General features: G+C 51.4%; 8 protein-coding genes, 5 long non-coding RNA genes and 5 pseudogenes across 28 annotated transcripts, besides 25 other annotated features; 6 read left to right on the forward strand and 12 right to left on the reverse strand.

The window, feature by feature from the left end:
- Positions 2,203-2,497: an enhancer, noted in NCBI's record as "tiled region #3292; HepG2 Activating DNase matched - State 9:DNaseU, and K562 Activating DNase unmatched - State 8:EnhW". NCBI's record gives its function as "activates a minimal TATA promoter and a strong SV40 promoter by Sharpr-MPRA in HepG2 cells, with weaker activity in K562 cells {active_cell/tissue: HepG2 | K562}" and the evidence as "EXISTENCE:reporter gene assay evidence [ECO:0000049][PMID:27701403]".
- Positions 4,557-5,371: an enhancer, noted in NCBI's record as "H3K4me1 hESC enhancer chr12:52543503-52544317 (GRCh37/hg19 assembly coordinates)". NCBI's record gives its function as "activates a minimal SCP1, AML or CMV promoter by ChIP-STARR-seq in primed H9 embryonic stem cells {active_cell/tissue: H9 hESC(primed)}" and the evidence as "EXISTENCE:reporter gene assay evidence [ECO:0000049][PMID:30033119]".
- Positions 7,053-7,172: a silencer, noted in NCBI's record as "silent region_4483". NCBI's record gives its function as "represses an Ori minimal core promoter by ATAC-STARR-seq in GM12878 lymphoblastoid cells {active_cell/tissue: GM12878}" and the evidence as "EXISTENCE:reporter gene assay evidence [ECO:0000049][PMID:35858748]".
- Positions 19,013-19,182: an enhancer, noted in NCBI's record as "experimental_28931 CRE fragment used in MPRA reporter constructs". NCBI's record gives its function as "activates a minimal promoter by MPRAs in K562 erythroleukemia cells, with activity observed for the introgressed 12:52558044 variant allele {active_cell/tissue: K562}" and the evidence as "EXISTENCE:reporter gene assay evidence [ECO:0000049][PMID:34662402]".
- On the reverse strand, positions 23,834-46,852 carry KRT80 (keratin 80). 3 transcript variants are annotated; one of them, NM_182507.3, is made up of 9 exons: positions 46,441-46,852; positions 40,217-40,425; positions 35,741-35,801; positions 35,351-35,446; positions 28,438-28,602; positions 27,876-28,001; positions 27,036-27,256; positions 26,496-26,551; positions 23,834-26,360 (listed from the first exon to the last, which is right to left on the reverse strand). In NM_182507.3, the coding sequence occupies exons 1-9, from the start codon at positions 46,738-46,740 to the stop codon at positions 26,236-26,238; spliced, it is 1,359 nt and encodes a 452-aa protein (NP_872313.2). In that variant the 5' UTR covers positions 46,741-46,852; the 3' UTR covers positions 23,834-26,235. The 3 variants fall into 3 exon arrangements, with proteins under 3 accessions (NP_872313.2, NP_001074961.1, XP_005268733.1); NM_001081492.2 differs by having other exon boundaries at positions 23,834-26,395; XM_005268676.4 differs by lacking the exon at positions 46,441-46,852 and having other exon boundaries at positions 35,351-35,801; positions 40,217-40,587.
- Positions 38,406-39,231: an enhancer, noted in NCBI's record as "H3K27ac-H3K4me1 hESC enhancer chr12:52577352-52578177 (GRCh37/hg19 assembly coordinates)". NCBI's record gives its function as "activates a minimal SCP1, AML or CMV promoter by ChIP-STARR-seq in naive H9 embryonic stem cells {active_cell/tissue: H9 hESC(naive)}" and the evidence as "EXISTENCE:reporter gene assay evidence [ECO:0000049][PMID:30033119]".
- Positions 53,042-53,542: an enhancer, noted in NCBI's record as "H3K4me1 hESC enhancer chr12:52591988-52592488 (GRCh37/hg19 assembly coordinates)". NCBI's record gives its function as "activates a minimal SCP1, AML or CMV promoter by ChIP-STARR-seq in primed H9 embryonic stem cells {active_cell/tissue: H9 hESC(primed)}" and the evidence as "EXISTENCE:reporter gene assay evidence [ECO:0000049][PMID:30033119]".
- On the reverse strand, positions 59,661-68,421 carry LINC02874 (long intergenic non-protein coding RNA 2874). Of its 7 annotated transcripts, NR_164130.1 has the most exons (5): positions 68,354-68,421; positions 67,627-67,723; positions 67,380-67,440; positions 61,352-61,481; positions 59,661-61,017 (listed from the first exon to the last, which is right to left on the reverse strand). It is a non-coding gene; the product is annotated as a long intergenic non-protein coding RNA 2874 (long non-coding RNA). The 7 variants fall into 7 exon arrangements; NR_164131.1 differs by lacking the exon at positions 67,627-67,723; NR_164127.1 differs by lacking the exons at positions 67,380-67,440; positions 67,627-67,723; positions 68,354-68,421 and adding exons at positions 62,943-63,226; positions 65,415-65,668.
- On the forward strand, positions 65,768-78,718 carry LINC00592 (long intergenic non-protein coding RNA 592). The gene is made up of 5 exons (NR_027358.2): positions 65,768-65,858; positions 66,882-66,994; positions 67,437-67,865; positions 76,815-76,866; positions 78,284-78,718. It is a non-coding gene; the product is annotated as a long intergenic non-protein coding RNA 592 (long non-coding RNA).
- Positions 68,285-68,846: an enhancer, noted in NCBI's record as "H3K4me1 hESC enhancer chr12:52607231-52607792 (GRCh37/hg19 assembly coordinates)". NCBI's record gives its function as "activates a minimal SCP1, AML or CMV promoter by ChIP-STARR-seq in naive H9 embryonic stem cells {active_cell/tissue: H9 hESC(naive)}" and the evidence as "EXISTENCE:reporter gene assay evidence [ECO:0000049][PMID:30033119]".
- Positions 76,789-76,868: an enhancer, noted in NCBI's record as "active region_6396". NCBI's record gives its function as "activates an Ori minimal core promoter by ATAC-STARR-seq in GM12878 lymphoblastoid cells {active_cell/tissue: GM12878}" and the evidence as "EXISTENCE:reporter gene assay evidence [ECO:0000049][PMID:35858748]".
- Positions 83,545-88,119, reverse strand: TMT1AP1 (thiol methyltransferase 1A pseudogene 1; annotated as a pseudogene).
- On the forward strand, positions 88,081-110,691 carry KRT7 (keratin 7). 4 transcript variants are annotated; one of them, NM_005556.4, is made up of 9 exons: positions 88,081-88,458; positions 89,993-90,204; positions 92,347-92,407; positions 93,518-93,613; positions 96,310-96,474; positions 97,850-97,975; positions 100,250-100,470; positions 103,015-103,049; positions 103,429-103,759. In NM_005556.4, exons 1-9 carry the CDS (start codon positions 88,135-88,137, stop codon positions 103,596-103,598), a joined length of 1,410 nt encoding a protein of 469 aa, NP_005547.3. In that variant the 5' UTR covers positions 88,081-88,134; the 3' UTR covers positions 103,599-103,759. The 4 variants fall into 4 exon arrangements, with proteins under 4 accessions (NP_005547.3, XP_011536627.1, XP_047284783.1 ...); XM_011538325.3 differs by lacking the exons at positions 103,015-103,049; positions 103,429-103,759 and adding an exon at positions 106,615-110,691; XM_047428827.1 differs by lacking the exons at positions 100,250-100,470; positions 103,015-103,049; positions 103,429-103,759 and adding an exon at positions 99,210-99,411.
- Positions 88,667-89,642: an enhancer, noted in NCBI's record as "H3K27ac-H3K4me1 hESC enhancer chr12:52627613-52628588 (GRCh37/hg19 assembly coordinates)". NCBI's record gives its function as "activates a minimal SCP1, AML or CMV promoter by ChIP-STARR-seq in naive H9 embryonic stem cells {active_cell/tissue: H9 hESC(naive)}" and the evidence as "EXISTENCE:reporter gene assay evidence [ECO:0000049][PMID:30033119]".
- Positions 97,679-98,654: an enhancer, noted in NCBI's record as "H3K4me1 hESC enhancer chr12:52636625-52637600 (GRCh37/hg19 assembly coordinates)". NCBI's record gives its function as "activates a minimal SCP1, AML or CMV promoter by ChIP-STARR-seq in primed H9 embryonic stem cells {active_cell/tissue: H9 hESC(primed)}" and the evidence as "EXISTENCE:reporter gene assay evidence [ECO:0000049][PMID:30033119]".
- Positions 99,048-99,477: an enhancer, noted in NCBI's record as "active region_6397". NCBI's record gives its function as "activates an Ori minimal core promoter by ATAC-STARR-seq in GM12878 lymphoblastoid cells {active_cell/tissue: GM12878}" and the evidence as "EXISTENCE:reporter gene assay evidence [ECO:0000049][PMID:35858748]".
- Positions 99,528-99,677: an enhancer, noted in NCBI's record as "active region_6398". NCBI's record gives its function as "activates an Ori minimal core promoter by ATAC-STARR-seq in GM12878 lymphoblastoid cells {active_cell/tissue: GM12878}" and the evidence as "EXISTENCE:reporter gene assay evidence [ECO:0000049][PMID:35858748]".
- KRT7-AS (KRT7 antisense RNA 1) lies at positions 99,881-102,286 on the reverse strand. The gene is made up of 2 exons (NR_146274.1): positions 102,015-102,286; positions 99,881-101,306 (listed from the first exon to the last, which is right to left on the reverse strand). It is a non-coding gene; the product is annotated as a KRT7 antisense RNA 1 (long non-coding RNA).
- Positions 104,638-105,244: an enhancer, noted in NCBI's record as "H3K27ac-H3K4me1 hESC enhancer chr12:52643584-52644190 (GRCh37/hg19 assembly coordinates)". NCBI's record gives its function as "activates a minimal SCP1, AML or CMV promoter by ChIP-STARR-seq in naive H9 embryonic stem cells {active_cell/tissue: H9 hESC(naive)}" and the evidence as "EXISTENCE:reporter gene assay evidence [ECO:0000049][PMID:30033119]".
- On the reverse strand, positions 105,382-113,346 carry KRT87P (keratin 87, pseudogene; annotated as a pseudogene). Its single transcript, NR_146088.1, has 9 exons — positions 113,008-113,346; positions 110,877-111,080; positions 110,188-110,248; positions 109,107-109,202; positions 108,439-108,603; positions 108,051-108,176; positions 107,100-107,319; positions 106,865-106,896; positions 105,382-105,479 (listed from the first exon to the last, which is right to left on the reverse strand). The product of NR_146088.1 is annotated as a keratin 87, pseudogene (transcript).
- Positions 106,774-107,274: an enhancer, noted in NCBI's record as "H3K4me1 hESC enhancer chr12:52645720-52646220 (GRCh37/hg19 assembly coordinates)". NCBI's record gives its function as "activates a minimal SCP1, AML or CMV promoter by ChIP-STARR-seq in primed H9 embryonic stem cells {active_cell/tissue: H9 hESC(primed)}" and the evidence as "EXISTENCE:reporter gene assay evidence [ECO:0000049][PMID:30033119]".
- Positions 107,275-107,775: an enhancer, noted in NCBI's record as "H3K4me1 hESC enhancer chr12:52646221-52646721 (GRCh37/hg19 assembly coordinates)". NCBI's record gives its function as "activates a minimal SCP1, AML or CMV promoter by ChIP-STARR-seq in primed H9 embryonic stem cells {active_cell/tissue: H9 hESC(primed)}" and the evidence as "EXISTENCE:reporter gene assay evidence [ECO:0000049][PMID:30033119]".
- KRT88P (keratin 88, pseudogene) lies at positions 118,619-123,335 on the forward strand (annotated as a pseudogene).
- On the reverse strand, positions 127,575-133,994 carry KRT86-AS2 (KRT86 antisense RNA 2). Its single transcript, NR_199073.1, has 2 exons — positions 133,779-133,994; positions 127,575-129,915 (listed from the first exon to the last, which is right to left on the reverse strand). It is a non-coding gene; the product is annotated as a KRT86 antisense RNA 2 (long non-coding RNA).
- Positions 129,483-164,001, forward strand: KRT86 (keratin 86). Of its 2 annotated transcripts, none has more exons than XM_005268866.5 (11): positions 129,483-129,560; positions 130,659-130,784; positions 156,653-157,123; positions 157,938-158,146; positions 158,949-159,009; positions 159,770-159,865; positions 160,078-160,242; positions 160,501-160,626; positions 160,898-161,118; positions 163,071-163,102; positions 163,242-164,001. In XM_005268866.5, exons 1-11 carry the CDS (start codon positions 129,558-129,560, stop codon positions 163,421-163,423), a joined length of 1,692 nt encoding a protein of 563 aa, XP_005268923.1. In that variant the 5' UTR covers positions 129,483-129,557; the 3' UTR covers positions 163,424-164,001. The 2 variants fall into 2 exon arrangements, with proteins under 2 accessions (XP_005268923.1, NP_001307127.1); NM_001320198.2 differs by having other exon boundaries at positions 156,751-157,123.
- Positions 134,915-136,114: an enhancer, noted in NCBI's record as "MED14-independent group 3 enhancer chr12:52673861-52675060 (GRCh37/hg19 assembly coordinates)". NCBI's record gives its function as "activates an origin of replication core promoter dependent on BRD2, BRD4, P300/CBP and CDK7 cofactors, and independent of MED14, by STARR-seq in HCT116 cells {active_cell/tissue: HCT116}" and the evidence as "EXISTENCE:reporter gene assay evidence [ECO:0000049][PMID:35650434]".
- Positions 140,751-146,372, reverse strand: KRT81 (keratin 81). Its single transcript, NM_002281.4, has 9 exons — positions 145,935-146,372; positions 144,916-145,124; positions 144,053-144,113; positions 143,199-143,294; positions 142,822-142,986; positions 142,434-142,559; positions 141,940-142,160; positions 141,629-141,660; positions 140,751-141,331 (listed from the first exon to the last, which is right to left on the reverse strand). The coding sequence occupies exons 1-9, from the start codon at positions 146,301-146,303 to the stop codon at positions 141,093-141,095; spliced, it is 1,518 nt and encodes a 505-aa protein (NP_002272.2). The 5' UTR covers positions 146,304-146,372; the 3' UTR covers positions 140,751-141,092.
- Positions 159,470-159,970: an enhancer, noted in NCBI's record as "H3K4me1 hESC enhancer chr12:52698416-52698916 (GRCh37/hg19 assembly coordinates)". NCBI's record gives its function as "activates a minimal SCP1, AML or CMV promoter by ChIP-STARR-seq in primed H9 embryonic stem cells {active_cell/tissue: H9 hESC(primed)}" and the evidence as "EXISTENCE:reporter gene assay evidence [ECO:0000049][PMID:30033119]".
- Positions 165,948-166,817, forward strand: LOC124902935 (uncharacterized). The gene is made up of 2 exons (XR_007063313.1): positions 165,948-166,470; positions 166,733-166,817. It is a non-coding gene; the product is annotated as an uncharacterized LOC124902935 (long non-coding RNA).
- KRT83 (keratin 83) lies at positions 169,139-176,236 on the reverse strand. The gene is made up of 9 exons (NM_002282.3): positions 175,790-176,236; positions 173,994-174,202; positions 172,748-172,808; positions 172,519-172,614; positions 171,697-171,861; positions 171,306-171,431; positions 170,731-170,951; positions 170,150-170,181; positions 169,139-169,656 (listed from the first exon to the last, which is right to left on the reverse strand). The coding sequence occupies exons 1-9, from the start codon at positions 176,171-176,173 to the stop codon at positions 169,469-169,471; spliced, it is 1,482 nt and encodes a 493-aa protein (NP_002273.3). The 5' UTR covers positions 176,174-176,236; the 3' UTR covers positions 169,139-169,468.
- On the forward strand, positions 199,057-207,992 carry KRT89P (keratin 89, pseudogene; annotated as a pseudogene).
- Positions 201,995-202,494: an enhancer, noted in NCBI's record as "H3K4me1 hESC enhancer chr12:52740941-52741440 (GRCh37/hg19 assembly coordinates)". NCBI's record gives its function as "activates a minimal SCP1, AML or CMV promoter by ChIP-STARR-seq in primed H9 embryonic stem cells {active_cell/tissue: H9 hESC(primed)}" and the evidence as "EXISTENCE:reporter gene assay evidence [ECO:0000049][PMID:30033119]".
- On the reverse strand, positions 214,844-222,319 carry KRT85 (keratin 85). Of its 2 annotated transcripts, NM_002283.4 has the most exons (9): positions 221,824-222,319; positions 219,800-220,008; positions 219,144-219,204; positions 218,906-219,001; positions 218,084-218,248; positions 217,692-217,817; positions 217,089-217,309; positions 216,305-216,336; positions 214,844-215,884 (listed from the first exon to the last, which is right to left on the reverse strand). In NM_002283.4, the coding sequence occupies exons 1-9, from the start codon at positions 222,241-222,243 to the stop codon at positions 215,691-215,693; spliced, it is 1,524 nt and encodes a 507-aa protein (NP_002274.1). In that variant the 5' UTR covers positions 222,244-222,319; the 3' UTR covers positions 214,844-215,690. The 2 variants fall into 2 exon arrangements, with proteins under 2 accessions (NP_002274.1, NP_001287739.1); NM_001300810.1 differs by lacking the exons at positions 219,144-219,204; positions 219,800-220,008; positions 221,824-222,319 and adding an exon at positions 219,205-219,460.
- Positions 224,871-225,370: an enhancer, noted in NCBI's record as "H3K4me1 hESC enhancer chr12:52763817-52764316 (GRCh37/hg19 assembly coordinates)". NCBI's record gives its function as "activates a minimal SCP1, AML or CMV promoter by ChIP-STARR-seq in naive H9 embryonic stem cells {active_cell/tissue: H9 hESC(naive)}" and the evidence as "EXISTENCE:reporter gene assay evidence [ECO:0000049][PMID:30033119]".
- Positions 227,532-227,701: an enhancer, noted in NCBI's record as "experimental_28991 CRE fragment used in MPRA reporter constructs". NCBI's record gives its function as "activates a minimal promoter by MPRAs in K562 erythroleukemia cells, with activity observed for both the introgressed and non-introgressed 12:52766563 or rs10876281 variant alleles {active_cell/tissue: K562}" and the evidence as "EXISTENCE:reporter gene assay evidence [ECO:0000049][PMID:34662402]".
- Position 227,617: a transcriptional cis regulatory region, noted in NCBI's record as "Neanderthal adaptively introgressed variant 12:52766563 (GRCh37/hg19 assembly coordinates) or rs10876281 in the experimental_28991 CRE". NCBI's record gives its function as "modulates activity of the experimental_28991 enhancer by MPRAs in K562 erythroleukemia cells {active_cell/tissue: K562}" and the evidence as "EXISTENCE:reporter gene assay evidence [ECO:0000049][PMID:34662402]".
- Positions 229,209-229,378: an enhancer, noted in NCBI's record as "experimental_28997 CRE fragment used in MPRA reporter constructs". NCBI's record gives its function as "activates a minimal promoter by MPRAs in K562 erythroleukemia cells, with activity observed for the introgressed 12:52768240 variant allele {active_cell/tissue: K562}" and the evidence as "EXISTENCE:reporter gene assay evidence [ECO:0000049][PMID:34662402]".
- KRT84 (keratin 84) lies at positions 232,650-241,815 on the reverse strand. 2 transcript variants are annotated; one of them, XM_011538335.3, is made up of 10 exons: positions 241,662-241,815; positions 239,878-240,432; positions 238,428-238,636; positions 237,843-237,903; positions 237,275-237,370; positions 236,199-236,363; positions 235,918-236,043; positions 235,201-235,421; positions 234,714-234,745; positions 232,650-233,218 (listed from the first exon to the last, which is right to left on the reverse strand). In XM_011538335.3, exons 2-10 carry the CDS (start codon positions 240,421-240,423, stop codon positions 232,872-232,874), a joined length of 1,803 nt encoding a protein of 600 aa, XP_011536637.1. In that variant the 5' UTR covers positions 240,424-240,432; positions 241,662-241,815; the 3' UTR covers positions 232,650-232,871. The 2 variants fall into 2 exon arrangements, with proteins under 2 accessions (XP_011536637.1, NP_149034.2); NM_033045.4 differs by lacking the exon at positions 241,662-241,815 and having other exon boundaries at positions 239,878-240,490.
- Positions 236,400-236,569: an enhancer, noted in NCBI's record as "experimental_28998 CRE fragment used in MPRA reporter constructs". NCBI's record gives its function as "activates a minimal promoter by MPRAs in K562 erythroleukemia cells, with activity observed for both the introgressed and non-introgressed 12:52775431 variant alleles {active_cell/tissue: K562}" and the evidence as "EXISTENCE:reporter gene assay evidence [ECO:0000049][PMID:34662402]".
- KRT82 (keratin 82) lies at positions 248,769-261,173 on the reverse strand. The gene is made up of 9 exons (NM_033033.4): positions 260,705-261,173; positions 258,539-258,747; positions 256,127-256,187; positions 255,365-255,460; positions 254,823-254,987; positions 251,721-251,846; positions 250,850-251,070; positions 250,597-250,628; positions 248,769-250,033 (listed from the first exon to the last, which is right to left on the reverse strand). The coding sequence occupies exons 1-9, from the start codon at positions 261,113-261,115 to the stop codon at positions 249,813-249,815; spliced, it is 1,542 nt and encodes a 513-aa protein (NP_149022.3). The 5' UTR covers positions 261,116-261,173; the 3' UTR covers positions 248,769-249,812.
- Positions 250,539-251,040: an enhancer, noted in NCBI's record as "H3K4me1 hESC enhancer chr12:52789485-52789986 (GRCh37/hg19 assembly coordinates)". NCBI's record gives its function as "activates a minimal SCP1, AML or CMV promoter by ChIP-STARR-seq in naive H9 embryonic stem cells {active_cell/tissue: H9 hESC(naive)}" and the evidence as "EXISTENCE:reporter gene assay evidence [ECO:0000049][PMID:30033119]".
- Positions 251,163-251,332: an enhancer, noted in NCBI's record as "experimental_29013 CRE fragment used in MPRA reporter constructs". NCBI's record gives its function as "activates a minimal promoter by MPRAs in K562 erythroleukemia cells, with activity observed for the non-introgressed 12:52790194 variant allele {active_cell/tissue: K562}" and the evidence as "EXISTENCE:reporter gene assay evidence [ECO:0000049][PMID:34662402]".
- The window catches only part of KRT90P (keratin 90, pseudogene), a 5,380-nt pseudogene continuing 702 nt past the window's right edge, over positions 268,699-273,376 (reverse strand).

A 273,376-nucleotide genomic window follows, 5' to 3' on the forward strand; every position in this document is an offset into this window, starting at 1 on the left:
AGCCCACCTTGGCTTGAAGGCTGAGGGGGTGAGAGAGGGCTGGGCGGGCCTGGTGAGTCTGGGGCACCTGGGCCTGCCTGCGAGGGTCCCTGAAGCATTGTGACAGTGACTGCAGCAGGAGGACTTCAGGCTGAGGCTGAGGGAAGAGTCCCAGCAGCTTCCTGGGAAGCAGAGGAGGGTGCTGAGCTCAGCTTGTGTGTCCCTGAGTGGCAGGCCTGGGCTTTCTGGGAATGCAGCCTGGGCCTGAGGGCAGGCGAGGGAGGCCAGCCAGGGGTCCTGCACCACCGCCCCCACCCACTGCCGGCCCCAGTCTGGCTAGGAGAGTGGGGGGTCTCCATTTCAGCCTGCTGGGCCTTTAGAGTAGGGCAGGGACTGGGGTGCTCTGGGGGCGGGGCAGGATCGAGGGGTGTGGGGTGAGGGGGAAGATGAGTCCCCTGGGCGTATTGGAACCCATGCCAGGGGCCTGGGTTTGACTCCCTCCCCTAAGGTGCGCATTCCCAGGGCCTGGGGGAGAGGAGTGGGCTTGGGGCTGTGTGCAGTGGGGCCCTGAGCTGGGAAGGCACGGAAGTGCCTGCTCTGACCCATCCCCCACCTCCGCAGGGCAGGCAGGCTGAGGCCTGAGTCTGAATGACCCCCTACAAGTCTTGCCATAAAGCCACTGGTGCTGGGAGGGCGTCTGCTGTTCTTAGTGGGGAACACGTCATGTCCCCAGCCCCTGTCCCTCTGTGTCAGCTCCCAGCCTGGGCGTGCACAGTCGGGTGCAGCAGAGGCTCCTGATGGCTGGACAGGGGGCCAGTGTGGGCGCAGTGTGGGCAGTCTGAGCACAAGTGGGGTTTGTGGGCAGTGTGGATGCTGGGGGGCTTAGCGGAGGGTTACTGGAGACGATAGAGGTGTGCGGTGCTCCTGGGCTATAGAATAGGGAGGAGGATTAGAAAGGGCCTGGGAAGGCAAGGCTTGGAGGGCTGGTTAGGTTTTGGAGCAGTGGTTGGGCTGACAATGGAATTTTGGGCACACAGATGATCTGAGAGGGGTGAGGGTCAGAGCTGGGGTTTAGGATGGGATTGGTTTAGGGCTGGGTTGTGAGGATGGAGTAGGGCTTGAGCACAGAGAAGCAAGTAGAGTTTGGGGCACAGTTCAAATTTGGGGTTAGGGTTGGGATTAGTACCATGTCAGATGAAGGGATGGATTCAGGGCTGAGGGTGAGGGCCATTTGCAGTTAGCACCGGGCACAGCTCGGGGTTGGGTGAGGCTGGGTCAGGGCGAGGGCTTCTGGGGTAGGATCAGGTGCGTGGGGCCTGCTGAGAGTGTCCGAGGATCTGCTCGTTCTGCCCTGTGGTGTCCCTGATGGGCTTTTTCTCCCTTTTTGCAGGGTTGCTCTCAGCTATGGCCTTGGTTGGAGACCCAGCTGGTGGCCAGACCCCACCACCCTTTGGGTTTGGACCAGGGCTCCAGGAGGTGGCATCCTGCAGTGGAGCCCCAGACTCTCCAGGGATGGAGTATCAGCTGAAGCAGGGGCCCCCATTTCACACTGGAAAGGGCCTGGGGTTTGGGGTTCCCCCCTGCCGGGGAATCCAGGGTCCCCACCCCTGCCTGCTGCCTGCCCTCCTGCCTCGGCCTCACTCTGGGTCCTTGTCTGGGAACCTTAGCACCTTCTTTGAGCCGCTGGTGGTGTTGGCGCACTTAGCAGAGCAAGCCCTGGCCCCTTTCCTCACAAACCTCACTCCCAGGTCTAGGCGGGGAGGCTGGGCTGCTCCTCATTGTCTTAAGCAGAGCGGTCACCTGAAGGCCTGGCCGTCTCACCTTGTCATGATTCCTCCACATTTGAGAGTGACGGAGGGGCAGGGAGTCAGGGCTGTGTCCACAGTGTGTCCTCAACCCAGACTGAGCCAGGCCCATGGCTCTCACTGAGGTCCTCTCCTTCTGCCTTGGTTTCCCTCTGAGTCCAGCCCCATGGGGAAGCTGGGCTCCTGGGCCTCAGGCCTGATGCTCCCTGTGCCAGGGCCTGTCCCCTGCTACTGCACTGAGCTGGAGTCGGGGGCCTGGTTGTGGGCTTCTGCTCCTGGTCTCAGCGAGACCTCCAGGCTTCCTTGGGCCCAGCTCCTCATCTCAGCCGGTCGCACCTGGGCAAGTCCAGTCAGTGTGAGGGGCTACTTCGGTTTCCTCACTGTGGCAGGGATTGGGGGAGCTCCTGAGCCCTGGGCTGGGGTGGGTCCGGAGGGGTGGGGGCTCCTGGCTGGGCTGGGTGTGCCTGTATGTGACTCAGGCTGGATGCCCAGGCCCTGAGCTGGCGGCTTTGTTCTCCCACTGGCCGGGTAGGGTGCGTGCTGCAGCCCTGAGTCACCCGGGTGTGGCCGAGCTGCTGGCGGGACACCAGAGCCATACACCGCCACACTCACAGAGATCCACACACTGGAGCTCAGGACACGGCGCCCTGAGAGCGGAGGGCCCCCCTGGTGTGGGTGCCGTCACTGGTGCCTTTCCCTCGGTGGTGCTGTGAGACATTCCCAAGAAGCTCCTTGGTGACTAAGGGCCCTGTGCTCCTGGAGCAAACTCAGCTGTTTGCTGAGAAGGCCTTCCTTCTCTTCGTGGTTACTCCCTGGTTAGGGCCTGGAGGGGGACCTGCAGGCACAGCTGGAGACCCTGAGGGGCACACAGAGCCTTCCCCCGCTGCCTGATAAAGGGCATATGCAGGTGACCATGTGCCATCTGTCCAAACTGTGCACCCACTGGATCCTTGAAACAGTTCTGAGAGGAAGGTGCATTGTTCCCACTTTACAGATGCGGACACCGGGGTTGCTAATAGTTGTCCAGAGTCACCCGACTAGCATGTGTCCCACTGGGACGCTCCTCCTCAGGTGCTCTGTGTGGCCTGGTCCCGGCCCTTCCTCCACTTCAGTCCAGCTCACCACTAGGACCCCCTCGACACCACCCCTCGCTCAGTCAGGCAGGGGCCCACAGGGCCTGGGGCCAGATCTTCCCATGGGGAGTTGTGTCACTGTCCCTCCCAGGCATGGGGCCTGGCGCCCAGGCCCCTCCACTGCCTCTGAGGATGAAGACACAGGGCTCTGCTGGACTCCCTGGAGCGGCCCTGACCTGCTTTCTCTGGGCTAACAGTGGGAGGTCCTGGGGGACCTCCCTACTTGGGGGATCCAGGCCTCACTGCCCCCAGGGACAGCGCAGGAAGTGTGTGCATATCTGTGTGTGTGGGATGGGGCAGGAGAGGCAGCTTGGCTTATACCGGGTGTTGGGGGAAAGCAGTGCAGGTTCGGGGAACCTGGGCCCTGAACTGCATGTGGACAGCCCCCTCCCACAAGGGTGAGGATGGGCACACAGGGGCCCTGCATCCTAGGCCAGGCTTGGGTTCTCGGAGGCCAGCTGGAGCTCGCCTGCTTTTCTCAGGTAGACCAGGGTCTGCTACAGACCCTGCTGCCCCCAGAAAGGCCTAGCCTGGTGCAGTGGGGTGAGCGGGCGGGGTGTGGCCCCAGGAGCTGGCCCCACCCCCTGCACCACCCTGCTTTGTCAGAAGCTGTTTGAGGCAGAGAATAAAGCACCTTATTAGGTAAGAAATGCCTTCTGCCAGGTGGGGAGAGGCCAGGCCCGCCTCTGCCCCCAGGCCTGCCTGCCCCGCCCTGGCAGAACACCAGCTTCTGTGGCATCTCAGTCCTGGCCCGAGCCCAGCAACCCCACACCCCCTCACCCCATGGAGCTCCGGCCGTCCTGCCCCAGACTTGGGTGGGGGCACCTGGCATGGGGAAGCCTGGCCCTCCCACCTGGGAGGCAGAAGAGGCAGCCTCACGAGTGTCAGCTTGGGGGCTGTGTGACCTTGGCCAGGTGACCCCTCCTTCCTAAGCCTGAACTTTCTCTTCTATACAATCAGCGGGTGTGCAAGGGGCCTTGAATTCTCCTGAGGCTTCTTAACCCCATTGGGTGTCCCTCCACTTACAAACACGGGCCCAGGGTGCACCCGTCTCCAAGGGCGTAGTCTCAGCCCCCTTGCTCCAAACCCAGAGCTTGCCTATGGGGCTCCCCATCTCTGTTCCAGGGAAGCAGGGGTCCAGGGCAGGTCAGTCAGTTTTCCAGGCAGGGCAGCCTGCTTGGCTTGGCTAGTTACAGCAATGGGGCCTTGTAGAGACAGGACCTGAGGAAGCTGGCGCTGCCTCCTTAGACCTGTTTCTCTGCCAGAAATGCCTCCATTTCCAGCTGTCAACTAGAAGCCGACCGTCCCCAAAGCCCCCAGGCCAGGCCTTAGGTACAATGTGTTTTGCATCTTCTGTTGCCCGTTGGAACTTGGCTTTGGAGATAAAAGTCCTGACTCCACATTTCCAAAGTGTCTTTTAAGCATTATCCGGTTTGACTCTTATCTACAGGACACTTTGGCAAATGAGGCTTCACAGCATGGCTGGTGCTCTCTGCCCTGGAAAGGACAGTAAAGGAAGGGAGCCTGTCTTGTCTCTGTCGGTCCTGGAAAGATTGGAGCTGGGGGCGTCCTTGGATAATGTCTAGACCAGCCTCCCACTGTGGAGTCCAGATTGGCCTAGAGCCCAGGATCCTGCCCCCTCCTCCTGCCCCCTGTCCTGGCCAGAGGCTGCCTGCTCTCCCTATTCCATGTCTTTCTGGCCCAGCCAGGGGACACAGGGTTGGGGCAGGTTCCAAGCCTCCACCTCATGGAGGATCCCTGCTGTGGGCCTTCCTTCCCTCTGCCTCTGTCCCGTGGAGCCTTCTGGCTTTCCCATTCCTAGCATAGCAATTGCACAGAGGTTTTGCAGGAGGACTGACAAGGCAACTTCTGCTGTGCGAAGAAAACAAGGCAAGACACTTGACCATGGCCGCCATGCACAGCTGCCCTCTCCCGTTCCCAGCCTCCCCTGCATGGAGTGGCCCTCAGAGGCTTTTTGCGCTCCCCTGGCCAAGTGCACAAAGGGCCCTTCAATTCCAAGTTCCTGTGGCTGCACCCCCTCCTGAAAGCCCTGGGGCTCAGGGAATCCCCCAGTATCATGCCAGTTTGGAATCCAGGAAGTCCTAGCAGGAAGTTCTCCCTGTTGCCTGGCTCCAGTCTCTCCTGCTGTGTTTCAAGCCCCTTCTCTTCTTGCCCTGTCCTCTGGAGGGAGCAGACTGCCCAGTGCTCAGGCCACAGTAAGTTGGAGGTCAGAGCCACAGGGGCCCTAGTTCTCTCCTGTTTGTCCCTATCTGTGGGTTTTGGGCAAAGTGAGGCTCCTTGCTGAGCCCCCACTGGGGATGCCCTCTGTTCTCCTTCCACTGGCTTGTCCTGGCTTTCCACACCTCACGCACGCTCTCCTCTCCAGGAAGCACTGCCTGCTGCTCCCCCCCGTCTAGCCTTGATTCTGCATCTTAGTCGGTCCCCGCATCCTCTCTGTGTCCCCTGCCAGCCTGTGTCCCCAGTGCCTTCGACAGTGCCTGACACTAGTTGGTGCTCAATAAGTATTTAAGAGCTTGAACAGTTTCCACAATGGGGAACTCACTACCTCATTATGGCACCAAACATTGTGGGAAGCTCTAATTCTTTGAAAGGTCTTTCTGGCACGGAACTGACACCTACCTCCCATCAACCTCCATTCTGGGGAAGGACACACAGGGTCTCCACCCTCTTCCCAGGCCAGCAGCCCTTCAAACACATGCTGAGAACCATGGTCAGCTGACTCTTCCTGACTTTCCAAATGGAAATTGCAGAGTAGACCCTGTAGGTCCAACCCGCTAGGGCCTTTGCTTTGGTTCACAATGCTTTACCTGGGGGCATCTGAACACCACATGTAAACTTAGACTATCTTTTTCTCCTGGGCTGTAGGCTGATACTAGGCCCTGGAGGGGGTTAGAGAGAAGAGGGGACTGCAGGGTCTCTTCAGATCACCACCCCCTCTGGGTCACTGATGTGCCTTCTTTGGGCCTGGACCAGGATTCATGAGAAGGTTCTAGAAGCCAGGAGGGCCAGGGCATGGGAGGCAGAGGGTGTGGCTTCTCCCAGGGCCTGGGATCAGAGAAGGCCTGAGAGCAGAGTTACAGTCTGTGAACAACTGTTAGTGAGCACTCACTGGATACAAAGCCCCATGACCCTGAGAGAGGAGAGCACATTTTAAAGTGAGTTAGCCCAGGCCCGCCCTGAACCCCAGATGCGCGGGTCTGATGTTGGCCTTAGAAATGGGCTCTTCCAACTAATTCAGGGACTGAGGGCCCAGAGAGGGACATATGCTGCCTTGGGCCACACAGCAGTATGTGGTGGCTGGGACTCGAGGTGGTGTTCCTTCCCCAGCATCTACTCCCCAAGGAACTGCCTGAGCTCCCTGGCAACTCAGTAGCGGGGAAGGGGAGGCTCTGGCCCAGGGAGCAACAGACCGTGCCCAAGGTTCTGAAGCACAGCTGCCGCTGGCAAGGAGGCCCAGAAAGATCTGCAGAAGCCCATTCCCAGGAACATGGAGTTACCGACAGGCACCAAGGGGTGTGTGTGTGTGTGCGTGTGCATATACGTGTACATGTGTGGGTGGCAGGGGCTGTGCAGGGTATGTTGTGGGCAGGTTGATGAAATGTGATAAAGCAGGAAGAACAGTGTTGCCCATAGTAAGTACTATGCTGTTATTTTGAGGGGTCTTAGCCTAGGTAAGGCAAGGACTGGATGGGTTGCAGGTGGGGGACTCTGGCTGAGTTGTGGGCAGGAGGAGTGGGCGTCAGGGGTAGCAGGACACATGGGCTTGGAGGGGTGCTGGAGATGCTGAGTCAGAAAGAGAAGGAGGCTCCAGCTCTGCCCACCTCCTGGGCAAGGGGAGCCCAGAAACTGGAGGCCGCTTCTCCAGCCTGGCTGCCAGCTGTGCAGAGGGCGTGGCTGGTGTGGTCTGTCGCGTGGGGTGGCTCAGAGCCTTGGCAGGTCAGAGAGGGTGGAGGGCGAGGCCTCTGCAAGGCTCTGGCTGTGTCTAGTTCCAAGACTCCCCGCCGCACCTTGGGCACTGGCAGGAAGTGTTTGATGAGTGACTGATGGGGGTGGCGGGACGTGAGTGGCTCCCTAGGGTTGGCGGCTGGGTGGACGCCGCGCCGCCTTCACCCGTGGCCTGCTCGGGGCCTGCAGCAGCCCGTGGCAGCCGGCAGGGGGCGGTGCCCGACCGGCTTTGGGAGACTCCCCTCCCCTACCCCAGGCGGGGCGTCCCAAAGGCGGCGGGGCTCAGTTGTGGCGGCGCCTCCAGTGTCCTGTCCGGTCCCGTCCCGTTCCGTCCTGTCCCGTCCGGGCGGCCCCGAGCGGCCTTCCTGCCCGGACACGTTGGCCTGCGGGCGGGCGGACACCAGGTGTCGGCGCTGCGGGAACAGAGGCTTCTGAGCCCCGCCCAGGGACCTGGCGCCCCACCCTGCCCACCCCACGCCGGGCGCCTGAGGGTGGGCGCGGCGCGGGCGTGTGGTCCGGGAGGGAACCGCCGCGGGAGACAGGCCCCAAGTGCCTGGGTTTGGGGTTCAGGGACCCTCCGCGGGCAGGAACCCAGGGCAGCGTGAGACACACCTGCCCTGTAGGTGGGTGACTGGGGGGCCAGACCCCTAGTCCCAGCTTCATTGGCGTCCTGCCTGTCCTGGCCTGTGCTGGAGTCCTGGCTGGGCCTCAGTTTCCTCATCTGTTGAGAGAGTGATACCTGCAGTCCCAGTTACTTGGGGGGCTCAGACACGAGGATCCTTTGAGCCCAGGAGTTTCACTCCAGCTTGTGCATACTGAGACCCCGTCTCCGAAAAAACGCAAAATCCCAATAAAACAAAACAAAAAAGAGAGTGATGATCCTACTTCGAAGCACTGTGGTGTTGATCAGTAGGTAAGGCTTATGACGTCAGGCACCTCCCTTATCAGACTGGCAGCCCCCCAGGGCAAGGCTCCTCAGGAACGGGCCTCTTGGGGCCCCAGCTTCATCCCATGGCTGCCCATGGCTCCCAGGCTAGGTGAGTGGGTGGAAGGTGGGAGACTGAGAAGGAAACACAAACTTTGGCCTGTTCTGGTACTGCCTGGCCTGGCCTCCCCTGCCTGGTGTCTCTGAGGGGAAGCCGGGGCCATGGGCAGCCTGGAAGGGGCTGGAGAGTGGCTCACCCCTCAGCCTCTGCTGACCCTGCCCTTGACCCGCAGGGCCAGGACAGAGAGGGGAGTGGGAGGCACATTCCTGGCATTTGGAGGGAGAGACTGAGGCCATGAAGGGCAGGCTCTGGCAGCATAGGAGGGTGGTGGGGGGAGGGGAGTGCAAACTTCATTTCTGTCTGACAGATGGGTAAACTGAGGCTCAAGTTCCTCCAGCAAGTTAGCGGCAGAAGCAGGACGAGAACCAGGGCCCTTGACTCCCAGCATAGTGCTCTCTTCCCCTTTCCCTATCTCCACATTTTTTGGGTTGGTTTGAAACGGCAAAGAGAGGGTGTGTGTCTCAGAATATGTTCAGGGTCCCCTTCCCAAGCCCAGGTCTGGCTGTGGCCATACCAGTGACACTCTCCTGGCCATGGTCTGGGCTTCGAAGTTCCAGAAGAGACCTTGTCTGGGCAATGTAAATCCCACTAACCCTAAGGCTCAGCCCTGGGGGAAGGTCCCCCTCAGCCTGCTCCTTGACAGAGGGCATCAGCTGTTTCCACTGGTATATCCCCTCTTTCCCTTTCTTCTCCACCAGCGGGGCAGTGCTAGGACATAGGGCAACGCTCAGAGTTCGAGGGTCACCTGAGTCCTGACCGTCTCCAAAAACTGTGGGGAGGGGTCAGGAGGTCCAGCTCCTGGTTTAAAGTCCTGCTCTGTTGGTTGACAGGCTGTGCGGCTTAGAGCAAGGCCCTTCCTCTCTCTGGACCTCAGTTTCTCCATCTGTAAAATGAGGGGTAGGTGACATTCATGGTTTTAGTATGTTACCCCCTGGAGGATGCCTGTGCTACCCACTATATCCCCAAACCTGAGGTGTGAGGTGGCCCTGACCTATTTTGGAGGGAAATGGGAGGGGATGGGCCTACCTGGGCTGTACCAGCTACTTTTTGGCTGGTTTAGTTTTCAGAGGACTAAAGGAAGGGGATCATTGTCTGCTAAGTATGGCAGCAATTTCTGCTGTTCCTCCAGGCTCCAACGTGCCCCAACTTCCCCTCAGAGACATCAGGTAGGAGAGGCCAGGCCAGGCAGTACCAGAACAGGCACAAGTTTGTGTTTCTCTTCTGCTTGGGGTAAGGTCAGGTAAGGGGAAGGGACCCATATTAGCCTTTTGAGGCTTGATAGGTCGAGTGTTTGGTGTCTGAAAACTACACCTTCTTTTCTTTTTTGATAGGGTCTCACTCTGTCACCCAGGATGGAGTGCAGTGGCACGATCTCCACTCACTGCAACCTCTGCCTCCCAGGCTCAAGCCATCCTCCTACCTCAGCCTCCTGAGTAGCTGGGACTACAGGCACATGCCACCATGTCCGGCTAATTTTTGTATTTTTTGTATAGATGGCGTTTCACTATGTTGCGCAGGCTGGTCTTGAACTCCTGTGCTCAAAGCCATCCACCTGCCTTGGCCTCCCAAAGTGCTGGGATCACACACAGGCATGAGCTGCTCCCAGCTGAAAGCTACAATTTTTTTTTTTTTTTTATTGGAGATGGAATCTCACTTTGTCACCCAGGCTGGAGTGCAGCGGTGTGATCTTGGCTCACTGCAGCCCCCACTTCCTGGGTTCAAATGATTCTCCTGCTTCAGCCTCCCAAGTAACTGGGATTACAGGTGTGGGCCAACACACCTGGCTAATTTTTTGTATTTTTAGTAGAGATGGAGTTTCACCATGTTGGCCAGGCTGGTCTCGAACTCCTGACCTCAGGTGATCCACCTGCCTCGGCCTCCCAAGGTGCTAGGATTACAGGCATGAGCCACTGCACCCAGCCAGAAAGCTACACTTTCGAGGGTTGACCTTGAAACTACGTGGGGCCATGTGGCTATCCCTGATCCCCTGGAAGGTCTTCAGAGTTAGCTTATCAGCTCAAGTTATTCTCCACTCTGAGTACACGACAGGGAACTCCTCTCCCTCAGTGCTTAGGCACTGGGGTGGCCATGGGGGTTGGGGCAGCAGTGGCCTGTCAGGGCAGGGTTTTGCAAGGGGACTTAGCATCCTCGGGAGAGGAGGACACTGGCCATCTTCCTTTTTCCAGGAGGTCATGGGGAGAGTATGTGGTGGGACACCGTGGGCCTCCCTCCACCAGAAACATGGTCTTAGCAGCCACGGGCTTGTAGGGGGATGGAGCTGAGGAGAGGACTGTCAGGCAGGCTGGAGAGCCTCCAGGGGGACCCTAGTCTCCCCCAATCTCAGGGAGCTCCTTAAAGCAGCCACAATCCACTGCAAAAGGGCAAAGCCTATGGGGGGGCCTGGGGGAAGTAGGACTCCAAGGCCTCCATTTTGTACCCCTAAAGGCTGTAGCCAAGAGGAGGAGGAATGCAGGATTCCCCGCTAGGCCCTGTTCTGACAGGCTGGGGAGGAAGGGTGGGGCTCCCAAGTGAGCCCACATGCTCCTGATCTCAGGTCGTAGCTAGGCAGCTTTGTAAACAGCAGAAACACAGAGCAGCCTCTGTGTGTGTGTGTGTGTGTGTGTGTGTGTGTGCATGTGTATGTGTGTGCCTGTGCTGGGGGACTCACGCCCCAGAGGGGACCCTTCTCATTACTTTATAGTCACAGTTATATACAGGTCTGAGGCTGGGGTTCTGCCAGCTAATGCTTGCTGGCATTAGCTGTGTTGCAGGTCTGTGTTGCAGGTCTGCTCCATGTATTGTCTCCTTTAATCTTCCCAACCCTATAGGCAGGCATCCTTATTACCCAGTTTTACAGGTGGGGAAACTGAGGCTCTGAAAGTTGCAGATGCTCAGGGTCACAGAGCAACTGAGTGATAAAGCCAGGTCAGGGTTCAAATTGAGGTCTGTCTGACTTCAGTCCAGTTATACTCCTGGCACCTGTGGACGTGTGTGCATGTGAGCACTGATCAAGGGCTATGTGTATGCACATGTGCGGATGTGTGCTTTGATGGTGGGCCTCAGTCTGCCTGCGCCTGTTGAGGACACCTGCATGTAGGCGTGGATGTCTCCGCCCAGGGATGGAGGTGTGCACACAGATGTCCATTTGCACTTATGTTTGCACAATGCACGTATGTTGGGTACACATGTATGTGTTGTATGTGTGCACATGTGAACATATGCATAAGAACATATGCTTGTGCACAGTGTGCCTGCATTTGTGAGTAGGTGTGTGCATAGGCTGTGCATATGTGTGTTCATATCTGCAGATAGCCATGTCCCCAGGTATATGTGGTCATCTCCAAAGGCTGACCTCACTCCAGTTCACTCAGCCTGTGTCCCCTTCTCAGGCTCCTGACTCACCACATGTGTGGAATCTATTTGCATGTCAGTCCCACTGAGTCAGTGTCACAGCAGGATGTGTGATGGCCTTGCTGGTGGTACAGGGACTTCGAAGGAGGGGCGCTTGGGGAGAGGTAGGATTGGCAGGGATGAGTGTTGAATAGGAAGGTGGCGGATGGGATGAAAGAGATTAAGGCCAGGTGTGGAGGCGGGCCTAGGTGTTTTTCAGCCCCCAGTCAGGGGTAGAGGCCTCAAGGAGGCTAATCCTGCCCCCTGTACTTACCTCTTTCTTATTTTTTATTTTTATTTTTAGATAGAGATGGGGTCTCACTATATTGCCCAGGCTTGTCTCGAACCCCTGAGCTCAAGCGATCCTCTCACCTCGCCCCAGGAACAGCTCTTTGCACTGTCCCAGACCCCAGGCCATAGGTATCTGGTTCCCCATTGGGCGTGGAGGTGCAGATGAGGCAGTGGTCAGCAGGGGGCGCTCAGAGCCTGCAGATGGTGGGGAGCCATGGAACAAGCAGGTGGGAATGGGAGTGGGGAGGGTAGGGCTGAACCACGGGCACAGACCCACCTGCGGGGAAAGGGTGGAGGAACATGAACTTTGCAACATGAGGGGCAGACTCCCAGAGGGCCAGATATACACATCCTCCCCAGAGGGACAGGCCCTCTCCAACAGACTCACAGACCCTCAGAAGGACAGACACAGGGACAATCCCTCACCCTCTGAGAACATTCCGGGCCCAATGAGCCGGAGGGAGGTGAGAGTGACCACACTGGCCTGCATGTCCCTCTGGAGGCAGGGGGTGTTGGCTCTTGGTGACAGTGAGGAGGGGAAGGAAGGCAAGGGCTCTAGAGTCAGGCACGCTCAAGGTCTGACTTCAGCGTTGCCTCTGGGTGACCTGAGCTCTCCTGAATGGGGCAATGTCTTCCAGGTGTCCAGCTCAGGCCTGGACACGCAACGTCACCCTGGAGGTTATGAGAGGTTGCCAGAGCCTCCGTCATTGGTATGTCTGCACATTTCTCCAAGCATCTACTAAGTGCCAGGTCCACTGCAAGGCGCTGGGGATATGGTAATGATCAAGTCACACTCAGTGGCTCCTGCCACTGCTAGGGAGCTAACATTCTAACGGGGGGAGTATCTTAGGATACTTGGGATACAAAATGATCACTATTCCCCCCATTTGATTATTTGAAGTGGAAATTATGGGACAAAAGGCAGAGACTGGCAGGGAAGGCCCTTTCCTCTTTTATTGCTTATCAAATGCAGGCTGAGAAAAGTCCAGATATTATGGTACTGCTGTGGTCCCCTGCCTCTTACTGCAGAGGTCAGATCCAAACCCTCCATCTCATTCAGTCAAAGCTGAGGTTCAACAGTGGCCCCTGAGGCCTAGTGTAGGCTGAACCCCCCGCCTCTCCCCTCATCCCTCCTCGCAAGTCCTCAAACATGATAGGCAGGTTCTGCCTCCGGGCCTTTGCCCTTGCTGTTCTGCCTCTGGGCCTCTGGCCTTGCTATTCTCTCTTCCTGGAATGGTCTTCCCCAGGCTTCTGCGTGGCTTGTTTCTTCATCTCTTGTTTTTTTTTTTTTTGAGATGGAGTCTCACTCTGTCACCCAGGGTGGAGTGCAGTGGTTCAATCTCAGCTCATTGTAACCTCTATCTCCTGGGTTCAAGTGATTCTCCTGCCTCAGCCTCCCCAGTAGCTGGGACTACAGGCACCTGCCACCACACTCAGCTAATTTTTTTGTACTTTTAGTAGAGACGGGGTTTCACCATGTTGGCCAGGCTGGTCTCGAACTCCTGACCTCAGGTGTTCCACCCGCCTTGGCCGGCCAAAGTGCTGGGATTACAGGCGTGAGACACTGCGCCTGGCCAAAATGTTCCTTTCTTAGTGAGGCTTTTCCTGACCTCCCTATTAATCACCCTACTCTCAACATTCCCTATGCTCTTTCTGCTTTAGTTTTCTCCATAGCACTTTTTATCAACGTCTAGTCAGCTATGTCTTTTACATGAATATATTTCTTCCTTGTTTTTTTCTTCCCATGAGAACATAAACTCCATGTGGGCTGGGATTTGGGCAGATTTGTTCACAGCTGTATCCCCAGGGCCTAGAATGTGCCTGGCACATCGTAAGTATCAATAAATATTTGTCAATGCATGTTTGTCAAGTGAATGTTGAGTGCTGGCCTTGCAGTGGCACACCCCTCTTCCTGACGGGGGCTAATGATGGGTCGGGGGTTGGGGGGGCACGATTTAAAGGCTGCAGTTGAGTTGATGCTGGCATAACCTTTTGGGGGCTAGGGGCCTGGGGATGTTAGTCCCTTTTGTGCTGCTATAACTGAAGACTATAGACTGGGTACTTTATAAACAATAGAAGTTTATTTGGCACATGGTTCTGGAGGCTGGGAAGTCCAAGATCATGGGGCTGCATTTTGTGATGGCCTGATGGCTTCTTGCTGCATCATGACATGGCAGAAGGCATCACATGGGATACAGTGCATGACAGAGAACAAGAGAAGGCCAAACTCATTTTTTTTTTGAGACGGAGTCTCGCTTTGTCGCCCAGGCTGGAGTGCAGTGGTGCAATCTCGGCTCACTGCAAGCTCCACCTCCCAGGTTCACGCCATTCTCCTGCCTCAGCCTCCCAAGTAGCTGGGACTACAGGCGCCCACCACCACGCCCGGCTAATTTTTTTGTATTTTTAGTAGAGATGGGGTTTCACTGTGTTAGCAGGATGGTCTCGATCTCCTGACCTCATGATCCACCCACCTCGGCCTCCAAAAGTGCTGGGATTACAGGTGTGAGCCATCGTGCCCGGCCCAAACTCATTTTTATAACAAACCCATTCCTGCAGTAACATAAATTCATTCATGACAGTAGAGCCCCCATGACCTAATCACCTCTTAAACATCCTGCCTCTCAACATGCTGCATTGGGAATTAAGCTCTAATACATGAATTTGTGGGACACACTCAAACCATAGCATTCTACCCCTGGCCTCTAAAATTCATGTCCTTCTCCTATGCAAAATACGTTCATTCCATCCCAATGGCCCTGAAAGTCTTAACTTGTTTCAGCATCAACTCAAAAGTCCAAAGTCTAGAGTCTAAATCTAAATCATACATAGAGAGACTGAAGTTATCATTCACCCTGGAGCACATTCCCCTCCATCTGTGAGCCTGTGACATAAAAACAAGTGATCTACTTCCAAAATACAATGGTGTGACAGGCATAGGACAGACGTTCACATCCCAAAAGGAGAAATAGGCAAGAAGAAAGGGGTAATAGGCCCCAAGCAATTCCAAAACCCAACATGGCAGACAACATTCATCTTTTTTTTTTTTTGAGACGGAGTCTAGCTCTGTTCCCTAGGCTGAAATGCAGTGGTACAATCTTAGCTCACTGCAACCTCCGCCTTCTGGGTTCAAGCGATTCTCCTAGCTCAGCCTCCCAAATAGCTGGGATTACAGGTGTGCACCACCACGCCCAGCTAATTTTTGTATTTTTAGTAGGGACAGGGTATTGCCATATTGGCCAGGCTGGTCTTGAACTCCTGACCTCAGGTGATCTGCCCACCTTGGCTTCCTAAAGTGCTGGGACTACAGGCATGAGCCACCGTGCCCAGCCAACATTACAACTTAAGACTCCAGGATAATCTTTCACTCCATGTGCTTCCTACACTGAGGGATTTGGGCCCCCAAAGGGTTGGGAAAGCCAGTTCCCACAGCTTTGCTGAACTCAGCCCATGCAGCAGCTCTCCCGGGCTGGAGTGGCACATTGGTAGTCTACAGTTCTGGGGTCTCTGAGGTGGCCTCGCTCCCATGGCTCCACTAGGCATTCCTGGCAGGAACTCTCTCTGGTGGCTCTGCCCCTGTGAAAAGTCTCTGTCTGGGCCCTCAGGCTGTCGATGACATCATTTGAAATCCAGGTGGAGGCTGCCAAGGCCCCACAGTTTTTATATTCTGCCCACCTGCAGAATTAGCATCACAGGGATGCCACCAAGGTTTACAGCTTGTACCTTCTGGAGTGGTGGGTCAAACTGCACCTGGACCTGCTTGAGCCATGGCTGGGACAGCCAAGGGGCACTGCACTGGAAATCGGGGAGCAGAGTCTTGAGGTGGATGGGGCAGTGAATGCTGATTTCCCTTGGGCAGCTCTCTGGAAACCTTGCCCTCAAGCTCCTGGTTTGCCTTGAAGATCTCCTAAATGCCTTCAGGTTCATTCCCCCATTGTCTTGATGAATAGAACCTGGCTTCCTTTTATCCATATTAATCACTTTAGCAAATGGTCACTTGGCTATATGCTTAGTGCTCTCACCCAAACATGCTTTTTTTATTCTTTTTTTTCTTTTGAGACAGAGGCTCACATTGTCGCCCAGGCTGGAGTGCAATGGCGTAATCTCCGCTCACTGCAACCTCCGCCTCCCAGGTTCAAGCGATTCTCCTGCATCAGCCTCTTGAGTAGCTGGGATTACAGGTGTGTGCCACCACGTCCAGCTAATTTTTTGTATTTTTTTTTAGTAGGGATGGGGTTTCATGGTGTTAGCCAGGATGGTCTCGATCTCCTGACCTCGTGATCTGCCTGCCTCAGCCTCCCAAAGTGTTGGGATTACAGGCATAAGCCACCGCGCACGGCTGCTTTTTTATTCTTTAAATGGCCAGGCTGAGAGTTTTCCAAATCTTTCTGTTCTGCTTTCTTTGAAATTATAAATTCCATCTTTGAGTCATTCTCTCTTCTCTCACTTTATTGTAAGTGGACAAAAGAAGCCATGCGGCACCGTCGGCACTCTGCTGCTTTGCTGTTTGTTGCTCCTGCCGGATTTCCTAGGTCATTACTCTAAAGTTCTGCCTTCCATATAGTCCTCGGGCATGGACATAATTTTGCCAGGTTCTTTACAACTGTAGAGCAAGGAAAGCCTTTATTTTCCAATAGGATGGCCTTTACTCTATTTTCCAGTAAGATAATCTGCTTTTCCCCCAAGACCTCATCAGACTGGCCTTTTCTGTCTGGATTTCTACCAACATTTTGATCATGACCACATAAGCAATCCCTAAGAAGATTTAGGTTCCCTCTACAGCTGTTGTCTTCTTCTGAACCCTCACTGAAATTGCCCTTGATGCTCCTTTTATAGCAATCTGGGTTTTTCTTTGCCTGCTCCCCCAAATTCTTCCAGCCTCTATTTGTTACCTGGATCCAAAGCCACTTCCACATTTCCAGGTATTGATTACGGCAAGAGACCCACTTCCTGGTACCAGTTTCCTGTCTTAGTTTGTTTTGTGGTGTTATAACATAATACTACAGACTGGGTAATTTATCAGCAATTAGAAATTTATTTGTCTCACAGTCCTGGAGGCTGGGGAGTCCGAGATCAACGGCCTGTGTCTGGGGAAGGCATCACATGGCGAGAGTGTGTGAGACAGCAAGAGAGGGCCAGAACTGCTTTGCTTTTCTTTGTGTGTGTGTGTGTGTGTGTGTGTGTGAGACAGAGTCTTACTCTGTCACCAGGCTGGAGTGCAGTGGCATAATCTCAGCTCACTGCAACCTCTGCCTCCCGGTTTCAAGTGATTCTCCTGCCTCAGCCCCCTGAGTAGCTGGGACTACAGGTGCACACCACCACGCCCAGTTGATTTTTGTATTTTTAGTAAAGACGGGGTTTTACCTTGTTGGTGAGGATGGTCTCGATTTCTTGACCTCACGATCCACCCACCTCAGCCTCCCAAAGTGCTGGGATTACAGGCGTGAGCCACCGCGCCTGGCCCAGACCTGCTTTTCTAACAAACCCACTCCCACATCACATCAATCCATGCATGAGCGCAGAGCCCTAATGACCGAATCACCTCTTAAAGGTCCCACCTCTCAACACTGTTGCACTGGGGATTGTTGTGGGACACAGTCAAACCACAGCGGGGGTGGGGGGTATTCTGGTTCTTTTTTGCTCTTGTTAGGACAGAAGTTGAGTGTTTGGGGGACATCTACCAAACTTACATACCTGAGTTGAGACATGGAGGGGTAGGTTTCTCCCCTTGAAGAAAATTAAATGCCAGGTGCGGTGGCTCATGCCTGTAATTACAGCACTCTGGGAGGCCGAGGCGGGCGGATCACTTGAGGTCAGGAGTTCGAGATCAGCCTGGCCAACATGGTGAAACCCCATCTGTACTAAAAATACAAAAGTTAGCTAGGCCTGGTGGCATGTGCCTGTAATTCCAGCTACTCAGGAGGCTGATACAGGAGAATCGCCTGAACCCGCGAGGTGGAGGTTGCAGTGAGCCAAGATCGCACAAATGCATTCCAGCCTTGGTGACAGAGCCAGACCCTATCTCCAAAAAAGAAAGAAAATTAAAACTACAAGAAAGCTAGCAAATAACGGAAGGGTGTTTATTGTTTGTGAATAGAGGGGTTCTGGCAGGGGACCTGTGGGTGTTACACATTACCCACCTGGAGCACACATGCAGGCTACCTTCTGAAAGCCCACACTGACTTTGGCCGCCTTGTCAGGACAGTTATCCAGTTCTTTAAGTCCCAGCTGTTCCTAATAGAAGGAAAATGTTGTACTCCCTCCAATCTCTGCCTCTAGGCCCAAGAACCAGCCCCCCTGGGGCCCTCGCCTGTGCTCCTGAGTTTGGGTAAGGCCACTTCTTTTAGCTCTAGGGGAGGTATTGTCTGCCGCTGACTAACTTCCACAACACTGCAGCTTTCCTGCTTTGTCCTTGAAGCTTTCAATAGCCACTCTATCATTTCCTCACATTGAATCCCCTGTGTTTGAAATAGCTAGCTTGGCTTCTCTTTTCCTGACTGGACCCCAGTTGATTCACTAGAGAAGAAAGCATCAACTAAAGAGAAAGCAGATTGTGCTGTGTGAAGAGCACAGCACAATAATAATAAGTAAAAATGAAGAGTAGGCCGGGCGCGGTGGCTTATGCCTGTAATCCCAGCACTTTGGGAGGCCGAGGCGGACGGATCACGAGGTCAGGAGATCGAGACCATCCTGGCTAACATGGTGAAACCCTGTCTCTACTAAAAAATAGAAAAAATTAGCCGGGCATAGTGGCGGGCGCCTGTAGTCCCAGCTACTCAGGAGGCTGAGGCAGGAGAATGGCGTGAACCCGGGGGGCAGAGCTTGCAGTGAGCCGAGATCGTGCCACTGCACTCCAGCCTGGGCAAAAGAGCAAGACTCTGTCTCAAAAAAAAAAAAAAAAAAAAAAAAAAAAAAAAAAAAAAAGAAGAGTATTGTGGAGGAAGGAGGGGGCTATCTGAGATGGGCAACAGGGAAGGTCTCTGTGAGGAGGAGACATTTGAGCTGAGACTTGAAAGATGAGGAAGAGCCAGATCTAGGGGTTGGGGTGAGGATTTCACATGGGATCAAGGTCCCTGAGGCCTGTGGGCTGTGGCAGCCCTCTCTGTGGAAGGCACTGAGCCTGTGCCTGCTGGGGAAGGGAGGCCAGGGCAGGAGAGATGGCTCAGCCCTGGGGGATTCTGAGTTTAAGTCTGAAATTTGAGCCTGAGTGTGTGGGGATCTGAGTTCTGGGTTGAGCTCCTGCCCCAGCTGTCTTCTCTCCTCCCCTCCCTAGGGGAGAGCCAGCAGGGCTTACTCAGGCTCCGAAGAAGCACTGTCTTGTCACGGCCAGCAGAGGGCAGAGGTTGCTGTGGTGCAGGCTGGCAGGGCAGGAGCTGACCTTTCCGGAATGGAATGCTGCCTGAGCAGTCAGCTCCAGAAGGGAAGGGGGCGTTGGGCCACTTCCCTCACCCTCTCCAGTCCTCAGCTCCCCTGAGACAGGTCTCGGAGCCCTGGCCTCTCTTGTGGGGAAGGGGGCAGGTGAGGCTGGCTGACTGTGTGGACACTTGCCTGATCACTTCAAGTCAAGCCACCTGGGCCAGGCTGATTCCAACCTGACTAGGGATAAGGTGAAAAGGGGAACGGCTCTCAAAGTTTAGCGTGCTTACTATTTTGTCATTATTAAGCACTTACCATGTGCCAGGCACTGTGCTAAATTCTTTTTTTTTTTTTTTTTGAGACGGAGTCTCACTCTGTCAACCAGGCTGGGGTGCAATGGTGCAGTCTCGGTTCACTGCAAGCTCCGCCTCCCAGATTCAAGCGAATCTCCCGCCTCAGCCTCCCGAGTAGCTGGGACTACAGGCGCCCGCCACCATGCTTGGCTAATTTTTGTACTTTTAGTAGAGACCGGGGTTTCACCATGTTGGCCAGGTTGGTCTTGAACTCCTGACCTCAAGTAATCTGCCCGCCTCGGCCTCCTAAAGTGCTGGGATTACAGGTGTGAGCCACCGCACAGGCCGCTAAATTCTTTTATCATGTATCATCGCTTTAAAGCTTCACAACAAATCTACGAAGCAGACAGACGCTGTTTACCTCCTGGAGGCTATCCAAGACCACACAGCTGGAACCAGGGTTTGCTCTACAGACCATGGTCTCAGCGACGATCACTGCTGCCTCCTGGGCAGGGACCACCCGAGGAACTGAGGTGGGTAGGCAGGCTAAACAGAATTTCATGGTATTGGCGTAGAAGGGATCTGCGGGGTCACTCAGTCTAACATCTTTATTTACAGATGAAGGAAACTCCAGAGAGGGACGTGACTTGCCCCAGGTCCCACACAGCACAGGGCTGACCAGAACTGGGGGGACTTGGGCACAACAGGGAGCCCCAGGCCAGATCCTGGCTACCCCACATCAGTTCAGAGGCGCTTGAGGGCAAGGACCCCATTTCACCCTTTATTCCCTCCTTCTGCCCCACTGTGCCGACCACAGGGTGGAGCACAGAGTAGGTGCTCAAAATATCTTTGGCGATGGACCCACCTCTCATCCCTCTGCAGCTGCAGCCCCCGGCCACTTAGGCCTCTGTTCATGTAGCCAGCATTTAGTAAGTGCCAACTGCATTCTTGGCGCACTACCGGACACTGGGGGACACAGCTGAGTAAGATGCAGTCCCTGCACCAGTTGGCTTACACCTTGTGGGGGCTTCAGGGGTCACCCCACATTACAACGTGTGCTCCCAAGTTTTCCTCATTCTCAACTCAGGTTTCCCCTGCTCCTGTCTGTTAACTCACAGCCCCAGGCTGAAGGCTGAGCAAATCCCTTCCACTTCCCTCCCTTGGGCCGTTTCCACTCCCTTCCTCTTTGCTAGCCCCGTCACCCCTCCTTCCCAGCAGCCTCCTCCCCTCCTCCAGGAAGCCCTCTTTGACTAACTTCCCCAGCAGTTCTGCAGGCCCCAGTGCTGAGGTCTCGAGCTCTGCCCAGGCGGCTCTGGTTGTGTCTGTCTCTCTGCTTCTGTGTGGGTCTCCCTCATCATCTCTGGAGGACAAGGACAACTTTCCCCGCCCCCAGCTATTTTCCCTCAGGCCGGAACAGATGAGGAGAAGGAGCAGGAGGGGAGTGTGCAGCCAGCCTGCAGCACACAGGGCCTGCCTTGGGTTCTGGTCCTGGGTCTTTCTTGGAGGTTTCTCTAGAGCCACCAGGGCACTGACTTGCCAGTCCTGGCACAAGGCCTCTGAGCTCTCATCTAGGCTGAGCCTGGGGAGTTGGGCTGGGCACCACCTCTTGGGTGCCTGCTTGAACCCACCTACATTTTGTGTTTCAGTCTCTGCCTCACCAACTCTTAGGTTTGATCATTTTTTCTGCCCCTATGGCAGGCAGTCTGCAGGTAAGAAATCGTTCCAGGCAACCACAATGCTTCCTTTCGCCTGCCTGGTGACCAAAGTTACGGTGCTTGGCCACTCTGAGTCTCAGCTGATGACAGGAGAAAGAGCCAAACCTGTACAGGGGCTTATTGTTGTAGCCAGAGGAAGGCTGGCACGGTTGGCCAGGGGTTCGCTGAACAACTCAGGAGGACAGGAGTGGGGAGGAGGAGAGAGGAGGTAGTTCTGTATGAGAAGGGGGATCAGACTCTGCACCTTTCAGAAACGGTTTAGGATTTGCTAGCCTGAAAGGGGCAGGAGCACCTCCTCGTTTGGGTAGGGAAGACCTTGTTTCCTCCCATCTGTTCATTCATCCTGCACACACTCACTCTGTTCCTTCAAAGTCCAGGCATTGCACCAGCACCTGGGACCCAAAGGTCAAGAAGACATGTCCTCACCTTTGTAGGACTTTTAGGCTAGAGATCTTGGCTGGGGAGGGACATTGCTCATTCATCCTTTCATTCATTTTGCATTTATTGAACACCTACTATGTGGCAGGCACTGTGTAAGGCCTTGGGAAGGCAGTAGGACATGATCTCTGCCCTCAAGGAGTTTAGAGTCTTCTGGGGATAAAAGTCACAAAAGCAGGTGACTGAAGCACTGCTTAAGTACAGGAGTGGGGAGTCAAGGATACAGAGAGAAATGTTGGATGGATTTAATGTCCCCCTTAGTATCCAGAGCAGGGCCAGTCACAGGCTAAGTATGTGTTCAATAAGTGTTTGTGAAATGAAGGACCCATGTGTGGGTCATAAGTTTCTAAAAACTTATGAGTCAAAGAATCAAGTCGTTGTAACTATACAATAAAAATTCTACAAATGAAAATGACTGGAAGCAGTCAAATGATACTTAGAGGAAAATTTATGGTCTTCAAAGCATCTTATATTAAAAAAGATGATAGAAAATTCAAGCATTTAACTCAAGAAGCTGAAAAACAATAAAAATAATAAACTCAAAGAAAATAGGAAGGAAATAACAAATACGTCATTTAATTCTTTTATTTTTTCTTTTTTAAAATTTTTTTGAGATGGGGTCTTACTCTGTTGCCCAGGCTGGAGTGCAGTGGGTGTGATCATAGCTCACTGCAGCCTCCAACCCCTGGGCTCAAGCGATCCTTTGCCTCAGCCTCCCAGGTAGCTAGGACTACAGGTGCTTGCCACCATACCTGGCTAATTTTTTTTTTTTTCATAGAGACAGGGTCTTGTTATGTTGACTAGGTGGTCTCGAACTCCTGGGCTTAAGCAATCTTTCTACCTCGGCCTCCCAAAGTGCTGGGATTTCAGGTATAGCCATCACCTGGCCTCATGAAATTCTTGACTATGAAATTCATATTCATATTCAGAAATTCAAACTCTGACTCAGAAATTAATAAAACAGAAAACAGAGATAAAATGAGAGAGCTGGTCTCAGCTCTAGGCCTCTCTTGGACGGGTATGTGGCTTATCAGTCTCTTCAGAGTTTTGAGAGTGGAGCCTGCCCTTCAGGGTCTTCAGGAGAATGGATAAACTCAAGCCTCTGAACTTTAGCCCAGGGGCCTGGCTGTGCTGTGCTCTTAGCCAGCACGAGGTCTATTTGCTTGCATTTGAGTCTCCTGATTAGTTGGTCACCTTTAATCCTTAATGTCTGCTGTAATAATCACACCATCACTAATAATCCTTTACAATTGTTGAGCTATTATAGTTCAGAGTGACAGAAGCAAGAGATGTGGCTTTCCTGAAATGAATAAACATAGCCACCTCATCAAATGCCCAAGCACCCCGTGAGTTAAGTAGGGAAGAGGTGTGCCCCATTTTACAGATGAGGAAAGTGATGCTCTATTTGCCTAAAGTCTCCTTGCTGGTGAGTGGGTGGGCCAGGACACAAATGCTGCCACGTCCCTTCCCGCTATTCCTTTCCTTTGAGACAGACACCTGTTCCTGCTTTGGTCTGTCTCCTAACTGAGATCCTTTGTGTTCACTTAAAGTCCCCCTTCTTCTAAGCAGCCTGTTCTGATTCCCTCCACAAGCCCTTCTCTTCCCTGACCTTTATAGCACCCACTTCTGCACGTGGTGACGAAGTCCAGGGTGGCTACCTTGGGTGGATATCTCATCTCTCAGCCTGACTGTGAACTACTTGCGATTGAGGGGTGGACCCCTGTCTTGGAGGAGTCTTAGCACAAGGCTGGGCTTGGAGAAGGTCCTCAATCCTTATGCATTGACTTGGGATTTGATTTGGCAGGATTGGGCCCGTACGCATCAGAATACATTCTGGGCTGTGTCAATTCCCAGTAGGGCAGAAGTGCTTAAGAAGAAACCCTGCCACCACTGGGGAATCCCCAGCATGTGTGCTGGCTAAAGCAGCCTGTGTGGTGCCTGGATATGTCAGGAGGCGCTGGGAACATAGGTCAACGTTGGTGCAGTCTCAGTGCAGCACAGTGTATTAGTCAGCCCAGGGGCCTGGCTGTGCTTATAGTGTGTTCTTAAACACACTATAAAGAAATCCCCTGGCTGGGCGCTGTGGCTCACACCTGTAATCCCAGTACTTTGGGAGGCCGAGGCGGGCAGATTACTTGAGGTCAGGAGTTTGAGACCAGCCTGACCAACATGGTGAAACCCCATCTCTACTAAAAATACAAAAGATTAGCCGGGGATGGTGGTGGGTGCCTGTAATCCCAGCTACTCGGGAGGCTGAGGCAGGAAAATTGCCTGAACCCGGGAGGCAGAGGTTGCAGTGAGCCGAGATCCAGCCACTGCACTCCAGCCTGGATGACAGAGCAGGATTCTGTCTCACACATACACACACAGACACACACACACAGACACACACATACACAAAAGAAAGAAATCCCTGAGACTTGGTAATTTATAAAGAAAAGACATTTATTTTGGCTCACAATTCTGCAGGCTGTACTGGCATGGCACCAACATTTGCTCAGCTTCTGGTGAGGGCCTCAGGAAGCTTACAGTAAAGGCGGAAGGTGAAGGGGGAGCAGGCATATCACATGGCGAGAAAGAGGGGAGAGGTCTCAGACTCTTTTAAACAACCATATCTATGTGAATTGAGTGAGAACTCACTCATCACCAAGGAGATGGTGCTGAGCCATTCATGAAGGATCCTCTCTCATGATCCAAATACTTCCCACCAGGCTCCACTTCCAACACTGGGAATTACATTTCAACATGAGATTTGGAGGGGACGAGCATCCAAACCATATCAGATGGTGAGACAGGAGAACTTTGTGTGTACCAGCTGCACTGGTCTGAAGATATAACTAAGTCCCTGGACTTTTTCTCCCTTAATTGGAGAATTCCTAATGTTCCATGATCAGCCTGATTGACCAGTGGCTGACTGGTCCTGAGAGGGGAGATAAAAACAGACACACAGCTTTCTCCATAGACAAATCTCAACACTTTATTCATCCTGTGGCAGCAAGAAGGGGACATGGCCCCAAGATAGCCAATCAGGTGAGGTGGCTGGAGTATGTGTTATCTTTCCAGATAGTACATACAGACTGATCATGCAGAAACAGGAAGGGAAGCAATAAGTTAAAAGCCACATAAGTTATGAAAAAATAATATATACTTTATATGTCTTGTATCCCCACTGAGGATTTGCTCCCTTGGAAACCAATGAAGAGCCTGAGGAAAAGCACCAATCAGCACCCTCTTTTGGGACTTTGGGGATGAGAATCTCTGAGTTCCCATGGCCAGAGAGTCAGTAACCCTCCAGTGCTCCCCACAGGCCTGGAGGGCCTTGAGGCCTGGGATGGGCCCAGACCTCTGGCCAACATGTCCTGGCAAATGAGATGAATGAATCTAATGCAGTCTAGAAGAGGAGGTGAGGCAAGGGGCAGGGAGGGGAGAGGAGAGTGAAGGAGGGAAGGAAGCTGTGCAGTGGGAGGCTGGTGCCGCTGGGATGCCTCTGCAAGCCTCAGCATTGAGAGCCAAGAGGAGGAGATAGGAGTATGCCTGCCAACACCCCTGTCTTCTGGTGGGATGTGGAATTTTCCTCTCTGGTAGAACCCTTGTAAGGCTGTCATTTGGGCCCCACAGCTGGACCTCAAGGGCTTGGAAGCTCCCAGACTTGCCTGGACTGTGCCTTCTTCCTGGCCTGCTGGAGGCAGGGGGAGTGGGCATGGAGGGAGGAAGGGGAAGGAGTGAGAAGAAAGGAGGAGCTCTAACCCCATAGGTGTGGGGGGTTCCTGGGCTCCCCCATGAATGCCAAGGAGGGGAGGGCCAGGCTATTTGGCCCAGTGGAGAGGAGAACAGAGGCCCTGAGAAGTGAGATTCTTGGGAAGTGGGCCTGGGGCTTCACGGCAGGGGTGGGACCAGGGGTCTCCAAGGCCTGGTGCACCAAAGCCCGGTGCTCAGGCTGGGAACAACCCGGCTGGGGGCACAGAGCTCAGATCCAGGCTGGGTAGGACCCCAGCATGGCAGGGAGGTGAAAGGAAGATCGAATGCTCCTGCCCAATCTCAAGCTGCCATCTGGCTTCCACTCCCAGGGAGTTGATTATGGCAAGAGCAGCTTCCGGAGAAGCTGCTGGGAGCTGGCTGGGGGCAGCCCATCCAGTTCTGACTACTGCCTACTGGGAGGGACCCATGGGAGGAGGAAGGGATGCGGGTGTTCGGGCTGATCTCTGGGGCCTAGGCTTAGGTCCCAAATAGCCAGGGCCCCTCCTCCCTTCACTCCCTAATACTGTCAGGTCTCTGGGGAGCCCAAAGAGCACGGGAAAGCCAAGAGGGTCTTCAGCAGCCAGCCTTCCCAGGAATTCCAGATACAGGACAGGGCCCACGCCGTCCTCCTCGGCTCCCGCACATAGGTGGATGAGCCAGTCCCAGTCCCAGTTCCGAGGCAGAGACAAGGCAAGGCTTGAGATAGGAGTCAAGGTCAAGGATTGGGCAAGAGTCAGAGGGGCCTTGGCAGAGCCTGATGCTGGAGGAGGAGCCTCAGAGGAGCGAGGAGGTGGAGACAAAACTGACCCCTAATTCCGACTCACCCATCAGGAAAACCTCTGGCCAGAAGGTTGGAAGGATGGGACTGTGAGATACTGATATGGAGCGGAGTGGCTCTGAGGAGCTGGTGATGCTCCTCTCCCACCCTGGCAGCCCACAAAACACAGTCAGTTTTGAACCCCTCTCTCAGTTCAATATCAGGTTTTGCCTCTCTTCTCAACCTAGAGGCTCCAAGCTGCTTTCTTGAGTCTAGCTTAAGTCCCTCCTGCTGCAGTGGAGTGCCCTGGGGTTCCTGGGGTCCAGCCGCCTTACTCTGAGACCTCCGACTCCTGCGAGAAGTACTTCTCTGACATTTCGGTGATTTTGATCACGGGGCCTTTGCTGCCCTTCTTCTTTCGGGAGGGGGCCTTGGAGAGGCCTGATCTGGAGGCAGCTACAGGGAACATAAGGGGTAGGGGAGGGAAGGGGCTGGAGGTTTGGGAGCCACTTAAAATGATGCCTTTAGGATCATGATCCCCTACACCCTCACCCTCACCCCACCATGGGTTCTCGGGGCAAGAGGACTCACCGGTTTTGCACCTGGACTGCACAGCGCTGACCACAGTGGCTGAGGGCGAGTCCATCCTGGGGGTGGGGGACGGGGGGGTGGGAGAGGGATATGATGGGATGCGAAGAGAGCCTGTGGCTTAAACTCCCCTGGGGGCTGGCAAGTGGAGGGTAGTTCTTGGTGGTCACTCCCAGCCCTGGGGTTGCCCTGTTGTGTGGCCCTGGCTAGCCAGCTTGTCCTTCCTGGGCCTCTGTCCCATCTCCATGGCATAAATGGCTAATAGCATTGAGCACTGAGTTTTGACAGGCATTTGCAGGCATAATCACATGAATCATCCCTGCCACAGGTGAACCATGTTTATGATCAGCCCACTTTCCAGATGGGGAAACAGGATGAAATGAACTGGGCCAAGGTCCCAGTTTGTAAGTGACTAAGCCAAGACTTAAACCCAGGCCTGGTAGGCTCACTGTATCATATTGGAAAGGAGAACTGACTTTGTGTAGGCCTGGGCCTCCAGCCCTCCTTCCCCTGCAGCCCTTCCTCACCAGCCCTGGCTCTCACCTGCCCTCCTCGCCCTCCACCAGCTTCCTGTAGGTGGCGATCTCGATGTCCAGGGCCAGCTTGACGTTCATCAGCTCCTGGTACTTGCGCAGCTGCCGCGCCATGTCCTGCTTGGCCTGCTGCAGGGCGGCCTCCAGCTGGGCCAGCTTGGTCTTGGCATCCTGGAAGGCCAGCTCACCCTGCTCCTCAGCTGTCTTGATGTTCTCCTCCAGTTTCAGGCACTGCAGCCAGGAGGACAGAGTGAAAGGGCCTGTGAGCAGGGGAAGGAGGAGCGGGCCAGGGCCAGGAGTCGTCTCTGTCCTTGGTGGGGGTAGGTGTGGGGAGGGAGGGCTGAGCAATGGCATTTCTGGGTGTGGTAACTGGTTGCCATGCAGCAAGAGGGAGTTCAGTTAGACCTGAAGAGGCACCTTCCCAAGGCCAGAGGAAAGCACCGCAAGCCACTAAAGGAGCCTGTCCCGGCTGTCCTTATGGGGCAGCACCTGCCCTGAAGGTTTGTCCTGGCTGGAAGCTGGGACTTAGGCCTCTACTCCCTCCTCTCTGTGTAGTTGGTGGGGGTTCCCAGGAGGGAGGCAGTGGGCTCTGGGTGTGTGTAGTGTGGGGGCTTTCTAACGTTCCAGCAGCCTTGACCAGATTACAGAGTATTTTTGTATGCAGAGCGCCTCATAACTACTTTAGGAGGCTGTGCTATTATCCCATTTGACAGATTAGGAAACTGAGGCACAGAGGCGCTAAGCGACCCACACAGGGTCACTCAGTCATGTCTTGCCTGTATTCAGCACACATGACTGTGTGTCTCCCTGCTCTCCTCCCCGCCCCCAGGCGCGTCCCCCAGATACTCACATGGCTCTTGACAGAGAGGATCTGGGACCGCAGCTTCTGGATGCGCACATTGAGATCCGCGATCTCGCTGCGGCTGCTCTGGAGGCTGCTCCCATACTCGGCCGAGCGGGCGGCCTGCTCCTCCAGCTGGAGGTACATGGAGGTCTCAGTGAGGGGCAGCTCAGTGCCGCTCCCAGCACTTGTTACCCGCCTCTGCTTTTTCTTGCATCCTCCAGTCCCATCTCCAACTCTGCAGCCCACCACGCCACGCCAGGCTCCCTCAGCTCCCCCTTCCACCTCCCTTTCTGGGTGGCCTCTCCTGGCTGCCCTAGCTGAGCCCCATGGGCCATGCCCACATCTGGCCTAGCATTGCTGATAACAGCACCACCTTGAACTCCTGGAGGGCACAGACCAGCTTCTGTGGTCTCCCCCCGCCCGCCCCGTCCCTGTGCTTCTCCATTCCTCTCTCATAGACTTTCAGGACAGAGAGCTGCAGGCAACCTCAGCCATCACCAGTCCAGCCCTTCCTGCCACCCAGAGAACTGTCCAGGCTGCTTCTCGTGCCCTGTGTGGTCAGCCCCACCTGGCTCCGAGAGTATGCCTCGGCCTCCTCCAGGCTGCGAGCCGCGACGGCGTCATACTGGGCCTTCACCTCCTCCACGATGCCGCTCAGGTCGATGTGGCAGCGGCTGTCCATGCCGACGGTCACCGACACATCCTTCACCTGTGCTGCCAGGTCCTTCAGCTCCTGACCGGGCACAGATGTGGGGGCTCAGGGCTGGTGGGGAGGGCACAAGGACCCTCAGCCCCACACAGTCACTTTGTCCCCGGGGTGAGCGGAGAGTGGAGCTGCTCCCTTCCTGTCCCTCTGGAGAGATGATGGAAGGCCGAATGCCTCCCTGCCACGTCTCCCCAGCCAGGACTCTCGGAAGGCAGCTCACTGCCCACTGCTCACCCACCCACAGTCCCCCTATCTGAGTGGAGGGCAGGCTGGGACTGTTGGTTTTAAAGGCTACCTGCAAGCTTCCCCACTGCCTGCACTGTTGCCCTCTCCTGGGAGGGATGGCCTACTCCTGGCTGATGGGAAAGGGCCAGAGAAGTCAGGCTCTGGGGCTGTGAGTTGGGCCCCTCTGTTTACTGTTTCATTATTCCTGTGCTGTGGGGTACAGCTCTGCCTCTCCCACTGGACGAGCAGCTCCTTGTGGGCCTGGCAGAGCTGTGTTCATCTCTGAGCCCCCACGTCTGGGAAAGGAGTGCCTCAGTTCATTTGGTAAATGTTGGGAGGGAAGCCAGGGAGTGACCAGGGTGGAGTGGGCTGGAGGCTGACAAACCTGTACTCCCCTCTCCCGGCCCCACTGAAAGCCAACAGCCTGTGAGGAGCCTGGGCGCAGCCTCCAGCACTCTGACTTCAGGGTCCCCCTGGAGACTCAGCGCCCACTCCCTCTCTAGCCAAGGGACATTGCCTGGACGACCACAATATTTTCACCGTCTCCTATCCCTGGAGACTTCTGGAAATGGTAAAACCCACCATTCCCTGAGGAATTCCCTGCAGGCTGGACTGTGCGCTGAGCGTTTTCCACACATCCTCACCAGGCTGGCACTGCTGCAGCCCCAGAGGAGGAAACTGAGGCATAAAGATGTTGTGGAGACAGCGGTGAGTGGCAGGGTGGGCCCCGGAGCCCCTGTTGCTGCTGCTGTGACGCTCCCTTAGCGGATGGAGACAAGGGGCTGACACCTTCTTCATTGTCTTTCTGGCCCCAGACCAGCTTTCTTTCCTGCTCACAGCCTCGCACCTTTCTAGCCAGAATGCTCAGGGGTGTGTAGGGAGGCAGGTGGGACCAGGGATCTCTAGAGGTTGCAAAGGGCCCTGGGCTGCTTATCCTGGAGATGCTGAAAAGGGTAGGGCCTCCTGTGGGAAGGAGGAGCAAGGCGAGTCGACTGAGAATTGCACCGAGTGAGTTGGTGGCAGGGAGGGGGCCAGGCAGGAGGTGGGTGTTGGGTGCAGACACATCATGCTCCTTCTGGCATTCAGAGTCCACCCTGACCCCTATTTCAATCATCAAATTTCAGTCTGCATTCCCATTTTGCTGACCGCCTCATCATTTTTTAAATGTGTTTGTCTGAATCAGGATCCAAACAAGGCCAGTATACTGCAGTTGGTCCATATGTCTGTAGGTCTCCTGTAATCTCCATTTCTCTCTTTTTTGTTCTTTGCCATTGTTCTTATTGAACACACTGGCTGTCTGCCTTGCAGAGTCCCCACAGCTGGGTTTGATTGTTGTACCCTGTGCCAATGTTCAACGTGCTTCTTCCAGCCTCAATATTTTCTGAAAACTGGCCGGTGCACCCGGATGCCTGCTGGGATCCAGGCTCAGCTTTTTAGTTCCTGACTGTGTTCTGATCCTGGTTCCTGACTCTGGGCGCCCTCCTGATCCTCTGTCTCTCTTTCTGCTTGGAGAGTTTGTGCTGAGGCCTCTGGTTTCTGTCTCAGGCGGAGGCTGGACTTCTGAGCTGTAGACGACAGGGATGAGGGGCCAGCTAGGGCCCTGTGGGCAGCCTGTCCGGGAACTGACTCTGCCCACCAGCACCTCCTGGTGACAAGGATGGTGCGGTAGTGGCGGGCATTCGGAAGCCCCTCTGGGGGACAGCCTGTCTCTGCCCTGGAGCTGGCAGGACCCTGAACTCAGTGGCCAGCTGCCCTTGGGTGTCTCCTGCTGGGGGTTTTGGTTGATCTTCAAATGAAAATAGAATCTCTGGGCAAAAGCAGGCTGATGGCCCAACCCGTGTCAGAATAAGATTGATTGTTACCACAGCCCCACCTCTGCTGCCCCAGTCACTAGCCGACATTTCCCATGTGGCACCAGCACCCTGGCTGGGGCTTGGCTGGGGACAGTTTCAGAGCTGCAGCTTTGAGGCTGTTTTGGTTGACACATTGTGGGCATCGGTGGGTGTGGGGGGCCTCAGAGCCCTCCAGTGTGCTTCTACAGGAGGGCCTAACTTGGCATTCGTTATGGCCCCAGGAAAGGCCGGCGCACTGTGAGGACGCACTATAGCAGGACTTCCCAGTCAGGGTGAAAAGACTGGCCAGACATTTTCTGGAAAGAGGCAGGCTAAGCAGGAGCTTGGTAAACAAAAGCAGGAAATGGAGCGTTCAGAACATCCACAGACGTGTTCAGACATGCAGGCCCCTGCCGGGCTGCAGAGAGTATGACAATTCGGGCTTGTGTGGTGTGGAGGTACCCAATGGGATGGGACCCCTGGAGAGCACGTGAGCCTCCAAATGGTTAAGAATTAAGCCGAAGTACAGTTTAGGGTTTCCCTTAGGAGGCTGCTGTGCGTGTGAGCACCCTCACTGTGTTCCCCACGTCAGGGTAGATTGTGACTGTTATGGGGTAACAGTGTTGGAGAGTAAAATATAGCGCTAATGGCTCTGGACACTGAATGCCATCACTTCTTCTTCTTCTTCTTTTTTTTTTTTTTTTGAGATGGAGTTTCACTCTTGTTGCCCAGGTTGGAGTGTGGTGGCGCAATCTTGGCTCACTGCAACCTCTGCCTCCCGGGTTCAAGCAATTCTCCTGCCTCAGCCTCCCAAGTAGCTGGGATTACAGGCATGCGCCACCTCACCCAGCTAATTTTGTATTTTTAGTAGAGATGGGCTTTTACCATGTTGGTCATGCTGGTCTCGAACTCCTAACCTCAGGTTATCCGCCCGCTTCGGCCTCCCAAAGTGTTGGGATTACAGGCGTGAGCCACTGTGCCCGGCCAATCACTTCTTATTAGTTGAGTAACCCTGGTCAAGTTTTTAAATGTGTCTAAGCCTTGGTTTTCTCATCCGTAAAATGGATCTAATTATAGAGCTGAAAACAGATAATGTTTGTTGAATGCTTACCATGTGTCAGTTACTGTTCTAAGTATTTTAGGATATGTTAAGAAAACAAATCCTCACAACAGCCCAGTGAGGTAGATGCTATTATTGTCCCCATTTTATAGATGGGGAAATTGAGGCATATAGAGATAAAATAGCCTGCTCCAGTTCCCACAGTTACTGAGCCAGGATTCAAATCCAAGCTGTTCAAAATCTGTGCTCTCTTAATCATTATCCCTACTTCATAGAGTTGTCGTGAGAATTAACTGAGATTAAGTCCGGAAAACACTTAGCACAGTGTCTGGAATATATTAGGTGCTCACTAAACAGTAGTTAAGGATTCTCTATTATGGTAATTGGTAACAGTGATAAAGCTGGGACAAAGTGTTCAGGGGCAGAGCAGCCTATTCTCGGGGCAGCCTCCATGCAAAAGTTTAGGCAGCACTGGCTTTTCTCTGCAGGGATGGACCTCCCTCGAGGTGTGCCTGGCTGCAGGGGGTTGTCAGCAGATTCCACAGCTAATTTCCCTGGAGCCAGAGTGTAGGGGTCAGGTAGGTGGCATTCCGACTGGATGCAGCCAGGCCCCAAACACACTTGGGAGCTGGACTGTGTCTCAGAAACTGTGGGGGAACCTTCCAGCCTGTGCCCCCAGGGGAGAGAGGCAGAGGGTTTGCAGTAGATGAGGCCTGAGCAGATCATGGCCATGAGCTCCTACTCAGTTGGCTTGGAAGGGCTTTTCAGAATGTATCTTGGCTGTGTGTGTGTGTGTGTGTGTGTGTGTGTGCATGTGTGTGTATGTACACACACACATGTTTTGGAGAGACGAGAGGGCTGTTTTCTGGGACACAGGGGTAGGCCTATATTTCTGATCTGGTGTCTGCTCCAAAGCTGAAACTAGAGTATCAGGGCCTCCTGGGCCACTCGTGTTCTGCCAGGTTTTTCTTCCACCTGAGGCAGGTGTGGCTGGCACAGTCTTTACTCAGAGCTGCTCTGTCCAATGAGGTAGATGTCGAAATAATTATATTTTTGATATATTGGGCTAAATAAAATATATTATTAAAATTATTTTTTCTGTTATTTTAAAATGTGGTGACTAGAAAACTTAAAATTACATATGCAGTTCACATTGTATTTCTATCAGACGGCACTGACTTAAGACACCCTCTGGTGTGGGGAATAGTTTTGGCAAAGAGTCAGCATTGCCCTCTTAGCCTGCAGCAGTGTATGGAGAGAAAGGCAAACCTCCAATTTCAACCCCATCTTGCTGCTTTCAAAAGTAATAATAACTGCTGTGGTTCCCTGGCCCCTACTGCCTCCATCGCAAGCCCTTCTCCACAGCAGGCTCAGGATAGCACAACCACACCTGAAACCCGCTGTTTGCCACCCCGCCCCAGTGCCCACCGAAGGCTGCCTGTCACACTCAGAATGAGGTCCAAGTCGTGAGACAACCCTGTGAGGCACTCTCTGACCCAAAGCTCCCACCCTGCCCCGTGTGCTCTGACCAGAGACTTCTTTCTTTTTCTTTAATCGCCAGGCTCCCCTCCTGCCTTAGGGGCTTTGCATAGCAATTCTGTGCCATCTCCAGTCTCCACTGGGCTGGATCTCTGCCACTCTTAGGGAGGGTACCGCCTGTGAGAGGCCCCGCTCATGGGCTCTGAGGCTCTTCCCTCCTTCCGGCTCCAGCGCAGCACCCGGTTTCTTTGCATCCCAGAATCTGTCACCCTGCGAAGCGATCTTGTCCAGATATTTGCTGACTTGCTTATGACTTGTCTCAGCTAAGTCATGCCCTCCTTGAGAGAAGGGACCTTGCCCAGGCTGTGGTATCAGTGCCTGGCACTTAGTAGGCATGCAATAAACATTTGTTAAATGAATGAGTGGGCTGAGTCCTCCTCACAGCCCTATGAGGCTGGTCCTGTTACTCTCTCCATGCTACAGATAAGGACACTAAGGCACAGAGAGGAGAAAAAACTTGCCTAAAGTTACAGAAATAGTAAAAAAAAAAAACAAGGCCAAGTTGGGATTGGGGCCCAAGGACTGCAAAATCCAAAGGGAACCCACAGGCCTGGCTACTGGGGCAGGGGCCAAGAAGTCTTGTGGGGTGCTCAGGAATATCACTGGTTATGCCCAGCCTTCTTCCAGTTATGTCTCTACAGCTGCAGGGCCTGCATCATGGCTTAGAGCTTGAGCTCTGAGCTTGCTGAGACATCAGTGAGCAGGTAGAGAAACACTGGGCTCGGTTTTCAGAATCTGCACTCCATCTAGGCTCGGCAGAATCTGCACTCACCCATGGACTCAGCCTCTCAGAGGCAGTATGAGTGGGTGGAGGCCTAAGGGTGGCAGAGATCCAGCCCAGTGGAGACAGGAGATGGCCCTGCTGATGCCAGCCTGGGCTGCACCAGCCCACAGTGAGTTTGGGCAGAGAAGCCCCTAGCCCAGTTCCCACCCAGCCAGTGGGCATGGTGCCCTGGTCAGCCCCATAGCACTTGGCCTGGCTGTGGGGGGATTTGTTAGGGCCAGGAAGCTTTTCAGGGCTGTGGGGAGAGCGGACTGCCTAGGAGGGCTGCCTTCCTGCTGCTCCCAAGGGTTTGCTGTTCTCTCTGCTATGCTACCTCTCGTGGCCACAAACAAGACTCAGTTCCACGGAGGCCCCAGCTGGCAGCTGGGACTGCTGGAAAGGACTGTGACCCATGACAGGGCCATGAGGCCCGGTCTTCCTTTCCACAGGATGCAGCCATGAAGCTGTGGTCAGCAGATCATAGGGCCATTTTAGCAGAATCTGTAAGTTGTGGTGGTGACTTTGATCTCAGCCTTGACCTTGGCTGCACTGCCATAGCTTGGCACCAGCAGTGTGCAGCACTTAGGCGGGCAAGCCCTGTTATCTCCAACAGTGGTGCTGCCTGCTCCTAGCTGAACTGCAGACCTCTGTGGAAGGGACTTTAGCTCAGGAGTGTCACCCCTGAACCTCCTCACCCTTGAAACAAGTGGTGTGGAGAGGAGGACACATATCCTGAAGGGTGCCTAGGAGTCAGCAGCTGGCATGGAGGAGTGGTGTCCAGAAGCCAGCGGCAGTGCCCATCTAATGGCTGTGTTGATGCATGCCATGCTGTTATGGGCCCTTGTACACTGGGCCCCACTGAGGACTTAGGAAACAAATGCGAATGTTTCCTCTGTCTTCGCCAAAAATGGGGAAAACGGAAAGGCAGGCCTATCAGAACTAGCACTGTGGGTGCTGTGGTTTAGGCTGCAGGAATTAGGGAGAGATCAGTTCAATCAGCATGCTCGTTCCAGACCCCTGGGTTCCATGCCACTGAGGCCAGCCTCCTGACCCTTGTCCGAGGCACCTGGTCCCCAGCATGCCCTCAGTACTCTAGCACACAAAGGTATAGTTCTTCCAGAAAGAGTGGCCTTTGGGGAACCAGCCCATGTTCCATGAGATGAATGTCCAGGGGTCATGCAGGGTTATTGACACCATCACAGGAAGGGGTTTAGGAAATTATTATTCTGGGGCTGGAAATTGTAAGTGACTGTTGGAGGTTCCATGCCCCACTGGATGGCTGTGCTTCCCCTGTGTCCTTTACCCATGGACCAGCCAGCTCTGGGCTTGGCAAGACACTGGCCCCATCTCACTCACCTGCTCATAGATGGTTTTCATCAACTCCACGAAGCTCTCCAGGCTTTTTAACTTGGTTTCCAGTTCAGTCCGATGAAGACACTCTGCATCCAGGTCCTGGGGTTGGCAGCAGTGGTGAGTGGTGGGAGAGGGAATGGAGGGTCCCAGGGCAGGAGTGGGCTGGGGGGCTGCCTCCTGGGTGAGAGTGGGGGTGATTCCAGAGGAGATCTGGCTCAGAGCCTCGAAAAAGGAGCTGGATGGGGATGGGGGTATCTCCCTGTCTGTCTGTTGGTCCTGGGACTTAAGCCTCTGAGGGCTTTGATTGGGCATAAAGGAGAGTAGGATATCTGGAGGGAAAGAGGGCCCAGGGCCCATGAGGAAGGAGCCCCTGGGGCAGGCTGGGCAGGCTACCTTCTTCAGCTGAACAAAGGTGAACTCCATGTCTGTGCGCTTGGAGATCTCATCCTCATACCTGGGAGGGAGAGAGGGGTTGCTCAGCTGGATATGGTGGGGGCTTGGGCCTGGTGAACTCCCCTTGGTTGGGGCTCAGGGCCTGTGCTATCCCACTTGGGGTCTCTTTGCCAATTAAAGAAAAGCAGCCCATCCTTCTCCCTCTTGCATCTTCTATGACACATCCTCTCTCTCTCCCCCCGACCTCCTGGCATTGGCTCCCCGTTCCTCACTCCCTCCTGATGACACAGTCCTCTCCCAGTGGCTTCTGCCCTTTCCTGGCTCTGCTCCACACCCACTCCCCTCCAGGAGGCCTCCCTGATTGTGCAGCCCCTCACCCTGGCACTTTATCCCCTCATCTTTACCTGACCTCCTTCCCTGGCAATCTCAGGTTCACTCAAGTCCGCTGGGAGCATCTTGCTCACACCTCACCTCTCCCACCTCCATGCCTTCCCTGCAGCCCCAGCCACCACCCCTCTGCTTTGCGAGCCAGTAGGACACCATCCCATTGTATTCCCTCCAAAGGGAGGCTGGAAAGAGTGTGAACTTTGCTGTCAGAGGGACCCCCAGTGTGTTTTTGGGCAAGTTGCATCACCCCTCCTCTCTTGGCTTCCTGCCTCTAAGGGGTAGGCATGTGCCCACGTGTACAGGGGGCTGACAAACCCACCCCTGACGCAGTTGACAGCCAGCTACAGGCCGCATAGGCCATACTCAACAAAGCTCAATAACGCTCTTCTCAGTTTGGACTTCTTACTCGCTCCCACCTTGGGTTTGGAACAAGGACACCGTTGGGTGGGGAGGACAGGACCCCCAGATCCCTGGCCCGACCCTCTTCCTCAAGTCAAGACATTTGTTTGTCTTAGCCCCAGGGTGGGTGTCTGCTGGCTCCAGACTTCTCGCTGGCCCCAGCTGCTGTGGGGATTCAGCAGCTTCTGTTTTTTTCCCTCCTATTCGGGGAATGCCTGAATCACTGGCGGCTCTAATTACAGCCGCCTGCCTACCTCAGGCCCTAGCCTCCCAGCAGGGCTGCGTCACTCATCACCCATTGAGCTGGCTATATCTGGCGCCCCTCATGCCTTCTTCTTTCCCACCAGCCCACCTGAGGAGCTGAGGGGCGTGGACCCAATGGCAGGGCACGTGGGTTTCTGGTCTCAGTGTACCAGGGGCCCACACCCTCCCTGGCCACTGCCTTGGCTGCCAAGAGTCTGTTAGGGGCTTTGATGGTACAGGTCCTGGGGGTGGGGCAGAGGAGCAGGCCGGGGAGAACGTTCTGCTGTCTAGGCATCCCCAGAGAGAACTAAATTGGACTTGAGTGGGGAATAACAGGTGCTGAGTGCTTCACCTGCACTCTCTCTGGTGGTCCTCAGAGCACCCAGCTAGGGAAGTCCCATTGGTCTCATTTTACAGATGAGGAAATGGAGGCTCAAGGAAGGACTGGGGGCTCCTGGAGTGTGCTGATGAAGCAAGGGGACCAGAGCCAGGCTACTTGGGCTGAAATCCTGGCTTCCTTGCTAACCAGCTGTGTCCTGGGGTGAGTTCCTGTGTGCCTCAGCCACGATTATAGTGATGCTGTGACGATTAAATGGGGGCAATTCACAGAGTGCTTGCAGCGGGGGACAGCACCTGCTGGGGCTCAGCCCCTCTGCTTCGGCCTCAGGAAGCCTCTTGGCACAGCACAGGTGCCTCTCTGCCACTCACCCTGCCTAGGGGAACATAAGTAGGGTGAGTTGAGGGAGACAGCTGGCCTGGCAGCTGCCCTGGGAAACCCCCTCTGGCAGAGAAGGACACCAGGAGTCAGGGGACTGGAGGGAGCATCCTCACGGTATCCTGGCTAGGCCAGGTCTGCCTTGACCCTGGACCTCTAGGTGTGCTTTGTGGGTGGGGTGGGAATAAGCCCTGAGCCCCAGGGGAGAGGACCGAGGGGAACGCTGGGCTGCGGCTGGACACTGGGTTCCAGTCTGCAGCCAGTCCCCTTAAGACCAATACTGTTTCATCTCCAGCCTTTGTGCCAGTTAGAAAAAAGCCCCCTTCCTCACGGGCTGTTTGACCTGGTACCCTGCATGGCCTGATGCTTGTTTGGATTTCAGTCCCTATCCACCGCCTGAATCATGCACACTTGTGCAGCGCACAGTTTGCACAGCTGTATGTGGCATCCCTGAGTCACTTGCTGTGTGGCCTTGGGCAAGTTGCTTCCCCTTGCTGGGCCTCTGCTTTGTTCTTAGTAAATAGAGGGCTAGACTGCTGATCCTTGGGGTTTCTGCTACCTCAAAGCCTTCGGAAGTCTCCATCCCCATAGAGGCTTAGGTCCCCTATTCCACTCCCAATCCTCTGCCAGTCTGTCAGCCACCAGCTCCCAAACCCATTCTCAGGCATTTTTTAGCTTGTCACACCTGCACCACCATCCCCACCCCCGCAACTTGTTTATTTCTGGGAGTGAGGCTGATCTCATCGGCTCCGTAGAGACAGGGCACAGCCCTTCCCTACTGGGGCTTGGCCTGGCGTCTCCTGGCTCCTGGGGGCCCTAGGCTCTGCACAGTCAGGCTGTAGCTCCCCTGGCTCTGGCCTGAAGACCGAGAAGCCCTCCAGCCAGGCTGTTTGCCCAGTCTCTCCTTCCCAACTCGGGTGGGTTCCCTACCCAGAGAGAGGAAGAGAGGCTCAGCCTAAGCAGTAGAGTCAGGTAGCAGGCGGATAGAAACCAGGCGGCAGGCCAAATGAGGGGGCTGAGCCAGATTAAAACAACAGGTAGTGTGTGTATAGAACTTCCAGTTACAAAGTGCTTCCATGGACGTGATCTGGCGGAGCTCGTGGGAGCAGCCTTACCCAGTGGCTGGCTGGGGTTAGGGATGGGACTTAGCATGCAAGGCTGTGTAACTGAGGACAAGCCCTGCCCTTTCAGGGCCTGTTTCCTTCCCTGTAAAAGGAGGATCCAGGGCTCCCTCTGGCTCTGGCATTCTCTGAGCCTTTGAGGGCCAAAGATCTACTGGGGATCAGGAAAGTGGGTCACAGATTCTGGTGAGCTGCCCCGACTGCCCGGTCATGGTCAGGTACTAGGAAGCTGGGTCTCTCCGGAGGGGCGGTCAGATGCCCTGTGTGTGTTTCCCTAGGCCTGGGAGGGCAGGGCTGGGGAGAGGCGATGGGTAAACTCAGCTACAGCCCAGGTCTCTGGACTCCTGGACAGGACAGGTGCTCTCCACTCTCCAGCCTGCCTGGACGGCTGCTCTGGAGGTTGTGGGTCTCACCTCAGATTGGCAGGGTTTGGGGCTGGGCCGCAGCACTGCAGGAGGGGAGACCAAGGGTTCAGCCTGCCCTGTCCTCCCCTCACGCTGGCTGGAGGTCTCCTTGCAAGGAGACCAGACCCAAGGAGGTCGGTGCAGGGCACAGCCACTCTCCTCTGCCCCAGGCTCCTTGTTCCTGAAGCCCTGCCCACTACCTGACCACAGAGGGTCACCTCTCCTCTAAGCAGCCCGAGTGACCAGCCTTCCCTTTTAGACTGGCCAATTCAGTTCAGCAAACCTGTGTCAAAGACCTGCTGTGTGCTGAGAACTTCAGCCTTTTAGGGATAGAAAAGCTGCCATTTATAACTGCCAGTCACCATGCCACACTCTCAACTTCCTCCTCAGGTTAGATACCTACTTTAGATTGGCATCAACCATAATCATTCCCGTTTCACACAGGAAGAAACTGAGGTTCAGATATTAAGCCACTTACTGGAGGTCACAAAGCTAGTGATGGGTGATGATGAAGATTAAACCTCATTCTGGGCTAATGCCCAAGCCTGGGCCCATAAATGCTGGGATATACTGCCCAGCAACTGTTTGTCTGTCTGTCTGTCTGCCCCACTAAGTTGTAAAGGCACCTTGCATACTGGGGCTGTTTTCCTTATCTGTCTCTTTCCAAGTCTACCTTGATGTCTGGCATGCATTGCTTCTTTATTCAAATCAAACCCATTCTTTCCATCCCCTTCCTGCTTCCTGGTGGCTTTCCTCTCCTTTCCAACCCAGTCGAGATCAAAATCTAAAGCCACATCTAAAACAGAAACCCATCTGTTCTAGCTAGTGACGTAATTTCCCATTGCCAGAGCAACATGTGGACAAGAGCAAGTGTGTCCATAGGTACAAGAGGACGGCTGCTCGAGGCAGGGGGTGCGGGTTATGATGATGCCCAAGGGCCAGCAGGCACAGGGTTTAGCTGGGAGCCAGCACAAGATTGACTTTGTTTTAAGGGTTGCTATTAGGGAGGGGGCGGCTGTAGGTTCACAGCCATATCCTCAGTATTTAGAATACTGCCTGGCACATACCAGTCCCTCAATAAATGTCTCAGGTAAAGAAATGTTGCAGAACATCTTTCCTCTTTCTCTGGCTTAAGTGCCTCCCATCTGAGCACAGCTTGGTCCCAGCCCTCAGGCCTTGCTCATGGCTCTCATGGGGCTCTACGTACCTGATTCGAAACTCCTCAACCTTCTCCAGCACCTGCAGCAGGTTGGCCTCCAGCTGCCCCCGCTCCTGGCTCACTTTGCGCAGTTCCTCCTGCAGCCGGCCCTGATATTCCTCATAGAGATGCCCGAGGTCGAAGATGGCTGAGTCCTGGCCCTGCAGGAAGCTCCAGCGTGTCTCCAGCAGCTGGTTGCGCTGTTCCAGGGCTTGCACCTGGGAGAGCAGGAAGGCGGCGAATGGGTCAGGTGTGGACCAGTCGGGGGCTGAGGCCCCGGGCTGACCAGCAAGAGCCCACGGAGGGCTCCCTGGGAAGTGGCAGCTCATTTATGCACACCACCCAGGGCGCTCACTCAGCAGAAAGCACCTCCAATGACTGATTGTTAAAACTGAAGATGGTGAGATAAGGACAGGATCAGAGCAAGGTGGAGCCAATTAGCAAAGGTTTCCAGGCGAGGGCAGGGCAGGGCTGGCAGAGGAAGGGGGTAAGAGGGTGTGAGAGTGCCAAGCATGCGACAGGCTCTCCATGCCTGCCTGGGGCTGGGGCGGGAGACCCCAGGGAACATGGGGTGTCAGAGGCCTATCTGCCCCCTTGCCACCACGACAAGTGTGGTCCCATCTTGTCCTGGAAACTCAGCAGGGTAGGGCCTGGTTAGTACTGTCCTTAAGTGCTCATCCTCTCGATGACAGAGGCTCCCTGAACCTCAGTTTCCCCAGCTAGAAGTTAGGAATGATAACACCTGCCTGCGCGGTCCTCTCCTTCCCTCCACCCTGTCCAGCCGAGCTCAGCCTGGGGCTCTCCCTGCCTCCTCCCCACCCTGCCTGTCCTCTCTATTCTCCTTCCCATCACCAGGCCCTCTGCTCTCCCCATTTGTTCTTCCAGCTCCCTCCTGCAGGAAGCTCTCTGTGACTCAGGTTGAAAGACTTCCCTCTTCCCTCCAGCACTGAGGCCTTCAGTTTAGCTGCTCCTCCTTTGTCCTGAGCCACTACTCTCCCCATGAGACTGTGGGGACACCTGGGGATGTGCTTTGGGATACGACAACAGCAGGTGCTCATGTGGCCCCTGCTGTGTGCCAGGCCTTGCTCTACATGCTTGACCCATGAAATCCCTGCAGCACCCCCATGGGTGGGTACTATTATAAGCTGTATTTTACAGATGAGGAAACCAGAGGTGATGGAACTTGCCCAAGGTCACAAAATTAGCAAGTGGCAGAGCCAGGCCTGGAATCCAGGAACTTTGGGTTTAGAACCTTTTAACCACTATGACACATGCGTCCTGTGTGTTGCTGGTCACTGTGGGCCCTGGGATCCCAGCTACCCTTCATGGGCTGGCTTCTGCCTCCAGTTAGGGACAGTTTTGCCTCGAGGTGAAACCCTGGGAGGGCTCTGAGCCCAGCTGCGCCTCTCAGACTCTGCCTACCATATGCCTCTTGCTGGGAGGGTCCTGCGCAGTCCTCTCCTTCCTTCTACCCAGTCCAGCCCAGCTCAGCTTGGGGCTCCCCCTGCCTCCCTCCTCCCCACCCTGGCTGTCCTCTCTACTCTCCTTCCCATCACCAGGTCCTCCTCTCCTCCCCATTTGTTCTTCCAGCTCCCTCCTGCAGGAAGCCCTCCATGACTCATATCTTGAAAGGCCCCCAGTTTACCTGTTTCTCATTTGTCCTGACCCACCACTTTCCCCATCACACTGGGAGCCATCTGCTCCCCCTTGGGGCCTCTCCTCCCTTGGTGCCAGGGATAGGCCATGAGGGCAGGCCATGAGGTTGGAGGCCTGGTTGGGGCCTGGCTCCCGTCAGTGTGGGTTGTTTGTCATGAGGATGTTTTGATAACCAGCCCAGTGATGCTCCCTATGGTCACAGGTGAGTAGCTGGGCCTTCTCCCACCACTGCCGGTGCTGCTGGCCCAGGCTCCCAGAATCGTAGCCTGCGAGAGCTGCCAGCAGCCTTTTGGATCAGCTGAGCTGGGCCCTTCATTTGCAGAGGAGGCAATGGAGGCCAGGGGTGTCAAGTGACTTCTCCAGGGTCACAAAGCAACTCGGTGGCCCAGCTTCCCAGAGAGCCCCATCTGATGGCCACTGCCCTCTCTGCACCTTCGTAGGCTCCCGAACGGTCAGGTGGGGCCAGCCCCTCTCTCTCTGCTCTGCTTCTTCAGGGTGTCCTTGTTTTTCCTGAAGTGCTCTGACGACCCTTCGACATTCACAGCAGACAACGCCAGCAGGAATACTGGATGATGGCGTTTGACGGTATTTGCGGGCTGCCATTCCCCTGCATATCTGTACTGGTAGGTTCTGCTTGAAGCCAACCTTAATCCTGCTCTCTGCTGTACTCACAGCCAAACAGGTTCAGTAGGGATGGAGGTCAAGAGGGTTTCTGCCCTGCCTTGTGAGTGTGAGAGGGAGCGTTGGGGGGGCAGGTATCTGCTCACCCCACCTTGCCTCCGTTTTGACAAGCAGGAGCCCCATGTTTACACTGAGGGTGGAGTGAGAGGAGAGATGTGAGGCTCCTTCCTCCACCCATGAGCAGCAGAGAAATCTTCACACCAGGAAGTTCTTCCTACAGTCTAACCTCAATTCCCTATGCTTCAGCACTAGCTCGCTGGGACATGGTGTGCGTTTGGCCGGCCAGTCCAGCTAGAAGGCATCTGTGGTCTTAGGGGATCAGGGACAGCCCCCTGTTTTCTGCTGCCCTTGGGGGAGTCTCTGGTTGTCTCAGTGGGCGGGGATGGAAATTCATTCCCCACTTGGGACCTTCCTTGCAGAAAGGCTCCTCCCTCTCAGAACAAGGACCTGGGGAGGGCTCATAATCCTGGTGCCCTGAGAGGTGCCAGGTTAATTGCCTCCAACCCAGGAAGACTGCCGAGCCTTCACCTCTGATTCCTCCTCTCTGTTCTGCCTGGCCCTCTGCCCTTAGATCATACAGTAGCAGCTGTAGCAGGGACCTCTCCATTTTACAGATGAAGAAACTGAAGCCCAGTTGAAAAGTAGGGCCAGGTTGGGGCTGAGGTTAGGGGAGAGGCATGTTGTTTTGTGGGGGAAACCGAGCAGCCTAAACTGGAACTCCTGGAGGGAGACAGGCCGGACATCCCAGAGGCTGCAGGTCTTACAGGGGAGTGCCTCTGGGCCACACAGGTAGTGTTCCTTAGCGGGGGCTGTTGAATCCCCGGCCTTCAGCCAGACATTGGCTTTAGCCAGGGAGCCTCAAAGACTCACGAGCAGTGGCTGGTTTGTGCTTTTCTGCATACAGGCAGGGGGAAGGCTGACTTCAGCTCTTCCAGAGGTCACACAGGCCTCGGTGAAGACATTGTCTCCATCCCTCTGTCTCCATCCCTCTGTCTCCAGGCATTTTACCACTGCTCATAGGTTCCCTCTCTACAGCCTCCCCAGGATGAGCTCAGGCAGTCCTGCCTCTTGCCTCTCTCTCCATCCCCTCTGTTGTCTGTGTGTGCGTGAAGGCAAGAAGCCCAGCCAGCAGCCTCTGCTGGAGGTCGGCCTTGCGCCCTCCCTGCCTCCCCTGGCCTCTCCTGCTGCTACTGCTTCTCCTCATCCCCCTTCATCTCATGACTGTTGCCTTACCAGTCCTTCCACTGGGACGAGCTCAGGACCACCGGCAGAGCAGAGCAGTGGAATCTGGGGCGCAGAGAGGGTAAATGACTTGCCCAGGAAAACGCAGCCAGCAAGTGGAAGAAACCACAGTGTTCCAGGGCCTCTACCACCTCCTGAGAGTCTCTGCTCCTCCTGAGTGCTCCCAGGTTCCTCTCAGTTCCTCAGAGGGCCCCCACCCCTCTCCTCTCTTTACCCAGAGCCCCCACCCACTGGTCATGGCGTCTCACCCCTGGGCCTTCCTCTGGGTCCATAATTGCTCAACAGCCCTGCGCCGTACCTCCTGCCCATGAGTCCCTTCACTCCTCTATCCGGCAGGGAGCCTCTCCCCACCTGCTCTCCAGGCTCCTGCCTGGAAGGGGCTAACTGGGTTCTAGCTGCTCCCTGGGCCAGGCCCATTTATTTCATTTTTTATTTAACAGTTATAATATACTTAATATATACCAGATATGTTCTAAATTCTTTTCAAAAATTCTCCCATTTGATTCTAATGAGCCTGCTAACCTAATGTGTGCTGAGGCACAGAGAGGTTAAATAACCTGCCTGAGACAACACAGCTGGTCAGTAGTGGACCGGGATTTAAACCCCACAATGCTGCTCCAGATTTCACATCTTAACCACTTCCTGCTTCCATGTGGGCCCTCACAGCCTCCACAAGGAGGCAAGGAGGGTGGGGCTAACAGATCTTTGCAGAGTTGAAGGGTCAGCTGGGGCCCCTTGGGGCCCTGCAACCAGGGCCCCCAAACGGCCAGTACCCACAGCTCCCTGTGTCCCACCCTGAAGGGCACCCCATCTCAAGGTCAAGGCTAAGGGTTGGGAGGCTCCAATTCTGCTAAAGAACTTCAAGGGCATTGCCCTGGTCTCTGGGCACAGGACCCCAACCCTGAGGGCCTCTTCCCTGTGCTTATATCCTCCCATCCCCATGGCAGGGGCACAGGGTGATATCAGTGCTGGCGTTTGAGGGAGAAAACCACCCATCTGAGCCAAATTCCATAGCTCAGTGAAGCATTCCTTCTAAGGGATTAAACTGGGTTTGGTCAGGAGGTGGCTCTTTAGGGACCTGCCTCCCCAGGGCAGCTGGGCTGCTCTTAGAGGGAGAACCAGCTCAGCAATGCAAGGCTCTGTGCAGTTAGGGCTGGGGGAAGGGATGCTCTGCCTCAGTGGACTGTGGTCCTTCCCCTCTGGGTACCCAGGGGTACCCCAGGTGTGGATGATGAAACTCTGGTCTAGGCACATGAATGGAAGAAGGAAAGAAAAGATTCCCACCACAGAGACCACTGACTTCGTGTCTCAACAGACCTGAGTTCAAATCCAGACTACCATTTGCTGGTTGTGTGATCTTGGGCAAGGCACTTAGCCTTGCTGGTCCTCAGTTTCCTCATCTGCACAGTTGGGAAAATAACAGCCACTGCAGGGTGGCAGTGTGGCTTGAATTTCATTGCATTTGCAATGTTCCTCCAGAGGGCAAGGCATAAGTAGATGCTCAATGCATGTTACTTTCTTCCCTCTGCCCCTCTCTGTGAGCTCCCACCTCATGGGGGAGACCAGCAACATGCAGAGGAACACAGAATCAGAGGCCAAGAGCAGACAAGGACTGAGCCAGGGGCTGAAGGCTGGACCTCTGGTTTACTGGCAGGTTCAGAAATGTACAGTTTTCCTTATCTGTGAAATGGACATAAAATTGTCTTCTCCCATAAGGTTGTTGAGAGAAATACAGATAAACCTGAAAAGCATCAGCACAGTGCCTGGCACATAGTAAGCAATTAACCAATGGCAGCTGGCACTATCATGATTATTCTTGAGGGTGCAGGAGGGTGCAGAGTCAGGAGGAGTTTCTTGGAGAAGATGAGTAAAGAACAGATTTGGGAAGTGGATAACTTCCTTGGGAGCTCCCTTGCCCTGGGAGCAGAGGTGGACACGAGTGCCCCAGACCTGTTGCAGGCCATGGGTAGTGGAGTCTAGGAAGTGTGGTTGTGATGCTGAGGATGCACCTCCCGCAGTCAGGAGGGGCGCAGGGTGCAGGAAGGCCCAACTGGCTTCCCTGTTCTGACTCGAGGCATCGTCCCCTGCATTCCTATCTCCTGACACCTGAGCTGCACCCTCACTTGCAGCAGTCTGGGCAGCAACCTCCTTCCAGCAGCCCCGCACTCACCCTCCACCCTGCTGGCTTTTCTGACTGGGGCAGCTGAGAGAGATGCTGTGGGACCAGAGGCTTGAGGGATAAACAGGAGCGTGGTGCCTGGGAGGCCATCTCCCCTGTCCACTTGCCTCAGAGTAGGACCGCAGAGCATGCCTCCATCAGCCATTCCTGCGAGAGGGCACCCCTGGCCACACTAGGTGGTCCTCCCCAGTCCCTGCCTGGGTGGTGGGTGACCCCAGGTCATGCAGCATGTTATTATCAACACATCCCTCAAAGGCCATCCTGGGGTCCCTTTCTCCCCACATGCCAGGATGGATCAGGGACTTCCCTCCCCCAGCCTCTGCTCAGAGCTAGCCTGTCGGGTTAGCAGTGCCATCTCCCCATTGGCTGGGTGCAGGGGTGGGGCGCGGTGATCGATGCTCAGGGAAACACAGAGCTCAGCTACCGGCCCAGGCCTGGCAGCCCTTCATGTTTGGGACCCCCTACTTGTGCTCACCTTGCCAATTAGGGAGGCAAATTTATCATTGAGGGCCTTCATCTCCTCCTTCTCCTGGTTCTTCAGCTGCTGAACAGCGGGGTCCAACTTGACATCCAGGGGCACCAGCAGGCCGGGGTTCACAGTCACCTTGGAGATAGTGCCAGCCGACCAGCAGCCTGTGAGGCTGCGGGAGCTGAAGCCCGGCCCGGGGGCCCTGCAGCTGTCCCATCCTGAGGTTCCAGGCCGGGGGCTGCCCACCGGGGTCACCTCACAGCTGCTGAGGCTGCTGAAGCCAACCACGCAGGAGCGGCAGGCCATGGTGCCCCCGGCCGGAAGCAGGAGGGCCCAGGGGGGTGAGCGAGTGAGCCTGGGGTTGCGTCGGGTGGCAGGCTCTGGTTGCTCTGGTCACAGCTGGGGCGGGCTGGGGACTGAGGAGCAGACACCTGTTGCACAGTGCTCATTAGCTGCAGGAGGGCGGGACGCCTCCCAGCCTGACCAACCTGTTGGATGATGTGGGTGCTCCCGCCCCTCCCCCAGCAGCATGTAGGTCTCCCTCCCAACAGGTATCTGCATTGCTTAGGGGGCTGGTCCACAGCCCCCTGCCCCAAAGAAAGCAGGCCTAGCTCTGGGGAGGGGGCCAAGGCTGGACTGGCCGGGTGGGTTGGGGGTGGGGAGTTGGCAAAAGGAAGGCCATTCAAGGGGGCAGGAGAGAAGAGAGAGCGCCTCACCGCAGACCTCACTGCATACTTGAAGGCTGACGTATCTGGGCTCACATACTTCTGGAAAAGATGAGTCAAGCATAGGCCTTGAGCTCCCGAGTGTAGGGCAGCTATCCTGGGCACCGTGCCAGCCTGGCACTGGAAAACAGCACTTATTATTTATTTTCTGGCTGCCAAAGAGTCTCCCTGGCTTATCTTCCCCCTTCCTTCTACCCCCTCTCCCTTCCTTCCTTCCTTCACTTTAACTAGCATTGATTGAGGACCTACTATGTACACCCTACTGTCTCAGAGGCTGGGAGGACATAGACGGTCAAGGCCAAGGAGCTCTCAGCATTGGAAATGTGAGACCTGGTTCAAGACTCAGCTGGACTGCTCACCACTCATGTGACCTCAGGCACGTTACTTGACTTTTGTCTTCATTTGTAAAGTGGGGATGAAAACACCCACCTCACAGGAGGTAGCATGTACAAAGCACTTGGTAGAGGACAGGGGACAAAGTTGGCCTCAATCAGTGGTACTGCCTTCCGGGTGCTGAGTCTAGCAGGGGCGATGGGTATGGCTGAATGCAGCTCTGCTCTGGGGCAATGAGAATCCCTGCCTTCCTCACACTCTTTCCTCCCCACTCTTCTTTCTCTTCTCTGCCTCCTTTGACCTCTTTTACACCATCTGTGAAGTAGAAATAGAAAAGACCCCATTTTGCCCCCACAGAGCCTCTGACAGGGCGGCAGAGGCCCACCTGGCCCAGGGCAATGCCTACCTTTCCACAGTTCCTGAGACCCCACTCTCCCACCCCAGGGGGTTACCAGCTCTCCCAGCCCTGCGTCTCCTTTCCTGGCCTGGTGGTCCTGATGTTCTGGCCCTGGTGGCTGGATCTGCATGTCTTTCCTGGACCTGGCTCAATCCTGCTCTGGGTGGCAGGGGCCAGAGCAGAGAGAGGAGTGTGTCTGGGAGAGTCACAGATGGTCAGAGATAGAAGGGGTAGCAGCCCCCTCTGGGCCCAGAGGAAGAGAGAGCCCCTGAGCGGGGAGAACCATTTGCCAGTCACATCGCGGACCCTGGGCCTCCACCTCCAGGGCAGACATCTTTTTCACACACTAGGCACTTCTGGCTCACAAGGGCACAGGACCCTGTCTAGAGGCCACGGGTCCATCCTAAGCCTGATCCCAGGATCTGGTGCCGGGTAGGGTAGCGAGGCACTGGTGGGTGACTGACGTGCGCCACGCTCCCCACTCAACACCCACGTGTGGGGCCACCTTGGCCTCCCACCGTCCTCACTCTGGCCTGGCATCCGAATGGCATGTGGTCAAGCACAGCACCTTGCCCCCCACCCGTCACCCCTGTGTACTCTGTGGGGAAGGGAGGGGGCAGCAGTGGCGTCTGGGCTCTGCCAAGGCCAGAATAACAGCTGATACATCAGATATGTCCCAGATGCTTTGCAGGAATTAGCTCCTCAATCCTGACAACCACCACTTGAGGTGGACACTTTAATTCTCATCACTCCAAATGACAGAGGAGGAGGCTCAGGGGGCTGGAGTGTCTAGTCTAAGGCCACACGATTATGATGGATGGGAACCTGGACAGTTGGGGTGAGGAGCTCTTTAATCTGAGCCTCTAAGTTTTAGGACCCCTAGAAAGGGTAGCGGGTTAGAGAAGGAAGCTGCCTTCTTACTGTCTGGGGTGCAGTTTAGGGCAGCCCCGCCACCTAATTCTCTCGGAGCCGAACGCTTTTTTCTCCCAAGTGCCTGTGCATGACTTAAATCTATTTCTTGCTTCCTTCCTTTGGCCTCAGTCAGCTCCTGAGAGTTGACAGGTCTTGGTTAATTGCCAAGTCCCTGGCTCCTAGGCTGGCTTTGCAGGGCTTGCCTCTTGGGCCCCACACCAGGGGGCTTTGCTTTCGGATGTCTTCACCTCCCTGGAGCAATGGAAGGCATGCTAGCCTGGGGCTCTGGGCTGGGGGAGGTATGTGGGGCTTGCCTGTTGCTTCCTTTCTGGCCGGACAGTCTTCCTTGGGTGCAGTCAGTAGAGATGTCTTTGACTGTCACTGCTGTGGCTGCCAAACAGGAACAGCCACAAAAAAGCCCCAAATAAACAAAACTCCACAAACAGCCCAGCCCTACCTCCTCCCTCTCCCCTCCTCACCCCGTCTCCTTTCCTCCCCCAGCTCATCTTCAATCCTCCTGACAACCACCACTTGAGGTGGATGCTTTAATTCTCATCACTCCAATTGACAGAGGAGGAAGCTCAGAGGGCTTGAGTGCCTAGTCTAAGGTCACCCAGTTATGATGGATGGGAACCTGGACAGTTGGAGTGAGGAGCTCTACTCCCTTTACTCTGGAACTGGCATCCCTGGGGGTCCTGGTCCAGGCTGCACTCTCTGAGCAGGGCTCTCTGTCCCAGCTAGGCCAGAGGGCCTGACATCACCCTCTCCTGGCCTTGGTACAGAGCCTGAACCACCTGGGGGCTTGGACCCCCACCCAGGGAAGCAGGAGGCCTGGCAGGGGTTGGGAGGTGGGAGATGGAAAGTGGGGGAAGGTTTCCGTCTCTCTGAGGATGTTTGGGTACCCAAGCAGTCTCCAACTCCCTCCTGGATGTACAAATAAACAAACCTGCTTGGGGCTTCAGGTGAGGATGGGCTTGGACAACCCCCGCTAGAAATAACACCTGGACATCCTGTACCCTCTGGGACTCCGGAACCCTGCTCTTCTAGTCCTTACATGGTCCAGGGACAGGAATCTACATCTCCCTTTCCTGCCTCTTGAGTCTATCCCCTTTACCCCAGTCCCCTGTCACTGGTAACAGGACACAATCCTGATGATCCAGGAGGCAGAGAAAGAGCAGAGGAGGGGCTGGGCTGGCTAGAGGCGAGGAATGGGGAAGAGGCTTAGGCTGGGCTGCCAGAGCCTCCTGGAACTGGTCTTGAAGTGAGGGGGAGTTTTCTTGTTTTTTCTCTCTCCTCCTCCCATTTCCTTCTCCACGTCACTCCCACCCAACCTGTGGTCTGTCTCCTTCGCATTCTCATCCGCCTCCTCTGTGTTTTCGATTGTCATGCTCTCTCTCACTTATCTTACTGTCTGTCTGTCCCTCTCGGAGTCACCTGCCCACTCAGAGTCCTGGCCTGGAGCTCCTCCTTTCGGCCCTGGGTGGGGGCAGAGGGAACAGGGTTTGTGTCCTTGCAGCCCAGTTGGATGTCCTTATGAGAATGGCATCCCTGTGTCATAGTTTCAGCGCCTCCTCTTTGCCTTGCTCCCCATTTGGCCTGAGGCCTCCTGGCCTGTGGAGCATCAGGTCTCTGGAAATGCTGGATGGCAAGACATAGTTGTTGGGTGAATGTTCCAATGGGCACATCCTAGCCTGGGTCAGGCTCTGGGGCAGGATTTGACTCTTGGGGAGACAGACAGGGACTCTCTGGGCAGGGGAGCCAGCAAAGGGTTTGGAATCTACAGGGGAAAATCTTTGTATCACTGCAGGACATGATGGGAAGGAGGGCCACTCCTCCAAGAAGCCTTCCCACATGAGCCTGCTCAAGTTTCTGTCAATCTTTCATCTTCTCCCCTAAATGCATGTCCCCACCTATGGTCGTGATCTGGGTCAGTGCCATCTCCCTTATGAAGTTAGCAACTCCTGGCCTTTATTCTCTGGATATTCCCTTTGAGCAGGGCTGATCCAGGGTCCAAGTCCTGGGAGTGGGAGGACCTAGGCTGGGGGCTGAGGGTCTTTGGCAGACTGTGGCTATGTGGTTAGAAGTTCTTTTTTTTTTTTTTTTTTGAGACAGAAGTTCTTTTTTTTTCTGAGATGGAGTATTGCCCTGTCGCCCAGGCTAGAGCGCAGTGGCGTGATCTCAGCTCACTGCAACCTCTGCCTTCTGGGTTCAAGCAATTCTCCTGTCTCAGCCTCCCGAGTAGCTGGGACTACAGGCACATGCCACCATGCCCAGTTAAATTTTGTTTTGTTTTGTTTTTAGTAGAGATGGAGTTTCACCAGGTTGACCAGATGTTCTTGATCTCGACCTCATGATCCGCCTGCTTTGGCCTCCCAAAGTGCTGGGATTACAGGCGTGAGCCACCGCACCTGGCCCCCCCTTTTTTTGTAACAGTATTTTACTCTGCCACCCAGGCTTGAGTGCAGTGGTGCGATCTCGGCTCACTGCAACCTCTGCCTCCCAGGTTCAAGCGATTCTCCCGCTTCAGCTTCCCGAGTAGCTGGGATTACTGGTGCGCACCACCATGACTGGCTAACTTTTGTATTTTTTGGTAGAGACAGGGTTTCACCATGTTGACCAGGCTGGTCTTGAACTCCTGACCTCAAGCAATCTGCCCGCCTCGGCCTCCCAAAGTTCCAGGATTACAGGTGCCTGGCCTGTGGTCAGAATTTCTGAGGGTCCCAGAGCTGAGGGTTGGGGACGTAAGTGTAGGTGTGGGAAGGGTCAAGAAAGGAGAACTAACAGCAAGGATAGAGAAATTAAGCCTCCTCCACATGCCAGGCAGGCTATGGAGACATGGAAGAGGCAATGACCCAGGTGACGGTGTCTACGATGCCTTCCCAGATAGGGACCATGAGCTCAGGCCTGAAGGAAGAGCAAGAGCTGTCCAGGCAGGGGAGGGGAAGGGTATTTCAGGCTGGGCCAGCATTATGTGCTGCGGATGTGAGAAATTATTTGTGTGGGGTTTTGACAGAGAATGACAACTGAATGAATGAATGACTACTCCAGCTGGTGTTACTGGAGTGTTGGAGGTACTGTAGAGCTCAGAGGAGCAGTGACGCCCTTGGAGTCCCACAGAGGCTTTCATCAAGGCATGTCTTTACTGTGCATACTATCCTTCAGGGGCTCCCCGTGGCTTTGGGGATGGAAGATTCCTCGGAATGCCAAACCCAATCCTTCTTCCTTGCTGGGTCTCACCTCCACTATGCCTTTTTTCTCTCCACAGCCCTGCCCATTTTCCCACCCGCCGACCCCACCACACTGGCCACCTTTCCCTGCACCTGCTGAGTGGTGTCAGGTGATTGGGTTGAACAGCACAGATATAGAACAATTCCATCATCACATATGGTCCTATCGGACAGTGCTGACCTGCAAAGCAGGCATCTGAGATGGGTCAGGAGGCTGCAGATTCCTGGAGGCTGTGAAAGGGTTCAAGACTGTCCAGCGGGCAGCCTGGGATGTGGCAGGAGCACTGAACCTGGACTTAGGAGACCTGGTTTCTGGTCTGGGGCTCTGCCACTCACCAGCTGTGTGGTTTGGAGCCAAATGCTTGGCCTCTCTGGGCCTCAACGGCCTGTAAAATTAGGTTGTACTACAAATCTTTTTTTTTTTTTCCAGTTTAGTTCAACAAACGTTCCTCAAACTGTAGTGGAGCCTCTTGCTCTGCTGGGTACTTGGCTTCCAGTGCGATCCACGGTCCCTGGCCAAGCAGCATGCTGGGAGGTTGGGCAGGTGCGGGTGTTCTGTAATGAGGCCAGGCCTCTGGCGCCAGGGAGAGGTAGGCATGGGCTAATTACACTTTCCTGTCTTCACAGCACTCAGCCCAATTTGTAATTATTTATTGTTGGTGTTTACGTGTTTGTGTCTGCCTCCCCTGCACAGCTCTGTGAGCACACGGACTGTGTGGTGGCTTTGTTTCTTTAGTGTCCCAATGCCTGGCATAGTGCCTGGCACACATCATAGGTGCTTGATAACTATTTCTTTCTGGAGTGAGTAAAAGGCCACCCTTCCTCCCAGCGCCCATGTTACACTGGATTTCAACACAGGGTACAACCGCAAGAGCTTTGGGATGCTGTAGAGTGACAGAGCCCAGGCAGGATGTGGAAGGAAGTCAGCATGGGTGTCCCCCCATCTCTGGCAGCTAGCTTTGGGGCCCCTGCCCCACCCTTGCTAGGCTGTGCTGGGCTCACTGGGATGAGTCACAGGTTGATACTGGGTCCTCTGCCTGGAGGAGTCAGGCAGACCACCGCCATTTGACTCCTAGGCCTGGCATCCTGCTCCTTCAGCTTCTGGCCCAGCGTCTGGTCATGGCCAAATGCCTTGGAGGGGTGAAAAGATTAGGGTCCCTCTTGCAAAGCAAAGAAGCAGAAGGAAGCCTCCCCAAGATGGCAGAGGCCCCACCAGTCCTAGAATTTTGTCAGACATGTATGTGGGGCGGAGCGGGACCAAGCCTTAGGCCCCCAGGTCCCTTTCCTTTGAGGTGGGACACAGGGATGGAGCATGTTGGGGTGGGCAGCTTTCCTCTGGTCCAGGTGTAGGGTAGGCCCAGCCTTCCTGGGGAACCCTAGACCCTGCCCCACTGTGTGGGTGCTTGGTTCATGCCAGTGGCATTTTGGCAAGGCTGCCAGGCCTGCTTCTGGGTGGAGAGGAGCAGGAAGGAGGATTGCACAAAGGGAAACTGGCAGGAGAGCCCTACTTCCTCCGGCTGCTCAATGCCTTGCAGGGAGGGCCGAGGGGCAGCACAGGTTGCCTTGGTTCCCCAGGAAACACCATGTCCTTGCATCTGTGTCCTCTCCCAGGAGGAGAGGCCAGGTCCCAGAAACAGGGGTCCTGTCATGCCCACTCTCCATGCCACCCTCTGTGCCTGGCTGTGACCCATGAGGGAGGTTCCTACAGCCCTCATTTCTTAGGCCTCAGACAAACACTCAGCCACTCCCCTCCCTCCCTCTGTCTCTGGGCTTCACAGTGGCCCTCAGCCACTTCTCCCTGCAGGAAGCCCCCTCACTTCTCCTTTGAGCAAGACAGCTCTCAAAAGCAACCTCCACCACGGCAGGGGCTGTGTTGTTCACTGTTCTGTTGCCACCGGCACATGGCAGGTGTGCAGTAAACAGTTGTTCAATTGAGACACAGCACGCCCTCTATTATTAGCACTTTCTCTATGGCTCTCTTTAGGCAAGGGTCTCTTCTCTCCCTCCCCCATTAGACAGGGCTGAGGACCCTGTTTCTCCTCCTCCTAGTCTCCCATGCCTGGAATCCTGGTCACTGCAGAAACGGGCCAATCTTACCTACCTCTGCTATTTGGGCATTTCTGAGTCTCTACTGGGTGCCTGTCCCTGTGCTGAGCAGTGGGGCAAATATGAAGATAAGCGAGGCAGGGTTGTGATGGGTGTTCACCCCACAATTCTGGATCCCTGCTGCCCCTGAGACCAGCACTTTCTGAGCTCTGGAGTCTCTTTCCATCCAGCCCTGCCTCCGGGCCAGCTGCCGGCTGGTTGCAGCCTCCTCACCCTTCCACTCCTGACACTGTACACAGCTATTTAGCAGGTATCTTCCTCCCTGGGGCTGCTTTCAGGAAAGAACAAAGAGGGACGGCAAGGCTAGGGAGTGGCAGGGCATCTGGAGACACTTATTTGTAAGCCCAACTAGCTCCCCTGAGCTTCAGCTGCTGCCTTTATCTGGCCCGATAATAGACCGAAACCATAGTCTGCTCCCTGTTGAGTGATCTGTGGGCCTGCCAGGGTGGCAGTGGCCCAGGGTGGCGCTGAGCACTGCTCCAACTGACATAGGGCGGGGAGCCACCAGCCTGCAGTCTGCCTGCCATGCAGGGATGTTCTGTCCATCCAGGGGTCCTCAGTGGCTGTCTAGGAGGCTCAGGACATATCTGGAGAAGGGCAGCTTCATCTATTGTGGTGTGTGGTATTTCCAGCACTGAGCACGGTGCCTGGCATATAGTGGGAGCTCCGTGGCTGAACGTTAAGCATTCAGCACCTATTTATCAGAGATCTATGATGTGCAGGAAGCTGTGTTTTCCCCTCCCCATCCTTCTATATGCTTCCTTCAGCACCTGTTGGGGATTCCTTGATGCAGTGAGAGGTGGGGAGTCTCCAAGGCAGTTGGTCTGTGAAAGGCCAGTCGGGTGCCAGCCTTGCCCACCATGTCTCAGGGAGGAAGCATCAGTGCCTAGGATAACAGCAAGTGCTTGCTCATGTGACCAATGCCATCTCCTCAGCACCAGCAGGCAGGCATGGGGCTGCTGCACTCCCATTTTGCAGAGGAATGGGGCTTGCGCCCAGATTTTCCGCCTCATCCTTCAGCACCCAGAGTGCCGCTACCACCCTGGCAGGCTCACAGATAGCTTAACAGGGAGCAGAATATGGTTTCGGTCTATTATCGGGCCAGATAAAGGCAGCAGCTGAAGCTCAGAGGAGCTAGTTGGACTTCCAAATAAGCATCTCCAGAAGCCCTGCCACTCCCCGGCCTTGCAGTCCCTCTGTTGGGTGGGATAAGAGCTGGGGTTGGGCTGGGCTGGGGAAGGGCAGCCAATGGAGATGAGGTGAGGAGCAGAGGGAGTGGGCGGGCTGGGCCAGTGGGCGTAGATGGGCTCAGGACTGGGCCCCGGCCTGGGCTGCTGGATGGAGCAGGGCCGGCTGGTGGGAATCCAATGACCCCAGCTCCTCTCTGAGCGGCCACTGGCTACCTTTTGAGAGGGCAAACAGTGCCAGGAGGGATCTGGGGCTAATGACTGTTTTCCAGCAGGCGATTCCTCTATGTGGGGTTTATCTGCCTGGGTCATCATTCTGCAGTCTGCACTTACCAGGGTAATAGCAGGCTGGTCTGGGGCCTCTGCCTGCCCATTGGCCTTGGGGCCCTGCAAACAGATGGCAGTAGATGAGGGAGGGGAGGGCAGGAATAAACAGGAGCAGCACCCACTGTGTTTTCTGAAGGGTGTCTCCACAGCTTGGGGCGGGGGGAAATCCTGGTGAGGACGGGAGAGAAGATTCAACCTAGGGCCAGGGGCTGGGTTTCAGTTGCCCTCCTCCTCCTCCTCCTCCAACTCCAGCCTCCCGCTTCCTATCCCTCTCGCATAGGGAGGCGGGCAGAGAAACACGCCTACAGCAGCCCATTTCAGGAGACTGAGTGCTGGGTCACTGCAGCTGTGTCCTCAGCTCAGGGTGTCTCCCCTCACCACAGGCTCATTGCCGCCCAGATCCAGGGAACCCCCACGGACACCCGCTCCCCCCAGTCCTTACCCCAACTGTCGACCCCTGCCCAAGTCCACACGGACCCCTTCACTGGCCTCAGCGGTCCCCCTCCTGCCGCACACTGCTTCAAAGCCATCCTCAGGAAGCCCCAGCTGGAGAGGGCAGTGCTGCTGACTGAGGTGGCCTGGGTGAGAGGCGCAGTGCTTTGAGGACTCACGTGGCTTTCCAAATCCCATGGCCACCCATGTGGAGGAGATATTTTCAGTTTACAGTTGAAGATGCTGAGGCTCTGAGAGCTTAAACGACTTGTCTCAGTGTGAGCAGAATAACAGCCTCCCAAAGCTGTCCACATCCTAATCCCCAGAACCCATGAACATGTTCCCTTACATGGCAGAAGGGACTTTGCAGATGGGATTAAGGATCTCGTGGTGGAGAGATTATCCTGATTGTCTGTGTGGGCCCAGTGTCATCACTAGGGTCCTTTAAACTGGACGAGGGAGGCAGGAGACTGAGGTGGTGTGAGGGAGATGGAAGGGAGCCCAGGAATGTGGGCAGATGTGGGAAGCTGGAAAAGGCAGGAAAATGGGTTCCCCTGTGGAGTCTCCAGGGGGACCTCAGCCCCACACCTTGATTTCAGCCAGTGAGACTGTTTTGAACTTCTGGCCTCCAGAGCTGCAGTGGTAAGTAAGATTTATTTATTTATTTAGAGACAGGGTCTTGCTCTGTCACCCAGGCTGGAGTACAGTGGTAAGATCTCGGCTCACTGCAGCCTCCGCCTCCTGGGTTCAAGTGATTCTCATGTCTCAGCCTCCTGAGCAGCTGGGACTACAGGCACGTGCCACCACACCTGGCTAAGTTTTGTATTTTTAGTAGAGATGGAGTTTCACCATATTGCCCAGGCTGGTCTTGAACTGCTGACCTCGAGTGATCCTCCCACCTCAGCCTCCCAAAGTGCTGGGATTAGAGGCATGAGCCACCACACCCAGCCAGTAAGATTTATTTAAATGAAGAAATAGAGTTGTGTTGCGTGGAGCCCCTAAATTCTGGAAATCTGTTACAGCAGCCGCAGGAAGCTAATACTACCAGCTGATAAGTGGTGGAGCTAGATGTTGAACCCAGAGTGGAGGGCTGGTTTCCAGCCTGCTCTCTTGGCCTGGCGTGGCTGTGCCTGCCACTTTCTCTGCCTCTTGTCCCACTCCCTGCCTGTGTTTTCTGAAGGGCGGCTCCATAGCTTGGCGGGGGGAAAGCCTGGTGAGGACGGGAGAGAAGATTCAAGCCAGGGCCAGGGGCTGGGTTTCAGTTGCTCTACTCCCCCGCTCCTCCAACTCCAGCCTCCCGCTTCCTGTCCCTCTCCCACAGGGAGGCGAGCAGAGAAACACGCCTACAGCAGCCCATTTTTTGGGGGTTCATGTTGGGGGCAGGTCTGTGCTGGCTGTCAGAGCTGGGAGTGTGGAGAGCACTGCGGCGGCACAGCTGACACCGCCTCTGCCAAGGTCCACGCAGCCTGGCTGCCTCCACGCTTCACTGGGTTTTTCCTTCCTGGCTGCTGCATCATTTGATGCAGGGGGAGGGGTGGGATGAGGGGGTGTCTTTGGGTCTCTCCTCGGGGGGCCCCTGAGGTTCTGTGTGGCTATCTCAGGGTAGGGGGTGTCTGGGTGCCTGGTGTGGGGAGGATCCGAGGGCCCTGCCCCTGTGGTGTGTGTGGGTGGGGGGTGTCCCAGACACTGTGGCCCTTTCTGGGCAATGTGTCTCTCAGCCCCTGCGTGTGAATCTGGAAACGTGAGCATGCGAGTATGCCTGTGTGTGTGTGTGAATTTGTTGTGACTGTGTGTGAACATGTGTCCCTGCACCCTGTGCTCACTCATTCCTCTGTGTGAACATGTGAGTGTGCAAATGCGGCTGTCTGCTTGTTCTCCTGTATGTGACTGTGTGAACACGTGGGAGCACATGCCTCCTCACACCCTGCATGTGAATGTGTGTGGACATGTGAGCATGTGAGTGTGCAGACACACCCACTCATGCCCCCACGTGTGGATGTGTGTGTCTCTAGATGTCCTTGTGGGAGTGAGTGTTTGAGCATGACTACTTCCTCCTCTGTGTGTGAACATGTGCGTGTGTGTGTGAGTGTGTGGCTGGGGAAGCGCCACGCCCCAGCCATCCAGCATTGCCTCATCCCTGTGACACAGCCGCTAATGACTGTTTGCCATTGTCTGAGCGGTGGTGGCATCACCCGCACTAATGACAGTCTCCCCTGCCTAATGACCTGGCTCCTGCCCCATTATTTAGGAGCCTCAGGAGCACTGGCCCTGTGACCAGAGAGATGTTGACCAGCTCAACACATTTCCCTTTGGGGTGTTGCGGGGGGGTGGGGAAGTCATAAATCCCACCCCTCCCCGACAGCCCTCAGGGTGCCGGCGTGGGCTGGAATTTCAACTGGCTGATGGCATCCTGGGCGGGAAGCCCCAGGTCTGGCCCTGCCCTCTGTCTCTGGCAGAGCTGGGCGGCTGCTGCCCCTCCCCACAGGTGACCCTGGACCCTGGCAGCCAGATCCATATCAGGTTCCAAAGACAGGGCTTTCCTTTCCACCGTGAAACCCTCAGGCCGTCTCACCTCTGCGAATGGAGATGTCCCTTCTGAGCAGGGCTCTCTGTGCCCAGGAAGCTCTGATCTGCAGCTGACCTTGGGGAGCGAGGGGGTCTGGAGCAGCCAGGGAACCACAGGGTCCAGAGCAGGCTGCCTGCGTGGAGGCCACAGCAGAGCCTGATTCAGCCACACCGTCAATATTTCTTTTATGATCATCATTAAATTAAAATAGCCTCTGGATTATGGAGGAGAGCTGGGCAAGGGGGCTGCCCCCTTTCTGTGAGCCCACAGCCACAGCCATTTCTTCATATTCTCTTCTGGCTTTCAATCTGCTCCTTCCCATTGATGTTCCCCACTTACAGGCAGGCCTCCTCCTACCTGAAGTTTACCTGGATCTGCAGGGAAGCCTAGGACTCTGCCTGGGGCAGGAGGGACTCCTTAAAGGTGTTCTGGGTTGAGAGATGCAGGCCTGCAACTAGCTGTGAGACCTTGAGCCGGGGGTTGGGGGAGCCGCGGTCTCCTCTGCCAATGCAGATGCAGCGGTACCTGCTCCCTAGGGCTGCTCTGGGGAATAGGTAAGCGCTGAGCATTATATAAACCATTCAGCATTATATAAACCATATAAACGTTGCCGGCACACAGCAAGCACATAGTAAATCTTTTTAAAGCCTCTGAACCTGCATTGCCTCCTCTCCAAAATGGAACAGATAATTGCTGGTGCTCATGGCTGTCGTGAGGATAGTGAGAATCCAGGGGAAGCGCCTGCTGCGGAGTGGGGCAGCTCCGGCATCTTTCTCATGGAGTCCTCGGCTTGGCAGCTTCTCTCCTCACCCATGAGGGTCTGAGCGGGGGAAAAAGGAAGGAGTGGTTGCATTGGCTGTTTTCATTGCTGCCTCAGTGTCCCTGTCCTGGTGGGGCACTCCCTCACTTGCCAGCCAGGGACTGTGGCTTGCTTACATTACTTATAGCGGGACTCATCTGTGACTCACTAGAGGGGCGTGAGGAGAGAAAACCAGCCCAGTGCATTACAGAGTATCGTTTTGTAAATGTATGTGTCTATTGGTTGCTGTAAAATGTATTTCTTACTGTGCGTTGAGGTTAAGAAGCTGGAGACACCTGCTCCACTGTCTCTGGGCGGGGCAGAAGCAGGGGCCTGGGGACTCCCTGGTTTTGCTTTGCTCCTCCTCTGCTCCATCATGAGATTCGCACTAAGCGCCCATGTGTGCTGTCCTGGCATGGCTGGGCCCCAAAATGCGAGAGCCCAAGTCCAGCTGGAGACACATCCCTTCCTGCCCCCAACAACCCACAGAAGTGCCCCCTCATGCCATGTGCCTGGGAAGGCCCACACCTGACATCCAAGGTGCTATGCCACCCAGGAGCGGCCTGCAGGCTAGAGGGTGCTGCAGGATAGGCAAGGGTACAACGGAAGGCCTCCCAGGCTTGCCTCTCATCTGGACCTAGGCCCAGATGAGTTTCAGGGCTGAGCCAAGCTGTCCCTGAACCCTGCTCTTTTCCTCATGATGCTGGACACTTAGTCAACCAGCCCACGGGTAGGGCGAGGGCATCAGAAAATGCTTCCCACAAAAGCAGACCAGTTGGTGGTGGGGGCCCTGCAACCCAGGCATGGTTTTTTTCCTTCCCCCAACACAACAGCCACACCCTCAGTGTGGGCCTAAGTGAAAGCTAATGGTGGGCAGGGGCAAGGGGTGTTGGGGCACCCCAATAGCAGTGGCTGCCATTTACTGAGGGAGACCTCTGTGCCAGGCGCAGCACAAATCAACTTCAATCTTTATGACTCTCTTAAAGTGTTCATATCTATAAAAAGGGTGCTCATTTTATAGATAGCAAAGCTGAGGTCCAGAGCAGTTATGTCCACACAATTAGTAAGTGCTGAGAATCAATCCTGGGTTGGTCTCTCTCTGCATCCTTCTGTGGCTTCTGAGGGAGAGACTCATGTGTGTTACTGGGGACACAGCGCTGGCACACAGGCTGGTTCCAGAGGCCAGGAAGAGGGAACTTGGTCTTGGAAGGCTTTGCAGTACACCAGCTGGAGAGGCTTCCTTTGAGGAGAAGCTGACCTCTTCCAGGTACTCCCCAGAGATTCCTTTCCCAGTATAACCTTAGCTGGGGCCTCCCTGGCAATGAAGGCAAGAACTTGCTCATGGGGAGAGCTGCTCCTCATTGAGAGTTTTATCAGTGAGATTCCTTGATTATCAAGAGGAAAAAATTGCAGCAGGGGAGATGTGACTTAGATTCCAAAGTCTTCTTTGGCACTCCTTAAGGGCAGGGACTAATCCTCCAGGGACTAAACTTCCAGCAAAATAGGCTTAATGAACACTGGAGACTCTCGCAACTAGTGATGACTGTGGCATGTGTAGCTCTGTGAGAACATCTGAAAAGTAATACATAAATAAGGGCAAATGAGTACAGGGTAACTTGGGATCTAAGTGCCGAGGGGACGTGAAGTAAGTGGTATAGTAAGTGGTAAAAGTTGGGTGGGGTTGGCCAGGGAAGGCTTCCAAGAGCGGGGAGTATGTGATGGTCTGGGAGGGACAAGGCTTTCTTTGAGGCTGGGGCAGGCAGGGGGAGCAGCTGGCATCTGGCATCCTAGCGGCATCATTCCAGAACCAGCCAGTCCTTGGGAGCCGTACCCCAGAGATGGCTCAGTGACCTGGTACTCTGGGAATTTGCCCTGCCTCCTGGGTGGGGATTGTCCAGCCACACACCTGTCCAGCTCAGTTGGTGCCACTGGAAAATGACATGGAAATGTGGTGTGGCCTTGAGCCAGGTCCCCCTCTCCAGGGTTTTGGCCCAGTTTTGGCCTGTGGCCCATCCAAGTATCTTCTCTGTGAGATGCTGGGGAGAGAAAAGAGGGGAGTGTGGCTTCTGCCAAGGTGGGGCTGAGGGAGATTCTGGGAAGTGGAGTGGGGAGTGCTACCAAGGCCAGCCATCCCCCTCCTTAGGAGCCAGAGGCCAGTCAGGAGTGTGTGTACCCTGTGGTCAGCCTGCTTCCAGACTCGGCTGCATCCGGGGCGGAAGCCCGGACCTGAGGCCGTGGAGAGAAACCTCAGATTCACAGAGCTCCTGGGCTGGAGGGGACTTGAGTCTCCCCAGTTTCCTTACAGAGAGGGAGGTGGGGGCCGGGGGTTGGGAAGGGAGGATAGAGCATGTATATGTGTGTGTGTGTGTGTGTGTAGGGTGGATGGACCCAGGTCATGAGGTTTCTGATTTTTGAGGAATTCCCTGAGGGTGGGGGAGGCTGGTGTCTCTCAGACCAAGGTCTGAGGTGGGAGCAGCAGGGGCACCTGGACTCTAGTGCTGGGGTGGTGGCTGCAGAGGGAGAGACAGGCAGAGCCCAGGTGGCTCCCTGCAGGAAGGGTAGGTGAGGAAGTAGGGCCAGGAAGCTGGAAGGGGTAGGACCTAGGTGAGGAGATCCTTGGTGGGGACAAGGAGGCACGTGTGTCTGGCTGCGCTGGAGCTGAAGGCCTGAGAGCATACAGTGAGATGGGGAGCAGATAATGCACCCTGAGGGCAGAACTCTGGGCCATGTGGAGTCCTCTTCCTGTAATCAGAAGGCAAAGGGAGCCCCTGGTGGTCCAGTAGGACCAGATGGCCCCTTCACCTGGGGCTGCTAGCCAGGCCTGCCCATGCTGTGTTCCAGAAGCTGCAGCCTGTCCAGCCAGGCTCAGGGGAGGGTCTTTGGATCCCCAATGGTGGATTTTGGGGTGGGTGGAGGGGATAATTTGGGGAGAGACATATCCAGGAATTAGCTGGGGAAGGAGAGGTTGAGGGTCAAGATACAGGAGACCTTGCGGTTGGGGTTGACTCCTGGTCTGTCTGATCTCTACGGACATGCTGAAACAGAGAGAGAGCTGAAACAGAGAGAGAGAGGCATCTCTTTGGGGATTATAGTCCCTTTACAGCTGGCATTTAGGTGCATGCCTGCAGCAGCCTCAGGAGTGACAGCATTTGGCCACCTATCTCCTGCACAGCAAACTTCCTGTGCTTTAAAACAAGGGTGTCCTGTTCAGGGTCAGCAGAAAGAGATGCAGGGGAGGGACTGGCCCCTGGCGAGGAAGAGAGCCTCCCCTCCCCTCACCCATTGTCTTTTGGGGTGAGGGGGCAGCACGGGGAGGCTACTGGGGAGCATGGAAGGGCCTGGAAGGAGGGACAGAGATGGTGAGTCACTAGCTAAAGGCCACACGTGGAGGCTGGAGGAAGCTCGTGTCTGAGCCCCATGGGGACAGCTCTGTTGCCGGCTCTCCACAGCCTTTCCGTCTTGTCTTGGGCTTCTTGCCCAGGCCCTGCTGTCAGTACCTGCTCCCTGAGCCAGTGCCTGGCGCACACAGCCATGAGATCATGGGGCGGGGTAAATTGGCAGGCCCCCGATCTCCCCTGGAGCTGTGGCAGGTGCATGTTGGAGCTCTGGGCTTGGCGCCTCCGTAATCTCCCTCCTGGCCCCTTGCAGGGAGGTGGCTCCTCCAACCAGCCAGTTCTGCCTTTTCCACCTAAGTCCCCAGACTCCAATAAAGGTGGAACATTGGCCCAATCCATGGCATGAATTCTTGAGATTAGACTTCAAGAAGGACTTCCTACTCAACCTATGGGATGGTGGGATAAAGGTAGAGGGAGTTAAAATTAGGAACAAATATTAATAATAAGTGTATTATTCATCATCGAGGGCTTATTCTGTGCCCTGCTCTGTGCTAAGTGCTTTGCAGGTAGTTCTCATGTAATCTTTACCATAACCTTGTAGAGCACAGAAACTCAGGCGGAGCTTTCGCAGCCAGTGAGCAGAGGAGCTAGTGCTTGTGCTGAGCTTCTAGCTGTGGGATAAATCTGGAGGGTACAGTGAGGCTGGCCACTGGAGGATCACGTGGGCTCCCAAGTGCCCATGATCCATCATTTAGCATTCAGTTGTGAATAAGACAGGGGTATGGAGGTCAAACATATAGGAAAGGTAAGAGCTGAGTTCATGTTCCAGAGGGCGAAAGTCAGGACGCAGAGGTGGGTGGGACTGTTTCTGTTTGGCATCTCTTGAGTCAGAAAAGAAGCAAGCACATCAGAACGGCAGCAAGAGGGATCGAGGTGAGACGGCAAGACGTTCTGACTTCCAGGGCTGCATGTCATCAACACGTGAGGGGCGTGTTTCCTGGAGAGGGAGAGCTGCTTACCAGCTCAGTCGGGAAGTGGGAGGATGGACGGCCCACGGTGGGGTCTCTGTTCAGGCTTGTGTGTGAGCACCTGTGTGTGCATCATGTGTGTGTGCCCAGATATGTGTGTCCACAGTCTTTAGTGAGGCATCTTCTGCCTCCACGGGCTCTGAGATCTCCAGCAGTGTCTGTTATTGCGAGCACAGGTCCCCCCGGAGAGGACTGTTTCCTTTGCTGATGGTCTGAAAGGTACTTTATGTTCGGATGCAGTGCTGTCTTGATTGGGGACCATTCTTTTTCCTCAAATGTCCTCCAATTTGGCAGACCATGTATTCCAATCTGGAAAACTCCACCCTTACTTTCAGGAATTTTTCTCTGCCCCTTCTCTAAGGACCTCCATTCCCTTTGCCTTTCCTTGAGGATAAACGCCTTTCCTTGATATGACTCGTTCGTCCCTGCTGCGTTCCAGCTTCCACAGGATTGGATCCACTGTAGCGAGTCCACACATGCTTAGTAGCACGGATGCAGGGGGAGAAGGGGTGCATGAATGACTGTGTGTGGCTGAGGACAGCCCTCGGGTGCTCTCTGTCAGGTGTCATGTTGGCAGCTGGCCCTGTCTGCCCTTGGTGTCCAAGCCTGTGCCCCGTGTCAGGGTCTGGGGTCAGATTCTGTGTTTCAAGATCCAATAGCAACACACACACACAAATTCCTGGATGTCAGGGCCAGGTGGGACCCCAGAGACCACCTAGGTGCATCTATCCTTCATTGATATACAAGGCACCCCCCAGAGAGGGAAGGGCCTTCCTTGCCCAATATCACACAGGAAGTTGAGGGGATACAGCCGGGTCTCCTGACTCCTAGTCACAGCTCTCTTCACCATTCCACATTCTCTCCCTAATTTTGACAACCCCCTGTCCCTTCCTCTCTCTCTCTCTTTGCTGTCATCTCTGTACTTTTCTCATGCCCTCCCCTTTCAGAACCTGCCCATTTCTCAAGGCCTATCCTGGCCCTCCTTCACTCTGGAACCTGCCTGATTCCTCTCCCCTAACTTCTTCTGCACCATTAGTGACAAGTCCTGCTAATTCTCATCCCCTAATTGTCTGTAACACAAATTAATGCTTGATTACTTGATGCTCTAATGACCTGGGCTCTAACCAGGCTCAATTGCTTTCTAGCTGCGTGACCTTGGGCTACTTACTTAACGTTCTTAGTCCTCTGTTTTGTCATCTGTAAAGTGGGGCTGGCTTTTGAGCCTGAGTAAATAGCAGAAGCCAAGACTCAGAGGGGTAAACTTCAAAAACGGCAGTGTTAAAATCTAAGGGCAGTGTTAAAATCTAAGGTGTGATGGTGGTGTGTTGGGAGCAGTGGTGAGAAGGCAGGCAGGGGTCAAACTGGGGGAGCCTCAGCTGTGGGGGGCTTATGTTATTGGTAATGGGGCTTCCATGAGGCTTTTTGGAAGGGAAGTAACAAACCCCTACCTAGAGCTTGAAGTGGGGTAGAAAGGGCACCGGCTTTGCAGCTGGCAGATCTGGATTGAAATTCCAGCTCTACCACTGACTAGCTGTGTGATGCTGCACACATTGCTAGATCTCTCTGAGCCTCCTTTTTCAATCTATAAAATAAGGATTATACTCACCCTATGGAATTGTGGTAAGGATTAAACAAGAAAAGGTCTATTAATTGCTTAGCTTGGAGTCTTGCACTTAGTAAGTACTTAACAAGGAGTAGCCGTGATTACTGGTGCTGTCGTCATTACCCAGCAGCGCGTGTCTGCCTCCTGACCTGCCTCTGTCCTGGGTCTCTCTGGGCCCTGGGTGTCAGGCTCATTCCTCATTTCCCAACCTGGAAGCTTCCCAAGGGCAGGGCTCACATGCATCATCTTCTCGCTCTGGCTGTTTCAGGAAGTGATGGGAGTGGGGAAGGCTGTTGAACTGGTGATGTCACAATTTGGGGCTTCTGGGTGGTTCTGCAGAGGCCCCAGGGACCTGTAGGCAGGTGGAGAGGGGATGGGGGAGGTCTCAGGTCCTCTTGCTCACCCATCAGCTGTGTAGTGTCTGAAGTGATTAAGGAGCTTGGGGAGGTTGGTGTTGACAAGATGTTAAGCCATTTCTCCCAGGGACAGTCCCTGGGGCCTCAGGCACTGTGGTGGGCCTACCACTGCTCCGGAACCCCATGGTGGGGGCAGGCCCGTCCCCCAGAGAGGGAGCATGGAGGTGGGAGCTGAGGGGAACTTGACTGACAGCTTCCCCACCCCCGGCTGAGTGTCTCCTTGGCCCATGCGGATGGAGGGGGGAGCCAGACCACACTATCAATGAAATAATTAGAGCCTAATGTTAGACAGTGTTTCTTTAACACCTACTAGGGGTTCACGGGTGTGCTGGGTGCAGAGGACAATCATTTGGCAAGGTTGGCTGGGCCCCTGCCTGCAGAGAGGTTACAGTTTAGAGGAGGATTCAGACAAGCACACAGAGGATACGCACCAGGAAGGGAGGAAGCCTGGGGGCTACGGGAGCCCTGAGGGGTGCACTTGGCCTCTCTAGAATGGCCGTGTGAAGTTTTGTAAGGGTGAGACATAGCTGGCCCTGTAGGCTGAGCCAGGGACATGCAAGCAGTTGTGTGTTTGGAAAGCAGACCAGGGTGTTAAGAGGGTCGTGTGGAGGTGATGGTAGGGGGTGACAGTGGCTGGAGATGAAGCCAGAAAAGTATGCGGGGCTCTTGAATGCTGACATGAGGAGTGAGCTTTCTGTTCCAAGGGAAGCTGGGAGCTGTTGAAGAGTTTTAAGCAGGAAGGGATGTGGTCAGATGCAGGGGCTGCAGTGCTATGGGAATGGGGAGGATTGCGAGGGGTCTGCCTTTGGGTTTCATGGAGCAAGGGAGTGATGGCAGGGGCATGCTCCTGCAGAGGGAGGAGGGGATGGGGTGTGTGGGTCTAGAGCAGGCAGTCTGAGGTGGGCCTGCCCAGGTGAGAGGGTGTGGGGACTCCATCAGGTCGGAGTTTGGAGCCCAGGGCAGGGCTGAGGGAGGGGGAAGGGTGAGGTGGAGGGCTGGACTGCAAGACCAGGCAGGGGAACCGCGGCTTCAGCTCTGCCAGCACTTCCCTTAGGCCTCCCAGGCTGGTCTGCTCCACTGGCCCTCAGAAAGACTTGTCGCCTCGCCGAGCCTCAGTGTTCTCATCTGAAGAATAGAGTGGGCAAGGCCTTTCTCCTACACACTCAGGTGTCTGATTAGTGAACAGTCACGGTGTCTCCAACTGGGCCCTGAGTTATGGGAGAGGCAAGCCCATGACCCACCAGGCCCCACCAAGAGCCGTGCCACAGCCTGAGGTGGGCTCTCGGTGTTGACCAGCTCTTGGAGTACTTCAGGAGGAGGTGGAGGGACTGGGGAGTTCTAGGAGTGTGTCCATGATAAAGAGCCGCAAACAAGATCCCAGGTCCAAGGCTGCCTCACCTCCCCTGTGACATGGGGTGCTCTCTCAGACCCTTCCAGCTCATTGGGCTTTTGAGCCACCCCTGCGTAGTGGGACCAGGGCCCCCAGGGCTGGGAGGACAGGGAATATGGGGTTGTAGCTTAGGCGTAATGGGGTGAGGACCCCAGGACTCACCCAGCTCTGAAGGTTGCCAGATCTTTGCATCTTACTGTTCATCTTCTGCCTCTGCAGAGCCCTGAATGGGAAGAAATGGGTTCCATGTGCAGCAAGCCAGGAGAGATTTAGGCAACGAGAACCTCCAGTTCTGTCTTAGGGTTCCCAGCTTTCTCCTTGTCCTGAGGGAGCCGCTGAGCCTGTGGGAGATGAGGGGTGCCCATTCCCCAGTGCTTCTCACCCTCCCCCACCTGCCCTCCTGGGGTACCTTTGTCTGCCACTTGCATCCTATTGGAAGCTGTCCCCAAGTGCGTGTTAGGCAGGTGGCAGGTGCTGGAGCAGAGTGCACCACCCTCCGGCGATCACTGTGAGTTGGGGTAAGAGTGGGGTGTTCCTGCCAGCCCCAGGAGAGGGGAAAGCAAGCCCCCGTCCACCCTTGTGGGTCTCTGCTCCTGGAAAAGGTGCTCTAGCAGGCTCATCTGTGTGAGTCACTGTCTTCCATGTGGGGTAAGTTGAGCCCTGCCTTTTGGATCTCAAAATCCAGGGATGCCGACATCCTGGGTCTGGAGAAGGGAGGAGGCACAGGGCAGCAGAGCCCTGGCCTGTCTTTCCTGACGGGGTATGGAGCTGGCAGGACAGGGAGGCTAGGTGGCTGGTGGTGCAGGGCGTGCCCATCCCTCTACCTCCTTCCTCACAGCCCTGCACTGCTCTGTCCCGGTCTGGCCCCTCTTCTCTCCTCACTTTTTCTTCTCTGCTTCTCTTCTCTCTCACTCCCCTCCTATCCTCAACCTTTTCGTCTCCCTCCCCGCAGTCCTTCCCTCTGCCTCCTTTATTTCTTCCTTAACCCCCTGCCCTTCCATTTCCCATCTCCTCCTCCACCCTCCAGTTCTATTCCATCCACTTGCCCCACCACAGACCCGCCTCCCTGAGTTCAAGCTGCCCATTCTTCCTTCTTGCAGCCCCTGCCCATCTGAGCAGCAGAGTTCATCCCATACCCTGCAGGGAGTCCAGCGCCACCATGATGTCCCTCTCTTCCCTCCTTGAGGCTGGCTGGGTCCAGCCTGAGCTGTGCCACCTGCTGGCTCAGGCCAGTGGGATTGTGCCTCAGGCAGGCTCCTGCCCTTCCAAGCCAAGGGCTTGGCTGCAGACCCGACAGCGGCTCCCAGAGGTGAGGCTGGGGATTGCAGCATCCTGCCAGCTGCAGTTCCCTCCCTGCTGTACTCTCGTTCCTGATGTCCTGAAGGTCCCGCTTACAAGTCTACTGGTGGGCATGAACGTGCGAATGCTGTGTGGACACCTGGGCATAGTCTGTTGTTCATGCATGCACGTGCGCATCTGGTGTGTGTGCATGATTTGAGTGTGTACCTTCTGCCTTGAGTGAGCACCACCCCTGGGAACCGCAGTGTATGTGTGAGTGCTGAGTGCACATGACTGTGCAGGTGTGTGATGGAATTCAGGCTCCTGCAGACTTTGCATATTTGTGAGTGTGTACATTTGGGAGCATGTGCGATAGCACAAAGTCATGTGTTTCCCTGAGTGCTTGGAGAAGCTTAAGTGCCCTGCCAAGTGTGTGCTTCTCTGTGCCTGGGGACACCAGTGGGCACCGGAATAGCATGAAGCCACGTGGACATGTGTGAGGTGGGAGGGGGCTGTGGGCACTTACACAAGGCTGCTTGTAGCATGCACCTGTGTGCCCAAGAGGGACTATCTGCCTGTGTGAGTTATGTGCACATGTGTGTATTCACTGCACGTGTGAGGGATATGAGACCATATCCCTGTGGCACCATAAAGGCACATGTGAGCAGTGAGCAGGGCCTGAGGAAAGCTGTCTGTGTCTGCATGAGGAGATGCATCCTCACAGGCCCAGGGTGTGGCTGTGCTGAAAGGGGACATATTTAGTGATTTATGAACTTTTAAGGAAAAGCCTCAGCCCCCATTCAGGCCCCAGACACAGTGACCCCCTGCCCCCACTGCCACATCACTCAGGCCTGACATCAGCCAGGCACCTGAAACCACAGGAATGAGAGGTGATCTCCTTGCTCCTGCCACCTCACCTGCTCACCCACTGCAGGGCTGATGCCAGGGGACAGCAAGGATGCCTCCCGAAGCACCTACTGGGTGCAGGAGTGTGCTGCCAAGACCATGCTGCAGTCCAGGCCAGAGACCCCTCTGCAGCCATGGAGGCCACGCTAGCCCCACCCGCTGGCTGAGAGAGGGTTGCAGGGAGTAGGGATACCTGTCTCTGCCTTGGTGGACTTGGGGTGCAAGTGCCCCCTTTCCCAGGCAAGCCTGACTCCTTCAGGAGAGCTGGTGGGCTTCCCAAAGTCTGCCCTCTGGGACTGACTGGCCATGAAGCAGAGGAGAGGAAGCCGTTGATAAATGTGGGATGGAGGAATGAATGAAGAAACGGTGAGGCTGGGTGAGGTGGCTCACACCTGTAATCCTAGAGCTTTGGGAAGTTGAGGCAGGAAGATTGCTTGAGTCCAGGAGTTGGAGACCAGCCTTGGCAACATAGTGAGACCCTCTCTCTGTATTTTTTTTTTGAGACAGAGTCTCAGTCTGTCGCCCAGGCTGGAGTGCAGTGGCACGATCTCGGCTCACTGCAATCTCTGCCTCCCAGATTCAAGCGATTCTCATGCCTCAGCCTCCCAAGTAGCTGGGATTATAGGATTGTGCCACCACACCCAGCTGATTTTTTGTATTTTTTAGTAGGAATGGGGTTTCACCATGTTGGCCAGGCTGGTCTCCAACTCCTGACCTCAAGTGATCCGCCTGCCTTGGCCTCCCAAAGTGTTGGGATTACAGGTGTGAGCCACTGCGCCTGGCCCAATCTCTCTCTCTCTTTTTTTTAAATTTTAGAAAAGAAACAGTGGTTCCCAGGGGTGGTGGTGGCTGGCCCCAGGGAGTGCACTGAGGGTGAGTGGATGGCTGTGCTCGGTGCTAAGAGATTGGCCTTTGAATTCACTTCTGCCTGATCCTCATTTTTCTCCTTTCTACGAAAGATCAGAAATCCCCTTCAAGTTAATTATACCAATGAAATTCAGAGGTGTGCCTGGTGCCTGGCACATGGTAGGTGCTCAGGAAATGACAGGTGTCTCCTTCCTGAGAGCTGACAGCTGTCCTGAGCCCCTTCCAGAGCAACCCCTGGACCAGCCATGAGTCAGCTATGGCTGGGCAGCAGGGATCCTCGAGTTCCTGTTCTGGAAGCATGAGTCAGGCCCAGGTGGGAGAGGAGGGAGGTCATACTGGGGTCAGATGCCGGACCCAGGCAGGATCAGACAGGCGCCTGGCTGCCACCTTATCATGATGCTTGTTGCTAGTAACTGGATCTCAGAAGATAAGGCCCTGGGGCTGAATGAAGCATTCCAGCTCTGTGGGCCGAAATGTTGTTGACATGGGCTGTACGATGCGTAGATGCTTTTCAGATAGCACAGCCTGAAAAGGGCCAGCAAGCTCCCGAAGGCATTGCCTTCACAGCTGCTTTTGCCACTACTGCTGGGGGCAGAACCTCCAGCCCTAGAGCTTGCCCAGCCTGGGGACCCCATCACCTCCATGAGAGCTCCTGGATCTAGCTTGCCAGCCCAGAGCCCATCTCTGATTTCTTGAGAGCCTCTATTCTTTATCTAGATCATAGCAGTCACCAGTGAGGACCCAGATGTGCTTTCCACCAGGCTTTGGAGAACATCTGAGGAGTGGAAATTCCTATTTTAACCCTCTTTCCCACACCTCTGACTCTTGAGCAGGGGTCCATTGTCCGCTGTTGCTGCAAACTGTGACCGTTCAGTACAATGGACAGTGCTCATGACTGGGGTGGGGTGGGGACAAGCTTCTCTGCGCTGTGCAAAAGTCAGTGTTTCAGCCACACTAGGCATGTGCCCAGTGCCCAGCTCCTTATCTCTAGGAGCCATTGTCTCACTTGTTTCTTATGGCAGATAAAGATGGCTTATCCATCTCTTAGGAACAAAGCACGCCACTTTAGACAGTCACAAACATGAACGACCTTATTTAGGAATCAGGTGCCTCAGAGAGAGCCTTTGCAGGCTGAAACATGGAGGGAAGTGGGGACTTATCTCTTTGCCCCCCAGATATGCAGAAAAAGGCAGTGCGGGAACACACACACACACAGACACACACACCTGGACAGAGAAACAAAGCATTCATTGAGCGCTTGCTGTGGACCGACCCTTATTAGGCACTGGGAGGGAGTGTATAGAAAAGTGAGTTTGCACAGCGCTTGCCTTTAGCAGCTCACAGTTGCATGGAGAAGACATGCATCAGCAAATGCTTACTGCTTTTCCATTTTTGAAATTTGTAGGACTATCCCAGGGAAAACATTGAAACTGTTAAAATATGCAAAAAGTGAAGCAGCAGCTTTGCTGTGGGGAAAAACAAACCTCAGAAACCCTTAGTGACAGGCCACTGAACACTGGTTCCTAAGGCAGTTCTCTCCTGGTTCCACTGGCAACTGCACCAGCTGGACCCCTGCCACCCCTGCTGGGGAAACAGTGAAGGGGAAATGGCATAGAGGGCCAAGGACAACAGGTTCTGGTGACTTAGATTTTATATATATATATACACACACACACACATATATATATATACACACACACACACACACACACGTGTATATATATGTGTATATATATGTGTTTATATATATAATGTGACAATACCAGAGAGCAAAGGCACTGCTCTCTTCCTCTCCCCTCCTCCCTTCCCTAGGCTCCTCCTTCCCTGAGCCTTCAAGGCCTGATGGTAAGGTCTCGGTCCCAGTGGAGGATAGGAAAAGTCCCGGTTTGCTTCACTTCCTATCCCAAGCCCTAGAGGCCACAGGCCACCGACCTCCTCCTGGAGTGCTTAGTGCTGAGGTTCCTCACTGGAGCCTTGGCCTGCAGCCAGCATCCAGCCCTCCCAGGCCAGCCTCGGGCCTGAACCCCTGCACATGGAGGTGTTTGTCTGCCCACGCCTGGCAGCCTGCCCCAAGACAGTCAGGATGAACAGGTTTGGCCACCTGAACTGGCTGCAGCCTTTGCCTTTAGTGAGATAAAGAAAGACTCAGAGCTTTCAGCCACAGCCAGAATGAAGTTTTGGGACTTTTTCTTCCCCTTTGAAATAATTTTTAACTTATGAAAAAGTTGCAAGAATAGTACAAAGGACTTTTTTTTTTCTGTATCATTTGAGAGTAAGTTGCTGGCCTGATGGCCCCTCACTCCTGAATACTTTAATGTGTATTTCCTCAAACAAGGACATTCTCACTCTCACATAACCACAACACAGCCATTAACACCAGGAATTTCATCTCAATACATTACTGCCATCAAGTCCTCAGACCCCATTGGTTTTTCCCAGTTATCCCGGTGATGTCCTTTAGAGCAAAATGTTCCAGTTCGGAGTCAGGGGGTTGCGTGCGGCTGTCATGTCTGGTTAGCGTTCTCGAATCTGAAATAGTTCCTCCGTCTTGATTTCCATGACCTTGACACTTGTTTTTTGTAGTACGTCCCTCAATTGGGGTTTGTGTGATGTTTCTCCATGAATAGATTCTGATTCTGCATTTCTGGTAGGAAAATCACAGAAACCATGCTGTGTTTCTTCCTATGGCATCCTGTCAGGCCCTGCACCATCTTAATTTGTTCCATTACCGGTGATGTTAACTTTGATCGCTTGATTAAGATGGTGTCTGCCAGGCTTCTCCGAGGTAAATTACTTTTTTCCTCTTTGTAATTAAAAAGCACTTTATGGAGAGATCCTTTGAGACTATGTAAGTATCTTGATCTTCATCAAACTTCCTCCCACTAGTTTTAACACCATTGATGTTTCTTGGCCTAATTATTACTGTGATAGTTGCCAAGTCCACTATTACTTCTGCATTTATTAGTTGGCATCTTCTGTACAGAAAAAGAAACTCTCTTCTCTACATTTATTTATTCATATTTTTATTTACATTAGTGTAGACTCAGGGATTCCTATTTTACTCTTGATTTATTTTGGCTTTATTTTATTAATTTTAATTTATTTTTGTTAATTTATTTTTGAGATAGGGTCCTGCTCTGTCACCCAGGCTGGGGTACAGCGGTGTGATCGTAGCTCACTGTAACCTTGAACTCTTGGGCTCAAGCAATCCTCCTGTCTCAGCCTCCCAAGTACCTGGGACTTCAAGTGTGCACCACCATGCCGGGCTAATTTTTTTTTTTTTTTTTTTTAAAGACACGGTCTTGTTACGTTGCTCAGGCTGGCCTTGAACTCTTGGCCTCAGGTGATCTTCCTGCCTTGGTGTCCCAAAGTGCTGGGATGACAGCACCTGGCCTCATTATTTATTTTGATGCTGAAAATCTCCCTGCTTGGCCAAGGGGTCACCCCTTCAGCAGGCTTCTGTGTCCTTTTGCCATACCCCCTCCATTCTTTAGGCACTCCCTTGCTTTCTAAAACAAGATGTTCCTGGCTCATCTTGTGCTTTCCCTATCCCACCCATGGCATTGGCCATCTTTCCAAGGAACAGTGGTTTCTCTTGGTGGAGAATGAGATATGGAAACCGAGATCTGGGCACTAGTTCCCCTCATTGCTTTTGAGAGTCGTTCAGTTTGTCAGTGATTCTTGGACTGGAATCAGGGGAAGGATGTTTCCTTTAAGCTTTAATATTCGAAACCAGCAACTCTAAGTCTTGTTTGGGTGGTGGGCAACATGGAAATAATGAGACCTTTAATGAAAAAATATAATCTATTGATTGAATAAACAATGTTCTACAGGAAATAAAATCATCAGTGGAGTTAGCAAATACATGTGCATATCTGTATATGTGTTTATGTAAATATACATCTACACAATTTAAATCTGTATCTATCTATCTATCTATCTATCTATCTATCTATCTATCTATCATCTACCATCTATCTATCTATCCATCATCTATCTATCTATCCATCTATCTGTCTATCTGCCTATCTTGAAGGCCTTGAGTCCACACTGAAAACTCCAATACCAAACCCATGATCACATGGTTCATTCAGTTCCTCCCTTTCCATACTTATAAATCCTTTCTCCCTTAGTGAGAAGTGTGTCTTCCATCATACCTGTGTGTATAATCAGTCTGTCTGTGTAGCCACCACTGCCAGCACAGGTGCCCTTGTCTGTACTGGGACAAAAACCCTCCCAGCTGCTGCCCTGGCACAATGTCTGCCTTCCTGGACCCAACTAATAGCTTTGGGACTAAATTATTTAGGAAGGCAGGCAGCTCTTTGGACATTTTGCTGACCAATGAATCATGACTTTTCCTGATCTTTGGAATGTTTTGCTTATAACTTTTTCTTAAAAATGATATGTTTTGCCATTTTTTTTTTTGAGACAAGGTTTCACGCCTGTCACCCATGGTGGAGTGCAGTGGCACGATCTTGGCTCACTGTAACCTCTGCCTCCCAAACTCAAATGATTCTCCTGCTTTAGCCTCCTGAGTAGCTGGGACCACAAGCTCATGCCACCATGCCCGGTTAATTTTTTTTTTCCTGTGGAGACGGGGTTTTGCTATGTTCCTCCAGGCCGGTCTCAAACTCCTGAGCTCAAGTAATCTGCCTGCCTCAGCCTCCCAAAGAGCTGGGATTACAGGCGTGAGCCACCGTGCCTGGCCTGTTTTGCCATTATTAAAGTACCAAATTTCATGAATAACTTCTGCAAAGGAGAACCATTTATTTATGCACAACACTTCTGACAGCAAATGTGTGAGTTTTCTACACAAAACAATTCTCCAGTTCTCTGCAGACACCAACTGGGTGTCCTACAATTTAATTTAGTTTGAACACTAACTACCCAGGGTAGGGGAGAGCCTGCAGGTTAAAGTCTCAGTCCCACAAGACTGCTCCCATTTCAGATGCCAATCGCAAGTACTGGGTACTCACACCTCTGTGTAGTTTGGCCACCAATCCAGGGTTCCCACAACCCGCTCCTTAGGTTCAATAATTTAATGGCTCACAGAACTCAGAGACACTTTCTTTAGGTTTACTGGTTTATCATAGAGGAGATTATAGAAGACAGACATGAATAGTCAGATGAAGAGGAAATAGGACAAGGTCTGGAAGGGTCCTGAGTGCAGGAGCTTCTGTCCCTGTGGAGTTGCGAGGCACCGCCCTCCTGGCACATGGATGCATTCTCCAACCTGGAAGCTCTCCTACCTCATAGTTTAGGGATTTTTATGGACACTTCAACACATAAGCATTATCAATTATTACTCAATCTTTAGCCCCACTCTCCTCCCCAGAGCGTGGGGAATGGGGCTGAAAGTTCCAAGCTTCTAATCAGACATTGACCTTTCTTATGACCAGCCCCTATCCTGATGCTCTCCAGGAGCCCACTGGCAGTCAGCTCATTAGAACCAAAACCCCACTCCTATTGTCCAGGAAATTAGGAGCTCTGTGTCAGGAACAGGGATTGAAGACTAAATATTAGAAAAAAAGTTGCTCCTAGCACCCCTATCACTCAGGCTATTACAAGGGTTTAGGAGTTCTGTGTCAAGTGCTGGGGGCAGAGACCCAATATATATATTGAATTATGACATAATTTGGAGAACAGAGAAAGGGAGTCAATCATAATTCCAGCCCTCAGTACAACCATTGTTTAGTATTTAAACATATTTCATTTTAGTTTTTTCCTCCAGTGCACCTGTTTTTCTTTTAAGCATAATTGTAAGTATAGTGTTGCTACCTCTTTCCATTCTCCATGTTTACTTAAGACAATAAAAACATTCACTGCTTATGAAATACCTGGCACATACCAAGATCTGTATAGATTGTTTTCTCTTTCTCATTTAATCCTTAACATAATCCTGGGAAGCAGGCATTTTCCTGACACTAGAGATAAAGAAACCAGGGCTCAGGGAGTCTCAGTTGCACTTTGGATAAGTGATAGAGCTAGGATTGGAACCTGGATATCTTTGACTCTGAAATCTCTGCTCTACCCATTGTGATATCCAGCCTTCCCAAGGCGTAAGTATTTTTTTTTTTGATAGTACAACACTATTCCCATAACTCTGATTTTACATGCAGACATATTATGCTAATGAGAGATGGTTTCACAACTTAACCACGCCTCTGTTGTAGAACACATGAGCTACTTTCTCTCACTCTATAAATAATGCCGTGATTGATATCTTCATGGATATGGCTTTTAACCAAATTGTTTTTCTAAAGGGTTGCCCTAATTTGAATGCCAGACTTAAACCGTAATAGCATATTATTATCTAAAAAAATAGTTGGTGCTTTTTTAGGCAACAGTATCTTGGTTTAATCAGCACATAGTTGAATACAGGCTTGGCTTTATTCAAGAAACATTTAAAGGGTACCTGCTATATACCAGGAATGATGGTAGGAATGGAAGATACACAGGTGTTTGCATTATACGACTCACTCAGAAAGCCAAAACCAGGGCGTTTCAATTACTCTAACCCATGACTCACTCAGCTGATGGTTTCAGGGGCTGTGCTGAAGAAGCCTTGGTGATATGGGTGCAAATGCCAAAAACATGGGTAAGTCTCACTGGCTCAGGGAAAATGTGATGCAGAGTAGGTGGCATTGCCAGCTGATGAGTGTGACAGTTACTAAGTTACTGTCTCTAGCTCCAAACCCACACTTAGACTTTCAGCTTTGGGGTGCTGGAGCCGACTCATACGGCTCACATGTGCCTTGTCAGCTGGCTTCTGGCTGGGATGTGCAGATAGGGGGCGCCAGAGGGAGACTTCGAGGCGTTGCTTTCTGTGGGCATCCCATCTGCTTGCTGTTCTTGTGGGCAGTGCGTCTTCACCCTGCCATCCGGTTGGCAGTTTTCCCTACACTTGGAGAATCAGCCTCATTGTGCCCTCCCACTCAGAGATGCCAGCACCAGCCAGCCTGGTACTGGTACTGTACTACCCCTTTCTCAGAGCTCTGGGCCCCAGGCCCACAGGGCCCTGCTTTTAGCACCTGCCGAGCAGTGCTTCCTCCTTAACAGTTTGAGTTTCAGGGGCTCCTCCTCTAAGTTTCCAAGTTTTCATAACCTCTAACTTCTTCCCTCTGTCACCTCACCCCTAGCTATGGTAGCTACTTCTGCTAGTTCTGTGATATTTTAGAGTTAGTTACTCTTTCACTTACCCAGTCAACAACTCTAAACCTAGTTAATAATTCTATTTATGTATTTATTTTTTGAGACAGGGTTTCATTCTGTCACCAAGGCTGGAGTGCAGTGGCGTGATCTTGGTTCACTGCAACCTCTCCCTCCCGGACTCAAGCCATCCCCCTGCCTCTGTCTCCTGAGTAGCTGGAATTATAGATGTACACCACCACACCTGACTAGTTTTTTAATTTTTTGTGAAGACGGAGTTTTGCAGTGTTGCCTGGGCTGGTCTCAACTCCTGGGCTCAAGAAATCCACCTGCCTCTGCCTCCCAAAGTGCTGGGATTACAGATGTGAGCCACCGTGCCAGCCTTAGTTAATAATTCTTTACTCTGTTCAAAGAACTGGTGTGGGTATTGTCTCCTTATTGAACCTGACTGATAATGGACAGGCCTTGAGCCCCCAAGTTGCTGAGGCCCTTATGGTAACCACATGTGTTATTTTGTTTTAGTTAACAGTGTACACAGAGACATGAGGAAATTGTAAAGTTGATTTTAAATCAACTTTAAATCAATAAAGTTGATTTAAAAAAAATCTTTGAGGATTGGTTGAAGTCTGTTTAATAAGCCATTTGAACTTGGGATCCCCTACCCCACTCAGAATAGCCAAATTCTGTCCCTCCTCTCCTCAGCAGAGGTTTATTCTCCAGAGATGGCTAGATAGAGGGTCTTTGTAACAAGGTACGGTACATCCTATTGAGGGAATAGGCACCTTACTGAAAAGATAAGAGAGTAAGTGAAGGTTTACAACTGAATGCTGAGACCCCTCTGTCCTCTTCTTTCATTTTGTTTCCAGAATGCTGGAAGCCAAGCTTGCACATTCTAGGCAGCCATTTGGAAGATTCTTCTCTGCGCATGACCAGCTGAAAAGGAAAAACCCCGAAACATTGGCACTGTGATTTCTCCATGTGAACAGTTTAGTTCGCCGAGGTGGACATGCCTCATTCATGCTTATGGAGTGACCGACCAGCCTTTAGTGACACCCCCTGAAATGTGAGTCATCCATGGGTCACTAGTCATTGGAGAAGAGCCCCTTATACAAAACTTGGAGCTCAGACCACAAACAACAACAACAATCCAAAAAATAAAAAAATGAAAAATTAGGAGCAGAGACTAAATGGAAAGATGGAAATATTAAAATAAAAATATTATTTTAAAAATTAATATGTATTAAAATTTTATTTAAAGTAAAAATAAATAAAATAAAAAAATTAATATTAATTAATACCAATATTCTCCCTTTTATTAATATCATCAGAAAAAGAAGATATTTCATCCTGGAAACAAGAGCAGAATGCAATAAAAAAGGTGTAGTCAAAAAACAAGATGAGCCCTAGGAAGTTAAAACAATGATAGCAGAAATGAAAAATTTAGTTAAAGGCTTTGAAGAGAATATGAAAGAAATCTAGAGAGTAGAGAAAAAGGACAAAGTGCTAGGAAACAGGAGAGCAAAGATTAGAAAATCAGAGACCCAGTTCAGGAGTTAGTTCCAGCACTGAATAAGGAGAGTCCCAGAAAGAGAAAACAGAAAGAATGTAAAGGAAGAAAACTCAAAGAAATAGCTTGAGAAAATTTCCTGAACTGAAAGATATGAGCTTGTTGATGCAATAGCCCACGAAATCCCCAAAAGATCGAGTCATTTCACTGGCACAGGGAAGATTCAACAAACTTATGATTGGGGGGAGAAGATTTCACATGAGAAATCTAGAATCAGAATGGTTTCAGACTTTTCAGTAGCAATACTGGTGGCTAGAAGGCAATGGGCACCCTTAAAATACTGAGGGCAAACATTTTACAACTCGGAATTCCACAGCTGCCAAAATTATGAATTAGTCATGAGAATAAAAAGATTCAGACACATACTTTCTCAACACATTTTCCTCACAAACCTCAGAAAGCTACCAGAGGATATGCTCTATCAAAACTAGAAAGTAAACTAAGGAAGAGATAGAATGTAGGAGAGAGAAAGTCCCCAGCAAGAGACAAATCTTAGCCTGATGATGGTGATGGGAGGTACCAAGGTGAGAGCAGTGCATCAGGTCTAGAGACCACCCAGTCCAGGTGGGAATGGGGAGAGACTCTGAGGAAAATGGCTCCAGATGATGAAATTGATAGAATCGTTGACATGTTCTATCAATCTATCAATGAGGGAGATTCTGGAATGATTCATTAACTCTGGGAAAAGTGAAAGTAGGGAAGCATATTGATTGAATGGTTCCAAAAGTAAATGAAGTATACTATACTCCTTTGCTCTGAATATCAATTAATGAAATAATTCTATCAGGATGAAGGGAGATGGGAAATACAGTGGCCCTGGGATGGTTGTTAAAGAGAGGTAAATTCTTACTTTTCAGAGTGAGAAGTCAATAGTTAATGCTCAAACCTGAAAAGTCGAGAAGTAGCAGTATAAATATGTTATTTAGAGATATGGATATAAGATTTAAAATAGAAGGCTAAAACTTGAATGTGGTTGCCATTGGGGAGTAGACATCGTGTGTAGGTAAGAGCTGTTACTTTTCATAATGAGTCTTATGGTTTACTTCTTTAAATCACACATGTATAAATGTGTTTTTTTGAAACAAGGTCTCACTTTGTTATCCAGGCTGAAGTGCAAAGGCATAATCATAGCTCACTGGAGCCTTTATCTCCCGGGTTCAAGTGATCCTCCCACTTCAGTCTTCTGAGTAGCTAGGACTACAGGTGCATGCCACTTTGCTCTTCAAAAAAAATTTTTTTTTTTGTAGAAACAGGGTCTCACTATGTTGCTCAGGCTGGTCTTGAACTCCTGGACTTAAGTGATCTTTCTGTCTTGGCCTCCTAAAGTGTTAGGATTACAGGTGGGAGCCACCATGCCCAGCCAGCATGTATAGCTTTGATAAAAATTTATATATCCATATCAATATTTATCTATCTATCTCTGGAGCATATTGGAAAGTGGTGGTTGAAGTGGAGAAGGGTGACTTTTTTTTTTTTTTTCCTCGTGCTGCTGGGAAAATTAGCCAATAGTATAAAAAGCTAATCAGCTAATGGTGGTGGATGGGGAAGTTTGGTCTTTTGCTAGAGCCCAAAGCAGCTTCATCAGAAGCTTTGAGTTCCTAGAACCCTGGACCCAAAGGCCTTGGGGGAAGCTTGTTTGTCTAGAAGAGCCAAGATCCTCTGAGTTGCCTGAGCTGGGTGGATCCATTCTCTCAGGACAAGAGAAGGATCCAGCCCTGGCCATAAAATCTGCTGACACTGGCTGCCCTCTGCAGAGGAGGGGCTCACTCTGTTTACCTGAGCTGGGAGAAAAGTGCCCTTACCTGTTAATACCTGGAGCAGCGAGAGAACTTAGGGGCTGTCCTCCCTCTTCAGTGTGCTGCCAGCTTGAAGGATGGAACCAACAATCAAACAGATGCCTCCTACTGAGGACAACGGAACAAAGAAAATAGAACTTGTTTTTGTTTTTCTTTTTGTTTTCTGAGATGGAGTTTCACCGTTTTCGCCCAGGCTGGAGTGCAATGGTGCGATCTTGGCTCACTGCAACCTCTGCCTCCTGGGTTCAAGTGGTTCTCCTGCGTCAGCCACCTGAGTAGCTGGGATTACAGATGCCCACCACCATGCCCAGCTAATTTTTTTGTATTTTTAGTAGAGATGGGGTTTCACCATGTTGGCCAGGCTGGTCTCGAGCTCCTGATCTCAGGTGATCCGCCCGCCTCGGCCTCCCAAAGTGCTGGGATTACAGGCATGAGCCACTGTGCCCGGCCAAGAAAATAGAACTTTAAAACAATCTACAGCACCAAATATAACCTCCATGGGCATCCAGCAGCACATTACTAAGAAATGACCTGGAAATAAGAATGAGGTTTTGGCAATTAAAAATAAATCTTAAAATTCAACGGAGGAAGTAAAAAGTAGAATAAATACTGCTGAGCCATGGGAGAGGTCATCTAGAAGGTCGAATGGAGGAACTATGTTGCAACACGAAACAAAAGCATAAAGAAATGGAAATAATGAGTGAGAAGAGCAGTGATGCTAAAGCTAGGAGATCTTGTATCTGAATAATATTTGTTCCAGAAGAAGAGAAAGGAACAAACGGAGTAGAGCCAATAAAGAAAGAAACAAGACAAGAAAACTTCTCTGACCTAAAGAAGACTTGAGTATTGAGCTCAAAAGCATTCTTTGAGTGCCTAGAAATAGTAACAAAAACAAGACACATACCTAATCACATGTTGGTGAGATTTCTGAACTTCAAAGGAACTTCAAAAGAAAAAAATCCTAAAAAATTCCAGATGTAAAAACAACCAACAACAAAACCAGTTACCCGAAGAGGAAAGAGAATCAGAAGGCCACTGAAGGCATCTTTTGCAATTTGGGAAGCCCAAGGACCATGGAACAATACTCACAATTTCTGGGGAAAGTTCTCAGATCTAAGAAGCTTGGCCAAAATATTATTTAAGTGTGAGGGGAGAAGACAGACATTTTCAGATATACAAAGGTATCCCCATGAACCATTTCTAAGGAAACTATCCAAGAAGGTAGTCTAGGCAATTGAAACTTAAATTTGAAAAACAAATGAGCAAAACAATTTAAAACTCACAATAGGGAAAGACAAATAGCATGAGAAACAGTGGAGACCAATACATCTAGTGGAATATGTATTAAATAAATGAATGATGAATGAAAGAGAAGACAGGGAAGAAAAACCGTTAGAAATAGTTTGAAACTAAAATGACAGGTTATTTCCACCAAATCCAGGATTTGGGATGGAGGGGCTTGTGGGGGTGAGGATGGGGAAATAAAAGGTGCTATAGGTGTGATCTAAATTGAGGGGATTACATTACTGTATGCTTTTGGTATGATGATAGTGAAATAGGGGTTCAAATATAACTTGAAAGATGAAAGTAACTGTTAGTAAACTTGCGGTAGATAGAAAAACTTCCAAATACCAGGCAGGGGAAACATGAGTAGCTACAATTTTCCCCCCTCTATGTTCTTTAATGGTTTTGTTATTATTATTATCATTATTTTTGAGACAGGGTCTCACTCTGTCACCCATGTGGGAATGCAGTGACACAATCTTGGTTCACTGCAACTTCTGCCTCCTGGGCTTAAGAGATCCTCTCTCCTCAGCCTACCATGTAACTGTAACTGGGACTACAGGCGCGTACCACCACGCCCAGCTCTTCTTCTTTTTCCTCTTCTTCTTCTTCTTCTTCCTCCTCCTCCTCCTCCCCCCTCCCCCTCCCCTCCTCCTCCTCCTCCTCCTCCTCCTCTTCTTCCTCTTCTTCTTCTTCCTCTTCCTCTTCTTCTTCTTCTTCTTCTTGGCTTAAGAGATCCTCTCTCCTCAGCCTCCCATGTAACTGTAACTGGGAGTACAGGCATGTACCACCACGCCCAGCTCTTCTTCTTCTTCTTCTTCTTCTTCCTCTCCGTCTTCTTCTTCTTCTTCTCCTCCTCCCCCCCTCCCCTCCCCCTCCCTTCCCCCTCCCCTCCCCCTCCCCTCCCCCTCCCCCTCCTCCTTCTTCTTCTCCTTCTTCTTCTTCTTCTTCTTCTTCTTTATATTTTGAAGAGATGGGGTTTTCCATGTTGCCCAGGCTGGTCTTGAACTCCTGAGCTCAAGCAATTGCCTGCCTTGGCCTCCCAAAGTGCTGGGATTACAGGCATGAGCCATCACACCTGGCCACTGTTCTTTAATTTTTGAATTCTTTTTAATGACGAGGCTGCATTGATTAATTGCCCTTATAATTATAATCAATGAAGTAAGAAACACTGAAAAGTAAATAGTGTTCAAAGATACCCTGTGGTGCCATAAGCAATGTGTTTGGAGAAACTCCTTTCTTCCATCTCTTACATTCTTTCCCTGTATGCTTCCCCCGCTATCCAGAAACAATGACTAATGACTGTCACTAGGGAAAAGGGCTAGAGAATGGCACGTAGGTGACTTTGTGAGGGCCCAGAATAAGAACTGAATAACATATGATGCCAATAAAGATGGCTATCTGTGTACTTACAAGTTCTTATTTGTTAGGGAAGGGAGATGTTCTGGCATGCACTATAGGGAATTTTTAATCCTCATCTTTAGAAAACCGGACTCTGTGATGGGATTTAGAAGACACCAGGTTGAAAGCCACCAATGGAGCAGCATGGTGAGAAGGTCTCTGGCCTAGAAATTAAGGTGCCTCAGTTTAGTTGTGTCTCTGCCATTTTTGTGAGCCATGTGTCTTTGCGTAACTCATTTAATCCCTCTGAGACTAATTTTCCCACTCCAGGAAAACTGTGTTGCTACACATAGTCAGCACTCTTAAAATCTCTTGAAATGTCTGTTGAATAAATAATGAACAAACAAATGAGTAAAGTGACTTGTCTAAGGTCGCCCTCAGTGTGAGCTGTGCCTGAGCCCACAGGTGTCCGGATGCAGCCTGATACTCCATCCAGGTTAGCACACCTCCCCCACTCACTCACCGGTCTCAGCACTCTGCACACCTCATGGAGACTCTGCTCCAGGTTCTTCACAGAGCACAGCACCAAGGTGCAGACCAGCATGTCCACAGAGCCATCGGCCACCTGGTGCGTGTTCTCCCTGGCAGCTACCACAAAGCGCTCAAACTGCAGGTGTTGGTTCTCTGCAATGCTTTTGATCAAAAACTTCTCAAAGTTGGGGTTGGGGTCAATACAGGTCACCCTGCACCCAGGTGGCTAGTACTTGAAGTTGGCCCCCATGCCACAGCCCACCTCCAGCAGGGAGAGCTTCTTGGAGGGGCCCACAAACTCCTGCAGGTTGCCAAAGAGCTCCTGCTTCTTGCTTGCCATCTGTTCTTTGTACATCACAGTGAACCTCACCAAGAAGTAGGGGAACCATTTTTGCACATCCAGTTCTACAAGCCCATAAAGTTCAGCAGGTACATGGGAAATGCTAGGATGTCAATGGCCAGCAACGAGGAGGCCCAGGAGACACTGCTGACCAAAGGCAGAGAGAAGTGCCCAGTGGCAAAGGGGATACCGCTCAGATGGGGATTGCATTGGTGGTCACACCCGACCCCAAGGATGTGGCTTTCTCCAGTAATGCTTTGCAGGCTAGAGCTCGAGGAGAGGAGTCTGAGGTTTAGGCTGAATAGGGCTGGAGATTTATCCACGTGGGGACTGAAGAGTCAGGGGTCAGAGGGTGAGAGTAATGGTCAGGGAGCCTGAGCTGGAAAGAAAGGTGAAAGGAGGGTGGTGGGTGGGGAGAAAACGGAACAGCCAAGTTCAGGACTGGGGGTGCTGGTGTAGCTGAGGAATCCACCAATGACAGTGAGAGTTATTATCAATGGTCCTGCAGTTTAGGATCTAGAATGTGACCTCAGGTGTAGGCAAGAGAAAAAGGATGCAGTGAAAGAATTGAGGAGCTCAAGGAACTCAAAGGGTAAGATGCTGGGTGGGTCATTTGCACTGAGAATGAGGGAGCCCGGGGTGGAGAGGAAGCAGGACCCAGGTGCCAGAGTCCACAGTGAGCATGAAGGGAGTCAGGTCAGTAGGTGGCTGTGGGGCCAGTAGGGATCAGCCTCAGGGGAGAGAGGCAGGAGTGGTGCAGCTGGATCACAGGAGCCCACAGGATTTTTAGAATCACAGTGATCTGTGCAATCAATATATAAAGGTTAAAAACTCAATCAGTATATAAAGGATTTTCTTTTCAACCAATAGCATTCCAGTGAATGGTCAATTCACTGGATTAAATGAATTGGTCAATTCCTTTAATCACTTCCCTATTGACAGGCATTTAGGATGTTTCTATTTTTTCACAAATATACCACATTCCAATTCGAATTCCAAGATAATGAAAAAATTAATATTTTTTTTCTTTATGAGTCAGAGGACGTGTTTTTAGGGGATAGACAATGAGTAATAGTTCTCTAAGTGCAGCAAGGAGCCAAACAGAATGCCTCCTCTCTGGGAAAGGAGCAGCAGGGGCCACTGGGGCAGAGGTGTCTAGGGCAGGTTTAGCAGAGCCAGGCAATGTGGAGGACCTGGGGCTGCTTTGAGTTCATAGCTCAGTTCTAGAGCATGAGGTGGGACAGCTAGGAGGGTGGTGGGAAGACAGTGGGGGTGTGCTTGGCTGTGTGTGTGTGACAGAGTGCTACGGAGACAGGAGCCTGCATTTGGGGCAGGCAGATGACCAATGGGGAAAGACTGTGGGAATAACTCGCCTCATGATTCTGCCCAGGATTTCCTAAGGTGGTCTTGGTGAGGCCAACAAAGTCCGGGTGGGGTGGAGACAGAGGCTGGATGGATGGGTGAGCTGTGAACTCTTGTGGGCAGGAATCTTATCTGCAGCCTCTCAGGTTGGCAGCGCTTTGGGAAGCCCTCCAGAGGATGTTTGCGTGTGCCACCTGGCACAGAGTGGGCTCTTAGTGCTGGCCTGTGAATGGAGAGGCAGGAGGAGACTGGCCAGGGCTGGAACGGCCTGGAATGCTTCAGAGAGGGGAGGAGAGGCCAAGGGGTGAATGTCAGGCAGGCCCTGGAATGCAGAAATGTTGCTCAAAGTGGCCCCCACCCACAACCCCAGATGTGAGCCTGAAAAGCCCAGAGACCTTTTCTCCTTCCCATTGTCCTCCCCAGTCCTCTCTAGGTATGGAATCTGGAGATTTCATCTTGGGTGAAAAATCCATGGCCCAGGGAGGGGCAGTGACATGTCCAGGGCCTCAAGGCAACAGCAGTGCCCTGACAAAGATTTCCCAGCCAGGCTTTAGGGGAGAAGTGGATGCAGGAACTCCTGGTCTAGGTGGGCACAGCCTCCAGAGCGCAGATCCTGTAGGGGGCTGGAGATGGGGACGGATGAGAGGGCCAGAGGCAGAACTTGTTAGTGGAGGTATGGGAGAGCAGGCGTTGGTGTGAGAGGCAGTGGTAAAAACAGAGTTGAAGATGAGCCCTGAGGGGTGAGGAAGTTGGAGTGTGTGTGTGTGTAAATTAAACAATTGGTCTTTTTTGCCTGCTTGGGCGTTGGGGAAGGAGGGCAGTGAGATTCCTATGAATGCAAATATCACAGGACCAGGTAATCCGTATGCTCTTCAAGCTACAACCAGGCACAATTCCAGGTCGAATCTCTCTCGGTCTTATGCACACATACATGCTCCACAGCCGATACCACAGCAGGTCTCCTTGGGCACCCCTCCGCCTCTGGCCTGAGCTGACCCAACACCAATGGCTAGGGTCAGGAGGGGAGGCAGGGAGGGAGGCTGGTGAGCCTTCACTAAGATCACTGAGAAGGAGTGACAGTCTTTAGCCTCACTGGAAGTCCTTGTGCTTTAACTGAAATGGCCAAGCAGGAAGGACATTCCGTCCCCACCCTTGTCTCCCCCAAGGGCTTAGGTCTGAGGTAACGAACCTGGCCAGCTTATTGGGAGGGGCTAGAGGTGGGCTAAGGGCAGACGGAAGCCAGGCCTGAGAACAGGGTGTGGCAAGCATGGCTGGCCCTACCGGGAAGTGAGGCCAACACTCAGGCTTTGTCCGGTATTCGGTTCCAGCACTAGGATTACCCCTCTTGACTGGGTTTGAAACTGCTGGGAATTGTTTGGTGGTGGCTTCACGGGAGAAAGATGATGAAAGCTGAGGGCCTTTAAACAGGAAAATGGTGGAGGGAGCGGGAGGAGAGTTGAGTGCTAACAGAAGCACACGCACTCAGGCAGGCATGAAAATGTGTGCCATTGTGTAGCCACAGCTGCCCCCTCGCCCAGGATGCACGCACAGACCCCCATCTGTGTAAGCAGGCTCAGACATGCGGGTGCATATGCCTGGGGGTGTGAGCACAGCAGAGCCCAGAGGCCTGCAGGCGTGTGCACACATCCACAAAGTGTCCACACATCCACAAAGTGTCACAAATACACACAAGTGTCCCCTTCCTGTACAGGGACGCATAAAATAAATGGGCAGGAATATGAGTGGAGGGTCCGGGAGGTGAGGGTCCAGGGTAAGCATTCCCAAGGTCCCTGGGATTCCGATGCCTACTGGAGTGGGGAGGGGAGGAGCCAGAGGTGCGGTCGGTCGTGTGTCTCTCTCAGCCTAGTTTCTATGGGAAATGAAGTAGGAAGGAACGCAGCCAGGGAAACTAGCTGGGCCAGGAGGGGTCAGACCCCTGAACAAGTGAGCTGATCTCTCAAGGAGGAGCTGGATCGGTGTGAGGGAGAGCGGTAAGGAATGCCTTTCTGGCTTCAGCAGCCTGGAGGATGGGGACGTCTGGGCGTTGACTCCTGGGTTGGAACTTTTCAGCCCACCCCTTCCCCCAGTCTCTTGCCACTGGGTCTCTCTGCTTGGGCCTCAGGGATCTCTAGGTTCTTCACTCCCTCTCCAAGCATCCTCCTCCGGGAAGCCTTCCCTCACTGAGTCCGTTTCCAATGGGCTGGAACTGCGGTCCCCCGCTGTTCTCTGCGGCCGTCTAGGGATGGCGCTCCTGCCTACTCCGGACCATCCCTGCTTGGACTGAAAGCCTGGGCTTCGGCGGGGCGGGCGGGCAGAGGGCGGAGGGCGGCCCCAGGAGGGGCCTGGCAGCAGAGAAAGGTGGCCCGCGGCAGCCCCGCCCCTACCTGTGGAAGCCCAGCCGCCCGCTCCCGCGGATAAAAGGCGCGGAGTGTCCCCGAGGTCAGCGAGTGCGCGCTCCTCCTCGCCCGCCGCTAGGTCCATCCCGGCCCAGCCACCATGTCCATCCACTTCAGCTCCCCGGTATTCACCTCGCGCTCAGCCGCCTTCTCGGGCCGCGGCGCCCAGGTGCGCCTGAGCTCCGCTCGCCCCGGCGGCCTTGGCAGCAGCAGCCTCTACGGCCTCGGCGCCTCACGGCCGCGCGTGGCCGTGCGCTCTGCCTATGGGGGCCCGGTGGGCGCCGGCATCCGCGAGGTCACCATTAACCAGAGCCTGCTGGCCCCGCTGCGGCTGGACGCCGACCCCTCCCTCCAGCGGGTGCGCCAGGAGGAGAGCGAGCAGATCAAGACCCTCAACAACAAGTTTGCCTCCTTCATCGACAAGGTGAGCGGGACTGGACCTCGCCTCTCCTCGAGCCGCGCTCCAGACCACACCAGCCGCCCTAACTAGCCCTGCCTGCGCGCGGGCCAGGCGCTGGGGAGCACTGCCGCCCTTCTGTCTTTCCGCCAGTGTTGGGGACACGATCTGGGGGTCCTTCCTCCTTCGCATGAACCCCGTGGCTATTTTATCCCCTCGGTTTCCAAGCCCTCCCTTCCAGCAAGCTGCCCAGCTGCCCCTCCCTTTCCTCCCGGAGTGCGGGCCTGAGTCCTGTAGGGCTGCCCTCGCTGGCTGCCTGTTGGTCACCTGGACCAGTTTTGCCTCGGACTAGGAGTTCCAGAGGCCTAGGCCAGGAGTTCTCTCTCTGGGACCCTTTCCCTGAGAGAGGACCGTGTGGAGTCAGGAATGGAGTTGGATGGCACGCCCTTCCCAGAGGGGGAGACCCAGGCTCTCTCAGATGCTGATGCGGATGCAGATGCTGGAGATTAGAGCGGCAGTCGGTGGGGCGGGGGAGGGGGGGGGGCTCCCGCCCCTCCCCTCCCCCACCTGCCTGGTCCTCCAGCCTCCCTTAGGTGGCAGGAGGAGAGGTTATACCTGCCCTTGAAGACAGCCCAGTTGGGGGCAGGGAGTGGCAGAGAGGGCCCTCAAAAAGGGGTCCATTTTGGAGATATTTTTCCTGGCTGTTGGCCTCCGCCACACATGGGGCCGCTGGAGGGGGCGAGGGCAGACTTGACTGGTGGGTTTGGGAGGAGTGCTGCCAAAGCCAGGAACTCAGGGCTGGCCCTGCTGGGCTGTTCTGGCCAGGGCCCCCTTCCTCAGCTTAGACGAAGTGTACTCCCACACCCGCCTCCCTCACGTTCTCCTTTCCTTCGCCATTCACCCAGACCGGTCTTTTAGATTTCATAGGGGCCTCCCCAAGCTGCTCCAGGCCCAGGTTCCCCCATGTGTTGAGCTGCACCGTCTTACTCTCTGTGGTCCCCAGGGCCTGGGGCCCTGAGCTGCTGGTTTTGCAGAGGCCTCTATTGCCTCCCACCTCCAGTCATACCGGCTACTCCTTAAGGGCCTTTGTGGGCTCCAGGCTGGGGTCATTTTACCATGGATTGACTGTCCTGAGGCCTTGCTGGAGAAAGGGGAAGGAGAGAAAGGATATTGAGGAAGGAAGAGAAGAGGTCCCAGACAGAAGGGAGGGCTGGGCCTGGTCATCCTCATGATCCATTGACAGGAAGAGGTGGCTGTTCAGATAGGGAGGTGGAGAACACCACCTGTAATGTGATGGGGAGTGAAGTGGAGAGGAGGCCCTGGAGCACATTCGTCGAGAGTCAACCACGGGGCACTTCCGTGCACCAGGCAGACCTGCTTCCTGGATCACTCTGTAGGACACTTGATTTGGAGTCCAAAGGGAGAGGGCTGGAAGCCCCAGGCAGGGAAACAGCCAGGGGGAGCATGGCTCTGCTAAGTGGCTAAAGATGATGTTCCTCAATCCCGCTGTGGGTGGCACGCTCTGGCTCCTCTTGAGTTTCCTCCTTCTCGCCCGTTCTAGGTGCGGTTTCTGGAGCAGCAGAACAAGCTGCTGGAGACCAAGTGGACGCTGCTGCAGGAGCAGAAGTCGGCCAAGAGCAGCCGCCTCCCAGACATCTTTGAGGCCCAGATTGCTGGCCTTCGGGGTCAGCTTGAGGCACTGCAGGTGGATGGGGGCCGCCTGGAGGCGGAGCTGCGGAGCATGCAGGATGTGGTGGAGGACTTCAAGAATAAGTAATGCCCCCTGTGCCACATGCGAAGACCCCTGCCCCGGGCCAATGTGACCCTCATGAGCTGACCCTGTGCAAGTCCCCCTGCTTCAGGAATCAGCATGCAGCTGCTCAGTCCAATAACTCCCTGAGGGGCCAGTCTTGACCAACACATTTCCTGCCTTTCCTCTCTCCTCTTTGTCCCTGGGGGCTGTTTCCAAATCATTCTGGTCTTTTCCCCTGACTCAGTCCCAGTGAAATGTCTCAGCCCAGCCCTGACCTGCACTGTCTCCTTTGGGTGTCTGACCAAGGCCCCGAGAGAGAGTAGGGCAGAAAGTGTCTTCTGACAGGGGTGCTTCAGAACTGGTATGACCTTCACAGATTATTCTAGAGCAACTCTCTTTTGTTCAGGTGAGGAATTAGAGACCAGAGAAGTTTAGGGACTTGGTTGAGCTCACACTGCAAAGGTCACTGGGAGAGCTGGGACTTGAATTTTAGGTCCCTGACTCCTAGGAGAGGACACAGAGCCAACTTGGGAAGCAAAGAAGCAGAGAGGGAAAATGGTCATTGTGAGCCATGCGAGGGCCGCAGAGGCTGAGGGTGGGTCTGGTCATGGCAGGAGCCAGAAGGAGGCTCAGGAAGGCTGGGACTGGGGCTTTTGAGGACAGGTCTTTTTGCACTCTTTTCTCATTGAATAGAAACAAAAGCCTGAAGCTCAGGCTGGGCCCCACCCTGGCACACCTGAGGGGCACTGGGGCAGTGAGTGAGTTCTGTCCCCTGCCTGTGGCTGTGTGACTAAGCAGGAGTCACACATTGGCTCTGACTGGAGGAGAGCAAACAAGGTCTCTGTGGAGTGCCCCCCCCCAACACTCCCACTTCCCTAGGGCAAAAGTCAACAGGATTAGTCCCATAGCAGGTGGAACCAGACAGGTGCAGAGTAGGGAAGGTGTGGGGCCATCATTCAGCCCCTGTTGTCAGGACTAACGTGTGTGCATGCGTGTGTGCATACCTGGTGCCCACCCCCATACTCCCCCCACCCCAAACCCTCAGAGCACCTTCCTGTGGAGCCAGTCTGAGATCCAGGCTGGGACTGAAAGAGGAACTGGAAGGGAGTCCAGGGAAGGAGTACAGGGAGGGTCCCTGTGTGCAGCTGCTCAGGGAGTTCCGATCTGTGCACCCTCTTGACCTGGCTGTGCACTGCCAAGGCAGGGGTGGACGGAAAGCCTTGCAGATATTTTCCAGCTTCTACAGAACTTGAGGGAGTGCAACTTTGAGGGTATGGGCACCTCCAACCCTGAGTCTGGGCTCCTGAAGGGGCTTGGCCTACCTGGATGTCCTGCCTTCCACCCCAGGTTGTCCCTACTGCTTCCAGCAGCTCTTGGAACTCTTGTTTCCAACACCTTTTTTTGAGTCTCAACATAAACATTAGATTAAGCCATTGTGGTCTCTTCCTCTGTGCCTTGTTTGCCCAGGTCCTCCTAAGGGCCAGGAGTGGCTCCTTGGGAGGAAGAGTGATGGGAGCTATGGGAGGAAGGATGGGGGCTGGATCATCAGGCGGGACCTGGTTCTTTCAGGACTTTGTGTATCCCTCATCCTGATTCTACAGGGTTCCTCCCCTTCAGACTCCTTCTTTGCCCCTGAGGGGTGGGATTAGGTAGTGATTAGGGCATGGCTGGAGTCAGCTGCCAAGGTTCAAGTCTGGGCTGTGCCACTTAGCAGCTTAGTGACCTGGGCAGATTACGCTGCCTCTCTGTGTCTCTGTTCCCTTCTCTGATAACCACAGTACCATCGTTATAGGTTTGCTGTGAGGATGAAATGAGCTCATGCATAAGAAGCACATAATGGTGCACACCCCATAGAACACAGTCTCATGCATATGGCTGTTATTATTTGCTTTTTTTCTCCCAGGACATGCAGCTTTTGTGCTGTCATTCACATGTTTCCTATGTGCCCCACCAACAACCCCCCATGCCAAGACTCAAAGCCCTAGGAATGGCCGCGTGGAAGTCAGGGAAATTTGGTTTTGTAGCTGACACCTGTTTTTTCAGGTGTGTCTTTAAAGAGTAGGGGAAGGGAGGCAGGGCAGATTTCACAGCTGCATATGGCGGAGGGGGGACGGGAGCATGGAGGCAAAGCTGCATCAACACCAGGCCCTCCTCTACTGTAGGTACGAAGATGAAATTAACCACCGCACAGCTGCTGAGAATGAGTTTGTGGTGCTGAAGAAGGTGAGTGGGAAAGACAGGCTCGAGGAGGGTTGTCTGAAAACATGGGACAAAGGACCACAGGATCCTCTCACCTGAGCAGCCCATGGGGACCTCTGGCCAAGGCCTGCCTGAGCTGTCCAAGAGGAAGTCTGCACAGCCTGTCCTGTGGGTGCGTGTATGTGTGTGTGTGTGTGTGTGTGTGTGTGTGTGTGTGGTGACTGATTAGACTCATTTCTAGGCCTCTAGGGGTTAGAACTAAGAGCAAAGGATGGAGATTATAGAGGGAGATTTCAACACTGAATAAGGAGTGCTCTATTCAAGCCAGAACATTTTCATCACAAAGGTGTTGCTTGGCTGGCCTGAAATGTTTGCTGAATGAATGCAATGAGCTGCCTCGAGCCAGCATGAGCTCTCTGTTCCTGCAGATGTGCAAGCTTGGAACGCCTTAGAAGTATCTTAGGGGTCTTGTCTACATGCCCTTTAAGATTCTCTTCAATACACTGAGCAGTTGGTGTTCCAGGCCAAACCACAGAATTGCAACTTGCCCCTGGGAGCTGGGCCCTTGGAGATTCAGGAATGAGTAAAAGTGAGGCCTGTCCGTAGGAGTTTAAGCTTGAGAAAGTGCAGCTGGAAGAGGCTCAGACACCATCTTCACCTGGGGTGTTATCTGAGGCCCACCTGCATCATAGTTACCATGCTGCAAATTAAAAACATAGCTTGGAGATTTTCCATCTCTGGGAGCGGGGCTGGGAATCTGAATGACTTTGTGTTCTGCTACTGACTGACGAAAAGTTGAGCTCCCAGAGTTGAAGTGATTTGTTCCAGGTCACACGGTTAGTAGGTGGAGCTAGTGGTGTTGAAACCATCTAGGTCTTTAGGAACTGGTCAAGTGCTAGGTTGGGGCTTCAGTTGCTCTGGGATACCAGTGCTGATGCCCACCATGCAGTCTGGAGGGTCAGCAGGGCAAGCTTCATGCTGTGACCATGTACAGCAGCTGTAGAAACTGTTTCTGGGTAGGGCAGTAGTATTTGGCCTGTGGGTTGGACAGGGCAGGCCTGCTTCCACCCCTACTAAATGTTCCCTGTACTGAGGACATGGTCTCCCTCTGCCCCATCTTGCCCCAACCCCCAGGATGTGGATGCTGCCTACATGAGCAAGGTGGAGCTGGAGGCCAAGGTGGATGCCCTGAATGATGAGATCAACTTCCTCAGGACCCTCAATGAGACGGTGAGGACCATGGAGCTGGGTGACATGTCTTATCCTACCCATTCTAACCAGGGAGCCATCTGGTCCAGCCCCCCGCCTCTGTGTCAGTCCAGATATGTGTCAGTGTGAGAAACAAACTCATCCGTCCAAACCCAAAGAATGGACTCAGAGACCTGGAGAACAGCGAAAGTGAGATTTTAATGACAGTCTTGCAAGATGGGTGTCTGATGGGCAGGCATGCCCAGCACAGCCACAACAAGCAATTTATCCTCTAGTGCACAGGTCCCTCCCTCCGTTCCTCACAGGCTGAGTACTATGGGGTCACGATCTTCCTGGACGTTGTCTATTGGTTGTTGGGTTGGGGCTTTAGGTGTTTTTTTTTAGGTTGTCTTGCTGCATTTTATTGCAGCCTACAATGCATTGCAATCCTAGTCAGCTCAAGGGCTCTTTAAGTATTTGACTTATGACCTAAGTAGCTGGGCAGGCTGATAAGAACAGAAAAAGTGAGCCATTTTGCAGGCTAGAAAACCTTCATTTTAGACTAAACTTCTTTGGTTCAGGTGAGGGCAAGAGAAGCTGGGGGCTGACAAGCAGGCACTGGCTATTCAAGCAAAGGGCTAGTATATCCTATTTCTTCTGTAGTTTGCTGACCTAAGCCAATTTAAAGCACTTTGTCTTGGAAATGGACCATTATATACATTATTTCCTTCATCAGGGGTTGCGAGGATTTATCCTGCCCTTTATCCCTTCTGGACTCAGGAATTCAGGACAGGCTAAGGATTCGGGAGGAGGTGGGGGTGAGTCAATCAGGATTGACCTTGGAGAGACATGGGATGATCGCAGCATTTCTAAGGAAGGGGGATTGGGTGGGACTGGAAGGAACCAGGAGGAGGTCAGGGGACTCCAGGTTGTGACAGGGTTCAAAGGTGGGCTAGGTAGGGCCAGCAGGGGAGCCCAAGTCAGGAGAGACTGGATTGCCTGAGCATTTACTCCCAGAGGGGCTGGGTGGGTAGCTGCCTGCCAACTCACCACTCTAATGTCCTCCCTTCCCTTCTTATTCTCTCCCTCTCACCCTTGTCCTCCGGGGTTTCCAGCTCTTTTTCTTCAAGGGGATTTAAAAATCTCTCCACTCTCATCAGTGTGAGTCTCTGGCCTTAGGCAGAAGGTAGGGTGGCCAGTCACCTGGCAGAGGCTAGGCTGGGCATAATTAGCTTGTGAGGTTAATTACAAACCAGTTCTTCAGCCTAGTCTTTGCCTGAACGTCCAGTCTCCACCAGCCCCTCAGAGCAAATGTCCACAGATTCATTAATTTCAGGGGAAGTTTCTTTGAGGCTTGCTTCAGGCACTTCTAATCTCAGGTCTTCCTGGGTCTATCACATGGTTTATTTATGTGTAAACACACATGTGTACACACACACACACACACACACACATATATATAAAGTTTTCTTTTCATGGTGAAAGTTTAGTTTATTTATGTGTAAACACACCTGTGTGTATATATATAAAGTTGTTTTCATGGTGAAAGTAATACATACTCATTGCAAAACAACCAAAAAATTAAGTAAATCGTAAATTGAAAATGGATTACTTGGCCAGGCGTGGTGGCTCATGCCTGTAATCCCAGTAGTTTGGGAGGCCGAGGTGAGTGGATCACCTGATGTCAGGAGTTGGAGACCAGCCTGGCCAACATGGTGAAACCCCGTGTCTACTAAAAATACAAAAATTAGCCAGGCATGGTGGCGGGTGCCTGTAATCCCAGCTACACGGGAGGCTGAGACAGGAGAACTGGTTGAACCTGGAAGGTGGAGGTTGCAGTGAGCCAAGATTGTGCCACTGTACTCCAGCTTGGGTGACAGAGCAAAACTCTGTCTCAAAAAAAAAGAAAAAAAAAAGAAAATGGATTACTTATACCCAATGCTACCATCTTTGTGTCTACCTTTCCAGACTTTTCTGTGCTTACATATACATAAAGATATAGAAATATACATTTTCAATAAAAATAGCATCATGCTTTATTTTAATTTTTATTATTATACTTTAAGTTCTAGGGTACATGTGCACAACGTGCAGGTTTGATACATAGGCATACATGTGCCATGTTGGTGTGCTGCACCCATCAACTTGTCATTTACATTAGGTATTTCTCCTAATGCTATCACTCCCCCCTCCCCCCACGCCCCCGACAGGCCCCGGTGTGTGATGTTCCCCGCCCTGTGCCCAAGTGATGTCATTGTTCAATTCCCACCTATGAGTGAGAACGCATCATGCTTTTTTTAATGCAACAGTATACCATGGGCATATTCCCCACAGGTAGTTGGAGCCATATCATCGGTGTACAGACTGCAGAGTATTCTGTAGCATGGTGGAATATGATAATTTCATCCATTCCCCATGGCCTCCCTCACAATAGAGCTCGTGCACCTACAGAACCTCACAGTGAGAAGTCACCACAGCGCACCACACTGTCCCTTTCCTTATCCCCTTTAACCCTGCCAGATTCTCGTTTGAGACACTGCTAATGGGCCCTCAGGGAGCCAAGGGTGGGCAGAATGAAGTAACTTAATGTGTGCTGGGTCTGGGCCCCCTTGCTGCCTGGTGACTCAGCCCACTCCCAGCTGTTCTCTCTTTTCTTTCCTTTGTGAGTGGGGAATCCCAGGGTGGGCGTGGGCATAGGATCCTGCCCTAAGTCCTGATGTCCCGTCTGGTCCCTACAGGAGTTGACAGAGCTGCAGTCCCAGATCTCCGACACATCTGTGGTGCTGTCCATGGACAACAGTCGCTCCCTGGACCTGGACGGCATCATCGCTGAGGTCAAGGCGCAGTATGAGGAGATGGCCAAATGCAGCCGGGCTGAGGCTGAAGCCTGGTACCAGACCAAGGTGTGAGGCCACCAGGGGCGTATTTCCTCCTGCCAGGGTCCTTGGTGGCAGCTTCCCTTACTCCTCAACTTGTCTCAAGCCTTCAGGGCCTGGGTCCCACTGTTCTGGCAGGCACCAGTGGTTTAAGTCTGTGGTGCTCAGCCCTGGAGAAAATCCCAAGATGGGAGGACAGGGCAGAGGAAATAGATATGGATTAATCATTATAATAGCTAAAATATGGCAAGTACTTACACAGTACTAGGCTCATGTAATTATTGACTCATGTAATCCACAGAACAGCCCTATTAGATAGGCATCATTATTACCCCCATTTTGTTTTATTTAATTTAATTTATTTTATTTCTATTTTTTGAGATGGAGTCTTGCTCTGTCACCCAGGCTGAAGTGCAGTGGTGCGATCTTGGCTCACTGCAACCTTTGCCTCCCTGGTTCATGTGATCCTCGTGCCTCAGCCTCCTGAGTAGCTGGGACTACAGGTGTGCACCACCATGCCTGGCTAATTTTTTTTGTATTTTGAGTAGAGACGAGGTTTCACCATGCTGGCCAGGCTGGTCTCAAACTCCTGACCTCAGGTGATCCACCTGCCTCGGCCTCCCAAAGTGCTGGGATTATAGGCGTGAGACACCGCACCCAGCCTATTACCCCCATTTAAAGATGAGGAAATTGAGGCACAGAGAGGTTAAGTAATTTGCCTAACTGCATACAGCTAGTAGATGGAAGAGCAGGGACTAAATCCTGAATGTGAGGGCCCTAGACCTGGGAGGCTTAATCATCACATCTACTTCATGGTGGCAGGACAGTTGATGGTGCAGGGGCTGAGGGAGCAGGAGTGGGTGCTGGGGTGAACCAGTGTTCCTGAAGAAGGGATCCCGAGGCAAGGATTGAGAGGTCTGCCCCTGCAGAGATAGAGAGTCATTCATGGTGCCTGGGTGAGAACACAAGTATGCCAACAAGAAGACCTGGGTTCAGGCCCTCGTTCCATCACTGATTGGCTGTGTGATCCCTGGGTGGTGCTTTCTCTTCTCCAAGACTCACTCTCCTCACCTGTGAAATGGGTGTTCTGGGTGTTGAATGGGTGCGAATCTCAAACTCTCAGTGATTCTCCAGCAGAAGGGCATGGTGGGAGTGGAAGAGCCCTGGGGTCCATGGGGATGGGACTGCGGAGCCTTGTCTGTCCTCCCTGCCTGGCTTGGAGGAGAATGAATCCCTTCCTCACACTGCTGTCTGGTCTCCTGGCATCGGGCAAAGGTTGATGGGAGTCAGACTGTCCTTCCCTGAAAATATAAGTTGGGAGGGGCCTTGGGTGGGGAGAGGGATGAGTTACCTGTACTCACTGCCCATCTCTCTGCCATAACTCTCTGTATGGCCCCTCCAGTTTGAGACCCTCCAGGCCCAGGCTGGGAAGCATGGGGACGACCTCCGGAATACCCGGAATGAGATTTCAGAGATGAACCGGGCCATCCAGAGGCTGCAGGCTGAGATCGACAACATCAAGAACCAGGTGGGACAAGTCCTCCTGGCTTCCCCTGCTACTTGGGGCATGCAGGGGTGGCCAGCTGAGGCCAAACTCAGGATGTGGAGCAGGAGGTTCCCATCTCCCGGCCAAAGCTGGTGCCACTGTCTCAGACCCCCTTGTGAGATCTCCAGCACAGAATGTTCTTGGCCAGGTCCTGGCATGGGCTGATGGGAGAAAGGTCCTGGATGTGCACAGAGCCTGTGGAGGGAGACTCAGGCTGGCTGGCCAGAAGAAAGCCACCACTGGTTCCACATTGATACTGAGCACTCTGCTTGCACCTGGTTCTGGCTGCAGGGCGCTGTCCCTGGGAGCTCATCATTCATTGCAGGGACAGAGGACAGCAGAAGACCTTATAATGACTCACATGGCCCTTTCCCACCCACTCCAACCTCACTTTCCACGATTCCCCTCACTCTGCTCTGGCCATGCTAACCTGCTTCCTGCATCTTGCATTTGCCAAGAATGGTCATGCTTCAGGGCCTTTGCACTTGGCGTTGCCTCCCCCTGGAATGTGGTTCTCCCAGCTCTGTCCATGGTTGTTGTTTTCTCCTCCCTGGGGTTTAGGAAAAGACCCCTTCTCAGAGACGGCACTCTCAAACACCAGCCCCTCTATCGGCAGCCTGTCTGAAGTTCTTTGAAGCCCCTGTCACTCTCTGAAATGTTCTGTCTTATTCATTAAGTGATTGATGGTCCCTACCTCCACTGGAATATAACAGATGCCTGGAGAGCAGGGACCCTGTCTGTCTGGTTCACTGCTCCTCTCTTCCAGCACCTGGCACATGGCAGGGGCACGGGTCTCAGATGAGAGACTGCCTGGGAGGATGAGCTTTGCTGGAAGCTGGGGTTGGAGGTGTTGATGGGGGAAGGGCCCCCAGCCCTGGCTGAGTAGTGTGTGGCCAGGGCAGCTCAGCCTGTGCAGGTGTCTGCAGTGGAGAGAGGGGGAGGGCACACATGTGGAAGCTTCGGAAAGCTGATTTCCAGATGAGCTGTGGGTGGTGGGGGGATGTGAGGGTGATTTACCCACAAATGTCCTCCCCTTGGAGCCCTGTGGGCCTGTTTACAGGAGGGCGGAGGCTGCCTTGGGGCACAGAGGCAGGGCCGTGAGTCACCCCATGAAGTGGGCCAGCTTCCAGGCCAGGAGGGGAAGCACAGAATAACAAATGGTGGTTTCCCAAACCCTGCAGCCTCTACTACATCCGGTTCTCCTCTCACACAACAGGGCGGATCCAGGCCTATAGCCAGGTGTCTACCACCACTGAGGGGCGTCATGGGGAGCTACAAGGGGTCTCCAGAGGCAGCGGGGATGGCGTTGGCTCTGGGGGCACCAGTGTGACAGGGCAGGGCACCGAGCTGTGGCCGAGGGGCAGAGTGTCAGAGGGCCTCCTGGGGAATGCTGTCTCTGGCAGAGAGGCAGACTGCCTCCACTGAGGGAAGAGGATCTGAGGATAGAGAATGGCCGGTAAGAAGGGAGAGAAGTCCTTGCCCAGGGGACAGGGATGGTGGTTTTCTGAGCTAAACAAGATGAGGCCTGGGACTATTCAGGCTCCTGGCAGTGGGGGCTGAGCCTAAAGCAGAGGGCACTCTAAGGCCAGGGAGAAAGTGGCAGCTGCTCCAGGCAGGCACAGGTCTGGAACCAGAGCATCCCTGACCAAACCCGGGGACTGTGAGTCATGCATCTCATGGCATCTGGGGGCATCTAGGAGGGTCTCTCTGCTCCAGGCCCTCCTATTCTGCGCCTGCTCTCAACTGGTTCCTATTTTATAGGTGGTTTCTGGTCTTTGTCAGCTGCCTGACATCTGGAGACTCAATTAAGATCCCATGGTCTTCGAGCTCCTGCAGCTGGGGGCTGGGGCTGGGGGACTGGGGGTTTGAAAATCATAATAGCATTCATTAAAAATGATCACAATAGCATTTATTAAGCACTTGCTGTGTGCTAGACATTGTGCCACGGACATCTTGTATATTATCTCATTTCATCCTCAAAATCTCCTGATGTTCTCTTAGAAAAGAGGGGACTTTGGCTTAGCAGGGTTGATTCATCCATGGTCACACAGCTAGTAAGTGGCAGAGCCAGAACTGGAACATAGGCGTTGGATATCCAAACCTATGTGTTTAACCCTTAGGATTCTCTGGTACTTGGGGGAGTAGGTGGTGCCAATGAAGCCACCTTAAGCAAGTTGCCCGGGTGCTCACTGCAGGATGGGCAGGCAGGAAGGCAGACTGGTGAGCCCCAGCTTACAGCTGCACTGCTGCCCACAGCGTGCCAAGTTGGAGGCCGCCATTGCCGAGGCTGAGGAGCGTGGGGAGCTGGCGCTCAAGGATGCTCGTGCCAAGCAGGAGGAGCTGGAAGCCGCCCTGCAGCGGGGCAAGCAGGATATGGCACGGCAGCTGCGTGAGTACCAGGAACTCATGAGCGTGAAGCTGGCCCTGGACATCGAGATCGCCACCTACCGCAAGCTGCTGGAGGGCGAGGAGAGCCGGTGAGGACAAGGAACCTGGAAAGGGGATGCTTCTAGGGCTCCGTGGGGTTTGGGGCTTGACATTCATCCATTTACAAGCATTTCCTGTATGCCCCTCCTCTGCAGGGCACTGGGTGTGGGGATGCAGGGAACACAGAGCTGATGCTTGCCTCTTTGCCTTCAATGAGATGACCTTCTAGAAGGAAAGACCATGGAGTGTGAAGCTCAGTGGGCAGGTTGAAATGATAACAGTCCCTTTGTGTGTGCGGCTTCTTAGGGTTATCATATTTGATCCTCAGCACACATTCAGGTAGTCAGGTCAGAGACGATTGATTCCTTAGTCTCCAGAGGGGAAAGCTGTGGTTGAGTTTCATTAATTGAGGGAATAGGGCCAGAGTGCAGTCAGGGTGTGCTGATTCCTGCTCCAAGGATCTTCCAGGACGCCAGGCTGCTTCTCACTACAGAACTAAGTGCTACATCATGTGGGGCTAACTGACTGTGGTGGAGGGGGATCGTTTTGTTTGTCCCCAGAGATATTTGCAGACTCACTTGCAGTCAGAGAGGAGGCTGGAATGGGGGAGTCTGATAGCACATTCTTCATGAACCGCATGCCACCTCTGTCTATGCAGCTGGGCCTTCATGGGCATATTGTTGGGTTCGAACTCAACCTCTTCATTCTTGGCTTGTTATAAGACACCATGGCAACAGAGAATACGTAGGACATGTTTCTGCCCTCAGGGAGGTTGCAGAGGGTGGAGGAGACAAAACATCCACAGAGGAAACCCCCAGAGACCAGTAACTTACATTTGTAAAATGCTGAGTGTATACAAGAACTTATTCTTTTCTGAGTATTATTCCTAAGGGGCCAGAGAGAGACATGACGGAGGATGAATGGAGCAGCAGGGAAGGGAATGGGGAGTGAAGGGGTGCTAGGGCCGAGGGCCTGGGTGCTGGGAGGAGAAGAGGAGACACAGGGCCGCAGGGTATGAGTAGGAGGCGGAGAGGAGGAGGAAGGGGCTTTGCCCCTGCTGCTGACCCGCCTTCTCCCTGGGTTAGCACCCAGTCTTCTTTGTGGGAAGAAGAATTAACACCAAAAGTCTCTGGGAACACAGAAGCTGATCTGGGCACAGGGAGCTCCAGCCAAGATGCCTCTCTCTGCTTTCGCCTCTCCCACAGGCACAGGGCCCCCAAATTCTCTACAACCCATACCCTGGGCCTTCTGTTGTCATAGAAGTCAGAGTTGGGGGACTCTTAGAGTGGTACCTGATCTGGCTTCCTCCCATGGGAAGAAAAGGGGACTGAAGCTCAGAAATGGTCAGTAGTGTGCCCAAGGTCACACAGCACGCAGAGACATCCTCTTCTGAAAGCTTAATCTCAGTCTGAGCTGCTGTAACCAGGCTTAGATCCGGGTACTCTGAGAGGATATGGTTCCCCCAACCCTGGGGGGATATGGAGGTAGATACCTTGCTTTTATCTCTTAACTTATCAGAGTTGTGGTCCAGAAACTCATTCAAACTGGGAGGCCTACTTTAAGAATACAAAGTTACCAAAAAAACCCCACTTACTTAGAATGAGAAAAGTCACACAGATCACTAGAGCCTTGGACATTCAGGCCTCTTCCGTCTGAGTTCCTTAGGCATCGTACCAGAAATTCTTCGAGTTGCTGCCTGACTGCAACCTGGCTCCCTCTCCCCACCCACAAGTGCCAGCAACTCCCAGCACCAGCAGGGGCCATTTAAGCAAGCCCCCTGGAAGCTTTCAGCAAACCTCTCTCTTTCCCTCAGCCTTTGCTCTGCCTGCTTCCTGGGCTTGGGGCCGCAGAGGCCAGCGAGGCTCCCTTCATTCCCTCCACCAAAGCGAGGTCTTCCCTGCCCCCACAGAGCAAACTGATCCCCAAGGCCAAGGCCTTGGTGACAATGGGACTGTGAGTCACAAAACAAACATAGCCAGCTGTCCCGAATGGATTTTTAATTTCTACTGCAAGACCTGTTTCAGCCCCACTGGCTGCTTAAAGCCACCCCCACTCCCTGCTCCTTCCTTAGTCCTGGCTGGAGCCCCATTCAATCAGTCAACGATTCACGAATTATTTTGACATATATTAAGCAATGACTTCTCCAGGCCTCATACTGGGGATAAAAGTATCAATAGGCCACAGACACCTTTAGGATTTTATGATACGGTGAGGAAAGGCAGCCATCTACATAAATAACACATACAGCTACCATTCACCGAATCCCAGGTGCTCAGGGCTTTAGACAGATTATGTCATTTAACCCTCACAGGCCCATGAATTTGGTCCTGTAGTTGGGCCCAAGGCATAGGTGGGAAATGGAGGCCCTGAGACATTGCCTGGGGTCAGGTGGCCAGTGGATAGAAGGGCCAAGGTGAACACTCCCTTCCTGCATGCCTCCTCGCTCCTTTTACAAGGCTGAAGGCAGGCTGGAAGTGTGGGGCAAGAAGGAAAAATCAATGATCCTGCTTGGGGCCTGGAAGGAGAGAGGGCTGAGAGCGCTTCCCTCCCACGCTAGGAAAGAGCCGTCCTCACTGTCTGTCCTCTGCCCCCAGGTTGGCTGGAGATGGAGTGGGAGCCGTGAATATCTGTAAGTCCTTGGCTGCGGCCCATGGGAAGCATCCCTTGTGCTGTTTAGATGGGGCTGGGTCTAGAGAATGGCAGACTGGCCCAGGGCCCTGCTGGAGGGGCCAGGAGACTCCTTCCTTTCTACAGGGATTGACAGGTCCCCTGGAGCACATACTGCCAGGCTCAATGGCCTGGGAAGCACTACAAGAGGGCAGGGTGGGGCCAGGAGCACCTGGGGAGCAGCCCTACCCCTGTCAGATGCTCCTTCTGGGTTGGCCCATGGAGGGGGGCAGGGGTGAGGGAGAGGGGCAGCTGGGGCAGGAGGGTGGGGTGCAGTGAAGGGATGGGGTCCCTGGTAGGGAGCCTCACGCTGAAGAGAGCCCTCCTCTTTTCTCTCCCAGCTGTGATGAATTCCACTGGTGGCAGTAGCAGTGGCGGTGGCATTGGGCTGACCCTCGGGGGAACCATGGGCAGCAATGCCCTGAGCTTCTCCAGCAGTGCGGGTCCTGGGCTCCTGAAGGCTTATTCCATCCGGACCGCATCCGCCAGTCGCAGGAGTGCCCGCGACTGAGCCGCCTCCCACCACTCCACTCCTCCAGCCACCACCCACAATCACAAGAAGATTCCCACCCCTGCCTCCCATGCCTGGTCCCAAGACAGTGAGACAGTCTGGAAAGTGATGTCAGAATAGCTTCCAATAAAGCAGCCTCATTCTGAGGCCTGAGTGATCCACGTGCCTGGTATCCTGGCTTCATGAGGCTGGGCAGGGGAAAAGACGGGACTAGAGAAGGCAGGGTCTCCCTGGTGACTAGGAAGCCTTTTGTGCAGGAGACTGAGAAGGCACATGGTGGGATGGGGTGCTGCTCTAAGGAGCAGGACGCTTACCTAGGGTGAGCCTTGGCCTCCAGGTCTGGGGCTGATCCCAAAGATTCTCCTGAGGAAGCCCAGAAGAGCCACGGGGAAATGCAGGCTCTGCCAGCAATTGGGCCTTGGAGGGCTGCCCTGCTAAGGGGGTGGAAAGGCTGTTTGCCTCCCTCCCCCCATGCCCAGAGCTGCCAGAGCACATTCCTTTTGTGAGGAGGCCACAGACGTTCAGCTGCCCCAGCTTCCAGTTTCGGGTGGCCCAGCCAACTTTCATGCCAGCCGTCCTCAGCCCTTCCTGGTGCTGGGTCTGCCAGGCTCATGGTCAGCCAGGCCTGGGGCCCTGGAGAGGTCCTCTGCATCTTGAATTCTGTGGAGGTAGTGGTTGTGGGGGGGAGGTGTGTGTGTGCATGGGAGGAGGGTCCTAGAGTCTAGATCCCCGGTAACAGGTCTGTGCCTAGGACCTTAGTGGAGGGATGGGTTTGTATCTGGATCCATGGGAGTGGGGAAGGACATCTGTGTTAAGTCAGTGCTTGATGGGGGCTTCTATGTCAGAGTCCCCGACACACAGGTCTGTGTGTCTGTGAGTGTGGCAGGTGTTCTGTGGCAGGGCCTATGCATGGGGAAATGTGTCCCTGATGGGCAGCAGCACATATGATGGGTACTGTGGAGCCACAGGGAGGTCTCTGTGTCTGGGACCCCAGGGGTGATGGTGGTGGTGTGGATGGGGGAGCTATGTGGGATGTGTTGGCTTCTGGGAGGAAGTCTGTATATTTGACCCTATGGTCAGGGAACTTTCAAATGCTGAGGTGGGGGCTGGGGTGGAGAGTGGAAAAAGTGGACCAGCAGCCACAGTGATGGGGTTCCCACCCAAGGTGTCAGGAGATCCAGGCCCTCTCCCTCCCGACTAAGAAGACCAAGTGGGCAAGAGGAAGGAGAGACTCTCAGGGCACAATGCATATGATCAGGAGCTTTACTGGAAATGCTGAGACAAGCACAGGGGAGAGGGAGGGAGCCAGGCAGCCAGGCAGGAGAGGTGGCCTGTCCTGCACGTGTATTAGAAGACATTGGATTAGAAGGCACAGCAAGTCCACACCAAGGGGCTCCAGGCCCATCTGTCCCTCAGAAGCCACAGGCATCCAGGCCTCCGGACCGGGGTCTTTACCTAGGGCTGCGAGGACAGTCCTTTAGATTCGGGGGTTGGGAGAGCTGCGGGCTAGGAGCCCTGTGCTCTCGGAAGCAGTGAAGGGACTAGCGGGCGGGGATGCGAGACAGGAAGGCGCGGCGTGGGGGCCGATGGGGAGGCTGGGCCCCGAAGCCCTCCTTCCCCACGTCTGGGGACCGTGGGAGCTCCGGGCTGCCTCTGGAGGCAGAGGCTGCTGCTGGTGAGGCGGCGTCGGTACAAAGTGGGGCGCTCAGGCGAAGCGCACGGAGCGGCCGCTGCCGCTGCTCTGGCCGCAGGGCGCACACAGGCCGGTGCTCACCGCCACGTTCCCGCTGCAGGGGGCACTGCAGACGCTGCCCGTCACCGGCCGGGAGCCCGACACGCACAGGTCCCCGCATAAGACCCCGCCGCGAGAGCTGCTGACACCTGCCAGAGGGGGAGGACAGGGCCCAGTCTCCTGGCGGCCAGAGGCCCCTTCTGCTCAGAGCTTCTCCCCTCTGTTTCTATGCGCGCCCCTCAAACCCTCACATGGGCACTCCTTCCTGCAGTCTTAGCCTCAGGCGTCCTTGATACACTGTTAGCCCAGGTCCTCTCTATAGGCAGACATAGCCATGCTTCGCCTCACAACAGAGACATGTTCTGAGAAATACAGCATTAAATGATTTTGTCATTGTGCGAACATCATGGAGTGCACATACGCAAACCTACATGTTGTAGCCTACTACACACCTGGGCTCTGTGGCGAGGGTGGCCAACCTTTTTTATTTTTTATTTTTATTTTTGAGACGGAGTCTCTCTCTATCGCCCAGACTGGAGTGCAGTGGCGCGATCTCGGCTCACTGCAACCTCTGCCTCCTGGGTTTAAGTGATTCTCCTGCCTCAGCCTCCCTAGTAGCTGGGATTACAGGTGTCCATCACCTTGCCCGGCTAATTTTTTTATTTTTAGTAGAGACGGGGTTTCACCATGTTGGCCAGGCTGATCTCAAACTCCTGACCTCAAGTGATCCACCTGCCTTGGCCTCCCAAAGTGCTGGGATTACAGGTGTAAGCCACCACACCCAGGCCCCAAGGGTGTCCAATCTTTTGGCTTCCCTGGGCCACACTGGAAGAAGAAGAATTGTCTTGGGCCACACATAAAATACACTAATACTAACGGTAGCTGATGAGCTTTAAAAAATCACACACACGAAAATCTCGTAAGTTTTAAGAATGTTTACAAATTTGTGCTGGGCCACATTCAAAGCCGTCCTGGGCTGTATGCAGCCTTCTGGTCAGGGGTTTGACAAGTTTACCCTATAGCATAGCCTGTTGCTTCTAAGCTACAAATCTGTACAGCATGTGACTGTACTGAAGACTAAAGGCAACTGTAACACCATGGTAGGTATTTGTGTATCTGAACATAGCTAAACCTAGGAAAGTAGAGTAAAAATATGGTATAATCTAATGGGACTACTGTCCTATATTCCATCCATCCTTGACCTAAAAGTCCTTATGTGGTACATGACTGTAGCTAATTAAGTTACTATAAGCACTCACTGCCCCACTCCATCTTTCCTTTTAGAGTCTGCAAACTACGGCCACATGCAGGCTTCCTGTTTGTCAATCAAGTTTTCTTGGAACCCAGTCATACCGCTTCCTTCAAGTATTGCCTTTGGCTGTGGCTGCTTTACATGACAACGGAGTGGAGCAGTTGAGGCAGAGACTACATGGCCCACGAGCCTAAAGTTTTTACTATCTGAAGCTCTAAGAAAAAGTTTGCCTGCCCAGAACCCCAAGCTGTTATTTCAGGACCCACAAAATGGATTACTTACAGACATTTACAGCACCAACGCCCTCACACAACCTTATAGGGAAAGCAAAGAGACAGAAATTAGTTGTGGGGAGCAAAGCTGGTGAAATCTGTTTAACCTGCAAATTCTCTCCTCCAATTAGCGTTGATGCACATTCCAAGTAAATAATATGCAGACATGCTCCTGGGTGTTGAAGCACTGCAGCACTGCCTGGGGGAAACTGAGGGGACACCCTCCCCACAGCTGTGGTCCTCACCTCTGCTCCTCGCCCTCCAGCAGGCGCCTGTAGGTGGCGATCTCAAAGTCCAGGCCAGCTTGGAGTTCATCACCTCCTGGTACTCCCTGATCAGGCAGGCCATGTCCTGCTTGGCCTTCTGCAGGGCACCCTCCAGCTCGGCCAGCTTGCAGCGGGCATCACTGAGGGCCGCCTCACCCTGCTGCTCAGACTGGGCCACCGCGGCCTCCAGCTTGGAGTTCTGGGAGGCAAGGGAGGGTTATTAAGGATCTCTGTTCTGGCTTCAGGGTCAGAGGCCAGGTAACCACTGACCACTGACTAGCAGAAGAAAAAGAGGCCTTGTCTATTTGTTAGGCCAGGGGTTGCAAATTAGTGCTCCCAGGCATGTTTGCACAGTGTCTTCAATTTTGGAAATTTAACACAATAATTGAAATTCTTGGCTTCTTTCAAAAGATCAGAGGATCTGGCCACACTGGACCTGCATTTCTGCATGGCCTGCCTCAGTTGGATCTGCCTAGCCCTGCCTTTTGTGCTTTCCAGTTTACCATAGTCCCTATCATACCCAAGTGCCTTGGGAACAGCTTGCTTGCTTCGCTCATTTACTAACCCCATTGATGTCTGAATGTGTGATCACTGATCTAGAACAACAGGCCAGAGAGGTTAAATGCCTTTCCCAAGTCTCATGGCAAACTAGTGGCAGAGCTTGTTTGAGAGCCCAGGTTTCCTGCCCCTTAGACTGGTGCTATTTCCTCTGCCCCACTCTGCCCTTGGAAGCACCTCATTCCCTCCATATTGCCCCAATGCCTCCATTCAGCGAGAATGGAGAACGTTTTCCATGGAGGAGGCTGTCTGTCCTCATGCTGGGTGTTTGCCCTTGTCCCCACACACTGGCAAGGGGTCTAACCCAAATCCCTCTCCTGAGGGCTAACCCCACTCTCTTCCTACACTGAGGGGTGGGCTGGGCTCCCATACCTGGCACTTGGCGTTCTCCACCTCGGCTGTCAGCCTCTGGATCATGCGGTTCAGCTCGTTGATCTCCTCCTTGGTGCGGCGCAGGGTCTCCCCGTGCCTGATCACCGTGGCCTTCATCTCCTCACACTGGGGAAGTAGAGTTGCTTATGAGGCTCAGGGTGGGACCTCCCATCCATTCAGGACACCACGGATGATTGTGCAGGTTGTGCAGTGCTCAGCCTGTGCAACCACACATGGCAGTCCTGCCCTGCTACCCCAACCTCAGAGAGGCAGCCCTTATCTTCCCATCCGTAGGGACCAGAATCCCCAGAAAAGGAAGCCTATTTAATAGGTACCTTGCATCCCTCCAACTGCCATGTCTAGCAGGCAGGTGTCCTGTGCCACTCACCTTGCTGCGGTACCAGGACTCGGCCTCGGCCCGGCTGCGGGTGGCAATGTCATCGTACTGAGCTTTGATCTCAGTGATGACACAGTGCATGTTCAGGTCCCGACTGTTGTCCATCTTGACGACCACTGAGGTGTCTGAGATGTGCGACTGGAGAACGCGGATCTCCTGCAGGAGATGGGGAGTGGCAAGAGCTTCTTAGACCAGAGCCCTACTCTTGGTAGCCCACCCTCATCATCATCCCTTGTCCCCTTTCCCTGCTTCTTCGATGTCTGAAGCCCCACCCTCCCAGTTACAGTCTTCCACCTCAACCCTGGGACCCCCTCAGGACTCCTCAAGCCCAGAGTCCTGAGCCTAGAGGACTTGGAGGTAGAGAGTCCATGTCTGAGGCCCAGTGCCTGATTTTAATCAGGACCTTCCAGCTTGAACCTTTGGGTCTAGGACCAGAGTTTACCACCTTGTGGCAATTGTCACTTTAGTAACCAGGAACACCAGGTTGCCTGGGGCATGGCAGTGGGAGGTCAAGCCACACTTCTTCACCTGCTCATGGTGAACCTGCCTGGGGTTTCTCCCCTTGTCCCACCATAGGGTCAGAAGCTGAATGGTGACAAGTATTTTCCAATGTCTAACTCATATCCTCCTTGCTGCCCCGCTGCTTTGTGACCCCGCACCTCCTCATATAGCCGCCTCAGGAAGTCGATCTCCTGGGTCAGGGCCTCCACGTTGGCCTCTAGGTCTGATTTGCGCAGGTAGGCACAGTCCACATCCTAAAGGGGAGAAGGTGGCACAGGAATTGCACTGGGAGACAATTCAGAACCCTTGTTTTTTTCCTACCAGGGAGGGGCACCCCATCAGGCTGAGCAGCTTCCCTGGAAACCCTCTGTACGTGCTCATCCCAGTGCCTGGTATCATGCCTTGGTGAAGCCCCTTATACAGTTAGTAGTGGCGTCAAGAGCAGGTTTGGGTAAGGGAGGGGGACACTGAGGTTTGCAGGTACTTCCTCTGGCACCCACTGGGATGATTTCTCTAGAATCCATGTCATGCACTATCACCAAAACTTAAGATCTGGTGTACAGTGGGTAAATTCTAATGATGCCCCACCCCTCTCCGCTCTGGAATCTCATGGAAGATAATCTAGATCTGTGGTCAGAAGAGGGCTCAGGGCTCAACTCTGTCCCTTCCAAGTCAGTGTCACTCTGAGCAGCCCCCTTAACCTCTGCACCTCATTTTCTCACAATAACCCCTGCTTTCCTCATATGGAGGTGGCTGGAAGGGCCTAATGAGAGTCCAGGCACTTGTACAGAGTCAAGTCTAAGAGGCAAGGAATGACGGTCACTGCCCCTGCCTGTGGTTCTGAGCTGTTGCTGGCCTGAGGATGCAGCCATTGTCTATAATTCACCTGCTCTTTCACTCGCAAATATTTACAGGGTGCCTACTCTATGCCAGGCGCAGGGCCGAAGGAGGTGAAAATCTGGTGGCTATATGGCAGCAACCTCAGATGGGGGAGAATATTGCCCTGCCTGAAGCAGGCAGTGTATTCTGCTGCCAGAGGCACCCAGGGAGCACTGGAGCACTGGGGAAAGGAACAGAAAGAAGCTGGGCCGTGTGATTCTAAGGGAGTCCCTCCACCTCTCCGAACTACAGAGAGCCTGATGTTAGTCAAGGTCTCCCAGCTCAAACCTTTGGGTCTAGGACCCTTCTGTCTCTGGCCTCCATTCTGAGTTAGGGGACAAGGATTCTGGGGTCACTCACCTTCTTCAAGGCCACAAATTCATTCTCAGCAGTGGCCCTTAGTGCCACCTCTTCTTCATACCTGGGGACAAAACACACAAGGCTCAGATCTGGGGAGGAAAAAAAATGGGAATGAAGGCACAGGCAAACACATTCCGGGAACTGGATCTTTTGGAGGTGGTCACAAGAATCAAAAAAGTGTTGGACTGAAGGGAACTTGTCCATCCCTTTCTTCTGGGCATTCAAACCAACCCATGTTACTCAAAGCTCTTTCTATTTCAGGGACTTTCATTCCTGATGTGGGTCAGGGTGGGGGCCCTGCACATTTTCGAAGACCTCCTCTCTGTTTCTGGGCTGTAACTCCTTTGGGGCAGGAACCCTGCCCAGTTCTGGTACCTCTCCTTTCTCCTCCTTCTTACTTCCTTACTCCTTTCCCACTCAGAGCCCAACATAGCACCTACAACATTGAGTAGATGCTCAATAAAATGTTTGATGAATTAATGAAATAAACATAATGATGAAGTAGCTGGAGCAGTTCAGAATCTCCAATGTTTAAACTCCCAGTCTAGAAAAGAAATTCCCCCCACCCCACAGGATTATTGTACTATTTTCTTCCTGTTGGGAAGTTCCTCTTATGGTCGAACCCAAATCTATCATACTTTGACTTAATCCCATTTAATTTCTCCAAACCCTCCTCCCACTGCACTTACTTCTTCTTGTAACCCTCCAGCACCTCCTGCACGTGGTTGAGCTCTGAGGCCAGCCTCCCACTGTTGGCTTCCATGCACTCGGCCTCCCGTCGCAGAGTTGTAGCCCTCAAACAGAGGCTCCAGGTTGCTCTTGCAGCACTCACGGTTCTGGAAGAACTGCAGCTTTGTCTCCAGCAGCTTGTTCTGCTGCTCCAGGAAGTGCACCTGGTGTGGAAGTGGGAGAAATGTTGGTTGGAGGAGCCAATATCCCCAGCCCTCCTTGGGGAACAGCCAGAGTCAAGACAGAACTGGCAGTAAGATGTGCAGAGGCAAGGGGTAGACCACATGGCCCCTGCTGGTCTCTCCTGGCCTGAGGATGCAGCTGGAGAATCCTTGTTTCATAATTGCTTATTCAGGGCTAAGTGAGGGTCTGTCCAGGTGGGCCTGGATGGGATGAGCGACAGACTGAGAGGCCTGTGGGCTGTGCTGGGTTACTGTCAGGCTAGCGGCGGACAGATGGGGGTAGGGGGTAGTGACAATTAGGGAAGACTTCCTGGAGGAAAGGAATGTAGAGCAGTGTTGGGAGGGATAGAGTAGGGAGAATGCCTCTCACTATAAGCTCCCTCAGGGCAGGGCCTATGGCTTATTTATTGATGTCCTCATAGCCAGCCCTTGGCTTGGTGAACATTTGATTGAACAGATGGTCAAGGTGGGAAGGGCTTCCTAGCTGGGGAGGTCATAGAGGCTAGGCTCTTACCAAGCAGGACGCCTGGGGCCTGAAGAGGCATCGGGGAGTGTGGGGCATGGTCCTAGGTGGCCTAAATTCTTATGTTGGACACTGTGTCATATGTCTCTGGGGGCCAGACATATGTAATGTGAATGGGGGGAGGTTTTGGAAAACAGAGAGGGTGAGGACCCTAGGGAAGTGAGGCTTGTACGCTTTTCCTGGATTTCACTGAAACTGGAGGAACACATGGCAACAATACATTGTGCTGGCCAGAAAGGATGTCAGCAAACAAACTAGGGCCCTTGGCTTCCAGTTTTCCACTTCTCGTACATTTGAGCTGGAGCTGAGATGTCTCCTTGCCTTTAAGCCCTGGGGTCCTTTTCATCCAACTCCATGAGTGCAGCTGGGAATTCCCAGGTTGGAACTTGCAGACATGGGGAGTGGGGACTGCTGATATTACATGGCATAATTTCAGGTGGTCCTGGCTATGGGGTCTCATGGCTGCCTTGGGCCCCATTTTCCCTTTCAGAGTCATGGCCAGCTCACACACTGCACCACACACAGCCCTGGTGAGGAAGCCACTGGGGTGGAGAAGGGAAGCCTCTGCCCAGTGCCACACAATGCGTCAGTAGAGGAACTTAACTGAGCATGGAGGCCAGGTGGCCTGCTCCTGGGCCAGTGTCCATTCCACGAGCCGCTCCTGGGTCACCTCTCCAGCGTGCAGTGCCTGTTGAGGTGAACCAGCCCCTTCTAGAGGGAGTGGGGCAGCTGGGATCCCAAGCTGTGGACCTTCTAGCCCAGGGGCTGGAGAGTTGGAGAGGGCCTGGGCTTGGAACCCTGTTCTGGCACCCACTCTCTGTGGGCCCTTGGGCCAGCCCCTCACCCTCTCTCTGCCTCCTTTCTCTTCTGTGTACACCCAAGGCTGACTTCAGGATTTTGCCATCCCATATACTATTTTACTCCTAATTTATCTATAAGTGGATTCAATTAACATTTACACGTATGGGGTTAAAAGAGTAACTTCATATGGCCACCAGAGATGCAAAACCATCATTACTAGGCATACATAAAGGGAAATTACAGATCATTAAATTCTAGTAGAAACAGTTGTCCTAGACAGTTCTGAAGCCGGGGCTTGCTCTCTTTATTAGAAGCAGGAGGGAAGCAAGTATTAGAGAGATGCTAAAAACATTAGCATCCAGTGATATTTTTTTCCCACCTAATCTTAAGGATTGAAACAGACATTAAAGAAGATGTATTTTCTTACCACGTGTTTCAATGTTATTTAATATGATGGGCCGGCACCGCCTAACATTATATAAAATATCAGCCATCCTCATTCCCCATTTCTAGAGAGACCACTGGGAATTTCCATCTCCTTCCAGGACTTCCAGGTTCAGGAAAGGTGTGATCCAGGACACCCACCTTGTCCATGAAGGCCGCGAACCTGCTGTTGAGGGACTTGATCTGCTCCTTCTCCTCCTGCTTCACGCACTGTGCGTTGGGGTCGATCTCCAGGTTGAGGGGCGTGAGGAGGCTCTCGTTGACCGACACGGTGGCGATGCATGGGGGGCTGGGTCCGCACACGCCCCCGGAGCGGTAGCCGAAGCTGCGTCCGCAGGAGCCGGCGCGGAAGCCCCCGCACACGCTGTGGCTGCCGAAGCCTCCGGTGAGGCCGCGGTAGCAGGAGACGCCGCGGTAGGGGGCGGCGGTGATGCAGCAGCGGCCGGGCCGGGGCCCGCAGGCCGAGATGCAGCTGAAGGCGCGGACCCCGCAGGGGGCGCTGAGGCGGGAGTAGAGGCAGGACATGGTGCGGTGGCGGCAGGGGCGGGCGGCTGGACCCCAAGCCGGCGCTGCGCCTTATATGACGGCCCGCGGGCCCGGGGAGGGAGCTCGCGGCCAAGGCGTTTACGAGCTTGGAGGGCTCGGCCCTCGCGCCTCGCGGAGCCGGGAATGAAAGCGAGCCAGGCCGCCCGGCCGCCTGCATAAAACGGCGTTCGCCTCCCGCCCGAGTTTTATGGGGCCGGGAAGCGCCTGGTCAGCCCCGCTGCCCGTGCGCTGCGGTCAGTGCGAGTGGAACCCCTCCACCTGTCCGCCCCTCCGCCGGGACTCCGAGCTTTGCCTTGTTGGATCCGGCCTCCACTTCGGTCCCAGTCCCATAGCCCCGGTCCCCCGCAGCGGGCACCGTGTGTGGGGCGAGTGTGTGCGTGTGTCGAGAGTGTGGGGCCTCTGAAGTCAGTCCCGCAGGTTCATGTCATGACCTTGGGCAGCTGAATAACCTTTCTGAGCCTCAGTTTTCTCACAGGCAAAATAGCGATAATAATAGTAAGCACTGAGAGCCGTTGCCAGGATCTAATGAGATAATGACCAGAAAGCATTTAGGGCCCTACCTATCACTTAATAAGAACTGTGTAAATGTTTATTTATTCATTATTTGTTCTATTTATTCTATTGTTAATTTATCATTCATCCTGTGTCCCTTTGGGCAAAAACTTTCTCTTCTCTTCTATCTCAGGACTCAGCTCATACCTCCTCTTCTCGTAAGCGTCCCTCCTTCCTGTACCCCTCTCCACTCTGCTTGGGCGAGGGGAAGGGAGTTTTATTCATGGAGTGCCCGCAATGTGCCTAGTACTGTGCTGAGGCCTTTTTATACCATATTATTTCCTCTAGCTCCCAGGGCGTCCTTCTGAGTTTGGTATTATTGTGCCCATTTACCTGATTGGGAAGGTGAGCTCAGGGTGGTCCAGTGACTTGTTTAAGGTCATGCATAGAAGGATCCATAGAGGGGCAGAGTTGGAATCTGAAAGGCCACCCCTCCTCCAAGCCCTCCTCCACAATGGTCTCACCCAGGGTCTGAATCTTTGGGGGCTGAGTGAGGGTTGAGTTCTTGTTGGCGGCAGGAGCACAGACTGCTGCTGGGCTTTGGGCCCTTGGAGAAATCGGCCTGATCCAAGGCCTTCCCCTCAACTGAGGCTTGGTCATGGCCACCAACTCTAGAAGGCCATAATCCATTATAAAGGAAGTTAATTATGTGTCCAATTATTGGCAGAGGAAACCAGGAGTGTGCACTCAGCAGCCAGCATTAAAGAGAAGCATGCAAATCACCCTCGGCTTCCTTTGCTTTTAAATATGAGTTATTATTGTGAAAGCAGTAATTAAATCTTAGAACTCCAGAGGTCACCACAGCCAGTCCTGGCTTTGAGCTGCCTGGCATCGCATTTCCTCTTACCCCTTTTCCTGTCTTTTCTGCACTCTCATGGGCTTGGATTCCTTTGGCCCAGCCTTGGTCTGTTTTGTAGCAGTTTAAGGCCAACCTTCATTCAGTCCTCTGTAGAAGTTGGAGCCCAACCCCACAGGCTTGTGCCCCTGCCCCGGCTTCAGCTGGGAGTCAGTGTAAGAATTAAAGAAAGACGAAAGAAACATGAAAGGTGGCTTGCCAGTCAAGACAGGTTTATTTTAGAGAAAACAAACCTAAGAGGGGTGTCTGGCCGAGTTAGGTCAGAGGCACATCTCTTACAGACTAAGAGTTTTTTTTTAAGGATTCAGGGTGGGAGAGTTTAGAAGAGGCTTGGACTGCTTCTGTGTCTTTGTTGTGCTTATCTGGGAGGGAGAAGTGTGTGTCTGTTCCCATACATCTTTCTGCAGCTTCAGGCATATCCCCCGAGTCTGCTTTTAGCTTCTCTATCTTAGTGCACCTGAAGGGAAAGGAACGTGCTTATTAAGGCCCACTGTTTTACTGGGGCCCATTGTATGAGGGTGAAGTTTGGCGGTTACCCACAAGACTTTCCTCCTACTTCCCTCTGTGCCCAAGCTGTCTTATCTGTGTTTTACTGCCCGCTCTTTCTGTCTGCTTGTAGTTAGAAGAGAAGTGATTTCCTTGAAATGCATGAGGCTAGAAAGGGAGCTGGAACTTAAAGTGGTGGTGTTTGTCCGAGATGACAGTGCTCCTGCTGTGTCAGTCACCAGCTGTGTGACTAATGCTTGGCTTCAGGATTATGTATTTCGATTCCAATTTTCTTTTGAGAATAAGTAGTATTGGAGGAGTGTTCCCTTGGTGTCTCCTGGACGAGAGGATTTGGACTTACCCTGGAGCATGGAAGATTTAAATTAGACTTGTGGAGGCACTTACATGATTCTTGCTTGGACCCCTTTCTGGGTTCTGGTGGGTGGATAGACTGGACTTTCTATGCTATTACAATCAATGAGGATGTTAATAATCAGCCTTTGTCCACACAGATAATTATGTGCATTTAAAATCCAGAGAAACAGAAGATCTGCAGGCTGCATTGTTCCCGCTAAGAAAACAATGTGAAGGGGCTGGAATGGAGAGGTTTGACATCTGGATCACAGTGGTCTTCCACAATGTTAATGCTAATCCCTGGCCCAGCCTCAGGGAAACATGATCCCTCGTGGTCTGTTTATTATTCTTGGAACTCAGGGGAGAGAAACAGGCTGAAACCTGAGAAATTTCAGAAACAATTAAGGACATACTTCTTCATAGAGAGGGTTGGTTGTCACAAGTGCCAGGGAAGAGGAGGGCTTCTTCATCATCAGCCAGATCTTCTAGAAAACATCCCCCCGCCCCTTTTATCACCAATATACCAGTCTATCAGTGAAAACCTAATGTCCTGTTTGGGTTATCATGCCTCTTCTTTAACCTCCCAGTGGGTCCCAGGGGCTAGTTCAAGGCAGGAAGCAAACATCTACTGAATACCATCAGGAACCAGGCTCAGAGCATGAAGGAGAGACTGGAGTCCTCAGGCAGTGCAGGCATGCATACAGAGGACCCTAGTGCAAAGCTGAAGGGGGTCTGGCTATAGTGGAGCAACACCATGCCATGGGAGCTTGGGACCAAGGGTCAGAGCAGGGTTCTTGGAGATGACACTTTGGTTTGGCCTGAAGAAGGTGAGGACTTGGAAATGCTGAGATGAGAGAGGGGAGGATTCAGGCAGAGTGAATGGTGTAAGCAAAGACACAAAGCAAGGGAGGCCAGAGGATGTGAAGGGAATAGTGGGTCATCTGCTTTGGCTGAAAAATAGGGTTTGATGAGAGCAGGGGGAAGGAGGCTGGCTGAGGCCACATGGTGAATATGGTGGATGGGCAGGATAGGCTCAGAATATCAAGCGAAGTGCTGGAGGTGCTTGACCTGCAGAGGGCCATGCTCAGAGGTGTGTGAGTGAACGGAACATGGGGATAGTACACAGAGAGTGTATATGTGTAAAAGTGTGTGTGTGTGCGCACGAGCATGTGTGTTCTTCTGGTAACTTTGTTTTGAAACATCTTGAACACCAGTGTGTCCATTTCAGAAATACATTTCTTCCTTCTTTATGGTATAGTGATCAAAAGTGTCTCTGGAATCAGACACGCCTGGGCTCTGCCACTTACAATGTGGGTGAAAACTTGCACATAACCCCGTTGAGTCTCTGTTTCTTTTGTATCTAGAATTGAGGTAATATAACTTGCCAGGGACATGGCAAGGATCAGGTGAGGTGTATGTAAAGCACTAGCATGCTGCCTGCTGTATAGTAAGTGGTCTGTACATTCTAGCCACTGTTGAGTGCTGTTGTTATTTCACTGTCCTGGTCACCATCCAGAGCCCCCCAGCCCCCTGCCCTGCTCTTTCAGGTCTGGGGGCTGTGGCCTCCTCCACGCTGTTGCTCTCCTGGCTGGGGACCCCCACTCCCATGCCTCAGTTAGGCTCCTGTGGGCCTGTCTCAAAGCTGATGGGACAGGCTTTCTTGAAGGGTATCTCTGATAAAGAGGGAGCCTTTGCAAGAGACTGGAGAGTGTGGCCCTGTGCTTCTGGTGGAGTTGTGGGAGACACCGTTGGGTGGGGGTGAGGAATCTTAAAGGCACATGGGAAGGAAGGGAGGTGGGTGGGCAGGCAGAGGGATCCAGATACTTCGAACCCTCAACCAGATGCTTACACACATCCACCCATGCGGGGGTCTGTCTGGCAGACCCTGACCCAATGATGGATGAATAACATGCACCAACGCAGATATTATGCTTGTCAGTCCAGCTGAGAGTCCGGGCCACTTACAGACTCCCTGGAGAGTGCGGTAAACAGTTGTGACCATGGCCTCGACTAGCCAGTGAGACTCGCATTTATTCAGTAAAGATTAATTGACAAAGTCTTGAGTCAATGCCACTAGAGGGTAATTGACCTTGTGGACCTCCCGAGTAGAAAGCAATTAAGCACCCACTGTAGATCAAAGGTTAGTCTTAGGACTACATGAGTAAACAAGCTAGTTAGATAAACTCTCCCACATTCCTTTGTATCTACTTTTAATCTATTTAACTGAAGGAAAAGGGACTAGGCTGCCTTCAGCCAGATCTATTACTGAAGTTATGCCAACTGTCAGGCCTTCCAAGAGGCTTTGTGGCTATTATAACTAAAATTTTTCCCATCAGCCTGACTGAACCCCCACATACCCACTTCATGGCTCCTATGGCAAGAAGAGCTGAACAAAACTGTTTTGGTTGTATGGTTGACTCTTCCATGTCTTGGTAGAGGTAGACACAATCTCCTACTGGCCATGCCAGGAGTCAGGTGTCACAGGCTGCCTTTAGGACTCAGCCCTAGGGCCCTTCCTGGGGAGCCCCTGGAAGTCTCTTCCACTTGAAGGAGCCAGGGCTTACCACCCGGAGTGAGGATGGCCTGTCCTTTGTCCCTGGTTGCAGCTCATCTGATGGCCCAAACTGAAAAACTGTGAGGTTGTGAGCTCAGCTAACCACCTGAAAGGAAGTGTCCCAACCTGGCTTCCCCCTGGCTCCACAATTACTTCACAAAGTGTGGAGTCCACAGGTTTTGGCTGACCTTGACTCCTGGACACCATCAGCCCTCAGCTGTGGAAGAAATGCTGCCAATGTTTCAGAATTGCCTGAGTGTAGGATTTTCCAAAGCCCCATATTGATGATGTTACCCCAGGAGGGAGGAGAAATGACTGTGAAATTTCCCAAGCTCATAAAAGTGACAATATGGCCTCTCCACATGGGGAGGCAGACAGACCCAGGTGCCTGGGTTTATAAAAGGTGCTAGCAGTGAGGGAAAGGTCAGAGTCCTCTTCTTCCTCTGGCTTCATGTCCTCCAGCAGAGAGTCGCCATGACTTGTAGATTGTCTTGCCTAGGCTCCTGAGCGGAGTCTGCAAATCCAGGTCCTGTGCAGCCACTCAGAGATATGGTTATGACCCCACCCTCAGCTGCATCTTGCCCTCCGGGCCCTGGTCTGGTGGCTGCTGCATCACGGCAAGCCCCTGCTACCATGGCCTCACTGGGGGCTTTGGCACTGGTTCCTGTGGACACAGATTCAGCTACCACTCTGGCAGCACATGCGGGCCCAGCACTGCCTGTAACACCATTGTGTTGATCAAGGAGAGCCTCCTCATGCCCCTCAACCTGGAGATTGCACAGTGCATAAAGCAGGAGGAGGAGAAGATCAAGTGCCTCAACAGCAGGTTTACTGCCTTCCTCCACAAGGTGGGTGTCCTGGATCACACCCTTCCTGAACCCCCACCATGTGCACAACCAGGACTGGGCACTGAGGAAAGAATCAGAGGCAGGCAAGACCCTGCGTGCCTGAGGTCCCAGTCTGATGGGAGAGGCACACAGACAGACAGACAGACAGACAGACAGACAGACAGAGGCACCCAAGGCCCAGAAATACTCTGACAGTTCAGATACGGAGAGCTTGTGGAGGAAAGATGCCAAATTTCAAAATTTCAATGAATTTAGTTTAAAGATCTTAGTTGGATTTTATATGCAATTTTAGAATTGGGCAGCCCTTAGAACTGATCAGAGGAACTCTGGCTGCACTGCGGTCCCACAATACTTATGGACAGAAAACAGAAAGTGACACATGGAAAACAGAAGTAACAGCTGGATTGTTTGCAGCTGGTGTTTGTGAACATTTGGCTGCCTGTGATTGACTGAAGCTCAGTTACTGTGATTGGCTGAGACTCAGCTATTTGTTACAAAGGAAAATTCTGAAGTTAGGTTTGTAAGGGATAATTGGAAGGACAGCCGAGAAAGGAATAAGGCCAATAGACCCAAGTTCAGGCAAGCTGATTTACTGTCAGTCCTGCCGGGCTACCTCCTGACAAAAGCAGAGGAGGCAGCCCTGCTTATAGGCTATTGCAAGGTTTTATAGGGCATGTATTCCTAATTCCAACTAGGAATGTTGGAATTAGCAGTTTCTGGCCAAGGATCTGAGGTACAGTTATTATAGGTTAAAAGAGTGCTGGCCAGGCGCGGTGGCTCACGCCTGTAATCTCAGCACTTTGGGAGGCTGAGCGGGGGTAGATCACGAGGTCAGGAGTTTGAGACCAGCCTGACCAACATGGTGATACCCCGTCTCTACTAAAAATACAAAAATTAGCTTGGCGTGGTGGCACGCACCTGTAATCCCAGCTACTCCAGAGGCTGAGGCAGGAGAATTGCTTGAATCTGGGAGGCAGAGGTTGCAGTGAGCTGAGGTTGCGCCACTGTACTCCAGCCTGGGTGACAAAGCAAGATTCTGTCTCAGGAAAAAAAAAGTGCTATAGTACCCTGGCACATAAGTCAATTTGCAAGAAAATCTGTTTGGGATTTTGGTGCAAACTTGCCTTGCAATATACTCATTAGTCTTGGTTCTTGAATCACATGACTGGGTTAAAGTAAAACAGGTCATGAGAACAAATGAGTCTGGAAGTCTAATTCCGTAATAGGGACCACTGCTATAATACATCATAGATTGATCCCTTATGAAATAGCTACTGGAAGGCCTATGCCCTAATAATAGAACTCATTTATTTTCTACTCCCCTAAACTCTGACATAACTAAATGCTGCAAGGTTTTAATGCATTATGCCAAAGTATATTTTCACCAGGTAAAGGAAGCTTTTCAAGATCTATCAACTGAGGACAATCAAACCCTTCACAATCTAGAATGCAGAGATCAGGTCATCTGGAGACGATATCTGAGAAAGACTGCCATTGAGCCCCATTGGAGGGGGCCATATCAAGTTCTTCTCATCACCCACTCTTCAGCAAAACTTCAGGGCCTTGGACCTTCGGTCTACATCTCGCAACTCAAAAGGGTCCATTCAGACTCTTAGAACTGCACATCCATTGGAGACCTTAAGATAAAGCCAAGCAGAGAAGTTTCTTCCCAGAAACAGACAGTATTCTAGATGTGGACAGCTTTCCCAAGACCATGGATCAAGACTTCTCTGCCGTCATGCAACTCTTACCTCTCTTAATTTTTTCCTTGCTTACGCCTTCCTCATTCACTTGGCAGGATAATGCTGTAATTCGAATTTCATAATCAGTAGCTTCTGAGAGTAATTTTTTTTTTCTTTTTGAGACAGAGTCTCTATTGCCCAGGTTGGGGTGCAGTGGTGTGATCTTGGCTCACTGCAAACCTCTGTCTCCCGGGTTCAAGCAATTCTCATGCCTCAGCCTCCCAAGTAGCTGGGATTACTGGCATGCGCCAACACACTGGCTAATTTTTGTATTTTTTTTTTTTTTTTTTTTGGTAGAGATGGGATTTCACCATGTTGGCCATGCTGGTCACAAACTCCTCACTGCAGGTGATCTGCCTGCCTCAGCCTCCCAAAGTGCTAAGATTACAGGAGTAGGCCGCCATGCCCAACCTTCTGAGAGTAACTTGACGGAGTGTTGTATCTGTCATGTCAAACTCAAATCTTTACATTACCTACAAAGTCCACCTATTGGCCAACTTCAGCAACATCCCTAATGCAACTATTTGTTCAAATTATAGCTATGTTCTCAACTTAAGTCACTGCCCCCACCTCTTGCAGGAGATCCATGTTCTCCAATCCCACATCTCAGACACCTCTGTGGTTGTCAAGCTGGACAACAGCCAGGACCTGAACATGGACTGCATCATTGCCGAGATCAAGGCACAGTATGACGACATTGTCACCTGCAGCTGGGCCAAGGCTGAGTCTTGGTACCATGGCTGCCTGCCAGATGTGGCACCTGCCTGCTAGATGTGGCAGTTGGGAGGGCAGGATGTGAGATACCTATTAGATAGACTTATTTTGCCTGGGGATTCTGGATAGTAGGCCAATAGCTCTCAGGTTGGGGTGGCAGGGCAGGACTGCCATGTGTGGTTGCACAGGCTGAGCACTGCACAACCTGCACAATCATCCCTAAAGGAAGGGATATCCCACACTGAGCCTCAGGAGCATCTCTGCTTCCCCCATTTCGGGGAGATGAAGGCCACGGTGATCTGGCACGGGGAGACTGTGGGCTGCACCAAGGAGGAGATCAAGGAGCTGACCCACATGATCCAGAGGCTGATGGCCAAGGTGGAGAATGCCAAGTGCCAGGTATGGGGCATCTGTGCCCAAGGCCAGAGAGACTTATGGCCTAACCTTTGTCACACAGCCTATGTGTGCCCTACGTGGATCTCAGCATTCATTCTCCAGTCCCTTTGTCCATGTAGAGTCCCTGGTTGTGGTCAGTCAGGGAGTGCCAGGATGATGAAGGCAAGAGGCCTGTTTCTGAGGTGCTCCCAGCTGAATGGCAGACTGGACATATCCAGGTAATGGACAGAGAGACCGTAACCTATCTTGTTCTCTTCTGGTCCCCCAGAACTCCAAGCTGGAGGTGGAGGTGACCCAGTCTGAGCAGCAGGGTGAGGTGGCCCTTAGCGATAACCGCTGCAAGCTGGTTGAGCTGGAGGGCACCATGCAGAAGGCCAGGCAGTACCAGGAGGTGATGAACTCCAAGCTGGGCCTCAATGTGAAGGCTGCCTCTTCTTGCCACCTTCTAGATGGTGAGGAGCAGAGGTGGGTGCAGCCTGCAGAGCTGGGCCCAGAGCTCATCTGCATAGACCTGCCCCACTTTTTAGCACCATCACTTACCCAGCCCTCACTACTACTTCTGTTTTCATCTTGGAACCCTTTTAGGACCTCTACTGGTATTGAGCACAGTCCAAGGAGCGGAGTCTTAGTTGAGTCCACAGGCCGATTTCCAATAGGCTCCTTGCATGATCTATTAGGGACAATGGTTTGTCTCAGAGAACTTGTTCTCTGAGATAAACAATGCCCTAATTTATAACACTTACCGATTTCAGAGTTGTATATACTTCTGTCATGGCTGATTTCAGGCTGTTGCTGTGACTTCATGTAGAATTGGCTAGAAATGTGCACAATAGGCTCTTGTGAGCTGGTGGGAGCTGGTTCAAGAACAACATTGGTTGGGGCTAGGATGGAATGGTGTCTCACACTGAAAGACAAATAGGAAGATATTTGTCTCTTCTCTTAGATGAAAAACCTGAGGCTTAGGGAGACTGTGGGGGTTGGGGAGTCCGCCTGGTGTGGAGTTATTGGGACAGTTGGAGAGTTCTTTTGTGTCCTGCTGCATTTTCACAGGCTCCACTTCCTGGGGGGATCTGGGAGAGCCTGGCACTTGTGTTGTTTTGGGACAGGGTTGGGACGATGCTGGGCCTTTGAGGGTGCTAGACCCAGGTCTTCCCTCCTCTCACTTTCTGGGAAGGGCTTGGGTGACCTCTTGGTTGACTGAGTTCAGAGCTGGTGACCACATGGTCTCTGGTGTCATTGTCAGGAATTAATGCCCAGTGCTAAAGCTGACCTTTTCTCTCCTGCACCAGGCTGTGTGATGGCATCAGTGCTGTGAATATCTGTGAGTAATTCTGGCCCTGAAGGGAGACTCTGAGGTTTGCCAGTGGGACGAATTTTTTAGCTCTGAGGGTGGAAATACCAAGGAAGTGGTTCCATTCATTTACAGCTGCACAGCTACAAAGAGGGAGCCAATTGACAAGTCTTGAGTGGAATCATTCCTTACGCCAGACTTGTCAGAGTGGCAGTCTTATTATCCTCACCATAGTGAAGGAACCAGAATGTGTCACCTCAAAATATGTATCTTTGACATAAATATATATCTTTTCTTTGAGACAGGGTCTCACTCTGTCACCCAGGCTAGAGTGCAGTGGTGTGATCATGGCTCACTGCAGCCTTGACCTCCTGGGCTCAAGCCATCCTCCCACCTCAGCCTCCTGAGTAGCTAGGTCTACAGGTGTGTACCACCACACCTGGCTAATTTTTTTCTATTTTTTTTCGTAGTGATAGTGTATTAGTCCGTTCTCTTGCTACTCTAAAGACATACGTGAGAGTAGGTAATTTATAAAGGAAAGAGGTTTAATCAACTCATAGTTCATCATGGCTGGGGAGGCCTCAGGAAACTTACAATCATGACAGAACGTGAAGGGGAAGCAAGGCACCTTTTTCACAAGGTGGCAGGAAGTAGAAGTGTCAGCAGGGGAGATGCCAGATGCTTATAAAACCATCAGATCTCATGAGAACTCACTCATCTTCACGAGATCAGCATGTGGGAAACTGCCCCAGTGATCCAATCACTTCTCACCAGGTCCCTCCCATGACATATAGAGACAAAGGTCTTTCTATCCTCTCCGCTTTCCTGCCTAAAGCCAAGATGTAAATTCTCCTTACAACCATTATGAGCTTAGAGGTGGCGCCAGAGGAATGTGGGTAGACTTTACTCCATTAGTTTATCCATAAATTTACCTTCCCACCTTTTCTCACTTTTGGAAGCCTTAAACTGCTTTTCTTTGTCTTGTCATTTCTCTAAAATTGATTATTCCTTGTCGAAGATGAATATACAGTTGGCCCTCTGAATCTGTGGATTCAACCAACTGCAGGTTGAAAATATTTGGAAAAAAACTGTACTGAACACGCACAGACTTTTTTTCTTTTCATGACTCCCTAAACAATACAACTATTCACATAGCATTTACATTGTATTAGATATTATAAGTAATCTAGAGATGATTTAAAGTATATGGGAGGATGTGTATAGGTTAAATGCAAATACTATGCCATTTTATATAAGAGACATGAACATCTTCAGATTTTGATATTTGCAGGTGTCCTGGAACCAGTCCCCCATGAGTATCGATGAATGACTACATAAGCCACAGAGCCTGTGTGTGCCCTTCCTGGATCTCAGCATTCATTCTCCAGTCCGTTTGTTCATGTAGAGTCCCTGGTTGTTACTTTTCTCCTTCCATGACGTGCACTGCTCCTGTTGGTAAACTTGCTTGTTTTTCTCTTGTTAATCTGTCTGTTGTTGCAGGAGTCTGTCTCAACTACGAATTTATGTGGGTTGAGGAAAATTATAATTTCTCCCCTTCAGTAGGAAGCTCTTATTCTCTCCCTGTCCAAACATACTTGTCCATGTTCAAGATGTCAGTCACTTTACTGGATTAAAACATGCATTTAATCTTCTTTAAATACATGTGGATTGAATGAGCTGTAATCAAATCCACATGTTGTGGATCCTAAGGTCATCCTGATTTTTTTTTTTTTCTTTTGAGACAGGGTCTCAGCCGAGTACGGTGGCTCACCCTTGTAATCCCTTTGGAACTTTGGGAGACCGAGGCAGGTGGGTTGCTTGAGCCTAGGAGTTTGAGACCAGCCCAGGCAATATAGTAAGAGCTCATATTTACAGAAAGAAGGGATTGAGGCTGGGTGTGGTGGCTCACACCTGTATTCCCAGCACTTTGGGAGGCTGAGGCAGGTGGATCACTTGAGGTCAGGAGTTTGAGACCAGCCTGGCCAACATGGTGAAACCCCATCTCTACTAAAAATACAAAAAATTAGCCAGGCATGATGGTGCGTGCCTGTAATCCCAGCTACTTGGGAGGCTGGGGCACAAGAATTGCTTGAACCTGGGAGGTGGAGGTTGCAGTGAGCCGAGATCGTGCCACTGCACTCCAGCCTGGGTGACAGAGTGAGACTCCATCTCACAAAAAAAAGAAGGGATTGAGATTAAACCCCAAGATGGAGTCCCTCCTAGTCAGGGTGTCAGTCCCTCGCACAGACTACAGGGAAGCAATGCCATCTTCACCCCTGGAGATGGAGGTGAGAAGAAGCCATCCTCCTGGCTGCTCCCAGCTGGTAGGAAGCCAGTGCTGATTGGAGGTGGGGCTTTTTGGGACCAGCTCCCACCCCGACCAAAGGGTTTAACTTCTTATGGCTGTCTCTGTGCAGGTGTGAGCAGCTCCTTGGTGGGGTTGCCTGTGGGGGCCTCTTGGCCACCTGCACCTGCGGCATCAGCTCCTGTGGGATGGGGCCTGTGGCAGCAGCTACAGGAAGTGTTAAGTTGGCAGAGCTTGAGGATGCACCCAGCCCAGCCTCTCACCCTTGCGAGGGTCCCAGCTGGCCCTACCTGACCTTGTGCAGCCTGGTGGCAGGGCGCCACTGCTTGACCCACCCTGATCCACGTTGTCTGCTTCCCACTTCTTACTTCTTGTTGTGTGGGAATCTCTCTTCCTTGGCCCCTGCTGCCCTCAAGCTGAGAAAGGCTATTGAGAGGAGTGGCACGTAGCCCATGGGCATGTTCTGTTTGAGGATTCTGACCTGACTGAACCCACGAAGAGGATAGCCTCTCACCAACCATCTTTCAACCTTCTGCTTCCCTTGCTGTCTTGCTCTTCCCTTCCCTTCTCTGGTCTTCTTTTCCTCCTTGCTTCTTGCCTCCTTTAGAAGGCTAAAATTTAATAGACTGACAATACCAAGTGTGAATCAGCTGAAACTTTTGTGGAGTGTAAAATGATTGAGCAACTTTGGAAAACAGTTTGGCAATTTCTTATGAAGTTAAACATGCACTTATCAAATGATGCAGCAATTCCACTCCTGGGTATTTGCTCAAAAGAAATAAAAGCAGATCTATACAGAGACTTGTACATGAATTTTATAGAAGCTTTATTTATAATAGCCCTAAATTGGAAACAACCCAAATGTGTACCAGCAGATGAATGGATAAACAAATTGAGATATAGTCATACAATAAAATATCATTCAGCAACAAAAAATAATGAACTAGATTCATTCAGTGGTGATTAGATTGGAGCATACATCTGTCAAAATTTGTTGAACTGTACTTTTAGAATGTGTGCGCTTTATTGAGATACAATTGTATGCAAATTATATGTCAATTAAGTTGATAAAATAATGATTTAAAATGCATAAGATACTTAGAAATAAATCTAACACATATGTGAAAGACTTACACCTAGAGAAATATAAGCGTTACACAAAATGTTATAGGAAAGAAAAGATAAAGAAGACATAATTAAATGAAGAGCTATACCATGTTCTTAGATAGGAAGCTTTACTATCATGAATATGTTAATTATCCTTACAGTGATCTACAGAGTTGACGCAACTACACTCAAATTCCAAATGAAGATTTACATAATTCTTGACAAGTTGATTCTAAAATTTATGGGGAAGAACAAAGGTCAAGAACAGCTAAGGAATGATGAGAAGGAAGAAATAGGTACTCTCTCTTTCAGGGATTATAATGTATTATAGAGTTATAGTAATTGAGAAAGTATAGTACCCACACAAAAATAGACAAACTGACCAATGGAACAAAATAGCCCCTAAATTTATTTATAAATAAGTAAATGATTTTGTTGTAAAATAGAAGTGGTATGGCAGATCAGTAGTGAAAAGGACTATGCATTGGTTAACCACATGTAAAAAATAAAATTAGATCCCTGTTTTCTCTTATACACAAAATCAGTTTCAAATTAATTTAAATTACAAATGTCAAAAGCAAAACTTTAAGAATTTTAGAAGAAAATATTGGAGAATATTTTTCTGACCTTGGTGTAGAGAAGGATTTTTAAACATGTCACATAAAATGCTCAACATAAAAGATTGATAAATTAGATTACATTAAAACTAACAACTTTATTTTTCAAAATAGGTGATAAAGTGAAAAGATAAGCTGTAAACTTGATAATATTTGTGATATATGTAAGTGATATAATAGTAATACTCAGAAATATAAAGAACACTTATAATCCTTTAGAATACAGCAAAAACCCAATAGAAAAAAATGGACAAAAGAAAAGGAAATACACATGTAATAGACATTTAAAGAGATATTAAACTTTAACAGTAATCATGAAAATACAAAGCAAGACCAAAAATGAGATTGCATTATTTAATTGTTGAAAATTAAGACACATTAAAGAGGATACGAATCTTTTTCACATTGCTGAGCAAAGTGTGAATTGTTATAACAACTTTGGAAAATAATTTTATATTATCTTATAAAGTTAACACCTTTATAAGATTCTGACCATCCTATGAGTCAGAAGTTCTGTTTGTAGTTGTATACAAATCCTCACATATGTGCATCGGAGGACATGTAGAAAAATGTTCATGGCACCACCTTTGTAAGAGAAAGAAACAAAACAAAACAGTAATAGAATTACCTAAAGTGTGGTATAGTTACACAATGGAATACTATAAGAATGGAATATTAATATTATAATGGAGGAATACTAGCAACATAATGTTGAATAAAACAAGACCCTGTGTGACACACTTTTTATAAAAAAAGAACAAAAAAACTGAAACAAATATATATTGAGGCATATGCATGTATTTGATAAAGCTAAGAAAAAACAAAGGAATTATATCAACTTTAGGGAAGTGGTTACCTCTGGGGTGGTTAGGAGAGGACAGGGTAGGGAAGGAGCATGGAGCTAAATGTAAATTACTAGTAAGATTTTAGTTTTGGGATCAGTAAGTAGGTTCATGAGTATTTCATTTTCATTATATTATAATAATAAAGTAATATGCTAGTTATAAGAAATAAACTTAAAACATGAGGACATAAGTTGAAAGTAAAAGAATGTGTTAAGGTGATTGGTTAGATCAGATTGCCTTACACATAGTAGAAGTAAATGATTTTTCCATGAAACTTATTTCAGTAGATGTGGTGTATTTGTACGTAGGTAGTGATTCATGATACAACATATATTTCTTATTTAGAGTTGAGGTTAAAAAACAGTTTGACAACTAGTACCCCAAAGAACCTCTTGTTGAGGTCCACCAGCAGATATGTACAAGAAAGTTCATGGCAGCATTGTTTGTTACAACAAAAACAAAAAACACATGTGCTACCTATAGGAAAATAGAGATATATGTATATGTGTGTGTCTATATCTGTATCTATCTATATATATGTAGTCATACTTTGGAATACTATACAACACTGAGAAATAAAACTACATGCATCAAAAAGATGAATCTCAAAACTAGTATGTTGAGGAGGAAAAAGCAAGTCATAGAAATGTACAAGGTGTAATTCTATTTATATAAAACTTAAAGGTAGGCAAAACTCAACACTAGTTTATGGATACACGTTATGACATAGTAATAAAGAAAAGCAAGGGAATGACCAATATAAAAACTCAGGACAGTGGTTACTTTGGGGATCAGATGGGGTTGGAGATGGATCAGCAAAAATCCCGCAGGGGGCTTTGAAGGTACTGGTGGGTACACAAGGATTTGTTTTATTATTGTTGCTATTGAAATCAATAAATGTAGGTTTTGCATACTCTTTTGCATATATGAGAAATTTATAAAACAAAAAGAAAATGCTGACCACAGCTTGTGCTCTCTAGCCCCTACTCATTCCTACAGGTTAAAGTCATTGCCCTACCCAAGATTTCCTACCAAGTCTTGGGACTGGCATCCCCAGTCCCAATTTCTTGCCCTCCTGTCAATCTTCTGCACTGCTTCTAGACAATCACATCTCATGTCAGGCCACTGTCCTGCTCAGACACCCTCTGTGGCTCCCCAGTGCCCATCCATAAGCCTAAGCTCCTCAGCTCCACACATTTCCTCCACCTGAGGTAGCCTTCCCCTCCTCCACTTTCCTTTAAGTTCCACTTCAGCCCAGAAACTTCCATTTTCCCACCTGGGGTCAGAGTATGGCCCTCTTCTACCCTATGCCCCTGAGGCCTCCTGGGCAGAACTCTGTGATTGTAATGAGATGAGGTCACAGAGCCCCCAGGAAGAAGAGGCCCTAGTCCTCAGTGGCAAGGATTCTGGTAGCTCTTGGGCTGAAGCTGGGCTTTGGTGCTCAAGAGAGGCTTGGAGGAGACCACAGTTCTTTCTCCATGGTGAGACTCATACACGTGGCTCCCTGGTCACACAGGGATGAGGTGTCTTGGACTTCACCCAGATCTGTTGGGCATACAGCTTTTGGGAACAGGAGCAGAAAAGTTGGGGGCAGTGGGAACACAGCAGAAATTGAGATGATGTTTTGAGGTCTGTTCCCCCACACTCCATCTGCCCTAGAAGAAAGTTTGCAATGGGCTGGTGTGAACAGTTCTTGCTCTCTGGGTTGAGGGGGTGTGTATAACCTTGGTGGAGAGCAAAGAGCATGGGCTTAAAATGTAGTCTGGCTCAACTGTCGGCTGGCAGGGTCACTCACTCCCCTCTTGCACGTGGTGGATGGAATGAGCCCCAGTTTGCCTGAGGAAAGACAATGGGAAAAGTCACATCCATCTGGCCAACTTCATGGGTGGTTGTGAGGCCCCAGTGAGATCGTGGAGTAAAAGCTTGTGAAAAGCATCAGGCACTGTGCAAGTGTGAGTTATTGTTCCCTGGCTATTCGTGTATTGAATGCACATGGGGGCGAGGTGCAAGAAGGGAAGTGGTCCCCTGATTTCATAGACAGCACTTCCCATAGCAGCCTTGGGTTTGGGGAAGAAGCTGGAATCTAGATCACTGTCCCTGGTTTCTGATTAATGGCATTCAAATTAAGGACATTTCTTCCTAATCCTAGATTTTAAAATGTGTTTTTTAAATTAGGAAATATTGAATTTCATTAATTTTTTTTGTACTAATTTAAATGGTTAGATGTTGTAAACTACAATAATCAGTTTCCTAGAGTTTAACTCTCCCTGTTCCTGGGATAAACCCTATGTGATCTTGGTCCCAAAGCTCCCCTCAACAGATCACTGCCCTGTGTTGCTGCCCTTCCTGCCTGAGTTCAGGCTTCCTTTGGCATCTTCTGGCCCCATGGGCACAAGGCAAGCTCACTGTGTTCTTTCAACAACCTTTGGAGATAGGAAAAATGATCACTCCCATTTCACAGATGGAGAAAGGGATGCCCAGAGAAGCTAGGTGACCACTGGTGACAGCAGGTGGATGGGCAGCCCTGTCTGGCCTCCTCACCTCCTGACTACAGCTCCCCTCTGCCGTCTGCTCCACAGTGTGAGGAATTAAAGGCAACTGTGCAGAAACACACGCAGAGCCTGAAGCCCAGCAAGGAGGATCTGAACAGGCTTAATCAGGCCATCCAGTGGCTGACGGTGGAGGTGGGCAGTGCTGAGAGTCAGGTGAGAGGTGGGAGTGGGGGGCAACAGAGTGGCCATGGTGGGATGGTGACCATTATTTATGACAACTGCCCCTCCCCACCTACCCTTTGGATTAGATGGCTACACTTTCTCTTAGTGAATGTCTAAGCATACAGCAGTGCAGCTGCATGCATATATCATGCTTACCTCTGCCTAGGACATTGTGTATTTTATGTAAGTAATGAACATGTAGGTAAATCTGTATGAAGATATATGCTTGTTTGTACATTATTATCTTTTTACTTGTGTATGTTCATTTTTATGTCTGTGTTTTGTTTTTCTCGCTCAGTATTACATTTGAGCCCATCTTCAGAAATTGCAAGATATTACCTAGAAACCCAGTTTTCTGGGTTCTATTTCAAAATGTGAAGATCTGGCAATGTTAAATTATGATTCTCAAATGGCAACATTTGGCTAGAGGAGAGAGGCCTCTATCATCTCTCTCTTCTTCACATGCGGTATAGGCTGCCTGGTGTGCCGCAGTCCCCACCACTCCCAATCCCATCCTTTGGATGTGAGGCAGAGGGTCCCTTGCCATTTATCACTGTCCTGGCTGCAAGTTATTATCCTTGTAGAAGAGAAAAGGTGCTGAGTCAATGTCGCCAGAGAAATGCAAGTCTGAAAATATAAAAGAGGTGCTGGTGATTTCAGGAAATGGGAGAGGGCAGATGTATTTGTGGAACTGGGTACTCCTGATGTATATTTAGCCTTCACCTTTTGATGCTTCCAGCTAGGCCTCTGCAAGCACTTGCATTTGTGAGCCTTAGAAAGGAGCTAGTCCTCCAGGATGTTTTCTTTCTCCCATTCTCTCTTAGCCTCCTCTCTTAACCCACCCACCTCCCAGCCCTCTCACACCCCCGCTGGCTCAAGTCTCACTCCATGGAGGGAAGGGCTTCTGTTCCCGGTCTTTTCTTGCTTTCTGCAGATGCAAGTGTCTCAGGCTTGGAAGGGTATTCATGGAGAGAGATCTCCCTTGTACAGGAATGGGTGACTCTGAGAAGGGATAAGCTGCTGAGGTTCTGAGGGGGCAGAGTGAGTGGGTGGGCCATCATGGTCAGGGTCCCACCAGCCACAGCTGTTCTGGTTCCCCAAGCAGCAAATACACTTCACCAAGGTCTTATTATTTTTCCTCCTGAAGAGTATAAACTCTAGGTTCCCGTGAGGAATGGATATTCTTCTTGCTAGTTTTCCTTAGGAAACAATAACCACAGCATTACATGCCAAAGAGCATTGGATGCTTCTGGGATCCTGGCTCATATTAGGAGTTTCTCCATACTAGACGTAAAAGGCTCTCTCTCAGCCATCCTAGATAGCCGGTTTCAAATCTTCACCCTGAAGGTAGACAGGTGGGCAGGTTCTTTTCATCTTGCCATACAGACAAACAAACACAAGTTTTGGAACAGGTGTGCTCACTCCTTGCAACCATGGACAATCTCCAATCCCTCATTGGCTCTGCAGCCTCAGAGCAAGGTCTGGATCCTTAAGGGGGAAGGAGTGAGGGCCAATAATGTCCTTCTGTCCTTGGTCTACCCTTCGCTCCCTACGCCCTGTGAACTAGAGGAAGTCAAGGACCCGCCAGCTCTGCAGGAGGAGGGTGGCTCTGGCAGCACCAAGGGCAAGCTGGCTTGGCTGGAGGCTGCCCTGCAGCGAGCTAAGCAGGATGTGATGTAGCAGCTGTGTGAGTACTGAGAGCTGTGATCGTCAAGTGGGGCCTGGACTTTGAGATTGCTGCCTGCCACAAGCTGCTGGAGGGTGAAGAGAGTGGATGATGGGTCAGCTGGGAAGTGCTTCAGATGTGGCTGCAGTGAGGAGTGCAGGGGCACAGGGCAGCACCACGCTCATCAGCCAGGGAAGGGTGGAGAGAGATGACCTAGGTATCCAGGAACTCGTTCCTCTAGAGCTAGGTTTCTCTCACCATCTTACAGCCCTTTGAACAAAAAGTTCTAGCTGATGTGTACTTTTGGCACCTGGGACGGGGTGACCCATAGTCATCCACCCCAGTATCAGAGACCAGGGGCCGGTTTGTCCATGGAGACAGCTGCAGGGACCAAGGCCTAGCCAGTGGGAATAAGGTCTCTGTGTGAAGTGCCTTCTTCTCAACTCTGCCCCTCTCCCCAGGCCTGGGGAAGGTGGGGTTACATGACCAGGTGGGGCTTGGCTTTCAACTCAGTAGACAACAGTAGGAGACAAGGGCTGTCACCAGGCTAGGGGAGGGAGGGGGAACTGATCACCCATGCCACAGGCATATTGCATTGATCACCTCCTTTAACACCTCACAAAACCCTGGCAGGGAGGTCCTATTATCCCCATTTTACAGATGAGGGGTAAGTTTCAGAGAGGTTAAGTGACAGCTTTAGGGACACACACTAGTCTTCAGATTATGGAGCTACCTGCTCTGGGGTCTCCTGTAGAGGTTTAAAATGTTCCCTCACGGTCTCACCTTCCAAGATCAAGTCAGGCCAAAGAAAGTGTAGTTTTTTTTTTTTTTTTTTTGGTCTTCTCTTTCCTCCAAAAAGTCATCAACAAAAGTGAGTTATATGAATTTAAGGCAGGAGTGATCAGAGAGCGCCAGGGAGCTTGCAGGGTGGAAGGACTGCTGTCTGGGAGGGTCAGGAGTGTGTGTCCTGGGGAATGCAGAATACCAAACCTAGTAGACAGATGGACTCACCTGCTTCCTTCTTTCCGCTGGCTTGGTCTGGGATTTGGGGCAAGGAGCATCAGTAAGTAAACAGTAGGCTGGCATGGTCGGATCTTATCTTATTATCTTATTCTCCTTATTCCCTCCTTCCCCGTCCACACCTTGGCGTGCCTCCTCTTGAGAAGGCAGAAGGGCTGTGTTTCTGTTCCTGTGTCTGTGACAGCTCCCTCTGTGCCTCTCCTTTTGTCGGGGGCTATTTCTTCTCTCGGGGGTGACTGCGTTTGCGTGTGTGGGGAAGGGGGTCCTGTGGTCTGTTCTCTGGGGAGAGGTCTGTTTACCTGTTCCTTTCGGGGAGTTTGTACATCTGTCTCCTGGTGGGGAGGAGGGTCTGTGTATCTGGAGGAGATGTCTGCAAGTCTGTCTTCTGGGGCTTGGGGTGGGGGGAGGAAGGGCTTTCCTCCCTCGGACAGTCGTCCTCCGTTCAGCCGGGCTCCGCCTGCCTGCTCCAGCCCCGAGCAGGCTCCGGCGCCCTGGAGACGAGCGCCCCTGGCGGCGGCTACGCGCTCTGCGGCTCTCCCGGCTGTGTCCGTGGGCTTTAGCTACACAGCTCCCGCAGATGTTGAACCCTTCCCGCCTCCCTCCGGAGAAGACAAGGAACCCTCAGCTTCTGCCCTAAAGACTTAGCCCTCTTGTGTCAGATGCCCCCTCCCATAGAGCTGACCCCACATCATCTTTCCTTTTTGCCTCCCACACCGGGACGTGAGGCGTTGGAGCACAGCTTACAGGACTATGACTGACCATCCCCAGTGCAGATGGCCTGGACGCTGGTGCCATTGGGTAGAGGTGGCCAGCTTACCTGGACCAAGAACCCTGCCCCTCTGAACTGTTCCCACCCCTTCTTTCCAGGGACTTCTCTGCAATAAAAAGTTGTGGAGTGGTCTGAGCTGCCAGGAGTTTAAACCCGGATTCTCCAGGCCATTCCCAGAGCACAGACAAACCTGGCTGCGGTGGAGGGGTCAGGGCGAGAACAGTACCAGGAAGCAACCTCCTCCCCTCCTGCTGTGAGGGTCTATGTGACTTAAGTATATGATGATTCGATATTATAGAACCAGAGTCTTTAGGATGGGGAGCCCGGAGTCCATGGGGAAAGCGAGAGAAAGGGTTCATTCATGCAGAAGAGTCTAGCCTGGGGCCCATAGCTTCTGGGCAGCAGAGCTGAGAATTCCATTCTCCATCCATCCATTCACTCTACACATACTTACTGAATGGCCTCATAGTGCTTGGTTCAGGGGACAGGATGGTGAGGAAGACACTCTAGGATTCCTGGAGATGAGGTTCTGGGTAGGGAGGTGGGCCATAGACGAGGAAACCGAGCAGAAACAGAAAAGGGTGAGATGGGGATTGGGCCAGTGCCTTCTATCACCCTGATGGGGCATTTGAAGACAGGTGGCCCTTGCAGATGGGGGCTGGAGAGAGATGAACACAATTGGGTGGCCCAAGCTTGGGTTCTGGTTTAACACACAATTGGGCCACCGAGTTGTGTTAATATGATCTGGTGGCGGGCAGAGGAACAACACACTATGGTGGAGGAAATTGTGGGCTGTGAAATCAGACGGAGGCTCCAGCTCTGTCTCTACTTCAGATCCAGGGTGTAAGTTGGTCCGAGTTTTTACAAGGCATTGGATTTTGGTGGTCGGAAGATAGAGTGGGGTGGCTAGATAAAGGCTGGATTTCTGGGTTCTTTCCCTGCCACACAGACCCAAGAGAAGCTTCTGTACAGTGAGCCCACATTCCTTTCTATTGCATGAAATTACATCATCAATGCAACAATAGTTTCTGCTTTCTATGTCCCTGGGTGGGGCTGAAGTGCGTCATTGGCCAGAGGCTTGGGCTTTACTTTTTAAGGCACTCTAGTGCCAGAGTGTCTGCTGTGTTCTTCTGGGTGCCTGCCCAGAGGACAGGTATCCAAAAGGCCCTCTTCTTGTGTAAACAGAAAAGTCTCATGCAAGAGGAATGGGACTGAAACTTGGCTAGCCGGATGCCACCCTCCTGAGGGGTAGGGGGCATGACCCCACTGGGCTCACACATCAGCCCTGGTTGATAAATACTGACCTGCCAACACTCGCAAATGCAAACAAGCTGCCTGAAGATTCTTTCAAGATTCTTTAGTCCAGCTCTGTGCTCCTTGCATTTTGCTAGGGGATCATGAGATTCTCTGCTATTCAAGCCCAATTTTCTCCAGCTCCTGCTATGATGATCATGTCAACAAGGGAACTTTGTGGGAATTGTAGGCAGGATCTAGGATGTACATTCTGCAACCTGCGTCACTCAGGACTGTTGCTCACATTTTCCCTTTTCAAATACCGAACCTGGACTTGCCTGATGTCAATCCAGAAGATCCCCAGGGCTTTGGGGTCAGGTTTGAGTTTCTTCCTGGGCCAGGGCCCTGTGGATCACAAGCAATGTTTGTGGTTTGGAGACTAATTCCCTGAGAGGCTCCCCTGGCCATGGGCCACATTCCAGACTGGGGTGGGAGGAAACTGCCCAGTGCATTTATGGAGAGTCATTCCCCAGCCCATTTATAAGCTTTGTGAGTCGGGTGGCTTCTGAAGGGAGGAGGGCTGTCCTCAGTTCAGTCATTGCTTCTCAGCAGAAGGGCACTATAAGGTGTGAGTCCTCTGTTGGCTCTGCATGCCTGCCTCACACTCCGTTGTATTTAAACATGTCAGATGCTAACTTGGCTGTGGTCATGTCTCTATCTGAGCCCCAGGAGGGCAGTGAAGGTCTCATCCATCCTCAGGGTCTGCCACAGAGTAGATGTGATGGGGTTGAGGCTGCATGGTCCTGGTTGGTGTGTCCTGTCCTGAGATGTATTGGGCCCTGTTTTTGACCATTGGCATGTGGCATTCTGCATAACCCCTTGGAAGTCTCTTGTGGAGTCTAAATGCAGTCCTTCCTGCTGTGATTTCAGCTGTAAGAGATCAACCAGACCAGCCTGGAGTAAGGAAGGAAGGGCCTTGATCCTGTTCCCAGTCTTATTCTTACCTTGTCCAAACTCTTCACCTGTTTCTGGGCCTCAGTCCTGCCCTCCTCTAGATCTAAATTGTGAAGATTCTTTTTTTCCTTCTTATTTAATTTTAAATTTATTTTTGTAGTGATGAAGTCTTGCTCTATCACCCAGGCTAGAGTGCAGTGGCAGGATTATAGCTCACTGCAGCCTCAACCTCCTGGGCTGAAGCGATCCTCCTGCCTCAACCTCCTCAGTAGCTGGGACTACAGGCACATGCCTCCACGCTCTGCTAATTAAAAAAAAAGTTTTGTAGAGATGGGGTCTCACCATACTGCCCAGGCTGGTCTCAAACTCTTGGCCTCAAGCAATCCTCCTGCCTCAGCCTCCCAAAGTGCTGGGATTACAGATGTGAGCCACTGTGCTTGGCTTTCTTTTTCCTTGTTTTCTTCCCTACTTAGTCCCTCTGAGCCAAAGGTTAGCTGCAAAATAGAGTAACTATCAGAGGGTTGTTTGAGAAAAGGTATTGCTGCATGTAAAGTGCTTAAAGCATAGGAAGTTATGTAAGTGTAACTATTATTTCACTTACTGGAATTCTTTAGAAGGTTTTTGAGCCCCCTGAAACAATTTTTTTTTTTTTTGAGACAAAGCCTTGCTCTGTCGCCCAGGCTGGACTGCAGTGGCGCAATCTTGGCTCACTGCAAGCTCCGCCTCCCGGGTTCACACCATTCTTCCGCCTCAGCCTCCCAGATAGCTGGGACTACAGGCGCCTGCCACCGTGATGGGCTAATTTTGTTTTTGTATTTTTAGTAGAGACGATGTTTCTCTGTGTTAGCCAGGATGGTCTCGATCTTCTGACCTCGTGATCCGCCCGCCTCAGCCTCCCAAAGTGCTGGGATTACAGGCGTGAGCCACCGCGCCCGGCCAAGTTTTGAGCCCCTTTAAAGAAAGCTCTCCAAAGTCCAAGGGTGGCTGAACTCCATCTGCCCCACCTGGAGTGAGAGTGACCATAGGGCAGGAGGAATAAGTAGGCAAGCCTAGGGGTTAGAGCAAGGGCTCCTTGGCCAGAGGGCACCTCCCTAGTATGACCCCCAGCAGCATCTGCCCATCACTACGCCCACTTTAGCCCCACTCCCCATCGGTGACCCCTACCTCACCAGCACACATGGGTCTACCCATGTACCCACACTGCACTCACATCCACATGTACCCACAAATCTCCCTTTTTCAGCACATAGATGCACACATGTCCACCATGTATAATCACACATTTAGAAACCCTCACCATCTCTCTCACACACACGTTTCCACACAGGTGCCTGGAATGTGCATGTACCTGGATGCAATCATATTGCTCCACTCGCAGTTACCTCTAGGCATTGAGCAATGCAGAATGAATATACAAACAACATGCGCATACACTGCACAGTTGCATGAAACCTGGACTCCCCATTTCCCTCTAGCCCCTAATCCTGTCCCACCTCTCCCAAAGAATAACAGAGTTGACTGGGTGCGGTGGCTCATGCCTGTAATCCCAGCACTTTGGGAGGCTGAGGTGGGTGGATCACAAGGTCAGGAGTTTGAGACCAGCCTGGACAATAAGGTGAAACCCCGTCAGTACTAAAAATACAAAAATTAGCCCGGTGTGGTGCAGGCACCTGTAGTTCCAGCTACTTGGGAGGCTGAGGCAGGAGAATTGCTTGAACTAGTGAGGTGGAGGTTGCAGTGAGCTGAGCCTGCACCACCGCACTCCAGCCTGGGCAACAGGGTGAAACTGTCTCACAAAAAAAAAAAAAAAAAAAAAAAAGAATAATAGAGCTTTAAATTGGTAAGGGATGTTAGTAGCCACCTAATCCAAGCATTTTTTTTTTTTTTTTTTTTTTTTTGAGACAGAGTCTCGCTCTTGTTGCCCAGGCTGGAATGCAATGGCGCCATCTTGGCTCACTGCAACCTCCACCTCTCAGGCTCAAGCAATTCTCCTGTCTCAGCCTCCCAAGTAGCTGGAATTACAGGCACATACCACCACGCCTGGCTAATTTTTTGTATTTTCAGTAGAGATGGGGTTTCTTCCTATTGGTCACGCTGGTCTCAAACTCCTGACCTCAGGTGATCTGCCCACCTCGGCCTCCCAAAGTGCTGGGATTACAGGCGTGAGCCACCACGCCCAGCCCCAAACATTGTATTTCATTAGCAGATACACTAAGGCCCAGAGATGGGAGGTGACTTGCTAAAGGTCACACAGTGAGATGTTCCATTTTCTTCACCATTCTGCACCCGGGGCATTATGTGTTTGATTCCTTCCCGCCTTGCTCCTCTGTCTGAGCCTGTGCAGGAATGGGAACCTAGAGGGAGGTGAGGATTGTGGGGCCGGAGTAGGAAGGAAGAGAGGGTCAGAGCTAGAGGGAGAGTGAGGGAGTGAAATACGGCAGGTCACTAAGGCCCAGCTAGGCTGAAGTTGGAATAGGTGAGAAGTCCATCAGGACTGGAGTTGTAGTTGGCTTCTGAACTAGGGAGGGATGGAGCTGGTGCTTGAGTCTCAGGTCTGGACTCCTGACAGGGGCTGCTGCTGCTGCTGCTGCTTCTTGTTTTTTTATTTTTTTGAAACAGGGTCTTGCTGTGTCGCCCACGCTGGAGGCAGTGGCACAAACATGGCTCACTGTGCGGCTTCAACTTCCTGGGCTCAAGCTGTCCTGCTTCGGCCCCCTAAGTAGCTGGGACTATAGGTGCACACCACGTCGCCCAGCTAATATTTTTATATTTTATAGAGATAGAGTCTCACTGTATTGTCTGGGCTGATCTCTAACTCTGGGGCTCAAGCGATCTTTTCACCTTGGCCTCCTAAAGTGTTGAGATTATAGGTGTGAGCCACTGCACCTGGCCTAGGGCCAGCTTCTGAGCTGTGTGATGTCACAGCATACAGGGCTGGTTGGAATGATTGATCACAAATTCTGGAACTTTCTAGGATTGTGTCCCTCTCAGAATTCCATCAGGGGTGGCTGAGAGACCTTGGTTTGATTCTAGCTTTTACAGGAGAATTTGTTCTTTTCAGTCCACTCACTTCTGGTCTCTTAATATTCTTAATAATTTCTAGTGCCCAGAAGGGTAGGGGTGGGGGACTCCCATTTCTGCTGTATTTTCTGGGCCTTGGACTGGAAGTTTAGAGATTCACTCCGGCTTAAAGATGTATGTTCAGGGAGTCACCTTGGCCCATAGTGGGGCTGAGCTGTCATCTTCCCCTTCCCCTACCTCGTCAGTGTCAAGTTAATACTTCCATGCATGAAGGAGCTGAATGGCCCTGGTAACCACGGAGGTTTCTCTCTGTACTTGCAATCTCTGATCACAGATATCAATGTAATAAGAGGTTGGCCATAAGAGGCCCTGATCCCTAGAGGGACTTCTACTTTACATTCTGCAAAAGAATAACACTAATGATAAAAAATAGAGTGATAATTTTGTGGCATGCACCATCTAAACCTTTTACGTATATGAAATCCTTTAACTCATCAACTTATGAGGTGGTTGCCCTTTCTATCATCCTCATTTTGGAGGTGTGGAAACAGGCACAGAGAGGGTAAATACATTGCCCAACCCACTCACCTAGGAAGGACCAGGGCCCAGCTTGGGGCCCAGGCAGTCTGGCTGGAGTCCGTGTCCCCCCTCTATGCCACATCATCTTGCTATGTGCTGTTTTCTGTCTTTGAGGAAAATGTATCAGCTGTGGCAGGTCTCCAAAACCCCAGAGTGATGCCATTTAAAAAAAAAAAAAAGAAAGCCAACATCAAAGGCTTTTTGAAACTTTAAATCATATTCATGTATTCACCTCTTAAAGAATTCCAATAAATTACTCAGGCATGAGTCTTCCCTACCAAAGCAATGGGTGATGTTGCCTCAAGCTTTGAGTGATTGGTGAATCTGATTTTCATGATCCATCAGTTTGCAGATATGCATGAGATGTTTTCTGAGAGACAGCTGCAGTTTAGTGAAATGAGCACTAGCGACACACACAGGGCTTAAACCCCAGATGAACCACCCAACTAAGTGGGTGACCCTGCCCCAATTATTGAGTGCCTCTGAGTTCTGGCTTCTTCATCTGCAAGGTGTATCATTAGGGTTGTGTGGATAAAGTTACATCAAATAGGGGCCTAGCACAACTCTTGGCTAAATCTGAACCTTCTATGAGGCGGGGGATAGAAAACTGTACTGGAGACCCTTGGCTTGGCCTTTTGCTGCTCCATGTGACTTTGGGGACCCTCCCTAACCCCGACCCCTGAGGAGGGTAATAGAGACACACACAAGACCCAGGTTGGCTACATTAATTTATTGAAACACAGATCAAGAGCAGAGGAGGAAGGGGAGAGGCAGGAAGGCAGTTGCCGTGGGCAAGGTTCTGGTCCTGGCCCTTCCTGCTCCTGAGGCCCCTTCCTATGGGTGCCAGCGGACTTCTTTCTAGGGTGGCCTTTCCCACTGTGGGGTGGCAGAGCCCAGAAGTGGGGGATCACACAGAGAAATGTGAGGCCAGGAGTGGGAGGGGTCTTTCAAAGTGCAGGAGAAGTAGCTGAGCACTTGCTCCAGGCGCCTGGACTGGATGGGCCAAGCAAGGCAGGGCAGGAAAGATGCCTGGGGCCTGGGACTTGAGTTGGGGTGCCTAACATTTCCGGCAGCTGCTGCCGCAAGACCCCACACCCAGGGAGCTGATACCACAGGAGCCCACGCCGCAGGAACCCCCTCCGCAGGTGGTGTTCAATTGGCCGCAGGGCGCACACAGGCCGGTGCTCACCGCCACGTTCCCGTTGCACGGAGCGCTGCAGACACTGCCAGTCACTGGCCGGGAGCCTGACACGCAGAGGTCCCCGCACACGACCCCGCCCCGGGAGCTGCTGACACCTGTGAACCCCGAAGGCTGAGTCAAAATTCTGAAGGGCAAGCCATCCTGCCTTCCTGACAACCGCCCCTGCCCAAGACCTGAGCTCTGGTATGAAAAGTCAGAAGCATCTTTGTGGACAATTCTAGGTCCATCTAGTCCAAGAGCTGGGGTCTTTTGGATGTCTGACCCCAAATCCCTCCTGTTGTGATGCCAGCCCACTCTTTTATATTCAATCTCAGTAACACTCCTTTTTCCAAACTCTGCCCTCCATCACAGGTAGTTAGTAAATCTGTCCACACTGGACCCCAAATACTCACAGACATTCACAGCCCCAATGCCTTCACATAGCCTGAGGGCAAAAGAGAAAAAGGCAACATTAGTGACTGCCCCAGAGTGGCTGAAAAAGCTCCCCAGTTCATAGGGTAGGGTCCACAACTGGTCAATTAAGAACAGAGTCTGAGGGAACAGCTTGCCTCAGACAAACTCACACACCAGCCCTCCCCACACCGGAAGTGAATAATAATATTTTTTTCCCCCAGAGCCCTGGCCATTGCTCAGCCAAGGCCAAGGGTAGGCTTGTGCCAGGGATGGGGAAGGGTGGTTCTGGGCCACCCTTGGTTGGACCCACCTCTGCTCCTCGCCCTCCAGCAGGCGCCTGTAGGTGGCGATCTCGATGTCCAGGCCCAGCTTGGAGTTCATCACCTCCTGGTACTCCCTGATCAGGCAGGCCATGTCCTGCTTGGCCTTCTGCAGGGCGCCCTCCAGCTCGGCCAGCTTGCAGCGGGCATCACTGAGGGCCGCCTCACCCTGCTGCTCAGACTGGGCCACCGCGGCCTCCAGCTTGGAGTTCTGAAGAGAACAGAAAGAACAAGGTAGATTAGAGTCCCTGGGTCTCTCTGATGCTCATCCAAATGAGACCACACTCCCCACCAAGCTGGGAGCACCCCAGAACAGAGCCTCTTGCCTTTATCACCTGGGACTCATTGAGAGACCACGACCAGGGACTCTACATGGACAAAGGGGGTGGAGAATGAATGCTGAGATCCAGGTAGGGCACACATAGGCTGTGTGACAATGGTTAGGCCCTCGGTCTCTCTGACCTTGCGCACAGATGCCCCATACCTGGCACTTGGCATTCTCCACCTCGGCCGTCAGCCTTTGGATCATGCGGTTCAGCTCATTGATCTCCTCCTTGGTGCGGCGCAGGGTCTCCCCGTGCCTGATCACCGTGGCCTTCATCTCCTCACACTGGGGGAAGTAGAGATGCTCATGAGGTTCAGGGTGGGACCTCCCATCCATTCAGGACACCACAGATGATTTTGCAGGTTGTACAGTGCTCAGCCTGTGCAGCCACACATGGCAGTCCTGCCCTGCCACCCCAACCTCAGATTGGCAGCCCTCTCTTCTCATCCCTAGGGACCAGCATCCCCAGAAAAGGAAGCCTATTTAATAGATATCTCACATCCCTCCCACTGACACGTCTAGCAGGCAGGTGTCCTGTGCCACTCACCTTGCTGCGGTACCAGGACTCGGCCTCGGCCCGGCTGCGGGTGACAATGTCGTCATACTGTGCCTTAATCTCGGCAATGATGCAGTCCATGTTCAGGTCCCGGCTGTTGTCCAGCTTGACAACCACGGAGGTGTCTGAGATGTGCGACTGGAGAATGAGGATCTCCTGCAGGAGGTGAGGGCAGTGACTTTAGTTGAGAATACAGCCCCACCCACCATGTCCTGACTCCACCTCCTCAGGCTTTCTCTGGTCCCCAACCCTGCCCCCTCACACAGCCTCAGGGACTGCAACCTCTACCCACATCCTGTCCAACACTCCCACCCCCAACTCTCCTCTCTGCTGGCTGCCAGGTTTCTGTCTGGCCCCTGAGCCCGCACCTCCTCATACAGCCGCCTCAGGAAGTCGATCTCCTGGATCAGGGCCTCCACGTTGGCCTCCAGGTCTGACTTGCGGAGGTAGGCGCAGTCCACATCCTGGAAAGGTGGGGAGTGTTGGAGCTCAAGGACCCTGGTGATCCAGCCCCCAGACTCCTCTCTCTGCCCATCCATTCCATGTAGCCAGGGGAAAGCAGTCCCTGGTGTCCCATTCCCATGCCTTTCCTCCCCTTCTGCCCTTCCTGGGATGAGCTGGCATCCTCTGTCCCTCTGATGACAAACCCTGTTTGCCTTGACCATGCCTCACCAGCCTTTCACCCCTCCTTGCCCTCCTGTCTCTCCCTTCTCTCATCTCCTGCTCCAGGAAGCCTGCCCAGACTGACCCCCCAGCTCTCACACCCTGACCCTTTCCTGTCCCCCACAAGTGCTCCAAGAGCCCAGTGGCTGCTCCTGGTTCTTCTCCATCCCCCCTTAGACCCTGGGATTGTGTCTCTGCCTCAAGGTCAGACTCCCCAAAATGCTAGACAGACTGCACTGTCTCTCAGCAGAGACATTGTATCTGCTATGGCTCCAGGGGCCTCAGCAATAGACCACAACCTCTGGAACAGAGCAGGACACACAGAGGACAGTGCAGCCATCCCCTTGCCCAAGGTAGGTGCTGGTAGATATTCCCAAGTCATTGCCCTTTGTCAAGGCCCTGGATGCTCAATACAAAGGCCTGCATCTGGGCAGTCCTAGCCTGCTGTGGAAAGGTCATTGTGCCCCACGCTGAGGTTGAGACCCCCTGTGTGTCCCCAGGAAGAATCTGTCATTCTGAGATCCCACAGATCTGTGCTTCTCAATCCTGTGTCACTTGCCTTCTTCAGAGCCACAAACTCGTTCTCAGCTGTTGCTCTCAGAGAAACCTCCTCCTCATACCTGAGACAGAGCAGAGGGAAGAGAGGGGAGGTCAGGGCAGGGCAGGTCTCTGCAGAGCCACCATCACATCACACTTCATCACAGCCATGGGGACAGTACTAGAAACACCTCCACACAGCCCCGGCCTGGCAGCCTAGCTTAGTGCTTTCTAGTTGGATGTGGGATGTGTCTGGGATTCTCTATCCACTTTGAACTGGGGATGGAGAGTGCTCATCTGGGACCTCCCAGTCCTGTTCCCAAAGGGGCTCTGAGGTCCCCCAGGAGGCAAATAGGACTCAGCCCCCAGCCCCATCCTGGGAGTGGACAGCGTGGACTCTCAGGGCCTGTAGCCCTAGCCTCCCCTCACTGGTATCAATCCCAGCTCAGGTATGGGGCCTCCTGGACCCGCAGACCCTCAGGACTTAGAACCTAAGGCAGTGGGACACCCAGAGCCCAAGACCTGTCACTCATGAGAGACCCTGGGCTCACATCTGACAGGTGCTACAAGTATAGGGGCTGAGGGTCAGGAGAGAAGGCCTGGACCCTGCAGAGGCTTCCTCCCCACCCAGCGCAGGGGAGAGCTGCTGGGTGATGTGGTTCAGGGAGAGAAGGCTGAAGTGGGACAGAGACAGGTCATGGGAGTCACAGCCCTCCTCTTACACAGGTGTCTGGGCAAAGATTCCACAAAGGAAAAGACCCCGCCACCCTCGGTCAATCTAGTGGTCATGGCCACTCACCCTACCTGGGAGTTCTTATTGTCTAATCCAGTGTATTTAACCTAAACCCCATTCCTGTGCCCAGCATCCCTCTTGCCCGCACTCACTTCTTCTTGTAGCCCTCCAGCACCTCCTGCACGTGGTTAAGCTCTGAGGCCAGCCTCCCGCTGTCGGCCTCCACGCACTCGGCCTCCCGCCGCAGAGTCTCGATGTAGCCCTCAAACAGGGGCTCCAGGTTGCTCTGGCAACACTCGCGGTTCTGGTAGAACTGCAGCTTTGTCTCCAGCAGTTTGTTCTGCTGCTCCAGGAAGCGCACCTGCCATTCGGTGTGGGAAGGTGGGGCAGATGGTGTCTGGTGCCCCAAAGCCAGCTCTGGGGGCTCGCAGGGGAGGTGCTTTAATGGGAACCCCCAAATCTGGAGCTTATCTGAGATTGAGTAGAGGTGGGCAGTGGGAGACAGACAATTTCTGGATTTCCTGGTCATGATCTGTGTCTAGATTTCCCACTCAGGAGTGGAGCAAGGGCTGGGTGGTGTCAGTGCCTGCTCCCTGGGGAGTTGAGTGACCCCCCCCCCCCAACCCAAGCAGATGAACAGAAGTGGAGGCTCAGTCCCTCACTATGAAACTAGGTGATCAGCAACCCACACAGGCAGAGTACTCAGGTTCAGATCACAGATGAGGTTTCTGGGGATGGTGCCAGGAAGAGGGTGTCACAGGCCATCTGGAAGGGAGCTCAGCTGTCCCAGCCCTTCCCCTGTGTCATCTGGAAGTCAGTGCACCCTACTCTCTCACCCTGGGGCTGCCCAAACCCCTCTGAGTTCAGCAGCAGTGGTCACATGCCCCCCTCCCCCAACTCCCTGATGTCTAGCTTGTGCCCCAGAGCAGCCTGGCCACACTTTTCCTTCACAAGCTCCCTCTATCTGAACTGTCAGCTGAGTCTGCATCTTGAGTGCCTGTGTGTGTGTGTCTGTGCATGTGTCTGTCTGTCTGTGTGTCTGTGTGCCTCGCCCATCAGACTGGGATCTCAGGCAGGCAGAGGTCTTTGTGCCTCTGACTCCATCCTTAGTGCCCGGCCCTGGCTGTGTAGGTGGTGGGGGTTCAGGAAGGGTGTGATCCAGGACACCCACCTTGTCGATGAAGGCCGCGAACCTGCTGTTGAGGGACTTGATCTGCTCCTTCTCCTCCTGCTTCACGCACTGCGCGTTGGGGTCGATCTCCAGGTTGAGGGGCGTGAGGAGGCTCTCGTTGACCGACACGGTGGTGATGCATGGGGGACTGGGCCCGCACACGCCCCCGGAGCGGTAGCCGAAGCTGCGTCCGCAGGAGCCGGCCCGAAAGCCTCCGCACACGCTGTGGCTGCCGAAGCCCCCGGTGAGGCCGCGGTAGCAGGAGATGCCACGGTAGGGGGCGGCGGTGATGCAGCAGCGGCCGGGCCGCGGCCCGCAGGCCGAGATGCAGCTGAAGGCGCGCCCACCAAATCCTGATCCGCAGGTCATGATCCTCCTGGACGTTTGGGTTGCAGAGGACAGGATAGGGGACCTGGAGTCCTGATGGAAACTCCAATGTGCTCCTCAGGGCACCGCAGCCCTATTTATGCGCAGATTCTGAAGGGGCTTGGCTGTGAAGATGATGTTGGGGCAATTTGCGCTTTATGGGCTTGGGTGGTTAGCCGGGTCTAACGCCTCTCCAGAATGTGCTTTAATGGGGGAGTGGCCTGCACCCTCTTCTTTGTAAAAGATGTCAGTCTTGGGCTCTGGGGGAGTCAGCATGTTTCATCTTCAAAGTGTCTTGCCAGCAGGGCATTCCTTCATCTGCAGGCATTGGGGAGGGAAGGGGAAGGCAGAGGAGAGGACGAGAAGGAGGAGTAGAGCCTGGCGAGGGGAAGAGAAGGGAGGCCAGGTGCTGGGAGAAACTGGGAGGAGGAGACCTGTGTGTTAAGTGTGATGTGGGGAGAGGGGTTTCAGGAAAGGCTGAGGCATTAATAAATACCATCTCTCATTTCCATCACAGCTGTGGCTAAAGTGCTCCTGAAACACAAATCTGGATTTCCCCATCTCCAGATTTTTCAGTTGGCAGCTGAAAACCATCTCACTTTTCCTACCATGGGAACAGTCAGCAGATTATTAAATATTTGTCTTTTATCTTTTTTATGATGAAAGCTTTCAAATATTGAGGAAAATTGGAATAATACAACACACATGCATTGATGCTCCACCTGTTTACCCCGATTCAACAGTTAACATTATACCATATTTGCTTTCACAGTTGCCCAATTATTTGAGTGGCAGAAAGCATGGCATGTCACCCTTAAATACATCAGCAGGAATTTCTTAAGAATAAGGAGAGTACTATTTTCTTATTCAGGAAAATTAACAATAATTCCAAAGCACCACTTACTATTCATCTCAGATTCAATTTTCCTAACTGTCCTAAGGATTTTAAAACTACATTTTACATAATTTAATTTGTGGCTCTAGCCCTTGTATTTTCTATAAATTAGAAAGTAAATCTTGAGCTGGGATGTCCAATTTGGTAGACAATAGGCAGATGTGGCTACTTAAATTTAAGTTAGTAAAAACTAAATAAGTTAAAAATCTAGTTATTCAGTTGCACTATCCACATTTTGAGTCCTCAGCAGCTACCTGTAAGTAGTGCCTACCTTATTAGACAGTGCATATAAAGAACACTTCTTTATTATTTATTTTTATTTTATTTATTGTTTATTTTCACATAAAATTCTGTTGGACAGCACTGGGCTAGAGGCTGGATTAGGTTTAAATTAAACATTGTTGGGACAGAATACTTCATAAAATATGCTGTGTAACTCTTATTATATCACCCCAGGAAGCATAAAATGTCAGATTGGTGATGCTAAATTGAATCACAGCTGGGCGCAGTGGCTCATACCTGTAATCCCAGCACTTTGGGAGTCTGAGGGGGGTGGATCACCTGAGGTCAGGAGTTCAAGACCAGCCTCAGTGGAGGAGTTTAAGACCAGAGATGGTGAAACCCCGTCTCTACTACAAATACAAAAATTAGCCCGTTATGGTGGCACGTGCCTGTATTCCCAGCTACATGGGAGGCTAAGGCAGGAGAATTGCTTGAACCCAGGAGATGGAGGTTGGATCACTTCAGTACATTTCCCCCTGTATTAGGAAAAACTGTATAGAGAATTAGAATTAGAAAGAACTGTGTAGAGAAACATGGATCTTAGTTTGATAAGAATATGTTTCTTTTTAATTGGTCACCTACTATGTGATCATCATTATATATCGTAAATGATCTCTAATTCTCACATCAATCATATGAAGTATGTGCCATTATCCCCATTTTACTGATGAGGAAACCAAGGGTCAGGGAGGTTAAATAACTTGCCCGAAGTCTCCCAGCTGGTAAGTGATGGAGCCAGGAGTTGCATTGCCTTCTCACTTATAAGCTGTGACAACCCCTTGACTTCCTAATCTTTGGATAAGTTCAAGAGGGTAGTGAAAGTTGTTTACAGGGGAGTATCTGTGAATTTAGGGTGTGAGAGAGTCCATCTAAGGAAGACGGGCAGAGTCAGAGTGGATTGGGATGGTTAGAACCATGAGGGGTCATTTAGGGACACACGGCGATGTGAGGCTACTTGGGGGCTGGGAAGGAGTATGAGTTAGATGTGCAGCACCCCGTGGCTAAGAATTGAAGGACGGGGTGGAAAACATCAGTTTTAGTTATTTGCATACCTCTGGTATATGGCAATACTTTGATAGACTGTACTATGTTCTACTTACCCAGTGAACCACCCCCCACTCCAATAGAGCAGGTCCTAGAAAAATTAGCTCGTAAAGTACAGAGGTTTGCATTAAATTGAGGAGAAGAAAAGAGAAGTGAAATGGCCTGGCTTATAGCCCCCTGGAGCTGCTATGCTTCAAGGGCAAAGGCAGGCAGAGTAGACTTAGGGAATGAGAACAGAAGCAGGATTGATGGGAAAAGAGAGGAGAGGAAAAAAATAGAAGAGAATAGGGCTCTCAGGGTATCTGTGCAAAACATTCAGAGTGTGGCCTTGTGCAGGACAAATGTGGGAGGTCACAGACTGTGTTGAGCTATCTGGTCACCCCAGAGAAGAGTATGGCACCTGCTGTCCCTTTGTGAGTTCAGGGCTGCTGGGCCAGCACTTCTGAAGCTCTTTGTACCCTCATCTGGAATTTGGGGCACTGCTCACAATTGAGCAGTGATGTCCCCAGTAAACCAGCGGTTGGGTGTCCTGAGGAGCACTGTGAGTCAAAGTACATCTCATCCACACTTCACCTTTTCTACCAGTATAACTCCTTATAAAAACAACATGTATAAACACAAGCTAATTACTAATGGCTGGTCCTTACTAAGCAATTTTAAAGATGTAAGAATATGAAAAATTCAAATGTGACACCATTTCATTAAACTTCAGGAATTAATTGCTGCTAATTTTTGAAGACCTAAAAGGACATTCAACTTGTTTTCTTCAGAGTGAAAAAACCTTGTCATGGGGAAGGGAGGAGGGGAGGGAAGGTGGCAGGGAGGAGGGGAGGGAAGATGGCAGAATCTCCACTCTATGGTCTTGGCTCTGGCAAGGTAAAGAGGATAGATTTTAACTTTGTGGAGATAACAATTATTTTTATTGTGAAATATTTCAACACAAAAAATGCATAGGTGGTTAGATCTGTAGCAATACCTACCACTTATAGGAAAAAATAGAACATGTGTGTATTTCAGGAGCTTCCTATGTACCTTGTTCTGATTGTACCCTACTCCTTCCTGGCCTAGGGTGACTCCTCTCTTGCATTTTGTGTTTAATTATTCCTTTGCTTTTCTTACAGTTTTAGAACCAATGCACCCATCTTGCAATGACATATTGTTTCTTTTTCCAGCTTTTGAACTTCACATAAATGGACTCATGTTGCATGGATCCTTGTGCATCTGGTTTCTTTCATTAAATGTTGCTTCCTGTAGCTGTCCTGTGTTCATTTTCACTGTGGATTGCACTCATTGCATGGCTATACCACAGTTTATTTGCCTTTCTACCTCGATAGCCACAAGGTTGTTTCCAGAGTTCTGTAGATTGAACAGAGCTGCTATGAACATCCTTTCTCATGTCTTCTGGTGCATTTATGCAAGAGTTTTTCTGGGGTATGTGGCTATTTTTTTTAAAGTTATGTCAGTAGTAGATGTTTCATGTAGAAAGCTATTTTATGACTATTCTTCCAAACTTAATAATAAAATCTTTTGATGTTCATCTTATACCACACTAGATACTATTTTAAGAGTCCAACATGCATTAACTCATTTAATTTTTACAGTTGCCCTCTGAGGTTGGTGTTATTATTCTCGTTTTATAGATGAGGACACTGAGGTCTAGGGAGGTTAAGGCTCAGGTTGCATGTTAGTAGCAGAACTGGAACCCAGAGCCTGTGTGTCTGATCCCAAAGGAAGGGATGCGTTTGTCCCATTGCACTCCCTTCTGTACACCATCGGCCATCAGTAATAAGTATCACACAGTAGCTGGTGTTTGTACATAACATAAAAACACAAACACTCATCTTGCCCCATGCCCTCTGCAGGGCCCTGCAGGTTGCTCTCAGGGTTCAGGGCCAGAGAGTATAGGAGAGCTCACCCTTGTTCTTGGCAAGCTTCCAGTATTAAGAGAAAAGCAGAGACACATACCCAGATAATGAACAAAAATGGAAACCCTGCAGCACATCAGTGTGTACAAATGTTTTCTTCGTGGATATATTCCAAGGGCTTGTCACATAGTAGGTGCTCAATAAATATTTTTTGAATGAATGAAAAGAATACCAGCTGCATATTAAGTGCTGAGTAATGGAGCCATCAAAGCTTGGTGGTTTATTGTGCAAAGCTTTGTGGTAGGATAGGGTGGGGACACATGAAGCAGATGATGTGGCTATTCCTGGGGGTGGGGGTGGAGAGGGGTGACCTTCCTTGCTGGGGCCTGAAGGATGAATGAAGTGAGTGAGATGTGTCCTTCAACCAAGCAAAGTCCTTGGCTTGGGCTATAAGGGGGTGGTGGGGAAAGTCAGCCAATGAGAACAAGGATCTTGAAGGCCTTGGGGCAGAGTAGAGACCAGGTGTCGGATTGGAGAAGGAAAGAGAGAAGCAAATCAGAGGAGATTTCTAGGAAAAGAGGGAGAAAGAAATACTTGGTCTTAGACTATTATTCTCAGGGTGACTTAGAAGAAGAGAAGGAGAGTGCTGCATGGGTGGAGAAGAAAATGAGGGAGAGATCTTAGGAGATAGTCAGGAAGAGGAGGAAACTGGAGGACAGTGGAGGAAAAATGGGAGAAGATCTGGGAAGTATGGTGGAAGGGTCACTCCAGGGATGAAAGAGCAGAGGAGGAGGAGGTGGATGGGGGAAGCAGCACAGCACCAAGGGAAAGTGTGTGTAGGCCCACTGGAAGAGGTGGGCACTGTAGTTCCAGATTTATAGTAATGAACCCTCACAGGGCAGGGACATGGGGCGAGGGAGGTGCAGGCACCCAGCTGGTTAGTGGGATGAATGTTACCAGGGTGGAGCTTTTGAGTCAGGCTCCAGCCCCACCCAGGCATCTTACAGGGGCCTTCTGGCCCTTTGTCCAGTGGGACTCCTCTCTGGTGAGTTCTGATGGATAATTGGCCAGCGTCCTGGGCTCTCTTGGCTGAGAAGGCAGGGCTCTGACTTGGGCTCTCCCCAATCACCCACCCAACTGGCCTGAGGTCAATTCCATTATCAACATCTCAACATCCCAGGTGTTGTGTAAGCAGCCACTCCACTACCTCTCAACTTCCTTCACTGGACCCTGGCCTGCACCTGCTTTCTATGAGTAGAAAGCATGAGCCAGCTGCAAGGTTAGTAAGGGCATGGCCCTCTGGAGACCTGTAAGCCCAGCATGCAGATGCTCCAGATGTAGAGCCTACAGGCTGCCTTCCAGCCCACAGCTGTGTAGCAGAGTCTCAGGGACGACACTGTCCCTGCTTATGAGGGCTGTGCCTCAACCGGCATTCTCCCTCTCTCTCCGCTGTCACAGTATCTCATGATCCTCTCCACTCCTGCAAGGGCCCACAGGATCACCTGTTGTCCACCCACTAGCCCTGTCTCATTGTCTGTCACTGTGTGAAATGCTTCCATGCACATCTTCTCATCAACACTGTCCTGCCCGCCTTTTGCCTAAAGCTTGTCCTCACCCTTTCCAGGGAGCCTTTCTTGCCTTTCCCATCAGACTAGCTGCAATTGCACATTGTCCCAGAAAGGACACTGTCAGCAGTCATTGCATGCCTCAGTATCTGACAGTATGTATGAAAAGTAGCCCTCTTTAGACTTCTGGCCTTTCTCATGAATTTGGATATGCTCTACCAGACTGGGAGCTCCAGAACCCATGTTTCCTTCCTCCTCTTAATGCCTCCTTCCCTCCAAAATTAAGACAGGATTGAGCATAGAGCTAGGAAATATCAGTCACAAAATCCCCGAGTCCCCCATCTGGAAAATGTTGTCTAGTCTAAGCGATCAACTATCTTGAGGAGTCTGCCTTATAATACCCTCCAGGGAGCAGAATGAACCGAAGGGAGCACTGAACAAGAACTTTCTAATGTTAAAACCACCTAATTTGCCCATTCTTTACAAGTGCCCCTTGAAATAAAGGTCCACTTGGGCTAAAAGAAGAGATTCTGATCTCCAGATCTGAAGGTCTTTTGGTTCACCTTGTCTCCACAAAAATGGTGGCCACTGCAGAATAAGAAGTGTCTTTCTTTTACTTAAAGCCTCCCTAAATGGAAGAGATAATGCAAGCTCCTTTAGAAAGTAATGACTACTTGTCTTCTGGCAAGTTCTTCCTCAACTCCAACTTCCATTTGTCCATCTGCAATGAAAGCTTGCCTTCTCTTGCTCTCATTGGAGCACCATTATACTTGGATGAATTATCAAGTCCATATCCCCCATCCTCAACCTCATGAAATCCTCTGGCTACTGACCAATCAGGAGGTTTTAGGATCAGGCAAAAATAAAGATGAGTGAGTGTGCCATCATTTAATTTATGACTGAGGATTTCTGATGGTCTGTTAAGTCCAAATAATAAATACACACTTATGAATTATTCACAGATTACAGAATTTTTAGATTATCCAAGCCTCTCTTCTCATCCAGTAGTATGGTTACCCAAGGATTGGTGGTGTGTTCCTTTGCCAAAGAGAAGAGATTCTCTTTGGACCTTCTCTGAGGCAATCAGGCTGGAGCAGAGATTGAAGGAGGGGCATGTGTTTTGGGGTTCTTTTCGAGGACAAATGGAGTAACCATGGCCAAACTTCTCAGATCCTCTGCCCCTTGGACTGGCTCCCACTGTAGAATATAGTAGATAACATTTATTGAGCATTTTCTATGTGCCAGCTGCTGTTAAACATTGTCCATGCATTATTTCATTTAATCCTTCTACAAGTTCTTTAAGATAAGGCGGTTAATGAAAACTGGACACAGATGGCTTAGGCATGTGGATGAGTATATCCCATCAATGCTGTTGATACGTCTGCAGCAGCAGCATCAGCAGCAACAACAACAACAACTAATATGATTACACACTTAGAGTGTGCCAGGCTTAGTTCTCAGTGATTTACATGGATTAACTCTTTTAATCTTTACAACTTTATGAGGTGGGTACTATTATTATCTTCATTTTAGAAATCATGAAATGAGGTACATAGAGGCTAAGTAATTGCCTGAGTTTACACAGCTAGAGAGTGGCAGAGCTAGAATTCGAAACGAGGCAGTTTGGAATCTGAGTCTGTGTGCTTAACTAATATGCCATGTATTCAAACTTTTTATTTATTTATTTATTTATTTTAATGTTTTCTTTTTATGGGTACATAATAGTTATACATGTTTATGGGCTACATAAGATATTTTGAGATAAGCATAAACTGTGTACTGATCAAATCAGAGTACTTGGAATATCCATCACCTCAAACATTTATTATTTCTTTGTGTTGGGATCATTCCAAGCCTACTCCTTTAGTTATTTTGAAATACACAATAAATGATTAACTATAGTCATTCTATTGTGCTACTGAACACTAGATCTCATTTCTGTTATCTAACTGTATTTTTGTACTCATTAACACGTCTTTATCTTCCCCTCCCCATTACCCTTCCCAGCCTCTGGTAACCATCATTCTACTCTCTATCTGATGAGATCAATTTTTTTAGCTCTCGCATATGTGTAAGAACATCTGAAATTTGTCTTTCTGTACCTCAATTATTTTCCCTAACATAATGTCCTCCAGTTCCATCCATGTTGTTGCAAATGACAGGATTTCATTCCTTTTTATGGCTGAATAATATTCCATTGTGTATCTGTAACATACTTTCTTTATTCATCCATTGATGGACACTTAGTTTGATTCCAAATCTTGGCTATTGTGAATAGCGCTGCAATAAACGTGGGAGTGCAGACATCTCTTTGATATAAGAATTTTCTTTCTTTTGGATGTATACCTAGTAGTGGGATTGCTGGATCACCTGGTGGTTCTATTTTTAGCTTTTGGAGGACACTCCATACTGTTTTCCATAGTGGCTGTAGTAACTTACATCCCACTAGCAGTGTACAAGTGTTCCCCTTTCTCCACATCCTTGCCAGCATCCATAATTTTTTTGTCTTTTTGATAAAAGTCATTTTAATTGGGTTGAGATGATAATCTTATTGTGGTATTGATTTGTATTTCTTTGATGATATGTTGAGCATTTTCAATATACCTGTTGGTCATGTATATGTCTTCTTTTGAGAAATGTCTATTCAGATCTTTTGCCCATTTTAAAATCAGATTATTTGGTTTACTTGCTATTGAGTTGTTTGAGTTCCTTATATATTGCAGCTACGAATTCCTTGTCAGTTGAATAGTTTGCAAATATTTCTTCCATTCTGTAGGTCATTTCTTCAACTTGTTGATTGTTTCCTTTGGTGTGCAGAAGTTCTTTTAGCTCGATGTGATCCCATTTGCCCATTTTTTGCTTTGGTTGCCTTTGGTTTTGAGGTCTCAATCAAGAAATCTTTGTCCAGGTCAATGCCCTAAGCATTTCCTCAATGTTTTCTTCTAGTAGTTTCATAGTCTGAGGTCTTATATTTAAGTCTTTAATCCATTTTAATTTGGTTTTTGTATACAGTGAGAAATAGATATTTCAACTTTTCTGCTGCAACTATAATAAGAAATAATTTTACATGGTGACTGAGTATGCACATACATATACATAGGCCATACAACTGAAACAAAAAGGGCATGTAACAAGTTATTCCCATGACATAAGGTGCAATCTGCTATTTTCTGGTCTATTCTACTCTATTTGATTTTCTCATAATCAATTTCATTAAAATAAAATTCTGGTTGGTTCAATTAGTGGGTCAGAACATGAATTCTGAATAAACACTGCCCCTGAGCCCACCGCTTCCTAATGATTGTAATGAAGCCCATCTGCTCTGTGCTCTGGAGTCCACTGAGCATGTACACATTTCTGTAACTCTAAGGCAGTAGTAGGAGGGAAAGCCTTAACCTATTTCCCAGGAGAGTCAAGTGCCTTCCCCTAGATCACACAGGGGTACTCAGGGCAGAGCCTTGGTTCCTACCCAGCCTTTGTGAGTTTAAGACCCACACTATTCACACTGGATGGATGGCACATACAAATATAGATCTGTTCTCTGGCACCTGCCAAGGGTACTGACAAACTTCTGTGCAGGAGTTTCAAGGAGTATAGTGCAGAAAGCAGCAGGGACTCAGGGGATGATGGCAGGGGCTGGATGCTCTCCTCATGTGGCTCTATTTGATCTCATATTCTGAGCCAGATACTGTATAGATGCATAACAGTGGTGCTCATCCCAGACCTTCTAGGCCCTGGAGGTTACACAGAGGCCTGAGAGGACATCCAGACATTCAATCCTTGTCTAGGGCCTTGTGGGAGGTAATTGTGCTTTCCTGGGGCCAGTGGGCTAGTGTGTGCTCCTGAGGCCGCATGGGACACTCTGAGGGAGGGAATGCCTCCTCTCAGCCGAGGCTGGCCAATATGACCTAATAAGGTGGCCTGAGGACTAGTCTACATGCTAGTTGAATGTGCAGGTGAGGACCTGTGAGTGTGTGTGTGTGTGTGAGATGGTGGGTAGAAAGGCCAGCATGTGAAAGCATTGTGTGTGTGAGTGTGTATGTGAAAGAGAGAGGGGGGGTTGTGAGTAGGAAGGCCAGCATGTGAGTGCATTGTGTGTGAGTTTGTGTGTGTATGTGTGTGTGCACCAGAGAGTGGGAGAGAGAGAGAGAAAAAAACATGTTGATAGGTATAGATAAGGGATTTGGGAGTAGGTGTGGAGGAACTGGGTCCCTGAGAAGGTGACTAAGTTAGAGATTCTGTAAACGTGGGTCTTTTGGGGTGCAGAAACAGGTCATCTAGTTCGGAGAAACCACCAAGCGCCCCCCAAGTTCCACATCAAGGGATTCCCCCTCCCAACATTCCTGGCTAGTCCTATGAGCACCGCGGACAGCGGCATTGACCATGTCAAACCCCGCAGGACAGAAAGAGCAGCAGCCCCGCCCCTTCCCTTCCATTCCAACCTGAGTCACTGCCCACTCCTTCGTCCAACGTCAGTTTCCTCAACTGTGTATTGGGAGGTTGAGGTGGGTGTGCGGGACGTGAGTTGGTCCTTTGAAGAAGAAAACTGCAGTTTAGGGCAAGAGATCATAACATCTGGCTGCTTCTGGGCACCAATTAAGTACATTAAGTGGGGAGCGACAGCAGCTAAACAACCCAAGCCCATAAAGCCTTCTAATTGCTCCGACCCACGTGGTCACAGTCTCCCCACTTATATAAAAGGCCTACAGAGGTGCAAGTAGTGAACGCCTGACGCCCCGACCACTGTGCTCTCCATTCGGACGTCTCCATCCTCAGAACCTCCTCTCTTCCCCAAAAAGCACCATGACTTGTGGATCTTACTGTGGTGGCCGCGCCTTCAGCTGCATCTCGGCCTGCGGGCCCCGGCCCGGCCGCTGCTGCATCACCGCCGCCCCCTACCGTGGCATCTCCTGCTACCGCGGCCTCACCGGGGGCTTCGGCAGCCACAGCGTGTGCGGAGGCTTTCGGGCCGGCTCCTGCGGACGCAGCTTCGGCTACCGCTCCGGGGGCGTGTGCGGGCCCAGTCCCCCATGCATCACCACCGTGTCGGTCAACGAGAGCCTCCTCACGCCCCTCAACCTGGAGATCGACCCCAACGCGCAGTGCGTGAAGCAGGAGGAGAAGGAGCAGATCAAGTCCCTCAACAGCAGGTTCGCGGCCTTCATCGACAAGGTGGGTGTCCTGGATCACACCCTTCCTGAACCCCCACCACCTACACAGCCAGGGCCGGGCACTAAGGATGGAGTCAGAGGCACAAAGACCTCTGCCTGCCTGAGATCCCAGTCTGATGGGCGAGGCACACAGACACACAGACAGACAGACACATGCACAGACACACACACACAGGCACTCAAGATGCAGACTCAGCTGACAGTTCAGATAGAGGGAGCTTGTGAAGGAAAAGTGTGGCCAGGCTGCTCTGGGGCACAAGCTAGACATCAGGGAGTTGGGGGAGGGGGGCATGTGACCACTGCTGCTGAACTCAGAGGGGTTTGGGCAGCCCCAGGGTGAGAGAGTAGGGTGCACTGACTTCCAGATGACACAGGGGAAGGGCTGGGACAGCTGAGCTCCCTTCCAGATGGCCTGTGACACCCTCTTCCTGGCACCATCCCCAGAAACCTCATCTGTGATCTGAACCTGAGTACTCTGCCTGTGTGGGTTGCTGATCACCTAGTTTCATAGTGAGGGACTGAGCCTCTACTTCTGTTCATCTGCTTGGGTGGGGGGTGGGGGGGGGGTCACTCAACTCCCCAGGGAGCAGGCACTGACACCACCCAGCCCTTGCTCCACTCCTGAGTGGGAAATCTAGACACAGATCATGACCAGGAAATCCAGAAATTGTCTGTCTCCCACTGCCCACCTCTACTCAATCTCAGATAAGCTCCAGATTTGGGGGTTCCCATTAAAGCACCTCCCCTGCGAGCCCCCAGAGCTGGCTTTGGGGCACCAGACACCATCTGCCCCACCTTCCCACACCGAATGGCAGGTGCGCTTCCTGGAGCAGCAGAACAAACTGCTGGAGACAAAGCTGCAGTTCTACCAGAACCGCGAGTGTTGCCAGAGCAACCTGGAGCCCCTGTTTGAGGGCTACATCGAGACTCTGCGGCGGGAGGCCGAGTGCGTGGAGGCCGACAGCGGGAGGCTGGCCTCAGAGCTTAACCACGTGCAGGAGGTGCTGGAGGGCTACAAGAAGAAGTGAGTGCGGGCAAGAGGGATGCTGGGCACAGGAATGGGGTTTAGGTTAAATACACTGGATTAGACAATAAGAACTCCCAGGTAGGGTGAGTGGCCATGACCACTAGATTGACCGAGGGTGGCGGGGTCTTTTCCTTTGTGGAATCTTTGCCCAGACACCTGTGTAAGAGGAGGGCTGTGACTCCCATGACCTGTCTCTGTCCCACTTCAGCCTTCTCTCCCTGAACCACATCACCCAGCAGCTCTCCCCTGCGCTGGGTGGGGAGGAAGCCTCTGCAGGGTCCAGGCCTTCTCTCCTGACCCTCAGCCCCTATACTTGTAGCACCTGTCAGATGTGAGCCCAGGGTCTCTCATGAGTGACAGGTCTTGGGCTCTGGGTGTCGCACTGCCTTAGGTTCTAAGTCCTGAGGGTCTGCGGGTCCAGGAGGCCCCATACCTGAGCTGGGATTGATACCAGTGAGGGGAGGCTAGGGCTACAGGCCCTGAGAGTCCACGCTGTCCACTCCCAGGATGGGGCTGGGGGCTGAGTCCTATTTGCCTCCTGGGGGACCTCAGAGCCCCTTTGGGAACAGGACTGGGAGGTCCCAGATGAGCACTCTCCATCCCCAGTTCAAAGTGGATAGAGAATCCCAGACACATCCCACATCCAACTAGAAAGCACTAAGCTAGGCTGCCAGGCCGGGGCTGTGTGGAGGTGTTTCTAGTACTGTCCCCATGGCTGTGATGAAGTGTGATGTGATGGTGGCTCTGCAGAGACCTGCCCTGCCCTGACCTCCCCTCTCTTCCCTCTGCTCTGTCTCAGGTATGAGGAGGAGGTTTCTCTGAGAGCAACAGCTGAGAACGAGTTTGTGGCTCTGAAGAAGGCAAGTGACACAGGATTGAGAAGCACAGATCTGTGGGATCTCAGAATGACAGATTCTTCCTGGGGACACACAGGGGGTCTCAACCTCAGCGTGGGGCACAATGACCTTTCCACAGCAGGCTAGGACTGCCCAGATGCAGGCCTTTGTATTGAGCATCCAGGGCCTTGACAAAGGGCAATGACTTGGGAATATCTACCAGCACCTACCTTGGGCAAGGGGATGGCTGCACTGTCCTCTGTGTGTCCTGCTCTGTTCCAGAGGTTGTGGTCTATTGCTGAGGCCCCTGGAGCCATAGCAGATACAATGTCTCTGCTGAGAGACAGTGCAGTCTGTCTAGCATTTTGGGGAGTCTGACCTTGAGGCAGAGACACAATCCCAGGTTCTAAGGGGGGATGGAGAAGAACCAGGAGTAGCCCTTGGGCTTTTGGAGCACTGCTGGGGGACAGGAAAGGGTCAGGGTGTGAGAGCTGGGGGGTCAGTCTGGGCAGGCTTCCTGGAGCAGGAGAGGGGAGAAAGGAGAGATAAGAGGGTAAGGAGCAGTGAAAGGCTGGTGAGCCGTGCCCAAGACAAACAGGGTTTGTCCTCAGAATGGCAGAGGATGCCAGGTCACCCCGGGAAGGGCCAGAAGGGAAGGAGAGGGCATGGGAATGAGACACTGGGGACTCCTTTCCCCAGGCTTCATGGAATGGGTGGGAAGAGAGAGGAATCTAGAGGCTGGATCACCAGGGTCCTTGAGCTCCAACACTCCCCACCTTTCCAGGATGTGGACTGCGCCTACCTCCGCAAATCAGACCTGGAGGCCAATGTGGAGGCCCTGATCCAGGAGATCGACTTCCTGAGGCGGCTGTATGAGGAGGTGCGGGCTCAGGGGCCAGGCAGAGACCTGGCAGCCAGCAGAGAGGAGAGATGGGGGTGGGAGTGTTGGACAGGATGTGGGTAGAGGTTGCAGTCCCTGAGGCTGTGTGAGGGGGCAGGGTTGGGGACCAGAGAAAGCCTGAGGAGGTGGAGTCAGGACATGGTGGGTGGGGCTGTGTTCTCAACTAAAGTCACTGCCCTCACCTCCTGCAGGAGATCCGCGTTCTCCAGTCCCACATCTCAGACACCTCCGTGGTTGTCAAGCTGGACAACAGCCGGGACCTGAACATGGACTGCATCATTGCCGAGATCAAGGCACAGTACGATGACATTGTCACCCGTAGCCGGGCTGAGGCCGAGTCCTGGTACCGCAGCAAGGTGAGTGGCACAGGACACCTGCCTGCTAGACATGGCAGTGGGAGGGATTTGAGATTATCTATTAAATAGGCTTCCTTTTCTGGGGATGCACTAGGGATGAGAAGAGATGGCTGCCACTCTGATGTTGGGGTGGTAGGGCAGGACTGCCATGTGTGGTTGCACAGGCTGAGCACTGCACAACCTGCAAAATCATCTGTCATGCCCTGAATGGGTGGGAGGTCCCACCCTGAACCTCATGAGCATCTCTACTTCCCCCAGTGTGAGGAGATGAAGGCCACGGTGATCAGGCACGGGGAGACCCTGCGCCGCACCAAGGAGGAGATCAACGAGCTGAACCGCATGATCCAGAGGCTGACGGCTGAGGTGGAGAATGCCAAGTGCCAGGTATGGGGCATCTGTGCCCAAGGTCAGAGAGACCGAGGGTCTAACCATGGTCACACAGCCTATGTGTGCCCTATCTGGATCTCAGCATTCATTCTCCAGCCCCTCTGTCCATGTAGAGTCCCTGGTTGTGGTCTCTGTGAGTCCCAGGTGATGAAGGCAAGAGGCTCTGTTCTGGGGTGCTCCCAGCTTGGTGGGGAGCATGGTCTCATCGAGGTAAGCATCAGAGAGACCCAGGGACTCTAATCTACCTTGTTCTCTCTGTTCTCTTCAGAATTCCAAGCTGGAGGCTGCGGTGGCTCAGTCTGAGCAGCAGGGTGAGGCGGCCCTCAGCGATGCCCGCTGCAAGTTGGCCGAGCTGGAGGGTGCCCTGCAGAAGGCCAAGCAGGACATGGCCTGCCTGATCAGGGAGTACCAGGAGGTGATGAACTCCAAGCTGGGCCTGGACATCGAGATCGCCACCTACAGGCGCCTGCTGGAGGGCGAGGAGCAGAGGTGGGTCCCATAGACCTTTCCCTTTCCCAGCCCTGCCAGGGTTCTCAGTGTGCTCTGTCCTCACACTCCTGGCAGCATTTAAGTTTTGTTTCTTAACCTCCCCACCCTGCAACCAGACAGGTAATTTGTGTAAGTCCTTTAAGTATGATCTAGCCCCGTTTGAGTCTCTCATGTTCACCCAGGCACTGATCTGAGATTGCAGTCTTGTTCATCTCAGTTGAGATCCAGTAATCTGGCAGCAGGTATTCCTGTTACTGAGAAGCCTAATTAAGGCTTGGGGTCAGCTTGCCTGGGTAGTGCTTCTTCCCTTCCAGCTGTAGCTGCATGTGCTTCTCAGGATTCCTTCTCTTTTTCCTAGTCTGGCCCTGGCCCCATCTAGACCTGGGAGTTCAGATGTATCCCATAAGGACAGCTTCAGATAGATGACACTATCAACTCATGCTTTTCTATTATAGTGCCAATGAGCATCCCAAAGTGGTATTCCATTGTGGCAGGTGGGAATGAGTTAGGCAGAGAGCAAGGACTTATCCCTTGGGGCAGTTATGCCTTGCTTTCAGGATTTTTGCTTGTTTGCTTGCTTCAGAGGTGGGGGGAGTGGAGAAGACCCATTGGTCACTCAGCCTTCCTATGGCTGGAGGCCAGCGATACAGCTGGAGGGCAGCTATACAGCTCCTGCTCCCAGAAGGACAACACTCCCAGAATGTGAGCTCATTCTTTGCCCTTGGTTTCTTTCCCCTAGTTGGTCAGTTGGTCTCACTCGAAGCTCCTTTTTTTTTGTGGACAGTCAGGCCCTTGGCCCTGGGGAGAGGAGGGTGAAGGTTGGGGATGCAGAGGGAGCATCTTGTTTATTTGGGAAATGGGGAACACAGGTTTGGGACCTAGAAACTAAAGTGACCATATGACGAGATTTCCACCAAACTCGAGTTGTTCCATTGGAAAGCTCAGAGGCAGGGGTCTGTCTGGCTGGGCCTGGGGAATTTCATAAGTGAAGAATTCTGGGAGGAGGAGTTTTCCAAGTCTGAATTTGGAAGTTGGAGAAACACATGGAGATGGCATTGGAATCTGAGTGGCCCACTCCTCCATCACACGGGGCTCTTGGAGTGAACTCAGGAGCTTTGGTATGTGTTACCTAGGGAACCTGGGCATGGAATGATTTGATGGTGGCCATGGCTTCTCTTATCTGAAGCTGATTTAACCAATCCTTGGCCAGTGTGCTTTCAGGGGAACTCCATTTTCTTCCCTTAGGGGAAGCTATTGGGAGGGAAATGTGGGGTGGGTAGAAATGAGTGTCTGGGGTGACAGCCCTGCCTTGTCATTGGATATGTCCTCCTTCTGGGCCTCAGCCTTTCCATCTGCCGGATGAGAGGACTGTGGTGGGCAGTCTCTGAGCCTGTTCTAAAATCCCATTTGTTTATCTAACAGTTTTGTATTGAGCCAGGCATTGTTTTTAGGTGGTGCAGGAAGGAATAGACAAAAATGTCTACCCTCCTGATGCCTATAATCTAATGACACCAATCAGACTGGATTTCAGAAGTTAAATCTGCTCCCCTCAAATGCACCTGCAATTCAGTCAGAACCAACTTCGAGGTAGTGGCAGCTAATAGCTCTTAAGGGCTATGAGCCAGGCACTAAGCACTGGACGCTTCTTATTTGATTCAGTCCTCGCAAGAGATCTACGAAGTAGGTTTTCCTGATGAGGAAGCCTAGGCTGAGGTTGGCCCAAGCTGGGGTTGCACAGCTCAGAAGCAGTGGAGAGCGAGGCACTCACAGGCCTTCTGTCTCCAGACCCTCACGGTGACCCGAGTCTACACTGGCTCCTGGCCGAGAGCATTTCTTGCCCCTTCCCTTGGGCAAGTGCCCAGATGGAGGGCCACAGATGTCCCCCTCCACTTCAGTCACGGGGGCCCGGCGCCTTTTCCGCGGCACTGACCTCTCGCCTTCTCTCCCTGCAGGCTGTGCGAGGGCGTCGGCTCGGTGAATGTCTGTAAGTAGTGGGGTCCGTCCCCTCCTCCCGCTGGGCGGGTCTGGGAGCCTCTGGGCAAAGGGCGCGTGGGCTCGCAGCAAAGCCACTCACCCAGGTCGCGGCTGCGCCTGACGCGCGCCTCCGTCTCTTTCCCCTGCAGGCGTCAGCAGCTCCCGCGGTGGCGTTGTCTGTGGCGATCTCTGCGCCTCCACTACTGCCCCTGTTGTCTCCACCAGAGTCAGTAGCGTCCCCAGCAACAGCAACGTGGTGGTGGGCACTACTAACGCCTGCGCCCCCTCCGCCCGGGTTGGCGTCTGCGGCGGCAGCTGTAAGAGGTGCTAGGAGGCTGCCGCCTCCGCCAGCGCCTGTCGCCGTCACTCTCCACCCAGCCAGTACCTCGCGCCACCAGAACGCGCCGCCCGCGCCGGCCTCCCAATAGCCGCCGCCCGCTGCCTGCACTCTAAGCGCCCTCCCCACCGCTCCGCTCCGGGAGCCATCCCCGGTCGCAGGAGTCCGGGGAGGGCCGGGAGGCGCCATGGTCTCTCTCTGTAGCCTTTCCTGGTAGTCAATTTGTTGTCCCGAGGATTCATCTTTTTCTTCCGCCTGCCTTCTGTTTTTTTTGCTGTATACATTGGTCTTGCCTGAGCTCTTCCCCAAAGCTTGGAGGAACGGGGGAGGCCCGGGAATGTCCCTGTCTGCACGACCTGGGACTCTGCCCATGTGCTTTTGCCTGTGGAATGGAGACGCGGACCCTGGATAGTGGTTCTATGACTCTGCGAGGGACAGGCCCACGCGTGTGGGGAGAACATCTCCCTTCCGGGGCTGCCCTCAAGAGCTTCTGAAAAACTAATGACTCTGCTGCCTTCTCCTTTGTCTTTGTTTCACTCTGTGTTTCCAATAAACTCATTGTAGCGAATCAAGCCTAGTGTCTCAGAGTCTTGAAAATGCCAGGGCCTTCCTGTGATAGGGGCTCCTGCCAGAGCGCCTCAGGACCTGTTTATCCACTATTTTTCAGTAGCTAAAAATGACCACAGTAGGTGCTGCCCATCTGTACTTGAGCAGCCCAGGCCTTGGGGAAAACGAGAGAAGACTCACGGAGCCAGGGAATCTTATGGGGTCATGGGTTTCTCTAGACCAGGATTTATCAACTTCAGCACTATTGACAGTGTGAGCTGGGTCATTCTTTGTTTTAGGGCTGTCGCGTGCATTTGGTAGGATGTTTAGTAGCATCCCTGGCCTCAATCCACTAGATGCCAAGGGTCCTCCACCACCCTCTTGTGACAACTAAAAATGTCTCTAGATGTGGCCATATGTTTTCTAGGGGTTCTCAACCAAGGTGATCACCCGCCGCCCCCACCCCAGGGCCTTCCTGGAGGGGAAAGTGCATGGGGAAAAAGACGGGGTAAGAATGGAAGGAAGGTATGTGAGAGAAGCACTGTGCAGGGAGGAAGAGCCTTGGGTTGAGAGGAGAACTGGGCTTCTCATTCCGAGCCTTGATGGCCATTTGCCACATGTGTGACTTTGGGCAAATTGCTTCCATCCCCTGATCTTCAGCTGCCTTGGCTGTGGAATGGGGAGATTGGACAGTATTCCTAAGATCCTTCTAGCTCCCTATGTGAGATTGTGTTTGAAAGGGCTATGTTAATGCCCTTTGAGTTTGAGTGCCGGTTCAGCCATTTACTAGTCTGTAACTGTGGGCAAATCACTAAGCCTCACTGAGCTTTAGTTCCTTCACATTTAGAACGGGATGATGATATCTACTGGGCCATAGGGAGGTGTTTCAGATATCTATTACACACAGCAAGTCACCCACATGGAGAGGCTTAAAACAGCAATACTTTATCATGCCTCAGATTCTGTGGGTTTACTGAGGAGTTCTATTTTACATGATGTTGTTTGGAGGGCTAGAATGTCTGAAAGGCCCAATATGGCCAAAATCTCACATGGCTGGACTTGGTGCTGGCCACCAGCTGGGAGTTCAAGTGACGTGCTTGGCCAGGGTGTATCAGTCAGGGTCCAATCAGAAGACAATAATTTGAACAGAGAAAGTTTAACATAAAGCATTATTAACCATAACAGAGATTGGCCAGTAAAAAGCAAGAACTCTAAAGCCCACAGCAGCTGCAGCCATAAGAAGCAGCCCCTACCCCCAGGCCTTTTCTCCAGCATCCAGTGATAATTTCTTTGCTGGCTCTCCAGCTTTCACTAATTGTCTCCTTGAGCAAATTTAGGCTCTGCCTGATGCCTGGGCCCAAAGTCAAAGACATAGGTTTTGAGTTTTGTTTCAGTAGCATCTCTCTGCCAGGTACCAACTTGCCCTCCACTTATCTATTGCTATGTAACAAGACATCCCCAAATTTAGTGGCTTAAAACAACAATATTTTTCATAGTTGTGTGAATTGCCTAGGTGATTCTTCTGCTTCATATCATTGACTGGGGCTCTGGTACTGCTGAAAGGTCCAGGATGGCTTCACTTGTACGGTTGGCATTTGGAGCTAGCTCTGGTCAAGAGCTCAGGAGCTGATGGCCAGGGCCTCTGTTCTTCCCTACGTGCTCCAGTCCCTTTGAGGCCATCTGGGCACGGAAGCTGCAGAAGGTGCTTTCCATCAGATTCTATTGGTCAAAGCAGTCATGGAGCCAGCCCAAGATCAAGGGGAGGAAAAACAGGCTCCACTTTTGATATGAGCAGTGCCATGCACAGAGAGGGAGGAGCTGCTGGGGGCTCATCTCTGAAGATAGCTACCACAGGACGATTAAATGAGACAACACAAATAAGTTTGAGGTATAGTGTGGCATACAACAGATACTAAACAATTAGTGTTTATGACTGCTCTTGTTGTTATTACTATTACCATGACATCATAACAGTGTAGCATTCTCAGCCTCTGAATAGCAGGGGCAGAGTGGGCTGGTAGGAAATACTGGGAGCTGGAGGTTTGACATCCTAGCTTTTGTCAGCAGGAGTGTGTGGCCAAGCTCCTTCAGCTTTTGGAGCCTCGGGTAGTTTACCCACTTAAAGGCAGGTGATAGCAGCAGCCCACTGAGTGAATGAGAGCTTCAGCTGGTGTGCAGAGAAGGGTGGATGTCACAGCACTGTTAGTCTGGGTACTGGCACTACCACACTGGCACTATCTCAGGCTTGTCAGCACAGAGGGATCCACCATCCAGCTAGCTCACATTCCTCAGCAGCCAGCAGGAAGCTTCCGGAGAAGAGGCAGCTGGCTCTCTGTGAAGCATGGAAGGCCTCATGAATTGGCCCATAGCATCTACCTCTGCAAGAGGATTGGAAAAGTGCCTGGAAGGAAGGAGGAATGAGAAATGCTCTTGGGTGAAGAAAGCTTTCATGGAATGGAGTTGGAGCTGGGGTAGGAGGGGCTACGGAGGAGGAGGTAGGAACGAAGTGCTCATTTTCAGCTTTTAGAGGCATTGGAGAGCAGCCCCCACTCTCCTTGGTGGCCTTCCTGACGCATCAGAGCTCCTGGATGGCCCCATGCTCCTTTTCCAGCTCCATCTTTATCTCTCACATACTGTTCCCATGTCTGGAGCACATCTCTCATCCTGGCTAACTCCTTACTTCAGTTCACTTCTTGCTTTCAAATGTAAGCTTTGCAGGGACAAGCATCTTTAACTATTTTTTTTTTTCACTTATAGGAACCCAAGCTTGTGTAACAGTACCTGCTACACAGCAGGTGCTCAATAATGATTTGTTGTTGGAATAAATGAGCTCCTGGTTTTCCTTTAGGTCTCAGCTTCAATGTTACCTCCCTTAGGAAGTAATCAGCTTTGCCTGCTTAACAATCCTCCAGCTGTGCTTCTCTTTTTCTCCCAGCACCAAGGCTTAGGGCTCTTCATAGCCACCCCCTCCTTGGTGTAGAGGTGGTAGTGGTGGTGGAGAAGATGGGGCTCAGGGACTCAGGACCAGAGGCTCCAACAATCTTGTCTAGCCCCTTGAGCTGGTTGGGTGGAAGGAAGATGCATCACTGCCAGAGGCATGGAGTCTCTGGGTTCCCCCAGGTGGCACGTCCATGACCTCCCGAGGCTGGCAGTCCTTACAGTATCCTCCTTAACCCCTGAGAAGGGAGTGTTAAACCCCAGAGGAGAAATCGGAGCCCCTTCCCAAGACGGGCAGAACTGAAAAGGCCCCTGCAGAGCCTCTGGTCCAACCCCTCACTTGACAGGTGTTCAGGACATCTTGAGCCAGAGTAGGGGAGAAAGGTGGGGGGCAATGGGGAATAGGGAGCAGTGAGAGGCACTGAGCTATCAGTCAGAGCTAGACATACAGGGGATGTACATTGTGTACATTGTGTTTAAGTCTGGACTTTGTCCCGGGGACAGTGGTGACCCACTGAAAGCTCAGCCTTGTGTATGATGAAGGTCTCTGGCTGCTGTGAGGTGGGGCATGGAAGGGAGAAGAGCAGGACTCCAGGCAAAATGGTGATGGCTGGGTGTGCTGGCAGCAGTAAGGAGAGAGGAAAGAGGGGGATGGAGAGCTATTTAGGAGGCAGAAAAAGAAGTCCTTGGGTTTAGTGAATATTGAGGGCGCAGGCATGGATAAATCATAGGTTCTGGTTTGGGCAACTGTGTTGATGATCTTGGCAGGAGAGACTGGAGGAGACTCCGGTTGAGAGGGTGGGAAGCAATGAGTTAAGCTGGAAGGTATGCTGAGTTCGAAGCATCTCTAAAACTGACAAGTGGAGGTGTCTTGTAGGAACTGGAGCTGTTGGGTCTAAGCCGAGGAGTGAGGGTAGGAGGAGAATCATCAGGGCTCTGAAGCCCAGGTGGGGGATTTTAACCAGGGAGGACATTAACTTTGGGTGGTAGCTGAAGGCGAGAGGCTGATATGACTGCCTGGGGAGAGTGCAGAGAGGTGGGAAAAGGCCCTGGGGTAGTTGGATGCTTGAGGCAAGGTGCAGGGTGAGGTATGAGCCAGTGAGCAGAACTGCCTGGGAAGAGCTGAGAGCCTGGCCTGGGAGACAAGGAGGTGAAAGGCCCGAGACTCAGGAATTGGGAGGTGGGAGGGAGAGAAGGCACTGGGGAGCCCCTGGACTTGGGTGGAGGCTAAAGGGTCCTGGGGAGCCTGGAGATTCCAGGGGAAGCAAAGGAAGGGGGTGAGTCCTCCAAGGACATCCTGGTGAGATGGGTGGGAAAGGCCAGGGGCTGGGTGAAGGGGAGGAATGAAGAGGGCCAGCAAGGAAGGCAGTGCGCTACCCTGGAGGTGGGCTGCAGCCTTGCAAGGACTGTTCCAGGCCTGATTCCTCGAGGGTGGGGTTAGGGACTTCTCAAAGTCTTCCAGAGCTCTCCAGAGCTTTCCAAGAGGAGGACAGGAGAGATTGGGCCAAGCAGCGGGCAGAGGAGCCTCTTAGCCTTGGGGTTGAAGCTGTGAGGTATCTCGGATGAGGGCAGTGAGTGGGGCAGTTGAGGGAGTGAGTAGAAGGTGTCCTCATGTCAGCTGTGGAGAAGGCTGCCAGGTACTCAGGAGGTGTATGCATGGGGGAAGGGTGGGCCAGGGGCAGGTGCCAAGGCTCTCATCTTTCCCTGTTTGGTGGGCAGCATGAGGAGGATGTGGCAATGGGGTGGGGTCCAGACTGACACAGGGCAGCCCCCAAGGGTGGCTGCTGGCACTTTTGGTGGTTGTTGCTGTGGTACCTACGTGGAAGGATGGCTGGGGGGCAGAGTGAAGATATGCTAGGAAGAGAAAGTGGGGACCGTGTATGCAAGAAGGGGGCAAAACTCAAACACACACACAAGCACGCATACACGTGCACACATATAAACATGCGCATGCACATGCACTGCCTTCCGGCTGACTTCTGGCCTCCTCGGTCCCCTTCAGAGCCATCCAGACTGACAGGTGTGACAGGTAGAAGGTGCTGTGAGCACAGTCAGCACTGCCTGGCCAGGAGATGACAGAACCATCTGGGGACAAGGCCCTACGGGTGTCCAGGCGGAGAACAGGCCAGAACGACTCTAGTCTTCAGGCCATATCATCAGGCTGGGGTGCTCACCACTTGGTGGGTGTGGGGAACCCCAAGAAAGCAAGACATTGCAGCACACAAAGCAGGTCCCCAAGTTTATTGGAAAAGGGGAGACAAGAGGCCAGAGAGGCAGGGGGAACAGTCTCACAGTGCTTCTTCCAGGGAAGCAAGGCCCTTCTCCCCGGGAGGGGCTGAAGGCTGAGACAGGGGAAGGAATGGGTCTATTCCCCAGCCACAGGCCCCTTTCCAGTGGGATGAAAGGTGGGGAGGAGCCGCTGGTGGGAATGAGCCGATGGTGTATTCTCAGAACACAAGGGGAAAAGCCAGCGATGTGCTGCTGTTTTCAGCTGGTGGTGGGGCAGTGGCACGTCTGGCAGGCAGAAGGGGCTCCCCTGGCTCTCTTTTGGGCCACTTAATGCCTCCCCTGGCCGCAGGAGCCCCCTCCACAGGTGGTGTTCAGCTGGCCACAGGGCTTGCACAAACCAGTGCTCACCACCAGGTTCCCGTTGCAGGGGGCACTGCAGACGCTGCCCGTCACCGGCCGGGAGCCCGACACGCAGAGATCCCCGCACACAACCCCACCCCGGGAGCTGCTGACACCTGTGGGAACAAGGGCAGGGTCAAGAGACCCCTGCTGATGGCCATCCCATCCAGCCACCTTCCTTTGGTCTGTCTGATGTGTCGACCATCCAGGGAAGGATGCAAAGAGCCTCCAGTTCTATTCTGAAGGAGGGAACCCTAGCCTGGGAGCCAGCAGACCGGGGTTCTGGTCCTGGTTCTGCTTTGTGACTTTGGGAGTCCTTTCCTCTGTCTGGGCCTCAGCTTTCTCACCTATATAAGGTGAAGGTTATGAATGACATCTGAGGTCCCTTCTTGCAATGACATCTTATTATTTTTTCCCCTCCCCAACACATTCAGGCTGTGAGGTTCTTCCTGCGAGCTAACCTCAGTCTGTCTTGCTGCATGACCAACCTATCCTCTTTACTGGGGGAATTATTGGAAACACTCCTCCCAAAGTCTCTGCATATATTCATAGTCAAGAAGTCCTTTGTCCCCAGTCTACATTTTCCTTTTCAGGGCTCAAGATACTTACAGACATTCACAGCTTCAACACCTTCACACAGCCTGAGTGGGGAAAAAGTAAGGAAGGGGAAGATAAAAGAAGTCAGAATGAGGTCATCGAATTTCCGCTAGGTGCTGAAATGGGTCATCTCAGGGCTATTTCTGACCTACATTTATTCCCTTGTGCAGCTTAGAAAAAGTTGCCTTTCTGGCAGTTGAAGCAACGTCAGGTCACACTATTTAGCAAGTAGAGTATGGTTGGATTTCAATTCTTATTTGTCTCTCAGCTGTTATTTGCCTTTGTGCAGTGAACAACCTGAACAACCATATCTGTCAGGTCTAGATAGGCTCAACTTTCAGAAGGAGAAGGCCCTCTTGGGAAGACGAGGTCAGGGGTGGAGTTTGGCCAGCAACCCTGCCCTAGAATAGGTGATGTCCAAGAAACCAGGCAGGGTATGGATCTTGGAAGAGTTGAGAATGAGACAACTTGAAGATATGGATCTGGGATCCATAGAGGCAAGAATGTCACCTGGGGACTGAGACTGAGATAGGGAAAAATCAAAGGTGGGCAGGTCTATGCAAGTGGAGTGCTTAGGGCTGGGTTGGACCCACCTCTGCTCCTCGCCCTCCAGCAGGCGCCTGTAGGTGGCGATCTCGATATCCAGGCCTAGCTTGGAGTTCATCACCTCCTGGTACTCCCTGATCAGGCAGGCCATGTCTTGCTTGGCCTTCTGCAGGGCGCCCTCCAGCTCGGCCAGCTTGCAGCGGGCATCACTGAGGGCCGCCTCACCCTGCTGCTCAGACTGGGCCACCGCAGCTTCCAGCTTGGAGTTCTGGGAGGTAGGGGGAATATGGAGAGGATAAAGTGAAGTTTAGTTTCTTGAAATCCCAGCCAGTCTCCAATAGGATCATTCAACTTCTATCTTAAAATATTATCTCTCCAATCAGCTTCCTAACCTTCCTTCCCTCCTCACTTACACTACACACACACACACACACACACACCACACAGATACACACACACACCTTGGCCAAGACAATCAGAAATATTTCAGTAGATTTCTCATCTTACTCTGTCACCCATGAGACTGCACTGGGAAGACTTTTCCAGAATCTAACTCAAATCCCTCTGCCGAGGGCTAACCCCAGTCTCTTCCTACACTGAGGGGTGGGCCGGGCTCTGGTACCTGGCACTTGGCATTCTCCACCTCGGCTGTCAGCCTCTGGATCATGCGGTTCAGCTCGTTGATCTCCTCCTTGGTGCGGCGCAGGGTCTCCCCGTGCCTGATCACTGTGGCCTTCATCTCCTCACACTGCAGGAAGCAGAGATGTTCATGAGGCTCAGGATGAGACATCCCATTCATTCAGGACAGCTCAGATGATTGCACAGATTGTGCAGTGCTCGGCCTGTGCAACCACACGTGGCAGTCCTGCCCTGCCACCCCAACATGAGAGCTATTGGTTTTTCTCTTACCATCCTTAGGGATCAGAATCCCTAGACAAAGAAGCCTTTTCTACTAGATACCTCACATCCCTCCCACTGCCATGTCTAGCAGGCAGGTGTCCTGTGCCGCTCACCTTGCTGCGATACCAGGACTCGGCCTCAGCCCGGCTACGGGTGGCAATGTCATCATACTGTGCCTTGATCTCGGCAACGATGCAGTCCATGTTCAGGTCCCGGCTGTTGTCCAGCTTGACAACCACGGAGGTGTCTGAGATGTGGGATTGGAGAATGCGGATCTCCTGCAGGAGGTGGGGAAAGGAAGGACAACTCACTTATCTGGGCTTCTCCTAATCCCTGGATGCCTATCATCCTTTTGGCTCATCGGGAGTGAACTTCTCATGTTTAGAGAAACAAACCTGATGAAATCACATAACTTTCTGCACAAATAGGAAATCCCTTTAGAGGAAAACACAACCACTTCTCAACTGCTTGCTTTTGGAATTATTCAGGCCCATGTGCAGCCAGCATGGTCCAGATGCTTTCCAGGGGCTCAGACCCTGTATGGGGGGCCTCTTTCCATTCTCCTAGACCAACCCCATGTAGGAAGGCTATTGCTGCCAGAGAAAGCCCTGGGCCAGAGCAATGGGTTCAATTCTGTTTGATGCTGTGTGGGGTCTATGCTGCAGTCCACTGGCTCAGGGGAAGGATGCAGGGCAGGTTCCCAAGGCACAGGTGTCTGGGGTGCTCACTCTCCTGCCCCTTACTAAATTTGTTCCTTTTTGGCTTTCCATCCGTTTGCCTCCCTGTTCCTTCCCTCTCCTTGCTCCCTGCCAACCCTCCAGCCGTGAGCCTGGGTTCATATGTCAGCAGGCCTGGTTCATGCCTGTGGGTGTCTGGGCAGAGGGTCAGGGATCCCATGGGGGGATCTGTGCCCACCATGGTTGAGAGCCCCTCACCTCCTCGTACAGCCGCCTCAGGAAGTCAATCTCCTGGATCAGGGCCTCCACGTTGGCCTCCAGGTCTGACTTGCGGAGGTAGGCGCAGTCCACATCCTGGGTGGGGTAGAAGGGGCTGTGAGGCCGGCTTTCCTCAGAGGGCTCTGAGGACCTGGCTGCCATGTGGCAGGACAAAGAGGATGGGTGGCGGGACTCAGGGCGGGCTCAGGGCCAGCTGGGCTTCACTCACCTTCTTTAGAGCCACAAACTCGTTCTCTGCTGTGGCTCGAAGTGCTACTTCTTCTTCATACCTGAGGTGAGCAGGGAGAACAGGACCTTGTCTGAACAGCTCTTGATCTTGGCCATGAGCATATATGCAAAGGAGTCTCTTTCCTAGACCTCCCCCTGCTTGTCTCCTGCCCCCAAGTGAAATGGGTGGGGCTCTGCAGGAACCAGGCTGCTGGCCTGGGTACTACTGGGATGCACTGGAGAAATGAAGTGCCTACTCCCCTGTTTTTTTTTGTTTTTGTTTTTGAGATGGAGTCTCGCTCTGTCGCCCAGGTTGGAGCACAGTGGCGCGGTCTCGGCTCACTGCAAGCTCCGCCTCCCAGGTTCATGCCATTCTCCCCTCTCAGCCTCCCGAGTAGCTGGGACTACAGGTGCCCACCACCACGCCTGGCTAATTCACTCCCCTGTTTTGGTGGAGGTTGGGAGAGCAGGATCTGGAAGCTGAGTGTGTGAATGTGTGTGGTTGGGGAGTGGGAGGTGCTGTTTTTCTCGCCTAGGTCTCCATCTTTTCTTCCTTCGAGCCCTCCCCTGCCCCCACTCAGCTGCAGGTGGTGGGATCCTCGCTCTGTCTCTCCCCTCCTGGCCTGAGCTGTGGGAGGCAGCTCAGAGACAGGGAGGGAGGGGTATGCTGGGCCTGGGGAGTCCATGGAGAGAATGTTACTGAAGGAAGCTGGCCACCCCTCAAAAGCAGATTCCTTCTGAGGATCCAGTGCGTATTCTTCATACCATATATCACACTTTGTAGCTGAAGGGCTAGATCTGTGGCTCTGTCATGACTGCCTTCCAGCAGACTGCAGGCTCCACAAGAACCCGCACTGTGTGGCTTGCGTGGCCCTGTGTCACTATCACCAGCACAGCGTGCTGCATGTGGTAGGTGATCAGATAGTGTTAGCTGAGTGAGAGAGCAAACTTAGGAAGACACATGTCCAGGACTTTGAGATCTGGTCTCAAAGGGACCCAGGAATACAAGTTTTTGTGAAAAATGGATGGAGAAAGGGAGAGAGCATTGTTTCCCTGATCTGCTGGTGGAAAGACAAGCTGAGCCTCCATCCCCCACACCCAAGGGACCCCTGTGTCTCAAACAGGGGGTACAGGTTCTTCTCCACTCTCAGGCAGAGATGCCAGCTGCAGACTGGATACTCCTCCGGGCTCAGGGAGCTGCCACCATGCTATTTCCTGTGCCCAGAACCCCTCCTGCCCACACTCACTTCTTCTTGTAGCCCTCCAGCACCTCCTGCACGTGGTTGAGCTCTGAGGCCAGCCTCCCACTGTCAGCCTCCACGCACTCGGCCTCCCGCCGCAGAGTCTCGATGTAGCCAGCAAACAGGGGCTCCAGGTTACTCTGGCAGCACTCGCGGTTTTGGTAGAACTGCAGCTTTGTCTCCAGCAGCTTGTTCTGCTGCTCCAGGAAGCGCACCTGCCACCCAGAGGCAGAGCCTAAGAACCTCTTCTTGCAGCATCAGAGGACAAAGAGGGGTTCCCAGCACGAGGGCCTGAAAGCCCCCAACTCTCTGACCCAGAGTCTTCCCTGGAAGGCGTTATGTCATCTCTCTCAAAAATGCCACCAGGGCTTAACCAGTTCACCACCTGGAAGTTCTTCCTGGGAGTTAATCTCTTCTAAGTCAGTTTACCTGGTGTCATGGAAAATGCTTGAAGAGTCCAGATTCTGCTGCCACTTGTTAACATTGTGCCCTTGGATAAAGCACTCACCTCCTCTGTAGAGTGGCGAGGTTAAAGCTCACCTTACTATGAGGATTAAAAGAACCCTTTAACAGAAAGGCACCCCACACTGAACAGCTACTGCTGTTCAATCACACCAAGCCAGGTGGACCTTTTTAGAAAGGCAAACTGTAAAAGTTGAAAAATAAAGCATGTGCCAATTATTCAAACCCTACAACAACAATGCAATTAGAATAATAGTCACCTGCAATATGAGAGTAGGAATGTCCTGTGCTCCAACCCCCTTATTTTACTGATGAGGCCAAGGAGGTTCCCTGACTGCCTGAGAGCTCACAGTGGCAGAGAAGAGCTCAAACTCCGATCTTCTGCGCTGCAGGGGGTGTCTTCTCTCCCTTTGACAATTATAGGAACATCCCTCTCCCAGCGATGAGGTTGGCCCACTACTCCACTCAGCTTCTTTTGTCTAATAACTTGGCCACACCCTTGGTAGGTCCTATCTTATGCTATCCTTGGTCTCTCATGCTATTAGAAATTCCACATTTTTTTTTCCCGATCCTTTCTGGTGGGCATCTCTCTAGTGTGACTCCTCTCTTGAGGTTTTGGCTCTGGAGGGCTCTTTCCAACCCCAGAACATGTTCCTAGTCAGAGCCTTTTCTCCCAGTCTCTCACATCACTGCCACATGGTGGTTGCCTGGATTCAGTGGAGAAGGTGGCTGCAAACTCTAGTTGGACACTGACTACACAGATGGTTTCAACCAAACCCAGACTGTGCACTGCCTGCCTCCCCATAAAGCCTGTGAGGATGGGGACCATGACTCTTGCTCACCCCTGGATCCTGAGCCCCAGGAACAGTGGCTTGGACAAAATACTCTAGACCCTGCTCAGTGGCCAAATCACTGTGTGGTATAGAAAGAGTTCTGTGCCATCCACGAGACCCACTTCCAGACAGTTTTCCAGCACCACACTTATTAGCCCTGCCTTGATGGAGACAGCATCTCCTTGGCATTTAAGCAGTTATTTGGCTTCAAATGCCCTGAGCGCCCACACAGTGGTCCTTTGCTCACTAGGTGATATTATCACTCAGTGTGGAAGGCTCTGCCCCTCGTTCTGCTTTTGTGTTTTCAGTTAATCTCCCCCATCAGTCTGGTAGCTCCCGGTCCCATTTTTGTCTTTCTGTCTGTGTCCTAGAAGTATGACTACCTTTCCCTTTGGCCTGGGAACTTCTGTGGGCAAGTTCTTGCCTTTGACTTCCCTGTCAGTGCCCAGCCTGAGTTCTGAACATGAGTAGGGGTTCAGGAAGGGTGTGATCCAGGACGACACCCACCTTGTCGATGAAGGCCGCGAATCTGCTGTTGAGGGACTTGATCTGCTCCTTCTCCTCCTGCTTCACGCACTGCGCGTTGGGGTCTATCTCCAGGTTGAGGGGCGTGAGGAGGCTCTCGTTGACCGACACGGTGGTGATGCATGGGGGGCTGGGTCCGCACACGCCCCCGGAGCGGTAGCCGAAGCTGCGTCCGCAGGAGCCGGCGCGGAAGCCCCCGCACACGCTGTGGCTGCCAAAGCCCCCGGTGAGGCCGCGGTAGCAGGAGATGCCGCGGTAGGGGGCGGCGGTGATGCAGCAGCGGCTTGGCCGGGGCCCGCAGGCAGAGACACAGCTGAAGTTTCCAGGGCGGAACCCACAGCCTATGGAGTTGAAGCCACAGGTCATGACGGAGGTTAGGAGGTGTCTGAACAGTGGAGTAGATGGCAGAGGATGGAACCAAGGGCCTGTGCTCCCTGGCTGATGGCAGGCCCTTTTATGTGCCAGGGGCAGCTGGTGTTAAAAGAGGGAGCAAAGAGACAATAGCTGAATTTTATTGGCTTGGCATCACCCTGGCCTCTTAAGCTAGAACCCTGCTTGCCTCTTCAGTGTGGCTGCATCAACAATCCCTGGCCACGGGCCCTGTTTCATCTTCAAAGCCCTTTATAAGCTTCCTCCTTGCTCCTGCCCCTCCCACTGGCACTGCTGTGGAGCGGGGAGAGGGGTTCCTGAAAGCATTAGTTGCATTCTGCGGTCCAAGCGAGGGGAATGGGTGCAGTGACCTGGGGTAAAGCCTGCTCTCTGAACCCTGTTCTGAAAGGGGCAGAGCTAGGCTATGGGCCCTGGACCCATGGCCAAGCCCTGGGGTGGAGTGGCTGGCCTGTCCCAAGGAGGGGGCTGCCTCTGAGACAACCTCTTGCTGTAGGCTTTCCTGTCTTTTTCTCAAAGGCGGGTTCCTTTCCTCATTGTCAAGATTGGCCGCTCCTATCCTATTCCTGCTCAGAGCCTGGTCAAGGATGGGAGTGGGGGTAGAGATTTGGGGTGGGAGGAGGGCATGTTCTTTGCACTTTGGGTATTCCTAGTGCAGGGACACCATCTGGGACATGGAAGAAACTGATTCAGAGAGTTCAGGACAGTGCCAGGGCTATGCTTCAGAGTTCCAGGTGTCATTGCTGATGGGATCAGGAGCGGGGAGTGTGGAATACCTCAGAGCTCCAGGGACTCATGGAGGAGAGTGGGGACCTGGGCTTGAGGAGGATTGGGGTGGGGTAGTACAGGATTGAGAGATGACCAGAAAAGAGTCTGGCTCTGATTTGCAGACTAGACTATGTGTATTCATTTATTCATTTATTCATTTATTCATTTATTCAGGAAATACTTATTTGGTGCCCACCAACTATGCACTAGCCACTGTGCTAGGTTCTGGAAATCCTACAGAGACCTGGGGTGTTTGGAGGTAGCATGCATGTGGGGGAGCCAACATTTGGCTAGGGGGAAAGATGAGAAGCCACAGATGGGGGGAAGGCCCTCACAATGTCCAGGCTGATTGGTGTTCTTTAGGTTCCCAGCAGGGAAGCTCAGTGATGGGGTCTTGGGGTGTATGTACTCACCAGGAAGGAGGGAAGGTGCGGGAGGTGAGGGACATCAGCAGGGTCCTTAAATGAGATCACTCTCTCACCTCAGAGAACACACTGGGTGAGAGAAGGGTGCTAGCTCATGTGGCTGTTCCTAAAGCCAAGCTCTCTTACTTTGGGCCCTTGTTCCTTTGGGTTAGGACAGGCAATGGCTTTGATGGATGGACAGTCGGACCGAGCCAGGAGGTTTGCCTTAACCCGAGGACCTGAGCCCATCAACCCTTCCAAACACACATCTCTGGACTGCTTTCGTCAGGAGAGGATGAGGAGGACTCCACTGATGGACCTGTGTCCTGACCCAGCCACAACCCAACACTGACCCACTCTGGGCTAATAGTAACCCTCCTGTGACTCTCATCTTTTGCCCTTCCCACTCCCGCTCAGGATGAGTGGGCCAGTTATATCCCAGAGTGGGGATCTGGGGATGATGGAAGAGGGGCCCATCTTCTGTGGGCCTGAGGGAGGGCAGGCGATGGTGCTGTTGAAATCTCTTAGGGAGCTGGACATCTGCCATGGATCCAAAAAAAGGACTCTCCTAGCCTCTCTTCTTGGGTCCTGTGGACAGGCTTCCAGAGTCTTGTGTCTGGGGCAGGAACTCTGGGGGTGTGGGCTGTGTGATAGGGGATCCTGGTGTGAAAGACACACCAGGGAGGCACAGCCTGAGGGTACCTGGGGGGCCTGGGGGTGGCTGACTGCAGCTGAGTGGCTAGTGGGATTTTGGGAGCATCTTTGAGGGAGGCTGGGCTGGCTGGTGCTGTCATGTTCAGTCTTGGTTGGGTCAAACATCTGCTAGACAGCCAAGAAAGACCAGGCTCTTCACCCACCCACACTGGAACCAGTGAGCACCTGGAATGCTCTCCACACATATCCAATGATTATGGGGGATCTGTTTCTTGGTGAAATGCTGAGGACTGCAGGGCAGTGAACCCTCTGTGAAGCATTTCTCCATCACGATGCTGGAAACTGCGCTGCTGTCTTCTGACCTGGCTCATCTGTCTCAATCCAGCAGGCTTGGATCATGTTGGACCCCTCCACCGAGGGGCTCTGTGTAGACACATGACCTCCTTGGGATGGGGGAGCCATGACCATGCCCACCCCTGCCCTGATTGGCTCTGAAGATAGCATGGACCCTGGAGATAAAAAGACACAATTCGAAGCCCAACTATATCTCTTACTAGCTTTGTGCCATGGCACAGGCGTTTTCCCCCAGGGTCCTTACTTGTGAAATATAAATGGTAATCCACAGCTTGCTGGAGGTTGGGAGGACCGAGCGAGTGCCTGGTGGAGGGAAGCGCCACCCCCACCTCACTTTGTGCTAGCAGGGTGACTGGGTCTTGGTTGCAGGCACCTGGCAGGGCCTTGCAAAGGGACAGTGTACACGGCTAGTGAGATGCAGAGTACCATTCCTGGGTAAGCAGAAAGCAGTTTTACAAGGCAATCATTGCCGCCTCAGAAAGCCTTAATTAGAGCATCTATTTGTAAATGGCTCAGAACAAAGAGAACTGCAGACCAGGAGTCCCTTGAAAACAGACTTAGACAGGAAGCTGACAAAGAGACAGCAGCACCCAAATCCCCAGGCTGCCTCTTCCCTCCTGGGCTCCAGGCTGTGATTGGTTCCCGCCCTAACCATGGGCCCATAAAGGGTCCGGCAGAGCCACAGGCTGTTTCAGTCACCAGGGCCTGGACTCTGTGCCTGCCCTTCACACCTGGTCTGGGTTGGCCTGGAGGAATGACCGCTTGCCCTGTTGATCTGGTCCTCAGATTCCCACCTGTCTCTCTTGGGGTGCAACCCCCTGGCCTTATTCCTGTGTGCTTTTCTGGTGTCTACCTGCCTGTCTGCTGGGTTTCTGACACTCTGATACTCTGACTTTTGTCACTTCTTTCTTGCCTTAATATCCATGTTGCTTCACATTTTTTGTGCCTTCTTAATGGATTTTTGATAAACAACTCTGAAATGAACATTAGTAAACACATCTTTGGGCACCTGTCTAGTAATTTCCTTAAAACAAATTCCTGGAGGTGAAATCGTTGAGTAAAAGGGGACTGTTCTGGTCTTCTCCAGGTGTGCCTGGCCACAGGTCTGTTGCTCACCTGGCTGTGGAAGTGACATTTCCATGGGAAGCCTGCTGCAGTGAAGTCATTAGATCTGGGAGTCCTGGAAATATGGCTGCAGCTCTCATTTCAGTCACTGTGTGTGTGTGATGCTTTAGCTAATCTCTGTAAACCTTGTGTCTTCATCTGAAAAATGAGGATTCTAATACTGGCCTTTTTGGCCTTTGCGAAGATGAGCTGGGGTGGTGCATGGGAAGCCCGTGGAAGGCACGCAATCCAGGAGGGTGGAAGGTGCATGCGGCTTCCTGCTCCAGGCAGGAAGAATTCTTTGATGCCTCCAGTTTTGCCTTCTGGCCTTGAACTCACAACACACCTCCAGAGCTGATAAGATGTGGCACCTTCACATACTCACTACTATTTACTATGCAAGTTCTCTGTACCGAAGAGGAGGGAGAGAGATTTAATACACAGCCCCCGTCCTCAAGGATCCAACAAAGTAGTTGGGCAGATTTGTAAGTATGCACAATTTGTATTCTGGATGAAGCAGTTCTTCAAGACTCCTCTTCCTCGGAGTGGGAGCTTGCTTTGGGCTGGAGCAGTCAGAGGCTTTGTAGGAAAAGTCAGACTTGAGCTGAGATTTGAAGGATAGAGGGGTTTGGAAAGGTCAGAAGGGTGGAGGCAATGCCAGGCAATGAATGGAAGAAGAGCACAGACGTGTTCACAGGGCGGTGGATACCGTGGTTGAAGCTTAGAGGATGTCACACCTAAAGGATGAACTTGAGGCACATGCCAATGAAGACTGAGAGCAAGACAAAGGTGTCCATTCTCAAGGCCATGCTGTAAAATACTAGAATTCCTGGCCAAGAAAAGAAATGTCTGTAAGAATTGGAAGAGAAGAGATAGAACTGCCATTATTTTCAGACAATGGGATCAGCTGTGTAGAAAACCCAACACAGTCAACTGATACACGGTAGAAGTAACAGGAAAAGTTGAGCAGTGCTGCTAGTTACAAAGTCAACTTACAAAAATCAAAAGTGCTTTTCTTTATCAGTGACAGCTAATCAGAAAATATATGGAAAATATGGCTGGGCACAATGGCTCTTGCCTGTAATCCCAGCATGTTGGGATGCCAAGGCAGGCAGATCACTTGAGGTCAGGAGTTCGAGACCAGACTGGCCAACATGGTGAAACGCTGTCTCTACTAAAAATACAAAAAAATTAGCCAGGCACGTTTGTAGTTCCAGCAACTTGGGAGGTTGAGGCAGGAGAATCGCTTGAACCCGGGAGGCGGAGGTTGCAGTGAGCTGAGGTCGCGCCATTGCACTCCAGCCTGGGCGACAAGATCTCAAACAAGATGTCATTCCTAAGACAGATTAAAAACAATAAAGTATTATATAACTTTATAAAGTATGCACAAGATGTCTATGGAGAACAATATAAAACTCTATAATGAAAATAAAAAACAAAATCTGATTAAATGGAATTATGCTATATTCAGGAATACTTTGACCTAGCATTCTAAAGTTATAAATTGCCCCTAAATTAGTTGGCAAATTCAATGCAAACCCAACAAAAATTCCAGCCGGATTTATTTTGAGGAACTTGATAAAATTAATTTTTTTCTGAAAGAGTAAAGTTTATTTATAGCAAAGCCAGTTATGAAAAAGGAAAGGAAAGTCTGAGGACTCGAGATAAAATAGTAATAATAAAGTGTGCAGCAATATGTAGATAGACTAATGGAGCAGCACAGACACTCACAACAGGCCCCTTCCCATCAGTAAAGCTTGGTATTTAATGAGGGTTGCAACAAGCAAAGGGCCATTTATTCAGTTGGTGAGATTTGTAAAAAATAGACACACCGTATGGAAAGCATAGAGCTGGAGTTTAGTTCATACCATGTCCCATGGGAAGCCTCGGATGAATTAAAGGCCAGGACAGATAAAGCTAAAAGGCAAGCAGAAGCCATGTAGGAGAATGTCCTTACTTATGGGTGGGGAAAGATTTCTTAAGCAAACCTTGAAAATAAAGACCAGGTAAAAAATGGATCGACATGACCACATTAAAATGAAAAATTCCAGTTTAGCGAAAGACTACACAGAAAAAAAAATAGTTGGTAGTTGATAGCCTGGGAAAAGTTATATATTTATATATATATATATTCCTTATACGTGTGTGTGTGTGTGTGTGTGTGTGTGTATAAGAAACGTCTATATATATAAGGAATGCCTGCAAATCCACAAGTAAAAGAAAGGAAATCCAGTAGAAAGCTAGTCAGGGATCTGAATAGACAGTTCATCAAAGGGAAAGCCCAAATGGCTAATAGGAATATGAAGAAATGATGACTGCCCCCAGTCCTTAGAAAGATGCAGATCAGGCCACAAGTTATGTTTGTACCATCAGAATGGCAAGGATCAGAAAGGTGGATGTGGAGGGGTGGGAGGATGAGAACCCTGGGGCACTGTGGTTGGGAGCGTGGGGTGGTGTAGACATTCTGGAAAGCAACGTAGAGTTGTTCAGTGAATTCAGGCATGTGTAAATGTGTAAATGACCCAGCACTCGCACTCCTGAGAGAAATCCAACCCCACATATGAAAGCAGTCCTTATGCAAAGAACAGGTTATTCATTGTGGCATTATGTGTAGCAGAAGGAAGTTGGAGGCACCCTAGCAGATGAGTTAGAGAGCTTTGCTGGGGCCAGCCTGAAAATCAGGCCCAGGAGCCTTCAGATGTCTTCTGCTGAGCCTTTGGTGCCTGGGGAGATGCATCTTGAAAGTGGAGCTTTTGGGAACTAAAGCTGCGAAGGCATATAATGGGCTGGAGGAGGGGAGACTGGCTCATAAGATCTGTTTAGAAAGTTAATGTCTGGGGTGGAGGCGGTGGGTTGCCCACGGAGGGGTACACGGCCGAGTGCTGAGCACATGTAGAGAAGCCCCTGGGAAAGTGAAAAACTCCAGGCAGGGAAGAGCCACGAAAGCCACACTCCACGCTGATCAACATAGGAGGGCTTCTTGTAGGAAAAGGGCTCTCCTAGATGGCAGCACTGGGTACCTCCTGATGCCAAGCTAGGGTGCCCTCTGGTGGGAACATTGTGGCAATCCTGGCAGTCCAGGACATCTTTTCTAAGGCACCTTCTGCAGCACAGCTATGACTCATATGGCTTCTCTGAGCCACAGAACTCAGGGTTTCGGTCTATGAAATGGATGCATGCCATGCAGGTGTGATGAAGCTGGGTGAGCTCCAGCTCCGGGGTAATGACAAGCATTTCTGGGCCAAGGTTTTCTTCCTGTTCGTCTCTGATACTCCTCCCACAAGCCTTCTGAACGATTGGAGGGGGTAGCCCTGGAGGGCGTCATGTCCCACCCCACCCTCCGTGCTGTACCACTCCTGCTGGATCCCTCCAGGAACAGGGAGGCTTTAGCCAGGCTGGGCAACCTGAAGTGGGCCTTATGTTGAACCCGAAGCCAAGCCCTGTGCTTGAGCTTGTTGGTCACCCTCCACCTGTCTGGTTATGCCCCACACATTAACCCGGTCCCCCAACAGCCTTGCTCAGCACCTCCCAAGTCCTCTCCACCCTGCACCCCACCCACTCCCATGAGATGCACACCCATCCTGCTCTCCTCAGGAGCACTCACAGTGCAGGATTTCAGGGACCTGGGTGCACAGAGCACCCCTCTGGGTGCTATCTGGGCCAGCAGTGTCCTCTGGAAGCAGTGAGGGGCTGGGGCTGGCCACTCTTCCCCTCATGGGTCTGAGCAGCAGGGGAAGGGTGGCCACTGCTCCGGACGCTGTGAGTCTCTGGGTGCTGCCTGAGGGTGCAGGAGCTCCTTAGAACAGACACAATGAGCTCTCCCTGCTCGGACTGCAGTCCTCAAGTAAGACAAATTTGGTTGTTAAAGCTACTAAATTTGAGGACTTAGTAACTGCTGTAGTAAAGTGGAACAGACTTACCTGGATTCCATAATTTGCAATCACTGTTGAGTATTGGCATCATTCCAGAAATTAAGACAATCGAAATTCATTGTAAGTTTTCAGTTTTAGCTCCATTTAAACCTCTTCTGTCTCCCCCCGCCACTAGGCCACCTCTCCACATGCCCAAACTAACATATTTATGGCTCTCATGGCCTGGTGGGATGGGGGTCTTTTCATCACACACTTCCACCTTCCTTCTCTTTTGAGATTTGCAGCATGTATTGAGTCAGGGGAGGGACTGTCAGGCAGGGCTCCCTGCCTAGGTGATAGCTTGTTAGGGCAGCAGGCTCCGTGGCTGCCTCTAAATTTAGGTGGTGGCCCACAAGCCTGTTGTTGGAGGGTTGATTTCACAAGGTCCCCTACCCTGGTGCTGCCTTGCAACATATGGCCACATCTTGCCCTCCATGCTGCTGGATGGCTCTTCCATCTCAGTTGTCCTCTGAGACCATCTTTTGGGCCTATGGCTATGAGGGGTGGTGACCATGTGTGTGCAGCTGTCTTAGAAGAGGAGGGATGCTGACAACCTCTTGTGCTCAGCTTTAGGCCTTGGCTGCAAATCGGGGAACACAGGAAAAATGCATCTGCTCTCCCCTTCCTCACACAATACCACAGCGAATATCCTAGTTTATTGTACATAGCCATCCATAGGATTTTAGGTCTACTTCTTCACCCTAGAAATCAGAAGAGCCTGTGTCTCCCTTCCCCATCAGATGCAGGAGACTCTAAGCTGCTTTCTCAGACACCCCCTTTCTTCAGCCTGGTCATTGTACACTCTCTTCTCAGAACTCTGCATCCCAGAAACACTGCTTCTGCCTCCATGCTGCCTCAGGTGTAGCTGCACCCTCCCCCTTCTTGTCCTGGGTCAAAGCTCTTATTCTGCCCTGGGCTCTCTGTCCTCTCCCCCAGCTATCAGTCTCACTTACTTTGGAAGCATCTTAGAAGCAGGGTTCTAATTCACAGACAGGGACCTTCTACTGATCTAGAATTATGAGAGAAAGAGGTGTTACTTTATAAGGTACTAAATACATGAAGTTTCACTCAAAACTCTTCTGTGGGGACAAACATATTTCTAAAGTGAATTACTGGCTTTCAGGCTGCATTAAGTGCATTGGATATAACATGAAGTTTACTTGGAGGCTCAGGGTCACAGAGACCACGGTGCAGCCCCCATGGGCTCTCAGGGACCATCCTGTGCAAGCTTCTGCTTTTATGACACTCTGTTCTTGCTATGTTGCTGCCTCATTTTTGCATCAGCCAGTAGGATAGCGACTGTGGTACAGCGCTTCACTGATTATGACGTTTTGCATCTGGCCTGCACAATGACCCTGAGTTTGTCCTGCAAACCAGAGATAGTGAGATGTGTAGAATAATTTGTAGCCATGCTAAATTAGGACCCCATAGTCTGTGCTATTTTCAAGTTCACATTGGCTTGAGATGTCTGTGAGACCCTAAGGTGGAGATAACAGTAGAAGTTACCATTTATTGAGCATGCAGTATAGTATATGTTACTCACTGTGCTAAATACATTGCACAATTATCTCATTTAATCCTCTCAACCAGCTCAGGAGGAGCTGTGGTCAATCTTGATGCTTTTAATTGACTTATACTGTATACAGGGAGGGCATGACATTGGGTGTACTGCCCAGAGAAGGGCATTTGGCTTGTGTTTGCCATTCTGTTGTCTTACCTGCTTATTCCTGACACAAAACTGTACCTTGGATGGTGATACAGTTTGGCTGTGTCTCCACCCAAATCTCATCTTGAATTGCAGTTCCCATAATCCCTACATGTTGTGGGAGGAAGCCGGTGGGAGGAAATTGAATCATGGGGGCAGTTTCCCCCATGCTGTTTTTGTGATAATGAGTGAGTTCTCATGAGATGTGATGGTTTTATAAGAGTCTGGCATTTCCCTTGCTTGCACTCATTCTCTTTGCTGCCGCCTTGTGAAGAGGTGCCTTCTGCCATGATTGTAAGTTTCCTGTAGCCTCCCCAGCCGTGTGGAACTGTGAGTCAACTAAACCCCTTTTCTTTGTAAATTACCCAGTGTCGGGTATTTCTTCACAGCAGCGTGAGAATGGACTGATACAGATGGCAAGATGGCTTTAAGTTCAACCTCCAGGGAAGCATAGTTCACTTAATAGCAAGCTCTTAGTTGAAAGGCATTCAGCAGAGGTGTTCCAAATGCCAACCATCGTCCTTGTTGCGGTGGGATGTGTTGAGTGCTTGTCATTAAATGGGGAATAGCGGCAACTGAGGACTCCCATCTGCCCAGGTGCTGTGCTGTCACATCCAGCTTCCTCTGGACTGTCAGCCAGAGTGATGTGGGGTTTAGGAGACTGGCCTTGGGCAAGCTGGCTCTTGTACTGACCTGCTGGTGACCAACCCATTTAGCTGTGCCTTAGTGACCTCTGGAGTGAGAATACTACATCTTCTGGAGGCTGTCGTTAGCCTGGCCACCAGATAGTTATAGGTCTCCCCATTTCCAGGCACATGGCAGGATTGCCTTTCCCTGCCCTTTGGTGTGACTGGCTCCAGCCATGAAGTGTGAGCAAAAGTGATAAATAGCCTAGCTCGTCCTAGGCTATTCCAGTCCTGATGCTGCACTGTCAGTGTGTGATCCCCAGACCTCTCTGTCCCTCTGCCACAGCAACTGGAAAAATTCCAGGGAGTGGTTGCTCCATCATGGCTGTTCCAGTGACCTGGAGTAAGTTTATTAAGAAGCAAAGCCCTTAGGCCACAATGGTGGATTTGGAGGATAAGTTAGAAGCAAAGCAATGTTGTTTTAAGCCACTGAGATTTTAGGGCTGTTTGTTGCCACTAAATAGCCTAGCTCATCCTAGCTGACACCCTCCCACACTGGGTTTTGGGAAGATTAAACAAACTGATGCCTGGAAAGCACCGAGCACATTCTGCCCATAACACATACTTGATACAACTTAGTGTTTTCTGTGCTTCTCCATCTAATGTCCCATGGGCATTTCAACCTCAGCATACCCAAAACTGAGCTCGGACACACATCCACAAATACCATGCCTGCACTTCCTCCTGCTCTCCATGCAGTGAGATTGTACCACCTCCCAGTCTCTCTCACAAGCTGCCAACCTGAGAACCATCATCTGGACCACTCCTTTTCTCTCCCCTGACATCCAATAAATTGATGGGCCTTCTAGATACCTTGTGGTTCTTTCCATTTCCTCCAACACTGTCTTAGCTCAGGCCTATGTAATTTTTCATTTCATTTCATGTGTTGGCTTGCTAGCTGGGTTTCCTGCTTAATTTATTATGCTCCACAATCTGTTCTTCACCCCACTACTTAGTTGATCTGGCCATGCATCCAGTCTCTCCTTCTTCTCACCCATCCATCAATTCATTCATCCTGATCCACCCACTTCTTTGTGTCACTACCACACAGAAGAATTGAAAATTCTTCACTGTTGACAGGAGAAAGTCCAAACTCCTAGGGGTGGCACACAGGCCTCTGTGTCCTGTCCTGGCCTGTTTCCAACCTCATTTCTCGTCACGCTGCAGGGAAACACTCTGTTCCAACTATGCTCAACTGCACTTCTCCAAGGGTCATTCTTGATCATGCCTCTCTACCTTTGTATGCATTATCCCCTGGGTCTGGAAACTCAAGACTTGGTTCAGGCGTCATTTCCTTTCAACAGAGCTGGGCATCTTTGAACATCTCTATTAAGATGTTACAGTAGTCATCACACTGTACTGCAGATGTTTGATTTTCCATCTTGTGCAGTAACTGTGAGACTCTTGAGGGCAGGGACTGGCTGTGGTCCATCTTGGTGTCACCAGTGTCTAGTGTGGTGACAAATAGACACTGGATAAGTAATATAGATTGAATGGATGGATGAGTGGATGAGGTTGGGCCAAGGACTCATGGATGAGGAGGAAGATAGGCACTCATTGACTACTATGTCACACCTATAGGCCACAGAGCACCAGCTTGCATGGCCACGATACCATCACCAGGCACACCCAGGTAGCTACTGAGTAAAGGCTGGCTGCCAAAGATGAATGCCAGGCAGGGCAGCTTGGGTGGGCCATGAGTGGGGCTCCCTTTGTAGTTTTGTTCTCTGTTGACAGAGACCTCCAGTCCTGGTGGTTTCCCATCTGGGGAGTATGGCCAAAAATTGTCAGCTTTCCTTCAGGAGCTGAGCATATCAGAAGATCCAAGCTGAGATCTACCTATCTGGGGTTTTTTGTTTCTGTTTTTTGGACACCCTCATAATGTTGCCAATGTTAGTAAAAAATCCAGCAATACTTAAGCTGGAGGCAAAAGAGAAAGGCCATGTAGTGCATTCTTCTCTTAGTCCCTAGAATAGAAGATTCTTAGCTTTTCTTTGGCAATTTATCCAGCATCCTACAGCTCAAAGCCTTGCTGTATCTTGCAAGGTGAGGTAAAGAATCGCAACATCAGAACTTGGTTCCTGAATGACTGTTTGGAAGAGAGTTGCCCCACTGACAATTGTACACGCTCAGTAGTGTCAAGTGAGAAAAGAACAAACTTTTATTGTGTTTGAGCCATTCAGTGGTGTATAGGGCTGCATGTAGGGGCAGTGGGACCGTTCCACCCTAGGTATAGACCATAAGGAGTAAGTTTTTTTTTTTTTTACAGAATTTAACAGCAATAATAAAATAGACTAAATATTGGTCTTCATTATCACCAGTCACCAGCAATTCTAAACAATGTCAATGGTAATAAATTCTTCCCCATCAGAGCAGACTTCTTCCATCCTCCATTCCCCTTTGATGATTTATCACCTGGGATATTACACATTTTTTTTTAAATAGCAGCTAGCTTTGTTTACACTACATGAATACAATAGTGCATTTGGTTATCCAGGACATTCTGCCTGCCCTGCACTTAGGTCCTTCGGTGGAAAGTGCTCCCAGATGCTTATCTCTCTATAAAGCTGCCATGCTTTGTGCTGCGTGACCCTGGATACGAGATTAGCAAGATTAGGCCAGAAATTGGGCCAGAGGTAACCATGACCAGCATGGATATCAGGGAGAAAGCCAGTCTTGATGGGAGACTCTGCCTAACAGGGGTGTTGCATATGAGATGCAGATCTACTAGCCCAACCCAGTTTTCTATCTTTGAGAATATACAAGCACAGCCCTCTCAGAGAAAGTGGGGGGAGCTGCTCCTGAGAAGATGACACCCCACGTGGGCTACTGGAGATGCCGTTGATACTGAACAATGATAAGCCTTCTCCCATTAGTCTTTGCACACCGTGATGCTACTGCTGAGATAGATGTCTTTTCTCCCTAATGTCCTCAGGTAGCCTCATCATATTCCCCCATCATCTAAATTGCTGAGACATGGGTCTTCCTTGAATTCTGAAAAAGCATGATGAATATAGGGAATTAGCAGGTAAACATGGAATGTTAACAAAAAGAGATAATTGTAAATTCATCGGTTGTTGGGGTGGAACTCATGACTTAAGGACAGACTATGAAGAAGGCATTTGAAAATCTTATGAAATCAAGGAAGGAAGTATTTAAGTGATGATAAATACTTTTGCTTCTTTTTCTAAGAAGCAAAACTGCACAGAAAACTACCTCACCAGAGAATGGAGATGATGCTTTAAAAACTACAGACTGTAAGGCTTTAATATTGTTGAATGAACAATTTCCTGTATCAGAATACGTGCAGATACCTGAACACAGATGTTAGGAACAGAGCGCCTGCAATTATTGAGATCCCTCCCCAACAGTTTTATCTCCCAGAGGGCAGAGGAATCCATGAGACTAAGTGCTTTCCTGGTCCAAAAAGCTCTAATTGCTGATATGACAATAAATAAACCTAAGAGAAAGAAACCTTGTTCTTTGCTTTTCCATCACAGCAATGGAAGAACATTTTTGGACCGTAACTCTAGAAAAGTATGTTTTATAATTAAATTTCAAGAAATTATTGGTATGACACATAGTAAGAGACCCTAGGAAGAGGAAGAAATATAAAATAAAATTCTGCAAGTATTTTCATAAATAATTTTAATGAAAAAGGAAGGAGCTAGGCATGTAAAGAAATCAATGTTGCTAAAGAAAGAGATATTTGAACCCAGATTTTTTTTTTTTTAAGATGGAGTTTCATTTTTGTTGCCCAGGCTGGAGTGCAATGGTGCAATCTCGGCTCACCACAACCTCTGCCTCCCGGGTTCAAGCAATTCTCCTGCCTCAGCCTCCCGTAGCTGGGATTATAGGCATGCGCCACCACACCCGGCTAATTTTTTTGTATTTTTAGTAGAGATGGGGTTTCTCCATGTTGGTCAGGCTGGTCTCAAACTCCCGACCTCAAGTGATCCACCCACCTCGGCCTCCCAAAGTGCTAGGATTACAGGTGTGAGCCACTGTGCCTGGCCTGAACCCAGATTTTAAAAGGCTACCTTTATAACAGCCTGAAGGCAGGCTACATAATATCAATTTCAAAGACAACAAAGTAAGTTGGCTTTTATTTTCTGCAAGTAATTCTTGAAACCAGAAGCAGCTCAGGGATGCACAGGTGAGGAATGGGGCACAAGGTGAGGAACAGATCTATTGGTTGAGGAAGAGAGTGTGACATTAGCAAATAGAAGAAGCAAAGGAAAGCACTCGGGGCCTAATTTGCTTCTTTCTTCCTCATCAGAGTGAAAATGGTCACTCTTGAAAAGCAGGAGAATGTCATTTGGTGAGCTAGAGGTCAAAGGCATGACACTGAGGCTTCATCTTGATGGCTTAGAGGCCTAGGGCTCAGATAATATCACATTCGGGGGACCAAAAAACGTGTAGAAATGATGGAGAACAACTACAAGAAATATTGGGAGAGTGATGTCAGCAAGATAGTGGGATAGTTCCAGCCCTTGATGTCCCCGGAGAAATACCAATTTAACAACCTTCTATGGGCAAAAATATCTTTATGAGAGCTCTAGAATCCAGGTGAGAGTTTATAGCACCTGTGTAGGGCAAAGAAATAAGAAAAGATGTAACGTGTATTGAAAAAGGGTAAGAAGGACAGCTTCTTTTTACCGATGTCACCCCTCCCCCAAGCTTACATAGCACAATGCAGAGAGCAAAGAGAGGGAGAGAGAGGGAGAGAGAGAGAGATCCTCTCAGCCTGAGAGTTCTGCTGTGAAAGGGAGAGTGAAGTGAACTTCTGACTTTTCTACAAACCCTGGCATTAAGCCCATATAACCATAGACTCTGGCCCCTGGCATTAGGTCCATCTGTAGATCCTGGCACCAGGCCCCACTGATGATCCCAGATCCTGGCACCAGGCCCGCTCAGCTGCAGACCCTGGCACCAAGCCTATCTGCCCACAAACCCTGGCACTGGGCCTACCTATGGGCCTTGACACCAAACCTGCCAGTCTGTGGACCCCAGCACTAGCCCCACCTGAGGACCCCGTCACCAGGTCTGTTTATGGATTCTGGACCCTAGCACCAGGCCCACTTGTCTGAGGACCCTGGCACTGAGCACACCCTCCTGTAGACTCTGGCACCAGGCCCACCCAGATTGCTGACTGGGGTGACTGCTGAAGGGCTTTCCCTGCCAAAGCCAGCCTAAAAAGACTGGAAGAGGTGACGGCTTCTTCAAATGCACAGACATCAATGTAAGGCTACAAAGATAATGAAAAATCAGAGAAACATGATGTCATCAAAGGAAGAAAATGAAGCCCCAGTAACTGATCTTAATGAAATGAAGATCTATGATCTGCTTGACAAAGAATTCAAAATAATGGTTTTTTTTTTTTTTTTTTTTTTTTTTTTTTTTTTTGTTGTTGTTGTTGTTGTTGTTGTTGTTGTTGTTGAGACGGAGTCTTGCTCTGTCACCCAGGCTGGAGTGCAATGGTACAATCTCAGCTCACTGCAACCTCCACCTCCCAGGTTCAAGTGATTCTCCTGCCTCAGTCTCCCGAGTAGCTGGGATTACAGGTGCCCACCACCACACCCAGCTTATTTTTGTATTTTTAGTAGAGACAGGGTTTCATCATGTTGGTCAGGCTGGTCTTGAACTCCTGACCTCAGGTGATCCACCTGCCTCAGCCTCCCAAAGTGCTGGGATTACAGGTGTGGGCCACCGTGCCTGGCCCAAAATAATAGTTTTAAAGAAGTTTGGTTAATGATAAGAGAACACAGATAGACAACTAAGCAAATTAGGAAAGCAACACATGAATAAAATGAGAAGTTCAAGGAAGAGATAGAAACCACAAAAAAGAACCAAACAGAATTTCTGGAGTTGAAGGACAGTTACTGAACTGAAAAATTCAGTAGAGAGCTTCACCAACCTATGCAATCAAGCAGAAGAAAGAATCAACAAGATCAAAGACAGGTCATTTGAAGCTAGCCAGTCAGAGGAACGAAAGAAAAAGAAAAAAAAAAGAGTGACAAAAACTCTGGTATTTTTACAGGACACCATAAACAAACCAATATATGCATCATAGGAGTTTTAGAAAGAAAAGAGAAAATGTACAAAAGATTTATTGAAATAAATAATGGCTGAAAATTTTCCAAATGTGGGGAAGGAAATGGACATCCAGATTCATAAAGCCCAAAGGACCCTAAATAGTTGAACCTGGAGAGGTCTACACTGAGACACGTTATAATTAAATTGTCAAAAGTCAAAGACAAAAAGATAATTTTGAAAGTAGCAAGAGAAAAATGACTCATCACTTTCAAGGAAAATTTCCTCCTCACTGCCCAAGACTATTAGCAGATTTCTCAGCAGAAACTTTGCAAGCTAGAAAAAGTGGGATGATATACTCAAAGTGTGCAAAGTTTTTACTTTGCTCCAAGCAAAAGTTTTTACTTTGCCACCAACCAAAAAGTACTATATTTGGCAAAATTGTCTTTTAAAAATAAAGGAAAGATAAATACTTTCTCAGACAAACAAAAGCTGAGGGAGTTTATCACTAGCCCTGCCTTATAAGTACTAAAGGGAGTTCTTCAAATTGAAACAAGAGGATGCTAAACAGCAACCTGAAAGTACAGAAAAATATAAATTTTACTGGTAAACATAAATATATAGACAAATTCAGAATAATATAATATTGCATTGGTAATATGTAAATCACTTTTAGCTCTAGCATAAAAGTTAAGAGACAAAAGTATGAGGAATAACCTATGACCATAAAATTGGTTAATGGATACACAATATAAAAAGAAGTGAATCCTGACATAAAGTGTTGGGGAGAGGGAGTACAAGTATAGAGTTTTTGCATGTGATTGAAGTTATCAGCTCAAAATAGAACAGTATAACTATAAAAAGTGCTGGTTATATAAGATGAATAGGTCTGAGAGATCTACTATACAGCATAGTGCCATAGTTAAAAATATTGTATTGTATACTTAAAAATTTGCTCAGCAGGTAGATCTTATGTTAAGTGTTCTTATCACATAATAAATAAATAAACAGGGTAGAAGGAAACTTTTGGAGGTGATGGATAGATTTATCGCGTAGATTATGGTGACTGTTTCACTAGTGTGTACACATCTCCAAACTCATTAAGTTGTATAGATTAAATGTGTATAGCTTTTTGTATGACAATTATTCCTCAATCAGACTGGGTTGAAAATGTAAGCACACGCACAAAACAAACAAACAAAACAAAAAAGAAATCTTGGTACTTAGGGAACAAGACGGGGGCTCTGAGGTTGGATAGATAGTGATCTCTTGGTTCTTAAGCCTGGAAAGAGGACAAATGCCAAGGTGACTCTCAAGGATTTCCAACAAAAAGGAGACTGCATGGCTTCCTTAGGAAATGTTGAAGTCAGCCGGTCCAACTCTTGCTTGTACAGTTGAGAACACTGGGGACCAGAGAGGGTAGGTGACTTGTGCCAGGCTGCACGAGTCAGCAAAGCCACGATGAGCATTGAGCATTTGGGGCACTCGCCTTGGCATTTGTCTCAGTGTGCTACTGCTTATCTTTGTTGCAGAGACAAGTTTAACCTACCAGAAAGTGTGGAGGCGTTCTTGACTCTTCCCCCTGGCTCACATCTCAAATCCAGTGAGTCAAGAAATCTAGTTGGCTCTTTCCTCAAATTCTATCCATAGCTGGCCACCTCTCACGCCCTCCAGGGATTCTCATACCCTTCTCCCTGGCAGGAGCCTCTGCCATCTCCTAGGATTGACCCTTCTCCCTCCTTTCACTGTCATGTCGCCTACAGTCTGTTTCCCAGGCAGCTGTCAGAGTGATCATTTAAACAAGTCGGGTCATGTCAGTCCTGTGCACAAAACCTTCCAAGGCTCTACACCGCACTCTGTGTGGGAACAGATGTCCTTACAACAGCTCACTGGCCTTCCATGACCTGTGTGGAGACTCCTCATCGCTGTATCTCTCTGACCATGCCCATACTCACTCCCTCACTCTCACTGCAAAAACCACACCAGCCTCCTTGCTCTTGGTGGGAACACCAGGCCTGTTTGTTCCCACTGTGGGTCTTTGCACAAGCTCTTTCCTCGGCACATGTGGCTTGCCCTTACCCCCTTAAAACCTTTGTCCAAATGTCCCCTTCTCAGTGGAGCTTACAATAACCACAGCCAAAATTGTACCCACTCTTTCTTCCAGCTCTCCTGATTTCCCTTAGCCGGTTTCTTTCTTCTTTCTGTAACACTTATCGCCATCCAACATATAATTTATTTATCTAAGTTTACAATTTGTCTCTCCCACTGTAATGTGAACCCACAAAAATATGTGTTTTTGTCTATTTTATTTACTGGTATATTCCCAGTTTATCTAAAGGTGCCTGGCATATAGTGGGTGCTCAGTAAATGCTGGTTGACTGAAAGAAACAAATAGAGACCAGCACGAGACAGGCCCCTCCAGAGCATCAGCTTTGAACTCTGGTTTCTATTTTGCTTCCCTTGTTTAGTGTGTCCACCATGGAGGAACCCTCTCACCTTCAGACACACTCAACTCTTCCCCATGGGTTAGGGTTAGTGTGGGAGTTGTCCTTCTGTGGCCAGCAAGTGGTGAGGGTGCCTCCCCAGGCCTCCTCTGTTGTCTTGGTTCCCCTTGGAGCTCTGTGCTGCAGGTGCAGAAACAAGGCCCTCATCTCAGACTGATGCTTCCTGGGGCTGGGCTGGAACCTGCTCCCTCTGCGTCCATCCTTACGCTCTGCTCCTAGCTTGTGACTCTGTCCTCTGTGTCTTTCTCTTGTGAGGAATGTGTGCATGCATGCATGTGTGTGCATGTATATGTGTATGCGTGTGCACGCATGTGAAAGAAAAAGACCAGGAAGACTCCTACTCTTTCCTGTGGTGTTTGGCTCTTTTCTAGTGCCCCTTGTTCAAGCCTGCTTCTCTGAGAGAGAGCTCCAGAAGATTGTTTTTTATTCTTGTTTTCATGCACAGAGAGCTCTACTCAAGGGCCTGGGGCTGAGGCGGTTTGGCATAATTGCCTCAAGACTGCTGCTGTGCTGTATAAAAAGGCAGTCCCATTTCCATCCTGTTCTTGGTGTGACACAGAAAGTGCCCTATAGGATGGGGTGGGAGGCAGGGGTGGGCTGTCCCTGGCCGAGGGCCCTGCTTTGTGAAGGATCTCATGCACTGGTTTATTTCTCTGGGAATTAGGTTTGTGCTCTGCCTGGAGACTCTGCACCCCCGCCTCTGTTCTCCCTGAAGAGTTGCCATCCTCTGGGACCTGACTTCGGTCTTGCCTCTTCTGTGACCCTCTGGCCAGCTATAAGTGACCTTCCTAGGAAGGCTAAGAACATGCTATCTGTGCCCCTTACCTGGTCATCTTTCCTTCTCTGGCTGTGACTCTTCCCTGCCTCTGTTTCTTCAGTGAGGTCAGGTTCTTCAAAGGCAAACTGTCCACCTAGCTTTATTTCCCCCAGCCTGTAGTTGAGGGCCTGTTCTGGTGGGACCTTACCTGCCAAATGAAGGCACCTGCTCCAGGCCGGCTCCTGAGGCCAGTGACCAGGCCTGGCACATAGTGGAGGGTCAGTCAGTGTTTGTGGACTAGATAAAGATGCTCTGCAGACGTTGGCCCCTCCCTCCTGAGTCCAGTCCATTCATTTCAACCAAGGCTGCCTGGGGACCTGGTATTTACTAGTTGCCAGAGGGGATATAAAGGTGAACAGACATGACTTCTGCCTTCAAGAGGAGCAACACAAAGTCCAATGGCCACCCTATAAGACGAATTGTAGCTAATAGCAATCATAGGGAAAGGCTTGAAGGGTCTGAACCACAAGTGCCTAACCTGAAAGGATGGGCTTGGTGGAAACCTCGTGGGACATAGCTTGGAGTTTCAAGAATGTGCTGGCTCAAGCCTCGACTTGACTGGTGGGATGATGATTCCTGGTCCTCTCACAGGTTGGAGGGGAATTAGGGGCTTGATAGATATGTCTAGGCCTGTGAGGTTGGAATGGCAAGGGCAGGTTTATTGGGAAGCAGGGTCTCTTTGATATGCCTATTAAAAGAGGCAGGTTGCAGTTTCCCTTGCGTTCTGCCTAGCGGGAGATTCCTATGCTCATAAATGGCATTAATAATGTTCTCTGCCTTTATGTTGTCAGGAGGCCTGTCCCCTGCCCAATAAAAGGCAGGAGCAGTAACAGGCCTCCCATGTGAGACCGTGTCATCCTTCAATCCTCAGTCCAGGGGACTGTCCCGCAGAACAGAGGCATGGCGAGCCAATCCTGCCACATCAGCTCTGGCTGCGGGGTCAAGAACTTCAGCTCCCGCTCTGCCACTGTGCCCAAGCCTGGGTATCACAGCTGTGTCAGTGCCATGGCCCATCATGGGGTCAGCCCTGGGGGGCTAGGCTCCAGGCGCCTCGGAGGCTTTGGCAGTCAGAGCCTGTGTACGGTGGGGTCTCCCCGGATCGCGGTGAGTTGTAGATGGCCCCTACACAGCAGGGGCAGGTTTGGCTACTGGGCAGGGGGCCTTTGCAGGCCCAGCCCACCCCGCATCACATCTGTTACCATCAACGAGAGCCTCCTCATGCCCCTCAACCTAGAGATCGACCCCAATGCCCAGTGTGTGAAGCATGAGGAGAAGGAGCACATCAGGTGTCTCAACAAGTTTGCTGCCTTCATTGACAAGGTGGGTCTGTGAGCTGTTTCCTGGGACTGTGGCTTAGGAAGGGGAAAGGGACTTGGAACCCGATGATAGGGTGGTTCTAATTCTCCTGTTACTGACTAGCACGTGGCTGTGAGAACGTGGCTGAATCAGGGTCTTGGTTTTCAAATGTTGCCATGTCAGTCAAATGCAAAATGAATCTGAAACCACCAGACAGAAGAGGGGTGTTTGCTGCTGCTGCTCACAGGCAAGCAGCAAGCATGATGTGTGTGCACCGTCCATCTTCCCGATCTCACCGGCACGCAGTAGGACAGTGTGGCAGAGCGGGCCACTCTGCCTAGGCCTGTCTGACCTCCCGCTTAGAGGAGATGCTACCGTCCCTAGCATGGAGCAGGAGCCAGGATGCAGAGGGGTCAGAGGCTCCTTGCCTGCTCCTCCGTGGTGGGGACATCATAGGAAGGCTGTGAACCCTTAGGACTTCTGCCCGAGGCACTTTATACCCTGCAGCACATGCATAGATTAAAGGCAGTGAGTTGAGAAACTTAAAGCATGGTCCAGGGAGAGGCTGTTGAATTGACTTTTCTGATGCTGCAGTTTCAGAGTCCTCCTGGTTGAGTGTATAGCTCTGGTTTCCTTTAACCTAATGATGCCCTCCCTAGGAGCTCACAGTCTTTGGGGGAGGACAGCCACCAAAGTTTAAAGGAGGAGAAGCTCGTCTTCCAGGGCTGAATGGTGTGTATATCTACACCCTGGGACTGCATAAGAAGGCACAAACCAGGGCGATGGTGGGTGGAAGTTCTGCTCTCAGATCAACGCTACATCAGAAGTGGGCATATCTGCACACAGAGGTGCTGGGTGTCCATTGTTAACATACCGCTGGCTGTCCAGATTACTCTTCCCTTCCATCAGCACAAAGAAGCTCACTGTAGAGTTAGGCAGGTTATTCATTGCACAAGGACACCTAGCAAGAGCAGGGGAGGTTGAAATCCAGCCCAGGCTTTGCTTGCAGAGCCATGTGCCCTGGCAGGGGGCTGGAGGCATCTTTTCCTAATTTGCTCAAAAGCACAGTGAGAACCCTGAGAGTGCATGCTCAAAGGGGTCTCTGCATGTGGCCTTTTGGGCATCACCCATGAATGCTGCTCTCTCCGTTGAGAGGAACCAGTTCTGGGTCTGGGGAGAGGAACTTATACCACTGCACCAGGCTGGCTTTTCCCTCCCTTGGGGTTGCTGATGGCCACCCTCTTCCCTCCAGCCTTCTTCCTGCAGGCTCCAAACTGCATTGAGCTCCAGACTACAAAGTGCATTGATATGGTGGGTTTAATCCTGCCAGAGGGCTGTCCCATGACCTGGGTCTGCATGTTGAAATCCAAGGCAGATGCCTTTTGGATAATCAGAGTTTTTGTTCCTTGTCCCTCAAGCACGGACAATTGGACAGTTGAGGGTTTGTACCAGGCTTGTACTCCCAAGAGGTTAGGGTTGGAGAAGAAATCACCTGCTTTAGGGCTGGTAAATGCAAACTTCAACGGGGGCTTGGTGGGTCACATGAATGAAGCCAAACTTGAGAGGCATGCCCACCTAGAGGGACAGTAGCTGCTGCTCACTCCAGCCACAGGCCTACCTAGCCTTGCCAGAACTTCTGGTATGTCAAGAGGGTCAGAGAGATCCAGATTCTTACTTGAAACCACTCAGTTATTAAGTGTTGGCAACTAATCAGATCTCTATAAAACAGTGTGCAAGGCAAGTAAGACATGCCTGTGGGCCTGATAGGGCCTGGAGCTGCCAGTGTACCACTGCTAATGTATTTCTCCTGTCTTGTTTTACAATGCAATTCAGTGAGAATGAGGCAAAGTGGTCTGGTTGGTGGCAGAGTTAGAGTGAGAGGTCTCCTAATTCCTGGTCTGGGATACTCTGTCCTGGGCTTCAGTGCCCCAGCACCAGAGGTAAGGAAGAGTCATGGTATGTACATTTAAAAATTGCTGTTGTACAAATGCCCACAAACTTAGCAACTTAAAACAACACAAATTTACTACCTAAAAGGCTGATGTTAAGGTGTCGGCAGGGCTGCATTTCTTTTTGGAGGCCCCAGGGGAGCATCTGTTTCCAGGGACATTTAGGCTTTTGGCAGAATTGAGGTCCTTGTGGTTGCAGGACTGAGGTCCCTGTTCTCTTGCTGGCTGGCTGCCAGAGGTTGTTCTCAGCTTCCAGAGGCTATCCACATTCCTTGGCTTGTGGCCCCCTCTTCCTCCATCTTCAAAGCCATAATAGCGGGTTGAGTCCTTCTCATGTTTCAAATCCCTCTAGTGCAGGCACCTTTGGGGGGATCATTATTTGCCTAGTATGCATAGTATGAAATATTTCTGCAGGATGTTAATTTCATTCTGTGTAGAATAAACGAACGTTTATAAATAGTGTGCTCTTTCTGGGAAGGGGGGTGGGTGGAGAGAAGTTACTTGGGGACTACTTGTGACCTGCACTTTCAGACTTTGCCAATAATTTGGCCTCCTGGGGAAGGTCACAGGCTGCTGCAGGGCGGGGGCCATCCTCAATGGCAGAAAGAGCTCTGGGGGACCAGGCAAAACCTGCTCTCAGGCTTTCCCCTCAGTCTCTTTCCTCCTTCCTGAATGGCAGGTGCGCTTCCTGGAGCAGCAGAACAAACTGCTGGAGACCAAGCTGCAGTTCTACCAGAACCGCGAGTGCTGCGAGAGCAACCTGGAGCCCCTGTTGCAGGGCTACATGGCGACTCTGCGGCGGGAGGCTGAGTGCGTGGAGGCCGACAGTGGCAGGCTGGCCTCAGAGCTCAACTGCACGCAGGAGGCGCTGGAGGGCTACAAGAAGAAGTGAGCATGACAGGGCTGGGATGGTTCTAGGCAGTGGAGTCAGTCTTAGCTGAGATCACACAACTCCTCCAGAAGCTGAGACTGCTGAAGGCCAGGGTTGCCCTGACAAGCTATCAGACACTTCTGCTTTACCGTCTGCTTTATCTCGTGTCAGCTCCTAGTTCTTACACCCCTGTGCTGGGGGCTGGGAAAAGATTTAGAGAAGAGTTCCCTGTCTGGGAGGGATGGGACACACATTCAGGGTACAGACTGATGCAGAGATGAAGAGATAGGAACAAATGAAACAGGAGGAGCAAGGACAGCAGGGCTGGAGAGGAGGAGCCCGGAGCAGTCAGAGCTAGGACGGGGGGAAAGGGAAAGGCCCTGGAGAGGTATCTGAAAATGAATTGGCTGAAGCCATTCCAAGTATCTGATGAACTTGGATTCTTCCTTTATTTATTCTGCAGATAAACCATCAGGTTATCGTTCTGCAGGGCTCCACAATTCAAATACCAATGTAAATTTGGGTTTTCCTGAGTTATTTAGCTTGTTCATTACCTAGTCTAAACTCACCGGGTCACTGTACTTACCTTGTAGATACAGACAGAGTGAAGGGTGATTTTGACCTCAATCAATCCTGGTAATTCCAACCCTGCTTGGGATTCTTGGAAGTTCAGGTTTTACCATCTGGCTGGACCCAGCAGTGGGTCCTCATGTCCCTTGGGGTGAAGCAAATGTAGACACAATCCTCAGTGTGCAGGCGTCAAGGTCTGTCTCCCACTCTGGGGGTGTGCGGGCTGGTAATTATAGAGCTGAGTGCTTACTGTAGCCCCAAATGACCATGGAATTCAAAAGTTATGAAAACAGGCCGGGCGCAGTGGCTCATGCCTGTAATCCCAGCACTCTGGGAGGCCGAGGTGGGTGGATCACCTGAGGTCAGGAGTTCAAGGCCAGCCTGGCCAACATGGTGAAACCGCGTCTCTACTAATAATACAAAAAAAATTTAGCTGGGTGTGGTGGTGGGCGCCTGTAATCCCAGCTACTCAGGAGGCTGAGGCAGGAGAATCGCTTGAACCCGGGAGGTGGAGGTTGCAGTGAGCCGAGATCACGCCACTGCACTCCAGCCTGGGCAACAAGAGCGAAACTCCGTTTCAAAAAACAAAATAATAATAAAGTTATGAAAACCATGCTCTGGGCTCTGGGAACTCTGGTCTTCTTTGTGGGGGCAGGGCTGCTCCTGGGCTACAATCTCACAGGCAGGAGGAAGAGGGCTGGGCTGCTGGAGGAGGGTGGGGGAATGGCTTGAAGAAGGGGTTGCTTCTAGGAATTCAAGTCCTTGGATATTGGGGCAGGGGGAATAAAACCTCATGGGGGTGGCTTCATAGAGCTTTGTGTTTTGTACAGTGTAGAATTTAAAGGCTCTGTGGAATATCTGTCTGTTTTTAAATAGTTCCACAAATATTTATTGAGTGACTCACTGCACTTCAGGTGATTTAGACCAAGACACAAAGAGATTAAATGTCTTGCTTCAGGTTTTGCAGCAACTTCAGTTAAGCTGGGACCAGATACCAGGGACCTGGACTTCAAGTCCAGTGTCCTTCCAATGGGTTCTTTGTGGCTGGGAAATAGAAGTCCAGAGAGGCAAAACCTCTTCTCCAAAGGCACAGAGAAAGGAGAAAACCAGGGAGTTTGGCACACCTGGGCTCTGGCCTGGCCAGGTCCTCAGTCCCAGGGGCCTTTCCACCTGGGTTGTTTCTCCTCAGGTATGAAGAAGAGCTGGCCCTCAGGGCCACAGCTGAGAATGAGTTCATGATGCTGAAGAAGGTGAGTAACTGTTCTCACATGGGAAGAATTAAATCCTGGACACCGGACGCTCTGATGCTGTGGGCCCTGTCAGGTTCCCATTAGCCCAATTGTTGGTGGTAAGGTACTGGAGCCCCTGGCACAAGAAGGTGGGTTAGTTTGGTTGCAGAAGCCATCATAGAGCCCATGCAGGAATCCAGACAGTGCCGATAGAGCCTTCATAAAAAGAAAACCTCACCATGCTCCTGCTTGACTTTTTTTAAACTACTGGATTGGCTGAAATGTTCAATTTTAATTCCGTCTTGGTTTTTTGCGGGCATTGCCTCCCCCTGTTATCCAAGACTAGGGGTTGGTTCTCAGCTTGTTAATGATTTCAAAGTGTGACCATCATTCAGTGCAATTGGTGATGATGGAAAAGCCCTGGGGAATAAAACTGTGAATGGTTTCCCTTTTGTTTCATGTTGCTGAGTGAAAGTGCATGTGAATGTTCTTTAACAAGTAATGTGCTTGCTTGCCAGCCTCCTTATTTGTGAGTATCACAGGGTGGAGTGAAGGCTGGTGACAGATCTGCCAATAGAGGCTTGGCCTTGGTCTCAGGCAGGAGAGTCAGCTATTTGAGTGCTGGTGGTTTCCTGGCCTGGGCTCTGAGGACAACCTACAGAGAGGCTCTGTGACTGTCGCATGCTTGTACTCTGTGGGTCAGTCTGGCTGGGAGGCAGCAGCCTGACGTTCTGGGCCGTGGTATGAGGCTTCCTTCTTTGGCAAGGTCCTCGGCTCTCCACTTCATTTCCCCAAGTGGTCTCATTTATGCAATGGGAGGTAACGTCACTGGCAGACAACAAAGGCTCTGTCCCTTCTAGGGGGTCCCTGAAGGTGAAGATCAGAAGTCTAGGTTAGACTTGTAAGTGAAGGGTGGCTGGGCAGGGTCAGGCCAGAGGCAGAGAGGTGGGCCAGGAGGTGGCCTCAGGGCCCGCTGAGGAGAGCCGAGGCTCAGGGGCACAGCGAGGGGGACAAAGGTCACTCCACATCCTCTTGTGTCTATCTCCACCAGGATGTAGGCTACACCTATCTGCACGAGACGGACCTGGAGGCCAACGTGAGCCGCTGAAGGAGGAGTCAGTCTTCCTGCAGTCCCTCTACGGGGAGGTAAATCTCTCCCCATCTCTGGAAGAGCAAGTGAGAGAGGAGACAGGGGAGGGTTTCCTTGGAGTGTGGCCTGTCCTGGTTCCTGGGTTCTAGGAAAGCTGTACATTCTTGACTCTCCTAGGCCTGGATATTTTTCCTTATGTGACCAGAGGGGATTTTTCTCTTGTTCGGGTGGAACTGGGTGATGCCCTTCCTTTAAGATGATTTGAAAGAAAGTGGTTAATTCCCATGTCATGAAGTGGAGATCTGACAATTAATTTATTAATTTAGGTAGTGTAAAAACCCAAGCAGATAATCCAGGCCTCTCCCTCTGGCCACAATCTGGTTGATTAGATTTGTGCATAGAGCTATAGCTGATCTGGATTATTCAGGCCCCAAGGCGGGGTGAGCCGGGGTGACGGCATACACATAAATCCAGCTCTGTTGATCCCTGTATTAGTAGAATTCCACGTTACTCATTGCTTTGAGGCCACAGTCCCAATTCCAGCCTTTTCCTCTTAGAACTACAGTTTTTAAATTTTCCTGACTTGCTGGTAGTTTTCTAATTTCAGAGTTGGGATATTTTTTTTTTTTTTTAATTTCCTGAGAAGATAGGATCAGAAGGGGATTTGGAGTTGAGGGCACTGGTTGCTGTCTTCTACAGGAAATCTGCCTCCTTCAATCACAAATCTCTGACACCTCCATGGTGGTGAAGATGGACAACAGCTGGGAGCTCAACATGGACTTGGTTGTGGCTTAGATCAAGGCTCAGTATGATGATATTGCCAGCTGCAGCCGGGTGGAGGCTGAGACCTGATACCAAACCAAGGTAGTCTGGAGGGCAGGGCAGCCCCACTGAGACAGGAGGATAGCTGTGAGCCTCGAGTTTCCCTGGGAAACGCACTCCTGCACTCTAGAGGGGCTGCCGCTGAGGTCCTGGGTAGAGCAGGGCCAGAAGGCGGGAGAGCTGTGGAACAGTAGGCTGGCTGATTGGGTCGGGGACAGCAGCCTCTAGCCATTGTTTCTGCGTGTTTGCCTCTCAACCTGCAGTGCGAGGAGGTGAAGGCCACAGTGACCCAACAGGGTGAGAACCTCCGCAGAACCAAGGATGAGCTCAACGAGCTGAACTGCATGATCCAGAGGCTGACGGCAGAGGTGGAGAACGACAAGCAGCAGGTTGGGGGGCGCCGAGACCCCGCTCCATACACCTGCCACTTCTTGTCTGGTTCCTGCTTCCCTCCTATCTTCAGGGACTGCTACCATTTGGAGAGGCGTGTATTTGAACTGTGCCAGAGTACACTACTATAATCAGCATGCAAGGGCTCCTGTTCCAACACCCACTATTATCAAACTTCCAAATTCTTGTGGATCTGATAGGTGTAAACTGGCACCTAATTGTTATTTTAATTTTCATTTCTTTGGTTAAGTAGTGATATCAAATCTTTCCTCATACACTTACTAGTTATTTGTATTCCCCTTCTAAGACCTGTCTACTCATATATCTGCCCATTTTTCTATTGTGGTTCCTTCCTTTTTTCTTAGTGATTTGCAGTATTCCTTTGTCCATTCTATCTGGATTGTAAGCCTTTGTCAGTACACATATTGCAATTAACTTTCTCTCAGTCTATCACTTGTCTGTTTGTCCTTTATTGAGCCCAAATCTTTAAGCTGGATGTGCCCAAATCCATCTTAAGTTCTTCCTTTAATGGTTTAGACTTAGAAGGTATTGAGGTAATAGAGGTAGCCTCTTAAATTTCTCCCCCCGTTAGTTTTATAGTTTTACCTCTTGCATTTAGGTCTGTGATCCATCTGAACTTTATTTTTTTTTTTTGTATACACAGTGAGTAGGGTTCTAAATTAATTTTTCTACATATCATAAGAAAATAGATTATGTAATCCATCCTTTCGCCAGTGATTTGTAATACTACCTCCAGCACAACACAGTGCTCCCACACATGCCTGGCTTAATCTCTGTCTTCTGCCTTCTGAGTTGCTGTTCTTCATCACTGCACAGGATGTATCATTAGTAATTTGTTGTGGTTAAGACCTGAGTAATGAAATATGCGAGTGGTTTACTTTTTAGATGTGAAATTAGAGAAGATTCGAAGTTGTCCCGTGATAACAGTGCTTTTGTTCATTTGCTTCTGATATGCTTTCTTAAGCGGGGTGAAGGGAGGGGCTGTAGTTAGTGTGTCCGGAGTTGTTGCACATGGGAGCTTCTTTCAGCAAGATGATCTCAGCAGGCCAAAGAGTGAGACCCTGCACAGTGGCCTTTGAATACCTGAGCTTGGTGCTAATTAACTGCATAGCTTAGGGCAAGTCACAGCTTTTTGGAGTCTTAATTTCTTCATTTGCATAATGGGAACAATAATGCCTGTAGTGACAAGCTTGCAGAATAACTTTGAAGGTCAAATAAGATAACATCTATGAAAGTACCTTGTAAACGAACAACGGTATATACAAGTATAAGGTAATATCACTAATAATGATCATTCCTATTTCAGTGCTAACATTTCCTCCCTCTAATGGCTCACCTGCCAAACTCAAGTCAGTTTTATGATAAAGTGTACAAAAATGAAGGAAAAAAATCCAAATGGGCCATGTCCCTGCCTAGTTAATTTTCCATTTATATGTATTTCTTTTAAATAGTATTAAGTTTAAAAATTAACCGTTTTGAATGGAGATAAAATAGGATGACCAAGGCCACTGGAGACCCACCAGAGTCCCCACAACCTGCACCCTTTTTAAACTCCTTCCCTTCTGTCCATCCCCACAGCGCTGCAAGCTGGAGGCTGCGGTGGCCCAGTCTGAGCAGCAGGGTGAGGCAGCCCTCAGCAATGCCCACTGCAAGCTGGCTGAGCTGGAGGACGCCCTGCAGAAGGCCAAGCAGGACATGGCCTGCATGCTCAAGCAGTACCAGGAGGTGATGAACTCCAAGCTGGGCTTGGACGTGGAGATCGCCACTTATCGCAAACTGCTGGAGGGTGAGGAGATCCGGTGAGGACAGGGGCTCCAGGGTCCCTTCAGGTTCCTACTCAGAGCTGGACTGAAATATTCCAGGCAGAGAATGTTCAAACTGGGAAAGACTCTAGAAATCATGGACTCCAACCATGTCCCCATTTTGCAGATAGGGAAACTGACATCAGAGAGGGGAAGGGGCTTGCCCAAGAGCACAGCCAGTTAATGGCTCACCTAAAATGTACCAGTCTCTGGGCTGGCCACCAATGCTCTTCTCCCTCCTGCACGGCCCCTCAGGCTGGAATCTGGATCTCATTCCAAGGCCACTACTTTACCCTCTTGACTGAAAGGATGTTTCTGCAATCAGCTTCAGTGGGTTCTTAAAGCTGGAATCATTCAGAAAATTAGTTAAAGGCCATTTGATTTGGGATGTGCAAAGAATCCTATCAACCTAGATAGCCTGGTGTTCAGGACCAGGGAATAGAAATGAGCGGCACAAGTTCTGTCCTTGCAAAGGAAGACAAGACAGACATACATCAGTCCTCCAGAGCCTGGGGTTAGTGGCCCAGGGAAGCTGTCACAGAAGGAGGCTGCCTTCTCAACAGCTGAGGAGAAGCTATGCTGACAATTTGAGCCAAGAATTGAGGGCAGGTGAAGCCAGTGTGGGGCAGAGTGATGCGTATTTACACCTGGGATGGTTGCATGGTCCTCTGGACTTGGGACGGCCACATCGTTAGAGTTTCTAGCTGGGTCCCTTCAGGGCGGGGAGGCTAGACTGGGTAGTAGAGTATACAGGTGAAGAGCACAGGCCATGAGCCCACTCTGGGTTCAAATCCCAGCTCTGCCACTTATTAGCATGTGACCTCTTTGTACCTCAGCATCTTCAGCTGTAAAACAGAGATAATCACAAAATCCACCTTGTAAGGCTGTTGCAGGATTAAGTGAGTTTTAATGGAACATAGTAAGCCCCAGTAGGAGGAGGTGATTGTCATGAGATGATGGCCAGGCTGGGCTGCCCCCATGAAGAGGGAACTCAAAGGCCTGGTTGGCTTTGGAAACCTTCCATGAAGCGTCACTGATGGCAGCCCGGCCACGCTGCTGGACTTGCTCCATGCTTGGCTCAAGCACACACACTTTTCTGCCAGCTTCCTTGGGGCTTTGGGTGAAGCCACTGGAGTTCTGTCTGCATTCGGATACTTAAGCCCCCAACCCACTCACTAGCATTCAGTGAGCAGCTGGCACTTGCACTGATTTTCATTATGATACTAATAATTAATGGATTAATAACTCAATCAGAATTATTAGTACACATCCCCTATCCATGTGATTTTAAAGTCAATTTAGCATATTGTGCTATGTGTACTGTGGCCATTGACCTTTTAAGAGACTGCCTCCTCTTGGCATTTAAAATATTTAATTTAATTACATAAGTAATGCTCGCTGCTGCCAATACAGAAAATAAGAAAACAAAAGCATTCAGAGCCACTCAACTCAGAGATAGCTGTCGCCAGCATTGTGGTTTGACAGGCACCACCACGGGCACTGTGGGTTCCTTGAAAGGGCACAGTCGTAAGGCTGTGGCAATGCCAGACTGAGTGGCAGGAAACCGAGCCAGATGTGTACATCCTCACTCAAAAGATGAGTGAAGAAGTGTTTTGAGCTGGGCAGAATGAGGCAGGGTAGAGCTTTCCTGGGGAAAAAGGTTTGAAGTGGGAAGCTACAAAAGGGGAGACAGAACAGAAAGTGCAGAGAGGTGTGAGGGAGGAGGGAGTGTTTATAAAAAGCCCACTGTAGTGGTATATATGTCTCATCATAAATAATATCCACATATTTTTTGAGACAGAGTCTCACTCTGTTGCCCAGGCTGGAGTGCAGTGGTGCAATCTTGGCTCATTGCAAACTCCTCTTCCCGGATTCGAGTGATTCTCCTGCCTCAGCCTCCCAAGTAGCTGGGACTACAAGTGCCTGCCACCATGCCTGGCTAATTTTTGTATTTTTAGTATAAAAAGGGTTTCGCCACGTTGGCCAGCCTAGTCTCGAATTCCTAGGCTCAAGTGATCCACCTCCCTCAGTCTCCCAAGGTGCTGGGATTACAAAAATGAATTGTTTATAATGTTGGTAGCAAACATATTGGATTTCCTTACTATGTGCCAGTCTCCATTTTAGGCACTTTCCATGTAGAACTCAATCGAACTTTACAATAATCCTTTCAGGCAGGTATTATCACCCCCATTTTATGCTGGAGAAATTGAGGCACAGAAAGGTTAAGCGACCTGCCCAAGATCACCCAGCTAGTAAGCCGCACAGCCAGATTTAAGTCCAGGCAGCCTGGCTTGAGAGTCCAGGCTCTTAACCACACCATACTCTTCAGCCTCCCTCTGCATTGAATGAAATCAGATAGATGTCTGGGGTACCATTTAAAATCATGGTATAAAAATGAATCTGTTTGAGTAATAGGCAAGCTTTTTCCTGCTCAGAGACGTCTAGCTAGGTAGCAGCAGCTTCCATCACCACTTTGGCTTTGCTGGCATTTCCAGCCAAGGGACCAGGAGGATGCCCCCCTCATCTCTACTTCCCAGTTCACCAAATTTCCATGGCTGAAAGCCAAACATGGCATAAAGTGGCATTTTGGATCCTGTAAGCTAACATACTCCTGTCCTTTTGGGATCCCAGCAAGCAGGACCAACACTGATGCTGTCTGCAGCAGGTGGGTAGCTTCCCCCTGCCTCTTAGGGCCCTTCTTCTCCTTCAGCATGGAGGAGAATAGGTTTGGTGCAAAAGCAGAGGAACTCAGCACTAACCGTACACTCTCTCCTCTCCCTGCAGGCTGTGTGAAGGCGTGGGCTCAGTCAATATCTGTAAGTTGGGTGTGTGTGGGCATGGCTTTCTGGGGTTTCAGCAATCTTAGTATTAGATTGCATCTAACTGATGACCAAGCCTCTGTCTATGGAGTGGTAGACAAGGGACTCCTGAGCTGATGTCTCTGGGATCCAGACAAACTGATGACCTCAAATATTTGACCATACATGGATCCATCTGGAACACCCATGAAGTCTAAGTTAATGAATGGTGCAAATTCTGAACCCCTATTTGGTTCTGCAAAAATAGCTTAAGCCTTTTAGTTACACACAGAATACTACTCAAGTGGTAGCATGTTCTAGTAAGAAAAAAAGCTAGGTTTATATTCTGATCATGTGGGTCTCTGCAGGCAACTTGTAAATCTCTATCTAATAATCCAATGTACACACAGCCCCTGGGCCAGGTGTCTGATTCCCATCCCTCCATTCCCCTCACCTCTCTAGCAACCATATTTCTAGATGACTCCTCTAGTGTGATCTATCAGTTTTTGCTCAAAGATTGTATGAACATGTCTCAACATCAGCCTGGTCCAAGTAGAGTTTGGTGTGCAATTTGCTAACCACACTCCTGAAGAAGCAGATGGCAGTGGGTTCAGGTTTGCCTGTAGTTTAAAAAGACTCATGTTGCTGGTCCCTCAGAGAAGGAAGATAATTAATCATTGGTTCTAAAGGATTCTGGGTCATAACATGTCTGAGATGGAAGAGAATTCTGACCTGTGTCTCTGTCCACATGTGTGAGCCATTCCCAGGGTGGTGTGGTCTGCGGGGACCTGGACTCCACTGCCTCCTGTGGCTCAGGGGGTGTGGCCATCAGCAGTGGTGCACTGTGTTGCCCCTCTGCAGTGGGGGCCTGCTCCAGTGCCCAATCTGTGCGGTTTGCATAGAGGGGGTGGGACTCTGGACGGACCTGTTCTGATGGGGGCAGTGTGGGTTGGGGAGTGGAAATCTTTTCTCTTGCATGACCAAATGTCAGTTTAGTAATTTCCCCTTACAGAGAACCCAGAACTAACTCTCCTGTTTCCTTCTTATTGGAGTTAACAATTTACTTTCTCTGTGTAAACCCTGGGTTTGACATTATTTTCACTTCCATTGCTTCTCCCCTTCCCTGTGGTTCAGGAATGAAATAGAAAGGCTTTTTTTTGAATGAATTTCTCGGTCATTGTCTTCCCCAATTAACTTCAGGCCAGCAGATGTTAAATTAAGTCCTGACTGTGTGCCAGATCCTCTTGGAACGGAGCCAGCTAGAGGGTGTGGAGTATGTGGGAACATCTCTGCGCTTTGCCCTCGGATGACAGGGGCTCCAGATGCTGCCTCAGCATGGAAGGGTGGTGTGGGTGTGGAGCTGGGCTCCTCACTTGCTCTGAGAGATTGTATATTCCCAGAGTCCCCCAACTATTCATATGTCCAGATTGAAAGACTGACGGAGGCTAATCAGCTGGGTTTATACTGTTTGTTGCCTGGAAGTTCATTGTATTTGCATGATTCCTGTATGGTTCCTTCTTTCTTTTGGTGTGCTTGATTAAATATCAATGGCGAAAGGCTTTTTCTTAGTAACCAAGTTAATGCCTGCCTCCTTCATTGTCTTCCCAACCCACCCAAAGCCCTGACTGTCTTGGTGCATCTCACAATGTGGTCCACCGACCACCACCTGCATCAGAATCCCTGTGGGGTAGTTGCTAAATGTGCAGATCCTGGGCTCCATCTGGAACTCTCAATCAAAAGTTCTAGGGATGAGCCCAGGAATCTGTATTTTAAGAAGCTTCCAGGTGATTCCTAGAAGAACTAAAGCTTGAGAACCACAGGTTGATGTGGGTAGAGGGAAGAGGAGGGTCGGATAATTCTGGCCATGGAAGTGACTGTCCCTCTGATTCTCACTGGATCGGTCTAGCCCCTTTGCATTTCTCCTTTGTCTGCGGCTAAAAGGTCAGAGCCATGGTCTGGGCCACACACACACCAGGGCAAGGTGGGGGCAAAGGTACAAAAGGGGTGAGGAAGGGAGCCTGTATTTGTTAAACACCTGCTAGGTGTCTGGCACATTATATATGTATTTCATTAATTTCTCACAGCAACCAGAATATTATCCTCATTTTACGTATAAATAAATTAAGGCTCAAAGAAGTAGCTTTACTAAGTTACCCAGCTAGTCCAGAATTCAAACTCATGTCTAGGGAATGCTGCTGTTCATAAATGTTTCCACAGCATTTCCCTAATTGCTCCTCAGGCTAAACATTCCGGCTCATCAGATGCTTCCGGAGGAGTTCTGCCTGATGCTCCTTCACCAGCTGTCTGACACTTTGGAGATGAGATGGAAGGTGACACATGGGACCTCCTAGAAGCATTTGTAGAAACATCTCCCCGTAGGTTCTGTTCTCCAAGAATCTCGGACAGATCGTACCACGGGGCGGTTAATACAAGCCTTTTATATGGGAACCCAAGATCAAAGCTCAGACACGTGGTTGGAAGGCATTTGCCCTGATAACCTGGTCAGAGGCAATTGATTGGTGAACTGTATGTCTGGCCTACTCTTGAACTGACAGTTCCCTAGAAGTCCTACCTAGGGCTGTCTCACCTGTATGTGATGAATGGAGACAGGGGTTTCTGAAGGTCAACTTTCTTTCACTTGTTGTACAGGAAGAACTATTTCTCCCACCTTATTTTATTTGGAACTTTTTTTTTTTTAAGCCTGACTGGGTAGGAAACATTTTGCCACAAGAATGCATATCTGATCTCATGACATAGAAAAGTCTTTAAAAGGTTTTTTTTTTCTTTTCTTTTCCATGGTGCTCACGCACATTGCCAAACCTTCTGGTACCAGCTCCGGACCTGCCAAGGCAATGGCTTGGCACCCCGGCCTAGGGGTGGAGTCTGGGGGAGCAGGGCCTGGCCTTTTGACTACCTGCGGGTTCGCTCCCCACATCCCATTCACTGCAGACGGGCGACCCCCGAGGGTCTTTATAAAACCTCTGTGCCAGGACGCACTAGGCACCTAGACTTCGGAGAGGAGGGCGCCGACCCCGGCCACGGTGCTATGGGCATGTCACGGGGCAGCCCTGAGCAGCCAATAACCCCCAAACACCCTGCCCACTACCCCAAAACGGCGGGCAGGTGGCGCCCAGCTCGCCCTCCCGTCCCTCCCGGCGCCCAGCCCCTAGGCCCCTCACCACTGGGGTTAGAGGCTAAGGGCGGGACGCGGGGCGTCTCGGGCAGGGGTGAAGGAGGGCAGCCGGGGCCCAGGCGTGGAGGGCGGGCGCGTTTGAGAGAGGCGCAGGCGGCGGGATCCCGGCGGACGGCAGAAGACTCAGGAACCAGTCCAGAGGCGCCGAGGCGCGAACCTTGCGTGAGCCAAGGACCCAAGGCCCCTGTGGATCTGATCCCGCGGGCTCCAGCAGGGCCCGCGCCGTGCATCTGGAGATGGGCCCAGGATACCCGGTGGCTGGACGTGACGGTGGGCAGGCAGGCAGGGCAGGGCACGGGGCGACCCGTGAGCAAAGCGAGGGTGGGGGTAGGAGGGGTGTGGCCCCTGACTCTCGTGGGTGGGGAGATGGGGGACAACGGTGGCCTCAACGGGAGACGGGGCCAAAGTGGGGACCTGCAGGGAGGACCTGCAGGCCCCTTGTTACACTGTAAACTGTCCCCACCCAGGTGGCCTGCGGACCACCGAGGCTGAGGAAGTCCTGCTGGCCTGGACGGTGACTCGCCTTCCCATCCCGAGTCTCTCGCATCCAGAGGGCCAGCACTGCACGGGCGACATAACAGAGAAGAGCCTTTGAATGGTTCTCCTCGGCCACGCAGTTCTTCTGATGTCTTCAGACTCTGTTTCAGTGACCACAATGGCCAGGCAGTGACTTGACCTGGGCGGACAGAGGTCTATCTTAGTAGGGTGGTGCTTCCCTTGTCTCTGTCTCCCGGACCAAAGGGTCTTGCAGGGGCCTGCCCATCACAGTCCGGATCCCACCAAGTTTGAGCAGCAGTAAAGCCAGGTTAAAAGGGTCACCAGAGTGACTCTGAGGAGGAAACGGTGTCTCAGGGGGCATTGGCTGCCCTGGGGCATGGGACTGTGGACTGGGGAAGGGTCTGTGTTTCCTTTTGATGGTGGTGGAGGGTGGCTATTTGTCTATGAATGCCTTGGGTATTTTCTTCATTTTTAATGCGTAAGCTTATCATGCTGTCCCCGCCTCACCCCACTCCCTGGCTGCTCCCCTGCCAACATGGGGGAGCCCTCGGTTTTTGAACAAAGCGGAAATGAGCAGGGATTTCCAGGCATGCACAGGTTGGGGGTTGGGGGTTGGGGGAGGCAGGAAGGTGGCCTGAGGCTCTGTGAAATAAGCCTCTCCCATTGCTTGTTCTGCCTGGCATGTCCCTACACCCAAGGAGTGTGGCGCTTAGTGCCCATGTCGTTGTTGCTCTGATCCTCAATGAGCAAAACACTTAGTACAGTCACTTCCTAATGCTCATGTTCCCAGAGAGAGACAGGAGTGTGAATAACCCAGACAAGGGGACATTAAGTCCCACATGGTCATGTCCGTGTCTACACAGAACATACTTGGTAATTTTCTTGATAATATGGTTAATTTGTGTTCCTCACTATGCTTGGCTAATGTGAGTAGTAACACAAAATTCTATTTTCTGAGATCCCAAAGATTGAAGCAGGGAACAGTTAGAGACACGGGCTGGGGGAAGGAACTCTCTTGGGCATAGGTGTTTGTGAGGATGGGTTGAAGCAGAGTGGGTTGAGAATTGGTGGTGGAGTGTTAGTGGTTTCAGGAGAAAGGAAAAGATGACAAATCCCAAGCGTACCTGTTTCTTTGAACAGGTTATTATCCATACTTCTAATCCTCTGGAAGCTTTGTGTGTTTGTGGGGAAGGATATCACTAACATTTACATAAGAATTGAATACAGACAGCAGGTCTGATTTTCTCTGATGCTGGTGTTAGCTTGGTTTGTGATGTTTCTAAGCAGGAAGGAGCCCAGGGCAGAGATCTGGGATCACTCCCATGGCCCACTTTATTGTTTGGGCCTCTTGAACTTCTGGCTTTTCCTCGATCTCTCAATTTCAGGTCACTTGACTTCTTCAGAATTTTTTCTTTCTAATAAAATGTTAATCCTTAGTTACCCTTGGACTGTACCCTTTGCATTCCGAGGGGAATAGTTCTTTGATCAGGAGAGAGCTGCAGGAGCCCCAGCATCCTTTGAGCCAGAAGAGCTTGCTGTGGTGGGTTTTTGCTGTTGGCTGCAAGGAGGGCTGGGGCAGAGGCTTACCTCCCCATAAGCAAAAGGCACCTCTGGCCAGCTGAATCTGTTGAATGGTATTTGCACACAAAGCACGGAAATGTATTAAAAAATTCATTCCTATCTCCCAGGTTCTGGCTGTTTGACTTTTCAATCCATGGTGCCGTTATTTTTTGGGTATCAGATTTGGCATTTTTGTTTTGCTCAGCCCAGATCCATGGTAACATGAAGCTGTTTTCCCCAAGCATAGACTCTCTGTAGCATCTCAGAACCATAGGAGGCAGCAGACCTGGTAAGGACTCTACCCACTCATCTCATAGACCCCAGACTGACATGCAAAGCATGAAAGCCACTTCCTGCCCAAGGACTCACCGAGACCTGGCAGTCTTGGCAGAATTGGGGCTCAAATTTCCATTTCCTGATGTTTCAGCCCCTGGGATTTAACGTTTCCTGTGGGTGAATGATGTCCCCTAAATTGAAAGTTGGCCTATTGTGATTGTCACCATGCCCTCAGGGCCCAAACAGCTGGGAAAAAGGAGGCAGCAGGCAAGAGACCTGGAGGAGGCCCGCCAGGTGTCAGCCAGCAAACCTCAAACAGAGCAGCAGCCTAAGCACTCAGAAGCAGCCAGCAGCCTCCAGTGGGGCTACAGCCCTTTGGGCCTAAAGTGAGGATGCACAAGGCCCTATCTTCTCCTCTCAGAGAAAGAGGCTGCAGGATGGGGCAGCAGGGGGCTGGCAGACACCTGCTTGATGACGGTGACAGCTAATGGGGAGATGGAGCTGAGGGCAAGAGGACTGGATGTCTCTACCTCCTGCTGCACCAGCTGCCTGCATTCATCCAGCACATCCCAGGCCTGGCATATCTTGGAGCCCCATCCTGGGACTCAGTGGGAGGTCAGAGCCAGGAGGAGATACTTCCTGTCCTTATGGAATTTCCAGCTTGATCCAGACACACCCGTTGACATCCCTGGCCCAGATCCGCAGAGACAAAACCAGAGATTCTCAGGGTTCCAGACACTATATGATGGGGGCGGGGGAGGGCTGGGGGGTGTAGGGGTGAGGGTGGTAGCTTTGGGGAGCAGAGGAGGGCCCTGAGCAAAGGCAAATGGGAGGAGGGATGTGGGATGGCCTATGTGTCCACAAGGGGTATGTAGGAGAGAGTGTCTCTGGGCTGCCTCAGAGGGTAGACTTGTCTCCTTGGGGTGGAGTCCATGACTGGGAGGATGAGCACCGCATGGAGGGGTTGGACAGGGCTGAGGAGTAGCTGGGGAAGGAGGTGACAGAGGAAGCCTGCATTTGGCATAAGAAGCACACACATGTGCCAGGAAGTGACTTGAGCCAGGCAGGAGAGGGTGAGAGCAGTGAGTTTGGGATGGAGTTTTGGCTGCTGGGAGTACGCAGGGTGGGTCAGGGAGAAAGAGGTCATTAGTGGGGAGCTGGGCTGTAGTCCAGGCCTGAGGGGACTGAGGGCGACTGAGTGGAATCAGACTGTGGAAGTGGACAGGAAGCAGCAGAGTTTCTGGGGGGTGACTGGGGAAACACTGCATGGGGCTGGACTGGGATTGGTCATCTGGAGATGAGGCAAGAAGGGAGTGGAGAAGTTGCTCACAAGACCACACGCTCTTGCATTGCAGCGGCATTTATTGAAACACAGATCGAGACAACCCAGAAGGCAATGCACCCATAGACAGTCACAAGAAGGAGACCCAGGAAGTGGCTTAACTCTCTGTCCCGCCAGCTCTGCATTGGACAGTCCCCACCTGCACCCAGCAAGGGGGCATCTGGAGCAGCCATGGAGTCTTCTTTGAAATGTACAAAGGTTCACTGAATAGCAAGACCTGTCCAAAGTGCCCTAACCAGGGGCTGTAGGCAAAAGGATGCCCCACGATAATGGGCTTCTCAACTGCGAGGTCACATGAGGAGCCTGGCTGGAACAGGTTAGCCCAGAAGCAGGAAGGCAGTCTGAGAGAGAAGCAAAACATGAACAGGAATGAACAGGCAAGTGCTTGCTGGGGGACCATTCTTCCCAGCCAGGAGGAGGGGGCTGCTGGGGAGGGACTTTCTCCCTGATTCTCGGGTTGTGGGTGGCCTGGCTGGATGGTTAGGATGGCGCCTCCACCCAGAAGGTGGAGCTTCCGTGCTGACCACCACGCTGGGGGACTGGTCTTGTCCCTGAGAGCTGGGGGAATAATACAAATTGGATACAGGTATTTTGGAGCTAAGTAGGAGTTAAGTGAAGGGCTGGGAATGCCTCTGAAAACAGCTGCCAGGAGGACAACTAGGATGCATCTCCCTAGCATGAAAAGGCGCAGGGGAGCGGCCCGAGGGTCTTTCCCTCTGTAGGTCTTTCCCTCTGTAGGAACATCCAGAAGATTCTGGAAGCAAGCACACATTTTCCATTCACATGCCATTCAGTGCAGTGATGCAGGCAGGCAGGTGCTTGGCAGGAAGCCCTGGCTCCATGACTCTACTAGGCAAAGCGGACCGACCGGCTACTCCCGCAGCTGAAGCTGGAGGAACGAGGCTGGCAGGGGGCACAGGAGTCAGGGGCCACCACCGTGATGCTGCCGCCTATGGCTGAGGGGCCAGAAGTGATCTGGCGCCCTGGGGTGGTGCTGTAGGAGAGGCCCCCACAGGAGACTCCACCACGGGAGCTGCTGACACCTGTGGAGAGAGGAGACATGGAGGGGTGAGCAGCTCCCTGCAATCTCACCCACCCTACAACAGGCCCCAGGGCACTGCAGGAGCTGCCTCCCTCTCCAAGGAATTGGTGGTCAACAATGCAGGCCCTGTCCCTGAGATGCACAGCCCATCTAGGGAACTGGGGCAGGAAGGAAGTGAGGACCCCTGGACCCCGGGGAGCAAAGCTGCCAGGCCACAGGTCCATGGCCTATAGCTCACTGTCAACACTTGCGAAGAGCACTCAGCTCAGCTTTCTCTAACACCTGTCATGGCCCCCACTGAGGAGCCAGGGGAGGGTGAAACAGTTGGGGGAACACTCGAGGCTCCATGGGTTAGGCCAATGAGTTCAGCTTTTCTATCAAAAAAGCCATTTTTCCAGGAGAATTTCAGGCAGATACTCACAGACATTCACAGAGCCCACACCTTCACACAGCCTATGGAGAAAGAAAACTCTGTTAGTTCCAGACACTGAGTTGGATTCCTTGAGACTGATGGTTGCTTGGGGACAGAGAGGGTCATCCTGTGTACAGAGTCTACCCCTGAAAGGCAAGAAGGGCTCCCTCAAATCTGCATTAAATGCTTTCTTTCTTTGATGGTTTTAACCATGAAGACAAGGCTTTCTGATTTTCAGCAGCAGTGGGTAAGATTATGAACAGTGCCCCTAGTTTGAGTGATGGTGGCCAGCCTGGATGGTGCCAATCAAGCTCACAGGAAGGAGAGTTGAATCAGATACACCAGGGTGTGAAGGGGCTTTGTGGTTGATGAAGAGCTAAATGCATATAGAAGTGCATCATCATCATAACACACAGGCCTGTGTGGCAGCAGCTTCAGTAGGAAGCTATTCAACAAGGACGGATTTGGGAGGCATGAGACTTGGGTGCAGGTCCCAGCTCTTCTGCTTATTAACTGCGTAGCCATGATAAAGGCACTGAATTCTGAGCCTGCTTCTTTATCTAAAGATAAAAAGATGGGAAAAACCATATCTATCTTATTGGATTGTGAGGATTATAAAATAAACACTTAGCACAGGTCTAGCACAGAAGCATTCAGTTATTATTATTATTATTATTGAAGCTATTGTATTAGCCATGGCCAGAGTTGTAGCTCACACTCAGCTCAAGGAAATTCACTCCTGGAGGACCACAGCCTCCACCTCTGAAACCCCACAAAGTCCTCTTAGCCCCACCTGTGTTCCTCGCCCTCCAGCAGGCGCCTGTAGGTGGCGATCTCGATGTCCAGGCCCAGCTTGGAGTTCATCACCTCCTGGTACTCCTTGAGCAGGCAGGCCATGTCCTGCTTGGCCTTCTGCAGGGCGCCCTCCAGCTCAGCCAGCTTGCAGCGGGCATCGCTGAGGGCCGCCTCACCCTGCTGCTCTGCCTCAGCCACAGCAGCCTCCAGCTTGGCACGCTATCAGGTGGAGATACAAGGGCCAGGATGAGAAAGAGAAGCCACAGCTTGGCTCACCCAAGCTGATGGAGCCAGGGCAGGGAGAGGAGGGTCCTGGAGAGAAGGTTGGCCCGTGGCCAGGTAGTTAATGGGGCTGTGAATATGAGGGAGGAGATGGGTGGGCTTTTCATCATCTCTCCTTGATGGCGGTCACAGGGTGGCCAAGGAAGGGGCTGGATCCTCCTTTGGAAGTCAGTGACATGGTCTGATTGCTGTGAAATATGATAGAGCCCCTCCCTTCCCTCTGGGTCCCTGCTTCCTCATGGGCACACTGTGAAGCCTGATTAGGGCCAGGTGCTGCAGCCTGCCTGTGCTGCGTATTTGAATCCTCCACAGACCCCACCTGGCACTTGGCATTCTCAATCTCGGCCGTCAGCCTCTGGATCATGCGGTTCAGCTCGTTGATCTCCTCCTTGGTGCGGCGCAGGGTCTCCCCATGCCTGATCACCGTGGCCTTCATCTCCTCACACTGGAGGAAGTAGAGATGCTCATGAGGCTCAGGGTGGGGCCCCCCATCCATTCAGGACACCACAGATGACTATACAGGTTGTACGGTGCTCAGCCTGTGCAACCACACATGGCAGTCCTGCCCTGCCACTTCAACCTGAGAACTACTGGCTTTTCTCATACTGTCCTCATGGGTCAGAATCCCCAGGCAAGAGAAATCTTTTCTAATAGATGCCTAACTTCCCTCCCACTGCCATGCTTAGCAGGCAGGTGTCCTGTGCCACTCACCTTGCTACGGTACCAGGACTCAGCCTCGGCCCGGCTGCGGCTGGCAACATCGTCATACTGAGCCTTGATCTCAGCGATGATGCAGTCCATGTTCAGGTCTCGGCTGTTGTCCATCTTGACTATGACCGAGGTGTCTGAGATGTGGGCTTGGAGAACGCGGATCTCCTGTGGGGCCAACAGCCAGTGCATTTGCTTCTAGTGCCTGATCTGGGCCACGTGATCCACCCCAGGGGACAATGTCCACTTCCCAGACCGGGCACTGGTCATGAAGGTTACATGACTCCTGCTCCTACCACCTTCACTCATGCACAGGCTCCTTAAAAACAACAAAGCTGAAAGGGGCTGTAGAGGCCATCTGGGAACAGTGTCTGCCTTAAAAGTGGGAAAACTGAGGCCCAGAGGGTGAAAAAGATCTGGTCCAAAGTCACCCAGCAGGGGAGCTGGGGTTTGGAGGCTAGGATGAGTGATTAGTCAGTCCATTAATGAGGACCATGCCCTATGTGCGAAGCCATCCTGACCCCCACCACACATGCACACTCTCTTGCCCATCTGTAGACTGGCACTCACACAGGCAGCACACCAACATGCAGAGAGGTCACAGACACAGAGCAGCCCAAGAACATGTACACCCCATGCTCCTCTCACACATGAACGTGGACATGGCCTCTGTATTGTGGGCCCCAGCACGTATGTGCAAGCTCTTTTCACACTTACATTGCACATTGGCAAACATAGGCACACACATGCACCCTTGCCTCACTGCTCCCCTGTCTCCAAAACACCCCTCCACCTGCCCTGGCTGGGTGGCAGTTGCCCCCTTACCTCTTCATAGAGGCGCCTCAGGAAGCTAGACTCCTCCACCAGGGCCTCCACATTGGCCTCCAGGTCTGATTTCCGCAGGTAGGCACAGTCCACGTCCTGGCCGTGGGACAAAGAGGAGGGGACATGCATGTGAGAGGAGACCAAAGAAAGGTGCCTTTGGTCAGCATGGTGACCCTGCCCCTCGCTGGAGTTTGCACTGATGGGCCCCCTCCTCCTTGCCCCATGACCAGCCCCTCACCTTCTTTAGAACGACAAACTCATTCTCTGCTGTGGCTCTCAGGGCCACCTCCTCTTCATACCTGGGTGTGGGAGAGAGAAGGTCTGGAGCTGAGAAACTGGACCTTGAATACCATCCCAACTCCTGGGCAAGTTCTTCCGGGGATTGAAAAGGGATTAATCCCCTCCAGATGTTGTCTTGGCCCCTCCAGGATCTATTTTTTGTATTATTCATGGGCCAGCCCTTGTCCTAGCCTGGCTTCATTCCGCCGCAGTCCTTCTGCCTCTGAGATGGGGTTAGGAATGCACATTCCTTCCCCCAAGTCTAAAATCATCTGTGCATCCTAGGTCCCAAGAGAGCTGGTTCCATTGGCAGGGAGATCACAGAGCCCATGTCATAAAGGTAAGCTGTGAAGGACAGGGACATAGAGAGTGCTAGAATTCCACTGGATTTCCTCTCTTCATTCCCCCAGAAGTAGCTCTAAGGCTCACAGGGGTGGAGTCTTAGAGGTGAATCCCAGGAATCTGAAGAAATCTAGGCCCCACTGGATATCTGCTCTGGGTTCCAGGCAGCCTGCTAGAGGAATCTGAAAGAAGCTGTGGCAAGAGGGCTATGGGCAGAGCCTCCCAGCATTCTCTCTGAGTTTCCCCTGAGTCCCCCCAGCTTGCTGCACTCACTTCTTCTTGTAGCCCTCCAGCACCTCCTGCACATGGTTGAGCTCTGAGGCCAGCCTCCCGCTGTCGGCCTCCACGCACTCGGCCTCCCGCCGCAGAGTCTCGATGTAGCCACTGAACAGTGGCTCCAGGTTGCTCTCGCAGCAGCGCTGGTTCTGGTAGAACTGCCACTTGGTCTCCAGCAGCTTGTTCTGCTGCTCCAGGAAGCGCACCTGCCATTCAGGTGGAAAGAAGAAGTCAGAGGGAGCCTGGGGGGAGGCACCTGGTCCCCCACAGTCTCTCTGCCCTCGGGTGCTGGCTGAATGGGCTGAGCCATAAAGCTGAGTGTCTGCGGCTCAAGGGGCCCATTCCCAGGCCCCCAGGGAGGCAGTTGTGGGTGTGAGGGAAAGCAGTCTGACTCAAAGCCAAAGGTCTGTTTCGAGCCCCAGTTTTGATACTTTAGAGAGCAAGTTGTTTAACCTCCTGGGGCTCAGTTTTCTCCTTTCCAAAATGGAGCGAATAGTGTCTGTCTTAGCACTGTTGTGAAGCTTGAACAAGTTAATGCATATCAAGTGCTTAGAACAGTCCCTGACACGTAGTAAATGCTCAGTCTATTTAACTATTATTATAATTACCAGTTGCCCTTCACTTGCTCATTTATGCAACAAACACTTATTAAATATTTACTACTTAGTGCCAAGGCCTGTGGTAAGATATACACATCCATGTCTAATGTCTGTGTCTATGTCTATATCATCTAACTATGCATTCCATTCAATTATCACAGCCCTGTGGGATGTAGATATTACTTACCCCATGTTGCACATGGGGAAATTGAGACCCCCAAGGTGTGAAATGCCCAGCTCATGGTAAGCGATAGTCTTGAGATAGGCATGCTCTGCCTCCCCCTACAGCATGTCTGAGATGCTCGTATACACCCCCTTAGCTCCAAGTTGCTGTCTGATAAGTGGAGACGCTGATACCCACTCCAACCCGTCACTGTGAGGATGGACTCAGATCACTAAAGAAAGAGTGAAAACGTGAAGGTGACTGCCTCTGCCCCCAAACCCTGATCCTAGGCCCCCAAAGCTGCTCCTTCTGCTCTGCTAGAGGCCTGTGGACACAGGAGGAGCCTGTGAAGGAGGCTCCCAGCCTCCCCCGACAAAACTTTCTTGGGAGGCAGCCTCACAGCTATGCAGCGTTCTCCACACTCTGGCTGCATTAGGGGGCCTCCTCCTACCAGCCTGGCCACCTCCCTGTCTGCATTTCAGCCCTCTCTCATGAAGGGGCTGCCAGGCCTGGGTTGGCTGTCACACCTCCTCACCTACCACTGTCCTTGGAAAATAATGATAGTAGCAGCTAACATGTATTGAGTGCTGACTATTTGCCATCATGTTTCATGCATGGACTCATTAATTCCTCACAGGTGGATGAGGCAGTCCTGTTATTCAGCAGAGTAACCTGCCTGGGGTCTCACACTGCTGAGTGATGCAGCAAGGACTTGGGAGAGGCAGCATGGCTGTGGGCATTACCCCAGCCCCTTCACGGGCTGCCTGGCTAGGAGCCACAAGGTCTTTTGGTCTCCCCGTTATCTCCCACTCTTCCAGCACCTGCTGCCCAGTCTGGTTTTTCAGACACAGTTCTGATAGTCCTATGTCGTCTTGGCTCAAGAAACACACACACGCTCACACACATGTACACACTCACATGCATACACACACATATGCTCACACACATGTACACACACACATATACACACCACACACTAACATACGTACAGGCGCACACACCGCTACACACACACACATGTACACACACACACATGCACACACTTTGGATCACAGGCTCAATTTCTAGACCACACCTGGACCTCGTTAAATGCTGCGGGAGTTAAGTGATGGAAACTGACCCTTCCACCTGTATGGGTCTGCACGTCATTCCCTCTGCTGCCTCAAACCGGCAGCCATCCTGTCTCCTCAGCAGACTGGGACCTCCCCAAGGGAGGACAGGGCTGGAGGCTTCTCTGGGCCGTCTCAGGCCTCACCCACCTTGTCGATGAAGGCCGCGAACCTGCTGTTGAGGGACTTGATCTGCTCCTTCTCCTCCTGCTTCACGCACTGTGCGTTGGGGTCGATCTCCAGGTTGAGGGGCGTGAGGAGGCTCTCGTTGACCGACACGGTAGTGATGCATGGGGGGCTGGGTCCGCACACGCCCCCGGAGCGGTAGCCGAAGCTGCGTCCGCAGGAGCCGGCTCGGAAGCCACCTACAGCTATCCGGGGCCCGCAGGAGCCCAGGTTGCAGAGGCTGCGGCTGCCGAAGCCCGTCAGCCCTCGGTAGCAGGACACCCCTCGGTAGGGGGCGGCGCTGATGCAGCAGCGGTTGCCAGTTTTGGGGGCCACAGCTGAGCAGGAGCTGAAGTTCCTGGTGACCCCGCATCCTGAGCTGATCCTGTAGGAGCGGCACGACATCGTGTGAGGCTGAGCAGAGTCTGAGAGGCAGCGGAAGGTGGTGCGGGCGGCAGAGTGCGAGGCTCAGGATCCTTCTGCTCTCTCTGATCCTCCCTGGTCCTTTTATTGGTGGGGAGAGCTGGGGTTGGCTGCATAAAAGGAGTGGAAAGCCATTTTATGTTGTTTATGGGCTTGGGGAGTTTGCCAGCAACTCCCCACGGACTCATCTTAAAGGTGAGCTCAGCAGCGACTCTGGGGCTCCCTGAAGTCTTGAAGATGTTATTAAGGAGACTGCATTTGAACTTTTCATCTTCAAAGCTCGTTTACATACATTAAGTAATTAATTTTCTCACAGTCTTTCTGTGAGATGGCCTCAACCCACACTTGGAGACGGATTTGAACTCCACAACAGCCTGGGGGTGGCTGGGTTTGGGATACAGGCAGGAGCCATTGTCTCAAGGGAGAGGTTGGAGGGTCCTGGGTTAGGTGAGACTTGGGGGATCATTGCATTCATCTATCTGGTTCCACAGAGGACACATTCTCAAGTAAATCATTGCATTTCAGGGGCCAATAGGTCAGGCGAATCCCACCCCATCTAGGCAGCATTGCTTGGAAGGTGGTTCAGGACCAGAGCGGTCATTTTGACCATGCCCGTGCCAGGATAAAAGGCTGGGGCAGATGATCTCTTGGAACCTTCTGGATTCCAGCCCAGAAGGCGCTGGTCCAGAGCTTTCACTTCTCACCCAGCAAAAGTGCAAACCACAGAACTCTCAGTGGCCACAATAATGGCTACTTGCGGATTATGGGGAGACTCCCTCTAGCCACTTTCTTCCATTCGGTCAAAAGGATTGGAGAACTCAACCTTGGGATAACCTGGGGGCTATAAATTTGCTGTGGGCACCTTTGCTTTGCTCTTTAAGAAGAAACAGGTCATGTGAGTCTCCCTTCCCAGACCACCAGCTACAAGAGGTATTCCTTCTGTTGGCCAGCCCTTGAATTGTCATCCCTAGAGGAGTGTTTAGAGACTGCATTGCACAAAGCTGGAAGTGGGATAGTGGTTTATTCTTGTCTAAGGTGGCTATGACTTCTGGCTCCTGGGGGTTCTGGGAGCCCCATCCTTCTAGTTTCTGCTTCCCTGTGTGTCCTTGGGACACTTATTAGGATAACAAGTGCTATTCTTTTAATGTTTATGGAGTACAAACCTTGGGGATGTGGGTCTGCCCCCAGGAAGGTTAGCCAGACACCCAAGTGTTAGGAACTTAAGGAAGAAGAGCCGATGAGCTTCCTCAGAGGGTGACTCCTCCTCCAGGAAGCCTTCCATAACCAAACACTGCCATCATGCTGCTGTTCTCATAAGTCCTTCACGAAATGCCCTGTACTCTGTCCTGCATCTGCTCTAATCTCCACAGCCAGCTGACCTCACCCAGGACCTTCACCCAGGATCAGGCTGATCGATTCCCACCTCACCTCCACATTCCACATTGTTCTTCAGGGCAGGGTAGAGAGACCTTGGCAGCTGGTGGGGGAAGAGCAGGTGGTCTCACCAGCTGACCCTAGAACATATGCAGATCATAATCATCCATGGAAAAGCAACTGCGTTTGGCAACCCGGGCAATGGAATCAAAGCTGGAAGACCTGGTTCAAGGGCCAGTTTGGATCCTTCCTAGCTGTATGGTTTTGGAGGAAGTTCTTAAACTCTCTGAGCCTCTGTTTCCTTAACTGTAATGTGGATTCATCCTTACCTTCCCGGGCTGTTGGGAGGGTGAAGAGGATGATATGTGAGGGAAAGCTCTGTGTAAAGGAAAGGGACTGTTGCTTTCCACGAGAAACATTCCCACCTGCCTCACCCAGCAGAAAGGGCTGTTCCTTGCCCTGCCACAGCCTTCACCTCCTCTGCACATTTATGACTCCTTCACCCTTTCAAGACTGCTTTTAATGTTTTTTTTTTTAGTCTGATTTCACTTGTATAGCAATTTTGGGTGGAGTCTGGGGACAGAGAGAGGAGGCTGTATGGGGGAGCTCAGTGTGGGGCCTATTGCTGGGATACAGGGATGTTTGGACAGTGAGTTCACTGACTGACTGCCATGTAGACCTGGAGCTGGTGTGGTATGGGCCAAGAGGGATTCCTGGAGAAGGGTGGGGTCCGAACGTGGCAGGTAGAGGGGACTGAAAGCCCAGAAACACCTGCCTCTCTCCACAACTCCCGTAAGCCTCTGCCCTCCTCCAGGTTCTTAAAGATGATGGGACCAGAGACATTTCTCTTCCTTCTTGGGGGCAGGAGGTTTTGTCCTGGAGGGAGGCTCCTGTTTCAGCTGCTTTCCCTTGCACCCAACACACACCCCATCCAACCCTCCACCCTAAATGGGAAGGGAAGGTGGGGCCAGGGGATTCAGGAGTCTGGGGGTATTCCACTGTTTCCAGAGCTAAGATACCTCTACAGGACCAGCAGGTCTGTCCAGCCCAAGGGTATGAGCCCCTTCGAGGGTGTGCGGGGGTGAGACAGGCCCACCCTGCCCACAGGAATGTGCTCGTGCGTGCTGGGTGAAGCTTGCATCACTGCTGATGGCAGTGCTGAGCCCAGGGCTGGGGCTGGGGGCTTCCCAGGATGCTGTCCAGGTGGAGCTTCGGATTGGAGGAGCTGGACTGAGGGCAAAGCCTTGAGGGGAGCAGATTCCTTACGGGGCTGGCCCCAGGTGGTCCAGGGCCAGGGAGCAAGTCAGGCCAGGTGGATCTGGCACAGCTGCCCTGGAAAGACCTGGGCCTTTGCTTATGGTTCTACCCAGGGAGGACACAGAGAACACATAGCCTCCTGCCTGCCTCTAGCCATCACCCAACCACTCTGCCCAGTGGAACCCAAGTCGTTGCCCTGAGAGTCAGGATCTTTTGGGGGCTGGGAGCCCCATCTCCTTTCAGTGTCTCACCCTCATTCACTGTGCCCTCATTCACCTGTGCCCTATTGCATCCCTCTTCCTTCCACCAACCTTCTCCCTGTTACACCTTGGCCTGGAATGTCTCAGAATAGCTGCCTCTTCCAGGAAGGCTTTGTGAGCTCATCGGGGGAGGCTGTGATTTCTCCTCCCTGCTGTCTCATAAATGCCCTCTCTGGGGCTCCCCAGGTAACTCCATTTATCCCCTTCTACACTCTCTTGTCCTAAGGACTGTCACTCATCACCTCCTTTGGCTCTGTCCCCTCTTGTACCCTGCACCTTTTGAAGGCCCCATCTAGTTTCGGGAATCTGAAGAATCCACGACCTTCCCATAATTTAAACTGCTCCCAAGTGGCTTCTTCTTCCAGAAAGTCTTCAAGAACTACTTGAGGAGAGAAGTTCTTTACTCTACCCTGGAGCTCCAGGCAACCTCTGAGACCTCCTGTGAATCTGCTCCACTCCAGAGGTACATATTCTGGGGTTTTCTCAGAGGCCTCACTGCTCCCACCTCAGCCCCACTCTCAGGCGGTGCTTTTTACCTGAGCTGGGATGCTCCCTGGGGCAGCTGGCTCTCCCCAACCCCAGAGGCCCACTACCTCCCTTCCCTTCTGCTTTTTCTACTGTGCTAAAATCCCCTCCTTCCAGGAAGACTTCCTGGATTTGTCCAAAGACAGGAGGGTGCTGACACCTTCCCCATCCTGCACTGTCTGTCCTCCCAGTTTTGTGTTTGTGCCTGCCTGGGCTCTTGTGGGTTGTCTTCCCATCCCTCCTAGTGGGCTGGTCCCCCTCAGTCAGTCCTGATGGGCTCCCCATGGACAAGGCCTGCACAGCTGATTCAAACTGGGTACCGCCCTTTGCCTCTGCTGGCCACACTTTTATTATGCATCTAAGGCTACGCCACTGCCGCTGCTGAGACGCAGCTCTTGGAGGCTCTTCTTAGCCCTCTTTCCCTCTCTTTGACTTTCACAAGACTTGGGCATGATTCAGGGACCCTAAGTGAGAGAAAGGAGGGTCAGAGCAACTCTACGTTCTCCAGTGTGTCATGGCGGGGTTCCGTGCCCAGCTGACACAGCTGCTCCCTGGCCTGCTCCACGGCAACTCCAAGAAACTCCATTCTCCTCCCGAACTCTGTCCACGTGCCTTCCTATTGGCAGCATTCCCTGGTGCTTTGCTGTTTTCCATGGTTACTCGGGATCAGAGCAGTGGCTCAGTCGTTACAGAGCCTCTGATTTCAGGAATGTACTGCATGAATGGTTTTGAAATGTTTTCTTTCTTTTCTTTTTGGCAGTTGAGCCATCTCCCCAAATCCTAGGAGGAAAACAGCTATATAAAGCCATGTATTTACTTATGTAGTTATAGAATAGATAAGATTGACATGCTGGTCTCCCTGTTTGCCCCTGGCCCTCCAACTCCATTCTCAGCCGAGGAGAGTAAGCCCCGTAAAACATAAGTTGGATCATGTCTCTACCCTGCTCAAACACCCAATTCCCCATTTTGCTTGGAGTCCTAACAATGGCCAACAAGGCCCTGCACTGCCTGTCTGTGTTGTGGCCTTTGTCACCGGTCTCCCTGTGTTCAGCAACCACAGTGACCTCCCACTGGAGCACCAGGACAGGGTGCACTCCTGACTCAGGGCCTGTGCCCTGCTGTCTCTTCCACCCAAATGCTCCCCTGTCATCCAAGTGGCTTGCCCATTGCCTCCTGCAGGGCTTTGCCCCTATACCATCTCTCTGACCCTTTAAAAAAATGGCAACCTGCCCTCCACCCCAGGGCACTCTCCATCCAGCTTATCTTGCTCTTATTTATTTATTTTTCCATCACACTTAACACAGTCCAGAATTTACTTATTTATTCTATTTGTGGATTATTGTCTGTTTTTCCCATCACCCCAAAGTAAACTCCATGGAAGCAGAGATTTTGTCTGTTTTGTTCATTTTGTTCACCTAGAAAAGTGCTGGGAATATAGTAAGTGCTCAGTAAATATTGTTGACTGATGAATGTATAAATGAATGGCTATCTTGGATACTTTAGATATTTGAGGTTTGGCAGAAAATGACAGCTTGTGGGAAGCCTTGGCCCTTGAGCCCCGAGGAACACATGCAGTTTGAAAGCCATGGGACTAAGACCCCTCCCTGGCTCTTTCCTGCTTCAAGGCTGTGGTTTTCTGAATACCCATGGAGACAAAGAACACAGAACGGTGAAAACGGCTGGGTTGGGCTGGTGAGAAAGGAGATAGATTTATTTTTAAAAGCTGTTACTTATTGTTTTTATGTTTGTGTCCTAATTACAAATCTGGAGAAAAACAAAATGGTTTTACAAGACTCTAAGCTCCCTCCTCTCCTTGCTATATTGCACAAGCCAATCCTGCTGGTAGCCTGCTTTGAAAATCTCCTACGCCTTCTTGTCCGAAGTTGGTGGCCAGAAGAGGGCAGCAAATTCCCACAGCTGGCCTGGCAGCAGTTCAGTCGTGGCAGAAGCAGAGAAGGCCAGGGATCTGCCTGCAGCTGGCTCTGGTTTCCAGATCTTTGGAAGCTGGAGACAGTCCCTGACGCTTCTGCATCCACCTGTGGTTGGTACTGGAGTGGCTGAGCTGCTGACAAAGCTATTGTTCATTGACAAAAGAGAAACACCACCACCACCACCACTACTGAAGCAATTGTGTACCCACTGTGGGCCAGGTTGAGTGCCAAGCACCTTGGATTACCATTGCATGTCATCCCCACATCTCTTTGAGGTACGACATATTTTTCCATTTTACAAATGAGGCAAGAGGCGTATTGAGATTACGTGACAGGCAGAACAGCACAGTGGTGGTGAGCATGGGCTCAGGAGTCAGAGCTCCTGTGCCTCACCACTTATTTAACCTCTCTGGGCCTCAGTTTTGTCATCTGTCAAATGGGAAATAATAAAAGCACCTACCACCTAAGGATATTGAAAGAATAAAATGAGTTAACCTGTGAGAATTATTTGGAACACTACTCAGTTCAACATATGTTAGGTATTATTGTTACCTCTCATTACCTTTGGTCACGCAGCCAGTAAGTGGAAGACCTGGGATTGAACTCAGGTCTGCCTGTGCCCTTGTCCATGGGTTTGACCCCTATGTCATCTCTGGGAGATAACTGACATATTAATAATATTGAGTCTTCCAGCTCATTAACACAGTATATCTTTCTATTTATTTAAGTTTTCTTTGATTTCTTTCATTAATGTTTTGTAGTTTTCAGCATACAGATCCTCATATACTTTTTAAAGGTTTATGCCTAAGTATTTATCCTTTGGAATTAAATGGTACTATTGGAAATGATATTTCAACAATTTTTTAATTTCCATTGCTGGTGTATAGAAATACAATTGATTTCTGTATATTGACCTTGCATCCTGCAACCTTCCTAAAGTCACTTATTAGCTCTAGTAGATATTTAAATAAAGATTTCCTAGAATTTTCTATATAGAAAATGAAGACTTCTGAGCTGTATTTCTTCCTTTCCAACCTGTATATTTTTGCCTTAGTTCAGTGGCCAGGACAGCTTGTACAATACTAAGAGTGGTGTAAGCAGACTTCTTTATTTTGTATCTAATCTTAGAGAGAAAGCATTCAGTCTTTTACCATTAAGTATGCTGTCAGCTGTAGGTTTTTTTTTTTTTAGATTTCATTTGCCAGGCTAAGAAAGTTCCCTTCAATTTCTAGTTTGCTGAGAGTTCTCTCTCTTTTAAGCCAAGAATGGATGTTAAATTTTGTCAAATGCTTTTTCTGCATCTGTCAAGATAATTATACTGTTTCTCCTATTTAGTCTGTTGATATCATGAATTACATTAATAGACTTTTGAAAGTTGAACCAACCTTGCATTCCCAGGCTAAACTGTCATTGGTTATGATATACTATCCTTTCATTTGTTACTGTGCTTACTTTACTAATGCCTTGCTGAAGATTTTTTCATTTCTGTTCATTAAGGATACTAGTTTATAGCTTTCTTTTCTTATAATGTCATTGGGTTTTGGTGCAGGGTAATGCTGGTCTCAAAAAGAATTGAGACGTTTTCCCTTCTCTTATGTTTTCTGGAAGAGTTTGGGTTGAATTCTTTCTTAAATGTTTGGTAGAATTCACAAGTGAAAATGCTTAGGCCTGAATTCTTCTCTGTGGGAAGGTTTAAAACTGTACATTCAGTGCACACTTACTAGATATAGAGCTATTCAGGCAGGACTGGCTACATAATTTACAAGGTCTATCTTGGTGAATGTTCCCTATTATCACTTGAAAAGAATGTATACTTTTCTGTTTGGGGTGGTGTGCTCTATAAATGTCAAGTAAATGAGGTTGATTGAAAGTGACACAAATTACCAAAGACAGTGACAGTAGGCATTAAACTTTCCTTCTGTTAATCTGTCTTTGGTCATCTTAATTCACAGACTCCAAGCACTAAAACTAAGTGGGTAAAGGAAAGCTTTTTCTCCCTGACAGTGTGTTTCGACCATTTATGCTATATGTAATTATTAATATTGTTTTATTTAAGGTCTGTGATTTTATTATTTGTTTTCTTTTTGGCCTTTCTGATGTTTCTCTATTCTTTTTTATCTTCTTTGGATTATTTAGATATTAATATATTTTCCTTTGATCTATGACTTAAAAAACTTATTTATTATTATAATTATTCTTATTTTTGCAGAGAAAGGGTCTTCTGATATTACCAAGGCTGGTCTCGAACTTCTGTGCTCAAGTGATTCTCCTGCCTCAGCCTCCTACAGTGTTAAGATTGCAGGCGTCAGCCACCACGCCTGACCTCTATTGATTTTTGAGTGTATCTCTATGTATTACTTTTTAGTGGCTACTCTAGAGATACAATGTATGTAATCTACTTTTTCACAGTCTACTTAGAGGTGATATTTTATCACTTACGTTTACCTTCCCCAGTTTATGTGACAGTCATCATAGATATTGCATCTATATAAATTAAAACCCCATCACTAGTTATCATTTTTATTTTCAATAGTCATATACATTTTAAAGAACATAAAAGAAACAAAAATAAATTTTATATTTACCCAGATATTTACCATTTCTGTTGTTCTTCCTTTATTCCTGAAATTACGTTTCTCTCTGATATCGTTTCCTTTTAGAGCAAGTCTGCAAATGGCAAATTCTCTTAGTTTTCCTTCGTCTGAGAATGTCTTTTTGTTTCTTTGTTGGTTTTGTTTTCTTTTTGCCTTTGCTTCTGAAGGAGACTTTTGCTGGCTGTAGAATTCTGTGTTTACAGTCCCTCCCCCCTCCACAACCCTTGGCACTTTAAATGTGATGTGCCACCATCGTCTGTCTTTCATGGTTTCTGATGAGAAATCTATGATAATTTGAACGATTATTCCCCTATATGTAATGTGTTATTTTCCTCTAGCTTAAAAAAAACTTTAAAAAAATCTTATGTTCTCTTTATTCTTCAGATTGGATAATTTCTATTGATCTGTCTTCAAGTTATTGACTCTCCTTTGTCTACTTCTTTTTGTTATGGGCCCATCAATGACTTAAAAAATGTCAAATATTAAAATTGCCCCCAAGGGGTGTGTGTGACTTTGCACGTAGAAGATGAGGTGGGAAGTCATGAGCTCCTGGAAGCAGGAGGGCCAGTGGCTGGTGACCCCACCATCATGCAGGGCCTGAGGCTGTGAGCAGGGCAACCTCTACATCCTCAGGGTGCTGGCTGGGGTCTTGGCAATGCAGAACATATAAAAATGAGAGATGTGCTTCCTGCTCCCTCAGAAGAACTGTCTTGGAGTGAGGCTGACCAGCAAACCATTCCTACTATGAGACATGTGCCCCAATGGAGCTGTGCTGTTCGTGACTGTGCCTTGGCTGACTCCTGTCCCCACCTGACGCTATGTCTTGCACTCTATGCTATAGTCATGGCCAATTTCAACTCCAGGCAAATCCTCAAACTTCTGCTCTCTCCAACGTCTTGGTTTTTGCACATGCTGTTGTTGCCTCTGCTTGGGACACTTCTTCCTTCTTAGTATGGCTAATTCATCATCCTTCACACCTCTGCTGGGACATTATATCCTTCAGGAAGCATTTAATGTTGCCCCAAGTCTGGGCGGGGCCTCTTGTCTGGGTAGTACAGCATGAGTTCTGCTTTTAATATAGTACTTAGCATATTGAGTCAAGTGCTTATGCACTTGTCCATCTATCAGACATGTGCACTTGTCCATCTATCAGACAGGACTGTAAGCTCTTTGAGGGCCGGAATTGAATCTTGTCAATTACCATTTTCCCAGCATCATGCCTGGTATGTGGTAGGCACTTCTCAAATGTTTGTTGGATGAATAGACAAAAGATGAGAGGTGGGCAGTGGGCTGTGTGGAGGGGATGGCTGGAGGTGGAAGTCTACGGGCAGATCACACAGGGCTTGTATGCCATGTTAAGGAGCTTGGGCTATTTCTGGGAGGCAACGGGGAGCTACCGAAGGATATGAGCTGCGGGGAACCACAGTCAGTTTTTTATGTGAGAAAGGCCTTTCTAGCAGCATCGTGATGAATGAGTTGGATGGAGACACGAGTGGGAACAGAAAGACCAGGAAGGACCTATAATGAACTGATGAACTGGGGGAACTGAGGGTGGGTGAGACCTGGGGAGCAACAGATGGCAGGGTTCACTTTGGTCAGGGGAGGGTGCCTCTGAGCACAAGGCTATTCCCAGTGGTGGGGGGAAGTGGGCAGTGGGCTGGCTGCCACTTGTTTTTGGAGCCTTTGCTACCTCTCCTATGCCCTGCAGAACTGTCAGTCCCTCCAGCGAATGGCCTGGGCCCTCTTTCCTCAGTGCCTTCCCTGTGCCCAGGACACCAGTCTCTGCCCTACCTCAGCTAGGCAGGCTGTGATCTGGTGGAGTCTAGGAGGCAACTCCTCCAACCCCAGTGTGATCCAGAAGGAGAGGCCAGAGTCCCTGTGAGGTGAGCTTGGCAAGTTTATTGAAAACCCAGGAACACAAAGAGTAGTGCACACAGGCAGCCCACCCCACCCAACCCCCAGGCCTCCTTGGAGCTTGCAGACACAACCCTGCAGTGGACAGGGCTGGGCCTCACACCACGAGCAGGGGCAGGAGTACGGGGATCATTGCAAAGCCCGCCTGTCCGCCTGCACCCCACCTCGTGGACTTGCATGCTGGAGTTACACCAACAACCCAGGAAGAGAAACAGCCGGAGAGAAGCCACTGGGAGAAAAGCCATCTCGGGGTTTAGGGAGCCTGGGGCCACCAAGGACTGGGATCCCCTTCATCAGGGAGAGAAGGAAAGAACCTTCTCCTACCAGAGAAAGGAAGAAGAAGGAAGTGAAGGATGTGGAGTTAAGGATGCCTGCAGTGTGGACGGTCAACTCCATTCTCCAAATTAACCCAAAGCCACGGGTGGTGAGGGCACTGGGTGGATTGTTGTTATTGCACGGAATGTGCATTTCTCCAGGCTGTTGCTGACAGGGAGAGGAGTGATCCAAAGGACAGAAATTGGGAGGCAGGGAGAAGCCAGCTTAGCTGGAACTGCTAATGGAGCATCTACATGGCAGAAAAATCCTCCAAGAGGACATGGGGCCAGGCAGAATAATCGGGGGAGTGCTAAGGGGTGGCTTCCTGGCAGAAAGGGGAGCTGGAGACCGTCAAGCCCAGAGCCCACGAACCCTGGGGGCAGAAGCAGGAGCCGTGGAGCTGGTTCTTCTCTGGGCAGCAGCTGTCTGGGGCTGGGCTCTCAGTACTTGGTCCGGCAGGAGGTGGTGGTGGACACAAAGCGGACGCTGGAGCTGCGGCCGCCGCTGCAGCTGCTGAAGCCCCCCTGGGTGGGCAGGGGGCAGGGGACGCTGGGGACACAGGCCTCGCTGATGAGCATGGAGCCACTCCTTGTGCCAGTGCTCAGCAGGTCCCCAGTGGCCGGGGCGACCCGGGCTCCACCCAGGCTGGGGCCACAGGAAGCCAGGACCCCACTGGTGGCACAGACGCTGCTGCTACCTGAGAAGGTGACCCCGCCGCGGGAGAGGGTGGAGCCGGCAACCAAAGGCTCAGGCCCGCACACCAGGCCGCCCCGGGAGCTGCTGACGGCTGCGGAGAAAGAAAGCATCAGGGAGGCTGCCGACACCAGGGCCCTCCACCTCCATGCTACCCCTGGGCTGCACCTCCGGGTCTGGTGGGGAGGGAGTGGGGTCAGGGTTGTGGCATCTGGGGAAGTGGTCCCTATTGTCTATACAGTCAGTATACACTTTTTCCCTCTCTGGATGGCTCAAAGACTGTGACTACATTAAAATCAAACATTCAGATGAAAATGACGACTTCATCCAATTCCCCAGATGTTTGCATGCATCCATAGGTTGACTGTCATTTATATACGGCTAAAGTCAAGTTGGGTTGTGAGATGTAGGTAGTGAGCTGGATTATCCAGACAGCTGGAACAGCAGCTTCCACAAAGCCATGGGCCTTTTCTCTTCCAGTTGTATTATGCCCCTTGGTGGTCTCCATATTTCCCCTAGCCCAGCACACAGGAAACCCCTCCAACACTAGTCCCTTGTCGCCTCTCTCCTGACCCACTGGTGGCTGTGCTCTGTAGCCCTCTGCTCTCCCTTGGACACAACTCCATGCCTCAGGACTCAAATCCACAGAAGAGCTTGCTAGACCAGCCCCATCCATGGAGGGGTACACTCTTTCCTGCCCTTTCATCTTACCCAGAATCCTTCCTGCCATCCATGATGTTCACTCAAGCTTGACCTCCTGCAGAAAGCCATTGCCTGTGGCTTCCCCTGACCACTCACCGCCTCCATGGGAGTGGGAAGGGACACTGTCTTCCAAGTACATGTAGCTCTGACTGTCTGACCCACCCAGTTTAGCACTCGGTTCCACTACACGTCAGTGTTCATTTGTGTTTTTGGAGTCAGAAATCTGGGTTTGAAATCTGGTTCGCTTTGTAAGTTCTGGCAAATCATGTACTTTCTCTGAGTGGGCAAAACAGGGATGCCAGTATCCGCTTTTCTCCCCAGGGATCCTTCCAGTGTTAGGTTGATGGTGGCTAGGACTCATCTTCTCAAGAAGATTCTATTTCTAGAGAGCGTGGGCTGGGTCTTGCCTTGCCAGTGTCCCCAGACTGCCATGCCCGGCACACTGCCCTGCGTGCTTTGGGTACAACCCATGCTTCGGCTGCAGCAGTGGGGAGACTTCCATTTGGCCTTATTGCGTTCCCTGCCATCAGGGGATGAGAGGCTCCCCTGGCAGAGGCGTCCCATTCCTTCTAAGTCCCAGTCCTTCTAAGTCCTTCTAAGTTCCCTTGAAGGACAAGGCCGCTCAAAGCAAAAAAGCTGGCTGTCCTCCACTTTGGAGGCCTTGAAAACCTTTATGAATGTTTTGCTCTGGGGAAGGCAGGCTCTGGGGAGATCTCAGACCTCAGCTAAGAAGATGCTCCCCATCCAGGGCTGGATGGTCCCAGCTCCCCTGACTGTCGTGGCCAGACCGGCCATGTCGGACGCCTCCTGACCCCAGTGTGAGCCTGAGTTTAAAGGAAGTTTGAAGAGGAGAGAAATGTGTGAAGAGGAAAAAACAAGTTTCTTACATATGTTTACTGGTCCAACACCTTCACAGAGCCTGGAAAGGGGAAGAAACAAATCATTTCACATGCACTATTGTTTCCTGAAAACCTATTTGCCATAAAAAGGGCTTTCTTGTTTGAGTAGATCTGTGGAGCAGTAGTTCTCACCCCTGGTTATACACACATCTGGGGAGCGTTGAAAAACACGTTCTTAGACCCTATCCCAAAACCATTAGATTAAAATATTTAAGGAAATTTATCATTAGTAGTAATTTTAGCAAAATTACTAATGATTCTGGTGCAGCTTATCTAGACTTGCATTTGAGAATCACAGGTCTAGAGCCTTCTTCTGATTCCCTGACAAGGGCAATGCAACTAATGTTTGCAGAGAAGGTATTGTCATCTTTAAAGACTATGTATTTCTGCAGTTCTTCACTGTCCCCTTCTCTTCCTTAGTCTTTCTAGATGCCTAAGTCTGACTTCACTCTCCTGCTGGACTGAGAGTACTCACCGGCTCTCCTCGCCCTCCAGCAGGCGCCTGTAGGTGGCGATCTCGATGTCCAGGCCCAGCTTGGCATTCATCAGCTCCTGGTACTCGCACAGCTGCCGCGCCATGTCCTGCTTGGCCTGCTGCAGGGCACACTCCAGATCTGCCAGCTTGCATTTGGCATCACTGAGGGTCGCCTCGCCCTGCTGCTCGGCCTCGGCCACTGCAGCCTCCAACTTGGCACGCTGCAGGGAAGGCAGTTTGCAGGTAGGCTTCGGCAGTGCCAGGGCATCCCCAGGTTGGGTTAGAAACACGGCCCCTCTTAGTGGGAACATAGCCTGGGGCCAAGGCAGGGATGGACCCCATGGTGGCTGCTTTCCCAGGCACTGGAGACCCTGTAGTTTGATGTCACTATGGGGTAGGGCATTGCTGTTGTTTCCATCCCCACTGACTTTGTCACTGCTGATTTCAGCTGCCCCAGAGTCATGGCATCTAGAGGGTAAATTTATTCTTTCTGTACCACCTTCCCTGCTGGGTCTGCTCTAGCCCTTTACTTCTATGTGGGAAGCTCTCCTTCCCTTCCATATTTTTATCCTCCAGAAAGCCTTCCTGGACTGATCCCTCCATTCCTTGGTTTCTGGGTCTTGATGGTCTCCCTCACCTCATTAGACTTGGGGGTTCCCAAAGCCTGAGGCCCTGGTTCTCCCTCATCTGAGGCTTTCCCTCCTTTCCTTTGCCCACCTGAGCCTTGGCGTGCTCAATCTCTGCCTTAAGCCTCTGGATCAGGCGGGTCAGTTCGTTGATCTCGTTCCGTATGTTGCGCAGGTTGTCACAGTGTTGGCCAGCTGTCACCTGCATCTCTTCATACTGCGGAGAGAGGAGGGTATTTTGAGGGTTCGGAGGTCAGGTCAGGATCACAGCCCCCACTGAGTTGGGGGCTTCAAACCTCCCTGGGCCTGATCTGTTATATATGAGTCATTCCCAGAGCTGCCTACATCCCTTCCCCAGCCTCCACTGCCCACCTTGGTCTGGTACCAGGCCTCAGCATCAGCCCGGCTGCGCCTGGCCACCTCCTCATACTGGGCCTTGACCTCAGCAATGATCCCATCAAGGTTCAGGTCACGGCTGTTGTCCATCTTCACAATGACCGACGTCTCTGAGATGTGCGACTGCAGCAACTGGATTTCCTGTGTTGGAGGATTGGGGAGACAGATGTGCTTAGAGTCTCATTTAGTAGCTGGGACTCTGCCACAGGGGGCCCAGGAAGTGGTGCCAGGGGCAGAGAGCATCACTCATTGGTTCATAAAAAAGCAAGACCATCTAAATTGATGATAAAGAAAAAGACATGTCTGAGAACCATCTCAGGCTGACTTTAGAGCTCTTGTGATCTACTCAGAAACATCCCTTTAACACACTACTTTGCTCAGTAAGTATTAAAACCATGGGGATCTAAGAACATGGTGGAAGAAAGTGGGAGCCACTCTAGGGCTTAAACTTTTCTTAGATTATCTACAAAGTGGCTGGGCTGGTCACAGACCGTTGAGACCTGACAATATTTTAGCACATGGTGGTCTAGGAATTCCTATATCCCAAGCCCTTAATAGAAGAACTGAGGGGCTTGGGACTGGCCTGCAAAGAGAGTTCCAGAGGAGGCTTTCCTCAGCCTCTTCACTTAGAGCTAGCAATTCAGCTCTGGCTGGGCCTATACCAGACTGGACAGATTGTTTATGAAGCAAAAGACAGCTGGTTTGGCTAATTAGGTCAAACACATTTTTTCTTACCTCTCCTGGCAAATCAATTTTTCAGTCTTCTTGTCAGTACACAGGAAGTGACATTTCTAGATCCCAGTCTTTAAATTGGTAAATAAGGAGTTGGATCATAGATCCAAGGAGTTTGACTTGCATCAGGCTGCTGAAAAGCCTGCTCACCTTCCCTTCCCCATTTGAAGACATATTGGCATATATAGCATACAGATTTGAGTGAGAGGAAAGATATATGATAGCAAATGTTTGAAAATATGCTAGCCCAGGCTAAGCATTCAGGGAGTCCAGGCCAAGCATTGATCTCCTTGGGTGCCCTAGAGAAGATGAACCCTCACCTCCATGTAAAGCGTTTTTAGAAAGTCAATTTCCTGAGTTAGGGTATCCACGTTGGCCTCGAGATCAGACTTGTTCATGAAAGCTGCATCCACATCCTGTATAAAACAGAGAAGGATAAATACTCATCGCCTGGGCACTGTTTCACCTTCCCACCTGTGTCTGGAGATGGGTGCAAAGAGGCAGCCACTTCCCACAGATGGTAAGGTCGCTGGGTAGAAGTGAAGCTCAGCAACTTTTGCTCATTTCCCTATTACAATGCCAACATTCCCCCAGGGGCTGCTGGACATTTCCTGATGTTCAGTTAGAGGCAAAGAAAATCTAGATAATCCAAGATACTTAGGTCACCTTTTCATACCTCTGCTCACATGTGACCCAATCCTAAAGAATCTGAGGCTGAACCTGAACTTTGTAGGAAATCTCTTGTTATCTCTGAGATTCCACTGTCTCCACTGTCTTGATGTGAGTAGTCCCAGACTCCACAGGGCTGCCTGAGCAGTTTCCTGGGGAGTCTTGAGAACATTTGCCGGTCCAGAGGAGAAGTTGGCCTGGTCTGTGGTTCCCCCTTACCTTCTTCAGAGCCACAAACTCATTCTCAGCATTGGCCCGACATACCACTTCCTCTTCATACCTGATGATAAAGGTTAAGAGGGTGAGTGCTTACTCTGAACTGAGAGGCAGTTACTCCCAACTCCCCAGTGAACCTTGCAAGATCTCTCAGTCTGTGCAGGATCATGGTTCCCTATTGCTATCTGAATGCTATAACATCATCCCCTCTGTCTCATCTTTATGACCTTTCATAAGCCAGTGCCTCTCAGTTTCTCCAAATCCCTTCCACTTTCTTAATGTGGGTTTGGGATCTGAAAACCTGGTCTATTGCTATGTTCCTCTGACAGAAATAATGTAGGATCATTGCATTTGACTATAGAGCAAGTAGGGCCCAACTGAAAAAGATACTGAACATGGGCACCTTTTTCCTCAGGAGGGCCTCCTCTTCTCTGTTCACATATCTCTACCCACCCCCACCTCCCCAGGCTTGATGTGGTAACCAGCATTCAACCCTGATCCTTCCAGCTGCTCTCATCTGAGCTTGGCAGCTAATTCTGGGGCCAGGCCTGGCCTGTCACTGGTCTGTGCAGCTCAGATGTCACTCACTTCTTCTTGAAGCCCTCTAGGACATCCTGCAGGTGGTTCCTCTCAGCCTGGAGCCGGGCCTGATCACTGACCAGCACCTCCAACTGCCTCCGCAGGTTGGTGATGTAGCTCTCGAAGAGTGGCTCCAGATTGCTCCTGATACATTTCTGCTCTTGGAGGAAGCTCCACTTGGTCTCTAGGAGCTTATTCTGCTGCTCTAGGAACCGAACCTAAATCCACAGGGCACAGAAATGGCATTTGAAGTGCTTGATAGGGTTCATGCCTTGACCAAGCTCTTGAGATGGCCAGCGATGACTTGACCACATGTCGACAGGGTTCTCTCCTCTGCTGACTTTCATTCCTCCACTAACTCAGCAGAAGCTGGAAGGGCAGGTTGTGACTCCCTCCTTGTGCTCGGCTAGGCCTAGTTACCAATATGGGGTTTTGAACCATAGCACTTCAGTACCATTCCCCTATCCAGTCTCTAAGAAAGCTGTACACTGGTACATCAGGAAGTTGGAAGGGTTGATTCTATTTAAGCTCTGGTTTGCCTATATCTGAAAACTGATGCCAGGCATCCCTGGCAGAGAATGGGGAGCAGAGTAAACTACATTTGGGGTGGGATATGGTACTGGGAGGTAGGAATTCTCAGATTGTAAGTCCTATCCAACATCGCAGATATTCCATTGGCTATGTGTAGAGCTGGAAGAGAACTTACAGACCCTTTACCCCAGCCCCTCATTTTAGAGAGGAAGAACCCAAAACTTACAGAGGTTATCCTTCATTCTCAGACATAACCATTCCATCTCCACATAGACATGGTGTGTGGGATGTCAGTTCTTTTGGGTTATCCACATCACTGTTCCCACTCATCTGCCTGGAAGCCAGTGACTACCAGTGGTCATTCCCTGCAATTTCCCTGAATCTAGGCAACTTGGCCGAATTTTGATACCCCATGTGGGGGTATGAATTCTTCTTCTTTTTTTAATTACTCAACTCCATTCTCTACTTTTCTAAGCCTGAATAGATGAGGCCACTCAGCCTCAGAAACTATGAAAACTTCATAAGGAACAAAAGGATCTCAAAGAATAAAACCTCTTAAGCATATACCAGCCAACACCTGGCTAAAGTCCCAGTGTTTCCAGCCTGTTTCAGAGACATTTCTAAGTGACCAGATGCAACATCTTAGTTTGTCGAGATGCCCTCGAGTTTGGCTGGATGCTCCTCTGTCCTCCAGAAGATATCAACACTGTCGGAATCTATCCCACCATGCAGCTCGTCCTCTGGCTTGGCCTTGCTCTGCAGCAGAGCAACCCATAAAGCATACCACAATGCCTGAGGTAGGCACTTGAAAGATCTGAGGTCAAGGTCAAGTCCCCAGAACCGGGCCAGTTCTTTTTAAGGGAAAGAGCACTCTAGCGCATTTTGGCTGTAATATTCCTAGACCCAGAGATTCAGCTATCATAGGTACCTTGTCAATGAAGGAGGCAAACTTGTTGTTGAGGGTCTTGATTTGCTCCTTCTCATCCTTCTTCACCCTCTGGGCATTGGGGTCAATCTCCAGGTTGAGGGGGGTCAGTAGGCTCTTGTTCACAGTCACAGCTGTGATAGATGGGGCTGCTGGGACTCCAACCCCTCCAACTCTGTAACCAAAGCCAGGGCCACCAAAGCCATAGCCAATGCCACTGCCAGCTCCAAAGCCCAGACCAACACAGCTGTCAGCCCTAGGCCCCAGACCAACACCTCTCCCATCACCAAAACCCATCCCACAGCCAGCACCAAAGCGGACTCCACAGTGGATGGGCCGAGAGCCTACAGCTGCTATCCGGGGTGAGTACGATCCAAAGGTGATGACACTCCGACTACCAAAGCTGCCAAGGCCCCGGAATCCAGGCCCACTCCAACAGGAGACAGAGTTGGCCCGGAAGCGATTCAGGTTCTGTGGTGTCATTGCTGAACAAGAGCTGAAGTTGCCCACCCGGTGACCAGAGCTGACTCGGTAGGAGCGGCAAGACATGATGGCTTCCTGGTTGGGAGCAAAAGAGCAAGTGTAGAATGGGTGAGCTGGAGCTGGGAGTCCCTCTGAGGCCAGTGGAACCCTTGCACCCCTTTTATGTGTGTGGTGATCTGAGGCTTGGCCCCATAAAAATGAAAAAATCCATTTGCAGGCATTTATGAGCTTGGGTAGTTAGCAGAAACTCTGCATGCCTATAACCTCCTTGACAATGAGTTAACTCAGACACACCTAGTCTCATTGGGATGAGGGCTGTAACAGCAAACCAATAAACATTAAAAACACATAAACATATAAACATTATAGTCTTTTTTTTCCCTATAAGTCTACCACAATTGCCATTAAGGGGACATTAATTTGCTTTGGTCATAAATGCAATAGGTTTTTTCACTGTGAGTGTGGCTAACCACCAGAAAGTTAGGATGGCGACAGCTCCAGCAAGAGGCTCACATGGGATGCATCCATGAAGATATAACCCCCTAAAGAGGTGGGAGTGTGTGCACATCTCCAAGTAAGAAGTGATATGGAGAAAATACAGTTTGTTGCATTTCTGCAAATCAATTAAATCATCAAAAAACCTTCTGCCATGTTTTATCCAATATGGCTGTTTAGTATACAAGAGTTGAATCTACAGTAAAGCTCATTTGGGCTAGTGTAGACACATCTGTGATTTGAGACACTCAGAGATATTCATTCATTCTACAGTTTTAGAGTGCCTGCTATGTATCCAGCAGTGTGCTTGCTGCTGAGGGTACAGAGATTACAAAGACAGTCTCTATCTTCATGGTAGTAGGGGAAGATTTATCTTAAATTTTTTTTTTTTTTTTAGAGACATGATCTAGTTGCCCAGGCTGGTCTTGAACTCCTGGGCTCAAGTGATCCTCCCGCCTCCGCCTCCCAGATAGCTGGGACTACAGGCATCCACCACCATGCCCAGCAGAACATTTATCTTGAGGATTTCCAGCAGTCAACACTTTGTGGCATGATTTGAGGCCAAAGCATTGGAAAGTTTCTGTATAGAAAGCTAACTACATGATTTTTAGCCCCCAAATATACCATAGGTGTGATTTATGGGCCTGTCCATTTAGGTTCCTTGAATTATTGATGAATCTTTGGTTAGGATAGAGAGACACAAAGCAATATACATCTGGATAGAAAAGGAAAAGTTCTCAGCAGCTGAATATTATCATTGTTAGCAATATTGCAGCTCTTTTAGGACCCTGAGCCAGGCTGGTGTTTACCTTTTCTATTCTAGTGCATCCTTTGCCCAGGGGAACTCATGTTTGACTGGACGCTTGAGATTCTTTGGGATGCTTGCAATTCCACTTGGAAGGGGATGTATGCTTTTGACCAGAAGCATCCAGCTCATTTGTGCGGTATTTTCTTTTTCCAGCTATCAGCTGTATGTCTAAGGGGGAAATGAAGCAGAAAAACAATAAGAAGTGCATACTTCTCGTCAAGACCACCAGTGGCCTCCATGTTAAATTCAATGGTCTGTCCTCAGTTCTCACTTTCTTCACATAGCTGACCATGCCCTTTCTCTTGAAACACGCTCTTCTTTTGATTTTCGGACACTACACTCTCTCGATTTCTTGCCACACTCTTTTCAGTCTTCTAAGCCAGTTCCTCCTCATATCCCCAACCTCTAGACACTGCAGAGTCCCTGGCTCAATCCTTGGGTATCTATTCTCTTCTTTAGACTCATTGCCTTGGTGATATTATACAGACTCAGGACTTTAAATACCATCTGTTCATTCATGACTGCCAAGGCACAACTCTATCCCAGACCTCCCTACCCCTAAACGCCACACATATATTTTAACCAACATCTCTATTTGGATATCAGATAGGCATCTCAAACTTAATACAGTTGTCCCTTGGTATCCCCAGGTAGTTGGTTCCAGGACCCCTTGTGGATACCAAAATCCATGGATGTTCGTCGAGCCTCCGATATACAATGGTGTAGTATTTGCATGTAACCCACACACATCCTTCTGTATACTTGAAATCATCACTGGATTATAATACCTAATACAATGTAAATGCTATGTAAATAGTTGTTATACTTTATTGACAAGAAAAAAGTCCGTACTTGTTCAGCACAGATGCAATTTTTTTAAGAGTTTCAATCTGCAGTTGGTTGAATCCACAAAGGTGGGAGCCACAGATACAGAGGGATGACTTTATGACCAAAACTGTTCTCCTAATTGTTCCTGCTAAATATGTTCCACTTGCCAACATCACTATCTCTGCAATAGTTCATGCCAGAAATCTTGGAGTCATCCTTTTGTCCTCTGTTTTTTATTTCCCTTTTCCCACATTCAATTCATTGGCAAATTCTCCCTTCAAAATATATCCAGACTCCTACTCCTTCTCACCATCCTGCTGCTCCCATGCTGGCCCAGGCCCATCTCTTCCCACAGGATCTTCTGAACTACACTCCCAGCTGGTCTCCCAGCTTCCTCCCTTGCCCCTTCAGGCTTTTCTTAGCAGCACAGAGTGATCCTTTAAAAACATGTCAGATCATGCCATTTCCATGCCGAAACTCCTCCCATGGTTTCCCACCCATTCAGAGTCAATGCCCTGTAAGACACTATGCAGTGTGCCTCCCTCTTCCCTGACCTCATCCCCTCCACCTGTCCCGCTGCCCACTCTGTTGCAGCCACTTGAGCATCCTGGCTGTCCATCAAACAGGCAGAATGACTCCTGCCTCGAATGCTTACCCCCTTGCTGTTTTCTCTGCTGGGAACCTTTTTCCTCAAATAGCTGTATGGCTGGGTCCCTCAACTCTTCCAGGGCTTTGTTCATATGTCATCCTCTTAGCTTCTATTGGAAACTCCCTGTCCTCCCTGTACACCTGCCCCGCTTCCTTGTCGCCTTAGCATTTACAGCCATCTGAGGTCCTCTTCTTGGGTGGATTTGCCTGTTGTTGTCGTTGACTTGTACTGGCTGGAGCAAAGCTTTAGGAGGCAGACACTGCTGTGCATTTTGCTCTCTGAGGGGTCCCCAGGACTCAGAGTGGGGCACATGGTGGGCATTCTGTATAGTTTCGTTGAGTGAATGGAAGAGGCTGTGAAGATTAAAAGCAGGAGGAGAAAGAAATAGGAAGTATGAAGAACAGGAATTTGGGCATTTGATTTTGCAGATATTTCGGGAAAAAGAGACTCCAAGTTCCCAAATGGACAGGAATGGCCCAGGAGGGGACGGTGGGGCAGAAACTCAAGAGCTCAAAGGAGAACCAATCCAGTTTGTCCCCCAGTTCCAGCCTCTTGGGGTTTGAGCCAGGCTGCTTGAACGAAAGGGCATCCCACTCCTCTGAGGCCAGGCGAGGGGTTCCAGGAGATTGGGGCAGGGGGACCAGAGGCTGTCTGGTGGAGGTGAAAGGGGAAGGGAGTGGGAGGGATGGCCTGCCTAGAGAACCCTGGTGGGGACCCAGAAGATGATATCAATTTTAGAGTCAGATGGACCTGGGTGAAACTCAGATTTGTCACCGACTAGCAGTATGATCTTGGATAGTGCTATACCAAGGGCAGGGTGGTGGCCAGGTTCTGCTGCAGGTGCAGGCACTAGGGGAACTTTTCTGCAGAGAACTTTAAAACCAACCAATCAGCTTATTAACAATTTTCAGCATGCATTGGCCATTCTAAATAATGGTAGTAGTCCCTTCCACCCCTATGGTATACCAATGACCTTGGGGAAATTGTTTAACCTCTAAGCCTCAGTTTCCTCATGTTAATATGGAATATTCCCTGTTTCATAGTATGATGAGGATTGACTAGGAAGTGCCTGGGATGTGCACTGTGCAGTGCCTGGCAGCTGCTACTGTACTCCATTCCTTTCCCTGGCTCTTTCCTCCCTCCCTTCCTCCCTTTTCTTCTCTGTTTTGCACAATCCTCCCTTCACTTCTACACAGTCATCCCTGTTCCCATCCACACCCGCCTCCTTCCTGCTCCCATGGCAGATGCATTCATACCCCATTAGCCATTCCTGTCCCATGTCCCAGCTTCCCTCAACCCTGATCAGGCTGGGTGGGGTGGGGGTAATTGTAATTGGGACCAGTCAAGCATAGTCCCTGCTCTGTGATGAACTGTCACCATCAGCAGTTTGCAGTTTGGAGGCATTATTTCGCCAGACGATGCATAACACAACCCTCAGTCATTTTTTAGGGGGTGGCAGGTGGGGAGAGGGGGCGGAGTTGCCCTGGCAACTTTGGGTAGGAGGTTTTGCTGCTGCAACAGTTTCTTCTTGCTGTTGTCAGTCAGCCTGAGTGTAACTCCAGAGACTTGCGGGCTGAGCCCAGGCTCCGTGGCTGCATTACCATGCCTGGCTGCTGGGTCATCAGGATCCTATCTGTGGAGCAGGGAGGAGGCAGAAACGCTGAGCAGAGGAAAGGGAGGGGAAGGGCTGCCTGAGGGAGGGGGACATCCTGGTTGGCCATGCAGGTTCTGGGAACGCTGTTTGCACTGTGGCTGGGTGTGTGTGTGGGAAAGGGGATGACAGGGGAAGCCCAGATTCTGAGAAGGCTTCAGAGGGCTTCTGTTTAGCCTGGGGACGAGTTTGTGCTGGAGAGAGGCACTGGCTGGAGAAGTTTTCATGCTAAGACCTGCTCCTGCTGGGAAAGGAAGCTTCAGAGTCCCCCCAGCAGGGGTGGGGGTCGGGGGGCAGGGGGTGTGTGTGAGAGGCTAGGTCCACCCTTGCCAGTACCTCCTCCTCTCTCCCCTCTCAGATGAATGAACACGCCTCCCCACGGAAGATAAAGCACCCCCTTCTTGTTTTCTACCCACCCCTCTCACTTCTTCCAGGAAGGATGGTTTTTTCAGGTTTAATGCGATGTCTCACATGGCCCACATGGTTGTCACCTGTCCAGAGTGAAAATGTTGCTCCTGGTAGACATCTAGTTCAGTTTGCTTCAACACACCTTTATTGGTTGCTAATGTGCGCCTGGCATTGCACTTAGGTGCTAGGATGGCTAGGACAGCCTCTTCCAGGTTCAGCGACTCCAAGCACCCCCTCCTCTGCTCAGGGTGCCATTTCTAGAGCCATTTTCCCAATTCCAGCCCCTGCCAGGATTCTTTCTGGGTACTTGGTGACCCTGGCTGGAGTGTGGCAATCGTGGGTGGACCTGGGACCACAGATGTGACTGGTGTGAGGAAGGGCCATTAGGGGCAGAGTCACCCAAGGGAGGGGCCAGGGGAACAAGGAGGAGCTGTGTGGGAGGGAGAGAAACTCTGGTGAGCACTTGAAAGCTTCAGGAGGAAGAGGGCCAGGAAATGGGAGACTTTCTGTGGAGACAGACACAGAAATACAGAGCTCCAGTTCAGGTCCCCCCAGCCTCCCTAGGCCTCTCTGGGTTGTTCCCCATCCTATCCTCACTGGCACATTCTGGAGGGGCTGGGATTAGGAGACTCCAGGCCAAGCCGAGTACAGTGAAACTCTGGCTTCATGCAGACGGTTCTCTTTCTCACCAGGGCAGGGGGCCGGGGCCTGTTCCTACTGTATTCCAGCACCCATTGCAGGGCTGACCCCAGAAGACACTCAGGAGGTGTTTGCTGTGTTGAATGGAATGCAGACATCCCAGCCACCACCAGGAGGCACATCTGTCCCGCCTGTTTTGAATGTCTCCTCTCCTGGGGAGGAAGGGGGAATGGGGACACAGCTGCACGATGCTGGGGAGTCCCTGGTGGGTGTCCTGGAGGGGGTGCCCTGGTCTCTGTGCTCACATCCAGGGCTGAGCGTGGGAGCACACTCCTGGGATGAGCAGTGCTTATGGGATGACTCCAGGCAGCCTCCCTGCCCAGCAGACACTTATCAGGGGCCAGGCACTCTGGAACCAAAATCCCAAAAGGGTGGTTACCAGGCCCCGAGCCTACCTCACCGCAGTGGGGGGAGTCTTCCTTCCCTCTTCTGCTTCATTCTTAGCTCAGTCCCAACACCAAGGTGGGCCGTTTCCTGGGCCTCGAGCAGCCATCTGTGAGATGGGGTGGCCAGTCTCCTTGGAATCTGTTTGCTGACTACAGGGCGGAGGGTCACTCTGGCTCTAGGGTGCTCTGAATTAGTCCTCAGCAGGGAGTGGAGCTGGATCCAGGCCCAGGTCCAGAGAGACGAGGCTTCAAGTGGGAACAAGGCTCTCAGATCCATCATTTCCTTCTCTCTTTCCCAGCATGTGGATGTGCATCCCCGGAATCACACTCACAGGCCCCAGCCATGTGCTGCGTGCCCAGCTGGCAGCTGTGATGCCCCAGCCTGGAGCCTGCTGCTGGCATCCTGCCCAGACAGTCCCGTGGGCCTCCAGGACTCAGGCTTGCCTGCCCCTCCTCCTGGGAGCTTCCAGAGCCTCAGGACTAAGGTGGGACTCTCAGTTCTGTCCCCATGGCCTTCTGCTCTGCCACCATCACAACAGTCCTCACAGCTGTAATTTTGTGTCCCCGGTCTGTATTTCCCGGTAGGCTGTAAGCCCATGGGGCATGCGGCCAAGGCCCCATTTAAAAAAAATAGCCTTACTGAGATATAATTGCTATTACTGTATATAATTCATTCATTTAAAATGTAAGAGTCAATGGCTTTTAGAGTGTGCAACCATCAATACAGCCAATTTTAGAACATTTTCATCACCCCAGAAGAAACCTTTATTTTTTATAAAAAAAAAATGTTTTTTAAGCGACAAGGTCTTGCTCTGTCACCCAGGCTGGAGTGCAGTGGTGCGATTATAGCTCACTGCAATCTTGAACTTCTGGGCTCAAGTGATCCTCCTGCTTCAGCTTCCCAAGTGGCTGGGACTGCAGGTGCAGCCACCACACCGGGCCAAAGCAACCTTTAGCTGTGGCTTCTATGACTCCCCTAAGCTCTGTATTCTCCTCCTTCCAGCCCTAAGCAGCCACAGCTCTGCTTTCTCTGTGGATTCCCATATTCTGGACATTCATACAAATGGAATTGTAAAATAGGTGGCCTTTCGTGACTGGCTTCTTTCACTTTGCATAATGTTTCCAAGGTTCATCCATGCTGTAGCATGTATCAGCACAGGACTCCTTTATATGGCAGAGAATATTCCATTGTGTAGGTGTGCCATATTTTGGATAGACACTGTGACATGTCTACACAGTGTTGTTTCCACATTTTAGTTATTAGGAGTAATGTGATAAACTTTCACGGGCATGTTTCTGCATGGACATAGGTTTCTATCTCTCTTGGATGTATGCCTAAGAGTGATAGTGCTGACTCACCTTGTACCTCTGTGGGGACCACGCTCAGGAACTGCCAGGCTGTCTTCCACAGTGGCTGCCCCATCTTACATTCTCTACCATCGGCCCCACATACAGTGTCTACTGCGCTTTATGGGGTAAACTGGCCGTGACCAGGGCTGTCTCATTCCGCACTGAGTCTCCAGGCCCTGGGTAGCCAGCCCCATAGCAGGTGCTTGAGAGATGCAGAATGAGCCAATGAGAATGTGAAGGAATGGGTTCTGCTGACTATGCTTGCTCTCAGATCTGACTCTAGACTTCCCTTCAGCCCCTGTCCATACAGTCTTCCCTGTGATCCTGTCTCTGACCCTCGCCAGGCAGTCGTGAGCTGCTTCTTGGGGCTCCCATGCTGTTTGGCCCTCATTATTTATGAATCTTCTCTCCGGGAGGCTGAGCGTCCTTCCAAGGTTAAGAGGGAGTCTTAGTCAATTCTGCAGCACCAGCCTCTAATGCAGGGCTTGGCGCAGCATGGGTGCTCTTTGGGGAGAGTGGGGAGTCATCCCAACTCTCAGGAGAGGGGAGCCATAAGGGGGAAAGCACCCCCCAGGAGGGGCTGTTTCAGGGGGTCGGTGAGGCAGAGGAAAGGGGACTGAGGCCTCACAGAGGGTGGAAGCACCGCCGCCAAATCTCCAGGTCTTGGGCTCTCTAAATGGGGAGAGGAGACTGGAGTGTCCTGGTCCTCCTCACTCCATGGGCTGCCACCATCTTCACTGCTTTCCTGGAGCTGGGGGTATCCAGGCACTGAGAATGGTTCGGGATAGGGACAGAGCCTAGGGCTTGGGGGCTGCTAAGTCTAGACACAATAGAGGACCCCAAGGATTTTCTCTAGGATGTGTATAGGACACCATGTAGTGAGGAGGCCTGTGTGCAATGGGCTTGTGGCTTTTAACATGGCAAGTGACTTGCAAACCATTGGGGTGTGACGTGCAGGTTTTAAGTGTGATTTGTATAGAGCCCTATTTCTTCCACAGGCAATTTGCAAATTATTTACATGTAGTGTTTCTGTTTGTATAATAGTCTTCATTTCTGTTCCGAAGACTCCAGTCCCAAAAAGCTGCTCACCAGTTCCCCCTCAGCCTTATCACACTTTCCACAGAGCAGAGTAAATAATCCTGATTGCTATAATCCATGAACAGAGTAGGTTTATTTTGAACAGAAGCCCAGATGTTCAGGGCAGAGGCCCTGGAGCCCCAGTGGGACAGGCTTGGCATGAGGGGCTTCTGGGAGGTAGTCAGCCCACACCTCCTCCATCTATGAGCTCCTGAGCCAGGGCCTCCAAGTCAGCTGGGGCAGCCCCACATCACTGTCATATCAGACTCAAAGCAAAAGGAGCTAAAGGGTTGGGGAACAGGAAGGGGCGGCTATGTACAGAAGGGGATGGGTGGAGGGGGAACTGATTCCATTGAGAAAATGGTATCTGTTTTTGGTTTTCCAACTGTCCAGTAAACATTCCATATCCCTTTGCCCTTTGTTCTAGGCATTGGCCTGACATCACCTGCCAATGTGAGCTCAGGAGAAAGATTTATTCTCACAGTTTGGGTTCAACATACCTGAGAAAGTAAATCTACTGCCCAAAGGCCACCTCTTGATTCTCTGTGCTGAGAGGACATTGGCAGGTCCTGACTGATCCTGAAATCGTGGCACTTGGCTTTGGAATTTAGAGTGGGATTTGGGGGTGTCTCCTTTTGATATTTGCAGTGTGCATGTTTCAGGCGGTGTTAAAGGAAATTCACTTTTCTTAGGGGCATGAGAGCCTAAAGTAAGGGCAGTGTGAGCCTGTGGTGGGAGAGGAGCTGACTTTGTGAGGAAACTTCCATGGGATGATCCACAGAGCAGAACTGTGGTGTGCCCATTTGACCTTTTGGGGGTTATTGCCATTCTGCGGTTAAGAGCAATGCATGCTCTTTCTCTGCCGTCTGTCCCCACCATCTGGGCCTAGCTGAGGGTCTGCACACAGGTGAGTGGAAGGTGACTCATGAGGCAAAGGAGGGGTCCTAGGGGCAGCTCAGCTCTCAAGGAGGGAACACTGGAGGGGAATGTGGAGTCAATAAAGGGAGGTGGGGTTTTGGAACATCCTTGTCTTCAGCCCTGGTGGGAGTGTGACATCCAGGGCCATGGGGCAGGGGCTCTGTCTCCTGGATGTCTCGGATCATGCTAATGCTTGTGGCTGGGGGAGCTGCCCCCAGCTCCTAGCGTCATGCTGGATTTCCGCCCGCTCCCACAGCTCAGTAGCCCCTGGGGCTCGCAGGGGACATAGAGTTCACCAGTGCCCACGATGCTGCAGCCCCCATTGCTCCTGAGGACGCCAGTGCTGAGGACAGGCGTGCTGACCCCACATGGCTCGTACAGGAAGGCGCCTTTGGAGCTGCTCACTGCTGTGGGAACAGGAAGGGGTGCTCAGGGCCCCACACGGTGTGGCTCTCAGTGTACTGCCCTGAAACTACTCAGCCAGGCCATTCCTCCCACCTCCTGCCACTCACCTCTACAGACACCCCATTCCAGCCTCCAGCCTCCGCGTCTCCCACCCTAGCCACATAAAGTGCTTGCAAGGTCCCCATGCACCTCTCTCCTTTCCCTAGAGCCTGGGCAAGGCCAGGCTGGATTCAGCTTCACCATTTCTCAGTTTCTACTGGTCCCTCCTTCCTAAGCTTGCTTCAAATCCTCTTCCTCTAGAAGAGCATCCTCTTGTCAGGGTGGTTATTTGTGGCTTCTGGGCCCTGAAGCACTTGGACCATGTTGTTGCAAATCTGCTCCTAGTCTGACTCCCAAAAGATTTGGATAGCCCTTTCCACCAGCCTGGGAGCTCACGGCAGACAGAGCTCTTCCTTTGGGGTAGGGGAGGCATCAGAGGTCTAGGAAGGGGTGGTGTGGGCTGCCTGTGTTGGGGTGATCAACCCCCAAGACTCCAGAGCCAGTGGGGCATGGCTCATCTACTTACAGATATTCACGGGCCCGATGCCTTCGCACAGCCTGGGGATGAGAGGAAAAAGAAAACAGGTATCTACATCAAACAGATGCAGGTAAATGCAGCATCTCCCCGCTCCCGCCCTCATTGTGGACCATGTGCTGCTGTGGGTTTTCAATGAATGTGGGTAGGGGACGGGGTGAGAGATACTAGCAGCCGCCACCAGAGGGCTGGGTAATGGCCATACCTGGTAGCCCATCTTTGACCCCCTCCTGGAGGAGCTCACCTGTGCTCTTCACCCTCCAGCAGGCGCCTGTAGGTGGCGATCTCGATGTCCAGGCCCAGCTTGGAGTTCATCACCTCCTGATATTCCTTGAGCAGGCAGGCCATGTCCTGCTTGGCCTTCTGCAGAGCCTCCTCCAGCCCTGCCAGCTTGCACTTGGCATCATTGAGAGCCGCCTCGCCCTGCTGCTCTGCCTCAGCTATGGCACCCTCAAGTTTGCAGCGCTGTGGGAGGGGCGCAGAAAAGCATCACTGGGGGCCCTGGAGCCCCAAGCCAGACTCGCAGAAGAGCAGAGAGAACACGGGGGTGGCTACGTGCCAGGCTCACATTTGCGAGCTTCATCCTAGGATTGCGACATCTGGTTCCTCCAGGGAACTGGGATGGGTTTTCTGTCTAAAATACCTCCAAGAGAGCGGGGATTTTCCTCTTAAGTATGCTGAGAAATTTCTGTGGGGTTAATATGTTTTAAATGCCCAGCTGGTCTTCCCTAGCCCAGGAGAATGGAGTGGGTCTGATTTTATGAACAACTGAGAGTCACCTTGAATTTCAGGATCATAGAATCACAGTCTTTGGGTCTGAAGGGACCGTGGAGTGCATCTTTTCTATACTTGCACCTAGTGAAGCATCCTTGCTTCTCATCTTTGACATTGGTCACCTCGTTTCTGTTGGGGACCTGACTATTTCCTGTGGCTGCTCATCCTGCTGTGGGTCAGCCCTTTGGTAGAAAGGGCTTGCTTCTGCTTGAGCAAGGCAGCACAAGTTTATTCCCTCTTCAATGGCACTCACAGCAAGGATTGAACCCGCCCTGCACGGCACAGACTGGCCAGTCAGCCCAGGATGGCTGTTGCAGCAAGGAAGTCCTCCCCAGCCTCACCTGGGCTTTGACATTCTCGGTTTCTTGCTGCAGCCGCTGGATCAGTTTATTCATTTCCAGGATCTCGTTCTTACGGTTGCGGAGGTTGTCACAGTGGTTCCCAGCTGTGACTCTCAGCTCCTCATACTGCCAGGACAGAGAGGTCAGAGCCCCAGGCCCCACAAGATGGCATCTCCTAGCCTCTTTTCTCACTGTTCCCAGTCTTTTCTCCCGTGACTTCCTAGTTCAGGTGTTCTCTGGTTCTCATACTGGTTCTGCTCCTTTACCTTCTTCCGCTTCTGGGCAATTTTGGGTCCTTTATGTGGGCTGTTCCTGATTCCCATCTCACCCCATCCCCAGCTCCAGGCTTGTTAGATTTTTCTCCAGCCTCTGAGATCCCCTCCTCTGTTGAGCTGTTCTGTGTCTGGTCCTTTTCTCTGTCCCAGAGCCCAAGTTCACCTGAGGGCTCCCTCCCTTTTAGATATGCCTCTGGAACTTGGAAGGGGTTTCTGTGCTCAGCCTGGGTTGCCTAACAGACCAAGGACTGCCCATTAGGATGGGTCTGCCCATCAGGATGAGAACATTTGTATGTTTTCCACAAAAACAATAAAAAAAACAAAATGCAATTTATGTCCTACCTTGAGGTAACACTTTTTTATAAAAACCTTTGCACTCTGAATCCAATTTCTGAATAGTAGTGTGTACAGATTACATTTGTAAGTTTTAAAAAATTAGCTGACTTTAGATTTTCTGATAGTGAGTGGGAGCATATTATATAGAAAATGCAAAATGAGAGATAAGCACATAATCACACTCATTGGCTCTTTTGTTATTTGGTTACAGTAGGAAAGTCTGCAGTTGCCTAGTAAATATCCATTGTCCTCTTCTTAAAACAGAACCCCTGGCTGGGCTCAGTGACTGACACCTGTAATGCCAGCATTTTGGAAGGCTGAGGCGGGCAGATCATTTGAGGTCAAGAGTTCAAGACCAGCCTGGCCAACATGGTGAAACCCCATCACTACTAAAAATACACAAATTAGCTGAGTATGGTGGTGCATGCTTATAATCCCAGCTACTTGGGAGGCTGAGGCAGGAGGATCACTTGAACCTGGGAGGCAGAGGTTGCAGTGAGGCGAGATTGCACCACTCACTGCACTCTAGCCTGGGCAATAGAGCAAGACTCCATCTCAAAATAAACAAACAAACAAAAAACAAAAATAACAGCAACAGAAAAAACCCAGAACCAAATAGAACACTGCTTTTATTTAGGGTAACAATGAGCCCAGATAAGAGAATATTTCTCAGTCTTCCAATCAATGAGATCTATGACCATGGCTGGGTAGGGCTTCTGGGTAAGCTCTTTAAAGGGGGGAATGACCCAGTTGGCTTTTTTTGCCTCTGTTCTCCTTGCTGCCAGGCGTAAGCATGTGAGATTGGAGGTGCTGCAGCTTTCTTGGAACATGAGGCAACCAAGAGGATGGAGCATGTATTACAGATGGCAGAATGGTGAACTCAAAGGATCCTGGGTCCCTGATGATGTCACAGAATCTCTGTGTCATCCTGGGCAGTCTATTTTGTACTTCAAGCTACTTTAGAAAAAAGTAAAAATTCAATTTTAACTTTTTTTTTTTTTTTTAGAATTTCTGATCCTGGTAGCCAAATGCAATCTTCAACTAATAGAATTTTCTCTAAGATTCTGACTTAGCAGGATGGGAAAATGAGGTGGTTGTAATCCTGAACCCAACATGGCTGATGGTTGTTGCCAGGGGCAACCAGAGGAAGGGCCAGCCAGAGTGAAACCTGGCCGTGGGTGGGTCACAGACAGGTTCACCAGGAGCTGACTCCATTTCAAGTTTTCATACTTCCAACCACCATGGAGCTCCAGAAAATGGGCAGAGCATCACTTTGGGCACTCCCTGGGCAGTGGCACCCACTGCCTTCAGAACAAAGCCAAATGACTTAGCACAGCCCTGCAGATGCTGTGACCTGGCCTCAAGCTACCCCTCCAGCCCGATCTCCACAGCACATGGCACTCCAGGCCCCTCAATTTCTGCTGCTGTGTCCTAGCACCTGCTGCTCAGCCTGGCACACCCTCCCCCCATCTCCCCTTTGAATCTTATTTGTCCTTCAAGATTAGATCAAATGACAACACCTTTGCCTTTGTGACACAATTTGTTCCCTCTGTCATCAAACTCCCTTTACCTGCTGCTCCACCTTTGCAATCACTTCCTGCTAGCTGGTGTTTTGGTTTGGGAAGCACATCCTTGCTGGCCACCCTAATTGAAACTGCACTCCAACACTCCCTACCCTTCCCCTGGTTTATTTGCTTCCTAGCACTTGGTATCACAGTCTAACATACATCCACTGCACTTATGTGCCTTGTTTATCATCCATCACCCTGCCCCTCCAACCCTACCCTGGAACCCAGCTTGTCTCTGGAATGAAAGCGACATGAAGGCAGGGACTAGTGTCTGTTCTGTTCCCTGCTGTGTCTCCAGCTTCTAGAACTGTGCTTGGCACGTGGTTGATGCTGAATACACAGTGTTGAATGAGTGGACCAATGAGTGCATGCATGCATGGCGCCTTTCACAGGCAGGGCAGGAGAGGCTGAGATGATGATATTTGTTAAATCTAATTACCCTTAGGGCCCCCCTGCCCTCCAAGCAAGCCCCTAATTATTAAGTCTGAGGCCATCTTAATCACTGTTTCTGCTCTACCATTAGTAGCCACCCCATGCCACTAGCCTCCTCCCACGCCTCGAAGCTTAGAGCCCTCTTTGCCATCATTACAGTTCAGTAAAACCAATTAGTGTTTACTGAACGCTGCCTACAGGAGCACTTCCAGTGAGTCTGCAGGTAAAAACTGCTGGGCGCCCTGGCACCCTGATGACAGGCCTGGATTGTCCGGGGCGGGGAGGGGTCCCTCCCACGTGCTCTGCAGGGAAGTGGCCTGGGGCCTGGCAGAAACAACAGCAGCTGGGCTTTATGGGATTCCCTGTGTCTGTGGCATGGCGTGGCTCTCATTAGCTCCTCACCCACTTCTGCGGAGAAGGAGTCTGGGGGTCCTCCCCTCCCCTGGTTTGTCACCTCTCCAGTCTCCCTGCCCCCAACCACAGGGCCTCACCCGGCACTGGTACCAGGCCTCTGCTTCGGCTTTGCTGCGGCTGGCGATGTCGTCATACTGCGCCTTGATCTCAGCGATGATGCCGTCCACGTCCAGCTCCCGGCTGTTGTCCATCTTCACAATGACCGAGGTCTCAGAGATCTGAGACTGGAGCAGGCAGATCTCCTGGGGGCAGGGCCCATGTGAGAAGGAGTGAGCTCTCTGAGCGTCCGGGGACAGGAGAAGGGGAGAACCCGTTCTGACCTTCCCAGAGCAGAGTGCATAGAACTCTGCTATGGCTGTTCTGGGCTTCAGTCACCAACTGACTCCTTGTCCCCACCCTCTGGTTGCCCAGAGCTTGGTGGAGACTTTCCCAGAGGGGCCTGTGAGCCATGGCCTGGATGATCCAACTTCTGTGAGTCTCACCGCCTGAGAACGTCTCTACAGTGCGGACCTCTTTCCATGCTTGCCCTGAAATGTACCCACTGGGCGGCCACTCTGCTGCCCTCTCGATCCCTTGGCTCCAGCCCTGACTAACCACCCAAGGTCAGGGCTGTGGGTACCTCCTCATACAGGCTTTTCAGGAAGTCGATCTCCTGCACGAGTGCCTCTGCGTTGGTCTCCAGGTCAGCCTTCATCAGGAAGGCTGTGTCCACGTCCTGCAGCAGAGCAGGGACAGAATGTGACCTGGCTGGGCCACCTCCCAGGCAAGCTGGTGGCAGGGGGAAGGCGTGGGGCTCACCTTTCCTCACGAACACCCATGGGCATCGAAGGGGTGATGGAGCCGAGGTGGGGAAAAAGGGGTCCCTAGCCCTGGGACCCCAGGCCTGGGCCTGGCTTCCTGATGGGAAAGGATCTGAAGGGGGTGGGGCTTAAATGAGCCTTAGCAGCAGCATCTCAGAGCCCACTTTGCAGAGCCTGGGCCTGGAAATACCTGGCTACCTGTCTGAGGAACCATCGCAATTGTATTTGGGGGCTTGCGGCAGAGCTTTTGAGCTTTTGTTTTGGTTTGGCGTTGGCATCTGTCCCATCTCCAGCTGCTCGGGCAGGGTTAGACATGACTTTAACCCAGCTTCGGCCTGCATGAGTGGGGAAGTGGAGGCCAGGCCAATGGCTGGCCTTTTGCAAGGGGACAAAGTTGGGGGAGAGGAGGCCGGCCTTCCTCATTCTCAGAGTTAGTGGGGCTGGCACAGGAGTCTGAGGGGCGAAAAACCCTTTTTCAGAGTGGGTGGGCTGCAGACACGTTTGGACTGAGTTCAGGGCTAGGTGGCCTGGGGCAACGCAGGCCAGCTCAGGGGCTCTGCCTCTCTGAGCTTCCTCCTTACCTTCTTCAAGGCAACAAACTCATTCTCAACACAGGGACGCAGGGAGAGCTCCTCTTCGTATCTGATGGAAAAGGCAGGAAAAAATGCTTTAGTCGGGCTTGTGGATTTTGGAAGAGATCTTGGCATCAGGCCTTTGGGGGCAACTCTGCCTGTCACTGACTGAATGCCCTGGGGAGTGCCCAGGTCCAGCCCTGTCTTGGCAACTCTAGCTCCTCCACCCACTTGAGATGGATGAGTAGCCACTTGTCAAGTTTACTCTTCTCCCCATTCCTCAGGAACCTTCTCCCGCGATGAGTCCTCCCTGGGAGATCCTCCTTAAGGCTACCTTCATTCTCTCTTGCTGCTGAGGAGGTTCACTTCACCTAGTGGCCTCCCTTGGGAACGTAGAAGAAGGCTGTGCTGCTGGCCTAGCTGTTTTTTTCTGAGTCACTGAAATTCCCGGCTGACCCTGTGCATCCTCCTCGCTGGGAGGGTTCAGAGCCTGGCCTCTACCTGTGGTCCATTTGCAGAGGTAGCAATTATCCATCTTACCAGACCCACAGAGACAGCCAGGCTATTTCCTCAGGCTCCTTGGGGCTCCTCAGCCCACTCACCACTCCCCTAAGGCAGAGGGAATTGGTCAGGGGGTTCAGTTTGATAAGCAGCATCAATTCATTAAAAGCTTCTCTGCTTCATCATGTCCATCTCTCTTTTTTTCCAGCAGAACTGCTGCAGCAACGGCCCTGGACTCTGGAGCCTAGCCCCCTGGGTTTGAATTCTGGCTCTGTCCCGTGCAAGCTGTGGGCAAGTTGGGTAAGTGACTTGGCCTTTCTGCCTCATGATGCACAGCTTCGTCATCCATAGAATGAGGCTAACACTAGTTCTGCCTCACAGGGCTGTTGTGAGCTAACATGTCACATGCATTAATACCTGAAGAGCACTAGGACAGTGCCTGGTACAGGCTCTGTACTGTGAAAGTGTTTGCTATTATTCTTAAAATACCAGTTGGACCTCATCCTTCCCCGATTGTCTCACTTTTAAAAGCCAAAGTTCTCATCTTGAGCTGCAAATCCTGTCTCTTAATCTCACCTTGCTACTCACTCCTCAAGAAAGGCATTGCTTCTGCTGACAGGCTGGCCTCCAGCCCTCCCACAGCCTCACTGCATCTCACCTGTCACAGTCTGCTAGAGTTGTCCCCTTCACTTGGCAGGCCCTTCCTCTTTCTTGCCACCCATTCCTGTCCTTTCCCCATTTCCAAAATGGAGGATAATGCCATTGGAATGAGCCATTATCCTCCAAGGGCCAGAGCAAATCGCACCTCCTCCAGGAAGGCTTCCTGGACTCCCGCTCTTTCCCTTTCTTGGGATTCCTCTCCCTTCTTCTCTGTTTGTGTGTAGGTGCAGGTGGTCTGTGCACACTGGACTGGGAAAGAGTTAGCCTTTTTTCTTTCAATAGCACCCACACTTTCTAGCACAGTGTCTGGCATTGAGTAGGCATGTGGTTGACACCTGCAGTGAGTGTCCCCAACACGGCTCCACTTCACTGACCCAAACCCTTATGACCTGTTGCTCTCAGTATATTTGCCCTGTTTCTCCTCAATAGAAAGACACCTGTTTCAACTTGCCTGCCTCTAACATGCACTCCCATAGGACACTGGACTGTCACAAGGCACTGGATTCCCATGGGGCACTGGATTCCCATAGGACACTGGATTCCCATGGGGCACTCAGCCCGGGACCTGGTGAGAAAATTTATCTGGGCCTCAGCCTCTTGAAAGCACTTAATTACCATATGCTTATCAACCACCTACTCCAAGCTGTGAATTAGACCTGGAGCTCATCCTCAGGGGGAGCAAGTGTGGCAGAAGACAAAACAGGAACCACAAAGAACTGGGAAGTGAGGCAGAAGGAGCTAGAGCCTGATATGCAGGGAAAGGGCAGAAGGGCTGTGCAGGAAGCCAGAGTTGGGGGTGAGAGAAAAGGTGGGCTGTGGTAGCTTGGACATGGAGCAGAGAGATGCTGACAGGGGTGTGTCAGGCAGGAGAAGCAGCAGGAACAAAAGCCCGGAGGGAAGAGGCCTGGGGATCTGTCTGTGGAATAGGAAGTAGTTCAGGATCTGCAAAGGCACAACAGGCAGTTTCAGCTGGAAGCTGGAGCTCCAGAAGCCACACATGAAAGAGCTTATTTTACAGAGAGAGAGAGATCTGAGGGCTTTATTTAGGTGGAGTAGTGGGGAGAGAGATGGCAATACACAGTCTCAGAGCTCCTACCGTGTGCCAAGTGGGGTGCCCTGCTGACACCATCCCACCTAACTGTTCTGCCACCCAGTGAACTAAGTTTAGGCTTCCCATTTTATAAATGGGGAATCAGGGCCCAGACTGTTTCTGTCCCTTGCCCCAGGTCCACCAGTGGGGTAAAAGCAGCACTGACTCACTTTTTCTTGTAGCCCTCCAGTGCAGCCTGGAGGCTGCAGAGCTCTGACTCTAGCCTCACGCGGTCCCCGGACACACAGTCCAGCTGCCGCCGAAGGGCGCTGATATAGCCCTCGAAGATGGGCTCGATGTTGGTCTGGCAGCACCTCTGCTGCTGCATGAAGTTCCACTTGGTCTCCAGCAGCTTGTTCTTCTGCTCCAGGAAACGGACCTGCAGCCAAGAATGGAATATCACCAGGCAGCAGAGATCCTGGGGACCATGACTTAGAGAGGGCAATGGAATGAGTTTCTGCCCTGTCTCCCAACACATGGCTACCAGTGCACTAGAATTTGCAAAAATCAGGGTCTCTGCATAGACTGGCATCTGAGGGCATGTGTGTCTGTGTCTCCCCTGCCTGGGAGAGCCTAGTGGACCCCTACTTTCCACTCAGAGGTTGCGTGTTGTAGTGGATGGTACTTCTCCAAGAGGCCTAGGCAAGTCCTGTTTCAGCACTGCCTGCCTGCCTCTCTCTATCCTCGTGACCTTGACCAAGACATCCTGTCCCTTCAAGCCTCACTTTGCTTCCCAAAGCTCCTACCTGGGACAGTGTATGGGAAGGGACTCTGTTAACTTCATACTAGTGTCAGAGGATGTGAAGCTTGGGGGTCGAGGCTTTCCTTTATGACAGCCTAGGGACACTCAGGGGAAAAGACGGATCAAGGGACTCTAAGCTCTTTTCACCTACTGTGCTGCATCCTACATGGCTGTATCTGAAAAAAGTCCAGGTCCTAGTAATGTGGACAGCTGCTGGCCTCCTCCTCCCTTTTCGTAAAGTGGAAACTGAGATTAGGAGTTGAGTAAGTTCACCATGGCCACCCGGCTGGACATTGACTAAGGGAACGTGGTCTCCAGCCCTTGCTCTGGAATTTTCCACATCGTGCATTGTCTGTCAAGAAAACTACAGAAGTATCATTGCCCTACTTCTGGTCAGTGGCTGCATCAACAGGAGGCTCCCAGCCTAACAGAAGGTGGTGTGATGTTGTTGCTAATTCGGGCCCATGTTTTTGGAATAAGTTTATAGCCAGAACTTAATAAGCTTTAGAAATAAAACTGTAAGTTTGACTAAACAAGTTCCTCTGTGAAGCACTTTGGCATATATTACCTCCTCTAATCTCCCACCGTCATTCCTCCCCTTCCTCACTGGGCAGCACCGTCCAAAGGCCAAGAGGTGAATGGCTTGCCCGGGGATTCCGGGTGTAGGAGTAGAGTCAATGCCAGTGGCCAGGGCTCCTGACCTCTGGCCCAGGACTCTTGCCCCTAAACCTTACGGTCACCAGAAACACCAGCTCAAACTGTGGAATGAATCCTCACCCCAAGAGCCTCCCTGGGGCGTGGGATGGACCCAGAGGCTGTTGAGTCCTTCAGCACCTTCAGAAGGCATGCCACATCTTTTCCTGCAGTGGGTGCTGTACTGTAGATGTGGGAATCTGCGCTCTTCCTGCAGTGGGTGCTATACTGTAGATGTGGGAATCTGCACTGTTCCTGCAGTGGGTGCTGTGCTGTAGATGTGGGAATCTGCACTGTTCCTGCAGTGGGTGCAGATTCAGTTCAGCACCTTCTGAAGGCATGCCTTCCTAGCAGCCTTTCAGTGGCTCTGGAGATGACAGATGTAAGACTTTTGTGACCGTCACCCTGTGCCTCTAGCTCTGACTGTCCACTTTCCTCTCATCCCAGGCCTAAAATGATTGGAAACTCTGAGGTCACAGTGTCCATCCTCACCTTCAGGCTCAAGAGTTGTGACACAGCTCAGGCACACAGAAGGCGGTTCTACTGTTAAAGCCTCATCAGGAAGGGCATTTCTCTGCCTCTCTGGTCATTCCTTTCAGTATTGCTTTGGAAGTTCCTCTTATAGTCTGACCTCAGGCAACCTTGGTGATTGGTGATTTTGTCAGATAATATTCAGAGAAAGATGATATATTTTAAGAAAGACAAGGAAGCAGAAATGTTTAGTGCAGAATCTGATCTAACTGGCTTTCAAAGGCTGGTGGTCGTGGAATGTGAGGGAGGCCACTGGATAAACTGAGGCCTCCTCAATGTCAGTCTCCTCCTGGTTCCCTTGGACCAGAACAAGACCAGACCCCAGATCTGCAGTGGGTCCTCTCACGGCCCTGGGCCACTGCCCCCTTACCTTGTTGATGAAAGATGCGAAACGGTTGTTGAGGCACTTGATCTGCTCCTTCTCATCCCTCTTTACCCTCTGCACAGTCGGGTCTATCTCCAGTGCCAGTGGGACCAGCAGGCTCTCATTGATGGTGACAGGGGTGATGCAGGCAGAAGGCCCACAGGTGGCTCCCAGTCGGTACCCGAAGCCAGGCAGGGTACCTCCACACCTGGAGGCTACCCGGGGCCTCCCAAAGCCCACGTTGCACAGGCTCCGTGAGCCAAGGCAGCCCAGAGCTCGGAGGCCCCTACCACCCCCGGGCCGGCATGGCCCCTTGCTCACTGCATAGTGGGTGACCATCCGGGGCATGACAGCCGAGTATGAGCTGAAACTCTGACTGCCACACCTGGAGCCTGGCTGGAAAGAGTGGTACGACATGGCAGGAGAGAGAGGCAGAGAAATGCGGCCCTGGAGGAAAGAACCGGGGCAGGATGATCAAGTCAGGCTCAGCTTCCCCCCTTTTATCTGGTAGGGGGATGGAGGACTGAGATGTGTCAAACCCCAAATCACCATTAAACTAGGTTTATGAGCTTGGGATATTGGCAGAGCTAAGTAGCAAGGTGGATAATTAGGGTAGCGAAGAGCAAAGAGAAGGGGCCAATGGTCAGTGCTGGTGGGCCCTATAAAAATCCTATTTGTCCTCCTTCCTTGATTGTGGGGGTGATGAAAGGGGCCAACCAGACAGATATGTTCCATGTATCCAGTGGCTCAGCCTCAAGGAAAGGGAGAGTTGGGACTACGTCATTTCATAGGAGGGGAGGCGTGCCATGAATTATACACCCTGGCTTCTCTGGGATTAGAGGGCAAGTCCCATATGCTTAAAGATGCTCTGGCTCTTTCCCCAAGGCTGCTCCTAGGCTTTTTTGCAGATCCTCAACCCAAGTGCCCTCTGTGGGCTCCTAGGTGAGTCAGGAAGTTCCCAGGAGGAAGGCTTTTGGGGTGGGAGAATCCTCCCTACAACAGGCCGGACCTTAACCCTCCTGAGCTCTGGCTCAGTGACCCACTGTCCCATGAGGGTCTTGAAGGTAGACAGACTCCAGGCATAGACACTTTTCTACAGGGCCCATCAGTCCACAAAGGCTGCAGGGAACTCAAGAGGAGAGGCCTGGTGCTTGAGAAGGGCAGAGGAAGGGACGCTCTCCTCAACACTTCTGGGGCCCCCAGAAGGCATGATTTCAGCATCAGGTCTCGGCTTCCATGTGGCTGTTCCTTTCCCCTTTTGCCCAACCCAGCCTGAGTGTCCCTGAGGTCAACAGAGCCAGCTTTGGCCTGAGGATGTCTCTGGGGAGAGTTGTTGCCCTTGGGAATTTTCAGGTGGAGGTGGGATTCAGGTTTTCTTTCCAGCTCAGGTCGCAGACACAGCTCTTTGGAGATGTCTGAAGCCCCCGCCTCACTCTCTTTCCTCCTCTTTTCCATCAATTTCATCAGTGAAACTTTTGCCATGGCCGAATGGCCTTTCCCTTCCACACTGAGACTTATCACCAGGTCAAAATCAAACCAATAATAATAATAATAACAATAATAAACATTTATTGGGCATTTATTGTGTGTTGGGACCACTCCGTACTCTTTACATCCATGGTCTCATTTAATTCTCTGACCACACAATGAGATAGTTACTATGCCACAGACAGGAAAATGGGAAGCACAGCAGTTAAGAGCAACATCCCCAAGTCACACAGCTTGTGGCTGATCAGCTGGGAGTCCATCCTGTTCCTTTTGACTTCACCCTGCCATGCTGCTCCACAGCAGGGAAGCCCAGGTGAGGAATTGGGAATCTGCTGCCCATAAATGTTCTGTTGTCCCTGTCCGTCAGCCTTCCAACCTGTGGATTAGGAGACTGGAACTCAAAGGTTTCCTGAGCCTCAGAAATTCTCAGTCTCATTGTGACATTTCACACTCCCTGTCCCCTTTTTCATAGTCCTGACTGTGGGCCCCAGAGTAGTGGAGGAGGAGGGGTGCAAGGCGAGACCACAGGCCACAATGGGAGGCAGAAGGTTGGGTGAGGGGGTCCAATTGCAGGGTGTCAGGGGAAGAAGACCACACTCTTCCCTGGACTGAGTCCACAGAGGGGGCCCAGGATGGTGTGAATGTTGATGGAGACACTCAGAGGCCCCACCAGAGAGCAGATTCCCACTAGAGGGGGTGAGGGAGACAGTGAGCTGCACCGGAGGGCAGGGGTCACTGCAGCAGTGGACACAGCAGAGTCTCCCCGCCATGTCCAGGCCAGAGGAGGGCCTCAGTGAGCATGTTGGGCTCCTGGAGTCCAGAACCAGAGCTCAGGAGCAGAGGGCAGGGCGGTTCCTTGGATTCATTGTGGGAGGGAGGCACCTGTTTCCTGAGCCCCCCGAGTCCAGGGTTGCCCTCTGAGTGTGAGCTAGGGCAGGACTCAGTCAAGACCTAGACAGTTTGGCGGCATTTTATGAAAGTGGGTTCAGGAACTAGGGGGCATAAGGGAGCAGGCAGTTGAGAAGGGTGTGATTTTCTTCTGGAGCAGTGAACTCCGTCTTCACTTTGGCAGTGCAGTAGACAATCTCTACCTGCCTTTGGAATGCGTTTTGGCAGGTGTCTTGGGGGTTGATGACTCTTCAAATTAAATACAGAAACCACCCTTTGAAGGCCTCAAAGAAGAATCCCATGCCTACCTCACTCCCAATTCCACGCCAGCCTCCTCCTGTGTCCTTCTGGGGCTCAGCAATGTGTCCCCTCAGAGCGAGGAAAAACACCAAAGAAAGAGCCACCTCTCCTCTGAGTGCACTATCCTGGGCCTCTGCTGTGGGGTAGAGAATGTGGTGTCCTGGCTTAAGGAGCTTCAGTGTCAGCCATGGCTGAAGACACGGAACAGAGACGTTCCGAGGGAGGGAGATAGAAAAAGGGAGGTCAGAAGAGAAAGAGCAGGCAATATTAATAGATTGTCAAATGGAAAGAGTGGGAGAGGAAGAAGGGTGAAAAATATAGGACAGGAGGAGAAAGGGGGGTTGAGAGAGAGGAGGTGCGTGGGGTGGCAGTGGGGAAAGGTAAGTAGAAAAAGAAGTGAGAGTGAAAGGTGAAAAGGGCAAGGTTAAAAGGAAGGAGGCTCCCTCCTCTCCCTCTCCCTCCTCTCCCTCTCCCTCCTCTCCCTCTCCCTCCTCCCTCTCCCTCTCCCTCTCCCTCTCCCTCTCCCTCTCCCTCTCCTCATGGTCTCCCTCTCCCTCTCTTTCCACGGTCTCCCCCTGATGCCGAGCCAAAGCTGGACTGTACTGCTGCCATCTCGGCTCACTGCAACCTCCCTGCCTGATTCTCCTGCCTCAGCCTGCCGAGTGCCTGCGATTGCAGGCACGCGCCGCCACGCCTGACTGGTTTTCGTATTTTTTTGGTGGAGACGGGGTTTCGCTGTGTTGGCCGGGCTGGTCTCCAGCTCCTAACCGCGAGTGATCCACCAGCCTTGGCCTCCCGAGGTGCCGGGATGGCAGGCAGAGTCGCGTTCACTCAGTGCTCAATGGTGCCCAGGCTGGAGTGCAGTGGCGTGATCTCGGCTCGCTACAACCTCCACCTCCCAGCCGCCTGCCTTGGCCTCCCAAAGTGTCGAGATTGCAGCCTCTGCCCGGCCGCCACCCCGTCTGGGAAGTGAGGAGTGTCTCTGCCTGGCCGCCCATCGTCTGGGATGTGAGGAGCCTCTCTGCCTGGCTGTCCAGTCTGGAAAGTGAGGAGCGTCTCTGCCCGGCCGACATCCCATCTAGGAAGTGAGGAGCGTCTCTGCCAGGCCGCCCATCGTCTGAGATGTGGGGAGCGCCTCTGCCCTGCCGCCCCGTCTGGGATGTGAGGAGCGTCTCTGTCTGGCCGCCCCGTCTGAGAAGTGAGGAGACCCTCTGCCTGGCAACCGCCCCGTCTGAGAAGTGAGGAGCCCCTCTGCCCGGCAGCCACTCCGTCTGGGAAGTGAGGAGCGTCTCCGCCCGGCAGCCACCCCGTCTGGGAGGTGAGGGGCGCCTCTGCCCGGCTGCCCCTACTGGGAAGTGAGGAGCCCCTCTGCCTGGCCAGCCGCCCCGTCCGGGAGGGAGGTGGGGGGGTCAGCCCCCCGCCCGGCCAGCCGCCCCATCCGGGAGGGAGGTGGGGGGGGTCAGCCCCCCGCCCGGCCAGCCGCCCCATCCGGGAGGTGAGGGGCGCCTCTGCCCGGCCGCCCCTACTGGGAAGAGAGGAGCCCCTCTGCCCGGCCAGCTGCCCCATCCGGGAGGTGAGGGGCGCCTCTGCCCGGCCGCCCCTACTGGGAAGTGAGGAGCCCCTCTGCCCGGCCACCACCCCGTCTGGGAGGTGTACTCAACAGCTCATTGAGAACGGTCCATGATGACAATGGCGGTTTTGTGGAATAGAAAGGGGGGAAAGGTGGGGAAAAGATTGAGAAATCGGATGGTTGCCATGTCTGTGTAGAAAGAGGTAGACATGGGAGACTTTTCATTTTGTTCTGTACTAAGAAAAATTCTTCTGCCTTGGGATCCTGTTGATCTGTGACCTTACCCCCAACCCTGTGCTCTCTGAAACATGTGCTGTGTCCACTCAGGGTTGAATGGATTAAGGGCGGTGCAAGATGTGCTTTGTTAAACAGATGCTTGAAGGCAGCATGCTCGTTAAGAGTCATCACCACTCCCTAATCTCAAGTACCCAGGGACACAAACACTGTGGAAGGCCGCAGGGTCCTCTGCCTAGGAAAACCAGAGACCTTTGTTCACTTATCTGCTGACCTTCCCTCCACTATTGTCCTGTGACCCTGCCAAATCCCCCTCTGCGAGAAACACCCAAGAATGATCAATAAAAAAAAAAAAAAAAAGAGTCAACAGAAAAAAAAAAAAAAAAAAAAAGGAAGGAAAACTTTCCAGAAGAGAGATGTGTCTGGCACAAGAGAAGAGGAATAGTTCTGAGCCTGGAGGATTATTTTGCAGGAATCTCACAGGGCAGTTCCTAATGCAGGAGAATTAAAATAGGCTTTTCCTGGTGTATTTCTTGCAAACATTTTGGGCCAAGTGGCCTTCCCACACCCTCACATGAGCCTGCTTCCCTCCCACTCCTCTGTCATCAGGGCATTTCTGTTTAGGAACAGCAGGTCTAATATTGACTTAAATAAAGCAGACTTGACAGAAATTTGGCCATGAACTCTCATTCATTGCAGCCCTGGGCCATGGAGGGCTTTTGAGTTCTTGATAACATCATTCCATTATATTATGAATAAGCAAGAGTTGATCATATTTTGAAGGGTGTTGATTTCTCACTCAAATATCCTGCTGGTGGGAGTTGTCAGGGGACTTGGCTGGGGCCTGGGCAGGGGGAAGAAAGGAGGTGAGGAGGTGGCATGTGTGGCAGGGTGTGCAAGATGTGTCCTGGCCTGAGTGGGAAAACTGTTCCATCTGCAATGAGAAAGGTGTGTGGAAACTTGGGCCCACACTGCACTTAGTCTCTTTGGGGCACCGTGGTCAGTTCTGAGGTCCTGGGAAGGACTGCATAAGAGGCCTTGTCTTGTGGTTGCTGTGGGTCTGACTTAGACAGGAGGGGAAAGACCCTACTGCACCCCCTACTCTGGAAGCTTCTTAAGGGCAAAGTGCTAGCCCAGGTCCTGGCACAGAGCAGTTGAGTCAACATTGGTTGGAATGGATGCCTGTGGACCCTGCAGGACCCTGCAGAGATCGGGAGCAGGTGGGGTACCTCTGTGGGGACCTTCTGGAGGCAGAGGGATGGACAGGATGACCTCATAAGCCACTTCCTGCTCCTTGTACCTCCTGCTGTTGATTTTGTGTGTAGGACGTCAGTAAATATCAAGCCTTGGAGCTGGGAAGCTTGAGGGCTTGAGGGGAGTGGCAGTGGAGGCAGGTGCATGGCTGCTGTGACTCTCCTTGGTGGGCCATCTCTTGGAGACAATGAATATGTTGGAGCTGCTGTGACTGCTGGTCACAGCTGGACAGCTGATGCCACTGCTCCTGTTGTTGTGGCAGAGGCCACTGCTGTGGCCACCCCCACCCACACAGAGGACGCTGCCCCCACTGGAGCCTGTGGCCCCAGGGGAAGAGACCTCAGCTGTGGAGAGAGGGCTCAGGATATGTTGGCAGGTTCTTCCCATTTCCCACGACGCCCTTCCTGGGTGTGATCCCCATGCCTGCTCCCCTCCCGCAATGCCTTGTTCCAGGCAACCCTCCCTTCCCTGAGAGCCTCGGGGAACGCCTGAGCCAGTGTGAGAGAGGGTGGGCGTGGACTCACCACCCCGTCACACGCTACCTTCTCATGAACCTCTGCACAGGGCATCGCCATACTCAAGGCACATTCACAGCTGTGACCATGTGGATCTCAATGGGGCTGAGAGGACACCATTACTACAATAACCCCCATTTTGTAGAGGAAAAAATGAGGTGCAAAGAGATCAAGTGGCATACCCAAGTCCACGCCCACCAGAAGCCAAGGCTTTTAGCTCCTGTGCTGGGTTCATTCCCCTGTCTTGTAGGCGGCTGTCACATTGGATGGAAGAGGAGGCCTTGTATTCTGGAAGGGAGCCATAGACTTCCTTTTCGAAAGAGGCCTGAAGGCCACCTGGACGAGCCTCCCCCAGTACCAGAACCCCTCAATGACATTGCCAAGATACAATTGTTCAGCTTCTGCTTCAATATTTTCAGCAACGGGAACTCCCTACTTGGATGCATCTTTGCAAGCCAGGTAAACATTTGGAAACGTCTCATTGATTTCCCCTCTTGGCGTCCGTTTTTCCTGGTGAGGCATTCCTGCCCCTCTGATGGGTTGGTTCCAGGCTCTCCCCAATCCTGGCAGGCCAGCCTCTCTAATGTGATCTGACCCACATGGGTCTCAAGGGGATTCTACTCCCATGACCAGGACTCAATGCTCCCATTAATGCCGCCTATGATGCTGAGCTTTTACACACAGCCCCAGAGCCCTGGTGGGTCACTCTGTGAGGTCACTGCTGCTCTCCCTCCTGTGAGTTGAGGCCACGCCAGATCAGTCACTGTTCTATTTGTTGAATTCATATGCTTCAATTCTAAATATAGGCCTTTACATTTAATCTGTTTAATAGCCTCTTATTTGTGTTAGTTTGAGTTCCTGACAGCACTAGCTGAGAAATCAGGCATTCAGACTGGGGACCCACGATTGTTTGAATAGTCTTGTCCTGTCACTGGGATCTTCTGGGACCAGCCCTGGGGGTGAGGGGTCACCTGCAGATTAATCGCCACAGTTTTTGTGGAGATTAAGCCAGAGTGAGGAGAAAGTTGTTGAGCTCCTTAGTGACATGGAATGTGCCCCTTTTGAGTTCTCTTGACCTCATGGGGAAGAAGGGCACAAGAAGAGTCCCCATAGAGCCTCCAAGAGGGTCTTTGTGACATCCCTGCCCCTGCCTGCTCATCTTTGACCCACCAGACCCTCAAGAGTGATGCTCCCAGCTTCCATTGTGCCCCCCACTTTTCTACCATTCCAAGACATTGACTCACAGGTACTGACGGCTCTGACACCTTCAGTGAGTCTGTGACCGCTAGGGAGAGAAAGAGTCATTTTGTTTGCTGAGAGGTTAAGGGGCCCTGGGTTCTTTGTATTTAAAGTTATGAGCACAGAGTGCTTACATGTATCAGGCACCGTGCTTGGCAAGCTCTCCCCTCAGCTTGCTAGCCTTGGGAAGCTCAAGTGCATCTGTGAGGAAAATCCAGGAGAGAGAACGAGTCACAAATACAGAGAGAAATGAGAAGAGGCAGCTGTGGTAGAGAGGTAGTGCGAGACCGTCAGCTTGCAGGGCAATTCCAGAGCCCCTGAGCCTTGTCCCAAGCATGATTGCATTTCTCACAGGACTTGGGAAGAAAGGGTCTTGCTTAGCGTCCCTTCCTTGACCCCTTTGACCCTCACCCCTGCCCTGGGTCCAACAGCTGTGGGAGGGGCTGCAACTGCAGGACGCCTTTAAGGGAGCAATTGCATTTTAACCCTGTTTCTGACCTGGGAGCTTCATCTGGAGGGCTGACACTGTGGCGCTCATGGGGCCTCTGTGGCATTGCTGTCGTGGTCTGGTGCATCTGTTTGGGTGGTAGTGGGAGGGGAGGGGTGGCCCACCTGCTCTTCAAGCCCTCCAGCAGCTTCCTGTAGGTGGCGATCTCAATGTCCGGGGCTAGCTTGACATACATTGGCTCCTGGTACCTGCACAGCTGCTGCGCCATGTCCTGCTTGGCCTTCTGCAGGGCTATCTCCAGCTCCACCAGCTTGTTCTTAGTGCCAGCTTCCCATGCTGCTTGGCATCAGCAGGCGATGGTGGCCTGGGGCATGGCACACTGCCAGGTGGCGATGAGAATGTGTGTGACATTGTTCATGGAGGATGCAGTAAGATCCTCTATGAACTTTAAGTTGAAAATATGAAAGAATTCCCTGAAGTGGATTTAATGCAAAGGAGGTTGGAGCTGCATCATCTTTAAAACTAAGATTGATTTCTGTCCACCTTGGGTAGTTTGAGACTTAGCCAGAATGGAGAAAATGATGTTCTGAGGTCCTTTTCTTTCTTTCTTTTTTTTTTTTTTTTGAGATGGAGTTTCACTCTGTCGCCCAGGTTGGAGTGCACTGGCACGATTTCTGCTCACTGCAACCTCCATCTCCCAGGTTCAAGCGATTCTCCTGCCTCAGCCTCCTGAGTAGCTGGGATTATAGGCGTGCACCACCATGCCTGGCTAATTTTTGTATTTTTAGTAGAGACGGGATTTCACCGTGTTCGTCAGGCTGGTCTCGAACTCCTGACCTCAGGTGATCCGCCCTCTTCAGCCTCCCAAAGTGCTGGGATTACAGGCGTGAGTCACCACACCCAGCCCTCTGAGGTCCTTTTCAATGCTGAACTTTTCTGGATTGCGAGTAAGTAAAGCAAGCCAAAGTTTTGCCATTTACTCTTCCAGAAGAAAGTGCCTTTCTCGCATTCTTCAATCCAATCAAGTTGACAATATTAACCATTGCACTAGGTGAATGCATATTTATATTCCTGGAAGGCCACTCATCTGGGAGGCTTCTCTCTGTAGGGGCTGAGTGAGGCCCAGGCACAAGTCCACCTGGAAGCAGGAGCATGGATGGAAGGACACCTGGGAGCTCAGCCCTACCTGCTTCTACAAGTTATCAATCTCAGAGTGCAGCCTCTGCATTACCAGTTTATCTCAGAGATCTCCATCTTGGTGGTGTGGAGGTCATCCCGTGCAGGCTAGCAGAGTGCTGTAGCTCCTTGTACTAGGAGGGAGGAGAAGCAGACCTCGGATGGGGGATGCGTGCAGTGGGCAGGGACAGCCAGGCCAGGGAAGAGAAGGCTGTGGCTTCCCACAGCCCCATAGGCTTTCATGTGCGTCTGAGAGCCTCCCTGCTGGGCCGCCTCTGGCCCAATCAAATTCATCTGCATTTTCTCTTGACTCTGTCCCTCACTTTCTATGCCCACTGGCTTCACCCTACAGCTGGACAGCTGTGGCTGTGCTCTTTCCCTTCTTCCTATACCTGGTCTTTCTTCCCTTTCCCTCGACACCATGCATCTCACCCTCCCAAACTCAGCATCAGGTAGGTGCCAATCACTTTTCCTTTGTTCGTGTTTTCCTCGGCATTGCAAATTATCATCCCAACGACTCCCAGGGCAGAATGTTTGCTCTCATCTGGAAAATCCCAGTCTGTGACTTAGATTAAGACTTTACCCTCCAGCCCCTGGGCCCCAGCCAGTTCCGCCTTTCTTCTCTGGATCCTCCAGCCTCCTCCACAAGGGGTTAAACTTTCCTCTTGTCCCCACCCTCCCTCTCTGTTCCTCCTGTTGGCACTGATGGCTGGAACTGTCCAGCTGTCCCTTTTCTCTCTGATACAGGGCATTGGAGGTGTGTCCATCTTCCTCTTGGCAGAGGGACTGACCACCTCCTGCCTTTATCTGGCTGTTCCCCAGGTCCTGACATGCTTCCCCCAGGTAACATAGGGTGAGCCCCAAGCTGAACTCAGATCCCTTGACCCTATCAGACTGGGACATCTGAGAGGACATGGCTCTTATCTTGTTTGCCTTTGAAATCTCGGTTTTTTGTGCTTGTTTAATGAACTTGACCTTGATGTCTCACTTTGGTTTAGTACCAGAACTCAGCCTCAGCCCTGCTGTTGTTGGCGATGTCTTCATGCTGGGCCTTGACTTCAATGATGATGCTATCCAGGTCCAGGTTGCAGTTGTTTTCCATCAACAGAAGGACCATGGAGGTTTCAGAGATCTGGGCCTGAAGCTGAGCCAGCTTTTGTGGTTGGGTCCAAATGAGAGAGCTGAGGCAGAGTGTGCATGTGCATGTGTGTCCGTGTGTGTGTGTGCAAGTGTGCATGTGCGTTCGTATGTGCATGCGAGTGCATGTATGTGTGTGCATGCATGTGCGTGTGTGAGCATGTGTATGCATGTGTGTGTGGGGGCATGTTTTGGGAGGCTGTGATCTGCCCCCTGGAACAGACCCTGGCATTGAGGGTCTTGCACGGTAGGGATGGAGTGGCCTGTGTAGGCTGAAAGGGCTGGGAAGAACATTAGGGAGGTCATTGAGTTTATAGCTGTTCTTTGTCATCAGCTCATCTGCGTGGAGGGAACAGCAGCACATGTAACTCCAGCCAGCATTCTCCAGAAGCCACTCTGTTGTCACAGGAGCACACCATGTTGTGACCTGTCAGTATCACAGATGTCTCATGTTCTGAGAAAATACAGCCCTTCACACCAAATAAGGAAAATATCTTGTGAAAGAAAACTGAGTCAGAAGAAGCCAGAAAACTTGGCTACTTTCCAGTTGCGTTTCCCAATTTGGCTCCTCCCTGCTCCTTGGGGATAGGATGGGAAATGGAAATCAGCTGGAAATAGCAGAAAGGGCACCCAACTGACAAATTCGAGTCTTGTATCTGCCAATCACATTTAAATAGCATCCCAGATCTCAGCAAGGCTGATCATAATACTGGCCTCAAATTAATTTGTGGAGATTAAATGACATCCAGATAAGATGGTCTGGAAACAGTGAACCCACAATTAATTTGTTAATGGTCCATTTTCAGGATCATCTAACTCAGTGGTTCTCAAAATGTGACCTCAAACCAGCATCAGCATCAGCATCACTGGAAACTTGATTGAAATGCAACACTGTGGGCCCAGCCCAGACTTACTAAATCAGAATTGGTGTTTAGCAACACTTCTAGAAGATTCTGATGCTCTTTAAAATTTGAGAATCAGTAGGCCAAAGCAGAAGTCTAAGTAAAAATATTCCTTTTCTCTCTTTATTGATGACTGATTCATACATTTCCCGTTTCAACAAATTATTATTTTCTTATTGTGCTGCGGCTTGTTTTTCCCAAATAGTTTTTCCTGGCAGCAGATCTAGTTCAAAGGTCTTGTCCCACAGGCTTGCTGGCTGTGGGCTAGTTCAGAATTCGGAGGCAATATCACCCTGGTTGTCAGCATTGAAGAGAACAAGTAGAGAGGGGGCTGGTTATCCCCCTGTGGGTTGTAAGGTGGAATTGGAGCCCACCCAAACAATCAGAGCTGAAGCCCCAGGTCCTGGAACAATGTGACCAGCTTCTGTTGGGCATCACGTGTGTGTGACCCTATGGGCATATCACCTGTCCTTACCAGGCCTACCTGGAGGCACTCCACTCACCCTACACCCCACCTTGACACTGCTGGCCCTATCTTCACCACTCTCCCCTCTGCCCCAGCCATACTGTCCTCCTCCTGGCATTCCTGGATCACACCCGGGGGCATTTATACTTCCCATTCCTTCTTGCTGGAGCACTGCCCCCACCCACCATGCCTTCCTGGCTGACATGCTCAATTCCTTCAAGTTTCTTGTCCAGTGTCACCCACCCACTGCCTATGATTGCTTTCTACTGTCATTTCTCTTCATTGCCTCTGTAGGGCCTGAAATAGTACAGTGATTTGATTATCTCTGTTGTGCCTTTCTCCTGCACTATACTGTAAGCTTCAAGAACTTACAGGCCCCGTTGTATTTGCTCAGCACTGTGCCTGCAGCTCTGTGGAGGACACAAACGGAGAACCAGGCAATTGTGCTGTTTGCTCCCAGAAGCACCTGAGGGCTCACTAATTGCCACTTGATTTGTGTAATTGCATCACCCTGCAGTTGCTCTAGGAAGAGCAGCAGGTAAATTTTGGCAGGGCAGGATGAGCCAAGTTGCTCAGAAAGTTCTATGGAAATCCATATTTTAATGACAGGTGGTCCATTTTTCTGCCTGCCCAACAGAACATGCTTGATCCAGATGGTTAAGGCTGAATTTTTCATCTCTCCTGACCTGCCAGCCGCTCTATGGAACCTCATTTTCTCCTGTGGTAGGGGAAGTGGCATCTGCCCTGCAATACGCAGGTGGGATAAGGAGCAGAGAGAAGACCAGGGAAGGAGCCCACAGGCTCTGTGCCCAGCTGAGGCTCTAAGACCCAGCCCCCAGCCCCCCTGTTGGAGGGGGCACCGGGCACTCTCACCGCCTTATAGAAAGTGCTCAGGAAGTTGGTCTCCTCCATCAGGGCATCCACTTTGGCCTCCAGCCCCACTTTGTTCATGTAGACAGCATCCATGTCCCACAGAACATGCTATCACTCTGGGCCTTACCCTTCCAGGGATAACCAGCCCCCTCTGTCTGTGAATTAGGTGGGAGAGCTTCAGTTCCCAA

This window comes from Homo sapiens, chromosome 12 (assembly GCF_000001405.40).
Source record: "Homo sapiens chromosome 12, GRCh38.p14 Primary Assembly".
In the NCBI taxonomy this organism is placed as follows: Eukaryota; Metazoa; Chordata; class Mammalia; order Primates; family Hominidae; genus Homo; species Homo sapiens.

What these genes read in the sequence shown, in the direction of transcription:
- KRT80 (XM_005268676.4), bottom strand. Translation starts at nt 40,536, where the DNA reads ATGAGCTGCCACTTCCCAGGGAGCCCTCCGTGGGCTCTTGCTGGTCAG. An exon ending in GTGGAGGGCGAGGAGGGCAG is followed by an intron (nt 26,552 to 27,035) that starts GTGAGAGCCAGG and finishes CCCCACCCCCAG; the next exon opens with GATGGACTCGCCCTCAGCCA. An exon ending in GCAGTCCAGGTGCAAAACCG is followed by an intron (nt 26,361 to 26,495) that starts GTGAGTCCTCTT and finishes TGTTCCCTGTAG; the next exon opens with CTGCCTCCAGATCAGGCCTC.
- KRT7 (NM_005556.4), top strand. Translation starts at nt 88,135, where the DNA reads ATGTCCATCCACTTCAGCTCCCCGGTATTCACCTCGCGCTCAGCCGCC. An exon ending in TCAGGACCCTCAATGAGACG is followed by an intron (nt 93,614 to 96,309) that starts GTGAGGACCATG and finishes TGGTCCCTACAG; the next exon opens with GAGTTGACAGAGCTGCAGTC. An exon ending in CTGGAGGGCGAGGAGAGCCG is followed by an intron (nt 100,471 to 103,014) that starts GTGAGGACAAGG and finishes CTCTGCCCCCAG; the next exon opens with GTTGGCTGGAGATGGAGTGG.
- KRT86 (XM_005268866.5), top strand. An exon ending in AGTCCTGGTACCGCAGCAAG is followed by an intron (nt 160,243 to 160,500) that starts GTGAGTGGCACA and finishes TACTTCCCCCAG; the next exon opens with TGTGAGGAGATGAAGGCCAC. An exon ending in CGTCGGCTCGGTGAATGTCT is followed by an intron (nt 163,103 to 163,241) that starts GTAAGTAGTGGG and finishes TTTCCCCTGCAG; the next exon opens with GCGTCAGCAGCTCCCGCGGT.
- KRT81 (NM_002281.4), bottom strand. Translation starts at nt 146,303, where the DNA reads ATGACCTGCGGATCAGGATTTGGTGGGCGCGCCTTCAGCTGCATCTCG. An exon ending in TGAGGCGGCTGTATGAGGAG is followed by an intron (nt 142,987 to 143,198) that starts GTGCGGGCTCAG and finishes CACCTCCTGCAG; the next exon opens with GAGATCCTCATTCTCCAGTC. An exon ending in AGTCCTGGTACCGCAGCAAG is followed by an intron (nt 142,560 to 142,821) that starts GTGAGTGGCACA and finishes TACTTCCCCCAG; the next exon opens with TGTGAGGAGATGAAGGCCAC.
- KRT83 (NM_002282.3), bottom strand. Translation starts at nt 176,173, where the DNA reads ATGACCTGTGGCTTCAACTCCATAGGCTGTGGGTTCCGCCCTGGAAAC. An exon ending in CTGGAGGGCTACAAGAAGAA is followed by an intron (nt 172,809 to 173,993) that starts GTGAGTGTGGGC and finishes TGCTCACCTCAG; the next exon opens with GTATGAAGAAGAAGTAGCAC. An exon ending in CTGGAGGGCGAGGAGCAGAG is followed by an intron (nt 170,182 to 170,730) that starts GTGGGTCCAACC and finishes TTCCCCACTCAG; the next exon opens with GCTGTGTGAAGGTGTTGAAG.
- KRT85 (NM_002283.4), bottom strand. Translation starts at nt 222,243, where the DNA reads ATGTCGTGCCGCTCCTACAGGATCAGCTCAGGATGCGGGGTCACCAGG. An exon ending in TGAGGCGCCTCTATGAAGAG is followed by an intron (nt 218,249 to 218,905) that starts GTAAGGGGGCAA and finishes TTGGCCCCACAG; the next exon opens with GAGATCCGCGTTCTCCAAGC. An exon ending in TGTGGGCTCTGTGAATGTCT is followed by an intron (nt 215,885 to 216,304) that starts GTGAGTATCTGC and finishes CTCTCTCCACAG; the next exon opens with GTGTCAGCAGCTCCCGTGGT.
- KRT84 (XM_011538335.3), bottom strand. Translation starts at nt 240,423, where the DNA reads ATGTCTTGCCGCTCCTACCGAGTCAGCTCTGGTCACCGGGTGGGCAAC. An exon ending in TAAAAACGCTTTACATGGAG is followed by an intron (nt 236,364 to 237,274) that starts GTGAGGGTTCAT and finishes CCTCCAACACAG; the next exon opens with GAAATCCAGTTGCTGCAGTC. An exon ending in AGGCCTGGTACCAGACCAAG is followed by an intron (nt 236,044 to 236,198) that starts GTGGGCAGTGGA and finishes CTCTCTCCGCAG; the next exon opens with TATGAAGAGATGCAGGTGAC.
- KRT82 (NM_033033.4), bottom strand. Translation starts at nt 261,115, where the DNA reads ATGTCGTACCACTCTTTCCAGCCAGGCTCCAGGTGTGGCAGTCAGAGT. An exon ending in AGTTTGTTGCCTTGAAGAAG is followed by an intron (nt 255,461 to 256,126) that starts GTAAGGAGGAAG and finishes GCTCTGCTGCAG; the next exon opens with GACGTGGACACAGCCTTCCT. An exon ending in TGAAAAGCCTGTATGAGGAG is followed by an intron (nt 254,988 to 255,364) that starts GTACCCACAGCC and finishes CCCTGCCCCCAG; the next exon opens with GAGATCTGCCTGCTCCAGTC.